The 288,358-nt window shown below is 44.5% G+C and overlaps 2 protein-coding genes and 3 non-coding genes across 8 annotated transcripts; 3 read left to right on the forward strand and 2 right to left on the reverse strand.

Moving 5' to 3' along the window:
* Positions 1 to 1,410: 1,410 nt before the first annotated feature.
* Positions 1,411 to 164,431, reverse strand: MATN2 (matrilin 2). Of its 2 annotated transcripts, none has more exons than XM_043879246.1 (19): positions 164,292 to 164,431; positions 148,457 to 148,627; positions 111,628 to 112,197; positions 99,711 to 99,833; positions 77,059 to 77,181; positions 59,019 to 59,141; positions 41,550 to 41,672; positions 34,794 to 34,916; positions 31,621 to 31,743; positions 31,274 to 31,396; positions 18,136 to 18,258; positions 16,813 to 16,935; positions 14,310 to 14,432; positions 9,147 to 9,560; positions 6,188 to 6,340; positions 4,635 to 4,706; positions 4,163 to 4,240; positions 3,687 to 3,785; positions 1,411 to 1,981 (listed from the first exon to the last, which is right to left on the reverse strand). In XM_043879246.1, exons 2-19 carry the CDS (start codon positions 148,599 to 148,601, stop codon positions 1,926 to 1,928), a joined length of 2,817 nt encoding a protein of 938 aa, XP_043735181.1. In that variant the 5' UTR covers positions 148,602 to 148,627; positions 164,292 to 164,431; the 3' UTR covers positions 1,411 to 1,925. The 2 variants fall into 2 exon arrangements, with proteins under 2 accessions (XP_043735181.1, XP_043735180.1); XM_043879245.1 differs by having other exon boundaries at positions 4,163 to 4,297.
* Positions 134,424 to 134,530, forward strand: LOC122679747. Its single transcript, XR_006336532.1, has one exon. It is a non-coding gene; the product is annotated as a U6 spliceosomal RNA (small nuclear RNA).
* Positions 164,432 to 174,890: 10,459 nt separating the features above from the next.
* LOC122679750 lies at positions 174,891 to 174,997 on the forward strand. Its single transcript, XR_006336535.1, has one exon. It is a non-coding gene; the product is annotated as a U6 spliceosomal RNA (small nuclear RNA).
* A 5,125-nt stretch (positions 174,998 to 180,122) lies between these two features.
* Positions 180,123 to 242,961, reverse strand: LAPTM4B (lysosomal protein transmembrane 4 beta). Of its 3 annotated transcripts, none has more exons than XM_043879328.1 (7): positions 242,644 to 242,961; positions 219,486 to 219,597; positions 209,913 to 209,986; positions 209,443 to 209,565; positions 206,066 to 206,164; positions 201,425 to 201,520; positions 180,123 to 181,350 (listed from the first exon to the last, which is right to left on the reverse strand). In XM_043879328.1, the coding sequence occupies exons 1-7, from the start codon at positions 242,740 to 242,742 to the stop codon at positions 181,273 to 181,275; spliced, it is 681 nt and encodes a 226-aa protein (XP_043735263.1). In that variant the 5' UTR covers positions 242,743 to 242,961; the 3' UTR covers positions 180,123 to 181,272. The 3 variants fall into 3 exon arrangements, with proteins under 3 accessions (XP_043735263.1, XP_043735261.1, XP_043735262.1); XM_043879326.1 differs by lacking the exon at positions 180,123 to 181,350 and adding an exon at positions 193,391 to 193,429 and having other exon boundaries at positions 242,644 to 242,876; XM_043879327.1 differs by lacking the exon at positions 180,123 to 181,350 and having other exon boundaries at positions 201,299 to 201,520.
* On the forward strand, positions 206,269 to 206,375 carry LOC122679745. Its single transcript, XR_006336530.1, has one exon. It is a non-coding gene; the product is annotated as a U6 spliceosomal RNA (small nuclear RNA).
* Positions 242,962 to 288,358: the final 45,397 nt, after the last annotated feature.

Below are 288,358 nucleotides of genomic sequence, written 5' to 3' on the forward strand. Positions count from 1 at the left end.
GGTGTCCCCTGCACTGGCAGGCAGATTCTTACTGTACCGCTAGGGAAGGCCAGAAACTATTTTAAATTTTAGACAGTTCTCAAGTTAAATATCTTGGGTTACTATGTGAACTTGACAGATTATTTGGAGGTTTTGTCTGCCACGAAGGCACCTTCCTTCCCAAGTTGCAGAAAGTTGAAAACAGTACAAATGAAATGTCCTAAACAGCTAAAGCGTATGTGGGGGTGGGCAGGGGGAGCGGCCAAGTGTGTTTGTGTGCACGCCGTCTAGAGCCACTAGAGGGAGCCAGGACTCAACGCAAAGTAGACTGGAGACAGCCAGAAGTACCGGCTAAACTAGGATTAGATCTCAAAAGGTAGTGCCAACCCAGATCCACACTTTGGATGAAAACCCGTTTTCAGGATCACATGAAAGACTCAAATATAAATGTAAACTGAAGGTTTAATACTTTGAATCACAACTTTTATACTTTTATTCTTGGAAAGAAAATTAGATGGTTTCCAGATAAGATTGAAGCCTAGGAGATGGTCTTCCTACACTGCCCTTTGGGAGGATTTTTGTTTTTTAATTTATTTATCATTATGGTTGTTTTTTGGCTGTGCTGGGTCTTCGTTGCTGGGGATGGGCTTTCTGTAGTTTCAGTGCTCGGGCTTCTCTGCAGTGGCTTCTCTTGTTGCGGGGCACAGGCTCTTGGCGCTTGGGCTTAAGTAGTTGCTGCCTGTGGGCCCCGTAGTTGGTGGCTCTGTGGCTCTGGAGCACAGGCTCAGTAGTTGTGGCACATTTTGCATAGTTGTTCCAAGGAATGTGGGGTCTTCCCGGACCAGGGGTTGAACCCATGTCCCCTGCATTGGCAGTCAGATTCTTCACCACTGGAGCACCAGGGAAGTCCTCCCATTGGCTTTGAAAATTTATCTTTGTTTTCAAGTTTTACCATGTACATGTAGATTGAGTACTTTCTTTTAAATGTTGCATAGTATTTCTGAGGTATGGATCATACCACAATTTATCTGTTCCCGCTCTGGTGGTGATTAGGTTATTTGTAATTTGTTACTTTTGCAAACTCTAGTAACATTCTCATACAGGCCTCCTCCTATGTATGTGCTAAAATCATCTAGTTAGATACCTGTAAGTGCAGTTGCTAGAGTACAGGGTAGGGCTGCATTTTCAGTTTCACTAGGTGGGGACTGATTATTCTCCAGGGACGGCCCATCTGTGTTCTCACTAGCAGTGTGTGAGAGGCCCATGTTTCCTCAGCCTTATCAACACTGTAGTCAGACACTAACTTTTGCCAAGTTGATTGCTTTAACCTGCGTTTTCCTGATTATAAGTGAGATTCAACATTTTTTTTCATATGTATCTCAGCCATTTCTCATGTATACAATATCTTGCATTTAAGAATTTTACACAGAATACTGTTCTCTGAAGTGAATTTTAATATTGTATAAAAAATCTAACTTCTTGTACATATGTTCTATGATTTTATGCATACATCCATATACATATATCAAGGTAAAGTCTGATAAAAAAAAAAATAGCTTTCCCATGGCCAGTGTTCTATGGAAGTTAAGTCTGTAAGACTGCAGATTTTATTATGTTGTCAAATGATATTATAACACTAAGGCAGAACAAGACCAAAGCAAATTGTGTCCACAGTATGTTACAGAGTATCTTGCATAGCTTATTTCTTCTCACTTGATAAAACTCATTTTAGGATTCTGATAGGTTGTTTTTTCTTTTCTCAATGAATTTATACAAGTTAGTGTGTACTTTCTGCCTTTTCTATAGCAAACCAGCTTTCTCAACTCTTGTTGTTTTACTTTACAACCTTACAGAATTAATGATAGCCTGAGCTTTGGGGGCTCTGAACTGTTTTCACTGTAATCCTTGATACAATGATGTACAAATACATAGAGCATTTTGAATCTTCATCTGTATCGCAGGCGATTTTCCAGGGCTTCCATTCTCTGTGTCATTTCTTCTAGTAAATCTCAAATTAAGGAAGAGGAATCTGAATGGCCTATTTACATTCAAATACAACTTGATTTATCTACAAAAGAATTTGTGTCCTGCAAAGTACAGGGCTTTTGTTTTTTCCATTTCTGTAATTCTGACTTAAAAGTTTATAGTAACCCATTAGTACATACTATTAAGACTATAGATCTGTGTTGGGTTAAATACTTTTTTTTCTTTAACATTAAATCCAGATAATTCAAATTTTTCTTTTTAAAAATTTTAGTTCTGCTCACTCCCCTGTTGCTTATAAATTAATTTACCATAGCACGCCTCTGGGAGCTGAACTGATGATGCTGGGAATGAGGAGAGGAGGAAAAAAAAAAAAAGGATTAGGTCTTGGAAAGTAAGATACGACATCAGAAGAGAAGAAGATGGGGAGTTTTCACCCATGAGGCCAGATGAGACCATAGGGTAGCAGCCTTGAGGACGTCTGACGCATGTAACTTCCTTACTACCTTGTGAAATAAACCCTGAGGCGGGCTGGGAAAAGGCAGGCCAGAGGCTCATTAGGGCGTCCCTGGTGGCACCGCGGTAAAGAATCCACCTGCCCGTGCAGGAGACAGGAGTTCAATCCCTGAGTCGGGAAGATGCCCTGGAGAAGGAGATGGCAACCCACTCCAGTATTCTTGCCTGGGAAATCCCGTGGACAGAGGAGCCTAGCAGGCTACAGTCCATGGGGTCGCAAGGAGTTGGACACAACTTAGCAACTAAACAATAAGAGCAGCATTAGAATAAACATTTGTCTTCCTCCTTGAAGCTTCTTAGTGCCCTCCACCTGCCCCCTGCATGGCAGAATGAGAGCCTGGATTCATCATCTAGATTAACCACGGTCAGATTATTTTGCTTTCCTTTATGAAGCATATTTCCAGTTTTCAGGAAGAAAATGGCTATATGCTGTTCTTTATAAACCACTGGCACAGAAATAGTTCAGAATTAAACCATTTCCCTTTAGTCTAGTTGATATGTGTTCAGCTAGATATCAGGCAGTTTTAGTAAGCTTACTACAGTTTTAAGTTCAGACTAGTTGGCAGAGTGTTCAGTGCATAAAAGCACTGAATCTCATTTCTCCATCATCCCAAAGCATTCCTTTTATTTGTAATACTATTTTAATGAATCACTGGATCCTGCTGTTCCCTCTGTAGAATGTCTCATCTTAGAGTGCTGATATAAAATCTCTCTGCTGCCAAATGAAAAAATCCCAACTCCAGTCCTCTAGAAACTATATACTGACCAAATGTGGCTGCAGGGTGGCTTGGGGCCAAAGGAGAGCTTTGGAATTTAGGTAGAATTTGAAACCTCTTCATTCTACAGCATTCTTTGCCTACAAGTACTGTATCTCTGATGCACTTCAGATTTATCTTTCATTTCCTCCCAGCAGAGAGGGAATTAAGTAAACATGTTTTTTCTTTACTCTGCATACTGACTGGCTAACTGGCCTTACTGCTCAACCTCCTAGAACCAACCACAGATAGCTTGACCCGTGCCAGCAGTTTGGCTTGCCCTTGGCTTTCAAGCACCTGTCAGACTGCTTAAGAAATAGCCTTTCCTGGAGTTCACTATTCTTGACTTTATAGAAGTGACTTCATTTGATATATACCCATATATAGAAATGTTTGAGGTTTTGATAGTGTTCTTTGCATTTCATACAGAGGCATAACATTAGAAAAGGATATAGCGCTGCGTTAATTTTCTTACTTCTTCATTTGCAAGGTTCTGGAACATTATAAGGTTTTCACATTTGCATTGATCCTGTTTTTCTTCCAAAGGACTTCCTAAGAGACCAGATGGAAAGTGTTCACCTCCATAACCCACCAGACTTCCCAGACACATGGTGATAGGACTGAATCAGCACATGGAGGAAACCACAATGAAAGCAATGTTCAACTTTCTCCATGCAGCTAGACCCAGTAGATATCAGGAAAGAGCTGTATATGCGTCCACTGCTGAAGTGGCCTTTATTGTGAACTGAGGGAAGGCTACTGCAGTTTCTTCTAGTTTATTTTTTTAGTTCTCTTTTCTTTAGTTCTTCTATTCCCCACCCCACCTACCGCCTACTTGCTCCTTTCCTGTCCTCCCTTAAGCTGAGTTTGTTGGCAAGTTGAAAGGCTGATGGCCAGCTACCTTATAGTAATATTTTACTTGGAATTACCTGAGGATTTTGTCGAATGGAAAACTTTCTGTGTAGACCGTGCAAGATTGTCTTCTTCAAACAGATATCTGTGTTGCACTGCAAAATTAGAACAGGAAAGTAGGTCTCGGATATTTATGGTGACTGGCTCAGATTCTGTAGAGAGAAAGAAAACTGAAGTCAAACCTGTTTAACATGGTTGTGGTTATAAAAAACAGCCATCAGCTGTCAGGGTAGGGTACTTATTATTCCTAGAATGAGGTACATAGCTTTACTTTAGGACATACTATGGCAGCAAGACCATCAGCAGAGAGGCTCTTAGCAACTATGGCTAAAAAAAGGGTAGAGTAAAATGTTTCCTATGTGATGGAGGGGGGAAAGCCATAGTTAATGTAATTCAAATGTTTCTTACTTACACTTCATTTGTCTGAGGGGAAACCATGGTGGAAGCAGCCACCAAAGATTCTAAAAATATTGCTTTTAAAAAATATACCTGTTGGCTGGTGGACCCTCTTTGGCAGTTCCCCTGCTGGAGAGTCCTGTCTTCCATCAGAGTCTTCCAGAGCTGAGAGGTAAAAGATGACCAGAAGAGTGACAGTTGTCTACATGGGTGCATGTGTTCTTAGGAAAGTGGTCCCAGACCAACTGTTTACCTGCCTGCCACCACCCAGGATTTTCAAGTTTGATTCAGTAACACCACCAATTCAGAAAAGCAGGTGGTTACCCCCAATAACCCAAGACCTTCCAGAGGTGTTCTCTCTAGTAAGAGAAGCGTGGACCCCTTAAATGCATCTTCTTACTTAAAAATGTCCCCCTAAATGTTATGTCTAGAAAGTAGAGTGGGAAAAAAGTTTGTCCAGTTATTAAGTTGCATTGGCAGCAGCTCCACTTAAATGAAAGAGCTCAGAGGCTAAACATCAAGTTGCATTAGAAATCCGAGAGGGCTTCCTTCCCTTCCTGGCCCCCTTCATCCCAGTGCTCTTTCCTGGGGAGGAATAAGACACATCACTTTGACCGGGATTTTACTGGCCACGGAACCTGGGACAGGAATAAAAGGAAAAATGGGCAGAACTGTTTTTCCGGTCCCCCTGCATTATACATGGAGTCAGACAAACCTGGGAGAACTGCTCTATGTAAGCACACCGGCACAACGGTGAACCGGAGAAAAGCACCAGGGGCTCCTATACACAAGAACATCTAAGTTCCAAAGGGCAGTCTGATGTTCTGTGAACTGAAGCAGTCCATGCAGGAGGCGTTTTTAAAATTTTTATCAGTGGGCTTGGAAGGACTACCATCCCTTCCCACTCTAATTACAGGTGTATCCTGAAATTGTGCATCAGCTTTCCTGATTTATATAATGTTTGGTTGTAGTTACATGATCATCTCCATAGGGTTTTTGTGAGGATTAAGTATGCCATGTGTTAAAACACTGACTACACCGCTCAGCACAGAGCAAATGCTCAAGCAATTTATTAGTGTTATTATTAGCTATTAATAATAGCTAATAAGTATAGTATCTTGAGAGTCCCTTGGACAGCAAGATCAAACCAGTCAACCCTAAAGGAAATAATCCTGAATATTCATTGGAAGGACTGATGCTGAGGCTGAAGTTCCAATACTTTGGCCACCTGCTGCAAAGAGCCGACTCATTGGAAAAGACCCTGATCCTGGGAAAGATGAAGGTGGGAGGAGAAGGGGACGACAGAGGATGAGATGGTTGGATGGCATCACCAACTCAATGGACATGAGTTTGAGCAAGCTCCGGGAGATAGTGAAGGACAAGGAAGCCTGGCGTGCTGCAGTCCATGGGGTCTCAGAGAGGCGGGCACGACTGAGTGACTAATACTTTAATTTTCAATGTGAGCTATTATTGTCTTCTCTCTCCCCTATTCTGCTTTTTGTGCTTACTGTTCCCAGACAGCACTGGCCCTGCCCACGAGGGAGGCACTTTTCTGAGCACTTTGAAGGAATGGATTGAGAATTTCCCACCCAAGGGTTCACGCTGCTGTGTCTGCTAAGGTCTCCCCTAGGCGTCACTTGCAGTACCTTCACATATGCCCTTCTGCAGTTTAGCACTTATCTCGCCCATTGTGCTGAAGTCTTCCGCATAGAAGAGATGCTTTTCTGTGGGCTCAGAGGCGATCTCTTGTAGTTCTTCCTCAATGGCTTTCCCTACCCCAACAGCATACATAGTTATACCTAAGGTGCAAAGCAAATGAAGAACAGGGTAGTTACACAGGCACAGAAAACAAATGTAGGGTTACCAAAGGGGAAGGGGTAACACAGGAGCTTGGGTATATAACGGATATACACTACTATATATATATATACTATATATAATATATATATATATATATATATATATACTATATATAAAACAGACGATGAGGTCCTACTGTATAGCACAGGGAACTACGGTCAATATCTTGTATAATGGAGAAGAGTCTGAAGATACTGCACATAGTAGGACCTTATTGTCTGTTTTATATATACACACATATATAAAATATGTCTGTATGATCTGAATCACTTTGCTATACACTTGAAACTAATACACGTTGTAAGCCAACTTAAAAAAAACAAAACACAGTAGTGAGAGTTGTATTCCCAGCATCTGGAAGCTGTGTGTTCTGCACTCGGAGCCAGCTAGATATTAATAATCGGTGTGATGTGGGGCATCCACGTCAGCTCCCTTTCTTTTCCACCAGTTTTATTTTGGCCTTGTGAGCAAAAGACAGTGATCCAGGAGAGGAAGGTGAGGCACTGAGAGGCTGGGGAACTACACCACCAACCTGCTCAGCTCTGGACAAGCTCATTAGCGCATCTTCAACTTTCCCTGAATTAGTCCTGTGGATAAAGTGAAAAAGAACACTATCTCATGGCTTACTAAATAAGAATCTCTTCTGGGAGAATTCTAAGAAATGGGTCAGTTTATGACCTTGTAACCTAGTTTCTGTTTGTCAAAGATAGTAACTTATGTGATAGCAACCTTAAGTGACCTGCAGCCAAATGAAACTATTCTGCCCACCCCTCTTGGGAGGATAAAGCCTTGTAAGAAGATGCTAAGCTGAAAAGGAGAATCTGCAGACCACTGGAAATTCCCGATGTAAAAAAAAAAACAAAACACAAGTAACAACTTTAGATTTCAACAGGCATATGAGATTGTTCCAAAAGTTTTTATAAACAAAATTAATCATTAGATTCCCTTCTCCAGTATTCTCTTCATTTGAAAATTAAACATTAATAAGAACTTAAGTTCTGCTTGATTTTCAACATTTCTCAGCAGATATCTTACTCTGGCTAAATCATTAAACTAGATTTTTTTTTTTTTAATAGACATAAAAATGGTTCTTTAAGTCAAAAGGCAAGAATTGTGCCTCATCCTAAAGTCTATGTAAGGTCAACAGCCAAGTTCAGCATATTTGTTTGAGAGCCAGGTGACTTTACACACAGTCTCCTAAAAAGGATAACTACTATTTTAAGATTGTGTTCATTATACATAGGAGTAATTAAATTAATCAGAGGAAGTCACTTCAGGTAAGTCTTGTTGATTCAAGAACATATCTGTTTCTCCCACCACCCCCTTTGGAGGATTTGTGGAAATTTGAGTGGGGGAGAGAGTAAGGTAGGTTGGCTTCCATGAGATAAATAAAAGGACTAACCACTGTCTTTGGAGACGAGGTGTTGCCCCAGTACATTCTAAGAATGCAGGCTAGAGGGGTTGGTGGGTTTGACATGAGCTCAGCTAAGCTAGTCCAGAAGCAGGGAAACCAGGTGTGAGCAGCCAGTTTTACAATCTGCCCAGCTGATTCAGGCAGGACACTTTTTGGGACTCCTGCGCTTTGGGGGCTTAGAAAAAATAAAGAGTGAAATAAGCAATATCAGTAAAATGGGCCCTTCACAAAGAGGGTGACTGAAGGTTGATGTGAACCAGCCTTTCTGTGAGGAGGAACGGAGCTCGCCAGCGGCACTTCAGCACTTTGATCCTTTGTTCATTCACTCAGCAAGGATTAATCACACAAGTGGTATATTCCAGGCCTGACTGAGGCACCGAGTCCATAACATTGGTGCATACACTTTCCCCCTCATAGGAACTGCTGAAGCAATGTGCTCTCGACAGGTTCTTAAAGAAAGCAGCATTGAAGCAAACTGCTTCACAACCCTCAGGTCTTCCCATCTTCCCAAGGAGTCCAGACACTGCCCCTCAAGCTGTCTACCAACCATCCTAGCTTTGGGATTTCTTTTGCCAAGAGCCATATTCCTCTGCCACATTTGACATCTGTAGTCAAACCTCAAAAGCAACATAGTCAAACATCTAAAGCAACCTCAAGTCCGCCCTGCATTATACGTGGAGTCAGACAAACCTCAAAGAGGCTAAGCTTTACTGAGCAACAGAGTTTAAGAGTCTATGATCTCGTCTGACATTTTTATTTTCTCAAAAGCTCACTTTTGCCTCCTGCAAACACAAGACTATTCACTATCTTAAGGCTACTGCACTCCCAGTATGTTCACTGGTAGCGTTGCTTTAAAAAAAAAAAAAAGGTATATTACTCCAATAAAAATTTTAAAAATTAAAAAAAACTATTGGTAAGAGCTCCTCCTACTAGGAATCTATTTTTACCCAGTTCTTCAGGTGATTCTAAAACAACCAGACCAGTGTCTGGGAAGCATTGTTTATTTTTCTGGTTAAACAGCACATGTAGGATTGAGTCTCTGCTCTGGAGGTCACAGCCTGGCTGGTAAAGCATCACAGGAGACTACTGCTCAGGTGTGACCTGTGTGCACAAGACTTTGGCCTCCTCCCCGCGTCCTTTAACTCCTGTGGGTCCCTTTAAGGCCACTAGGTGGCAGTTTAGTAAAGGTGTGTAACTGGGGTGACAGGAAGCCACTCTGTCCCCTCAAGCAATCTCACTCCCATGCGCCCCCGGACCCCAATGTGAACACCACGAGAGTTTACGAAACCTGAACCCTGAGTGGTGTAAAACACGCCCCCATCCCATATTACCATTGGCCTGGGCTTTACTGGCCCACTCGGAGACGTCGTCCTGAGCCCGTCCATCCGTGAAGACGATGGCCACTCTGGGCACCCGTGTGGAGAGAGGCCGGGCCCCTTCTACCTGGGTAAAACTTCTCTCAAACATATGTTTCAGGGCCAGCCCGGTCATAGAGCCCTTGCCCATGTATTTCATGTGGGCCACGGCTTTTTTCATGTCTTTGGCCGAGCTGAAGTTTCTCAGGGTGAACTCTGTGCGGACCAGCGTGGAATACTGGAGCAGCCCTACTCGAGCAGCTTTGGGAGAAATCGCCAAGGAATCTATAATTCCAGTGACAAACTGCTTCACAATCTCAAAATTATCTTCTCCAAGGCTCTTGGACCCATCGATCACAAAAACCAAGTCAACTGGGCCTTCAGTGCATCCTACAGGAATAAAAGGAAAGTTGTAATGGTTAAATGATTTAAAAAAAATCATTATGCACAAGAGGAGAAGAAAATTACTCTTCCACTGGAGGCATAGCTATTTTGGAGAGCTACCTTTATTCTTTAGATAGTAACACAGGATAGGCAGAAAGTGTCGGAAGAGTCACAACCAACCATAATGTTCACAGTTGCCTGTATGTGTGGCTTGTCAAATTGTTAAAAATAGTATTTTCCACAAGCAAAAACACATGGCAGATATACAAATTGGAAACCAGACCCACAATGTACCCCGGATCACCAGCAGTCGGGCCTCAGAGGGACTGTGTGTAGAGTACCCTGCAGAGTCTGATAGCACCCCCAAAAGATTCCAAAAAGCTTACTCCAGGAGGGTGACATCACCCCAGGGCTGGCATCCGACACACAACGGACTTGGAGATTCTTCCAGTTCAGCTCAGTCACCTCGATCTCCTAGGGAGATGTCCTCGTAACCCAGCTTGTGTTCGTTACTCTCTGTGTAGCCCTCACACTACTAATCTGGTCAACAAGAGTTGTTTATTGAGCTCCTGCTTGTGTGAGGCAGTCAGCGAGGCGGGGCTGCGAGTGGCCGAGACACAGCCCCTCCCCACGCTGTTCACAGCCCCGTGTGTTCCGCGCAGCGCTCCACCCTGGGCAGCGGCCGGCTAACGGAGGGTCAGCTCCCGCCTCCAGGCCACCAGCTCCTGCTCAGCAGGGGCCATTTCTCATCAGTTTCTCTACTTCCGATACCTGGCACACAATAGTTGTTCAATAAATGCTTGTTGACAAAATACACGAAGGGGGTGGTGTCCATTTGGTAGTACAACCGCTAAGTACCCTCTTTACCATTTTTTTTTATTTCTGGGCCCCGTTGCACAGCCTATGGGATCCTACCTAGCTGACCAGTGACCGAACCCAGGCCCTTGGCAGTGACAGCAGGAGTCCCAACCACTGGACCGCCAGGGCCCCATCATTGACCGTTTGAAGTTTAAAATGAATTACCACTGTGAATTCCTTACCTACATGGACGTTTTCCAGGCACCTCAGATGGCTGACAGTAAAAGCTTTATGCAAATATGTTAGGAAGCTAGGTATAGAGAGATTTTTTGTTATTTAGGGCTGCATAAGAAAAATTTACAGATCCCAAATGGATGATCTCATTTCAAACAGTCTACAGTATGCAATATAACATTCTCTTTTACATTTCAAGGCAGCTGTCTAATACTTGAAAGTGAAGCACAGCAATAGTAGGAAGTAAAGACACACACATGCAAAACTATTTCTGTTCTTGGCTCGACTAACACGCTAAAATAATTGAGTATATATGTTGTAAGAGTTGGGTTCCTTTCTTTCCCCACTTAAGCACTTGTCCTCATTACTCAACCTATTGACCTCTTGTTAGAGAAAGAGGAAATGGCCAATTCAGAACTTCATTTACATTCATAGCCTGAATCTCAGGCAGTGTGCACCTGGCTCTCTAGCAGATTTCAGAAATAGTGGAATAATTTTTCAGCGGTGAATCTATTTTCTCTTTTCCCTCATATATTATTTTCTTAGAGAATAAAACGAACACCTGCAGCCTCCCTGCAGGGAGCGGAGCAGACGACTCCAGCAGGAGACAAGAATCCTAGATGGAGTGGAACAGCACCAGGGCGGGAGGTGCCGTGTTTTCACTTTAATGACAGCCCGGCTTGCTGGCTACCTATTTACAGGAAGGTCACTCAGCTTTCCTTGGATGTTTTCTTTTGGTGGTTAAGTCAGTGAGACTGGAACAGAGCTGTGATTTGCTTTCTGAACTTAATTTTCAGACTTTCAGAAATTCGGGTTTGGACAAGACCTTTAAAGGTCACTGGTCCAGCCCCCCTGTTGCTCATATCTTTACTGCATCTCTATAGCCATTCATTCAGCCAGGGCCTGAACACCTCTTCTGATAAGGAACTCACCGCCTTACCACCAAAGCCCCATCTTTTCACAGCTCTGCGGTGAGGATGACAGTAGCTATCATTTGTCAGGCACTGAGGAGGTGCCAGCATTGAGCTAAACACCTGTAAACACACAGTGTCATGTATTTCTTATGACGATTCTGCAAGGTGTTATCCTAATATTATAGAAAGAAACTGAGACCCCAGAGAACTTAAATAATTTCTCCAAGGTCACGCAAATGTAGGAATAGTGGGTTCAAATCCACGAAAATCTGTAAGATCAAAGCTCATGATCTTAACTAATTAATCACACAGTTTCTCTGAGACAAGGTGTCTTTGTCCTTGTACCAAGTTGTGGCTTTTCTCCAATGTCCTTTCTTTCCCCAGGGCTTGGGGGATGTCCTATAAATAATGGATGAGGTGACTGTCACTTTGGTATTTGAAAGGTACCTCGAGTCTTTTTTTTCTACATAGATCCCCAGTTTTTTCCTTTATTTTTCACTTGACATCATACTGAACTTCCTCACCATGATGCTTTCTAGATTTTGTCTCTATCCTTTAACTTTTATTAAAAAAAAAAAAATTACATGCACATGGAACAAAGTTCAAACACTACAAAGGTTATCTATATCTATATCTCTCTATCTATGTCTACCTCTATAGCGATGTCTATCTTGAGAGAGTATGTTAGAGGGAGCCTTTTGCAAAATACATCAATGGTAGCACTATAAAAACCACTCGACACCATGCTTTTTTCACTTAAAATATCTTGAGGATATATTTAGAGCTGCTTTATTCCTTTTTTATATATTTATTTATTTATTCTCGGCTGTGCTGGGCCTTTGTTGAGGCTAGCTGGAGCTATTCTTTGTGTCGGTGCTCTGGGCTTCTCACTTCAGTGGCTTCTCTTATTGCTGAGCACAGGCTCTAGGAGCATGGGCCTCAGTAGTTGCAGCAAGTGGGCTCAGCAGTTGTGATGCACAGGCTTGGTTGCCCTGCAGCATGTAGAAGCCTGCTGGACCAGGGATTGAACCTGTGGACCCTGCATTGGCAGGTGGATTCTTACCCATTGGACCACCAGGGAAGTTTTGCTTCATTCCTTTTACCAGCTGTATAGTATTCTAATGTATAGCTGCACCATAATTTACTTAATCAGTATCTTACAAATAGGCACTTATTTCCCATTTTTGCTCTACAAATAACACTGCACAAAATATTCCTTCATATGTGGTTCTGTGAACACATGCACTTCTCTGCGGCATAAACTCCTAGAACTGGAACTGCCTTCCTTTATTTATTTTCTTGTGAGTTTGTTTTTATTTTTATTGGGCTCTAGGGGATGGTTGGGAAATAACTCTGCAAGTTATGGCCCACTAGGGAAATAACTCTGCAAGTTACACCCCACTAGGGAAATGTCCATTCTGTGTTTCCTGGGATAGCTTTCAGAGCTTTTTCTTTCACTTGGAGTCACTGCTCTTGCTGGCAGCAGCATCTTCAGGTTCACTACGGAGTGGCTTCCCCTTAGAAAATAATTTTTCCTCTTTTTTCCTGGGGACCCTCTTGTTACCTGACTCTTTTGGGTCACTAACTGGTTCCTCTTTGAGGGAAGATTTCTTCCACTTGGAAAGACTTCCACTGCTGGCTGTCTCTTCAAGATCACTACTAACCAGCTGCTTCTTGGAAAAAGGTTTCTTTTTCTCGGGTTTGGAGAAGGAGACAGATGGGTCTTCCATTCCATCCTCCTGAGGAGCTTTCTGGGGCTTTGGCTTTTCTTTGGGTCTTTCACTTGTCCCCTCACACTCCTCACACTGCTTTTTTCTGATGATGCCATGGCAATGGCAGCCAGTCTTTTCCGTCTTCAAGTGTTTCTTTTCCTGTTTCTCCAGCTTTCTAGGAATCTCATCAGCTGCTTCCTCTGCCTGAACCACTGTCTCCTCCATGACATCCAGATTCTTTTGTGGAATCTCTCCAGTCTCATAGAAGGACAGCCACTCCCCAACTTGTTCTCAAAGCTCCTCCCCAAATACCCTGGGGGCGGGGGTTACCTAAGAGAAGCAATCAGTTCCTGAGGCAATCCCGCATTTGTTTGCCAGGTATTGGGAGCTGCGGCCTTTGTTCTTGGCAGCTGCTCGGCCAATGAGGCTAGAGTGGAAATGAGGCCATACTTTGGGGTGTTACCCTCTGTCTTCAGAGCTCTGGAAACGTGGCCCCTTTGCTGGGCCAGGGAATCACTCAGACACCAGGACGGAGCAGGAACTGCCTTTAAAATATTTGCCAAACTGCCCTCCTAGAAGTTGTACCAATTCAGACACCTAGTGATAAATTTACAATTGCCTATTACAACATACCTTTGCCAACGTAAGGAATCATCAAACTTACTGAACTCTGATAACTAAAAGGTAAAAAATGTACTGTAGCTTTAATCTCTCATTATACATATTCCTTTTTTTTTTTTATGTTTCAGGTCATGTTTAGAAAGTTCTCTACTCTGAGATTATAAAATAACTCAAGGCTTTTTCTGCCACTTTAGAGATATTATTTTTTAAGTTTAAAAGCACAAATTTTACCTCCCTCATTCCTGATATTCAGCTACGATCACTAGCCTCTTAGCTGACAGTGAACTTACTGTCAACTGAAACCAAAAGTGTTTTCACAGATGCAGTTAAGCTCTCTTCCCCATTCTTTGTCTATGCATACACATTTATATCTATGGTAGAAGCAGAGGTGAGGGATTTACTTCCTGCAAATACTTCAAAAAAACAATTGCTCCCAAACCAAATTAAAGCAAAAAAACCCAGTTCAGATCACTTACTTTTGCACCGTCTTCCATCCTCAGCTAGAATAAATCCCTTTGAGCATTTGCAGATGTACGAGTTGCCACGGTTAACACAAATGTGTTCACAGCCATGGTGGGTCGATTTGCAGACATCCTTCCCTGAGGGGAATATAGGAAGTGAAGCAACCCCATCAGTGTAGAAATGAGCGGGATTGAACAGTCATGTCAGGACAGATCATGGAAATAAACCATTAAAAACTCCATTCAAACCTCCTCTATAACATCCCCCCTTTCAGTCTAATACTCAGGAGAGGGCATGGTAAAGGAAATCTCGTCTAAGAAATCTCTCGTTTCCATGAAACTGAATGGTAAGCTGAGTGATCAGGTGTCCTGGATTTCTTAATAATTTTTAGAATTGTTCAATGTACTTTGAGGTTTGATTTTCCCACCCTACTGATTTTTCCCCATAGACATCCCAGTTTCAATTGTCTAATGTAGAGTTCTCATGTGTGAGGCACTTCAGACTCTTCAGAGTAGTGACAGCTCTTTAATCCTCACAGCATCCTGTGGAGAGAGGAAGGCAGGGATAGTTACCCCAATGGATACATGAAGAAACAAGGTTTGACAGTGTGGCCCAAGGTCACACAGCCCCTCAACACGGCTGAGTCAGGAAGTGTCCTGAGTGGTCCTCCTCCACGGTATGAAAGCCTTCTGTTCTCTGGTTCCTTTATGTCATTAGCTCCCTAAGACGAGAAGCTACCTACAAAACTGGAATCAGTGACTACAGATCCCTCTAGAAGGAGGAATGGGAGGATTTGATTTAGCAGTCAAATTTCAGAGGAAGAAGTTGAGCCTTGTGTACAATTGTACAACCTCAACCTACTGTTGTACAAGTTGTATAACCTCACCCTATTGAGCAAAAAAGCGTGTTGAGTGTAGAAATGATACACACGTGTGTTCCATGCTTACAAAAACGGAAGCATGAATGAACGGCTCAGGCAGACATAATGGGCGGAACTGTAGCCGTGGTCCCCGCAGGACACCTCAGCATGAAGGCAAAACACAGCCTTGCGAAGGGCGCCCCGCAGAGTCAGGCCATGGACCCACGGGCATCCCAGGAATCGGTCTTGCAAATAGAACTTCCTGCTACAGGCAGAAAAGCCCCTCCTCCTGGAGGCATAATGAGGAGTGAGTTCTCCTTTGCCCCTCTGTGTTGACCTGTGGAAGCCGCAAGTTATCTCAGGAATCTGTGATGAAATTCCCCCAAATCAACCTCCACAACAGATGAGTTTTTTTCTTTTTTAAACTAAAGAAGGGCCATCCTGCCCACTGGAGCAGAATATCACAAAAACAAGTAGACCATGTCAAGACCCCCCCAAAGTAGGGGTTAACACCTCAGAATCTCACGGTGGGTGGAAATATCCTGACCCCATGCTCGTCTATGGCCCACTTCACTGAGCTCACGTGTCCCGCTCTCTCCCTCTCAGGGCTGTGATGGTTCATTTTATGCGTCACCTTGGCTAGGTTATGGCTCCTGGTTGTTGCATAAAACACTGGTCTAAATGTTGCTATGAAGGTACTTCTTTAGATGAGCTAATATTTAAATCACGAGCCTTTGAGTAAATCAGATTATCCTCCATAATATGGGTGGGCCCTATTTTGAAGACCTTTAGAGAAAAACAGACTGAATTCCCCCAAAGAAGAGGGAATTCTGCTTCCAAACTGCCTTCAGATTAGAGCTGCAATATCAGCTCTTCCCTGGGTCACCAACCTGCCCCGAAGATTCTTTATCTATTGATCTATCATCTATCCACACACACACATGTATGTACACACACACAAACATACATTTTATTGGTCCGGCAGATTCCTTATCTATTGATGTATCATCTATCCACACACACACATGTATGTACACACACACAAACATACATTTTATTGGTCCGGCAGATTCCTTATCTATTGATGTATCATCTATCCACACACACACATGTATGTACACACACACAAACATACATTTCATTGGTTCTCTGGAGAACCCTGAGCAATATACCTTCTAAGAAAACTCTCATAATCTGTTCTGAGTGACCCACAGAAGTAAATGTTAATGGATAAACCAGACCCCCCCCCCAAAAAAAAAAAAAAAAACCCTTCATCCCTTCTCTCACTTTCTGCCCTTATTTACAAGGTTTTCCAAGAAGCAAAAGCATTACAACTATGCTTTGACCCTCACTGCGATTGCTGACCCAGATTCTAATCCCTTCCAATGACTAGCCAGGCACTCTGCGAGGCTCTGGGCATCCACACAACTCCTGTGGAAAGGGGCTACAACTGGGAGAAAGTGAAAGCAGCGAAGAGCCTGACAGCTCAGGACCCTGGCTGAGAAATTCCTGAAGCGCTGCGGGTCCAGTGGACTGATCACGAGCACAACAGTTTCAGAGCATCCAAGGCAGGAACTTACAATAGTGACGCTGACTATAACGGAAAACTTCCAACGTCAAATGAAGCTCTCTAACTGTCCTGAGTCAAAGTGACTTACTTCTGCAACGTCTCCCGTCCTCGGCCAGCCGGAATCCCTCCATGCACTTGCAGACATACGACTCTCCAGTGCTCACACAAGCATGCTCACAGCCGTGGTCCACTGCTTGGCAGACATCTTTCCCTGAGGACAGCAAAGTTAAAAATGTCACCAATGTCAGTTTTCCCTGGGCTTCACCTGGGAGGATCCATCCTTCTCAGCCCCTGGACTCCATGGCCATCTGAGCTCGGCGGCTTTGCTTCAGGTTCACCCTCCGAGCTTCCTCACTGTCACAGCCACCGCCCTCCACCAGCACCTACATCAGTGTCTCGTAAAAACGCAATCCATCACGGGCCTTCCGCGGGCGCTGGCATGATTACTTAGGAGATTAAACCTCAATCTGGATTAGTGACGCTGAAATCTCGTTTTAGGCATTTCCCTGACAACGTGACTTTGGAGAATCACTTAACCTCTTGCAAGCTTACCTTTCCTTTATGAAAAATGAGAGTAATACTTTCAGGTACCCATCTTTTCTTCAAATGCATCAATAGGAGTTTCTCTTTGTAAAGTACTTTGAGAAGCTTGAGAAAATGACTGACAAGGGTGGGAATCATTTGCTCGGCGTTACCCACTCCCCTTTGACTTGACGGAGATGTGTCTTGGCCCTATGGAAAAGACCTTGCTTTCTGAGATGTGGGAATGGCCTCATCAAAAGGTGGTCTCTAAGAGGGATTTGTGCCACCAGAAACAGTAGCAACAATATTGTTAAAGATAAAGAAGCAGAGGCTCAGAGAAGTTAAGCAGCTTGCCTAGCTAACTAATGGCAGCGCTAAAAGCTGAGAGAATCGGATTTCAGCCTGGACATCCTTCCAGGAGAGCACATCGCCAGCCTCTTGTTTCCCGTCACAGGGCACGTCACCTTCAGTTGTGGCTCTGGCTTTGACTTGTGTCACTTGTCCATTTGTTTGTTTTCTTTTTAATAAGCTTTCTTTTTTTTTTTTGGACAGTTCTAGATCTACGGAAAATTGAGAATATAGTACACAGATTCCCTGTAAACCGCATACCCAGATTCCACTAGTATTAACATCTGATGTTAGTGTGATACGCTTGTTATGATGAATGGACCGATACTGATACAGTAATATCAAACAAAGCCCATAATTAATTTACATTTTCTTAGTTTTCAACCTGATGTCGGTTTTTTCCTGATCTAGGATCCCACATTACATTTACTGGTCTTGTGGCAACAGTTTTTGAGAGTAACTGATTTACACAGAGATCAGGCCGGTGGATTCAGGCAGAGATCAGACATAATAATGGGAACCCACTCCAATAAGAACTTACTTCTGCAGGTCTTCCCATCTTCACGGAGTATATACCCTTCAAAGCATCGGCACACGAAAGAGTCTCCACTGCTTACACATGAATGTTCACAACCGTGCTTGCCCAAAGCACAAGCGTCCAGTTCTGAGAATCCAAGTGGAAACAGAAAAACAGAAGAAGGAAATGATTCATACATTAGTGACTTCTTTAATCTTTTAAGATATTTCAGACACCTTAAATGAAAGCAGTACTTTATCCTACAGGGCACATTTCAAAATAGAAAGCATGTCTATGAGCAAAATGTCTTAATATATAAAAATATAAAATATTTAAAATATAAAAATAAAATAAAATATAAAATAAAATAATACTATCATCTCTGTAGGAAAAATGAACAAAAGACACGGAAAGACAAGTTACAAAAGGAGAGATAGAAATGGCCTATAAATATTAGAAAATAAGTTCCACATCATTGATTATCATGTAATCATAATGTCAGATTATCAGATAACCATGATTATCTGCATATCCGCTTATGTATTCACGTATGTGTCTTACTTCGGTCATCCGTCCATCCATCCATTCATTCATTCATTTGTTCACTGATCCGTGGAATAATTCATTAGTCCCTTCTCTCTGAGTCAGGCACTCTTCCAGTCTCTGGGGACGTAACAATGAGTAAAACCAAGTTTCTGCTTTTGTGAGGCTTACATGTGGTGGCAAGGGCGGAAGGAAAGAGGGGCAAGACAGACAGACAAATGGATATGTCAGGAGAAAGTGTACAGAGAAAAGCAGGATGGGGGGGATGGGGAGGGCCTGCTGATCTGGGGCGTGCGGAGGGCTTATCATTTTCCTCGCCATGTCAGAGAAGGCGACAGTGAGCGGAGCCCTGGAGAAAGAGATGAGGGGATGTGGTGTTTGGAAAGAATGACACCCGAGGAAGTACAGCATCCGCAAACAGTGGCAGGAGCGGGTGCGGCAGGTTTCAGGAAAGGCAAGGAGATCAGGGGACCGGGCAGGCGATGAGCCAGGACAGACCTCGTGGGAGTCACACGCAGTGGTTGCATCTAAGTCAGAAGGGGTCACCGGAGGGTTCTGAGCAGTGGAGTCATGCGAACTGACTTTTTTCTTAAAGGACCACTGCACAGAACAGGCCATGGGTAAGGCTGGAGCAGGGAGAGTGGGAAGAGAGTCACTGCACTGACCCTGGTGCCCCAGACAGGCGGGCGAGAGGGTCAGACTGTGGCTGGACTTTGAAGGCAGAGCCTGCAAGCTTTGCTGATGGGTTAATATAAAGAGTCCATCTTCACATGGATATGACTGAAGAGTCATAGGTGACCCTGAGGTCACAGGACTGAGCAACTGAAGAATGGCCCCACCATCCATGGGGCTGGGGCGGCTTCTGTGACAGCAGGCTGTAAAAACCAGGCTGATGTGTTAAAGCCTGATACTGAGGACAGACGGAAAGGGACTTTTTCTAAGAACCAAACATAATTCTGAGAGTCAATGCCATCATTTCAGATGGAGCAGAATTTCTACAGTGGCTGTGAAGTGAGGTTTTAAAATGAATGCTCCAAAGCGCATAATTACTTATAGAGCCAGGCACAGACCATACGCTTTTTTCTAAGGCATTTTTGCAGTATTTTTCTTGGAGGGGAGTCTTGAGAACGACCCTATGGGTTAATTAAAGCAGCTGTTGTTATTCTCATTTACCAGCCAGGGAAACTATGCTTTGGGAAGATTAATGGCTTGCCAACATCAGTTGCTAATATGTGACAGCATCAGATTAAAAATGTAATCTTCGGATAATAAATCCCATGTTTTCCCCCGCTACACTGCGTTGCTATACTCTAAAGTAAGCTTCCAAACATGAAGGGAATTTTGTCTTCGTTTGGGCAGAAGGGCCGCCAAAATCTTGAACAGTGGGAAAGCGTTGTATCAACTAAAATTATAACTGCAGACGAGAGTCAAAGCAGAGCTGGCCCTTGCTCTTTGCTCAGAACATGACTTACTTCTCTGGGCACAATCTAGACTCATTATTGATGCAGAACATTTCTCGATGGCTTGGGGTAATCCCTCACGTAGTGTTGAGTGGAAATACAATTGAGTGATCCATAATACAGACAGCCGCCTGGCTGTGGAGGTGAGCGGTTTTTTTTTTTCCTCACCATGAATTTATATTAAGAATACTCCATTTTCCAATGTAATACAATACCTATAACTCTTTCAGGCCAGCCTTGTCAAGCCATAATGCAGACAGGCCCTCCTGAGCATGCCCCTTCTTTCTGGAGCATCCCCCATGCCCTGTCTTGTCCCTGTAGCTTCATCTCAGGCTGCAGTTTTGAAGAGTGATTGAGTCTTTCCACAGGGATCCTGAAAGGTCATTGGCCCCCCAGGCTCTTGCCGGACAAGTCTGTACTTGGCAGAGGGGCTCTGCTTTCCTCTATGGGGAGCCCGCTGAGCCTGAAAGCACTGTTCTCAGGGGGCATCCTCACTGCTGGCTGCAGACGATCGTGGGAGCTCCCAGCCCAGCCTCTGAGCTCTCCTGGGCTTTTGTACTAATAGCTGTTTGGAAATTTTGTTGTGTGCATGCTTTAAAAGCATGTAGAGAATTTGGGTTTTTAACCTTTTCCCTTACCCACTTGGGGCATCTGATCAAGAGAATAGAGGGATGGTTCTCAATCTCAGGGGAACATCAGTCACCTGCAGAGATTATTTGAAAGGCAAAACGGGCCCATGATTCAAAATTCAAACATACTAAGGGGAGACATCCCCTTTGGAGGGGCCATCTGGCAGTATCTACCTAAAGTACAAAATGTACCTTTGACCTGGCAGCTTTACTTCTGGGATCCTCTCCTGCAGATACCCTGGCACCATATGGAGAGATATACTTTCAAGTCATTCACAGCAGCATCGCTTGTAATAATGAAAAGTGGGAGACAACCCAGATGTCCACGACTACTCAGGAGACAAGCTGAATAAATATTCTGCACAGTGAGATGCTGTTCTTAGGCGCTCAGTCGTGTTCAACTCTTTGTGACCCCGTGGACTGCAGCCCGCCAGGCTCCTCTGTCCATGGGGATTCTCCAGCCAAGAATACTGGAGTGGGTTGCCATGCCCTCCTCCAGGGGATCTTCCCAACCCAGGAACTGAACCAGGGTCTCCTGCATTGCAGGCAGATTCTTTACCAGCTGAGCTACCAGGGAAACCCCAATGAGACACTCAGTTCAGTTCAGTTCAGTTCAGTTCAGTTCAGTCGCTCAGTCCTGTCCGACTCTTTGCAACCCCATGAATCGCAGCACGCCCGGCCTCCCTGTCCATCACCAGCTCCCAGACTTTACTCAAACTCATGCCCATCGAGTCAGTGATGCCATCCAGCCATCTCATCCTCTGTTGTCCCCTTCTCCCCCTGCCCCCAATCCCTCCCAGCATCAGGGTCTTTTCCAATGAGTCAACTCTTCACATGAGGTGGCCAAAGTATTGGAGTTTCAGCTTCAGCATCAGTCCTTCCAATGAACACCTAGGACTGATCTCCTTTAGGATGGACTGGTTGGATCTCCTTGCAGTCCAAGGGACTCTCAAGAGTCTTCTCCAACACCACAGTTCAGAAGCATCAATTTTTCGGCACTCAGCTTTCTTCACAGTCCAACTCTCACATCCATACATGACCACTGGAAAAACCATAGCCTTGACCATACGGACCTTTGTTGGCAAAGTAATGTCTCTGCTTTTCAACAGGCTGTCTAGGTTGGTCATAACTTTCCTTCCAAGGAGTGAGCGTCTTTTAATTTCATGGCTGCAGTCGCAGCTGTAAATAAGATAAGTAAGTTGTCTATGTAATGGTTTGAAGAAATCTCCAATAAATATCATTAAGTGAAGGAAAAAAGGCATAGAATGTGGTACATAGTGCGCCATTTGTGTGTGCCTAAGGAAAGGGGAAAAACATAAACAGATATTTGTATTGGCTTTTATTCACATAAAGAAAAGTGAAAGTGAAAATCGCTCAGTCGTGTCCAATCCTTTGTGACCCCATGGACTGTATAGTCCATGGAATTCTCCAGGCCAGAATACTGGAGTGGGTAGCCGTTCCCTTCTCCAGGGGATCTTCCCAACCCAGGGGTCGAACCCAGGGTTCCCGCATCGCAGGCAGATTTTTACCAGCTGAGCGACCAGGGAAGCCCCTAAAGAAACACAAATGGAATGGAAATAAAATGGAATGTTAGCTATCCATTGCTGTGAAACAAGCTGTGCCAACACTTAGCAGCTTAAGGCAACATGTGTGATGTCACACAGTTTCTGAGGGTCTGAAAGCCAGCAGTGGCTCAGTGGGGAGGTTCTGGTTCAGAGTCTCTCGTGAGGCTGCAGTCGAGCTGGTCCCCTGGGGGCTGCATTGATCCCAAGGCTCCACTGGAGCTGGCGGATCTGCTTCTGAGCTCACTGGTGTGTGCATTGGCCTCAGTTCCTCCCTGGCGGTTGGCCAAAGGCTTCAGTTCCTCAGCGTGTGGGCCTCTCCACAGGGCTGCTCCCAACACGGCTTCCCTTAGAGAGACGCCGACATGACTTCAAGAAGCCAGAGCGAGCTCCCAGAAAGCAGCCACAGCGTTTCTGATAACTTCACTGGAGAAGGGACACACCACTGTTATTTCCTATGCTGTCGGTCACGCAGCGGACGGTGAAGGAGGGAGTGAATACACGTGTGTGAATCCAGGAGGGGCCGCCCTGGATGGAGGCTGCCCACCACCAGTTACCGATGGGAACTGCAGGGAGGCAGGGGGATGGAAGGGGGGGCAAGAGTAGGAGCCAAACTCCTCAATGCGTGTCTTTTCGTATTGTTTTGATTTTTAAACTATGTATACCTTTTACCCATTCTAAAAATAAAGTCAAATTTAAACAGACAAAAAAAATCTTAGAAAAGTACTCTTCTCTCACCTTTGACACCCTATGTGATTATTTTTTAAAGGCAGCACCGTGATTCATTTAACCAGTTTCTTACTGTAAGGGCACTGAGGTGGTTCCTAGGCTTTGCTATTACCAATGTTACTGCAGGGGACATTTGTCTGCCTGTAGTTCTGCATACAATGGGAAAGCATGCCCCAAACATCTAGAAGTAGGATTGCCTCACTAAAGGGTAGGAACATTTACCCCCGGATAAATATTTTTCAAATTGTCCTACAAGGAGGTTGCATCAATCAATGTAAGATAATCTCTATTTCGGGAGGTCCGGGGTGCTGCCTGGACTTTCGGATGTTTTAAAAGCCCCACGGATGACACCAACAAACTGCCAGAGGTGAGATGCCAGTGTGGGACAGACCTTCTCAAGTGTCCAGAGAGGTGATGCTGCTCCTCCACCATCATGAACCACCTGCCATTGTCTTCCTCCTGGGCTGTTATTCCATCTACTAACTAGGTCTCCACAAACCTACTTCACCCCATCCAGTCCTCTTCTAAAGCATGCGTACAGACATCCCTCCCTCCGTCTGCCTGACACCCTTTAGTGCTTCCTGAGAGTCTGGCTAGGACACAGAATTGTTGGTGAGGTTCACAGGACCTGCCCGCTGCCTCATCTCAGCCACACTCCCCCCAGCTCTGAGTACTTTCTTTCAGCACCTCAGGACCAAGCCAGAAAGTAAAAGTGGCTCAGTCGTGTCTGACTCTTTGCAACCTCCATAGACTACACAGTCCATGGAATTCTCCAGAATACTGGAGTGGGTAGCCATTCCCTTCTCCAGTGGTTCTTCCCAACCTAGGGATCGAACCCAGGTCTCCCGCATTGCAGGTGGATTCTTTACCAGCTGAGACACTAGGGAAGCCCAAGAATACTGGAGTGGGTAGCCTATCCCTTCTCCAGTGGATCTTCCTGACCCAGGAATCCAACTGGGGTCTCCTGCATTGCAGAGGGATTCTTTAGTAGCTGAGCCGCCAGGGAAGCCCACCAAGCCAGAAGCCCTTCCCCTACAGGGCTCTGCCCAGCCGATCGTCTGCTGCCTCCACCTCCTCTAGATGTCTTCTGGGACCTCCCTGCACAGAGCCTCACAGCCCCAGGCACCTGCCCCCTCTGGTAACGTCACAGTTAGTAGTAGTAGTATTAGTCACTCAGTCGTGTCCGACTCTTTGCGACCCTGTGGACCGTAGCCCGCCAGGCTCCTCTATCCATGGGATTCTCCAGACAAGCATACTTGAGTGGGTTGCCATTCCCTTCTCCAGGGGATCTTCCTGACCCAGGGAATCAAACCCAGGTCTCCTGCACTGCAGGCAGATTCTTTACCACCTGAGCTATAGGAAAGCCCAGCATCACAGCTATCACCAAACAGTTACTGGTTGCTCTGGACCTATGCCCGCCTCCTCACTGGACGACGCTCACACGGGCTCTGACCTCCAAGGGGACCACGGGCTGCACCTGCCCTCCTCTCCTGCATCTCCCAGCTCCTAACTTAATGCCTGGCCCCCACAGCAGGTCCTCAGCAAACGCCTGCTGAGTAAAAGGAAACATTTCCTCAGCTTTCTACTCTGCAAACCAAGGGTCACCAGAGTTTTAAATGAGAACCCACGCCGTGTGGATGGTGGCGGTCAGCTGGGTTCCCCCTTCTCTCCTTCCTTCCAGCCTTGCAGAGTGCAATTCGCATTTGTTCAGCAAAACGTCCAGTTTTTGCACACTAGGGACATTCCTGTCACTCATAATTAAAGAACCACACATGGTAAATTCGAGAAGGCCAAAGTTGTGCTGTAGCTAACTCCCCGACCACAGGCTTTCAGCTGCCTTTCAGTCACCAAGTCAGGAAACCAGCTTGGAGTCAGCGTATCCCTGGAGCTAAGGGTACTCTCTGCTAGGAAAGCATGTCAGCGGTTACCTAACAGGCAAAGAGAGCCACCATCCCTGACTCACGAATACGGAGGGCCTTCAGCCTGGGGAGAATGGTGGGCACTCCGACAAGAGTTCGTTCATTCAGTGAGTGTTTATGGAGCACTCTGCCAGCCTCTGCCCTCGTTCTCGGGCTGGAAGGGACCTTGGGGATGAACTGGTCCAACACCTTCTTTTAAAGTCACAGAAACTGAAGGACACAGAGTGGGTATGACTTGCCCAAGGCCCCTGACCCTGCTGAGATGATTAGTCTCAGCAGTGCTGGGGGCAGAGGTGTGATTAGATCACAGGTCTGTCTCCTCCGTGGTCCCTGGTCCAGGGGTCATCCTTGCCCAGCAGGCTCAGCAGAGGCTGCTAAGATAGGCTGATAAATTCTCAGAAGGCAAACTAAAACAGTTTTCTCAAGGGAAGCTGAACCTCCACATAGCATAATGTAACTCTAAATGCTGCAGTGGTCTGTCTCAGTGGCTCCTCCAGGCTCACATCTCTCCAGTCTCCCTCTCAATTCAGCACTTGGTACTTACTACTCAGTATTCGGTACTTAGTACTCAGTACCCTCAGCTTCTTTCAGTTCACTCTCTGGACCCTGGCTGGCATGTTCTATTTCCTGTGCCTGGGAAGACCACCCCCTCTGTTTTAGTCCTTTGGGACTGCTCTAACAAAACACTTCAGACTGAATAGCTTATAACAACAGAAATGTATTGCTCACAGTTCTGGAGGCTGGAAGTCTGAGGTCAGGGTGCCAGCATGGTTGGGCAAGAGCCCTCTTCCAGGCCACAGACTTCTTGTATCCTTACATGGCGGAAGGGACTGGAGAGCTCTGTGGGCAGGGATCTCATTCATATGGGCTCCATCCTCACGACCTAATCACCTCCCAACAGCCTCGCCTCCTAACACCATCACCTTCCACAGTTAGACTTGCAACATATGAATTTGGGGGGACACAAATATTCAGTCCATAACACCCCCCATCTCTGCATAGCTCCCTCCATCAGTCTCCAAAAGTCAGATCAAACACCTCTTTCTCAGGAGACTTCCTCTGAACCAGGTGAGGGTCCCCCTGCCAGATGCCCCGTGACACCTCTCCTTCCCACATCATGACTCTCATCACACAGAATGGAAGATCCATCCTTCATATCTTTCTTCCCTGAGAAATTTTAAACTCTGTCAGGGCGGAAACTGAACCTGCATCAACCCCACGGAGGCCCAGGGTCAGCATAATACGACCAGCACAACACAGGCCCACAGGAGGTACTTGTGGAGACTGAGCATCAGTGAGCCAGAAGTACCTAGATGCGAATCCAGGGACGAGAGTGAGGACAGACTGGGAACCATCACTTGTGTGACGTGGATGCAAGGAGTTAGGAGAGAGCTCAGGATGCATGAATAAAACATTTAGAGAAGGATCCTCTTTTTTAAAAAAGAAAAAAACATGTAAGAAGGCAGGTCTATATATTAATTAAAGCCTTATCATGAAGATCACGATGAGCAGACGCTTCAGGGCGTAGCACAGGTTTTAGGGCCTGAGTCCCACAGCCCCACACACGGATACAGTCTGTTCCTCACATCTGGATTCCACATCTGGTGACTCACGCCCAGGCTGTGGTACAGCAATCATGGGGTAATGTGTTCCGAGGACTCGCACCTCTGTGGCGATGACAGACAGCAATCCTGTGTCTGGGGCTCCACGTAGGAGGTTATTAAAACCAACCCCAGCCCCAGAGGGAGAAAGCCACAGTGGCCGCCTGCCAAGAGGGTGACCAAGGCTGAGAGACAGAATTACACCATTTGCTGGCATTTTTAAAAATAATAAATCTAGCAGTAGCCATTCGTTTGCTAACTCTGTGTAGGGTTTTTTTTTTTTTTTTTTTTTTTCTCAGACAAACCAGAAGCAGCTCAACTGAGACGTATTTTTAGAGGTCACTCCAGGTAAGAGATTCTGAAGTCAGGGGACCCCAGTTTTAACTCTGACTCTGTCGTTGATCCCCAGGGTCAGCTTGGGGGGGCATCAGTTTTCTCCCCATGCCACAAAAGAAAGAAAAGATCTCTAAGTTTCCTTCTGTTCCTTTCAACCCCTAATGTGAATACATGAGGGTAAAGAGTAAAGTGGTCTTTTCTCTCCAGTCTCTGTGATGGACTGAATTGTGTCCTTAAATTCCTTAAATACCCTCAATGTGCTGGTATTTGGAGGTGGAACCTTTGGGAGGTCATTAGGGTTAGATGAGGTTATGACAGTGGGACTCCCATGATGGGATTAGTGCCCTTCTAAAAAGAGACTACAAGAGAGTTTATTCTGTGTGTGTGTGTGTGATGGGAGGACACAGCAGGAAGGCAGACATCTGCAAGCCTAGAGGAGGGTTCTCAGCAGAGCCTGACCATACTGGCACCTTGATCTTGGATTTCCAGCCTCCAGAACTGCAAGATAATTACTTTTCTGCTGTTTAAGTCACAAAGCATACAGTATTTTTTGATGGCTGCTTAAATATAGTAACACACTGCTCTTGTCTTGCTCAGGGTTGCTTCAGTCCTTCAAAGTCAGTCTGGGAGGCAGCAAGTAGGAAAAAGCCTTTGCACACCCACCTCTGGTGGCCAGTGTAGGAGTATCCCAAGCTGAAATTCCCAGTGCTCAATGCTTGTCACTCAGATCTGCCTTAGCACCACCCACTTGCTACAAGAAGGTAGTGCCTGAGCTCTTGAGTCTGACTCCTCCTAGGAAGTCTCCGCAAGGAGGGTAGGCCAGGCCTGCCAGGAGTGGATCTCCAGGCAGCAAAGCAGGATGCTGCCTCAGCCCTCTCCTAGTGTGGGGCCGTCTAACAGTGGGAAGTAAGATTTCAACAAGAGTAACTTCGAGTTTATGGCAATTTACAAGTTCCCCAAGCACTTCAGTGAACATCTCTCCCTGTGCCACATAGTGACCCTGAGAGAGAGGCAGAAAGATCATTCCCAGTTTACAGATGAATAGTTAGATGCAGGCAAGAGACCTAAGAAGTGTGGGTTCGGTCCCTGGGTCAGGAAGATCCCCTGGAGGAGGGCATGGCAATCCACTGCAGTATTCTCGCTTGGAAAATCCCATGGACAGAGGAGCCTGGCGGGCTATGGTCCAGAGGGTCACAGAGTCAGACACGACTTTAGCAACTTAGAATGCATGCAGTCAGATCCAGAGAGGTCAGTTCCCTCCCAAGATTTAAACCCAATCTTTGGGCTCTTAGTTCAGGGTTCTTTCTACTCTGCCATGCTGATTCTAGGTCTGTGCACAGACAGCCACAGGGAGAGGTCCTGACGGGGTCTCACTGCAGCGGGTGGAGCGGAGCTGCTCCCAGCAGGCCAGGAGGGCAGGAAGTTCCCCATGGAGGTGATGCTGGCCCTGGGTTGGTTTCTGCCAAAGGAGGTGGGATATGGAGGTTGTCCTAAGTGGAGACAGGCTGGGCTGAAGGTTCAGGCCCTGCTCAGAGAAGATGGGAGCTGACTCCTTTGAAGAACTGGAGGGAACAGGGAAGAAGACCTGGGTGGGGCTCAGGAGGTGGAGGAAGGTGTTCTCTGCCACCTGCCAAGTCAAGGTCCCCTGAAGGTTCTGGAACAGAAGATGGACTCTGTGCCAGGTGCCACAGGATGAAAACACAGGTGGTCTGTGCCCGTTCACTCAACATTCGTTGAACTTTATGGAGCATTTCCTGTGGGCAAGGCCTGGAACTCAGTCTCTGAGTAAGACCGGGTCTCTAACCTCCAGAAGCTCGCAGGCCTGTGGGCTGTGTGCTCCAGGCACATCTAGACTAGAGAGTCTTTCCTGATGCTGAGATGCGCTTGCACTAGGTTTATTTCAGAGATTTCCGGGTGGTAGAGACGGGAGGAGTCCTCTCAGCTGCGGCTTGCAGAAGAGACCCCCTGATTTCCCTCCCCACCTCACCCCCTCAAGGGTTGTGGAACAACCCTCCAAGGGGTGATTGCAGCTTGGGGGTCAGGGGACCGAGAAGAAGGGAGGATGGGCGTCACTCCAGAGGCCAGAGAGCCCAAGGTGCCTGCAGGGGTGTGAGAATAACAGTGTCCATTCCTTCCAGGGACCTGGGAAACTGCACCTGTTCTCCATGCTTCAGAGAACCTTCCAGAAAGTGAGCGGAGTATTCTTCAGGCCACCTGCTATCAAGGCGGTAAGTGGAGGCTGCCTTTATGAAGGGCCAAGGACACCCTTATCTGCTGAGCAGGCCTGGCTGAACCCCAGAAGGCTCCCCACCCACAGCCCAGCATGATTTATGAAAAAGACACAGTCATGGTGTCAGGCTCTTAGTGATCTGGGACAGAGCTAGGAAAGACACATTCCCAACCCCAGTTTACTATGGCCACACTGAAAACACAGCCCATTATTACAGAACAGGGCAGCTAGACTGAATCGACCCAGGGCAGACAGAGGCTTCAAATAGGGGACAAGCTCAACAGATATGTGTCAGATGGTGGGTAAAATGCATCTCTTACAAATACCACCATTGCCTGTGTATGTGCTCAGTCATGTCCGACTCTGCAACCCCATGGACTACAGCCCTCCAGGCTCCACTGTCCATGGGATTTCCCAGGCAAGAGGGTCAGAGTGGGTTACCAGTTCCTTCACCAGCTGAGCTATCAGGGGGCCCTGACTTCCCTGGTGACTCAGACGTAAAGTGTCTGCCTATAGTGCGGGAGACCCGGGTTTGATCCCTGGGTTGGGAAGATCCCCTGGAGAAGGAAATGGCAACCCACTCCAGTACTCCTGCCTAGAAAATCCCATGGACGGAGGAGCCTGGTAAGCTACAGTCCATGGGGTTGCCAAGAGTCGGGACACAACTGAGTGACTTCACTTTCTTTCACCATTTCCTACTCCAACCATTGCCTGAGGATAGGATATTTCTAATTCATCTGATCATCTCATGTAGACACACCATATATAATAAACAAATACATATCAAAATTCACTTCTAATGGCACTGTTGCACGTTTACTCAAATGGATGATATCACTGTATCATTAGTTACAAGCCCTATAAATGAGAAAATGGACATTTGAAAGTGTCAGTGGCCATAACAGATGTGGCTGGAAGGAGGGAGCAGGACACGAGATTGTAAGGAGGAGGGGTAGCATCTGTTTGGAAGGGTCCTGAAAATTTCTTAGACGTCCTGTGATTATCTTATAGTCAGTTCTTGGTTATCACAGTAATGCAGAGGGTCAAAGAAATGCATGGATAATCTAAGATGATGAGAATTAAAATAAACCAGTTAAAAAGCAGGCTTCTGGCTTTGGCATGCAGTCAAATGTACATGCAATTCGACACACCCACTCTCTTTCTGCACCCTGATGTCCAGCCCCTCCCTGTGCTGGCCGTGCTGGCCAGGACAGCTGGGCAGGCAGCCACAAGCAAGCCATAAAACTCAAGACTCCATCCCAAATGGGGGAAACCTTTTCTCACAGGCGGCGGAGTTAGAGAGGCACACCCAGCCATGCAAGCAGGGCACCTGCCCAAGTGAACAGGTGACATAGAAAGGTGGACACGTTAGGTTGTGACCACAGTTGTATCAGTGGTCAGGGAACCTGGCCCTATAACTGGAAAGACTAGCAGGACTCGCAAGGTACATGGCAATCCTGTTCCTCCACTTCTGACCCCTTCTCTCAAAATGGCTATTTTTAAGTCTTTATCTTGGTCCACTCCGACACAGGACTGCAGGGCAGAAAACACAGCATCCTTGAGTGAAGACGAGGACATCTGGAAGCTTTTTTAAAAAAAAGTAATGGAGACAGGAATTGGGACCAGCTGCCAGGAAATATGTACCCAGGAAACATCACTGCCAACCTCGCCCCTGCCATCTGCTGTCAGATTATCCGGACTGGGGGAGGGGATGGGGTTCTCAGGAGCCTCCCCTTCTCGCAGAACTGACTTTGCAGTCAGAAGAATCCGTAGTCTGAACCCACAGCGTAACAGCTGGTCACCTTAGGCTTTTCACTTAGTCTGAAGGTGAGGATTCCGCTGAGGTTGCGGCCCAGAGAAAACACGTGCTCGGCGCGGAGCGCAGCCGGAAGTCCACAGACAGGAAGGCATCTACTTCACTATAACTCCTAATGGCTCCGAAATGACGGCGGGCCAGACAGGAAGAGGCAAAAGCCGTCCGTCCTGGGACAGGGAAGCAGCAGCCACCGGGGCTGATATCGCTGGGAGGGGCCTTCGCACACTTTCACCCACGAACCCCGGGGGCGCAGGCCCGCCCGTGGTCACTGTCCTCGGCGCCCCCCGCCCACGACCGCCCGTGCCGGGTCCCCCTCGTCCGACGTCGCCACACTCACGGGCACAGGTCTTGCCGTCAGCGCGGAGCACGTGTCCCTCGGGACACTCGCAGACGAAGGATCTGTCCGTGTTGACGCAGGAGTACTCGCAACCGTGGTGGCTCAGCAAGCAGTAATCCACTCCTGCAAAACCCCACAGCCAGGGAATCAGATCACGGTCCCGCGCACCTCCCTAACCCTCCTCCTCCTGCCCCGGGAAGGCGCGCGGTCCCCAGGGGACAGCCCCGCCATCTCCCCCGGAGCAACGAGCAGAGGGCAGGGCGGGGCCCGCCGTCCCCTCCGGCCGTCACGTTCTCCACGCCGGCGGCAAAGCTCTTCCCTGTAAGAGAAGCACGAAGGGCACTCACGCGAGCAGGTCTTGAGGTCGTCGTTGATGAGGAAGCCTTCCGAGCACTGGCACACGAACGAGTCCTCCGTGTTGAGACACAGCTGCTCACAGCCGTGGTCCTGCTCGGCGCAGTGATCCACCCCTGCAGCGACCACACAGGAAAACCCCCTGAAGTAAGCCAGGAGGGCATCAGAGAACAAAACCACCTCCCCTGGGGAGCCGCTGCCTGGCAGTTTCACTCCGCTGATGCCCAAAACAGTGCCGTGGGAGGTTTCCTTCCGCCCTGTGCGGTTTCCTTCCGCCCTGTGCCACTGGCCTGGCTTGTTTTATTTCCTATTTCTTTGAGGAGTAAGGTGCATATGACTCCGGCCAAGGCGGTAATGACATTAGTCCTCTGCACCTGCGCCAGGTCTGGGCACGCATCACCTGCAATCCCCAGGGCACCGCTGAGAGAAGGTGCCCTCCCCATGGCACAGAGAGGAGAACCAGGCTCGGGAAGGTGGAGCCGCGGACCCCACCCGCTCCCTGCAGGTGACAGAGCAGTGTCTCAGGATGTGGGGGGCTCCACACCACACTCTTTGGGCTCAAATCCCACCTCACCCCACCAGCTTCCCAGCTGTGAGATGCTTGCTGGGTGGTCATTTGGCCTCTCTGCCACCATCTCATGACTTGAGAAATGGGGTTGAGGCTCGCTTTTTTCCAAGAACGTGGTGAGAGGAGTTGATTCACCTAAAGCCCTCAGAACAGTAGCTGGCATACATAATCACTTCCTGAATGCCCATCATTACTAAGTATATGGCTGGGGAAGAAATAATTGTATAGTTCCTTTGTATCTGAAAGAGAAAACGCGCTGTTATCCCCCATAACCGGGACATCCAGATTCTGAAAACAAACCAACGCCAAGGCCTTGCGTGTGTGGCCAGCCCTGGCACCCGAGCCCGGCCCAGCTGGCCCAGCTAGGATAACACACACACAGCTGCGGTGAACTCGTTCCCACAGGACAGCCCTGCAGGCTGCCTCCCAGATTTCCTTGATGGAGAAAACGCACACCCGGAGAGTGGAGAGACACTGGACGCCTTGTGCAGGGCCGTGGGGTGGGCCTCTGTGACTCCCACAGGGCCTGGGACTGTGCCTTCTGGAACATTCCACCCATGGCTGTGCCTACTGCAAACACTCGCAAGATCTCAAGAGCCAGAGGCTTGTGTTCACATCTCAGGTCACCATTTACCCGTCACGTGACCCTGGGAAACATAACTTAATCCCCTTGCACTTGTTTCCCTGTCTTTAAATGGGGGTAAGAATGTTGATGCCTCACTGGGATCTGGTGCAGATAAAGTGAGTGAGTACTTGGGAAGTGATCCCGGCCGTGCCTGCACAGAGCAAGCCCCTCATAAGGGCTTCCTGTCGTGATGGTCTGTGGGCTCCCTGAGCCCCCATGGGGAATAGGATTACCAGGCTCTCTCTGGGGACTCCTAGGAAGAAATGGCTTGGTTTATACTTTCTTGAAGCTGACTAGATGGTCCTCCTTTCTAGATTCCAGAAAGAGAAGACGGCCCAATCTCTTCTGCCCCGAGACGTGCAGGGAGGCAGAGGCAGGTCACGGCCCCTGGGGCTCTACGTGGGCTCCTCCAGGTCCCACCTAGCCTGCCCTGGGATGCCTGCGGAGCTGTCAGCTGGCCGGCCCCACGCTCCTGGAAGAGAAGGCAGACAGACTGTACACAGATCCATCTTCACCAGGGCGTCTCCTCGTCGAGCGGAAGGACCCTTGCTCACCACTGGCTTCTCACAAGGACTCAGAGACTTCCAGAGGCAAGTGCAGCGCAGTGCCAACTCTCTGGTTCAATAATGCTTTGACTTCCGAGACTGATACTTCGAAAGCTCGATGGAGGACTCTGTTCCTTCTGAAGACCGAAAGGGGCACGAGGTTTCCCGAGGGCTGCTCTGCACCGAATACTTCATCTGTGAAACTTTCCCTCCAGGCAGGGGAAGGTCCACATACTGAACAGCTGTACTGTTCTCACTCACAATCTATCTCTGTCCCCAAAGCTGGAGCAGATGTGCAGCTCGCTGGGTGGAAAGCCACACAAAGGGCCCCTTCTGTGCCAGCCATGTCACCGAGCCCCTCTCCGGCAACCTCAGGGGTCAGGGCGTCCCCCCGCTGTGTCACGCGCCCCACCCCCGCTGGCTTGGACCAGTGGAGACTGTGCCTCGTTAAAAAGACATGGAACCATCCAGCTGGCACATCCTGCAAGTTTCCACGTTGACATCACCGGACCGAGTTGTGTTGCGCCTCTTACACAAGAAAATGAAGACAATGCTTCATAAAAAGTCCCATGTTTCTCAGCTCCACCCTCAGATCAGGTCTGCAGTGGCCCAAGGGCCTTCTGAGGTCTGTCTCTTTTCTGGTTCCTGTCCCAGGCTCTGTGACAGCAAAGAGCTCTTATTTTTAATTGTATGTTTTCCTATGTCAAGCACTGTGCTGAGAGGCTGAAATAGTCCTCAGGATTTCCCTTAACAACTCCAGGAAATCAACACTGTTATCATCTTCACTTTTTTAAACGGATGGGAAGGTCAAAGCTTGCAGAACTTTAATACCTTACCTGGGGTCCCTTGTCTAGTATGAGGCAGAGTTTGGATGAAATCAGGCTGGTCTAACTTAATCAAGGCTCTCAAGAGCAAAGAATAATATTAGCTAATATGTGTGTGTGTCTTAGTTGCTCAGTCATGTCCAACTCTTTGCGACCCCGTGGACTGTAGCCTGCCAGACTCCTCTGTCCATGGAATTCTCCAGGCAAGAATACTGGAGTGGGTAGTCATTCCTTTCTCCAGGGAATCTTCCTGACCCAGGGATTGAAACTAGGTCTCCTGCACTGCAGGCATAGTCTTCACCATCTGAGCCACCAGGGAAGCCTAGCTAATATTTACTGGACTTTTATTATGTGTCTAGCAGCGCTTTTCTAAGTGTTTTCTATGTGCTGATTCTTTCACTCTTCACAATCCAGTCTCTGAAGGAGGCAGCATGAGTAGCCCCATTTTACAGATGATGAAACTGAGGCCAGGAAAGTTAAGGCTGCTGGACCGTCAGGCTCATAGGAAACCCAGGAGCTTCAGAAGTGACTGACTGCTAGTGAGCCCCCGGGGCCTGTGTGTGAACCTGGCCCTCCCATGAGCCCCTGACCCGGGTACACTCACGGCTGCAGGTCTTGCCGTTGGGGTCCAGGCTGTAGCCCCGGCGGCAGCGGCAGTAGTAGCCCTCCTCCGTGTTGATGCATTCGTGCTCACAGCCCGGCTTGTTCAGCGCACAGTAGTTGATCCCTGAGGGGAGAAAGGGCCAGCACTCCTTCAGGCTTGGGGCTTCTCCCAGGGCTGAGGCTGGGCCCCCCCCACCTCAGTAAACATTCAGTAAGGAAGGTGCTCCAAGGGACACAGACAGCCGCTCCTGTTCTCCACAAGCTTGTTTGGGAGAACCTGGCACCTGGGGGGTATAGCCCTCTGCGTTCTCCAGCCTAGGTCTCTTCCTCAATAGATGGCCAAAACACTGGTGAAATGGGTTGAGCACCACAGTTCCCAGCCCATCTCCTCCCAAGAATGATGGAAACACTGGGAAAATTCAGTCTCTTCTTCCAGTTAACCTGATTACTAGGGCTCAAAGCATGTCACTGCCAGCGGTGACATCTGAAAATGACATGGGATGGTGCGAGGCAGAATAAACAACAAGATACCCAGCGATTTAGGAGAGGCAGGAAAAGGCAGTTACATTAAGAAGGCTCCAAAGTCCACCGGGTTCTGGGTGACAGTGTGACACCATCCGTAATCAAGAAACTGGAGAAGACGCATCTCTGATGCTGGCCCAGGTTGTCACAGCTCTGTCCTAGTCACCCCCATCCAAGCTGCATTTCTGCCGGCAGACATTGGCAGCATCACCAACAGCAGTCAATTCGCAGTTTCATTTTCTGGTAGGAAATGGTAAAGCCACATGCTGGGTCACCCCCACCCCCACCCCCACAGACAGAGACGGTAATGGAAGAGACGAAGAACTATAAAGGGAAATAAAATGAGCTTTGCGGAGGGCCTCTGTGAGACTGGTCACCACCAACCTCAGGGCTGACCTGGAGCCATTTAGCTGCATTGTTCTTTTTCCCGGGAATGTGGCAGACACTGTTGGTTGCCTTGCCAACAAGCATTACCCTGTCTTCCTGAAACCAGAACCCTGACCCCCCAAGGCATGAGTCATGAGTGGTGTAAGCCAGCCTGGCAAGTATCTTCTCCTTTGCCAGGAATTGGTCTAGAGGTGGGAAGATGCCTAGTTCTCGCCAACGAGACAGAAGAATTTATTGGGGCCCCTAGGAAAGACGTCTCTTCCTGAGAAGACAAAGATGTATGAAAAGAAATGAAATGGAACCCATACTCAAAGGACCTCAGACCATCCCGTAAAGGGTCCATGATGTGCCCTCCCACAGGACTGATGGACAGAACTTTCCATGCCCACAGAGAAGAAGTGGCTGCAGTCTGAGCCCATGGAGAGAACTCCCAGGCCCTGCAGGGGACTGGCCTAAGAGAAGAGCTGCCTCCACGAGCCGCGGGCCCTGAGCACGCTGTCTGTACTTCATCCCTTCTGCCCGAGGAGAGGCAGACTATTGTTAGCTGTGTGCAGTTTCTCAATTCATCAACAGCCTCACCTTGTGAAACAGAAGTGAGTGTCAGAAAACAAGGAACGAGATTCAGTGAAGAAAAATAGACCTAGCAATAAAACATCGACCACAGGCAAAGAGACCAGGAGCCAAGTAAAGAGACACAGAACACAAAGGGCCCCACAGACTGGGCCACGAGGTGTAGGACCTGCAGGAATCTCTCTTTTACATCATCAGAGAAAAGTACAATTATCTTCAGTAAGTGCTGTTCTAAAAAGCCAGCCTTCAGCCACTATGGAAAACAGTATGGAGGTTCCTCAAAAAAATTAAATATAGAATTACATGCGATCCAGCAACTCCCCTTCTGGGTTTAAACCCAAAAGAACAGAAAGCAGGGCCTTGAACATATCGATGTTCACAGCATCTTTATTCATAATGACTCAAAGGTGGAAGCAACCCAGGTGTATACTGAATGGATCAGCAAAATGTGGCAAATACAGAATGTGGAATATTATTCAGCCTCAAAAAGGAAGGAAATTCTGACATGGAATGAGCCTTATGGTAAGTGAAAACAAGCCAGTCTCAGAAGGACAAATCTTGTAAGATTCCACTTATATGAGGTACCTAGAGTAGGCAGTCATAGAGATGGAAAATAGAATGGTGGTTGCCAGGACTGGGGGAGAAAGGAATGGGGAGTTACTGTTTAATCAGTGCAGAGTTTCAGTTTGGGGAGATAAAGTTCTGGAGCTGGATGGTGAGAATGGTTGCTAACAACAAAAATGTACTTAAAGCCACTGAAGTGAAGTGAAGTGAAGTGAAAGTTGCTCAGTTGTGTCCGACTCTTTGCAACCCCATGGACTATACAGTCCATGGCATTCTCCAGGCCAGAATACTGGAGTGGGTAGCTGTTCCCTTCTCCAGGGGATCTTCCCAACCCAGGGTTCCAACCCAGGTCTCGTGCATTGCAGGCAGATTCTTTACCAGCTGAGCCACAAGGGAAGCCCAAGAATACTGGAGTGGGTAGCCTATCCCTTCTCCAGAGGATCTTGCCGACCCAGGAATCGAACTGGGGTCTCCTGCATTGCAGACAGATCCTTTACCAACTGAGCTATCAGGGAAGCCCAAACTGTGCACTTAAAAATGGTTACAGTGAAAAAAAAAAATGGTTACAGTGGTAAATTTTGTTCTGTAGGCAGTCACTTCAGTTGTGTCCAACTCTTTGTGACCCTGTGGATTGTAGCCAGCCCAGCTGCTCTGTCCATGGGATTCTCCAGGCAAGATACTGGAGTTGAGTTGCCACGCCCTCCTCCAGGGGATCTTCCCGACTTAGGGATCGAACCCACATCTCTTGCATTGCAGCCAGATTCTTTATCACTGAGTCGCCCAGGAAGCCCCTTGTTCTGTATGTTTTACCGCAACTTTTAAAGGGCCAACACTATCTTTAAGAAAGATTTAACATACCCTAATTAAATTAAAAAACACGAAGATTCTTGGGGCTTCCCTGGTAAATCAGTGGTAAAGAGTCCGTCCCCCTGCCAAGGCAGGGGACATGGATTCGATTCTTGGTCCGCAAGGATCCCACGTGCCGTGGAGCAACTAAGCCCGTGGACCACAGCTACTGAGCCTGCGCTCTGGAGCCTGGGAGCCTTAACTGCTGAGCCCACCATGAGCCACAACCACCAAAGCCCGTAAGCTCTAGAGCCCACGCTCCGCAACAAGAGAAGCCACCGCAATGGGAAGCTCAAGCACCACAACTAGAGGAAGCCCCGGCTGGCCACAACCAGAGAAAGGCACCCCCCTGCCCCCGAGCAAAAAAAGACACAGCACAGTCAAAAATTAATAAATAAATAATTTAAAAACATGACGATTCTTAAAAAGGTCAGCACTCAGCTATCTGGCAAACAGCAACTCCAAAATGCCTCTTCTACGATGGTTCCTTGCCGCAGAGGTTGACCTGTAGAGCTCTGTCTGCTTCACAAGCTTGAATCACAGTTTTTCACATGTATGTAAGTTACTTATTCCTTCACTCAGTATTCACTGGGTACCCACTATGCAACACCCCCCACCTCTGGTCCAGTCTGCTCATTAACTGTGATGAGCTACACGTGGGCCGGGCTTGGGTGTGGGTTTATCTGGCAAAGCCCAGAGTGTCCAGTAACCCTGCGAGATGAGACGGCTGGGCTGTCAGAAGGCCAACTAAACGGCGTGTGTGAGTGCCAGCTCAAAAAGGAGCTGGAGGCCTCACTGAGAAGGTAAGACATAAAAACACGAAAGATCAGAGGTAGGTCACTGCAGGCCGTCATGCCAACGGAGTGGCACAGAGAGTCAGTTTTAGAAAGATGGGACAGGCTACTAAATGTTCAAGCAGAAAGTCATGTTCCTTCACTTTAGGAAATGGAGGTTCGGAGAAGCAAAGCAGTCTTTCCAAGGTCACAGGGCCAGGGTGGGTGATACTGCCAAGACTGGCCCCCCTTACTCAGTTCAACCTGTGCACCCCGTACCCTGCTGTTTAGAGTGTGATGCCTCCAGTGGGGGAAGCACCAGCCTCAGTGCCAGCATGAGCAATCCTGGAGCCCCACCCACCTCTGACTCCACCCTGAGGTCCCCGCCTAGACAGTCAGTCCTGGGCTCTATGTTCTGCATCTCTGCCTCAGTAATTTATGCTTTAAGTCGATGACAGCACTTTCCAGAAAAAGAAATTATGCCTGGATGAGGAGAAAGAACAAATCCAGGCCAAGAGTGTTTTCTTCAGTAGGATTGTGCCTTGAATTCTGACCCCACCCCCACCCCCAACCCGGTTTAATTGGATGCTATCAAATTCCTTTGAAAGATAGATTTATTAGATTTGCAAACAGCCCACATCCATCAACCGCCCATTAAACGTAAATGGCTGTACTCTGAGCTCGAGATCTTTAACGCTCGGAAGATCCTCAGGCTCCTAACAACCAAGCCCAGATTTTAAACCCCATTTCTCTGCTTCCTGATCCCACGAGATGCTCCAGAGAGGCACTGAGCGCTCGCTTTCCGTTAGCAGCTGTCTGCCATAATCGCCGGCATGCACACATCAGGGCAGGGGTGGCTCTCAGAGGGATCTCGGCAGCGGAGGGCTGGGTTTGCAGCAAAGACAATGGAAAAAGTAACGATGAGGCAGGATGTTGGGAGAAGGGCTGATGAGGACATTGGGTTTTAAGAAACAAATTCCATTTTTCTTGGATGAAAAACTAGGGCACCTGGCTGAAGAGGAAATGGAGCTATCCCTGAATATATATGCATGAGTGTTAAGGACTCTGGGCTGGAGACAGGCCTGTCTCCAGGCTAATTTGTGGTGGTCACACTGTTTCCAAATGGTTACTTCCTCTCCATTTATCCTTCTGTTCTTGGCCTCTCTCCTCCCTTGATAACGATGCAATGCAAGCACTGCCTTGGACCCTTCTCTTATTCCAAGTGCCTCTCCAGGCAGGATGTGGAGGGCGGGGCAGAGGGCAAGGGAATCTCAGATGACTGTAAGTGATGCAGAGCTTCAAGCCAGTTCCCCTCCACCAATGGCCACGTGCCCAGCTCACTTCCTCCTCCCTCCACTAGCAACACACAGTGAAGCCTGCGACTCCAGTGACTGAGTTGCAGCAGATCTAATTTTCCCCCATGGAAGAGGTCTAGGTCCACAACTAAGTCCCACTGGTGAGTGATTTTTCCCCGGAGGTAGCCAGCCACTGACACGCTCGCCCCGAGAAAAAGGTATACATAGCTCAGAGAGGAGCGGCCGGGCTGACCTCTCCCACGGACCGCATGCATGTGTGGTCTGATGGAAAATAGTCTATCTAATTGTTTTCACATTCTGAACCTCTCAGTTAAAATTCCCATCTGATGCTTGAACATCGCCAGAGTTTGCATCCAGGCAAGGTGGTGGGAATTCTCCTTTGTAAGAGAGGCTCAGTTTCAAAATATGGGCTCTGCTACCTTTAACCACCCTGCAAGGTCTCACACATAGTAGAGTGAGCACGTGAGTCAACATGTGCTGTGGGCAGGCTGCGGCTTGTGGATTCACTTCAGTAGCCCACGGTGCTTTTCAAAAAACGATGTGTGGTCAGCCTTTTGAAAATCCAGTCCTGTGGTGCAGAATACTGCTGCACCCACACTAGGAAGAAGTGGATGAGGGATATGTCCCTCAGTGGGAGTTCCAGAGAGTTCTGTGAGTCAACAGTCAGGAGAATGGAGACAGTTCAGTGTGCATATGTGTGGGCTAACTTTGGGAATGCTTTTTGAAAAAAATCACAACTTGTGTGCCTTACAAAGGCCACCTTTCTAACAAGGTTAATTCAGATGATAGTTGCCATTTCTCCAGGATGATAAATTTCAGAGATTCATATACTCTTTCATTCATTCACTAAATATTGTGTCACACCAGCACGTGCTGAATACTTAAGGTGTTGAGGATTCACGAGAGAGAAAAAGAGAAGAATGCTGTCCTTGTAGACCTTCCATTCCAGGGGGTCTCTCAGGGACAGGTCACTTAAAGATATCCCATTGGAGGTTCATGCTCTAAACACCCCGTCAAGCCCTCTGAGGTGCCAGAGGACACCATCTGAGCCACTCAGCACATCCTTAATATCACCCTGCTGACACTAGGCACCTCTCCAATGCTGTGAGGATGCCCCAGAGTCTCCTATTTTTTTCTTCCTTTATACCAAGGAAAGATGCAATGTCCCCCTTCTTAGCGGCCCTCAAGGGTCTCATCTTGAGACTTCCCTGGTGGTCCAGTGGCTAAGACTCTGAGCTCCCAATGCAGGGAGCCCGGGTTCCATCCCGGCTAAGGGTACTAGATGCCACATGCCACAGCTAAAGATCCCGCATGCTACAACAAAGATAAAAAATCCGGCGTGCTGCAGCTAAGACCTGGCACATTCAAATAAATAAAAGTAAACATTAAATTTAAAAAGTGTCTCATCAGGTAGGATTGGAAGAAACCAGCTCCTTTTCCCTCCAACTCTGGATCCAGCCTTTTCTTTCTCAAAGTCCCAAATACATGTTGTGAGGGTAAGGAGGTGGGGGCATGCGTCCTCATTTCAGATAGGCGAGAGCTTCAGCTGGCGCCTTGACTTCACTAAAGGAAACCAGTGGGCAAACCCAGTCTATGCACTGGCTAAAAATCACCCCCATCACAGGATCAGGTGAGACAAAAGGTAAAATAAGGGGCAGAATGATGTCAGCGAGCACAAATGCTGAGAACAAGTACACCTGCTGGAGATTTGCCAGAAAACGGAAAACCAACGGAGCCATCTGTGGAACAAGCCCCTCTTCCACATGCAGTGCAACTTACTTCTGCAGGTTTTCTGATCTGGATTCAGGGTAAAGCCTTTCAGGCAGCGGCAAGCATAGGAATCATCTGTGTTAACACACTCGTGCTGGCATCCATGGTTAGGTGAGGCACAGTAGTCTATCTCTGCAAAGAAAGAAAAATCATAATGATGAACCAAACTGGAAATCTAGCATAGGAAAACCAAAGGACTCACAGTCTTAACTTTCCCTAAACAGATACATTCCTGTGACTTCAAACACTCAAAACACTCAGGCCATCGAGGGATCTCTCAGTGAAGCTATTTCTGTGTTTAGGGATATGGCCTCCCAGAAAGAGGACTTTCTTGACATATTACAAGATGTTTATGCCTTGTGAAGAGGCTTTCCTTGTCCTGGTTCATGTCAGAGCCACCAAAACGTAAGCATTGTTTGTTGTCTTGAAGGCTGGGAAGAGGGAGCCTGGCTGAATGTTTTACAGAAGGCATGCAACTAAAGCAATGACTTCAAACCACTTAGCTGATTGAAACACTTAGCCAAGCAGTATACGAAATCAAATCCTGGAAAAAACAAGGCCTGAAAGTGAAAGGCACCCTTTGAGGCAAAACACCTCCCTGTTATTATTGGTCTCATCTGCTGCTGCTGCTGCTGCTAAGTCACTTCAGTCGCGTCCGACTCTGTGCGACCCCATAGACGGCAGCCCACCAGGCTCCCCAGTCCCTGGGATTCTCCAGGCAAGAACACTGGAGTGGGTTGCCATTTCCTTCTCCAATGCATGAAAGTGAAACGTGAAAGTGAAGTTGCTCAGTCGTGTCCAACACTTGGCGACCTCATGGACTGCAGCCTACCAGGCTCCTCTGTCCATGGGATTTTCTAGGCAAGAGTACTGGAGTGGGGTGCCATTGCCTTCTCCGAGCCTCATCTGCCCTTAAATCATATCAAGATTTCACATCTCTAGGTATACAGTGTTGTTGTTTAGTCACTAAGTCGTGTCCGACTCTTTGGTGACCTCATGGACTATAGTCCACCAGGTCCTCTGTCCATGGGATTATCCAGGCAAGAATACTGTAGTGGGTTGCCATATCCTCCTCCAGGGGATCTTTCTGACCTAGGGATCAAACCCAGGCAGGCAGATTCTTTACCACTGAGCCACCAGTGAAGCCCAGGTAAGCATTAATTTAAACCAAAATAGAAAAAAAAAGGCCACATGGAATTTTTAATAATGAGATATTACTGTGTAAGTATTTTGTAGATATGGAATGGGACTCTTCTACTGATGGGTCTGAAACTTGAATGCATTGTCTAAAATTGCTTGAAATAAGTGGCCACTGATGGGGTCTTAAGAGAAGTCTTTTTGTTTCGATGACGGTTTTCATTGTTTCAAGGAACATATGAACTACATATATCATTTTCATAATGAAGCATTTGGTATAAATGAGTTTTCCCAGCCTATACCAAAGGAAACAAAATGAGTAAGAGAAAAGTGCATAGTATTCTCAAAAGGAAAAATATTGAGAAGATGCCAATTCTTCCCAATTTAAAGTCATGGAAAAATTTAAATATAAAAAAAAAGAACAGAATAGTATAATAAATCCACTTGCATATCATTTGGCTTCAAGAGAATTAATCTACAGCAAACCTTGTTTCCTGTATACTCCCATATCCCATGCTAAGATGCCATATAACTTGAAACTAAACCCCAGATGTTATATCATTTTGTCCATAAATATTTCATAATGTATCCTTAAAAGACTGGAACTCTTTAAACATAACTGCAATACCACAATCACCTATAAAGTATTTTTTTAAAAACATTCTTATTTGGAAATGATTTTAAATTTACAGAAGTTACAAACATAAAAATACAAGCAGACAGGTAAAAGAAGCACCTATAGACTCTCTATCCAGACTCATCTATTGTTCATATTTACCCCAATTGCTTTATCATTTGTTCATTCATCTCTCTGAATTATTTCAGAGTAAGCTATACATTTGTTGTTTAGTTGCTCAGTCGTGCCCAACTCTTTGCGACCCTGTGGACTGTAGCCCGCCAGGCTCCTAAACACAGCTTGTACCTCCTAAGAGTAGGTATCAGTTCAGTTCAGTCACTCAGTTGTGTCCGACTCTTTGCGACCCCATAAACCATAGTACACTAGGCCTCCCTGTCCATCACCAACTCCTGGAGTCCACCCAAACCCACGTCCATTGAGTCGCTCACTCAAACTCATGCTCATCGAGTCGGTGATGACATCTAACCATCTCACCCTCTGTCATCCCCTTCTTCTCCTGCCCTCAATCTTTCCCAGCACCAGGGTCTTTTCAAATGAGTCAGCTCTTTGCATCAGGTGGCCAAAGTATTGGAGTTTCAGCTTCAACATCAGTCCTACCAGTGAACACCCAGGACTGATCTCCTTTAGAATGGACTGGTTGGATCTCCTTGCAGTCCAAGGGACTCTCAAGAGTCTTCTCCAACACCACAGTTCAAAAGCATCAATTCTTCGGTGCTCAGCTTTCTTTATAGTCCAACTCTCACGTCCATACATGACCACTGGAAAAACCACAGCCTTGACTAAATGGACCTTTGTTGACAAAGTAATGTCTCTGCTTTTCAATATGCTATCTAGGTTGATCATAATTTTCTTTCCAAGGAGTAAGTGTCTTTTAATTTCATGGCTGCAATCACCATCTGCAGTGATTTTGGAGCCCAGAAAAATAAGGTCAGCCACTGTTTCCACTGTTTCCCCATCTATTTGCCAGTGATAAAACGACAGTGTAGCCATAACTGCATAAATTTACATTTATACAAGACTTTATACAAGACTTTTATTTAATCTACCATCCATATTTTAGTCTTCTCAGTTGATCTAATAATATTCTTTATAGTATTTTTTACCCTCTAGTATAGAATACAGTAAAGGGTCAGGGATTATATTTAATTTCATGTATGCTTAGCCTCCTTTAATCTGGAAACCATGTTGTCTATTGTGGCCATTTAAATTAAAATGGAATGAAAGCAACCTAAACGCCCATTGACAGGTGAATGGCTAAAGAAGGGATGGTGTGTATATGTATATAAATAATGGAATATTATTCAGTCATAAAAATGAATGAAATAATGCCATTGGCAGCAACATGGATGAACCTAGAGATTACTGAAGTAATTAATTAATTAATTAAGTGCTGTAAGTATAGCACTTAAGTGAAGTAAGTCGGAAAGAGAAAGACAAATACCACAGGATATCACTTATACGTGGAATCTAAAACACAACACAAATGAACATATCTATGAAACAGAAAATACTCGCAGACGTAGAGAACAGGCTTGTGGTTGCCAAGGGAGAGGGGTGGTGGGGAGGGAAGGATTGGGAGTTTTGGATTAGTAAATGCAAACTAGTATGTATAGGATGGATAAAAAACAAGTGCAGAGCACAGGGGACTATATTCAATATCCTGTGATAAACCATAATGGAAAAGACTATGAAGGGCATATATACATATAGCTGAATCACTTGCTGTATAGCAGAAATTAAACATAATATTGTAAATCAACTATACTTCAATAAACTTTTTTAAAAAAGTAAAAACATTTGCTTTTACATTTGTGTTTATCTTCCCTTATACTGAAAATATAGGTACAAAGTGACATTAACATTATATATACTTATCGTGTCATATATTTATATGTGTATCTGTATAATTTCAAAGTAAGAATAACAATTCTATTAATACTAGGACTCCTGGCAACAGTTAAAGCTCTTTTGTTTTTTGGACATCTGCCACTTGGAGTGTAATGTCAATGAATTCCATGCCCATCACTTAAAATAATTCTCTTGGTGATTATGCCAACAACCTGATTTACAGTTAGGCTCATTTGCTTCAATTTGTGTTCTGTAGGCAATTCTCCAACACCAATTTAGAGCCCTGTAATTTAATTCAGTTCTAACACTACCTATAGTTAACATCCAGTCTCACAAGGTAAAGTGTAAGGTCCCCAACAAGACTGCCCTGACCTCAGACACCAGTTTTCAGGGGGGTGCCCAGCCGACCTTCACTTCTGCACAGCCACCTACAATCCTGGGGTTTCCCACAACTAGTTCCTCTCAATAGAACTCAGGAAAGTGCTATACTTACAGTTACCATAATCAAGATGGTTTTAACTCTTCCTTTCCAATCTAGATTTCATTTCTTCCTTTCTTTTTTACTTCCTTATTACAATGGTTAGAACATTAGTCGCTCAGTCGAGTCCAACTCTTTCGACCCCATCCATGGAATTCTCCAGGCCAGAATACTGGCAAGGGTAGCCTTTCCCTTCTCCAGGGGATCTTCCCAACCCAGGGACCCAACCCAGGTCTCCTGCATTGCAGGCGGATTCTTTACCAGCTGAGCCACAAGGGAAGCCCCTCAGAACCTTACAGGCTGTGCTAAATAGAAGTGGTGAGAGTGGGTGTCCTGTTTTACTCATCTAATAAGGAAAGCATTCAGTCTTTCATCAGTCAGCACGATGTTAGCGGATAATTTTTTCACTGATGCACTTTATCAGACTGAGGCAGTTCTCTTCAATCCTAGTCTGCTGAGAGTTTTTTTTTTTTTTTTTTTAATCATAAATGAGTGTCAGGTCTTGTCCAGTGCTCTTTCTGTATGTACTGAATTGGATCATACGGTTCCTGCTTTTTGTATGTTAATGTTTTAAATTTCATTAATCAAACTATGAATGTTAAATCATCCTTGAATTCCTGGGATAAATCTCAGGAAGTATTATCCTTTTCATATATTGTGGAAATTTTTTAAAATTTATTTTAATTGGAGGCTAATTACTTTACAATATTATGGTGCGGGGGTGGGGGGAAAAAAAACAAACAAACAAAAAAAATATTATGGTGGTTTTTGCCATACATTGACATGAATCAGCCATGGATGTACATGTGTTCCCCATCCTGACCCTCCCTCCCACCTCCCTCCCCATCCCATCCCTCAGGGTTATCCCAGTGCACCAGCCCTGAGCACCCTGCCTCATGCATCGAACCTGGACTGATAATCTATTTCACATATGATAATATACATGTTTCAATGCTATTCTCTGAAATCATCCCACCCTCACCTTCTCCCACAGAGTTCAAAAGTCTGTTTTTTACATCTGTGTCTCTTTTGCTGTCTTGCATATAGGGTCATTGTTACCATCATTTCTAAATTCCATATATTTGCGTTAATATACTGTATTGGTGTTTTTCTTTCTGACTTACTTTGCTCTGTATAATAGGCTCTAGTTTCATCCATCTCATTAGAACTGATTCAAATGTATTCTTTTTAATAGCTGAGTAATATTCCATTGACTATGTGTACCACAGCTTTCTTATCCATTTGTCTGCTGATGGACATCTAGGTTGCTTCCATGTCCTGGCTATTGTAAATAGTGCTGCGATGAACATTGGGGTACATATGTCTTTTTCAGTTCTGGTTTACTCGGTGTGTATACCCAGCAGTGGGATTGCTGGGTCGTACGGGAGTTCTATTTCCAGTTTTTAAAGGAATCTCCACACAGTTCTCCATAGTGGCTATACTAGTTTGCATTCCCACCAACAGTGTAAGAGGGTTCCTTTTTCTCCACACCCTCTTCAGCATTTATTTTTTGTAGACTTTTTGATAGCAGCCATTCTGACCGGCGTGAGATGGTACCTCATTGTGGTTTTGATTTGCATTTCTCTGATAATGAGTGATGTTGAGCATCTTTTCATGTGTTTGTTAGCCATCTGTATGTCTTCTTTGGAGAAATGTCTGTTTAGTTCTTAGGCCCATTTTTTGATTGGGTCGCTTATTTTTCTGGAATTGAGCTGCAGGAGTTGCTTGTATATTTTTGAGATTAATTCTTTGTCAGTTGCTTCATTTGCTATTATTTTCTCCCATTCTGAAGGCTGTCTTTTCACCTTGTTTATAGTTTCCTTCGTTGTGCAAAAGCTTTTAAGTTTAATTAGGTCCCATTTGTTTATTTTTGCTTTTATTTATATTGCAGAATTTGATTGCTAAAAATAAAGATCTTTTGCATGTATTTCATGAAGGATATTTGTGTCATTTTCTTTTCTTATAATGTCCCTTTCTGTGTTTGGTATCATGCAGGCCTTATAGAATAAGTTGAAGGATGCTCCTTTCTCTCCCATTTTCTGGAAGAATTTGTATAAAACTGACATTAGTTTTTCCTCAAATGGTATAAATTGGTAGAACTTACCAGTTAAGTCAGCTAGCCCTGGAATTTTCTTTGTGGGAAGGTTTGTAAGTACAAATTCAATTTCTTTTACTAGAGAGAGGCTTATTCAGATGATCTATTTCTTCTTGAGTTCATTTTAGAAGTTTGTGAATCCAACAACATGTAAAAAAGATTATACTCCACGACCAAGTTGGATTCATCTCAGAGTCACAAGGATGGCTCAGCACACACAAATCAATCAATATGATACACCACTTCAGCAAAAGAAAAGTAAAAAATCAGATGATCATCTCAACAGATGCAGAAAAAGCATTTGATGAAATTCAACATTCATTCACGATTAAAAACTCTTACCAAAGTGATTATAGAGGCTATTTATGACAAACCCACAGCTGACATAATACTCAACGGTGAAAAGCTGAAAGCCTTCCCACTAATATCTGGAACTAGACAAGGATGCCCATTCTCACCACTTCTGTTGAACATAGTACTGGAAGTCCTAGCCACAGCAACCATAATAGAAAAAGAAATAAAAAGTATCCAAATTGAAAGGGAAGAGGCAAAATTGTCATTATATGCAGATAACATAATACTATATATTTAAAAACCAAAAAAATCCACACAAAAACTAACAGAACTGATAAACAAATTCAGCAAGGTAGTAGGATACAAGATTAACATACAGAAACTGGTTTTATTTCTTTACAGTAACAATGAAATGTCAGAAAGGGAAAGGAAAAAGGCAATTCCTTTTAAAAAAGGAATTACATCCAAAAAAGGTAAAATACTTAAACTAAACCTGACCAAGGAGGTGGAAGATTTATATGCTGAGAACTATAAAACATTGTTAAAGGAAACTGAAGATGATTTAAATAAATTAAAAAATATCCCATTTCTACTGGATTAGAAGAATTAATATTGTTAAGATAGCCATACTACTAAAAGCAATTTACAGATTTAATATGATCCCCACCAAATTACTCATGATATTTTTCACAGAACTAGAACAAATAAACCTAAAATTGATATGAAAGCATAAAGATTCCTAAGCAATCCTGAGGAAAAAGAATAAAGCAGAAGACATAAGACTTCAGAAAATAACTATGAAGCTACCGTAATCAGCATGGGGAACTCTCCTGGTGGTCAAGTGGTTAAGACTCTGCATTCCCAATGCAAGGGGACTGGGTTCAATCTCTGGTCAGGGAACTAGATCCCATATGCTACAACTAAAGATCACATGCTGCAACTAAAGATCCTGTATGCTACAACTAAAGATCCCATACACTGCAACAAAGACTGAAGATCCCATGTGCTGCAACTAAGACCCAGAATAGCCAAATAAATAAATTAATTAAAATAAAATATTAAAAAAAATCAGCATGGTATTAGCACAAAAACAGACATATGGGTCAATGGAACAGAATAGATAGCTCAGAAATAAACACGTATACCTATGGACAAAAGAGGTAAGAATTATACAATGGGGAAAAAACAGTCTCTTCAGCAAGTAGTGTTGGGAAAGTTGGACAGCCACACGTAAATCAATAAAGTTAGAACATATCTTTACATGATACACAATAATAAACTCAAAAATAGTTTAAAGACTTAAATACAAGACAAGACACCATAAAATTTCTAGAAGACAACATAGGCAAAACATTCTCTGACATAAATCATATCAATGTCAATCTCCCAAGGCAACAGAAATGAAAGCAAATATGAACAAATGGGACCTAATCAAACTTATAAACTTTTGTACAGCAAAGGAATCATAAACAAAATTAAAAGACAACCTATGGACTGGGAGAAAAAAATATTTGCAAATGGTGCGACCAACAAGGGCTTAATTTCCAAAATATACAAACAGCTCACACAACTCAATAACAAAAAACAAACAACCCAATCAAAAAATTGGCAGAAGACCTAAATAGACATCAGGGGCTTCCTGGGTGGTGCTAGTGGTAAAGAACTTGCCTGCCAATGTAGGAGGTGTAAGAGATGCAGCTTTGATCCCTAGGTTGGAAAGATTCTCTGGAGGAGGGCACGGCAACCACTCCAGTATTCTTGACTGGAGAATCTCATGGACAACAGTCAGACACTACTGAAGTGACTTAGCATGGATACATGCAAATAGACATTTCTCCAAAGAAGACATACAGATGACCAACATCATTAATTATTAGACAAATGGAAATCAAAACTACAATGCGGTACCAGCTCACACTGGCCTGAATGGCCACTGTTAAAAAGTCTACAAATAGCAGATGCTGGAGAGGGTGTGGAGAAAAGGGAATCCTCTTACACTGTTGGTGAGAATGTAAATTGATGGGCCACTATGGAGAACGATATGAGGTTTCCTCAAAAAACTGAAAATAAAGTTGCCGTAGGATCCAGCAATCCCACTCCTGGACACATATCCAAATGAAACTATATTTCAAAGAGATACATGCACTCCTAAATTCATAGCAGCACTGTTTACAATAACCAAGACATGGAAACAATCTACATGTCCATTGACAGATGAATGAATTAAGATACGGTATATATACACACAATGGAATATTACTTGGCCATAAAAAAGAATGAAATAATGCCATTTGCAGTTACACAGATGGATCCACAGATTATCATACTAAGTGAAGCCAGAAAGAGAAAGACAAAAACCATGTATCACTTTATATGTGGAATTTTAAGTATGACACAGGGAACTTATCTATGAAACAAAAAGACTCACAGACATAGAGAACAGACCTGTGGTTGCCAAGGGAGAAGGAGTGTAGGGAGGATTACATCGGAAGTTTGGGATTAGCAGATATAAGCTATTGTCTATAGAAAGGATAAACAACAGGTCCTATTGTATAGCACAGGGAACTATATTCAGTATCCTATAATAAATCATAATGGAAAAGAAAAAAATGAGTAGTTTGGGTCTTTCAAGGAATTTGTCTGAAGTTACTGGCATAAATTTTTTCATTAATTTCTCTTATTATCCTTTCAATGTTTATAGGATGCATAGTGATGTCCACTCTCTCATTCCTGATGCTGGAAATTTGTGTCTTCTCTCTTTTCTCCCCCTGATCAGTCTGGCAACTGATTCATCAATTTTACTAAATCTCAAAAAACCACTTTCTGATTTTACTAGTTTTCCCTGTTGGTTACCCATCATCTATTTCTTTAATTTCAGCTCAGATATTTATTTCCTTTCTTTTGCACATCAATTAATTATGTGAAAAAGTGTCAACCTCACTATTCATTAATTCATTCACTTATTTATTTAATAAATATTCTCTGAACGTCTACCATAGGTCAGGCACTGGAATCAGCAGGGGGCAAAAAGGCACAGTCCTTTTCCTCATGGAGCTAAATAGGAGTCACTTATAATTTCTTAGAATAGAACAGATTGTTCATTAATCAAATGACACCAACAAATAAGTTGGACATACATAATTTTATGAAAAAATAATAACTAAAGACATAATAAATAAAGCAATGAGAAAAAATTTTCTCCTAGTAAGTCGGCAAAAAAATTTTCAGTTCAGTTCAGTCATTCCGTCGTGTCCAACTCTTTGCAACTCCATGGACTGCAGCACACCAGGCTTCCCTGTCCATCACCAACTCCCGAAGCTCGCTCAAACTCATGCCCATCGAGTCGGTGATGCCATCCAACCATCTCATCCTCTGTCATCCCCTTCTCCTCCTGCCTTCAATCTTTCCCAGCATCAGTGTCTTTTCTAATGAGTCAGTTCTTCACATCAGGTGGCCAAAGTATTGGAGTTTCAGCTTCAGCATCAGTCCTTCCAATAAATATTCAGGACTGATTTCCTTTAGGATTGACTGGTTTGATCTCTTTGCAGTCCAAGGTACTCTCAAGAGTCTTCTCCAACACCATAGTTCAAAAGCATCAATTCTTTGGCACTCAGCTTTCTTTATGGTCCAACTCTCACATCCATACATGACTACTGGAAAAACCATAGCTTTGATTAGATGGACCTTTGTCAGCAAAGTAATGTCTCTGCTTTATAATATGCTATCTAGGTTTGTCATAGCTTTTCTTCTTCTTTTTTTTTTTTTTTCACAGCTTTTCTTCTAAGGAGCAAGTGTCTTTTAATTTCATGGCTGCAGTCACCATCTGCAGTGATTTTGGAGCCCAAAAAAATAAAGTCTGTCACTGTTTCCATTGTTTCCCCATCTATTTGTCATGAAGTGATGGGACCAGATACCATGATCTTCATTTTTTGAATGTTGACTCTTTTACAGGCAATTTTATGGCATAGCATAGAAATTGGTACAAAGGTTTTAGAAAATGATTTTGTAATATACATCAAAAGCCTTAAAAGTGTTAATAGCCTTTGACTCAATACATTTCCTTTCATGCTTTGTTCCTAAGAAAATGATCAGAAATGCAAAGATTTATAGTCAAGAACATTTATCACAATACAATTTGAATAGTTTAAAAAGTGCTGAGTAAACTGTGATATATACATATGATATACAGACATTAAAATGTTTTTATAAAGTTTAAATGACACAGGAAAATGCTCATGATTTTACGTCATAATGTGCTTAGCCGCTCAGTCATGTCTGACTCTTTGCAACCCCATGGACTGCAGCCCGCCAGGTCCTTCTGTCCATGGGGATTCTCCAGGCAAGAATACTCGAGCGGGTTGCCATACTCTCCTCCAGGTTATCTTCCCAACCCAGGGGCCGAACCCAGGTCTCCTGCATTGTGGGCAGATTCTTTATCATCTGAGCACCAGGGAAGCCCTTTGTGTTACACTGTATGATCTCAACTCTATACAGATATATACATATGCATTAAAAAGAAAGACCAAGAGAAGTGTAGCAAATCAGTATTAAACAATGGTTACTGGTGGGTGACAAGATTATAGTCATTTCATTCCATGCACTTTCGTTTCTATACTATTCAGTTTTCTACAATGAGTCTATATTACTTTTGCAACTAGAAAAAGGTTAAAAATAAATATATACATATATAATCGTGAATTAGTTACTATGGATAATGGCAGAAGTAAAATAGAAAAAAGAACAGTGTGGGAGGTGCTCAGTGTTTGGAGAAGAAAATTGTCAGAGAACGTCTGGGAACAATATGTATTGCTCCTGATGTCTCTACCGGACATTCAGGATACAGGCAAGCAAAGCCAGTTTGCTTGGGAAGTGACTATGAGCTTCCAGGTAAAGCAGGAATTTGGGGAGATGGGAAGCAAATGGCTAACTGTGAAGAGGGCAAGCTATCTGCTCCATGGACCACACCACCTACCTCACCATCTCTCACTCTATTCTAGTCACATGGAACTTCCTTGCTGTTCCTGAACACTGCCAGACATCCGTTTCTGCCTCAGGACCTTTGCACCAGTGCTGTGTTCCCTCTGCTTCAAAAGTCTCCCCCTTCTCTCACCGCCTTCAAGTCTTTGACCAGATGGGACTTTCTTGTTGAGATCTGTAATCCTCTGTCACTCAGCTCCAATAGAATGTGTGCTCCATAAGGACAGGAGGTCCTTGGTCTGTTTTATTCACCACTGTATACCCAGTGTCTACAAAAGTATCTGGGATTTAGTAGGTGACCAATAGATATTTGTTGAATAAACAAATGGTTATTGATATTACTCTTAATGGAGTGTTTTCTGAAAGTTCAGATGTGTAAACATTGCCTGCTAAGAACTAACAAGGAGTCACTAAGAGTGAAAGAGCTCATGGACCCTCCTTGATGCTTCTTCCTGCCAGGCTGTTTAAACACATCCCCCCAGGAGGATCTCAGTTGAGACATTCAGCCAGTTACAAACTCAACCAATGATTCTTTCATCCAGCACACATTTCTCCATCTGGTCTACAGGGCACAGGGATCTCTTTAGGAAACCGATAAACTGTCTATTAGAGTCTAGATAGTGGCTCCCACATTTTCTAAGCCTGGCTAGTCTACTAAATGAAATAAAATTATTCTTCTATGACTCATTCTTAGTGACCAAGAAAATGTGAGACGCTTAATTTGATCTGTTGGTCTCAAAGTGCAAGAAAGTGGTGATCAGCTCTGTGTGAGGACTCACTTTCTAAGAGTCAGAGCTATACAAAGTGGAACACACTGCAGGGGGTGTAGTGAGTGTCCTGTCACTAGGGCTATTCAAGTGGAGGCTGGATGATGACATGGTGAGGATATTGTGGGATGGGTGGTTGGGCTAGAAGTAGGTTGAACCTGAAGGCCTCTTCCAATTGGGTCTTTTTTAAAAAAAAATCATTTATTTTCTTTTCCATTATAGTTTAACACAGGATATTAAATAGAGTTCCCTGTGCTATACACAAGAACTTTGCTGTTTATCCATTCTATATATAATAGTTTGCATCTGCTAGTCACAGGCTCACAACACACCCCTCCCCAACCCTCCCTCCCCCTTGGCAACCATGTCTATTCTCTATATCTGTGAGTCTGTTTCTGTAGATAAGGTCCTTTGTGTCATATTTCAGATTCCACATATAACTGCTATCATATGGTAAATATCTTTCCATTTCTGGCTTACTTCACTTAGTATAATCTCTAGGTCCATCCATCTTGCTGTAAGTGGTATTATTTCATGCTTTCTTATGGCTGAGAAATATTCCATCATATATATGCACCACGCCTTCTTTATCCATTCATCTGTTGGTGGACAGTTAGATTGTTTCCACATCTGGGCCATTGTGAATAGTACTACTGTGAACATAGGGGTGCAAGTATCTTTTTAAATTGTAGTTGTGTTTGGATATATGCCCAGGAGTGGGATTGCTAGATCATACGGCAACTCTATTTTTACCAACCAAGAGTCTTTGATTCGTGCACACAGGTCTCACGTTGTGGACTGTAGGAAGTGGCACATTGCGGACGGTAGGAAGATACTGGGGCTCAGCAGGTTAATGAAAAGCTGTCCAGGAAACTCAAAGACTGATCTCTTCTATTTCATCTAGTGTATGATGTGCCTGTGTGCTCAGTCGCATCCGATTCTTTGTGATCCCATGGACTGTACTCTGCCAGACTCCCAGGAAGATCCCACATGGCATGGAGCAACTGAGGCCGTGGGCCACACTATTGAGGCTGTGCCCTTAGAGCCTGGGAGCCACGACTACCGAAGCCTGCAAGCCTAGAGTCGCTGCTCCGCAATGAGAGAAGCCGCCACAACGAGAAAACCTCCTACCGCAAGTGGAGAGGAACTCCCGCTCTGCGCAACTAGAGAAAAGTCCACGCAGCAACGAAGACCCAGCACAGGGTCTTCTACATAAATATTTATGTATTTTAAACACATAAATTTTTTTTAAAAAGTGATTGTCAGGGGTAGGGGTGGGGAAAGTGGAGGAGGGGCAAATTACTCTTTAACAGACACAGAGTTTCAGTTTAGGGAGATGAAAAGTTCTGGAGCCGATGGTGGTGATGGTTGTACAACAACATGAATGCATTTGATGCCATTGAACTGCACACTTAAAAATGGTTACAACAGTAAATCTCATATTATGTATATTTTACCATAATAAAAAAAAAGTCTCGCCAATATTTTGCAAATTGATGGCACCTGCATATTTACAGCCTTCTCCTGTCTAGAAAATAGTCAGATAGATTTGTATGGGATGCTTTAGGGTAAGGAACTGATATAAAAGGAGGTGCTTTTTTGAATGCTACTTACATATTTTAATTATATGATTTGTTCAGGAACATAAAGCTCTATTATGTACATTCTGGCTTCATCATAAATTAATCATGCTTGGTATATTATTAGATTGACTAGTCTACCTTTTTTAGACAATAATTGCACACTTACTAATTGGATTAGCTTTCAAATATATTTCTGATTAAAAAAAGAGACTCAAAATTAAAGAACTAAGTTTTTTTTTATTTCGTTTTTTGCAAGTTAATGAGGAATGGAAAGAGATTGTTTTAAATCTCTCAACATCACAGCAGCGGCCAGGCTCTGGCTTGGCTGAACGCCAACGCCATACCTCATTAATTACTAACAGGACCCCCGCCTTGATATCTGAGCTCCTGCCTCCATCCTGCGTGTCTGTCCTCTTAACCGTTCCCGTTTCTCAGCTTGTGTCCCTGTTTTTGTCACACATCTAGGACATTCCCAAGTGTCTCGGTTCTTACAACTGTATGCCTGTCACCCACGCTCACAGCCCCCGGACCCCCGGATTCCTCCGGGGGTCTCTGCACTCGTGCCAATCCCCTCCCCAGGTAGGGCTCCCTGCCCTGCCCCAAGCACTGCAAGAAGGGGACCCTCCTAGGGGACACGTCTCCCAGAGGCTGACTGCCTAGCTACTCTTCTCGGCCCACACACGTGGGTGGTCCACCTCTGGGTCTTGACTCCAACAAGACCGAGAGACAGCTGAGCTGCCGGCCTCCGCGCCTAGCTGGTGAGACCTCCCAGCCAGACAGTCCCTGGCACCCCTTCCCTCCACCCCTGACTTTCAGCTGGACGCCTCTCCCAGGCCCCCTGCACTGCGCTGTCCACTCCTAGGGCCTCCTGGTTTCTGCTCCCCTGGGGCCTGTCATTCTCCACATCCTGGGAGATTCTGGGCTACGGGACATGCTGATGATGAGGCTCTGGGACCAGCGCCTGGGGTGAGGTCAGATGTGCCTGGCCCAGGAAGGCGTTCTGTAAGGGCAGGAAGGAGACTGGATGGCATCCATGCCTTCCTCCGGGCCTCATCCCCGGGTGGCAGCAGCATCCCCACCTCTTCTATTCCAACTGGCCTCCTCCTTCCCTTAACTCCTGCCAAGAGTCTTGTCTGCTTCACCCCGGGAGCTTTCAGTCATGTAACACCTTGCCGGTGAATGAGCTGCTCCGCCTGGCTTGTGTTCCCAACCAACCTCCAGTGGAAGTCTTGAATTTTGAATTTTTTATGCCCTATTAAACTCAGCCCAGGCATGTGGTATAAGCTCAGTTCAGTTCAGTCGCTCAGTCGTGTCCGACTCTTTGCCACCCCATGGACTGCAGCACACCAGGCCTCCCTGTCCATCACCAACTCCCAGAGCTGGCTCAAACTCATGTCCATCGAGTCGGTGATGCTATCCAACCATCTCATCCTCTGTCATCCCCTTCTCCTTCTGCCTTCAATCTTTCCCAGCATCAGGGTCTTTTTCAATGAGTCGATTCTTTGCATCAGGTGGCCAAAGTATTGGAGTTTCAGCTTCAGCATCAGTCCTTCCAATGAATATTCAGGTACATGCTCAGTAAGTCCTGATTTAAAGTCTTTGAAGCCAGTGCCATCCCTTAAAAGAATTGCTTGGCACCAGGCCACGAGCTAAATGGTTTAGATGAATTCTCTCATTTAGTCTTCAAGACAACACTATGAAATTGGCGGTAATATCTCCCCTATAACAGTTGAGGCAACTGAGGCATCAAGGACTTGCCCAAGATCACCCAGCAAAAACAGATGATCTGGGGTTGGAAGTCCCCTTGGTGCCAACGGCCTCCACTTTGATGGACAGAACTGACTCATCAGCCCAGCAACCACAACTCCCTGAATGCTACCTTGGCCCAGGCGGCTGGCTCATAGCACAGACCATTCAGAAAGGAAGGGAGACTAGGGACAGTCCAGTCCATTCATACAGTTACTGATTCTTTCGGTAAGCAACTGTAGGCCAGTCAGGTGCCAGGCGTGGCACCGAGTCTTGTCTGGCTGACATTTTTGCACATCTTACCTCCTCCCAGCCACCTCCACCTCACTCTTCTTCACCTGGTGAAGGATGGCTCTGCCTTCAAGACTCAGCCAAGATATCTTCTCTAGGAAGGACCTGGGCTTCTTCATTGCTACTGGCATGTGGTTTGGGCTCCAGAAATTCATGCTTTGACTTCCTTTGTCCCTTGTAGTTCCATCCTCCACCCCTGATGCCAGCTCTGATGTTTGTTTGAGATGTAGCGATTGAAGAACCACCAGTCTTCCCAGGTGGCTCAGTGGTAAAGAATCCACCTGCCAACGCAGGAGACATGGGAGACGTCTCGCAGGCTCGGGAAGAGCCCTTGGAGAAGGAAATGGCAACCCACTCCAGTATTCTTGCCTGGAAAATCCCGTGAACAGAGGAGCCTGGCAGGCTACAGTCCACGGGGTTGCAAAAGAGTCGGACACAACTGAGCGACTGGGTACGTGACAAGCACCGGGACTGAAGAGCAAGGTGATGTTCCAGGAGTTTGGGGGATGCCTTTCAAAACTAGGCAGGCACATCCCTGCTTTACATAATAGATGCGTTTAGAAAGGTTGCGGGTACATGACCTTTTTATGAATTGAAATTCTGTTTTCCAATTGATGTATGCTTCAGAGGTGACATTCTAAATTGCTGTTCAACTTCACTTTTTTAAAATGCTGGGTCCTAGTACTTTAAAAACAAGCTTCTCTCAAGTGAACTTTTCTAGAGCATGATAATTATTCATATACGATCCCTTGAGTGTTCTGACATAGCTTCCCATTCAAAAGAATGCTATTGGAATCTTTTGGCAAAATGAGCACCAACCCTCAGTTTATAAATTGGTCAGATTTGGGGAGGTCAAATTAATTGTGATGTGGATGTATATGTTTGCATGCTAAGTCACTTCAGTTGTCTCTGACGCTGTGATCCCATGGATTGTAGCCCACCAGGCTCCTCTGTCCATGGGGATTCTCCAGGCAAGAATAGTGGAGTGGGTTGCCAAGCCCTTCTCCAGGGGATATTCCCGACCCAGGGATTGAGCCTGTGTCTCCTGCATTGCAGGCAGATTCTCTACCACTGAGCCATGGGGAAGCCGTGTGGATGTGTATAGTTAGAATCAAATAGAACTAAGTAGCTTAAACAAAGACTGAGAGTTTCACTGCAAAATGCCCTCCACCTACCCCTCCCCCACCCAGGGGCAACCACAGTCAACTCCTTCTGGCTCGGAGATTTTCCTTTACTTGTGCGAAGTCAGAGCTGAAGCCCACAAGCCACAAAACCTCAGTGAAAGAATTTCTTAAGGCCTGTTAATACTGGTGGGCGCAGCCAGGCTGAGCCAGCATGAAGTAAGCCGATCTGATCACCAGCATCCTCTGCAAACGCCGGAGGAGCGCTCCCACACGTGGCCTCTGATAACAGATACATACCATTGTCAGATGCTGGGAAGGGTGACATTGAGCTTGAGTGGGCTGTGGTCTTAAGACAAGTTAAGAAAGGCTTGACAGAGGAGGAACAGGGGCAGAAGGTGTGAGGTCCCCCAACTCCAGCACATAATCCTATGCTACTCTTTGCTTAGAAGATTTCCACAGCTGGGGTGCCTATAGCAATCAAAAAATGTGCGTGTAACTTACTTGCGCATGTTTTCTTATCTGGGTTAAGAGCAAATCCTTTAGGGCACCGGCAAAGGTAGGAGCCGTCGGCATTTACACACTCATGTTCACATCCGTGGTTTTCTGAGGCACAATAGTCCACAGCTGTAAAGATGAAAACACAGAGGTTAAGTAGAAACATAAACAGAGGTAAAGGGTGTAGTAGATTGGAAGCATACCTACAACAAATATAAGCAAGGATTAATACCATTGCCCCCAAAAGAGGATGGATGAATAAATATGAAACTAAAACTTCCCTCTTGAGAAAAAAATCAGGAGTCAGGATCAGACAATTCATACCAGAAGGTACTAAAGAACATAAGAACAATTGAAAGCATGGAGTCCTAACCACTGGACTGCCAGGGAATTTCCTAACAAATGTATTTAAAAGTTAAAGAAATGCAAATCAAAACACTCACAAGGCAAAATTAGTAAACTGCAAAAGTAAAGACAAGATAAAATCCAGTGGTGGCAAGGCAGCAGGGAAACAGAGTCAGACTTATTTATAGTGGGTGGCATTATAAATCCATAAAAACTCTTCCGGAAGGACATTTGACAATATTCACTCTGGAACTGTGACCCCAAAACATAACTGAAAAAAAGAGCAAATTAACTATATGGAATAAGCTATTTATAGCAATATCATTCACAAGTGACCAAAAAATTCTGGAAAATAAAAGATGAACACTTAAAAAGGAAAAGTACTTTAGTAGTTTATGAGAAAATACACCGGCCTTTTTTCTCATTAATCCTACAAATATTCACTGAGCACCTACTCTGGGCCCCGCCCTATTTTAGGTACTAAAGATGGAACAAATAACAGAACACATGAAAACTCCAGTCCTTGAGAAGCTTACATTTGGATGCTGGTGGTAGATAAAAAAGAAAGTAAGTAAGTAAAAAACACAGTCTCTGAGAAGGTAGAGAGTGTTTTGGAGAAGAGCAAAAAATTTAAAAGACGGCTTACTCCTTGGAAGGAAAGTTATGACCAACCTAGACAGCATATTAAAAAGCAGAGACATTACTTTGCCAACAAAGGTTCATCTAGTCAAGGCTATGGTTTTTCCAGTGGTCATGTATGGATGTGAGAGTTGGACTATAAAGAAAGCTGAGCGCCGAAGAACTGTGGTTTGGAGAAGACTCTTGAGAGTCCCTTGGACTGCAAGGAGACCCAACCAGTCCATCATAAAGGAAATCAGTCCTGAATATTCATTGGAAGGACTGATGGTGAAGCTGAAACTCCAATACTTTGGCCACCTGATGCAAAGAGCTGACTCATTTGAAAAGACCCTGATGCCAGGAAAGATTGAAGGCAGGAGGAGAAGGGGACGACAGAGGATGAGATGGTTGGATGGCATCACTGACTCGATGGACATGAGTTTGAGTAAACTCCGGGAGTTGGTGATGGACAGGAGGTCTGGCACGCTGCAGTCCATGGGGTCACAAAGAGTCGGACACAACTGAGCGACTGAACTGAACTAAACTGAAAATGGTGAAAAGGAAAAGAGACTGTCGGGGGTGAGAAAAAGGGTGTGATCTAACAGCAGTGGTGAGGAAAGGCTTACCAGGAAGGCGGGAGTTGGCAGAGCTAGGAGGATAACTGGGAGGGAGCGCTAACTGGGAGGGAGCACCCCGGGCAAAGGGAACGTCAGCAGGTGCAAAGGCCCAGAGACGGGAATATGCCTGTGAGCTGGAGGATCAGTGAGGAGGCCAGAGTCACTGGAGCAGAGAGGGGTGGGAGACAGAAAGACTGCAGGTCAGGAGGGACCGTAGGGCCATTGCCAGGACTTCAGCTTTTACTCTGAGTGAGTAGGGAGTAAATCCCCCAGGCGGAGGGTTATGAACAAAGGAATCGAGAAGAGACCATAGCATCAGATATGACTAGAACACCAGCTAGGAGATTTCCCTGGTGGTCCGGTGGTTAAGAATTCACCTTCTAGTGCAGCGGATGCAGGTTCCTCTCTAGGGGGAGGAACATGTGTGTGCGTGCTAAGTCACTTCAGTCGTGTCTGACTCTTTGTGACCCTATGGACTGCAGTCTGCCAGGCTCCTCTGTCCATGGGGATTCTCCAGGCAAGAATACTGGAGTGGGTTGCCGTGCCCTCCCCCAGGGGAATCTTCCCGACTCAAGGGTTGAACCCACATCTCTTAAGCCTTCTGCATTGGTAGGCAGGTTCTTTACCACTAGCACCACCTGGGAAGTCCCGGATCCCAACGAAGGCCACCTAAGCCCGCAGACCGCAACAAAGACCCAGCACAGCCAGAAGGAAAAACAGAGAAAGAAAACCAGTTAGGAGGTTACTGTAATAATCCCAGGGAGGAAAGGGTGAGGGAGACTTAACCGGCACAGGGTGGGAAGGAGGTGGGAAGAGAGAAGGGCATGGCGTTCTGGGCGTTTCTTGGGGACTTGTGTGTCCCCACCCCCTGCACAAAGTTATGGTGAAGTCCTGAGCCCGGGTACCTGTGAATGTGATCTTATTTGGAAACTGGTGTGTCTGCAAATACAATCAAGTTAAGATGAGGTCATCTGTCTGGGGCCTAATCCAGGGTGAAGGAGTGAAAGTCGCTCAGTCGAGTCCAACTCTTTGCGACCCCGTGGGCTATACAGTCCATGGAATTCTCCAGACCAGAACACTGGAGTGGGTAGCCTTTTCCTTCTCCAAATTCAGTGTGACTGGTGTCCTCATAGGAAGAGCAGAATGCCATGTGAACACATACGAGAGCAAGCAGCGGTAGCTCAGGAGTGCCGAGGACCAACAGCCACCACCAGAAGCAAAGAAGGATTCTCCCTCACGGGTTTCAGAGGGTCATGGCCCTGCCAGCGCCTTGTCAGACTACTACCTCCCAGAGCGAGGAGACAATGCAGTTCTGCCGTTACCAGTCATCGGTTTGTGGTTCTCTGTTATGGCAACCCTGGGGGACAGTACACCAGGTTGAAAGTGGGGCCAGTCAGATTCCTTTCAGATTAGAGATGAAGGGAAAAAGAGAGGGATTCAGGCTGACTCAGGGATGCGGAAGGTGCAAGTGGGGTGGGTTTTGTAGGGAATACTCAGGAGTCCCATTTGGGGTAGTAGGTAGCATAACGTAACTGTAAATAAGAAAACAAAGTCTGGTGAACAAAGTAGATTTGAAAATTGCATATTTACAGTGATTATATCCACTTTCAATAGAGCTCTAGGCAAAATCTGAAAATTAAAAATAAAAATGCTTTGCTTCCTGTGTTAAGGTGGTAGGATTATGGATTTTTTTTTTCCTTAAAAATGTTTCCCTCTAAATAACGATTTAGGCTATCCGAATACCAAAAAATTTATAAATAATAACAAGGAAATCGAATCTGCAAATTAATGCACATGTACAGTTTTAAAAAGCAAAACCAGGCATTGAGAACATAATGACATACAAACACAGTAATCAAAAGGCACAAAGGGAAAAGCTAAAGATTTTTAAAGGCTAATAATGTGTGTTGTGTTTATTCTTTTGCTCCCAGGCTTCATTAAGTTTCTGTTAAGGTGTTTTTTCTAATATCCCTCCCTAAAGAGTTCTAATAAGGCCTGATACTTGTGGTTTTAACACACAAGCCATTTTGGTGGGAACAGTGCATTCAGTCTCAGGATCTGAATGTCATGGATGTCAGCCAGTTGCTGGAGTTGAGTCACAACATAAATACTGAGCTAGCACCAGATCTTTCTAAAAGTTAACGTATCAGCTTTCAAGAACTAATGTTATCATTAAATGAATAGCTGGGGACACTCAGGGCACAGAGGTCAAGGACACCAAGTCCTGGCACGTGCCCCAGGCTGCACGCCACAGGACGGGCCCTGCTGTAGCCCACACTAGCCGGTATCAGCAGGAGACACTCCCCACCTCCAGCCTCCTCACCCTGAGCCTGAACTGCTGTCTTGAAAATCTCCCAACCCTGGACACGGTTGTCTGCTGTCCGCTGGGCCCACTTCGGGTCACCCACTTGTTAGCGTGTAATTGCACTCATCTCCCATGCTAGTCAGGTCACGCTTAAAATCTTGCATGCTAGGCTTCAGCATTATGCGAACCAAGAACTTCCAGATGTCCAAGCTGGGTTTAGAAAAGGAAGACGAACCAGAGATCAAATTGCCAACATTCACTGGATTATAGAGAAAGCAAGGGAATTTCAGAAAAACATCTATCTTTGTTTCATCAACTATGCTAAAGCCTTTGACTGTGGGGGCCATGACAAACTGTGGAAAGCTCTTAGAGAGATGGGAAAACCAGAGCATCTTACCTGTCTCCTGAGAAACCTGTATGCGGTCAAGAACCCTGTATGGAACAACTGACTGGTTCAGGATTGAGAAAGGAGTATGACAGGGCTGTCTGCTGTCACCCTGTTTGTTTAACGTATACGCTGAGCACATCATGAGAAATGCCGAGCTGGATGAGTTACAAGCTAGAATCAAGACCAGCGGGAGAAACATCAACAACCTCATATATGCGATGATACCACTCTAATGGCAGAAAGGAAAGAGGAACTAAAATGCCTCTTAATGAGGGTGAAGGAGCAGAGTGAAAGAGGCGGCTTAAGACTAAATATTTAAAAAAACCAACTAAGATCATGGCATCCGGCCCCATTACAGCATGGCAGATAGAAGGGGAAAAGGTGGGAGTAGTGATAGATTTCCTCTTCTTGGGCTCCAAAGTCACTGCAGATGGTGAGTGCAGCCATGAAATCAGAAGATGATTGCTTCTTGGCAGGAAAGTGATGACAAAACTAGACAGTGTGTTGAAAAGTAGAGACATTACTCTGCCAACAAAGGTCAGTATAGTTAAGGCTATGGTCTTCCCAGTGGTCACATACGGTTGTGAGAGCTGGACCGTAAAGAAGGCAGAGCGCCAAAGAACTGATGTCTTCAAACTGTGATGCTGGAGGAGACTCCTGAAAGTCCCTTGGAGATCAAACCAGTCAATTTTAAGGAAGATCAACCCTGAATATTCACTGGAAGGACTGAGGCTGAAGTTGAAGCTCCAGTATTTTGGTCATCTGATGTGAACAGACGACTCATTGGAAAAGTCCCTAATGCTGGGAAAGATTGAGGACAGGAGGAGAAGAGGGCATCAGAGGATGAGATGGCTGGACGGCATCATCAATGCAAGGAATATGAACTTGGCAAACTCCAGGAGATGGTGAGGGACAGGGAGGCCTGGCGCGCTGCAGTCCATGGGGTTGCAAAGAGTTGGACACGACTGGGTGACTGAAAAGCAACAACTCCCCACGTCCAACCTCCTCACCCTGAGCCCCAGCTGCTGTCTTGAAAATCTCCCAACCCTGGATACAGCTGTCTGCTGTCAGCTAGCTGGGCCCACTTCAGGTTACCCATTTGTTAGTGCTGCTGCAGTGAAAAGGAAAAAAAAAGAGGAATGAGGTTTTTTTCTTTCCCTTTCCTGAGAACAAAGAAGATAAAGAGAGCAGCGAGCCTGCCTGAACATTCCTTGTTTGTTTTTTTTTTAAACTTTAACTGCTCCTAACTCTGCATGTCTGTAACTAAGTTTGCTTTTCTGCCCCCTAATTCTGCAGGAATTACACACTTCACACTTATTTTCCTTTGATTCTAAGCTAAATACATCCTGAATCTGGTGTTTACCCTTACAACACCCTTCCCTTGTAGTTATACATCAGAAAGAAGGCTGCAGAGCCATCGAACTGCCAGACTCAATCACTGGGTTACTGACACGGGGCCAGTCTTTGAAACAATACGAGAGGAAGAAATCAAGATCCTATCACCTTAGTTCCTCATCGCTGACTCCTGGCTGCAAGCCCTCATCTTATATAAGGCTCTAGACTCTTCATGGAGGAGGGGCACAGTTTTTGAGGCATCAGCCTACTGTGTCCCCCTCTCCACTAGCTTAAATCCACCTTCCTATTTCCTCCAAATTCTGTCTCTGTAATTTTTTATTTGGCTTCAGTGGGCAGAGAAAGCCAAGATTTTGCCAGCAACAGTGTCCCTTCCACAGAAAGAGCTGCTGATCTATCTGACTTCCATGTTCCAGGCGACTGACAGTACCACAGTGATGAGTGGGCCGGTCACTGTACCTAAAAGCCTAAAACTCAGACACTACCTCTCTCTGGAATTTCTGAGCCCAGCCGTCTTTGTCCCTCAGAGAGACACTTGGGTGTGCTGGTCCCATATCAGACTGGGGAGAGACCAGAGGCTTTGCTTGGGCCTGAAGTCTAAGCCACATACTCCAATCTCATCTTTTTTTCCCCCAGAATGTTCTAGAATAGGATATCCAATGTTGACTCGGGTGTTAATAAAGTTGCACAGGAGAAGCTCTTTTAATTGACTGCCATGTAACCAACTTCTGATCGATCATTGCTTTTCATTCCCTCTGAAAAATATGGGACCTGACGCCCAGAACATGCTAAATGCTCAAGGCTGTTGGAACAGCTGTGCTGCCAAATACCTGTGCACATCTCTCGTTGGCTGAGCTGCATGCTTATGTGGCAGCCTCGGAGGAACACATGTCCCAGAGCACCTGTGTACTTTCCCTATTGACTCGCTGCATGCTTATTCAGTTCTCGAAATGTGGTGGTGACCCAGCTGCAACAATCCTCCCTTGAGAACTTGTTGTTGTTCAGTCCCTAAGTCATGTCCTACTCCTTGCAACCCCATGGACTGCAACATGCCAGGCTTCCCTGTCCTTCACCATCTCCCAGAGCTTACTCAAACTCATATCTGTTGAGTTAGCAATGCCATCCAACCATCTCAGCCTCTGTCGTCCCCTTCTCCTCCTGCCCTCAGTCTTTCCCAGCATCAGGGTCTTTTCCAAAGAGTTGGCTCTTTGCATCAGGTGGCCAAAGTATTGGAGCTTCAGCTTCAGCATCAGTCCTTCCAAAGAATAATCAGGGTTGATTTCCTTTATGATTGACTGGTTGGATCTCCTTGCAGTCCAAGGGACTCTCAAGAGTCTTCAGCATCACAGTGCTAAAAGATCAATTCTTCGGCACTCAGCCTTCTTTATGGTCCAATTCTCACATCCGTATATATCTACCAGAAAAACCATAGCTTTGACTATATGGATTTTTGGTGGCAAAGTGATACCTCTGCTTTTTAATATGCTGTCTAGGTTTGTCATAGCTTTTCTTCCAAGGAGCAAGCATCTTTTAATTTCATGGATGCAGTCACCATCCACAGTGATTTTGGAGCCCAAGAAAATAAAATCTGTCACTGTTTCTACTTTTTGTCCATCCATCTGCCGTGAAGTGATGGGACTTCATGGCACATGGGATCAAGTGCCATGATCTTAGTTTTTTTGAATGAGTTTTAAGCCAGCTTTTCCACTCTCCTCTTTCACCTTCATCGAGACACTCTTTAGTTCCTCTTAACTTTCTGCCTTTCTAAAGTGGTATCATCTGCATATCTGAGGTTGTCGATATTTCTCCCAGCAATCTTGATTCCAGCTTGTGAGTCATCCAGCCTGGCATTTCGCATGATGTACTCTGCATTTAAGTTAAATAAGCAAGTGACAATATACAGCCTTGACATAGTCCTTTCCCAATTTGAACCAGTCTGTTTTTCCATGTCTAGTTCCAACTGTTGATTCTTGTCCTGCATATAGGTTTCTCAGGAGACAGCTAAGATGGTCTGGTATTGCCATCTCTTTAAGAATATTCCACAGTTTGCTGTGTTCCACGCAAAGACTTTAGCATAGTCAATGAAGTGGAAGAAATATTTGGAATTCCTTTGCTTTTTCTATGATCCAGCGGATGTTGGCAATTTGATCTCTGGTTCCTCTGCCTTTTCTAAATCCAACTTGTACATCTGGAAGTTCTCAGTTCATGTACTGCTGAAGCCTGGCTTGAAGGATTTTGAGCATAATCTTGCTAGCATATGAAATGAGTGCAATTGTATGATAATTTGAACATTCTTTGGCATTGCCTTTCTTTGGGATTGGAATGAAAACTGACTTTTTCGAGTTCCGTGGCCACTGCTGAGAACTTGTTAGGAATGCAAATTCTTAGGCCCCACTCCAGACATACTAAATCAGAAACTGTGTATGGGGCCCAGGAATATATGCTTTAGTAAGTTCTCTAGATGACAGTGATGCATGTGAAAATTTTAAAATCACTGTTAAAATGAATCAAAGTTATTTTTATTTCCAAACCTCTATGTACGATTTGTACACCTTTTTGTAATTAATTGAAATACTATAAAAATTAAGTATATAAGTAAGCACTAAAACAGATCGAATTTTTAAAAAATAAAAACCAGTTGGAAAGCTTTTGGCACTTAAATACAACCTGCTAACTAAAATTGCTCTAGAACTAGGCATAGATGAAACATGTAAAGGACTAGGGAAAACTTCATAAAAGTTTTACAGATTCTGCCCTTAGACTGCTTTACAGAAGTCTTCAAATTCTTGCTCCAATTTAAAGAATTCAAAGTTGAAAACCATAGACAACATATTATGGGTATGTTTATGCAAGAAAGATGTTTTGAAACCATATTTTTTAAATGAACTTAAAATCAGTAATTTTGGGAAGTGTAAGCAAAAGAAGTTTTTACTAAAAGCATATTTATGTGTTCTGAAGAAAATGTAAAACACTTCAGGTAGGTTTGGATATGCACTTTTCATGATTCTGCTTTTTGAATGACATTTCTAATCAACCAGCTGATCTCACAGGACAAGAAGCTTTCTCCTGGACTCTGATCTTCCTGCTGGTTTTGTTTTTCGTGTGCACAGCCCTCTAGGGGAACCGAAGGGGAGAGGAGAGACTGGCAAGGCAGGACTCAAGCATTCCTGGGTCCCAAGATACTGGCCCGCAAAACCTAAAAGGTGTCAAAATCCCACTTTGATATGAGGGCCACCTACTGTCAGACTTTATTTTTCTGGGCTCCAAAATCATTGCAGATGGTGATTGCAGCCATGAAATTAAAAAACGCTTACTCCTTGGAAGGAAAGTTATGACCAACCTAGACAGCATATTAAAAAGTAGAGACATTACTTTGTCAACAAAGGTCCGCCTAGTCAAGGCTATGGTTTTTCCAGTGGTCATGTATGGATGTGAGAGTTCGACTGTGAAGAAAGCTGAGCGCCAAAAAATTGATGCTTTTGAACTGTGGTGTTGGTGAAGACTCTTGAGAGTCCCTGGGACTGCAAGGAGATCCAACCAGTCCATCCTTAGGAGATCAGTCCTGGGTGTTCATTGGAAGAACTGATGTTGAAGCTGAAACTCCAATACTTTGGCCACCTCATGCGAAGAGTTGACTCATTGAAAAAGACTCTGATGCTGGGAGGGATTGGGGGCAGGGGGAGAAGGGGACAACAGAGGATGAGATGGATGGATGGCATCACCGACTTGATGGACATGAGTTTGGGTGAACTCTGGGAGTTGGTGACGGACAGCGAGGCATGGCATGCTGCGGTTCATGGGGTCGCAAAGAGTCGGACACGACTGAATGACTGAACTGAACTGTACTGGCTCTCTGCCAGGCCTCTGAGGACAGCAGATGAGGCCACTGTGAGACGTGGAGGAGCCCACGTGAACCTAAAAACTTCCTAAGGTTGAGAGAGTTCCAGTCCATTCAACTCTGTCATCCTTCACTGCATGTTTCAGGTTCTTTGCACAACTTCCTTAGTTGCAAAACTGTACTTATAAAAAGAGACGCCAAGTTTAGGGGGTGGATGTATGGAGGTGACTGGTGTGTGTAACTCAAGAGATCCTCTGTTGTTCCAAGTCCTCTCTGACTTCAACAAAATCCTTCCTTGGTCGTTTTGCCTGAAACAACCGGAAAGAGTAAGTCTCTGACTGTATGCAGCTCTTTGCCCCCCCTGGATCACACAGTGCTAAGATCTCGGGGTTGGAAGCCAGGCTTGCTGTGTTCAATCTCTGCTTCACATGTGAGCTGTTTCCAAGGATAAACCATACTTGGTGCCAGGTAATAAAGCCTAAGATTGACAGTCTCTGATTTATAATCTAGTTGAATTCCAAGGTCTCCTCAGCAGGGATTAGTCTGCAAAGAGGATGGCCTTACTAGAAACAGGATATTTTAAAGAGTAGCATTTGGGTTTGTTAGCTTGTTGATGACAGAGTAAGAAAAACCGAGTATGTCATTTAGAGAAATTGTAGAACCAATTTACTTGCTGAGTATATATAAGATACACGCACAGTCAGCTTCACAAACCTCTTTCCCAGGGCATGACTGGATTCCTATATGTAGGAGTTTAAAACTCAGAGAAAGTTTCCTATTGATTTTGATGACAACAGGGAAGTGTTCTGGGCTGAATGTCCCATCCTAAATTCATTTGTTGAAGTCCTAATCCCCAGTTGGTCAGTCAGTGACTGCATCTGGAGAAAGGACCTTTAAAGAGGTAATTAAGTTAAAATGCAGCCATTAAGGTGGGTGCTAATCCAATCTGACTGGTGTCCTCAGGAGAAATGGAAATTTAGACACACGCATAGAGGCACCAAGGATGCCTGGGCACTGAAATAAGACCACATACAGAAGCGGCAAGCCAAGGAGAGAGACCTCAAAAGAAATCAACCCTGCTGACACGAGGACTTTGCACTTCTAACCTCCAGAACTGGGAAAATAAACTACTATTGCCACTCATTCTGTGGTAGTTTGTTACGGCAGCCCTCGCAAACTAAGGCATAGAGAAATCTTTGCATTCATGGGAAATCAAGCTTTAAGCATGGGGAGTAAGTTGATGAAGTAAAAATTTGACTTTCAATATAAAGATTGATCCTCCCATCCCTTGTCACCAAAGTAAATATCAACCATCAGGGGGCGCTAGTGGTAAAGAACCTGCCTGCCAGTGCAGAAGATTAAAGAGACGCAGGTTCCATCCCTGGGTTGGGAAGATTCCCTCCTGGAGGAGGGCATGGTAACCCACTCCAGTATTCTTGCCTGGAGAATCCCATGGATAGAAAAGCCTGGTGAGCTACAGTCCATGGGGTTGCATAGAGTCAGACACGACTGAAGCGACTTAGCATTCCCTTCTCATTGAAGGTGACTGGCATAGAAGAATACAGAAGGAGAGTTTTGAAGGCAGCAGTAGCAGCATGCTAAATACCAGTGCTACATGCCACCATCATTTGGGGTATGGATCTCAATGTGATTTTTCAAACGTACAACAAGTTTGATGCATTATTACACTCAAGCATTCATGAAAAGATAAAAATTCATAAAAGATGCAGAAATTCAGATTCAACTAATGTGTATCAGTTACCCATGTATAGTACAGTTCCAAGTGCTTGCCATATACATAAAATTTTTAATTGGAGTACAGTTGACTTAAAACGTTGTGTTAGTTTTGAGTGTACAGCAAAGTGAATCAGTTATACACATATCCACTCTTTTTTTAGATTCTTTTCCTATATAGGTCTCTACAGAGTAGTGAGGCTTTCCATGTATTAACTCATCTCACCCTCACAACAACCCTCGGAAGTAGGTATTGTTCTCCTCAATTTACAGATGAAGTCTCTGAAACAGACAGGTGAAGAGACCTATAAAATATGCATGACCACAGCACCTACTTCAAAGGATGGTCTCAGTTATATATAAAATGTTTCACACAGGTCCTGGAATTTAGTAACATTCAGTGCAGTTCAGTTCAGTCACTCAGTCGTGTTCAACTCTTTGCGACCCCATGAATCACAGCACGCCAGGCCTCCCTGTCCATCACCAACTCCCGGAGTTTACTCAAACTCATGCCCATCAAGTCGGTGATGCCATCCAGCCATCTCATCCTCTGTCGTCCCCTTTTCCTCCTGCCCCCAAGAAGTATAAATTATATTTTTATCACATTGCCTGCCTAATAAAATAAGGTTTGAATTGGGAGTAAAGAGATACCTTAATACCACTCAGTTGTTCCACGACCATTTACTGAGCAATGACTGTGTGTCAAGCATCGTGCTAAACCCTGGATGTAATGACGAGCAAAGAGCATCATAAGATAGTAAGACATCTTTGAAGAAAGGCAGGAAGGAGAGGCCAAACTTTCAGTGGTGATTATCTCCATGGAGTGAAATTAAGAAGGAATGTCTTTCAGGTTTTGATTTCATATAAATCTGGGCTTTATATGTGAGCTTTCCTCATAGATCAGTTGGTAAAGAATCCGCCTGCAATGCAGGAGACCCCGGTTTGATTCCTGGGTCGGGAAGATCCCCTAGAGAAGGGATAGGCTACCCACTCCAGTATTCTTGGGCTTCCCTAGTAGCTCAGCTGGTAAGCAATCTGCCTGCAGTGCAGGAGACCTGGATTCAATTCCTGGGTTGGGAACATCCCCTGGAGAAGGGAAAGGCTACCCATTCCAGTATTCTAGCCTGGAGAATTCCATGGGGAGAATACAGTCCACGGGGTCAGCAGAGTTGAACACTACTGAGCAACTTTCACTTTCACACCTGTATGTACTTTGAATTTTTTTAATAAAAAAATTTGATTTTGTAATTTAGAAACTAATCAAGGGGAAAAGCTTTTTTTAGAAAAACGAATGCTTGAGATTGTGATTAGTCAATCTTAGTTAATGATTCAAGAAAAACATTTTGCACGTCTACTCTGTGAAAGATGAAAATCAAAGGAATTGGCTTCTGCACCCTCTTCACCCCAAGGGTTTACAATCTGCTTGGGCAGGTAAAATGAAAAACAGGACCCAAGTTACCCCAAAAGACAAGGCAGTAAGTAAACACCAGAAGAGCAAGTACAGCAAAAAATTTACCCTCAAAGACAGAGCTTAATTAAGGCAATTTGCTAGCCAAAATTACTCTAGAACCAGGCATAAATGAAAAATGTAAAGGACCAGGAAATTTTTCATAAAAATGTACAGACTCTGCCCTTAAACTGCTTTATAGAAGCCTAAGGGTCTTTGAAAAATGTACAGTTTTGGATGGAAATTAACACAGCTTTAGTGGAAGCTGCTGGGTTACAAATACCAAGATTCCACTAAAGCAAAATGAGGACTTTCTTTAGTGAGTAACCCACCCTTGATCACCTGAATGTTGAAACAATTTCAGTTCTATCCAGAGTTAAATGAGCAGTTAGAAAAAAATGGAACTCTAGCACTTGAAGTTAAGGTTCCACTAACTCAGAAAGTGTGGAAATGTTGGCGAAAAGGTCCTGAGCCTGGCTCAGAACTGACTTTTCATGCAGTCACAGTCATAATTCTGGGATGAGTCAAAGTACTCCCATGGGGTCCATTCACCAGTAGCGGGTCATGGTGAATTTCTACCAAACCTCCTCAAATGAGGTTAGATTTGCTGTCCCCACTTTCTCACCCTCTTGCCGCTCCCCCCTTGAAATCTGCCCTTTACCTCACCCCTCTTGATCATTAGCAACGGCCTCCTGGTCATTTTTGTGTCCCTAATGCCTAGCAGAGTGCCTGGCAGAGAGTCTGGAAATGTCAGCTGAGATGAATTATCAGTGACTCAACTCGGTGGCTTTTTCTCTAAGTTCTGTTCCATTTGGCCTCGCTGGGGCATGACACTAATATTGACCTGGCCTAGAAATTCTCTTTTGCATCCTAGTCCATGACTTCTGGTTCTCCCGCCCAACTCGCCCCAACTCCTCCATCCCCACCTTAGGCGGTTTCTTCGCAGATATCCTCCCTGTCCCCACGTCCCCTTCCTGCTCCCTGCACACGACTGAGCCCAAGGCTCAGGCTTCACTCTCTCCTAACTCCACACTTCATGGCATCCAGGAAACAATGATGGTGATCACATGTGTTGTAATAACAATAACCACAACAATTGCCCAAGTGTATCAGGAATTGTACTCATTATCTTATTTAATTCCACCAACTCTATGATGTAGGTATTATTACTCTGTGTTACAGATGAGAAAAACCAAGGCTTGGAAATAAAATGATAGATGACTAGCAAGTAGCAGAACTAGGATTTGAGCCCAGGTCTTACTGTGTTGAAGGTCCAGACACTTTCAAAACAAACACAGAAGTGAACGCTGGAAATGGAAATTCAGAAGGAAACGGCTGTGCTGCCTCCTGCCTGCTCCACTGGTCCCACCCTCTCCTCCTGGCGTCGGTGATGCCTCTGTTCCCTCTCCTCGTGTGCTTGCAGGTGTCCCACCTCAGCTTGAAACCCACCGTACCCTCATTATCTTCTCTAAGAAATCTGTTCCCAGGACTCCCCTGGTGGTCCAGGGGTTAAAAATCCGCCTTCGAAAGTCGGGGATTGAGTTTGATCCCTGGATGGAGAACTAAGATCCCATATGCCTCGGGGCAACTGCTGAGCCCGTATGCCACAACTAGAGTCCATGCAACAAAGAGCCCGCATGCAGCGTCTCAGACCTGACACAGCCCGAAATGAAAACATTAAAAAAAAATCTGTTTCCATCACTCTTTCATCACTCTCACCCTCACTCTCAGAATCATGGCAGCTCAAACCCGGGATTCGATTGTGACTTTTCCTCCTCTTCTTTATTCATCATACCTTCTTTCATTCCTGCACCTCCTTTCATTTCTCAAACCCTTCTTTCTGCATTTCTACAGTTGCTACTCAAATCTGGCCCTGGTCACCCGCCACCAGAGGACTATCATAGTCTCCTAATCGGTCTTTCCAGCCTTCTGTCTTCCTCCTGGAATCCATCCTGCCCTGCACCATGAGACTGAGTTTCCTAAAATGAGGCTTTGCCTTTATCAGTCCCAACCAGAAACTCTTTATCAGAGATAAAGTTCAGACTCTTCAGCCTGGTGTTCAAAGCCCTGAACATGCTGGTTCCACATGATGTCTTCAACTTCATCTCCTACTTCACACCTGCAGGAATTCTCCACTTTAGCAGAGCTAGTCTTTTCAGCTGTTTGAGTCAGGCTGGCCTTAACTAGGGTGACCTTATAATCTCTCATTCAGAATGGAATCCCCTTGAAAGTGAGAGAGAGTGCTACTGGGAACTGAGCCATCAGCCATAAACTGGGATCCCTCTGGATGAACTGGGATTGTGGTCCCCACAGTCATATCATTCTCTGCCCATCTGCATCCAGACCACCCAGAGCAGGGGCTAAAGGAATGCTTCCAGGGTCGCTAGCAGCCACTGCTTCTCCTCTGAATTTCCTGCTGCAATAATACCCGGCTTGCCATCTTTGACAAGTCCCTTCATACTGGTGTCTTCCGGTTATAGCCTTTAATCTGGTGTTCTCGCTGTGACAGTCTCTCTCTTATCTACTAGATCTCTGTCTGCTTCCCTCCCCCACCACACGCGCGCACACACACACACACACACACACACACGTGGTCTCAGTCCTCAAGCTTTGAGAGCATGGCCTCCTCTGTACTATCGCTGCCCTTCATGTCTCCCCTCGCCTTGGACATCTGTCCAATCACTACCCTTCCTTCCTCACCCAGATCCTCCCCACGCTGGCCATGAGGATTCCCTCCTCTCTGACCTTCTGGAGCCTCTGTTATTAACATCTCCATCATTTGCTCCGTACTCAGCACAGCCTCACGGAGCAGCAATCAACACTTTGGAATTGTCTTCAGTCTCCTAACCAAAGTAACTGGCGACAGAGGTCCACGGCCACTCAATCATCGCACACTCAGCTTCTAACGGGTCAAATATTTGGTTGACAAGGATGAGGATAACATCTGATGGATGAGGCCGGGGTCACGTATAGTCTCTCCCGTTCTCCCCTTCTTCGGCTTGACCCTGGCTCCGAGGAAGGCAGATATTCTTACGTGCTGACGGCGGCAGTGAGAGCAAAGTGCGTTCTAGCAGACACGGCCCAGGACAGCTCCCAGGCAACCCCAGCTTCACCTCTGATGCTTGTTGTTCTTCCGTAAATGTCAAACTCCAGAAGTCTCAGCAAAAGCCTTAGAGACTCAAAGGCTCTCTACTGCAGAGGACTCTCAGACAATTATTTGGCAACATCCAAAGAACTGAGCTTCTCACTGCCTTCCAGTTCTCAAGGGCCAAGGCAGGTCCCCTGCCCCAGCCCTGGCCCCTACTGCCCCTGGCCCTAGTCACGCACACAAGCTCTGGGCCTGCCCTGCTCCTTCCCTCACCCTAAGTTCCCAGACGCCAAAGCCCTGTTTCCTGAAGCTCGTCTACTGGCCGTACTTCCAATGGTGGAATTTCCTTCTGACCCAACAGCACCCAAAGTTTCTACCCATTTAACAGCTGGTAAGGGAAAAATCAGGCTTCCCCGATGGCTCAGTGGGTAAAGAAATCCACCTGCCATGCAGGAGACCTGGGTTCAATCCCTGGGTTGGGAAGATCCCCTGGAGGAGGAAATGGTAACCACCCCAGTATTCTTGCCTGGAGAATCGCATGGACAGAGGAGTGTGGTGGGCTACAGTCCATGGGGTTGCAAAGAGTCAGACACAACTAAGTGACTAAGCACACAGGGAAAAATATGTGAAACAAAATAGAGAGTATGACTCATTTTGTGAAGCATTAACAACATGTCTACAAGTAGATATTTCTGTGGGGAAAGGTCTAGCAGAAAATACGACAAGCTATTAATGGTGATTTTCTCGTCTAACTTCCTCAATGAAAATAGATACTTGCATAGTAAAAATTAATGTAGCAAAAAAAAAGAAAAAGAGCTGGTGTTTCCAGATTGACTTCTTGTTTTGCCAGTGTTAATGGATGTGGTACCCTGCTACCTATCATGGTCACCACGGACAGATAAGGGGAAAAAAACTCTGAGGCTTAGGAGAACAAATCCACTGTGGGTTCTGATGTGGGTGGTTTTCATTTCCATCAGTGTGTAAAAGCAAGCGAACAAACCCATTTTATTCTCATCACCTGCAAAGAACAGGCCACCACCTATACTTTTTTTCCCCACCTATACTTTTGTTTTGTTGCTTTTTCCTTCCACATCCCCAGCTATGAATCACAGAGTGCCAGAAAGTTCTATGTGCAAAAACAAACTATCATTTACTGTTTGTGGGAAGCAAGACAGAACAGGTCCTCTGAAAACAAGGAAATAGGGAACAAGAAATGGAGGACTTAGACTTAGAAAGGAAGGCTCCAGTTCTGATGTCAATCAAGCCCTTTTCCTTCCTTTCCTTACGGATTGTCTGCCTCGTACGTACCCTGCTCAGCTTGTTGAACACCTAGTATGCCAGGCACTGTTTGCTGGTGGAAAGATGAATGAGTCTGTGCGAGTTTAAAGGGCTTTACAGACAAGCTGGGAGGTGCCAGATGCATATTAGGGATTCACTGGTCTGCCCTCCAGGTGCAGAGGAAAACCATTACCTGTTACTGAAGAAATGAGCTGCCGCCCCCCTTCTCACTGGCCCCCGCAATGTGGAGTCACCTGAGTAGGAAGCCACTCAGCTGACTGTGCTGCCTCTGGTTCCCAGCATTGCCCTTGAGACTTCTTGGCGGGGGCCAGGGTTTGAGGCTGCTGTTTGTTTTCTGGTCTTCCCTATAGCTCAAATGGTAAAGAATCTGCCTGCAATGTAGGAGACCTGGGTTCAAGCCCTGGGTCAGTAAGATCCTCTGGAGAAGGGGCTTGGCAATTCACTCCAGTATTCTTGCCTGGAGAATCCCATGGACAGAGGAGCCTGGCGGGCTACAGTCCGTGGGGTCAGAGTCGGGCACGGCTGAGCGACTAAGACTGCTACTCCTATTACCCACAGCTGGCCTCTCACAGCTGGTGGTCCCTGGGGCCGTCACTGAACTGCAGATCCACGCTTAGAAGGAAGGCTGCCCACCTCTTTGAAGTGCCACTCAGCAACCTCTCCCATCACCAACTGACCTCGAGTATAACACCTGAGCTCTACTGAAGGCAGACGAGCCCAGACACCCGCTCCAAACTGAATGCAAATCTGCCCAGTCCTTGCCAAGGGAGGCAGTAATGGATCTATCTATTAACATAGATTATCATAAATATGCCTTTTGGTGAGGATCCAGAATGGGAAAATGCCAGCCTCAGCCACAAACGAAGTCTTTAAAATGCAAATGGTGGCTAACAACTAGGGCAGAGAACTTGGAGCACTTGGTTGAAACTCAAAGGCGAGCAGCCGGAGACGGGACTCCCCTCTCACTTCTCTCCTAGTGTTTCCGCATCAGGCCAAGCGGGACGGGACACTCACCCTCACACCGTTTCCCGTCCGCGGCCAGGGTGTAGCCACCGTAGCACTGGCAGACAAAGGAGCCCAGCAGGTTCACGCAGAGCTGCTCGCAGCCGTGGTCGTCCGCCGCACACAGATCCTGGACTGGGGCAAAGCGCATCATTAGAACTTGGCTCAGAAGGAGGTGACTCTTGGCACGGGGCCATCAATGAGCAACTCTGCAGCACTTGGCAAAATAACTCTTAACCGAAAGCCACGTAAGATCATGGTGGAAACTTTGGAAAACAGAAAAAAAATAGAAAAGAAAATTCAACTGTAATCTCCCCACCTGGAGTCCTACCATGCAGAGACCACCTCTGTTAATAGTTGGGTGAGTTATGTATGTAAGGGCTTCCCAGGTAGTGCGGTAGTAAAGAATCCGCCAGCCAAGGCAGCAGACGCAAGAGACGGGGGTTCGATCCGTGGCTTGGGAAAATCCCCTGGAGTAGGAAGTGGAGTAGGAACCACTCCAGTATTCTTGCCTGGAAAATCCCATGGATAGAGGAGCCTGGTGGGTTACAGTCCACGAGGTCACAAAGAGTCAGATGCGACTGAGCACACACAGGAACCTATGCGTATATAAAGGCATATTTTTCAAAGTTGGAATTTTTCTTCTCTATTAAATACATTAGAAAATTTTAAATTAACATCAACATGTATTTTTCTCATGTCAAGGAGAGTGACGGTTCTTGAGGACCGAAGTTATCATGAGCAGGCCTTTGTGCTTGTCCGCATCAAGTACCATTTGTATTCTCTGAGAACCTAAAGCTTTGTAATCAGTCTCACCAATGTACACACCTACGTACACAGTCTCACCAAGATCATCTGGCGCTGTCTTGGACATTTTGCAGAAGCTGGGAGAGAGCACAGTGAAAAGACCTGCCACTCCACCAAAAACACGGCAGGTCCGGAAGAGTTCCTTATTCTCAAGTCTGCATTGGTCTCTTTGGACATACTTTCCTTCATTCCATTTCTCTATCAGAAGGATGTTTGAAAATCCTCTTTGTGCTCTACTTATGCATCCCAGTAATAAAGGAGGAAAACGGGAAGCCAGAAGAATTTAGGTAGAAATAACAAAGATAGGGAGAAATTAATGTATGGTATGAAATGAAGTGAAGAGAAAGTCATGCAGTCACTTCTGACTCTTTGTGACCCCATGGATTGAAGCCCACCAGGCTCCTCTGTGGTGATTAACAATGTTATTCTAGTCAAATATTTGTTATGTGTCCACAAGGTGCTGAGCTCTGGCTCTTTATTCAAATGCAATGTAAGAATACATTCACAGTAGTGCATTTACTGCCAAAGAACTAAGACTATATCAGAGGATGAAAGGTTTAAAGGCATTTTTAATCCTTCATCGACTCAGCCTCTCCTTTGAAGAAACTGGCTGACGTGATGACAATATTTCTCAGCAAGAATAATGACTTGGTTTCATAACTAGCTCTTCCAGTGACTTTACCATTAAAGTTCGAGAAAATCAGAGAGCATTAAAGGGTTTGAATGTTTTTCCTCTTGTTAAAAGTTATCACTGTGACAGCTATGGTAAAAACTTAATTCACTAGAAAGTTTGATTAATCCCTGAATCCAATGACTACGCTTTAATGTAACCTCCTAGGTCTTTGAGTTTTATAGTTTATTACACTTTTAGATAAATATAAAATATCAAATTGATAAAAGATAAAAGCTGACATATTTATCACCTCTATGAAATGCATTAATTTAAAAAAAAATAAAAGCTACATCATAAGATTAAAAAATATTTAGGTCCACAAAGAAGGATTCTGGTTTTAAAATGCTAAAAGAATTATTTTCACTCCCAAATCAATGAAGTAGATGAAAAAATTATAGATGCAAATTCCTCTGTTTACCTATCTTACTTCTATCTTATATTTTTAATTGGGAAATCCAACTGATATTTCCCATGGATCCAAATATAGGGAAAATAACAATAATCAGGAGAAACTTCAGCACATGCAAAAATCATAGTGAATAATTGAAGAATGACAAAAGTTACAGTTAATTACAAGCCTAAGCCAGAGATACAAGAAAAATCAGAATCATCAGATACTTTTCACTTATTGAATCAACAAAGCACCTACTCTGCCCCAGGCACTGGGGGTGTAGTGTGAACCAAACAAAGGGGCTCCTGCCACCACGCAGCTTGTATTCTGAGGGTTAGGAAGGTGAAGTTCTAGGAAGAACATTTCTGATAAAACCCAGAAGTGGAACTTATCCAAAGAAAACAAAAACACTAATTCAAAAAGATATATGCACCCCTATGTTCATTGCAGCATTATTTACAATAGCCAAGATATGGCCGCAACCTAAGTGCCCATCAACAGATGAATGGATAAAGATGTGCTACACATAGTCAATGAAACGTTACTCAGCCATAGAAAAGAATGAAATTTTGCCATTTATAACAACATGGATGAACCCTGAGGGTATTACGCTAAGTGAAATAAATCAGACAGAGAAAGACAAATACTGTATGATCTCACTCATATGTGGACTCTAAAAAACAAATGAACTAACATAACAAAACAGAAACAGATTCATGGATATAGAGAACAAACTGGTGGTTGCCAGAAGGTGCAGGTTGGGGATATGCATCAGTGAAGGGGATTAAGAGGTACACATTTCCAGCTATAAAATAAATAAGCCACTGGGACGTAATGTACACATAGGGAATATAATAGGCAATATTGTAACAACTTAGTATGGTGACAAATCATAACTGGACTTACTGTGGTGATTGTTGCATAACATATACAGTGGAAATGTAAAATACTGAATCACTATATTGCATACCTGAAACTAAACTAATATATATATATATATATATATATATATATAGGCTTCCCTTGTGGCTCAGCAATAAAGAATCCACTTGCAATGCAGGAGACTGCCTGGATTGCAGGAGACACTGGTTTGATCCCTGGGTCAGGAAGATCCCTTGGAGAAGGAATTGGGAACCTATTCCAGTATTCTTGCCTGGGAAATCCCACGGACAGAGGATCCTGGTGGACTACAATCCATGGGGTCGCAAGAGTCAGACACAACTTAGTGACTAAACAACCACCACCAACATACGTATATGTGCGAGCGTTTCTGACTGAAAGAACAGTGAATGCAAAAGTCATTCATGTGGGAAAAACTAGCCCCGTTTGAGGATTGGGAAAGCCAGAGTAGCTATCAGATGCACCCTAAATAACTAAAATACAAAATAGAACATGCTAGAAATCCACAAGAGAGGTGCTGCCAATACAATGGGAGTTCAGAACGGGGATGGATTACGGCCAGCCCAAGCTGGATCAATCAGAAGAGGCTGGCAGGCAAGCAAGAGACACGAAGGAAAGGAAGAGGATCCACCGGGAGCTGAGGGGACAGTAACCGTGCAGAAGTGGAGGAATAAGCAGGACAGACAAGGGAGCTGACCCCCATTCTGGGAATTCCAAGGGAAGCAGCAGGAGCGCGTGTCGGAAGGAACAAATGACCTGGGACGGCAGAGGACCTGGGAGCAGCCTGCCTGGTGTCAACCGTGCTCATCAGGGGACCACTGAGGGGGACCAACCACTGGGGACCACTCAAGGTGAACGTCTCAGGAAGGGAGATGGGCCGTTTCCCCTGACTTGTGCTGTGGAAGAGTAAGTTTGGTGGCATCACAGTCTATTTTAGAACTGGGAAATCGAAAGGATTTAGTGTACGGATAAATGAAAGCCACTTCTTTGGGAACAAAGTGGTAGTTTTCTGAATTCCATGCCAAAGTCGCTTTGGTTTGCGTGTGTGCGGATGGGAAAGTCAACTTCTTGCCCTGAGAACCTTCCGCTGTCCGTCAGAGCTGTTGGCCACGCCCACCGGCTGTCAGCGCTTGTCCGTGCACTTATGACTTTTCCCTCCTGGCGTGTGTGTGCATGCGTGCTTAGTCACTCGGTCGTGTCCGGCTCTTTGTGACCCCATGGACTGCAGCCCGCCAGGTTCCTCTGTCTGTGGAATTTTCCAGGCAAGAATACTGGAGTGGGATGCTATTTCCTACTCCAGCGGATCTTCCTGACCCACGGTTGGAACCCACGGCTCCTGCATCGGCCGGTGGATTCTTCATCACTGAACCACCTGGGAAGCCCTTCCTGGCATGTATCACCATGTTAATTACATAGGCATTTACGTGCTGACGTATTTACTGTGTCTCCCTCGCCAGGCTCCCTAATCAGGAGGGGAGCGTCCCTGCAGAAACTCCTGATGGCGGGACAATGACAGCCCAGTACACTGGGACAGCCACCCTCCAAGTCCCAAGCCCATCTCTGAAGGTGGGGGTGGGGACTTCTCCACCCGGGTCCCCCTTCTCAGCTCCCACAGTTGCGATGCCTCTTCTCTGTGTCCGGTAGGAACCCTGCCTAACAGTGTTTACCAAGGAGAGGAGAGAGTGTCCTTTTTTTCTGTTATTTATAATTACCTGTTTTTGAATTTTCTAACAAGAGGTTATACCAAGAGCTTTTATAATAATGAAAAAAAAATCAGTGTTACAAGAGAACCCCTTTGAAAGAAGCATTTGAAAAGCAGTAAACCCTGCCAATGCAGAAGATGAAAGAGACCCAGGTTTGATCCCTGGGAGGGGAAGATCCCCTGGAGAAGGAAATGGCAACTCCAGTATTCTTGTCTGGCGAACCCCATGGACAGAGGAGCCTGATGGGCTATGGTTCATAGGGTTGCAAAGAGTCAGACACGACTGAAGCGACTTAGCACACAGACATAGTAGCCTGAACTACATCTATCCCTCTGCACCCAGTTCCCAATCCCAAGTGAAATAGGTTGAAAAATGTGGATTGTATAAAAGCAGTGAACCAAGATCTTGAAGCAATAACCATTTCTCCCCCAGGACATCCCCCCACAGGGTAGGTAGAGAGGTCATGAGGTGCTCCTTCCTTCCAGGAAGGGATAGCCGTGAAGCCCTGCTTCACGTGAAGGGTGAAGGGTCCGTGAAGCCCTGCAGGGTCCCGTCCATCAGAGCAGTAGTGCACCACCTCGGCGGTCCACCAGAACCATCTGGGGGCCTTTGGAAAATCCTGATGCCCAGCTCACCACCTTGAGTCAGATAGCAGGGGCCAGGGTGCAGGCAACAGTGTTCCTGAAGCTCCCAGGCAACCCCAGTGTGCAGCCAGGTTGAGAGTCATTGAAACTCCCAGGTAAAAAGTCCTCATATTCATCCAGGGAAAGACACAAGCGTCAGCCTTCATCAACTGTCTCCAGGCTCACATTCTTCTTTTAAACAAATCTTGATTTTTTTTTTTCCTTCTTTTGCTGTCCTTGGACCTCTCTCCAAGTGTCTGAAAGACCCTGGACGCTACGTGAGGGTGCAGAGTGTGGTAGGAACAGGAGGATCATGGCTTGCATTCCAGAAGAACATCCCACAAACAGCAGGCCTGCCAGTTGGCCTCGGGCCTTTCATACTGTTTTTAGAACGTTGGGGATTTATGGCCACTAGTGGATCTGTCCTGTCCCAAAGGAAACCATTGAGGGATTAACTTAATTAAACAAAGACAAAGGAATAAATACAGACTAGGTTCTGACAAAACAACTTTGTTGTTTTTCTGGCAGTGGGCACTTTCATTGGAAACAAATACAGATGTTTTTGGATGATTCTTTATTCTTTAGAAAAACAGCACTTCTTTTTCTCACAGCCTGGGAGGATTTCAGTGAAGGATGATAAAACTGTGGGGGGTGGGAAAAGCACTAAATTCAGAGTTCCCATTACCCTTTCAAGCCTTCTCTACCCCATGACTCCCACTCATGACTACTGACTTCAATCTGATGTCACCTCCTGCAGGAAGCCTTCTCCGGTTGGCGGGGCTTCAAGTTTCCTTCCTCTGGGCTCCTCGAGCTCTCTACACATGGCTCCGCTAGAACACTTAAGCATTTATCCCACAGTATTATCCCACAGTAGGCACTTTGAACTCACAAACCAAAACTTAGTCACAGTATTTATCCCACAGTATTAGAAGGACCTGATCACAAGTCTGACGGCCACACGGGAATGTGAGCTGGTATGACTCAGTTTGCTTCCCCAGTGTCCTAGTGCATGGAGATGGTGCCCCATAAGTGTTCATCTGCTGAACAAACAGTGACAGAGTCCCTTCCCCGCTGCCTCCCAACAGGGAGGTCCTAGAGTCCTACAATATCTCCTCTACTAGGTATGGGGTCCTGGGTCCTGGGAAGATGAGTGAGATGGGAACAAAACTCTTCTCCTTGTCCCCGGCAAGAGATATTCCTCTCCCAGCAGAGGACAATGACATCAGGGAGCCAGCCACAGCTGCAGACACTGGAATCCTCACAGCTAAGGAAACAGCTGTCTTGCTGTCTCCTGCATCCCTGATGCCTACCGCACTGCCTGGCACACGACAGGCGCTCATCAAGTGCTTGTGAATGGATGAATGGACCCAACACCTGAAACACGGGGTTGTCAGGCTTTCCTCCAACATCATTCTTACCCAGGCTGTAGGCTCTGAGGGGCACAGGGTAAGTCTTGGTGGTTCTCAGGGTACCTGTGATACCACATGCTTCACACAGCAGGTGCTTGGTGGATGTGTGTTGAACGGACTTGACAGTAGCCAGCCTGGAGTACTCAGGGGTGGAGGGCTCTTATCTGACCACTCCCTGTTAGAGGTCAAGTTCCCTGTCATAGTTTCCCTTACCACAGTTACAACATAACACTTAATTTGCAATTGATACTTTAACATCTACTTCCCCTGCCCTGTGAAGCCAGTGCTTGTTCTGTTCAGCCCTCCAGCTCAAATAACTTGCCTGGTGTTTGGCCTGTGGTCGATTTTTTAAAATATATTTGAATGACTAAATTCAATCATTCATCAAATTGTTCAAAATGCTGGGAAAACAACAGTGAATGAAACAATTGATCCCTCGATTTAAAAAAATCAATCGATCCCTCTTGCCATGGAGTTGATATTCGAGTGGAAAGCCGGCTCCTGCTGACTCACATTGACAGACCGTGCCTACCTCTTCCCAACTCTGCATTCAGCAAGGCCAAGTGGGTAGCGTGAAATCAGCCATGGTGGCAGTATTGACACCACAGGAATTGGTGAACATTACAAATTGGGTATTTTCCCCTTGGAGATCTGGTTGTTAAACATTTACTAGCATACCATGGACAGCGGCCAGATGTAACATAAACAGCTTAAACCATATATTACTTAGATCTTAGAAGTACTGTGGAACAAAAGCAGGACAGAGCAGTTGGAGTATGGAGTGAAAGGAGCTTCTGTTTTACATAGTGTGGTCAGAAGGCTATCTCACAGAAAAGATTACTATATACCATGACCTGAGGGAGGTAATATGAAAAAACAGGGGTCAGAAGGACTGAATCTTGGAGAAGGAGATAAGAGGCAGTTATGTTTCTTCTTCTTTTTTTAAGAAAATCTTTATTTATTTGACTGCACCAGGTCTTTAGTTGTGGCATGGGGGGATCTAGTTCCCTCAACCAGGATCAAACCTGGGCCCCCTGCATTGGGAGTGCAGAGTCTTAGCCACTGGACCACCAGGGAAGTCCCATGTTTCTTTACATAGGGTACAAGGGAGGCGATCAGATAGAATGAAAAGAATATTGCCTTTGGAGTCAGACCTGGCTTCAGCGAGGTAACCTGTGTGACTTCACATAAGTGATTTCTGTGAGACTGACTTTTCATAGAGGTTAAATAATTAAGTAGAGAAAACATCTTATTGCAGGGTTAAATGAGATAATATATATGATAAAGTGCCTAAGAGATAGTAGGTACTCAGCAAATACAAGCTTCCTTTTTTCTTGTACTTGGTCATGTCCAGCTCTTTATAGCTCCATGGACTGCAGACCCTGGGCTCCTCTGACCATGGGATTTCCCAGGCAAGATTACTGGAGTAGGTTGCCATTTCCTATGCTAGGGGAATCATCCCGATCCAGGGATCGAACCTGCATCTCTTGCATCTCCTGCACTAGTGGGTGGGTTATTTACCACTAGTGCCAAATGTCTTAGTAGTACAGGTCTAGCTAAGCATGGAGAAGAGATGACACCAACCAGATTTTGCCTATATCACAATTCTAATACAATATCACTTTATTGGGTGCCTGTGAAACCCCCCACATGTGGACACTAGATTCAGATCACTTTAAACAACATCAGTGTATCTGTGGCTAAGTTTTGGTTTGTGCGTTCTAGGCTGACTTGATCTGATACAGCAAAGTAGGCAGTTTTGAATTTTACAGCAAAAGATCTCAACAAATTCAAACAATGCCTTGCTAGAAGACATGTGTTAGTACATGGCTGACAGTCAGCAAAATCTGCTTGCTTCTCTTCCTGGAGAGTTTCAGGAGGGATGTAAACTGCATCTGCTCGGTCTCCCCGATGAAATAAATCAGGGAGGATTTGATAACTAAGAGTCCCAGGGCTGTGCTCACATCCATCCATGGTGTTTCCCCTGAGGCTCACAGGCATTCTAGATTTAAGGGCCTTCCTCCATGTGTGATCTTGAAAGCCTGGCACAGTGCCTCAGCCCGGAGAACTTGGAAAACTTTCATCTGGTTACCCTGGACAAGAAAGGAGCATGGGACAAAGACTGTGCCGGTTGCGGCTGACATCATCCTAGATGAAATCAAAGGGTTTTTACTGACTTTTCAGAATTTTAGACAAGCCACATGGCATGCTATTGACACCAGTGACAGTCTAATCTCTCCTTCAGAGTTAAAGCAAAATGAACACCTTTAAAGACACACTCCACTTTCATGGTAAAGAACCTGCCTGCAAATGCAGGAGATGTAAGAGACAAGGGTTCAATCTCTGGGTTGGGAAGATCCCCTGGAGGAGGGCATGGCAACCCCTGCAGTATTCTTGCCTGGAGAAGCCCATGGTCAGAAGAGCCTGGCAGGCTACAGTCTCTTGGGTCACACAGAGTCAGACACGAGTGAAGCGACTTAGCATGCACACATGCTTCTATTGAGCCTGAGATGGAGAAATCAGAAATTATTTATCACAGCGAGAGAGAACAGAAATGTATTATTAGAGTTGCTATTTCTCTCTGCTGGGAAAAAATGGGATCTCTGCCTGCTCCAACCCGAAAGCTCACTTGGAGCTGGGACTCTGCAAAAGCCTGAGAAAACTAAGCCTGCATTTTTAGGGACTATCCCCCTTCTTTCATTATGTCTGAAAGCCCTAATCGTATTTTGACAGCTGCAGTTTGAATTTAAAGACTTTCAGCAGTTAATGTGAGTCATCAGCCTTGTGCTTCCACGCTGGAAGAAACAAAAGCAAGCCAATGTCACCCACAAAAACAAACCTGTCCTTTCGGGCAAACTCCAGCTGTGCCTTGCTCGCATCCCTCCTCCCCCAAAGCTTCATGCTTTTTCAATCAGTTATCCTATTCACGAACTGAGATTTTAGTTTCCGTTTGAGAGGGGAAAAAAGAGGAGAAGCCCCAAAACAAAGCCTGAAAACATAAGTGTATCTGACCGAATGAGGTTGATCGAAGTCAGAAATAAGCGTGAACGAATAAGGCCCTAGTCTTGCTGAGCGCTTTACAATTTCTAAACGGCTGTCAATCACAGCATCCCGTTCTCATTATGAACTCCCTACGGAGCAGCCATCTCTCAGGGAGTGATCTAGCTTAAAACAGCTGGGTCAGTGGTTTTCAAACTCGAGTTTAAGATCAGAATTCCCAGGAGGGCTTGTTAAAACACATCCTCCTGGGCCACACCCCTGGAGTCCCTGATTCCGTAGGTCTGGGATAGGTACCGCGTGGGAATTTACATTCCCAACAAGCCCCCGCCCCGCCCCCACAAAGCCGCCGGCTCGTGTGCGCCTGCGCAGTCTGCTCCTTCTCGCACTTGTTCTGCGCTCTGTGGGCTGCCCCAAAGCTGAGACCCTGACCTCCTCTTTCCGCACTCCCTCTCTCCCTCCAAGATTCCATGCATTTTCAGGGCCAGTGACCACCCCAAGCGTATCCAGCCAGGCATTTTCCTTGAACTCTAACCCCCATCTCCAGCTGCACCCAACCACGTGTGTGGGCTCTTGCCCAGACTCGCTCTTGCTTTCCCCGGCAAAACCAGGTTTCCTCTCTGATAACTGAAGTTATCAAACACCCCTCACCCGCCATTCCCCATCTTAGGTCATAAACTCTTCCCCTGGGTGGGGATTATTGCTATGATCTAATTAATTCCACGGGCATACATAAGTGCTGAATTGATTGAACTGATTTGAATTGTAAACTGATTGCATCGTCCGCCTTCTGCTCCGCACGCGCAGGGCACCAGGGAAGCCAATATCTGAGTGTTCCTTGGATCTCCAACATATGAGAGACACACGTATTCCTCTCCCACACCCCACCAGAGTGCCTGGCCCCTAGAGGGGAATGAATAAGTACTGAATGAACAAATGAATGAGTGAGGGGATAGGTCGATGGTATTTCTGCACCCATTCTCTACCTAAATCTAATACTATATTATGTATTACTGCCAGGGTCAATGTCCTAAAACGTGGTTTTCCCCCTGACACCCTGTGTTCAGCCCCTCTATCCACCAAAGACCGCAGCTGGAAGTCAGCTTGAGAAATCAAATCACCCCATAATTTGTTCCAGCTTAAATTCCTTTTCTCATCCCCCACTAATGCCCCAAACATGCTCTTCCAAACAAGCAGTCTGTTCTAGTTAGCATCCTCCAAAGACCACAAGCCCTGCAGTTCTCTCCTCTTCTTCGACTTGCTGGAAAAACCCTTCCTCCCCAACCTCTGATTGTTCCATGACTCTCTGATCTCTTCTCTTGCAGTCTTCCGTCTCAGTACCACTTACCTTCCAAAACCACATTGCTCTGTGTGTATGTGTGTGTGTATATAAACTATACCATAAACTACACATATTTAATGTATACAATCTGATAAATTTCACATAGCAACATATCATCACCATAATCAAGATAACATACCCATCACCTCCAGATCCCCAGTTTCCTAGTTGCCGTGGATAACCCCTCCACCTGCCCCATCCCTCCCCCTGGCCCCAGGCAGCCACTCATCTGCTGATTTCTATCACACAGAGTAGTTACCATTTTCTAAAATTTCATATAAATGGAATCCTTTAATATGTACTGGTTTTCTGCTCTTGTTTCTTTCATTCAGCAGGGCTATTTTGACATTCATCCAGCCTGCTGCATGTGTCAATGGGCTGTGCTCATTCGCTCAGTTGTGTCTGACTCTTTGTGGCAACCCCATGGACTGTAGCCTGCCAAGCTCCTCTGTCCATGGAATTTTCCAGGCAAGAATACTGGAGTGCCATTTCCTTCTCCAACATGTGTCAGTAGTTCATTCTTTTCATTGCCCAGTAGTATTAACATTGTATGCATATCTCACAATTTGTTACCAGTTCACCTGTTGATGATTTGAGTTGTTTTGATTTGATTTGAGTTGTTTCCAGTTTTAGCTTATTACAAGTAAACATTTGTGCTCAAACCTTGGTTTGAACATAAACTTTAATTTCTTTTGAGTAAATACGTAAAAGTGGAATGGTTCGATATCATGGTTAAGTACATATTTAATTTTGTAAGAAACTTCTAATCTGTCTTCCCAAAGTGATTGAACCATTTTATCTTCCTACCAGGAAAAAATGATAATTCTGTTCCCAACTCTGCCATTACTTGACATGGTCAATATTTTAAAATGTATTCAATCTAGTGAAAGTAGAGTGGAGGTATCTTGTTATAGCTTTAATTTGTATTTTCTTAGTGAGTAATAAGGTTGAGCATCTCTTCTTTATAAATCTTCTTTGGTTTAGTGTCTATTCAAATCTTTTGCCCATTTTGACTGGGCTGTTTATTTTCTTATTATAGAGTTATAAGAATTCTTTATAAATTCTAAGGTCCTTTGTTGGATATATTTAATTTCAGTCTGTGATTTGCCTTTTCAGTTTAGTAGCACTGTATTTTGCAGAGCAAATATTTTAATTTTGATAATGTTCAATTTATTGAGTTTCTCTTTTGTGTTCTGTGCCCTATTTAAAAAATCCTTGCCAAACCCAGGGTCATCAATTTTTTCCCTACATTTTAATCTAGACATTTATATGTTTCTCCTTTATATTAACATTTGAAATCAGTTTTAAATAAATTTTTGTAAATGGTATGAGGTAAGGTCAAGGTCCATTTTTTTACCCATGGCAATCTAATTGTTGTAACACTATTAGTTGATGACATTATTCTTTTCCTGTGAATTGCCTTGGTATGTTTGCCAAAAATTATTTCACCATAAATGTGTGGGTCTATTTCTGGACTATATTCTGTGCCAGTGATGTCCACTGTTACATGACTACCACACTGCTTTGATTACAATTGCTTTATAGTCAGCCTTAAGATAATTTGACCCCTCCAACTTTATTTTTCTCGAAGTTTTACTTGATTCTCATTACTTGCAGATTCCATACTTGCCAATTTGCCTACTTTATAAAATGTACTTGGAACCTAGAATCAATACTTGAGCATTTTCATGGCCATGCATGGATCTGTGCAGAGTGGTGAAAAATTGAGCCACGGCACTTTCCTAGTGAGAGTCAAACAAACAGTGCTCTGCCTTCTTGTTCTGGCACTCACGCTATAGACAAATATCTTTTTTGTGTTCTATTTAAAGTCATAATTTTAGTATTTTTGTGCTGTCTATTGGTGACTTCAATGTTTAAAATGGCCCCTACGAGTAGTGTTGAAGTGCTATCTGGTGTTCCTAAGGCAAGAAGGCCATGATGTGCCTTAGGGAGGAAAGATGTTAGATGAGCTTCATTCAGGCGTGAGTAACAAACAGTGCTGTTGGCTGTAAGTTCAATATTAATAAATCAACAATATATACTCGATAAGGTGTCTTTAAACAGAAACACCCATAAAATAAGGTTCTGTATTGATTTGTGAAATATTGTGGTCAGAGGCTTGCAGGAAACTAACCCTATATTTCCTCTAGGAACCATAATCCAGTAATCACTAGTTCAATGTTATTGTGAGTAATAAGAATTTATTGTATTTGACTATTCAATTGGTTTTTTAAAATTTTCATCTATATTTTAGAATCAGGTCATCAGTTTCTACTCAAAAATATCTGCTAGGATTTTGATAGGGATTGCTTTGAATCTATAGATCATTTTAGAAAGGATTGACATCTAAGCAATAGTAAGTCTTCTATTTGATGATTTGCTGATCTTTCCATTTCTTTAGGTCTTCTTTAATTACTGCAGACATCATTTGTATTTGTCAATGTATAGATCATGTCATGTTTTTCTAATTAATCTCTAATTTCTGTATTTCTTATACCAGTGTAAAACTTTTTAAATGTCTATTTCAGGCTTTTGTTGCAGTATATAATAATGAGAGAATAGCATTGAAACATGTATGTTATCACATGTGAAACAGATTGTCAGTCCAGGTTCGATGCATGAGACAGGGTGCTCAGGGCTGGTGCACTGGGATGACCCTAAGGGATGGGATGGGGAGGGAGGTGGGAAGGGGGGTTCAGGATGGGGAACACATGTACACCCATGGCTGATTCATGTCAATGTGTGGCAAAACTCACTACAATATTGTAAAGTAATTAACCTCCAATTAAAACAAATAAATTAAAAAAATACAATCAAATAATTTTGTATATTGACTTTTTATCTTGCAACCTTGCTGAATTCATTCATTAATTTTAGAGATTTTTGAAGATTCTATCAGCTTTTCTACATATGCAGTCACATAGTCTGTAAAAACAGTTTTACTTTTTCCTTTCCAATCTGTATTAATTTCTAATTTCTTTTTATTTCATTATTATATCAGTTAAAACATCCAGTCCAACATTGAATGGAAGTATGGCAATGGACATACTTTCTTGTTCCTTATCTTAAAAGGAAAGCACTTAATCTTTTACTCTTGGGTATGACGTTAACTCTTGTTGTTCAGTCCCTCAGTCATGTCTGACTCTTTGTGACCGCATGGACTGTAGCACGCCAGGCTTCCCTATCCTTCACTGTCTCCTGGAGTTTGCTCAAACTCACGTCCATTGAGTCGACGATGCCATCCAACCATCTCATCCTCTGTTGCCCCGTTCTCCTCCTGCCCTCAATCTTTTCCAGCATCATGATATTTTCCAAGATATTAACTCTAGGTCTTTTCATATATGCTGTTTATCAGATTGAGGAATTTCCCTTTTCTTTCTAGTTTATTGAGAGTTTTTTTTAATCATGAATGAACACTGGGTATTGTCCAGTGATTTTTGGACATCTATTGAAATGATCTTATGATTTTACAATTTTTTAGGCTATTAATATGGTAAATTAAATTATATTAATTTTTATTGAAGTATAGTCAATATTGTGTAAGTATAGTCAATATGTACAAGTATACAATATAGTGATTCACAATTTTTAAAGTTATAAAATATTGGTTATATTCCCTGTGTTGTGCAATATATCCTTGCAGTTTATTTTATACACGATAGTTTGTATCCCTTAATCTCCTATCCCCATTTACCCCTCCCCTTTCCCTCACCCCATGGGTAACCACTAATGTGTTCTTTATACCTGTGAGTCTGTTCCTTTTCTTATTATATTCACTAGTTTGTTGCATCATCCAGTGGTATCATCCAGTATTTGTCTATCTCTGTCTGGCTTATTTCACTTAGCATAAAAGCCTCCAGGTCCATTCATGTTGTGGCAAATGGTAAGATTTAATCCTTTTTATGGCTGAGTAGTATTCCACTGTATATGTATACCCCATTTTCTTTATTCATTCATCTGCTGATGGACATTTAGGTTGCTTCCATATCTTGGCAACTGTAAATAATACTGCTATGAAAAACAGAATGCATATATCTTTTTGAATTAGTATTTTTGTTTCTTTCAAATATATACCCAGGAGTGGAATTGCTGGATCATATATAGTTCTGCTTTTAGTTTTTTGAGAACCCTCTATACTGTTTTCCACAGTGGCTACACTAACAGTGTGTGAGGATTCTTTTTCCCCCACATCCTCGCCAACGTTTGTTATTTGTGGGTTTTTTTTTTTCTTTTTCTTTCTTTTTTTTTTTTTCTTTTTCTTTTTTGATGATAGACATTCTGACAGATATGAGATGATATCTCAATGTGAATTTGACTTACATTTCCCTGATGATTAGCAATGCTGGGCATCTTTTCATGTGCCTGTTTGCCATCTGGGTGTCCTTTCTGGAAAAATATCTATTCAGGTCTTCTGCCCATTTTTTTTTCAGTTGGGTTGTTTGTTTGTTTTGATGTTGAGTTGCATGAGCTGTTTATATATTTTAGATAGTAACCCCTTATCAGTCATATCATTTGCAAATATTTACTCCCATTCTGAAGGTTGTCTTTTTGTTTTGTCTTTTCTTTATCTGTACAAAACTTATAAGTTGAATTAGATCCCATTTGTTTATTTTTGCTTTTATTTTCTTTAGGAGACAGATCCAAAATAAAAAAAAAAAAATTGCTATGCTTTATGTTCTGCCTATGTTTTCCTCTAGGAGTTTTGTGGTTCTGATCTAACATTTAGGTCTTTAATCCATTTTGCATTTATTTTTGTATGCTGTGTTATAGAATGTTTTAATTTCATTCTTTTACATGTAGATGTCCAGTTTTCCCAGCACCACTTAGAAGAGACCCTTTTTCTCCACTGTATATTCTCATCTCCTCTTTCATAGATTAACGGACCATAAGTACATGGGTTTATTTCTGGGCTATCTATTCTGTTCCATCAGTCTGTGTGGTGTATCTGTGTGTGTGTGTATGAGACAAAGAGAGACATTACATACTGTTCTAAATCCTATAGCTTTGTAACATAGTCTTAAACCAGGGAGTATAATTCCTCTAGTTCTTTTCTTCTTTTTCAAGATTGTTTGACTATTGATGGTCTTTTGTGTTTCTATACAAATTTTAAAATTATTTGTTTTAGTTCTATTTTAAAAATGCCATTGGTATTTTAATAGGAATTGCATTAAATCTGTAGATTGCCTTGAATAGTATGGTTATTTTAACATTAATTCTTCCAATACAAGAACATAGTATATCTTTCCAACTATGTGTGTCATCGTCAACTTTATTTTTTTGGCTGTGACACATGCACGTGGGATCCCACTTCCCTAACAAGAGACTGAACCTGCACCCTCTGCAGTGAGGTGCAAAGTCTTAACCACTAGACTGCTAAGGAACGTCCTACCTTCAATTTCTTTAATCAGTGTCTTACAGTTTCCAAGTACAGGTCTTTTACCTCCTTAACTAGGTTTATTCCTAGGTATTTTATTCTTTTTGATGCAATGGTAAATGGGCTTTTTCCTTAATTTCTCTTTCTGATATTTTGTTGTTAGTGTATAGAAATGCAACAGATTTCTGTATATTGATTTTGTATCCTGAAACTTTACCAAATTTGTTAATGAGTTCTAGCAGTTTTCTGGTGGCATGCTTACAAATGTTTATGTAGAGTATCAATCATATATTAATTGATTTTTTAAAAAAACTTTGTTTTTGGCTATACTGGGTCTTTGTTGCTGCACAGGCTTTTCTCTAATTGTGGTGAGCGGGACTACTCTCTAGTTGCAGTGCTTGCGCTTCTCGTTGCGGTGGCTTCTCTTGTTGCAGAACACGGGCGCTAGGGCACGCAGGCTTCAGTAGTTTCAGTATGTGGGCTCCATAGTTGCACCTCTTGGGCTCTAGGGCACAGGATCAATAGTTGTGGCACACAGGCTTAGTTGCTCTGTGGCACAGATCAGGGATGGAACCCATGTCTCCTGCACCGACAGGCAGATTTTTTACTACTTAGCAACCAGGGAAGCCTTATTTATTGATTTTTGAATGATAACCTTGAATGTTAACCAACATTTGTGATAAATCCTACTTGGTCTTGATTATATTATGTATACAGATTCTATTTGAGAAGTTTTTAAGAATTTTTGCATTCACATTCATGAGGAATGTTGGTTATTGCTTTATTTTCCCTTTTTAATAATGTGGCTGTTTCTCTGTCACATCAAAGGGATCATGTCCTTTGATTAAACTGTAATATAAAAGCTATTAAATTGCTTATATAACTTGGGAAAATAATCTCAGGAACATATCTGAACAATAAAACTGTAAAATGCATTTGACATGTTTCTTGAGAAAAGATGAGAAAGCTGGACAAGAAAGTTTACATTTTCTTGCCAAGTGAAGTTTTCTAAGTGTTGCATTTTCATTATTCTTCCAGACAGATTAAATATGTCAGAAGGGAGACAAAAAAAGGGAAAATTCCTTATTTTTTAAAACTAAACAAGATAAAGTTTTTTCTTGTTAGTGGGAAAAGAATTCAAGGGTAGGGGAATGGTGGAGGAAAAGAGATATATGAAGACTGACGCACTTCATGAGGATGCCAACTCCCCCTCACATTTTTAAATGGGGAAAGAGAAGAACATAAACTTCTATTGAGCCCATATGGGCTATGCTCTTGGTAATGCTTTTATGTATATCTTATGGTTTTGGATGGGAAAGACTTTTTGGAGGACCGAAGAATCTTACAGTGTTGCCTCCAGTACATTCCAAACAGCTCATATGGTATGGGCAAAATGTTAAATGTAAAATTATTTAATGTACTTGATCTGGTCTTTAAATAAAGGGGCACATTTTGAGACACTGACTAACTGGTGTCCAAAAGAGGGTTGTTTGGACAATGAAGAGACCCAAATCCAGGTCATCTAAAGATGTGTTCATGCCTCCCCTGAAAAAGAGAAAATTAAATGAGGGGGAGGTGGATTACACTCTTCAATAATCAAAGGGCTTCTCTTTTTAGCTGGAAAAGGAAATAAATTTTTTAGTATATGGCTTCAGTTGGCCATGTACTTCAGCATATGATCCTTCAGAAATAGGATCAAAGGTGGGAATTATAAAGAGTAGGATTTCAGCTCAACCACTGACCCAAGCTACCTTGGAGGTGGGATATGGGTGCTTTGTAATGATCTGTGTTCCAGATGGGTGATGATGGACGGATATGCACCATCACTCTGGGACGCCAGGGAGAAACAGAATTCCTGGGCTAAGGGGGAAAGGACGCTAATAGTCTGATAGACAAGGTCTGTTTCCACTTGAAGAACCTATGACTCAGCAATGTCCACCTCCTCTCTCCACACAGGCAGGGTATGACTAGAAAATGGCAGCTATAGCGTGTGTGTATGTGCGTGTTTGAAGGCCATCGCCTCTCACAATCATCCTGTACATGATAGAATCACAGGAGTTAGTAGTGAACTTGGGGGAATGACAATCATTTGAATGTCAGACCTGGTGAACTGGTTCTGAGTCTCCTCTGAGATCAGTGAGCACTTTGAACCTGCCTGTCCTCTTGGGCTTGGAGGAGCGTTTCTGGCTGCAGGACTGCCTGCCACCTCAAGGGTCATGGGACAAGCGATGCTGGCAAGCGTCAAATGGTGGGTAAAAGCCAGGACCATGCAGTCACACGTAACGGGATTTGGGTTCTGGCTTGGTCTCATTACTGGCCCTATGACCTCGAGTAAACTGTCTAACCTTTCTGGCACCTTAATTTTCCTTATCTGTAAAATGAAATGCTAAACCTACTTTAAGAGCTTGATGTCAGAATTAATGAGATAACAAATATAAAACACTCAGGAGAGCTCCTGGCACATGGTATAAACACTTAGTAAGTGATTATAGTTAGTCCTGACCTTGTGTGTAGCATACTAAGCTAAGCAGGGGCTGCGATCACTTTGGGCTGCAGTTATCTTGGTCATTTATTTGACTGCTATGCAAGAATGTATGTTCAAGAGAGAAGGAATATTGATGTTTTAGGCACTATTTCATTTCTAGAAGGTTTTTCTGGCTTTTTTCATGCTGCATAGCTTGCAGGATCTTAGTTCCCTGACCAGGGATCGAACCCATGCCCACTGAAGTGGAAGTGCAGAGTCTTCACCACTGGACTGCCAGGACCTCCCAAGGCCTGGCAAATCTTAAAGGCTCAAGGGCTGTGTCTTATTCCTCTCCAGGCCCGGAGAGTTCCTCTCCATGATGGCAGAGAGCAGCCCAGAAACAGGTCAGGGTCTGGCCCAGACTCCCCTAGGCACAACTTTGAACTGTCCACCAGACCAAACTCAGGGGCTGACAAGGATCAACTGATGGTTTGTCATCATCCTTCCCATCTTATGGGTGAGGGAGCTGAGTCAAGGAGTTTAAATCACCAGCTCAGGGTGACATACAGCTAGAATGTCAGGGTTGAAACTCGGGTCCGCGGACTCTGAAGGCCTTGATCTTTCCACAAGGCCCCTGGTGTACAATTTCAGGTGTGCAAACAAGAGCCGTTATTATGATCTTTTTCTGGGAGAGAGAGAAATGCTCTTTTTGACTGGGCGTATTAAGGTAAGTCTGGCGCTGACAATAAAGGTAGTTCCTCTGCTTCCAGGTGACCGGAGGGCGGGGTCAGCTGGGATGAGGGGCGGGGTCAGCTGGGACAGGAGGGCGGAGTCAGTTGGGACGGGGGCGGAGTCAGTTGGGACAGCTGAGCCCTGCTCCCCTCCTACCCTGCTCCCTTCCCTCCCAACCGCCTTGGCTGGCTGAAGCCAGGGAATCTCAAACCATGGCAGCAGCAACCTAGATAAGAAGTTCACAACAGTCGACGGCCATATCACCCTGAACGCGCCCGATCTCGTCTGATCTCGGAAGCTAAGCAGGGTCGGGCCTGGTTAGTACTTGGATGGGAGAAGTTCATAGCAAATGCAGATGCCAAGGTCTCACCCAGACCTGCTGACTGTCAATCTCGGGGGGCGGAAGGTGGGCGGGGGCAGGGGTCAGCTTCCTGGATGTCTCTTCCCCCGTTACTGAAGCTTGAGAATCACCGCCTGGGCTCAGGCCTGGGCTCAGGCCTCCCTGCCCTTCCACCCGAACAGTCTGTCAGAAGCCCAGACAGTTTCTGCATCATGCCCTGTGATGCACCCGCAGCCCCAGAACCGGAGAGAACCCAGGCCCTAGACCCGGGAGAGCTTGGGGCCTCAGAACTTGAAGTGGGACCAGGCAGGGGGGCTGGCAAACCTGGTGTGTGTGGAAGGCCTGCTCATGACATCAGGGGGAGAACTTTTTATGTTTCACTTGCTGATCTCAAGATTCCTCTGGACTGACTAAGCCAGAGCAGGGAAAACAGACACTGGCAGATGCCAGCATCCCAGTGGATCACGGGAGCAGAAGACAAAGAGAAGAATTTCTTGAGAATCCCTTGGACTGCAAGGAGATCCAACCAGTCCATCCTAAAGGAAATCAGTCCTGAATATTCATTGGAAGGACTGATGCTGAACCTGACCCTCCAATACTTCGGCCACCTGATGCCAAGAACCGACTCATTGGAAAAGACCCTGATGCTGGAAAAGATTGGAGGCAGGAGGAGACGGGGGACGACAGAGGATGAGGTGGTTGGATGGCATCACCGACTCAATGGACATGAGTTTGAGTAACTCCAGGAGTTGGTGACTGACAGGGAGGCCTGGCGTGCTGCAGTCCATGGGGTCGCAAAGAGTTGGACACGACTGAATGACTGAACTGAACTGAAAGAAGGGAAGCGCAGGACTGGAGTCAGCGAGGTGGAGGGAGGCTGAGTGCTCTGCAGAGAAACCCTGCCGGGGTGGGGGAGGCTCCCAGAGAAGATGGGGCATGTCTGGAATGTTTAGCTTGTTTGCTGAGCGGTGTGAGATGTCCCTGCCTGAGCTTCCCCAGTCCTCCAGTAAATTCTATTAAACCCATGAGCATATAGTACGAGTGATTTTCATTGTGGAAACCAAAGAAGGGTCAGGGGTTCAAGCGGGAGACCAGGATGATTCAGGCTCCACTCAACAAACAACCTGGGATCCTCGGTTCTGGGAGGGGCTGGAGAACACAGGGACCCCTCCCCCAGGGGGGCCTCACAGAGTCTGGGGGCTTTGAGCTTCTACAGACCACCAACCGGAGGAGTCCAGCAGATGTTCAGATGTTCCCTAATCTTGGGGGGCAGGGAGGCACTGAGCCAACCACTCTCAACCCGCTGAAAAGTGAGAAGACAAAAGGAAAATGTGGTTTGGCTCCGTAAACGCGATACTAATTACAGCCATTTGTGCAAACTGCTTTCCATTAGGGCTTAATTACTTGCCATGCAGTATAATCACAATTATGCATTACATGACCTACATGTCAGATTTGCTGAGTTTTATTTGCCTCCACGTGGGCTGGTCTTCCTCATGTCCTAAGGAAGTCTTGTTGTTTTCTAGGCTATTAGTGTCTTTATTTATAACTTGAAAAAAAAAAAGTATAGGCACAACACTCAACGTATGCGTAATTCTCTCCTCTAAGGGGTGGATTACCTCATGCGGCTCTAATGTCAGTATATTGTCCAGTACGGGGGCTTGGCCAAAAAAAGAGAATGTGAATTCTATTAACACTTTATATCTGTTTGCCCTTTTTTATTTAGGAGACCTATAAAGCGTCCCTCACCAGACCAATTAGATTCTTGTACTCTTCTAAAACAGAACTTAAATAATCATTCCCAGCCAATATTAATAGCTCAATCTAAATCCATGCTTCAAGGAAGATGAAAAAAATACAGAAACAACTCCTCAGGGTGAAACAGAGCAGGACCCCATGGTCTTTGCCCCCTCCCTCCACCGCCCCATGTCCTCTGCTTGCCTTTTATCTGTAGAAAACTTTGGTCAATGAATAAGTTTAATCAGAGAAATGAGAAATACAGAAACAAAGGAAAACAGTCAAAGGAGACCAAATAATAATAATATAGTCATTAAGTATAGTCAAGGACCTTTAGTTCCTTCTCAAGGACTACAGATAATATTTTGAGCCATATCCTGTGAGCTGTTTTATAAATACTAACACACCAGGGTGAAGAAGTTAACTGAATGATGATCAGACTGTACCCATGACATAAGCTGCCACAATTCCAAGAACTGGCCTCAAAGAAATGGGGACAAATGGACCCTGGAACTGAAGATTACCTGTACGTAAAACGACCACGATGATGCTACCACCCATGACCAATTTGAAGATGACTGTCAGAGCCGACTGTGCTGTTTCTGCATGTAGCCCTCTCCTTCTATCTATAAAAGCTCTTGCCCCACTGGTTGCCCCTGGTGGGGCTGGCCTTTGGACAGATGTTGCCAGCATGCCCCTCACCCTCAGTTGCCAGCATTTGAAATAAAGCAAACTTCCCTTTTCCACCAACCTGGACTGTTTATTGGCTTTTTGGGTGGTGAGCAGCCAGACCCCATACACCTTTAGGAAACAAGGGCACAGTTCATAACAACCATGGATGAAAAAGCCCTTCAGTGGTTCCCCCCTAAAGAACAGCTTAGAAGTCAAGGACAGCAGTTCAAGAATCCAAGGAAGCTATTTCTGAGAAGGAGCGATCTTCCAAACTCTCCCTGATGGCCTACTGTGTGCCCAGCTCTGGCCTTAGTGCTGTGAAGGCAGAGTGGGGGGCAGGGCAACACAAAATATGTGGTTTAGACAAGCTTGTTTCTGTTCTTTAGGGAAATGACTTGGCTGAGTGGGGGTCACAGGTGAATTAAATGGGCCTAGATAAAAGAAGAGAGAGTGAGAAAGCTGAGGAGGACAGAACAGACACATCGGCAAAGCAATCTTACTTCTGCAGGTCTTCTCATCCGAGTTGAGGATGTAGCCTTGCTTGCACCTGCAGACGTACGAGCCCGGAGTGTTGATGCAGAAGTGGGCGCAGTTATGTTCCAGGATGCTGCACATGTGGACCGCTGAAAGGGAAGACGTGGGACGTTAGAGCAACAACGATGCCTTCTCTAACTTCATCCTCCGGCAAACAGTCATCCAGAAGCCACACCGTGAAGGGGCAAGCACGACCCAAAGAGGAACAAGCTGCAGGCCCTGCCCTCAAGGCGGGGTTACAGCCTTTGGTTGGACAAGACAGTTCTACATAAATGCCATTGTCAATAAATTAAGAGATTGGGATTGCATATATACACCACCATGTGTAAAACAGATAGCTAGTGGGGACCTGCTATAAAGCACAGGAAGCTCAGCTCTGTGCTCTGTGATGACCTTGATGGGTAGGTTGGGAAGGGGTTCAGAGAGAGGGCCAAAAGGGAGGGGATATATGTAAACATATGGGGCTTCCCAGGCAGTACTGGTGGAAAAGCACCTGCCTGCCAATGCAGGAGAGGTAAGAGATGCAGGTTCGATCCCTGGGTTGGGAAAATCCCCTGAGGGCATGGCAACCCACTCAGTATTCTTTCCTGGAGAATCCCATGGACAGAGGAGCCTGGCAGCCTACAGTCTATAGGGTTGCAAAGAGTTGGACATGACTGAAGCGACTTAGCACGTGGCATGTGGCTGATTCACTTCTTTGTACAGCAGAAACTAGCAAAACACTGTAAAGCAATTATGCTCCAATAAAAAAAATATGTATAGACAGAGGGCCATGGAGGGTCAAAGGAAAATGAAGTTAGGCTGAGTCATAGGAAACTGTTGATCTCCAACTAAAAACAGGGGATTCCCAACTGGCTCAGAGGTAAAGAATCCGCCTGCCAATGCAGGAGACCCAGGTTTGATTCCTGGGTCGGGAAGATCCCCTAAAGAAGGAAATGGCAACCCACTCCAGTACTCTTGCCTGGGAAATCCCATGGACAGAGAAGCCTAGCAGGCTACAGTCTATGGAGTTGCAAAAGAGTCGGACACAACTTAGCAACTAAAGAATACAACAACAACTAAAAATAGGTCAAAAGTGACCTATAAAAACAGAAATTTCACAGTTCAATTAATAAAATCCAATTGGTGAGCAGAGGGTTTACTGATACCAGAAGGGGCTTTGGTTAGTGTGTGGATTTTTCATAGGCAGAATTGGACTTGGAGGAAAAGTTATTAGTTAAATAAGGATGTAATAAAGATTACCAGAGTCTCAGGCTCATCAATTCCAAGAATAATGTAATTTTTTAATAGGCAAAAGTGTTATAAAAATTTTGGAGTAAAAAAATGCATTCGTATGTTTCCATAATCTTTATGTCTCAATTTAAAAATATTTCCACATTTAGTTTCTGAAGTACCTCAGCTTTCAGATTCATCGATTCTTGCATAAGTCTGTCCAGAGCTCACAAAAATTCTTATTGTTTTTTACATCTTAAATTTATTACTTGGCTTCATATAATTCAACCTGAACATATTTAAAATTACAAGCATCAGTATAAACAGAGTACAAGCTATGCAAATGTTCTCATAAACAAAAAGGATGTCCATGTGTAGAAACTGATTTTTATAAAGCTAAAACAGAAGAGGCTTTCAAAAGCTAAGAACAGTCTCCTTAACCCTGTGTTGGAAAACTCAGCTTCTGATGAAATCGATGTCATATCCTAAGTATATGTCCCTTTACTCAAAGTAAGAAACATGGTGGGCAGTAAATGAAGGTAAAACTTTTTTATTTCATAACAATACAATTTAGGATGATTGTGATTGTTCTGAGTTTACAATTGTCTGTATTTTAATTCCTAAGATATAAATAACACTGTGAGTGCATGCTAGTCACTTTAGTCATGTCTGACTCTTTGTGACCCTATGGACTGTAGCCCGCCAGGCTCCTCTGTCCATGGGATTCTTCAGGCAAGAATACTGGAGTGGGGAGCCATGCCCTCCTCCAGGGGATCTCCCCGACCCAGAGACTGAATCAGTGTCATGTCTCCTGCATTGGCAGGTGGGTTCTTTACCACTAGTACCACCCGGGAAGCCCATAAATAACGTTAGGAAAGCTTCTAGATTAAAATCAGTCATTTTTACTTCAGTGTGAAAGAAATACCTGGGGATTTTTTTGTTTATTTTTTAATTTATTTTGGCTGTGCTGGGTCTTAGTTGTGGCACATGGGATCTCGCATGGCATGTGAACTCTTAGCTGTGCCTGTGGGATCTGGTTTCCTGACCAGGATGGAACCCAAGCCCCCTGCATTGGGAGTGCGAAGTCTTAACCACTGGACCACTACAAAAGTCCTGAAATATCTGTTTTTGTGACCATGAGCAATTTTCTTAACTTTTTAAATATTATATGGGAATAAAAATAGTATTAACATCATAAGGGCCTTGATGGTGTGATCACTCACCTAGAGCTAGACATCCTGGAATGTGAAGTCAAGTGAGCCTTAGAAAGTATTGCTACGAACAAAGCTAGTGGAGGTGATGGAATTCCAGTTGAGCTATTTCAAAACCTGAAAGATGATGCTGTGAAAGTGCTGCACTCAATATGCCAGCAAATTTGGAAAACTCAGCACTGGCCACAGGACTGGAAAAGGTCAGTTTTCATTCCAATCCCTAAGAAAGGCAATCCCAAAGAATGCTCAAACTACCACACAATTGCACTCATCTCACACGCTAGTAAAGTAATGCTCAAAATTCTCCAAGCCAGGCTTCAGCAATACGTGAACTTCAAGATGTCCAAGCTGGATTTAGAAAAGGAGAGGAACCAGAGATCGAATTGCCAACATCTGCTGGGTCATTGAAAAAGCAAGAGAGTTACAGAAAAATATCTATTTCTGATTTATTGACTATGCCAAAGCCTTTGACTGTGTGGATCACAATAAACTGTGGAAAATTCTGAAAGAGATGGGAATACCAGACCACCTGACCTGCCTCTTGAGAAACCTCTATGCAGGTCAGGAAGCAACAGTTAGAACTGGACATGGAACAACAGACTGGTTCCAAATAGGAAAAGGAGTACATCAAGGCTGTATATTGTCACCCTGCTTATTTAACTTATATGCAGAGTAGATCATGAGAAACGCTGGGCTGGAAGAAGCACAAGCTGGAATCAAGATTGCTGGGAGAAATATCAATAACCTCAGATATGCAGATGACACCACCCTTATGGCAGGAAGTGAAGAGGAACTAAAAAACCTCTTGATGAAAGTGAAAGAGGAGAGTGAAAAAGTTGGCTTAAAGCTCAACATTCAGAAAACTAAGATCATGGCATCTGGTCCCATCACTTCATGGCAAATAGATGGGGAAACAGTGGAAACAGTGTCAGACTTTATTTCTGGGGGCTCCAAAATCACTGCAGATGGTGATTGCAGTCATGAAATTAAAAGATGCTCACTCCTTGGAAGGAAAGTTATGACCAACCTAGATAGCATATTAAAAAGCAGAGACATTACTCTGCTAACAAAGGTCCATCTAGTCAAGGCTATGGTTTTTCCAGTGGTCATGTATGGATGTGAGAGTTGGACTGTGAAGAAAGCTGAGCGCCAAAATATTAATGCTTGTGAACTGTGGTGTTGGAGAAGACTCTTGAGAGTCCCTTGAACTGCAAGGAGATCCAACCAGTTCATCCTAAAGGAGATCAGTCCTGGGTGTTCATTGGAAGGACTGATACTTAAACAGAAACTCCAATACTTTGGTCACCTCATGCGAAGAGTTGACTCATTGGAAAAGACCCTGATGCTGGGAGGGACTGGGGGTAGGAGGAGAAGGGGACGACAGAGAATGAGATAGCTAGATGGCATCACCGACTCAATGGTCATGAGTTTGAGTAAACTCCGGGAGTTGGTGATGGACAGGGAGGCCTGGCGTGCTGCAGTTCATGGGGTCACAAAGAGTTGGACACGACTGAGTGACTGAACTGAAAACTGAAACAGAAGGGTTAAAGTAATTAAGATGATAAAGTGCTTAAAATACTGCCCAGGGGAATGTTTGATATACATTAACTGTAAGTAGTAAAGGAGAAGTGTGGTGGACTTTTATTTTACATGCTTGGGTTCATCCTATATATATTCGTCTTCAACTTGGCTTTTCATTCAACATTAATAACAGATTCTATCTCTACTGATATATACTCTCTTTCATGGAATCTAAGATCCATCCAGTTTCCGGAGATGTTCAAATGTGAGGACACAGACAGTTGATCCTAATTATTCATGGATTCCATATCTGCAAATTTGCCTACTTGCAAGAATTTATTTGTAACCCTAAAATCAGTATTCACAGGGTTTTCATCGTCATTCAAAGACATGTGCGGAGCAATGAAAAATTTAAGTTGCCTGATGCACTCATTCCCACCTGCAGCTGAGCAGGAGATACCCTGCACTCCTGTTTTCTGCTCTCAGGCTGTGAACAAGTGTCCTTTTCAAGGTCTATTAGGTGCCACACCTTTTGTGTTTTTGTCGGTGATTTTGCTGTTTGGGATGGCCCCAAGCGTAGTCCTGAAGTGCTGGTGTTTGCTGAAGTGAAGTATGTCTGATGTTCCTAAGTACGAGAAGGCTGTGAAGTACCTTTCAGAGAAAATGTGTGTTTAATAAATTTCATCCAGGCATGAGTGATAGTGCTGTTGGCTGTGAGTTCAATGTTAATGAATCCACAATATATAAATAAGTGAGAGTCACTCAGTCGTGTCCGACTCTTTTCGACCCCATGTACTATACAGTCCATGGAATTCTCCAGGCCAGAATACTGGAGTGGGTAGCCTTTCCCTTCTCCAGGGGATCTTCCCAACCCCAGGGATTAAACCCAGGTCTCCTGCATTGCAGTCAGATTCTTTACCAGCTGAGCCACAAGGGAAGTCCTTAAGATGTTTCTAAACAGAAACACACATAAAACAAGATAATATATTGATCAGTTGACAACAATGCTGGACCAGAGGCTCAGAGGAACCTAACCCTGTATTTCCTCTAGGAGCAGTGGTTCATACTTAGTAATTCAGTATTCACCAGGACTTTATAGAACATCATTACCAAGAATAATGAGAATCAACTCTACATCTTAGATTTGATCAAGTACATTGCTGCTAAGTCGCCTTCAGTCATGTCCGACTCTTTGTGACCCCATGGACTGTAGCCCTCCAGGCTCCCCCATTCCATGGCATTTCCCAGGCAAGAATATTGGAGTGGGACACCATTTCCTTCTCCAGGGGATCTTCCCAACCCAGGGATAGAACCTGCGTCTCCTGCATTGACAGGCAGGTTCTTTACCACTAGCGCCACCTGGGAAGCAGGTGGTCAAGTACATTAGGTCTGGTTTATTTCTTTTAATTGCTTTATCCATTGGTCATATGACTATGCCTCATTTTATTTAGCCACTTCCCCAACCAGTCCACATTTTCACTTTCCCAACACTGTGACGAGCATTCCCAAACACATCTCCTTGAGCACATGTGCAACTATTTCTCTAGGACTAGGTCCTGCTTTAAATAGATAGCACCTAATTGCCTTGTAAGGTAGCTCATACCAGCAATGCATGAGAGTAATGATTCCCACTTCCTCCAAACTTTAGCACTCAGGATTAGCAAACATTAAGTTTTGACAGGGAAAAATCATTATCCTGTTTTTAATTTGCATTTGCTTTGCACCACTGGAAAGCTCTCTTCTTTTCCAGGCTGCTGGCGTCAAATTACCCACGGACATAGAGGTGGTTCTTGTGCAACTCTCAGCATGTCATGATTCTCCTCCACAATGAAGAAAATCTGAAGTCTAGGCAACCAGCAACACAGTTGTTACCCACTGGTGCGAGGCCCAAGTGATGAGCCCGCTGCCAGACTTCTCACAGAGACCCTGACAGGATTTAGACAGGAGACGTGAGGCAGAGAAAATAACTGCTCAGCTGCAGACAGCATAGCGGACGACCTCTGGGAACAGATTAAAGCCGAGCTTCACCAGGACCTTGTGTGAATTCCTTAATTTCCCTGAGCTCCACTTTCTTCACTTGTCGAATAGGGAAATTAAAAGAACTACTGCATAAGGTTTGGAGTGACAGCTTGTTACTAAGGCTTGTTTTGGCTATGTACTATAAAAGAAATTGGAACCAGGAATTTGGTGTAATGGAAAGAGCACTGGATTAGAAGCCAGAAGACCTCTGCTCCAGTCTCCCTCTGCCTAGAACAAGTGAGGGACGTTCAGGTAAGCTGGGGAATTCTTTCTGACTTATTTCTTCACCTGTAGAATAAAGGCATGTCTGGTGTCTAGGGGCCTTCAGTACAGGCACTTCTATTTTCTAGAAGCTGTCCTTCCTTCTCATTCTAAATGTGTGATGACAGGGGGAGCTATGTGTTGGTGTGAGGCAGTCCCGCTCCTGGCCACTGTTGGGTGTACAGGGTTTGACGACTGGAGTCTTTTCTTGGCACTTAGGCACAAGAATTGAGGAAAGAGGGGCTTACAGCAAAGGCAAGCATATCTGAGGGCTGACAGGGTACATGCTGTCTGCCCAAGAAATCAGATAAATCCAAAGGGAAGCGGAGAGTGGAGATGGAAGCAAAGCTGGACTGTCATTCACTACACTTCTTATTTCCATGAGTAATATAACACAATCCCCTCTCTTCTAAAGCTAGCTCAAGTTGAACTTCTGTTACTTTCAACCAAAAGAATCGCAAACATTTTTACTATGGTTGTAAAAACATTTTCCATCTTTAAAATTTTATAGGTGAGGAATCAGTGATCCTACGAGCATCTGACCCTAGCACCTTCCTCTCCCGGGGGACAGGCCTTCGTGACGTGACTGAAAACAGGGGGATTGCCCTGCCTCCTAGAGTGGCCTGCAGGGGTCTCAGCCCTCGAAGGCCTTGTAGGTTGAAGCTGGGACAAGGCTTTATGTTCAGGAGAAAGAATCACTAATGAGCAGGCTAAGTCTTTGGCAGGACTGGATTTTGGATTTTTTTAACTAGGAAGTCTGAACACTCATAAATGCTTATTAATGGATGTGTGATTGACCAAAGGAAAAATTGAAGGAGGGGTGGGCTGACTGGGGGTCTTGAACTGTTACTGGCTATGGAAAGTCAAGGCCTGTGGAAGTCGATCTGGCCTCCCGCTGAGTGACAGGGCCTTGAAGGGCTGCAGAAGTGCGGGCTTTATCCAGGCGAGTTGACGGGAGATGTGTCTTAGGAACACTATTGAGTGAGTGAGTGCTCTTTGCGATCCCATGGACTGTAGTCCACCAGGCTCCTCTGTCCATGGAATTTTCCAGGTAAGACTACTGGAGTGAGTTGCCATTTTCTACTCTGAGGGAGCTTCCCGACCCAGGGATCAAAACTGCATCTCTGGCGTCTCCTGCACTGGCAGGCGGATTCTTTCCCACTGCACCACCAGAGAAGCCCAGGAACACAATTAGGGCCTTCCATTGTGCCTAGGTAAGGTGGGGCTCTTGGGGTAGGAACGACCCACCTCCAGGCTTTAAATACCAGGCTAAGCTGATAAAGCCGATATCAAGAGGTTAGTTAAAAGCGGCCCTGGGAATTCCCAGTGGTTAGGACTCTGTGCTTTCACTGCTGAGGGCCCAGCTGCAATCCCGGGTCAGGGAACTAGGATCTTGCAAGTGGCTTGGTGCGGCCAAAAGAAAGAAAGAAAGAAAACAGACAGCCCTACCCAGGTTACAAGTCGTCAGAAGACTCAGGATAGACATGCATTTTTCAGCCTTTAAATTCAGTGTCCTCTCTCACTGGGTGGCAAAAACGTTGGACCTCAGCACGGGTAGGTTTTGGTCACCTTGCAGACAGGGCCTCATTCACAGGGCACCGGGCCTCTAAGTTTCTCTTGGCAGCCTGAGAATGCAACCTCAGGAGGCCCCTGCAGCGCCCGCCCTCAGCTGTGGCTGCTATAGGGATTCACTGCCAGTGGGTACAAGGCTACCGCTGTGCCCGAGTTCATGTCCACACCAGTGAGCGCCAGAGCCAGGACTCCCAGTCAAGGTCAGACCTTCTAACTGTACAATAAAAGCGTCTGCTTTCATCATACATGGAGACACCTTGTCTTTCCCAATCCACAGATCCAGCCGCGCTTTTCACTTCCGCCCAAAGCACACCAGCCTTAGCCCATCTTCCCTCTGAAATCTCTTCGCTACCTCTATTTTGACCTCTATGTCCCTGCCTAGCCTCTCATTTAGCACTTCTCAAGTTGTGGGTTGTGTCTCCTTAGAAGTCATGAAATTAACAGAGACTCTGGACTCATTTTTTTGTTTGTTTATTTTTGTTTTTAAATGAAAGAGAAAAAAAACTATTAAAAATATCATTCTTTTCCTTGCAATCACCCTTCCTACACATTCTATCCAATAAACTGACATTCATCTTTCACATCTATGTAGCACATCGTGGTTAAGATGTAGGTTCTGAGCCAGAATGCCTGGGTTTATACCTCGGCTCTACCATTGAATGCTGTGTGACCTTGGCCAAGTTACTGAACTTCTCTGGGTCTCTGCTTATTCTTCTGTAAAGTGAGAATTACGGGAGCACCTACTTCACAGGTTTGTTGTGAGAATAAAAGCTACCATCATTATTATCTCCCCTTTAAAGTTCTCCTGGACTCCCTAGGCAGAACCAGGCATTCTGTGATCAGAGGTCCCCTGGTGCCAGGTGACTTCCCAAGGTCTCTTCAGTGTACACTTCACACAGCACACATCCTGTTTATCTGTGATAGGAGCATTTTCCCACCAGCCTGAAACCCTCGGGCCTGGCAGGTGGAAGGTAAGTGCTCTGGAACCAGAGAGACTCCAACTCTGCCACTTGAAACTGCTTATCCTTTCTAAGCCTCAGTTTCTACTTCTGTAAAACGGGGTAATAATAGTACCTGCTTCACAGGGCTGTTTTAAGTATTCAGTCAAATAATGTATGGAAAGTACCTAGCCCAGGACAAAATTAGCTGTTATTATACTATCAGAGGGCTTCCCTGGCGGCTCAGAGGTTAAAGCGTCTGCCTGCAATGCAGGGGACCCGGGTTCGATCCCTGAGTCGGGAAGATCCCCTGGAGAAGGAAATGGCAGCCCACTACACTATTCTTGCTTGGAGAATCCCATGGAGGGAGGAGCCTGGTATGCTACAGTCCACGGGGTTGCAAAGAGTCAGACTGAGTGACTTCACTTTCACTTTCATACTATCAGAGGGAGAAGGAAACGGCATCCCATTCCAGTATTAGGAAATGGCAACCCACTCCACTGTTCTTGCCTGGAGAATCCCAGGGACAGAGGGGCCTGGTAGGCTGCCGTCTATGGGGTCACACAGAGTTGGACATGACTGAAGCGACTTAGCGGCAGCAGCAGCAGCAGCATACTATCAGAGTGTGGTTCAATAAATGTTTAAGGAGCAAAGGAGATTTCTGAAACCCCAAAGAACTGCCGTCGGCAACACGGAAGACACTCATCGCTGTTGTCTGAGGATTGGAGGGCAGGTCAAAGCCGAGGCCATCTGCCCACCCTGCTGGTCCTCTGTGGGTTTGACTGTAATCACACACAACACGGTGCCCACTCAATAGGACTCTACAGTTTATAATGCCATCTGTTCACGCATCTACACTCCACAGGTAAAATCCCCATTTTACAGATGTGCTCCGCATCTGCACAGTTGGCGGGGTGGGGGGGGGGGTGCTCACCGAGACAGTGCCCCCCCGCCCACTCCTGCGAAGGCATCCCATCCAACTCCAGGGTGAATGTCGACCTCAGAGCTGGTTGACCTAGCATGGCTGGACTGCAGAGGCTGCTCGCAGAAAACAGTTTACCTTAAAGGAGAAATGTCTACTTCCCAATGCGAAGAAGGGTGAAAAGAGCAAGAGGCTTGGAAGCAGAACGCCCATCTCTTGGCTGCTTGTTCTTAGGGAATCCACTTAACAAGTTTACAGTCCTATAAAAGGGAGGGATAGTACCGTGCTGCCTCCCCAGATTTTTGTGAGGATCAAGTGTGAAAACACAAGAGAAAGAGCTTTATAAATGTTAGTTATTGTGATCTTTACTGCACAGTTGACAAAGAGGCTCTGGGGGCCCCTTAACCTTTCAAGACAGTTGACAGATCTGCTCAGCAGAGCCCTGCAATGCAGAGGTTCAGGAGCCGGCTTTCTGCAGGGTGGGAAGAGGGATTCAGTTTCTGGGCCCTGGCGAATGAAAAAATGGCATAATACTGATGTTCTCTTAGAGCTCTTACAGAAATGAGGTGGGTAGCCAAACTGTCTTTTAGTTTTGCTGCCTGGTCAAAAAGCAGAGAGAAGATTCTTCTACGAGCAAGTTCACAAACACACCCTCGTCATATTACCTTCCCCTTTGCTGCTCAATTCAGAGCGCTTAGAAAAGAACTCCTCCATTAACATTATTCCAAGACAAATGAATAAACCCGTCAAAATTGTTACAGGACCAATTTCTTTCTTTCTTTTTTTTTTTTTAATATTTCCAGGAAAGGGGGAGCATAAATTCTGCAGAAGTCATTTAAAGTCATAAACCTTAAAAATGTTTGCAGCGCATTCTACTGGGTGAAGTTTTCCAGGTGACTCAGGCCACGGCATGCCGTAGCGGCCCAGACCCTCTGCGGCGCCAGGGAAATGGCACTTCTGAATATTTTCCAAGTGACATTGCAGAGCAAAAGGTTCTTTTTCCTTCATGGCATTGATTTTTCAAGTAAACCTTTTGATTTTGGAGTAAAAAATCAATGGGCTCTCTGCTTTTTGAAGTCAGTTTTCAGTAGAGAACTTTAAAGACACATCAGAAGCACACTGTTCTTCCTTCCTGAGGCTTCGATGGAGTGGGGGGGGAGAGGTGATGGAGGGACTTTTTCACATTCTGAGACGTGGTCCAAAGGTTCCCGCTCCTGGGGAGTCAGAGCTGAGTCTGGTCCATAAGGTCAATCTCCACTCAGACTCCAGGGAAATACTAGTCATCTCAGAATAGACACTTGCTTTTGTTTTCCCATCAAAGAAGCAAGGCAGTGGGAGGGGACAGAGGCCACTGGGGGTGGGCAAGGCAGGACCGAACACTGTTTTACCAGGTCAGGAAGCTCGTCCCACTTCCGGGGACTAGTGTAGAGCCTGCCTTGGCACCCTGGGCCCCTGCCCTTCTGGAGGACAAGAAGAGGACAAGCTGACCTTCTGGCAGAGCTGAAACAGGAGCTCAGCTTAGAGGCTACTGGGAGGAGTCTGGCAAGGAAGGGAGAGTATGGTTGGAAAGCAAGATGGGGGAGAAGACCCCTAACGCAGAATAAGGCAGCTCAAGGTCTTGGGGAGGCATGACCTTGCAGAAGAAGTTGGGAGCACCTGCCATCCTATCAAGAGAGGAGGCACCAGGAGCACATCTTGTCCCCCGCCCCTGACTAGGCTTCTCTCTGGGTTGAGAAAACATCCACGGCTAGCACCACTGTAGGGCAAAAATGCCTGGTATTCCACGCCATCCAAGGAGAAGTTACATTTTTCCCATTTTCATGCTTACTGCAACTCATGAATTCCAACCTAGGTAATGCCAGGCCAATCCAAGGTGCTGGAGGAAAACATCCCCTCCCTACTCTGACTCATTATGCAGCTTGAGTGTAAATGTCCCTTCCCCAGGGAAATCTCCCTGGGCCCCTGGCCTAGGTCAGGTCCTGCCCTGAATTCTTCCCCCGTTACACTTACAACTGCAGGTACTTACTTATTTGTGTAACTGCATCCTTAATGAGCATCCTTGACCAGAGTGTGAGCCCCAAGAGAATACTGTGTCTTACCTCGACCTTTGCTAAAGACCCCTTGCCAGCACAGCACCTGGGACCAGGTAGCACAGAATGAACACGGGAAGGTGGATGACCTCATCCCAATGACGCCCCCAGCAGAGCCACAGAGGAACAGGACTTACTGCACAACTTCTTCTGGAACACTGAGGTCAGCGTCTCAATCTGGCTGAAGTTGGCCACCAGAAAGACATGGTCCTCATGGGGCTCGCTTCCGATGGCCTTCAGCGTGTTGAAGTCCACCTGGCCCACACCGATGGCAAAGATCAGGATGCCTGTGTCCCGGGCCTTTGCAGCCACCTCGGCCACCGAGTCCTGGGGCCTCCCATCGGTCACGATCATTATGACCCGAGGCACGTTCTCCCTCAGGGGCCGGGCCCCCTCTGCTTCCGAGAAGGCGATGTTCAGGGCGTACTGGATGGCCAGCCCTGTCATGGTGCCCGTGGACAGATGCCGCATCCTCTTGACGGCACGCTCCACCTCGGACTTCCTCTTGAAGGTCTTGAGGGAGAACTCATTCTTGACCGTGCTGCCATACTGGAGCAGGCCCACACGGGTGACGTCAGGGCCAATGTCCAAGAACTGCAAGATGTCCACGATGAACTCCTTGACCTTTGCATAGTCCTGGGTGTTGACACTGCGCGAGCTGTCGATGATAAAGACCACGTCCGCTCGCTTGTTCTCACATGTGCTTCCTGGGGAAAAAGGGGAGGGCAAACAAATCATAAGAGTATTAAGCATAAATATCCGACTATATATAAGTTATCAAGGAGACCAAACCAGTCCATCCTAAAGGAAATCAGTCCTGAATATTCATCGGAAGGACTGATCCTGCAGCTGAAACTCCCAATACTTTGGCCACCTGATGCGAAGAGCTAACTCATCAGAAAAGGCCCTGATGCTGGGAAAGATTGAAGGCAGGAGAAGAAGGGGACGACAGAGGATGAGATGGTTGGATGACATCACTGACTCGATGGACATGAGTTTGACCAAGCTCTGGGAAATGGGGAAGGACAAGGAAGCCTGGCGTGCTGCAGTCCAATTGACCTGCAAAGAGCTGGACACGACTGAGCAACTGAACAACGACAACAATAAATTATCAACAGATAGCCAACAAGGACCTCCTGTGTAGCACAGGGAACTATTTTCAATATTTTGTAATAACTTATCAGGAAAGAGAAACTGAAGAAGTTATATATATCTGCATAACTGAATTGCTGAGCTATATACCTGAAACTAACATGATATCACAAATCAAATATACTTCAATTAAAATAAATAAAATAAGATTGTTAAGGACCCAATGCAGGTTGGAAATCCTAGGGCCAGGGGTCACCTTTCAAATCTTCATCTTTTCTCTTCACTCAGGAAGGATGTAAGGATGTATATGTGCATGACTGGGTGGTCATGAATATTGGCAGCAAACAAGATACTATTTCTTTTTACAAAAGAAGTGAACTTCAGTTTCTAGAAAGTTATCAATGTAGTTTTTAGGTGGGCAAACATCTGAGCAGCATCAAAATTACTTTTTTATTTACTGCACAGCACATTAGCTTGGCTGGATACTGCGGGAAGTACAGAAGATGCTTAGGGTGGGGACCCATGTCAAGGAGTTTACAGTCTACCTGGGGAGACTTAACTAATGGAAAAAGTTAAGAATAACTAGTATGAAACAGTGTGGTGCTGATGCTAGGTGTTCAGAGAACAGGAATATTAGTGGGTTGGGGTCAAGGAGATGGGACACAAGCTGGCTTTACAGATGTATAGTGTCTAGACCGTGAGAAGGAACACGTAGAGACGAACCCATGAACAAAAGCCCGAGATGGCATGAATACAGCAGAAAACAGAATGAGTGCTGAAGGCACGGCTAAGAGTTATGGACAAGAATGAAGTTGGAGGGGTAGCTTGAAGCCAGTTACAAAAAAAGACTTTAAATTCAGATTGAAACTTGTACTGATACCACAGCCGATGGGTATAATATGATTGAAAGTGAAAGTGTGACGTCACTCAGTCGTGTCCAGCTCTTTGCGACCCCATGGACTGTAGCCTACCACGCTCCTCCATCCATGGGATTTTCCAGGCAAGAATACTGGAGTGGGTTGCCATTTCCTTCTCCAGAGGATCTTCCCGACCCAGGGATTGAACCCGGGTCTCCCGCGTTGTAGGCAGACACTTTACCGTCTGAGCTACCAGGGAAGTCATAATATGATTAGCATTATATTATGTAACTTATCTCTTCTGTAGGGAAGTTATGTAATAAAAGGTCAACTGACTGGGGCAGAAGTTTGTGGAGAGGATATGGACAAAGGAACACTCATACATGGTTGGTGGGAATGTAAATTGGTGCAGGCACTGTGGAAAATAATATGGAGGTTCCTCAAAAAACTAAGAATAGAACTACCATATGACCCAGCAATTCTACTCCCACATATTTATCTGAAAAAAAAAAACCAAAAACACTAATTCAAAAAGATATAGGCACTCCAGTGTTCATAGCAGCATTATTTCTAACTGCCAAGATAAGGAAGCAACCTAAGTGTCCATGAACAGATGAATGGATAAAGAAGACGTGCTATATATAATCAAAGAAATATTACTCAGTCATAAAAAAGAATGAAATTTTGCCATCTGTGACAACATGAATGAACCTCGAGGGTATTATGCTAAGTGAAATAAGTCAGACAGAGAAAGACAAACTGCTATCATTTATATGTGAAATCTAAAAAATAAAACTAGTGAATAAACAAAAAAGAAACAGTTCTCTATAGAGAACAAACTAGGGGTTACCAGTGGGGAGAGGGAAAGGGTAGGGTAATACACCAGTTAGGGATTAAGAGGTACAAACTACCATGTATAAAATAAGCTACAAGGATATATCATACAATGGAGGGAATATAGTCGATGCTTTATTTTATTTATTTCTGCCCCACAATGAAACTTTCAGAATCCTAGTTCCCCGACCAGGGATTAAACCTGTGCTCTCGGCCATGAAAGCGCAGAGTTCCAACTGCTGGACTGCCAGGGAATTCCCCAATACTTTATCGTGACTATAAATGGAGGCTAATCTTTAAAACCTGTGAATCACTATGTTGCACACCTGTAACTTATATAATATTGTACATCAACTATACCTCAGTTTTTAAAAAAAAAAAAAGAAAGAAAGAAAGAAAAAAGGTCAGTTGACTCGGGTAGGGGTGTGCAGTGTGGACAATCCAGACCACTGTTGCACTAATCTGGTTGAGAAGGAAATAATCTCAACCAGGGGTGGGGGGCTGGCAGGTGGGGGCAGCAGTGGAAATGAGATGGTACCTGGCCAAGAAAACATTTCAACAAAGGACACAGTTAAACTGGAAAAAAGGCAAGTGTCAGTCTCTCTGTTACCAGCACAATTGCCATCTTACTCCTCCAGTGCTGAAGCAAGAAGCCATTCTGGAAAGAGAATGAGATGAGAGGCCTCCTGCCCCAGAGGGTAGAGGTGGAGGCTGGGCGTTCCTCCTGGAATTTCTCCGATGTTCTAAGCGATGGCCTCCAGCCTCTCTCCCCTTCCTCCCTCCCTTTCCCAGACTTCCCGCTGGTAAATCCCAATTTGACAGGGATTAGAAGAGGGATCTCAAATGCCTGCCCTAAATCCCAATCAGCGCAGCTGCAAGAAAGAGGGAGAAAGCCAAAAATGAAGCAGTGAGCCCAGTCACTGAAATGACAAGCGGGAAAGGCCAGTGAGGTCACCCTGTCCAGGCCAGCCTGCCAGGCCCTGCCTCTCCCGAGTGCTTGCTCATACATACCTCGTGCATTGCAGCCTTACACGCCTAACAATTTTAGGGGCAGAAGCGCATACCCCCATCCCTCAGACCAGTATCATGGCAGAAAGCCAACCTTCTGTGGCACCCACATATAACAGTGGGGGCTGGGTGCATTTAAGGTGAGTTTCTCAAACCAGAGCCTCCAGAAACTGCCTTTGAGGACCCAGGGATAAGATTGATATCGATCCTGACATTTTAATATCTTGACTCCAGACAGTTTTCATCACTATGGTCTCCTGTGGTTTCCAGAACAAGCTCTGAAGAGCAAGGGAACCATATCTGTTGGATAGATGAGAGCATGAAGGTGTTGAGAAGTTTGAAAATCTCTTATAATTTAGGAACAGAAAAACTCTGTGGAGGACAACACCTCACTGAGGCTTTGAGGGTTAGCTGCGGGTAAAGAGCTGAGTCTTGGGCCCAGCAGGTGGGACACCCCCCCCCACCCGCCAATACGTGGGAGCTTCACAGGCAGGCTCTGCTCCACCCACACCGCCCCCTACCCCTCTCCTTCCTCAGCCCCCCTGTGCCAGGCTCCGGCTGGGGAGGGGCAGGGTGGCCGCGGACAGCTGTGTACCTGCCCGAGGAAGTGGGAGGGCCTGAAATCCAGCCCAGTCCTGAGCCCCAGGGGCTGCGTCCACTTGGGAGGCCCCTGGAGGGGGTGCTGTCCTCTAATTTCCATGCAAAGTGTCTGTGGTCTAGCATGTGGCGCTGGGTCAGGGCAACACATGGACAGACCTACCAGGACTGAGGCTGGACACCCACCCCCGGCTCCACCGACTTCAGTCTGAACTGACTGCAGGGAGAACGGGACCCAGCGGTCTCCACCTGCTCAGGAGGACTGGAACCAGCCTGGACCCGGCCATGCGGGAGGATATTAGTGAAAGGCTCCTTGGAAGGGAGGGTGGCATGGAGACGGCAGACTAGCTCCCTAAGAACGCTCTTCCTCTAGAAGCATGGGTCCCCCCGGGGCTGGGATTCTTCCTGTGGGTCTTGGTCCCCGTGTCAGCATCCCAGAAAGCATCACAATCAATTTAAAGGGGAGTCTGGAAGTTGCACAGGGAATGATGTGCTCCGCTGGATTCCTTCCCATCAAAACAAATGGGGAGTTTTCCACAATGTCTGGCATTTATAAAACCACCTCAGAGGTTCGAAACGGTGTTGGAGGGAAACTCCAGGGAGCTGTGACTGAGATTTGAAAACAACGAGTTCTGGCAGCCGGAGTGACCAACTTTCTCCAGGACATCTCCTCAGGTCCCTCGAGAGCTCAGAGACATAGCTTTTGCAGCCTGTCCTGGAAAGGGCCAGTTCAGTGGTCCTCAGACTCGAGGTGTCTCCTAATTCCCTGAAGGATTTGTTAAAAACTAAGGTTGGTGGGCCTCACTTCCAGAGTTTCTGATTCTGTAGGTCTAAGCTGACACCTAAAAATAAGGATTTCTAACAAGTTCCTGTGTGAAGTCGATGTGACTGGTCCAAGGACCACACTCTGCGAAACCACGAATGTAGGACCTAGAGAGTTTTCTGGAGAAAGGAAGTTCTGGTAAGTCTTGACCTCATATCTTACTGTGGATTACCCGATGTGGGAAACTGGTCATCTCTGCAGCCGTGCAGTGGGGATACAGTTTAAGTCTTGAGTCAATGTTTGTAGAATTAAGCAGAATTCCGGGTTATGGAGCAAGGCTTCAGGTGGAAGGGACTGAGTCAGAACCGGCAGTTCAAGGAGGTGAATTCAAATCAGAGTCCAAAAGTGCTAGAGAAGGTCTCAGTTCAGTCAGTCAGTTCAGTCACTCAGTCCTGTCCGACTCTTTGTGACCCCATGGACTACAGCACGCCAGGCTTCCCTGTCCATCACCAACTCCTGGAGCTTACTCAAATGCATGTCCATTGAGTCAGTGATGCCATCCAACCACCTCATCCACTGTCACCCCCTTCTCCTCAGGTCTAGGTCCAGCTGAGTCCAGGACTCAAATCTTTGCCACTTTAGGAGGGAACACAGCCACTTTCGAACTTTTGGTCCAGGAACTCACAGACTAATAAAGTCTTAGAGCTGGAAAGATCTAAACAGAGTCCAAGTTATTCACTTTACAGAAGGGAAAACTGAGGCTCAGAGAGGTGACTCCACCTCCACAAGGCCCCAGGGCTCACTAGGGTCAGACCTGGAACCATCCCAGAGCCTTCTCCCCACTTCATGGCAGGCGCCTGGGAAAAGTCTCGATAGCGCTGGCATTGTAATACGAGCTTTGTAAATACTCGAGGACATTCTGAAATATTTGCCTTCACAGTTTCTCCACCCGGGAACTGCTGAGAGATGTGTCCAGAAACATCTCCTCTGTGTGTGTTCCTCTCACATATCAGTTCTGATAAACAGCATCCCCTGTCTAATTAGCCCCAGAGAAGACACACCATCTTCCATCTCACCTTTCACTGTAGACTTTTCCGCAGCAGTTGGAAGAGGGCATCTGCGCACATCACAAAACACCATCCCCCGAACCAAAAAGTGATGGTCTGAGCCTTGTGAACAGTACTTCCAGTTCTGTCAGCTCGACTCCACAGCCTACTCAAACGAGTAGGGCAAACGAGTGTCTCTCCCCTCCCCCGGCAGAGAAGGTGAACTTGAGCCAGAACAATCTTAAGCTGAATTCCCACCCCAGCAGGATTACAATGTGCAGCCTTGGAACCATCTCCTTCCTCTCAGGATTGTAGATTTGTTGCAAATCGGTCTCCCTTGCTGCGGCTAAATTCAATTATAGCCATGTAATTCTACAGCAAATATGTGGTACCATCTGCCCAGAGAGGTCAGGGCATGTTTGGAGAAGGAAGGTATGTGAATCTCCGTGATGAGGGTAAAATAATTTCATCCAGACACGGAACGGGGCTCCGTGAAACAGCAACATTTCTCTCATGCTGGAGAAAGTGGCCATGAGCCAAGAGCTAAAACTGTTCTTGTTACTCGGACTAACCAGAGGGGTTTCTTTAATTCCCAAGAGTGACCAGAAACACTATGGAACATGATTCAAAGGTCACAAATGCTTAGTGAAACAAGCAAACACAGGCTTGCCCTGTGACCTCAGGGCAAGCCCAGCCAATGCCACTTACCATGCATGTGGTCTATAGCCTCCCCGTCACCTTTTCTGGCCCTCAGCCTCTTCTTCTATGAAATGAGGATAATAATACCTCACAGGGCTATCGTGAGACTCAAAAGAGAATATAATAACAATTTATAGCTACTGATTATTGGTTACCTAAAAGTACTTGACTTGTTCTGAGTACTTTTACACGGAGTGACTTATTTATTCTTCACACCCAACTTAACAGGTAGGTACTATTCCCATTTTACATATGAGAACAGCGAGTCTAGAAAGGTTAGATGCCTAGAATAGGGTCTCATACTTAGAAAGTAGAGGGGCCAGGATCTGAACCCAGCTCCATAGCCCATGCTCTTAACCACCAAGCAATGCTCAGAAAGGCTTCTGTCCTTTTAGACCTGCCCTTCCCAGCACACTCAAGATGCACCAGAACAGCACTGGCTCTCTGAGGTCAGTTCTTTCCTTCCCTGGAATCAGGGCCTGAAGCTATGGCCCGAACTTGCCTGCCTCCTGCCAAGTGCTTCTTCCCCTGCTAAACGCCTATTTGTAATTTTTTTTAATTTAATAAAATGATGAAAACAGATGCTTGCCTCCCTGAAGAGCAGCAGCTCAGTAAATGAGGCTGCTAGTTGTTCGTATTCTCCTGCGCTTGACAGTGCCTCCTGTGAGATCAGGAGAAGCAGGGCCCTGGGGGAGACAGAACGTCAAGGTCACTGGCCTTTGATGGGCTGTGGGGAACAGGAGAAACATGACCTGGACCACAGGCAAATGCCCAAGGCGGGGGGTGGAGAAGGGAGACAGAGTTCAGAAAATGTGATGCTTCCTAACAATTCCCAGCAAAGTTCCCACAAGTAAGTGGTGTATGGGCACTTGAAAAAAGAACTGTGGGGACTTCCCTGGTGATCCAGTGGTGGAGAGCCTTGCAATGCAGGGGACTCAGGTTCAATCCCTGGTCAGAGCTGGCTCCAAGATGCCATAGAGCAACTAAGCCCACATGCTACAGCTACTGAAGGCCAAGCCGTAAATAGACAGTGTGTACACCACAACGAAAAATGCTGCATGATGCAGTGAAGATCCCGAGAGCTGCAACTGAGATCTGACGCAGCCAAAATAAATACATATTTTTTTTTAAAAAAAGAACTTTAAAAAAGGAATGATACAAGGGGGAAAATGGAGTCATTTCTAGGACAGCGCAAGAGTGAATGGACAAGGGCACCGGAATAGGATTTCCAGGTGGCATTAAAGGCCAACTTGAGGGTAGTGAGCATGAAACTGAAGGGATACTGATAGCATGGCTGTGTGCTCTGCTCTGGCTACACTCAGCTACATGGGTATAGGAGGAAAGCAGGAGGAAGTTGATATAACCAGGGTTGTCATGCAGCCAAGAGTTGATGGATCAGGAAAGCAACGAAGGTAGGTGACAGAGCAACTCTAAGGTTTCCCATGAAATTAAGCTGCGGGAATATGAAGCAGAAGATAGGAAGGGGTGAAGGGCAGAGAAAAAGCAGCGGGGTCAATGGATTGAAAATCTAGATAAGGTCAAAGGACTGTTGAAGTTGGAATCCTAGAAGGGGCGAGCTGAGGGGAAAGAGGAGGTTTAAATTGAGATTATGAAGGAACTGCAGTTATTGTAATCACAGGGTCAGGAGTATGATAAGAGAGGTCACTGGCTGAGATATGGTGGAGGACAAGAATACTCCAGGAACGATCCCGCAAAGAAAGGAGCATTCATGTAGATATTGAAATCACCAAGAGTGATTTCAAGATATTGAAATCAACATTATAAGAGTAATGTTGGAGACAGTGGCAGTGAGCCAAGAGCTAAAGCTCTTCTTCTTATTAGGGCTTTAATTCCCAAGAGTAACCAGAAACACCATGAAACATGATTCAAAGGTCACAAAGGGACAGAGGAAAAACTAGCTCACCAAGAGTTTCAAAGGGAGAAAAGCAGTTTTATGATTAGAGAAAGTGGGGGTGGGGGCCTGAGGGGGAGGAAGAACTTGATGATTATGAACCAGAAGGAGACTGAGAAGGGGAAAAAAATTTACAATTTATGTTTTTATTCCTAGATGGGATAGATCAGGAGAATCAGAGGAAATTTATAGTTTGGATCTCAACAAGGCAATTAATTGACTCCAGTGAGAAAGAAGGGGCTTCCCTGGTGGCTCAGAGGTAAAGAATTCACCTGCCAATGCAGGAGAGGCAGGTTGAGTCCCTGGATCAGGAAGATTCCCCGGAGAAGGAAATGGCAACCCACTCTAGTATTCTTGCTGGGATGATCCCATGGACAGAGGAGCCTGGTGGGCTACAGTCTGCGGGGTCACACAGAGTCGGACACGACTGAGCACACACACATACACACACACACACAGTGGGGAAGAAATGCAGATTCCACACATCCAGACCAGTGAGGTAGAACACTTAAGTAGAGCCCATCTTTGAACAAATATTTAGTGAGGACCTATCGTGTGTCAGGCTCTGGGAACAGAATGAAGGGAAGACTCCCAACTGTGAACAGCAGGCATAGAGACAAATAATAATAGAAGTGAATAAAAGGGGCAGACGGAAAAGATAAACAGAGTGCTCAGAGTGAGGGGGAGAGTGTGACTGGCCATCTTTGGTGTGGTGGGCACCCAGGCTCTAAGGCAGGCTCAGCAAGGCCCCCTTTTCCGCCCTTGTCCCTGGCAGACATTACTAATCAATCCCTGTCCTCTCCCACTCAGCCTGGACTCGGCCTCAGGATACCGTGGACACTGCCCTGCAAATAATGGAATCATTTTGCCAACCTGGTTACAGAGTCTGGGGGCCTCTGCAACAATGGCTGAAGTGCTCAATTTTATTCACTTCTAAGAAGCTGAATAAAAGTAAGTTAGCTAACTGTACTTTTGAGACATTATTGATAATTAGTGCTAACCTACTACTTTTCAATGAGAAATAAAAAGGGTGGCTATGCAGACGGTGTGCACAGAAACTTCTAGATAAAGACACACTTGGGATGGAGGACTGCTGTAGGCATGGGGTCAGGGCAAAGGAAATAGAAATGTCCTAAGAAACGGTCTCCTCAGACTGTACAAGTGGTATGTATTCTCCATTGTAAGAATATAAAATAGCACATCGGAATTCAGGAAATTGCATCCCATAAGCATTTAGTCTGTGTATATTGAACTAGATGGGCTTAACAAAGACAGACAAACAGACTGAGAGAAAAGACTTCCTTGTAACACCCACCATTATACTCAATGAGCGCCTGCTCACGGACGCCTGAGGTGTGGCCCCTGTGGCTACCTCATGTGTTCTGTCCCCATGAGCCTGCAAACTGTGACCAGCCCTGAGGTTTACAGGTGATTTTATGGATATTTCAGAGGCAGTTTGGAGCACCTTTGATTTTTGCTCCCAGTGAGACTTAGCTTGCAACTGCCCTGTACTTAGGGCACTTGACTGGGGCACGGTAGTCCTTGGCCAAGGCTGAAAGGCTGAAATGGAAGGACTATATTTCAACTCTTCCCTTCCCTTATTCCCTTATTAGTCAGTCAGCAGCTGCTGAGTTACCTCACGCCAGCCGTTTTACAATGCAGTTGATGAGCCATGGCTTTCTCCAAATCAATCACGCTCCACTCACATCTCCCTAAAGAACCCCTAAGGAGTGATCTGAAAAGTTGATTACATTATATTAGGGAGACACCCTGGACTTCTTAATGGGATTGAAGACATATCGTAGACTCATTAGCAAATCATTCCCCACTTGGTAACATTTTCCACACCGTTTTCCAAATTCTGGGGGCATTTGTGGTTCTCTGTACACCACTACACACAATGTTGGAAGGAATCGGTAAAAAGCTGAATAACAGAGTCAGGGCCAGAAAGGATTTCTGAGGGTTGGAATAATGAGTCAAAACTAACAGGAGGAAATCTAAGTGGTATAAATGTCAAACCCTGAACATAAAGTTCAAAAAATCAACGGTATAAACCACAGAAAGGAGACAACCGGATTGACAGCCAGTCTCATGATAAAATCTCCAGCCAGGTAAGCAAACCCCAAGCCTCGCACATGGACCCCAAGAATCCCAGCCCCCTCCCCTTGCACTAATCCATTCTAGCCTCAGCACAACACCCCTCATCCCCTTCCCACCACCCAGTGCCTGGAGTGGGGGGCCGGGGGGCTTACAAAAACGAAACCAATTTGCCCAGCCAGCCATTTTCTCCACTCACTCCCATTAGATCCCTCTCCAGACCTTAAGGCCCCATCATCTCAGCAATGGCTTTCCTGACCTGGGAGATAAGAGAGACTCTCCCAACAAATGGACCTTACTCTTCCCCTCTTTATAGCAGAATTTTCCTCTGAATAAATATTTTGGTGAGTTTCATCAGTCACAGTAGCTCAGTTTGGCAGTTGTGAGTTCTCAGTATAAACCAGCCCAGGATGCTGCCTCCTCAAAGCAATTTCTCCAACAGCCACCCTCCTAAGGGTCACTGACAGCAAGATCATGGGAGAGTGAACTAATAAACTCTTGAGCCTCCTAGACCCGCCCACCTCGCCTTGCCCTATACCTTAACCCCCAGCAATATCTAATGGTCTGTACTGGGCTGGCCAAAAAAGTCTGTTCAGGCTTTGCCATAAGACAGTATAGAAAACTCAAACAAACTTTTTTGGCCAACTCAGTAGTTCCTTAGACACCATCCTCCTTCAAGTACCTCCTCAACTTAAGACTTGGCCCTGTGGTCACCTACGTCTTAAGCATTCTCCTCCCAGCATCTCATGTATGGAGACCCTGGCCACATGCAGCGTCTTCTATGAATCCCTGGTACCCAGCAGAGTGCAACGCACATAGATGCTCAGTTGGTCCTGGCTTCTTTTTGTCAATGTGCCTATGTGGAGGGAGGTATGAGAGAGCAAAAACAGAAGTTATAGACTCTCTTCCACGCAGTGGGCTGTGGCAGCCGGTCAGAGCAGGTACAATAAACACAGTCCACAGTGGGGACCTGTCCTGATCATATCAGAAGCACCTGGGGGTGCTTATTTAAAATGCTGAATCCTGGGCAGCACCCTAGACCCAGTGAATTAGAGTCTTTGAGGCTGAGGCCCAGGAATCTGCACTTAGACAATTGTTCCTGGTGATTCTTAGGTGCAGTGAATAAGACTCTACCCCAAGGGGCATATGAGCCTGAAAGACCATCAGAGAGACCAGGGAGCAAGAATCCAGAAGAGACCCCTTCCTATGCCCCAGCACCCTCCTCCCTCTCCAAGGCAGGAGCAACCTGGTAAATATAGAAACCTTACATCCTGTATTCTCTCGTAGGTTCCTTTTTTTCCCCTTAATTTATTTATTTAAATTGGAGGACAATTACTTTACAATATTGTGGAGATATTTGCCATACATCGACATGGATCAATCATGGGTGCACATGTGTTTCCCCCATCCTGAACCCCCCTCCTACCTCTCATGGGTTCTGATCCATTGTCAGATCAGGTCAGTTGTCTCCTGGCTTTTGATTAGACTCAGTAAAAGCAAAATAGGCACCATTATTACCTCTAACTTACAGTTGAGGGTGCTGAGTCTTAGAAAGGCTAAATGACAAGTCTGCTGGCATGAGGAGAATGAATGGTGGGGATAAGAGATTTCACACCCTAGCCAGTCTGATTCCAGTGCCTGTATTTTTAGCCACTGTTTCTCAGCAGGTGACCTAGCATGAAGTGTCTCTTCTGAACAGAAAAATGGCCCAGAGAAGAGCCTACTGAAGTTACCCTCCCAATCACCAGTTAACACATTGATAGTGAAAGTGTTTGACTCTGCAACCACATGGACTGTAACCTGCCAGGGTCCTCTGTCCATGGGATTCTTCAGGCAAGAATACTGGAGTGGGTAGCCATTCTCTTCTCCAGGGGATCTTCCTGACCCAGGGATTAAACCCAGGTCTCCTTTATTGCAGCCGGATTCTTTACCATTACTAAGATCATGGCATCGGATCCTATCACTCATGGCAAATAGATGGGGAAACAATGGAAACAGTGACAGACTTTATTTTCTTGGGCTCCAAAATCACTGCAGATGGTGGCTGCAGCCATGAAATTAAAAGACGCTTGCTCCTGGGAAGAAAAGCTATGACAAACCTAGACAACATATTAAAAAGCAGAGACATTACTTTGCTGACAAAGGTCTGTCTAGTCAAAGTTATGGTTTTTCCAGTAGCCATGTATGGATGTGAAAGTTGGACTATAAAGAAAACTGAACACTTAAGAACTGATGCTTTTGAACTGTGGTGTTGGAGAAGACTCTTGAGAATCCCTTGGACCACAAGGAGATCAAACCAGTCAATCCTAAAGGAAATCAATCCTGAATATTCATTGGAAGGACTGATGCTGCAGTTAAAGTTCCAATACTTTGGCCACCTGATTCGGAGAACTGACTCACTGGAAAAGACCCTGATATTGGGAAAGATTGAAGGCAGGAGGAGAAGGGGACAACAGAGGATGAGATGGTTGGATGGCATCACCGACTCAATGGACATGAGTTTGAGCAAGCTCCAAGAGTTGGTGATGGACAGGGAAGCCTGGTGTGCTGCAGTCAATGGGGTCGCAAAGAGTCGGACACAACTGAGCGACAGAACTGGACTAAATATATGGGAGGGCCGGTGACAAAGACTTGAATGAGACTCAGGAGCTAAAGCTCAACTCAAGACATACTCCCCTAAGTGCAAAGTCCTCTTCACATAAGAGACGGAGGTTAGACCCCTTGTCTGATGCAGGGTTGTCAAAAAAACACAGTATCTGTGAAGCACAATAAAGCAAAGCACAATAAAACAAGGTCTGTCTGTACAATGCTGGTGCTGTGCAGTTGTTGACACTTAGATGATGCGGTCCCTGGCCTTACAGGGACACAGCCCAGGGAGTCAGGGGCACACACATACAGATAACTGCAGAATGAGGCAGGGAAAATGAATTATTATTCGGTAAGCATAACATGTGCTTAGCCAGAACAGCTGAACCTTCAACCACAAAGAACAGTCAGTAGAGACTGTACTTATGAACACGGAGGCATGAATCCAGCAAAGACACAGAGCAAATACATTTCTACATCTTGGCCCATTACTGAGGATAAAAGGAACAGTGTACATCCTCGGAGGTGATTTCTGTGGTCTTCTGCCCACGCAGACCTGCTTTGAAAACCAGTTGATACCATTCACGTGTTTCTCTCAAGCACTGAGATATGGTCTGAATGTCAACTTTCATTCCATCACCTTCTTTCCAACACCTATAAACAGCAGCAAAGTTCACAGGCACATAGTGAAACTTATTGCCAGATTTGATCTGTGTACACTTTAACCCAAACCAAGAAGAGTCCCTGCAGGATGGATTCTGTCCCTGTAGAGATCCACACTGGGAAGTTTTTATGTAAAATATACTTGCCAATGTCATGATGCGTTTGTTTTTGTTTAAAAGAAGGTTCTGGTGGATGAGCCTGCATCTTTGGCTAGCAATGGTGCTCCATAAACCAGAAACATGGACCAGCAGTGCCCTGAGGGATCCTAGGCTGACACCAGCTCAAATTTCTATTCTCCCTGCAGACTGTCATAAATTCCTTTAGGAACACAGCTTTCTAAAGCCCTCGGGGAGTGTGCACCAACAAGCCAGTGAAATGGAAAAGAAAAAAAACGAAGAAAGAAAAAACATGCCACATCACACCAGTCTCCTCTTGTAACTGTTACATGAGCTGAAAGAAAAGAGACATCGTATGAAGTTCAACAACTGTGGTTTCCAGAACCCTGGACAATTTTCTTTGCAAGGGAGCCAGAAAGAAAGCTGCCCCAGTTTAGCCCTGGAGAAAAAACAATTTCCAATGAATTGAATTTCCTTGCAAGGTAAAGTAGTTTGCTCAAGTTGTGCTAAAAAAAAAAAACAAAAACAAAAAACACCACTCCTCACATCTCCTCTCAGAGTGTCTTACAAATACAGGCTTTCTTCTAATTTAGAAAAGAGGTATAAAGAAGTCTTGAAATAGACAACAGTTTTAAAATTCCTTGAGCTGACTGAATAGATACAGAATTGATTTGGTATTCTCTAGCAAAACCCTTCTCACCAGGTTTCCTCCTTTCTCAAACTGAGAAAGGACTCATCTCTTAAAACTGTTATTTACACACACACAGTGCCCATCTCCCAATACAAGACAGAGCAGAAAGTACAGGGAAACAGGTGATCTTGCCTCTCTTCAAAGTGAAAAAAGATCGTAGGCGGCTTTTAAAACTGGCATTCGGCCCATAGGAGCATTTTAACTTAATACATTGAGCTATGGCCTCATCGGCTTTCTGAGAGTCCAGATGGAAGTCGGGCGCAGAGCAAAGACACGTGAGTAACAAAACCGGGTCGGGCTGGGAGGGATGAGGGCCACAGGAAGGGGCCGCGCTGAATACAGGCTTGTAGTTCTTCCCTGGAAGGAGAGGGGTGCAGGCACACAGAGGCAGGGGTGTACCGGCCAAGGAAAAATTCCTTTCATCATTTCTGTTTACTTGAGTTATGCATACACTGTAGAACCCTCCTCTCTGTGCTAGGTGCTAGGGACACAGCACGAGAACGAATCTCAGCCTGGGAGATGTTTACGACCTTGTAGAGAAGACAGCTTCATAAGATTCACAAAAAGCATGTGCAGTTGGAGCCTGGAGGAGAGCATGATCCCAAGAGGGTGGGTGGGAAGATTCCTAAAGAAGCTGATGGGTACTATATTATATCTTACAATCTTATTCCATTATCAAAGGCTGAGCAGGTGCTGGTCAGGCAGAGTTAGGGCGGGCGTTTCAGGCCAAGGGTCGGCATGAGCAAAGGCCTGGGAGCCAGAACAAGTAGGGCACCGTGTGCAAGAGTAATGCAGGCGGGGTGCCCTCGGTGCATCTTAAAGATGGACAGCAGTGACTGGGAGGAGCACACGTGCCCGCTGCCGAGAAGTCTGGGCTCCATTAAGGAGACACAGAAGGCTTCCAAACGTGTCCGTCCTCTCTTAGGGCACATTCTAAGGGCTTCTGACTCAGCCCAGGCTTCAGTCTTTTCCATTCCTAGCTAACCCAAAGGCCCTCCTGCCAGAGTTCCCAGCCAGGTCTCAGGTGTAAATAGATGCCCCCTATGTATATACTATAGAGAAAGCACTAGGGAGAATTTAAAGACAACTCCTTTGTCTTTTTCTTTTTTAATTAATTAATTTTTTTTAATTGAAGGATACTTGCTTTACAGAATTTTGTTGTTTTCTGTCAAACCTCAACATGAGTCAGCCATAGGTATACACATACCCCCTCCCTTTTGAACCTCTCTCTCATCTCCCTCCCCATCCCACCCCTGTAGGTTGATACAGAGCCCCTGTTTGAGTTTCCTGAGCCATACAGCAAATTCCTGTTGGCTGTCTATTTTACATGTGGTAATGTAAGTTTCCATGTTACTCTTTCCATACATCTCACCCTCTCCTCCCCTCTCCCCATGTCCATATGTCTATTCTCTATATCTGTTTCTCCACTGTTGCCCTGTAAATAAACTTTTCAGTACCATTTTTCTAGATTCCGTATATACGTGTTAGAATACAATATTTATCTTCCTCTTTCGGACTTACTTCACTCTGTATAATAGTTCTAGGTTCATCCACCTCATTAGAACAAAGACATTCCTTTTTGTAGCTGAGTAATATTCTATTATGTATATGCACCACAACTTCTTTATCCATTCATCTGTCAATGGACATCCAAGTTGCTTCCATGTTCTAGCTATTGTAAATAGTGCAGAAATGAACAATGAGATACATGTGTCTTTTTCAATTTTGGTTTCCTTAGGGTATATGCCTAGGAGTGGGATTGCTGGATCCTGAGATTTTTAAGGAATCTCTATACCATCTTCCATAGTGGCTGTACCAATTTACATTCCCATCAACAGTGCAAGAGTGTTCCCTTTTCTTCACACCCTCTCCAGCATTTATTGTTTGTAGACTTTTTGATAATGGCCATTCTGACTGGTGTGAGGTGACGTCTCATTGTAGTTCTGATTTGCATTTCTCTAATAATGAGCGATGTTGAGCATCTTTTCATGAGTTTGTTAGCCATCTGTATGTTAAGGACGACTCCTTTGTCTTTAGGAGTTGAGTTTCTGCCCCTTTGTTACCTAATCCTGGATTGAGTCTGCTGAAGACCTTTCAGCTGGTGGAGCAGAACACTTAGGTCAGCAGTTGGGCCCTTCCAACTCATCCCTGTTGGGTGTCCAACTCTTCTTCCTCTATTTCTTTCCCTAGTTAATTCAATGTTTCAAGGAAATAACTATTGCTTGAGTGACAATTGGCACTCAGCATGAACTCCCACCTCTTTTTATGAGTCCTCTATACTGCAGAAGCTAAAATCACAGGGAACACATTTCCCTGACTCCCTTGCAGCTAGGGTTCTGGGTGAGAATTAGGTAACATCAACTAGATGGCACTCATAAAGGAGGAAGGAAGGTGGAGCCTGTTTCTGCTGGCAAGTAAGGCTGTAGGAACACAGACTCCGTGTTCTAGTGTCAGCCCAGCAGCTTCACAGATGCAGTTACCGCAGCAACAACATCCCAATTCCAGCAACGGTTCTTAGGTAATGACCCTGAACTTCCACTCTTCTAACCTTTCCAAAATTACACAGGCACCTAATTCTCTGTGTGAAATCCCTTTCTGCTTAATATACCAAGAGAGCTTTGCTTCCTGCACTGGCCCCGGCTGTCCCCTCAGCTCCTCAGTATATCTGCCTTCTTGATGCCTCCTTCATCCACAGTGGGTACCTGATAAAAACTCCAAAAATATTGGAACAAAAAAACACAACAGGACATGCTCAGTCCTCTTCTCGAAGCTCACCTGAAGGCCCAGTCCATTCAAGCTTTGCAGAAGTGGGGCTAACTCTCTTCCCTCCCCTGAAGCCTCTGTATGCCTACCCCACCTCTCTACAATGACTTCCTCAGGCACCTGAATTGTTCTCATCACTATTTCATTTGGAAACTTGTCTTCTCTCTCCACTCTGAGACGACGCTCCACTTCCTCCGTTCTTACTTAGCTTGGCTTAGGTTTCCACTCCCTAAGTACACGGAGGCAGTCGACACAAAAGGAAATCTACTGAGCCAGCGACTTGTTTCCTCATCACTCGGTGCTCCAGCGAATGCTGGGCTCCAGCTGCTGCAGTTGACTCCGTTAAGCTATCCGCCCAATGTTAGGGTTGCCATGGAAACCCAAAATAACATTTCAGGAATCCCTCACAGACTGGGTGACTTTGGTTTCTAGGCAGTTTCACAAATAGTTCTTTCTTGCAGCTGATAATTAAGATGAAGAGGAGTTAATAAGACAGCAAATTTAATGAACTGAAACGGTATTTCTTGGAGAATTAATCATCACAAAGCACTGAGGACATGCAAATTCTAAAGCTGAAAAGGGACTTGAAAGACTGGGTTCAATCTCCTTATTTTACAAACGGAGAAGACCATGTGGGGTAATGCTGGAGCAGCCTTCTGACTCCTTGTCGGCCCACACCACGCACATTTTCCATCCTGATCAAGGTCCTTCCTTGCTTTCTCTAACCTTCAGTTTCCTCTTCTGCAAGACAGAGACAGTGATTGTACCTATCTCAGAGGGGTATCATGAAGATTAAATAAGTGAGCATGTGTAAAGTGCTTACGATGGTGCCTGGCATGAAGTGAAAGTCAAATAATTATTTCTGTTATTATTATTATTTCTACCTGGTACTGTGTTGAGGGCTGCATGGAAGCAACCTGGCGAGGCAATGAAAGCATTTCTGTGGACTGGAAGCCCAGAGACCCATGTTCTGGTCTCCACTCTGCCACCTGCTAGATGACAGTGGCCACAAAACCTTCTTATTTTCTGGACGGAGGGTGGCTAATTACTTTGATCTCTAGGGTTGGACTAAGTAATTTCTCAGTTCCTTTCCAGCTCTTGCATGCTATGGTTTTAAGAATAATAAATTAAATAGAGATATACCTTGACTTTTACAAAAGTGACTAGATACATATATATAATGATAGCTAATATTAATTGGCAACCATTATATATCAATACAATGCTACATGTACTAACCCCTTACTTCACACAGCAACCTGTTATCCCCATTTAACAGGTGGGAAAACAGGCTCAGAGAGGTTAGAGTAATTTGCCTGAGGTCACACAGTTAGTAAGTAGTAGAACCTGGGTTTGAATCCAGGAATCTAGAATTCATACTCTTCATAATTGATCTACAGGGAACAACAAATGTACACACAGCTACAGAAGGGGGCAGCCCGCATGACATTATGTTACATTTACGTTTACGTTCCATTTATGTTCCCTCCTTGTAACTGTAGGTACTCTGTGGGCTGTACCCATAAATTCCCAGCAACTGCTACCATTTAAGAGGGTTTGGGGAAACTTGCCACAAATGAAGTATTTCTTAGTTCTTCATTACACTCCAGAGGTGATCGCCTCCACCAACATCCCTCGCCTGGATGATGGTGTTAGCTTCCTAAATGGCATTTGCCTTTGTCCCTATGCAGACTGTACTCAATCCAATAGCCAGAGCGATACTTTAAACAAAAGTGAAATCATGTCACTGCTTTAGTCCCCATCTCTCAGAGAAAACCCAAGTCCTAACAATGACCCACCAAGGCCCACATGTTACTTCCCTGAGCGACACTACACTGGCATTGCTGTTCTAAACGCTCCAGGTGAGTCTGGAATATCCTAGATTCAGAAGCGGTCTCCTTGCCACCTTCAAGAAAATGGCTTAACACAGTAGATTGGATCACACTAGCAGATGCTGTCTTAAACTTCATTTCTCTCCCAATCCCTTCCTGCTCCCTTGCTAAGAGTCCAAGGAACAAAGAACTGACCATGATTTCTGTGAGGAGTGATCCCATCCCCTGTCAGGAATGATTCCTTACAGACACGGTTATTCCAGCCTCCAGATGAGGTAGTTAGATAGGCAGGCAATCCAGTTTTGGCTAGTGGGGAGGAAAGGAAAGGGTACTGAAGATTTTGGTCTCTGATAAAAGGAGTACGTAAAGGGATGAAAAAATCTTCTTTCCTCCACCCCATTCTCTTCCTGCCTTGACCATGAGCATGGAAGGATGTGATGTTTGGAGCTGTAGCAGCCATCTTGTGACTATAGAGGCTGAGGCCTAAGAAAGGAAAGTCAATATCCCGGGATGAGGCAGCTTAAAGTTGAAAAGAACCCTGGTCTCAATGATAAAGCTGAGCCACTGCCACAAACCGGGAATCACTGACCTCCAGACTTTTTGTAAGATATTCAAATATCTTTTAATAAAAACACTGTTAGTATATGCCAATTGCACCCTAACTAATATCCAGACATTTCACTACTTTTTAAATTTTTTATTTATTTTTAAAATTAATTTATTTTTTAATTGAAGGATAATTGCTTTACAGAATTTTGTTGCTTTCTGTCAAACCTCAACATGAATCAGCCACAGGTATACGTATATCCCCTCCCTTTTGAACCTCCCTCCCCATCCCACCCGTCTAGGTTGATACAGAACCCTTGTTTGAGTTTCCTGAGCCATACAGAAAATTCCCATTGGCTATCTATTTTACATATGGTAATGTAAGTTTCCACTTTATTTATTTTTAATTGGAGGATAACTGCTTTACCATACTGTGTTGGTTTCTGCCATATATCAACATGACAGAGACTTCACTACTGACACCAGTCTTGCTGTGGGGTACTCAACAGAAATGTGTTCTATGTATGAATGAATGAATTTCATGGTATACCTTCGGATATTTTAAGAATAAAATTTTATTAAACTGTTTTGCTAATTAAGCATATTTTCTGAAATGCTCATGTAACCAGTTTTTTAGACATTCTTCTCTAAAATCAATATCTGATTTAAGATTGAAAAAGAAAAAAATTGCTATTTTATATTTAAATCAGTAGATGCTCAAATGAAGGTAACAGTACTAATAATATTAATAAATGTCATCTCTTGTTCATTTCTTCAGTACATATTTATTGTGAGGTTAATATACCAGATGCTTTAAAGCCAGAGATGAAAAGACCTAGCTCCTAGTTTTAAAGATCTCACAGTAGAGTGGGAGCTGTTAACACCACTTTGCAATGTACAAAATGTTTTTTAAAAATAAACTTTAAAATGTGACAATAGCAGCAATAAGCATGTATTGAAAGCTAACTCCATGCCAGGCTTTGTGCAAAGCCCTTTATCTGCAGGATCTCATGCCATCCTCACTCCCACTCTGAGGGAGGTGTGATTATCATCCCCGTTTCACAGACGAGACAGCTGGGGTTAGAATGGTTCCGCTTACTTACCCATGGTCACATGGTGGAAAGCTAGAATTCACACTTATTAAAAGTTGATGGTGGTTTAGTCTCTTCAGACACGTTCGACTCTTTATGACCCCATGAACTGTAGCCCACCAGCATCCTCTGTCCATAGGACTCTCCAGGCAAGAATACTGGAGTGGGTTGCCATTTCCTTCTCCAGGGGCTCTTCCCAACCCAGGGATCGAACCCAGTTGCCAACCCAGGGAGTGAACCCAGCTCTCCTGCATTGCAGGCAGATCCTTTACCAACTGAGCTTAGCTATGGTTATTTGTAAAACCACGCTGACAAGTGTGGTGGCAGGTGTGGAAAGGTTCAGGAGCCACGGCTGATTGGAAGGTCAGTAAGAAAATGGGGCCATGAGACTGAAGCCATCTTAGGCTGTCTCTGCAGAACTAGAGGCTCCTGGTCAGGAAACGACAGGTCAGGACACCATTCTGTATTGAAAGGAAACGCAGGCAGGATTGTTTTTCCCTCTTGAACTGTAACCCGGAAATGAAACTATCACTTGAGCCTCTCCAAGGGATGTCCCCTTGGGTGCCTCCGAGACACTCCAACTGAACATGGTGTTTGATTTCACACAAGGCACTCAATGTTTGTTGAACAAATAAAGATATAGCTGCCGTGGTTGCGTGTGGCAGTTTTATGTCGCAGTGGTTTGCAGACAGGGATTATGTCCGTCTCGTCTGCGTCTGGGGCTGGCCTCAGCTTCAGGGATTGGCTGGTTGATGGCTTTGTTCCAGCCCTGACTCAGTCTGACCACTGGCTGAGGCAAATGTCTACATGAGAACAGCCCATGTGTTAGGAGGGGAAAGTGCTCCCCTGAGCCCTAGACAACTTGGTGTGAAGCCCAAGGCTGCTGCTGGTCAATTACTTCACCTTGAACAAGGAACAGTATTTCTGGACTCCGGCTCCCTCACTTAACCCTTATTTGTACCCGGGACTTCCATGGCAGCCTAGTGAAGCCCATGATGCTTTCTCAGAACACAGCTGTTAAAAGTCCAAAATGAAATGCAACACTCGCTAGGATGGCTATTAGGGAAAAAGAAAAAAAAGGAGAATAACAAGTATTGGTGAGGATGTGAAAATATTTGGAACCTTGGTGCACTGCTGGGAATGCAAAATGGTGCAAAGTGTACCACTGGTACAGTCTGGCATTTCTTCAGAAAAGTTAAACACAGAATGACCATGTTTCCCAGCAAGTCCATCCTTGGTACATATCCCCCCCCACCAAAAGGAAAGCAGAGACTCAAATAGGTACCTGTATGCCAATGTTCATAGCAACATTATTCAAGGAGCCAAAAGGTGGAAACAGCACAAGTGTCCATCAACAGGTGAAAGCATAACCAAAATGCGGTATATACACATACTGGAAGGTTCCTCAGCCATAAAACAATGAAGTTCTGATGCATGCTACAACATGCATGAACCTTAAAAACATTACATTAAGTGAAAAGTCAGACAAAAGAACAAATATGACCACATTCTACTTACACAAGATATCTAGAATAGGCAACAAAGAGACAGAAAGTAGAAAAGAAACTCTTGAGGGATGGAGAGGGAGGGATGGGGGTTATTTCTTAATGGACAGAAAATTCCTGCTTGGGAATAATGAAAATGTTCAAAATGTTCTGGAAACAGACAGTGATGATGGTTGCAAAACAATGTAAATGTACTTAATGCCACTGAACTGTACACTTTAAAATGACTCAAATGGTGCTCGCTTCGGCAGCACATATACTAAAATTGGAATGGTACAGAGAAGATTAGCACGGCCCCTGTGCAAGGATGACACGCAAATTCGTGAAGCATTCCTTATTTTTAAAATATTGTTTAAATAAACTTCATTTTACTAAAAAAATAAAATGACTCAAATGGCTAATTTTATGTTATGTGTATATTAGCACAACAAATAAAAATTTTTTAAATGCCAAGGATGAAAAAGGAGGTCAATTATTTGAACTACAGTGACTCAAGATATGAAAAAGAAAAGAAACACCTGGGGATAGAGTAACAGATGGACTTTTAAAAATAACATTAAGTAACAAGGTAGAAAGGTGAGTTCCTAATGAGCTAAGTCTGAAGTAGTGAGGAGTGTAAGCACTACTTTAAATTATCTCTGACGACTGTGACGTGCCGTGAACAGATCCGTGATCTCTGTCGCTGAGACAGCACTGCTGCTGCTCCAGTGGTTTGTGGTTTACAATTATAATAGAAGGAAATGCTACATCGCAGTTAGAGGTCAGTGGAAAAGGATGTTATTTTTTTTCCCATCCAGATTATGGACCCGCTGAAGTCTATCCAAGAGATCTTTGGAGACCCATGGAGCCCAGGTGAGAAACTTTTTAACGAGATGATCTCTAAACTATCTTCTGATTAAAATGGTGTGATCTAGGAGTGATTTCTGGCTTTATCTGAATATCACAGATAAATTAACATCTCTGATTGGGTTGCTTTCTTATCTGTAGCTGGGGATTATTACAAAATCTATCTCTCAAGGGCTTTGTGAGGAAAAGGAAGTAAGGAAAGCATTTTGTGTGTGTGTGTGAGTCGCTCATTAGGAGCTCTGTAAAACTGTAAAGCTCTTGTGTAAATGCCACACAGTATCAGGGAAACCTGAGTACATGAAGACACCTTCCCTATCATCTGCACAACTGTCCCCCAGGGCTCAGCGATCCTTCAGAATTTTTGCTCAGAGCTCTGTGGACTATGGGGGAAAAAATGCTGGGCACTCTTTGTTAAAGAATAGCATGTCCTGGAACTTCCCTGGGGTCCATGGTTAAGAATCTGAATGCCCATGCAAGGGACATGGGCTCGATCCCTGGGTGAAGAACTGGGATTCCCATATGCCGCGAGACAGCTAGGCCCATTCAATGCAACTGGAGAAAGCCCCACATGCTGCAATGCAGAGCCCAAGAACCACAACAAAGACCCATTGCAGCCAAAAAAAAAAGAAAATCACAGAATAGAATGCACGCCCTGTGTTAAAATACAGTGTTGTGAACTACTGTATGCCAGCAGATTCAAAAATACAGACAAACCGGACCATTTTTAAGGAAAATACCAATTATCAAATAGACTCAAGAAGAAATAGAAAACCTGAACAGATTAATGACTCTTCAAGAAAATTGAGTGAGTTGTCAAATGCATCCTCTCTACAGAGGGCATCAAGCCCAGATGGTTTTATGATTAAGTTTTACTAGCTCTTGAGGGCATCTTCTCTCACTGATCCTATTTCCCCCAAAAGACCCATGCTGCCTGAAAACTGAGGAAATTGTACCAAACCCTAAAGCATGAGTGAGACAGCTATGACCATGCCTGACCCTGCAGTATCACTGGCATCTAAACAGTGCCTTGCCAGGATACTTGATGTATGTTCCTTGAATGAATGATAAATGATAAAAACAAGGCAAATTATTAAATGAAGATCATGTATTAGAACTAAATTATTGTGGTATAGGAAAAACAGCTGGTAAAATTGATGGTCTGCCTATTCCTCTTCGATTTGGCGACAAAGTCAGGTTTGATTAGAAGAGGGGAGGCAAATTCAAGTTGGATTGGAAGAGGGGAGTGAAGGAGCCGGCTACCTTCAGTGGTTGGGAGAACCAGCCAGGACGGCCTCAGGACACTGGCGAACGGGACCCCAAGGAGGAGGGGGCACCTCCCTGGCTGTCCCATTAACACGTCCCAAAGATGTAGGAATTCTTCATTTTGCACCAGGCTTAGTGCAGTGCTTGGAAGGTGGGGGCTCTCAGAACATATTTATTCAATGAATGGATGGAGTAGACTGGGAGAAGGCCCAGGGTCAGGGCTGGGGAATGAAGAGCTGGAGATGGAAAGCAGCCTCTCATAGGTTTGGCCAGATCTGAGCCCTTTGGACCGGATTCCTCTGCAGTTTACTTCATGGTCCAGCCTGACTTGAAAGGCCTCTGGAGCTCATCCTCCCAGGGTTTCTCATGGCCAAATGTTGCTCACTGCACATACTGCATCGTGCCTTTCCAAAGGCCCCTCCTGGCTCCCAGCCCAGGTGGTCAGATCCCTCCGGTTTCTCCCCCAGCCCTGCCCCCTGCATCAGCTCTTTGTGTGTCTGGCCGTCCTGCTTCCTCTTTGATGTTCTTACTCATTGGCTGGCTGCGGGCTTACGAAAACGTCTCCCTCCTCCTCCTCTCCCGGCCTCACCATCCTCCGAGGAGCCAAAATACACACACTACCCTCCTTTCATCCTTCCCTATAAATCAGCCTTCTCTGGATATACTGAAAGGAAGCTTTTCTGAGTTAGTGGTTTTAATTCCTGGCTTTTGAAAGATCTCACTTGGACCTGGTTTCACATCCTGGCCAGATGGCACTGGTTTCCCATCTGCAGCCCAAAGATGTTGGCTGCCCAACCCATCGGGCTTGTCCGACCTGCTTTCAAGACTCAGGAACGCACGATGGTAAACTAATAAGTACCACACCGCTGGAGTCTTTGAACATGTCAGGAACAGTTATATCACCCTGAAATGGGAAGGTGAGGCGAATCAGAAAGGGAAGAGAGGCCACTTAGGAACATGTCAGAGAAGACACACTGTCTTCCACAAACTGGGAAATTTGTAAGTCGAAGTCTAGTATCTCTGAATATGACTGTATCTGGAGATGAGGTCTTTCAATAGGTGACAAAGGTTATATGAGACCATTAGGGCCAACTCTAATCCAGTGTGACTAGTGTCCTTATAAGAAGAGGCAATGTGGACACAGACGGGGACAGAGGGAAGCCCACGTGAGTTCACAGGGAGCTGGCAGTCGTCTGCAAACCCAGAGGAGAGGCCTCACTTAACCAAGCAGGACTCCACAGAGACAGACCCTTCCCCCATTTTCCCCAGCTCCTCTCTGAAGTACCCAGAGAATAGGATCTCATGCATATTTCCTGAGTTTTTCAGATGCTAAAAACCACCAAATGGAAGAAATTAACTATCTGATCATCATGAGCAAGCAGCCCCCAGACCTCCTGGCACCTAAGGATTGATACTGTTAACCATGCTGCTACTTTACCATTAACCAATAAAAGAATTACGCATGAGCTGATCACAGACTCTGGGATGCCCTTCCTCACCTGGCCTTTAAAAGCACTTTGCTGAAACCCTTCAGGGAGTTCAAGTGTTTCTTGGGCATAAGCTACCTGGTCTCCTTGTTCGCTCTTGCAATAAATGAATTTGCATTCAGTAACATCACCAAGAATCCAATCCTTGATCTGGGACTTCTGCCTCCGGAGTCATGAGAAAATAAATTTCTGTCGTTCAAGTCTGTGCCACATTGTTATGGCAGCTCTAGAAATTAATATACAACTCAAGTCTCTCTAATATTTCCTCTCAAGAATACATGAAATGTTTATGGGTTGCTTATTCAGGCAATTTTGGAACTAGCTCTCCTTGTATTTTCAGTATCCAAGAGTCATTAAATATTTAGACATCAATTTTTTAAGTAAAGATGATCATTGATAATTCTTTATAATAATTTCAAAAGAATATAAAATATCAATATCTTTTCATATTTTCAGTAGGGACTTGGAAAAAGATACAGAATATATTTCATCAAATTTGGAAATGATTCGAACTTACTAAGGAGGAAAAGCGTATTCATTGAGAATGATGAACCTAAACAAAGAAAGTAAAATTTAATACAAAAAATTGTAAAGTATTCCACTTAAGTTAAAAAAAAAAGTCTGCTATGTGATACTAAGCACCTGTAATAAAGGCTTAGTGATTTTTGTTGACTGCAAGCTCTACACCAAATTAACCAAAAAAGCTAAGGCAATTTACCTGTAATCATTCTTTCATTCATTCACTTAACATTGTCAGAAAAGAAACCCAGGAATTTGACAAATTATACGTTGTCAGTCACTAAAAAAGTCCTAGTTTCTCCCTTGCTTAAAAAACATTATTTCAAAGGTTCCTAAGGCAGATTTTTCTTGGAAAGCAAATAGTTAGCTTTTTTTTTTAATAGAGGAGAAAGTCCTTATCTTTGGGTTCATTTCTTAATTCTGCAGGCACCTCCCTAGAATCCTGGAATGTGGCAGTTTACAGATGAGATGTTTATGTAACCCCCTACACATAAGGCCTTTGATATCCCTGAAGCCTGAGGAGGCAATTCATTCCCTGTGCTAATCTGGTGGTGACAAAGTTTCACATGGAAGAAAAATCTGTTTCCTTAAAAACTCAGGTAATTGGGTCTTCATTTCCTCTTTAAGGTCTTATGATCTTAATAACAAGTCTAAGCTCTGCCATAACACAGCCTTCAGAGCCCTTCATCTTCTTTTTTTTTTTTCAAACTAAACATCCTCAGGTCTTTCAACTTTTTCCCACATGCCTTGGCTTCAGGAACATTCCCCAGTCCAGTGGCTCCTCTCTGGAGACTTCTCCTCTTTGCTCACTGGTTCATTTGCTCCTTCTCTTGGTGTTCACTGAGTGTCTGTTGGGTACCTCACACATTATTAGCATCGCTGATACAATGCAGACAACAATGCTGGCAATCACTGTCCAGGCTGACAAGCTCGGGCAGAGAGCCTGCTGCAGGGGTGTGTTGTTGAGGCACTATTAACAAACCCCAACTGAGAAATTAGGGCCGCTTCCATGAACACTCGAAAGATGAGTCCAATTCGGTTGGCTGAAACACAGGAGGAGGGTTGCAGAAAAGAATCTGAGCCAAAGGAAATGTTACGTTGGCTTCTCCAACCCCACCTCTGCTGCTCAGTGGTGGCATGACCTAGAGCAAAACATTTAACGTCTCTAAGCCTCAGTTTCTTCATCTGTAAAATGGGGATAATAATATTAACACCACATAGAGGGAAGGGTGAACTGCCTAGCACATAGTAGATGCTCTCCCAAAAGGGGCAGCCATCATTAATGTTGTTATTATTATCATCTGGTAGGGAAACCTGGGACATGATTGTCTCTGGAAGGGTAAGGCTATATGCCTTGCCCCCAAGAGCAGCAGCCATCAAAGAGGAGAAAAGAAAAAGTGGCTATGTCACCTACTGAAAGGACACCCACACATACACAATGCAGGTGCCAAACACATGGGCAAGCTGAGGATCAAACATCCTGGAACTGAAGAAGGGAATGAGGGAGGGACGGGAATGGAGAAGAAGAGATAAAACAGAGTTACAGAAAAGGAAGGGGACAGAGTTTACTAGAGAAGAGAAGGTGAGAGACTCTGTAGAAGAAAGTCAGGTTATGTATTCGTTGACTAGGAAAGTTTTTAAGTCTGTGGCTTAAGTCAGATACTATTCTTTTTGGAGCTTCTCGGTATTAATCACAAGATAGGAATGAAGAATTCACTTCATATAGTTTATAATGACTGAATGATAAAAGAGATGTTGCTTTATACATAAAACAGGCTGACAGCGAGGAGAGGAGATGTGCTTTCTGCGTCCGGACTGAGCAGCGCCACGACAGTCCCTCCATCACGTCCATAATTGGGCCCTGGCTCTGTCCCAGAGGATGCACAGCGGGAGATTGACAAAGGGTGTGATCTCACTTCAAAGGGGTTATTCTTTTTTTAAGTCTTTGCTATACTTAAAAACAATTTGATCAGCTCTATGCATCAACCTTCATTTTTATAACCAGTTCTGATGATAAAGACACACGCCAGACACTGGCTTCTTTAGATGTGTGCTAATCACTGTGCTGTAAGAGGCTTGAGGCTCCCCACGTTTGCTAACTCCCCCTGGGTAGGAAAATGCGAGCAGCCTATTCAAAGCCGCAGAAAGAGTCGACCCAGCTGACAGTTCGCTTATACGCTGCAGCTGCAATTTTCTCAGCAAATGTTATTCATCCTGCACTGTCTCTCTGGTTCATGCTTAGCATCTCTTACTAAGATCCTTTCCTCCTGCCCATCCCCACCCCAACTCCTAGATTTCTCCTCTGCAAAGATTCTCAAACTGAAGTCTTCAGAAATGGCAACTTCTCAAGCCCCAACCCAGGCCTACTGAATCAAACACTCTGGTCCTGCGAACCAGCCAGCGGTCTGTGTGCAATGAGTCTTTCAGAGCTTCTGAGAGACAATTAGGCATGAGGACCAGTGTTCAGTTTCCCAGATCTTACTGCGCACCCTACCTGCTACCAACCCCCTGCCTGATTCTGCTGCCCCATCCCTTCTATCTTAAAACTTCTCCCTCTCATCCGGAGAGAAGGAAAGAAAGCCAAAGATCGCATCGGGGATGGCGGAGAGAGGAGGTTCACTACCGGGAGCCAGAGAAGGGACGAGAAGGCGGGAATAGGTGATGTCACCACGCCCCAGATGAGACATGAAAGATCCCTGACTCCAGTCACCTCCCTTTATAGGTGAATACACTGGAGAGGAAAAAGCAGCTTTCTCGGAGTCACGTGCTAAGAGACTGCAACCATGGACAGGAGGATGAAATCAGCCATCTGTATGCCTCATCCTCTCCGTGGTCCAACAACCGCAGAGCTTCCGCTGTGGGCGGGACCAAAGAGGGGGCTTGAGGTCAGTGACCCCGGTGTGACCTGCAGTAGCAGCAACACCTCCAAAGACTGATGGGCATCTCGTGGTCTGCTCAAAACTCCTGGTCAAGCAAGCTCGAGTATTTCTTTGCTCAAACACACAACTCCTCAGCCACGAGTCCTCTTGCGGAGTAGGGTGGGGCTGGGAAGGACAACTTTTCATTCTGGGTTTTCAGAAGTGTGTAGCTCAGCTGGTAAAGAATCCACCTGCCAATGCAGGAGACCCGGTTCGATTCCTGAGTCAGGAAGATCCGCTGGAGAAGGGAATGGCTACCCACTGTGGTATCTTGGGCTTCCCTGGTGGCTCAGACGGTGAAGAATCTGCCTGCAATGCAGGAGACCTGGGTTCCAGCCCTGGGTTGGGAAGATCCCCTGAAGAAGGGAACGGCTACCCACTCCACTTTTCTGGCCTGGAGAAGCCCATGGACAGAGAGCCTGGCGGGCTACAGTCTACGGGGTCACAAGGAGTCGGACACGACTGAGCGACTTTAACTTTCAGAAGCCTTAACAAATTTACCAAATCGCTTTACTTCTCTTCTCCTGGGCTTCCTCATCTGAAAATGAGATAAACCTATCACCACCTTGCAGTGTTTTGTCTTTTTTACATAGATCCAGTGGGCGGGCCTGTCCCTACTCACAGCAAGGTCTCACTAAGTGATCGTACCTCCAGAGGTGTCATGAGACATAAAAAACGGTGCCTTCCTTCAAGGGTTTACAATCTGATGCTAAAAACAGGGCAAGTACAAAAATAACCAGAATAGGAATCCTTGGTATGTGCCATTATTACCCCTCAGAATATAAAGCAAAGTGAGTTGACACCTTGGCAGAGGATCTGAGTGCTTGTGGCCCATCCCGGGATGGGAGGGTCCTGCCTGGCTGGCAGGGGGAGGAGGTGGCATTTAGTCTGCCCTTGCCTGACAATAGTGAAAGTGAAAGTGAAGTCACTCAGTTGTGTCCTATTCTTTGCGACCCCATGCCCTCTAGCCTACCAGGCTCCTCCATCCACGGGATTTTCCAGGCAAGAGTACTGGAATGGGTTGCCATTTCCTTCTCCAAGGGTGATAATAAGCCTTACCCAAAGAAAAGAGCTGACTCATTAGAAAAGGCACTGATGATGGGAAAGATTGAAGGCAGGAGGAGAAGGGGACGACAGAGGATGAGATGATTGGATGGCATCACCGACTCAACCGACATGAGTTTGAGCAAACTCCAGGAGATAGTGAAGGACAGGGAAGCCTGGTGTGCTGCAGTCCACGGGGTCACAAAGAGTCAGATACAACTGAGTGACTGAACAACAACAACAAAGTAAAAATACTCCACGTAGAAGAGGGTGAACAAAGCCCCAGAAAGTTCAAGGAAGGAGACAAAAGTTGTATCCGTGACAGAGTGGCTTCAGGGCATGTTAAGACTGGTGGCGTCAATGGGTCTTGTCCTTCCAGAAGCCAAAAGTTCAGATAGCTTCTGGCATCTACTTTTCTTCCCTCACTGAGGGTGCCAACAAATGTCAATTAAGGGGATTGTTTCAGGATGTGGAAATTCATTTACTGGCAGCCAATGCTTGAAAATGTTAATAATTATCAGCCCAGGCAAGAACCTCCATTGGCAACACAGGGTAGGGCATTCTTACACTTAATTCCCTAGGCCAGCCAGTTCCTTCGGTCACATTGCTAATTTAGGCTTCAGCTCCTTGTTTGAAACATTTCATTTTTTCTGATGTTCTGAGATCAGGTTTAATTAGAGACGTATGCAAAATTGGAAATAAATGCCTAGTAACGTACTACGCCTTCCCAGGAACAGAATCTGGAGCTGTATACTGTGAGTTCTTCGATTGTCTTCATTAGCTTATTTTTAAGTAGTGAATTAACTGTTTGGAAGAAATGTTATTAAATTTCATGACCTTTACCCCCTGAACACCTCTGGAATTTTTCCTAGCAGAGTTGAGGGGATGGGAAGTCAGCTCCCACCATCCCCGCTCCAACACACTCTGGGGCACCACCTCCCACTTCTTGAATCTACTGTCCTGTTGTCACAACGTGCTCATTTCAATCACAAGCATGAATTCTTTGCGGGCGCCATTGATCCGAAAGGGGAGTCTATTGCAGGGAAAGGAAAAGCTTTCAAGGTTAGTTAGTGGAAATAAAATGAGCGAGCTTGGTGAATTTAGAAAAGACAGCACATGTCAACAGGACCTCGTAAAAGACAAACAAAACAGGGGAGCCAGCAGGTGGACGCGCACGGACGGTTTGCATGTACTGTCATTCCAAGAGTGAGGGGCTTCACCAATACAGTGGGACTTGGGCAAGGAGGGCTAAGGTTTCCAAAAAGGCTGATATGCCCCCACTGGTGGCCCTGGTGACAGCTCCATCCCCATATGACTGTGACATAATAAGGAGAAAAGTGTGCAGATGCAGAGCAGGCGGCAATTAGGAGTGGGGAGCAACATGACTTCCAGTTAGCACCACCCTGAAGGGAACTTAGGAAGGAGTCTGGGAGGGGACAGGTGCCACTGAGGCAGGAGAGGTGCAGAGGGAAGAATCTAACAGCTTCCATGAGCTTAGGCTTTGCGTATAGCCCAGGAAACCCTGGGTTTCCCTGGTGGCTCAGACGGTAAAGGGTCTGCCTGCCATGTGGGAGACCCAGATTCGATTCCTGGGTTGGGAAGATCCCCTGGAGAATGGAATGGCAACCCACTCCAGTATTCTTGCCTGGAGAATCCCGTGGACGGAGGCGCCCGGTGGGCTACAGTCCATGGGGTCACAAAGAGGCGGACACTCACACACACAGCACACCCGGCTTAGGCTGCCCAGGTGGCACAGTGGGTGGAAAGGGAATCAGCAGTGACCACCACTGTTGCCAGTTTCACGTCTTCCAGGGCTCCCACCTCTGCAGCACGAAGCCCAGACTTTTTGTTGGCGTCCCCAAGGTCCTAAGTTACCTGGTTCCCACCTCCTCTGGGCTTGTCTCTAGCTCAGACCACTTGCTTTACAGACATGGCGGTCCTGATGGCCTCACCAGCCCCCACCTCCATGCTCCATCCTCACGGCTTTCCTGGCAGCTCATCTCCCAGCTTCATGTGGTCCCAACTTTCCCTGGGAATGCTCCCCTAAACCAGCCATTTTCAAAGTGGGGTTTGGGGACCCCCACCTGAGGGTCCATGAAATCAAAACTATTTTTGTAACAACACTAATGTTTGCCTTTTATACTCTCTCTTACGTGTGTATATAGTTCAAAATGTATCCTGAGGTGGTTTTAGAGTCCACACTACTATTAATCTTGAAGAAACTATTATTTGTCTAGTTCTGGTGTCGTGTCAAAGAATACCCATACTCATATAAATGGCTATTACAATTAAGTTCCTCCTTTTTCTGACTACATATCTGTGTGAGGCCATATTTTCTTCAAGTAACACAACCCAAAAAGTATTTCATAACAGACTGAATGGATGAGAAATGAGAATCCAGGTGTCTTTAATTAAGCTAGACATTAAGCAGAGTTGCAAAAATGTGAAATCCTCCATTCTTCTCATAATATTTTTATTTTGAAAATATTATTATACAAATATTTTAATTTGCATCATGCATCAGGTTTTGTGTTTACTGAAGTGAAGTGAAAGTCACTCAGTCATGTCCGACTCTTTGTGACCCCATGGACTATATATAGTCCATGGAATTCTCCAGGCCAGAATACTGGAATGGGTAGCCTTTCCCTTCTCCAGGGGACCTTCCTAACTCAGGGGTCAAACCCAGGTCTCCCACATTGCAGGTGGATTCTTTACCAGCTGAGCCACGAGGGAAGCCCTGTGTCTTTATTACTGTTATTTTAAAATTAATTAATATTTTTATAGTTTTCCTTTTCAATTTTGCCTTTAAATTTTATTTATTATTTTTGGCTGCACTGGGTCTTCACTGCAGTGTGTGGGCTTCTCACTGTGGTGGCTTCTCTTGTTGCAGAGTGTTGGCCCACTAGTTGTGGTTACCGGGCTCTAGAGTTCAGGCTCAGTAGTTACAGCACCTGTTGCTCCTCGACATGTGGAATCTTCCGAGACCAGGGATTGAACCTCTATCCCCTGCATTGGCAGGTGGATTCTTTTTTGTTGTTGTTGCAAAGAGTTGGACACAACTGAATACTCACCCATGCATCCATGCCAGTCTCTAAGTCATGTCTGATTCTTTTGCAAGACCTCATGGACTGGAGCCCACCAGGCTCCTCTGTCCATGGAATTTTCCAGGCAAGAATACTAGAGTGGTTTGCCATTTCCTTCTCCAGGGGATCTTTCTGACCCGGGGACTGAACCCAAGTCTCCTGCCTTGATGCACTGGCAGGCATATTCTTTACTGCTGAGCCGCCAGGGAAGCCCAACAGGTGGATTCTTAACCACTGAACCACCAACGAAGTCCCTCCATTTCAATTTCTGCTCCAGTAAACCTCAGTAGATTTAACCCACAAAAACAAAAGCTCTTTGGGATCCTCAGTAATTTGTGAGTGTACGAAGGTCCTGAGATCCAAAAGTTTGAGAACCACTTTCTTAAACTGAGCCAACAGCAGGCAGAGTAGAGCTATAACTTAGCTACGCCTCTACTTTTGCACACAGATTCCAGCAAGTTAATGACCTTTTCACACATGTCTTCCCCACTGCATGTGTACTTCTTGGTTGCACTTTAACCCCCTCATGTCTGGCACAGAGCAGAAATTCCAGATAAATGAATGAAGTAGAAGGCAAGCCCTCCTGGACACACATCACGGACTACCACTTGAGTGACATGCAAACATCTATAGGAAGGCAGAAAAATACCTGCATTATTTTTTTAATAGACTCAAGTTGTTACCCGGCCTCTCACTTGAATTTACACACAAATATAAATTTTTTTTTTAATCAGAAAATTCAAATGAAAATTTAGCCTATGAAATAATTCTGCTTCTACTCTGTTAAACATTCAGAGAAAGTCATACAAGCAAGTAATTGGTGGGATACACCATACAGTGGGTATCACCAATCCAGCCATCAAAAAAGCAGTGAGGGCAAGGACTACAAGGAGCACGACTTCTCCATCTTTGTTCGCTGTCAAAGGTAAACCGAAAGCAGGTGGCACTAGAGAATCCAGGCCAGAACGGTGGTGTTTACCTTCAGTTTCATGGTTCACACTCACTCCCCACGTTCCCAAGTCAAGCTGCCCTCCCACACATCAGGGAGTGGACATGCCATTCCTTGGGGGGCAGAGGTGTACCATATCCTACCCCCTCTTTGTCCCTGACACATTCTCCTGCAAAATCAGAAAAGCAGAGGGGGAGGATGATAGACTTGGGGTTGATGCCCTTAGCAAAACAGGATCTCTTACCTGCGAAGACCAGGTTTCTCTTTCAGAGCCAGAGCTCAAGTCAAAGGAGAGAGCAGTGAATGCTGACCACTAGGGGAGGCCCAGTGTCTGTGTGTGGGGGGAAGGTGAGAGTGTGTGAGTGTGTGTGTCTATGTGCATGTGTGTGTATCAGAAAGTATGTGTGGGGGGAAGAGAGAAAGGCAGGGAGTCGGGGCAGAGATAGCTAATACCAAGAGGCACATGTATGCTCTTCTGGCTAAGTATGGGGTGGCTCATTCCAAAAACAGCCCCATTAGAAACCCAACTGTATAATCACTGCTGTTGATCTAGGAATCAGGCATTTTTAGCTCTCTCTCTCTCCCTCTCACACACCCACACACCTCTGCCATCTCTCTTTATAGATAGATAGATGATAGACAGATATGTTTATCTTATGATGACATATGTTTATCATCTTGAAACATTTTTAAAAAGTCCATTAATCAGTATACTAAACATCGCCAAGTCCTTTCCACATATGCAGAAATCATATGTTCATGTCACTATGGAAACAGATTCTCAGGAGACTAAAGACATGAAGGGCCCAGCATCCTTGGGGTCATCACTTAAAGCACCGTAAAGATTCTGATCTCTCAGAACAGAGCTTCTGGTTCCTCTGGTCTCTTGTCATTTCAGATGCTGAGGCAACCAGACACGTGATAGTTCTCTCAGTCTCCTTCAGAGGGGGTCAGATTTTAGGGGCTGGCCAACAAGATACAAATATGAAACACAGTTCTGGAGGGACTTCTCTGGAGGTCCAGTGGTTAAGACTCCTTATTTCACTACATGGGCACGAATTAGATCTCTGGTTGGGGAACTAAGATCCTGCATCAGTTCAGTTCAGTCACTCAGTCATGTCCAACTCTTTGCCACCCCATGAGCTGCAGCACGCCAGGCCTCCCTGTCCATCACCAACTCCCGGAGCCTACCCAAACTCATGTCCATTGAGTCGGTGATGCCATCCAACCATCTCATCCTCTGTCCATGTAGCAAAAAAAAACAAAAAAACCCACAGTTTTGGAGAACAACTTCATGGAATGATGGTTGTGGGAAAGCTTTCATTCACTGTGTACCTATAATTCACATATATTCATTACCATGCCTTCTTCTCACAAAGATCAGCGTTAGAATTCCCATTTTATGGATGAGGAGACTGAACCTCAGAGAGGTTACGTGGCCTAAGTGTACCCACTTGGTCAGCATCAGGGCCAGGTCTATGAAGCCAGGTCTATGCCAAAAACACCGTCTTGCCACTGACCAGCCTTCCTGTGACCCCTGCATCCTCGGCCTTCCAGAGCCCATGTTCAGAACCAGGCCCATTCCTCTATATCCTACGTGTTTTCAGGATCTTTCCTTTCTCTTGGAGAAAGAAAAAGCTTCACCTGAAGGAAACACGTTCACTGGGAGAGAAACACAGACCTCTGACATCTTATATTTCTAATCTCCTGATTCCATCTCTCTTTCGTGCCAGCTTCCACCTTCCACAAACCTGCTCTTCTTCCCAAGGTGCCAGGTAGGGAAGCATCATCAACACAGATCCGCAGACAGACCCAAGAAAACATTCTCACAACACCCTTGTCCGGGTAAGTCCAACCAGGACCTTTTCAGATGAAAACCCACGCCCTTGCTTACTGGAAAAAAGTCAGGAGCTTCAGATTAAATGGAAAGTTTTGCAATAGAAGAGGTTTTCATTTCACTTGAAAACCAACGTACAACCACATCCTCAACTCAGGACGACTCCCCGCCAATGAGATGCCCTCTCCTTGCCAATGAGATGCCCTCTCCCCCAGCACACCCAAAGCGGGCACCCAGGGCAGGCCCCGCCTCCATTGGAGGCCCGCCCTGGACCACCTCGGCCTGTTTCTGGGGCGGAGCCCCCCACCCACCCGTCACTCACCCAGGAGGGCCGTCTGAGGGTGGGTCCGAGCGTGTCTCCCTCTGGAGATGGACCTGGGAGGAGGCCGCCGCTCCCTGGCCTCAGCAGGGAGGAGGAGGGTCGGTCCGAAGAGCAGCAGAAAGCAGCCCACCAGCATCTTTTCCATCTTCAAGAAGAGGAAGAGGGGCTAGGCTGTGACAAACAACAGGAGAAGAGGGCTGGGTGAGGTTTCCGGGTCTCCCTGAGCCCGAGGAGCAGTAGACCCACACACCCTCCCGCCCCCTGCCTTTCCCCAATCAGACGTGCCGCTGGTACTTAAAATGCCATTTGTGTGTGTGACCCTCAGACCCCACTGGTAGGCTCTTGAATGGCCTGAGCAGGGCGTGCATAGTTGGAATTTTTCGCCACTTTGGTCACGATAAGACTGAACAGAAAACTTGGGGGAAAAAAAAAATCTACCCTGAAGTTTCTTTTCAATCAAGTTTATTTTCAATTATTCGTAGTCACATTCTATATCCTGGATTTGAAGAAGGGAAAACGCCACCCGAGGAGTCCAAGTAACGATATTTTCTTAGTCTAATAACGGCGGATGGCAGGAATTAATCTGTATGTTTCCCAAGGAATTCACATACAGCTGCATAAGTTAACATGACTTAGCCTCCCAGCCTCCCTGCCTCCCACATGCGTCTATTAAGAGGGAGCGTGGTTCAGTGGTTAAAGGCTTGAACTCTGGCACCAGACTGCCGGGCTCTGGATTCTGGCTCTGACACTTGCTGTGTGTGACCTTGGGCAAGCTACTTAACCTCCCCATGCCATGTGGGAATATGGGATAATATTAGCTAATTGAGTGACTTCACCCATGTAACTGATGCATTCAGGGTAGTGTCTGGCGCACGTGGGGAGGTGGGGACAGCAAGCAAGCAAGCAAAAGTGTTAGGAGAGCAGAGAAGAACAGGATCCAGAGCAATGTTGAGCAAGAAGCTCTCAGATGCAGAAAGAATTTTAGCCCTGAGTTGAGTTTCAGATATCCACTGAGGCAAGACGGTTTCAATCGGAGTAGCACACTCTTGACCAGACTTGAACCGTTTTCTGTGCTGGTCCTGCAGAGTAACTGCTGTTAAAGGCTCTGGAGGAAAGATTCTGAGCAGGGAAGTGACGTGATCAGATCCAGGCTTTCCCAGGCTGGCCAGTCTCAATGCCTCACGTGGGATGGGAAAGGCACTTGCCATGTGGTGAATGATATGGACTCTTCTGCCTGGCAAACCCTCACAATGTCCTGGGACTAGGTTTAAATTGTTTTTCTTCCAGTTTCAGTCGTCACGATGAATGTCATAAGCAATTTATTAATTTACACAAATTAGTGGGGAGGAGGGAATATTTAAGGAAGAACAACATTTAAGGAAGATCATCTGCCTGTAAAGTTTCTTTACTAAGATCTCATCTTGTGCTTGGCCTTTTCACCCAGTTGATTTCATCTAATCCTCATACCTATCTTGCAGCAATCAGAATTACTGTTTCTGCTTTTTAGAGATGAGGAAACTGAGGCTCAGAGAACTTTAGTAACTTGACCAAGGCCACCGAGCCTCATAGCAAAGAAGGGATTCAAACCCAGGGTAAGCGGCTAATTTACCAATTCACCAATTAACAGAAAACTTGGCTAGCTGCAAGCCAAGTCCCCAGAAGCCAATTCATGAAAGGCCATAGCTGTTTCACCGTCAGAGGTGGGACCAGGACAGGACAAGGGCAGGGATCACTTCCCAAAACGTGGGAAAAAAAAAAAAACAAACAACTTTAATAATTCAATGAACTGTTTGTTCAGCAAACTGCTTTTGGGAATTGACCTGGAGATGAACCTGGGCCTGTCGACCTTCAAAGACCACAGTTTTTCACACTTGCTGTGTTGCACTAGCTCACTTTTCACTCTGCCTTAAGACTCCATTAAAAATAGCAGATGTTTATTCAGTGCTTACTATGTGCCAGGCATTGAGCCAAGTGCTTTAAATGTATTAAGCCATTTAATTCTTAAAGTAAGTAAAGAAGTTAAATAATTTACCTAAGGTAGTACTCTTGCCTGGAAAATCCCATGGATGGAGGAGCGTGGTAGGCTACAGTCCATGGGGTCGCAAAGAGTCGGACACGACTGAGCGACTTCACTTTTAGTTACTTTCACATGCAGGTAATAAAGGGGTGAAGCTCCAGAATATTGCTAGTTCATTATGGATAACTACTGCCCACCCCTTCTAAACAAAATAAAGCTCTTTACTAACTGGTCCCTTTTCATAGCCTAACCTGTGAGATTCCTTTTTAGAAAAGGAAGAAAACTTAAAAGATTTTCCCTCTTTCTCTGATCCTAAACCTACTGTTTATTTCAAGTTTCCTTGGTTTTATCAGTTCTAAGTGTATTACATCATTTATATGTAATTTATTATTTTAGTGATGATCTCCTCTTCCCATATGTGCAAAGTCCACGTTTGTTTCTTTCAAAATATATACAACATGCTCTCAAGGGTCCATGTCCATCCCGACACATCTGCAATTAAATCCAAACATTTAGAACATGTTGTGGTGATAATTATCATTTTCAAAGAACAAACACCATTTCCTGTGGCTTGGGTTTACTGTGGATTTCAAGAGGTGTTTGCATTTTCGAGTCACCACTGCTTACCAAAAGGCCCTGGAGATACTGAGGGATAGGGAGTTGAGAATAAACAGGACTGGACTTCCCTGGTGGTCCAGTGGTTAAGAATCTGCCTGCCAATTCAGGAGACACAGGTTCGATCCCTGACGTGGGAAGATTCCACTTACCGAAGGACAACTAAGCCTGAAAGTTGAGCAACTACTGAAGCCCAAGCACCCTAGAGCCTGCGCTCTGCAACAAAAGAAGCCACCACCCAGGGCAATGAGAAGTCCCTGCGCCAGAAACAAAGGGTGCAACTGGAGAAAGCGCGCCACAACTAGAGAAAGCCCGCGAGCAGCAACTAAGACCCAGTGCAGCCATAAATAAATAAATTTTTTTAAAAAAAGAATAAACACAACTAAACATTTCTAGTTGTCTAACCCCGAGCAAGTTACTTTACCTCTCTCTGCCACAGTTTCCTCATCTTTAAATTGGGGATAATAAGGAGACCTGGTTGTTGTATGAATTAAATAAGCTCAAATATATAAAGCACATAGAATGAGGTGGCAGGTGGGAGCGAGGTTCAAGAGGAAGGGGACATATGTATACCTATGGCAGACTCGTGTTGATACGTGGCAGAAACCAACACAATATTGCAAGGCAATTATCTTCCAATTAAAACTAAATAAGTTAAAAAAATCCAGCACATAGAATACTGCCTGGTATATAGGAAGTGTCCAAAAAATGACAGCTATTGTTATTATCTTTATGCAATCAAACCAATTAATATGAAGTACACATTGTTAATTGTGTCATATTGAGCCATTTAAAGTACCTTCTATTAACTTTGATGCTGACTTATGACTACTGTAATAAAACAATGACACACAAATCCCTAATTTAAAAATACAAGTTAGGATCTTAAAGTATTTAAAACTTTCTTTCTATAGAATGAAATAATGCCACTTACAGCAACACAGATGGACCTAGAAATTATCATACTAAGGTGAAGTCAGAAAGAGAAAGACAGATATCATATGATACCACTTATATGTGGAATTTAAGGTATGACATAGGGAACGTATCGACGAAACAAACAGACCCACAGAAGAGAGAACACACTTGTGGTTGCCAGTGGGGAGAGGAGTGGAGGAGTTTAGGATTAGCAGATGCGAACTACTGTATATAGACTGGGTAAACAACAAGGTCCTACTGTATAGCACAGGGAACTATAGTCAATATCCTGTGATAAACTATAATGGAAAAAATATAAAAAAGAACGTTTGTATATCTGAGTCACTTTGTGTAGAGCAGAAATTACCACAATGTTGTAAATCAACTATGCTTCAATAAAATAAATTTTTAAAATTCCTTTTTCAAAATGCAGTGGCACAGCAAGTCACAGTCTGGTAGAAAAGATTTCCAAGACATATATCCTTATATGTCTATATATCTATATATCATTTATATTCCAGACATAAATCCCTATAACAACACAAACAACCCACTTGAAAACGTGCAAAATATTTGAACACTCACATCACCAAAGAAGACGTTCAGGAAATAAATAAATATATGAGAAAATGTTCAACATTCTCAGTCATTAGAAAAATGCAAATTAATAATCACAATGACAGGGACTTCCTCAGTGGTCCAGTGGCTAAGACTCTGCACTCTCAATGCAGGGGGCCTGGGTTCGATCTCTGCTCAGGAAACTAGATCTCAAATTCCACAACTAAAGATCTTGAGTGCCACAATGAAGACCAAAGATCCCTCAAGCTAAAACTAACATTCCACACAGCCAAAATAAATAAATAAACATTTAAAAAAAAAATCATAATGACATTCCATGACAAATTCACCAGAATATCTAAAATTAAAAAGACTGATATAACCAAGCATTGACACAAATGTAAAAAACTGGAATTCTAATATGTTGCTGGTAAGAATGCAAAATGACACAGTCCTTTAGGGAAACAATACAGCAGTTGCTCATACAGTTCAACATACATTTCCTAAATGAAACAAGACAAGGTGACCAACTGGCCTGGTTTGCCTAGAATTGCCTGTGTTTTAGCACTGAAAGCCTTTCATCCCAGAAAACTCAGCCCTGGGCAAACCGGGCCATCCAGAAACCTACATATTTACCCAAAAGATATAAAAACACATCTACACAAAGACATACTCAGATGCTCATAGAAGCTTTCTTTGTGAAAGCTAAAAACTGGGAACACAAATGTCCATATACTAATGAACAGATAAATAAATTGTGGTACATCCATAAAATGGACTAATAGTTAGCAATTAATGGATGAATCTCAAACTAATTAGGCTAAGTGAAAGTAGCCAGACACAAAAAGAATACACACAGAACAATTCCATTTATGTGACATCCAATAAAGGGCAACACTCCATGACAGAAAGAAGATCAATGGTTCTGATTTGATCTCAGGGGATTGGATGGAAAAGGAAGGTCAGCTACATCTACTTCTGCTTCATTGACTACGCTAAAGGCTTTGACTGTGTGGATCACAACAAACTGTTGGAAATTCTTAAAGAGATGGGAATACCAGAACACCTTACCTGCCTCCTGAGAAATTTTGCAGGTCAAGAAGCAACAGTTAGAACCAGACATGGAAAAATGGACTGGTTCAAAATTGGGAAAGGAGCACATCAAGGCTGTATATTGTCACCCTGCTTATTTAACTTACACGCAGAGGACATACGAAGTGCAGGACTGGATGAAACACGAGCTGGAATCAAGAATGCCAGGAGAAAGATCAATAACCTCAGATATGCAGATGACACCACCGTTATGACGAAAGAGAAGAGGAACTTAATAGCTTCTTGATGAAGATGAAAGAGGAGAATGAAAAAGCTGGCTTAAAACAACATTCAAAAATGAAGATCATAGCATCTGGTCCCATCACTTCATGGCAAATAGATGGGGAAACAATGGAAACAGTGAGAGACTATTTTCTTGGGCTCCAAAATCACTGCAGATGGTGACTGAATCCATGAAATTAAAAGATGCTTGCTCCTTGGAAGAAAAGCTATGACAAACCTAGACAGCATATTAAAAAGCAGAGGCATTACTTTGCCAACAAGGTCCGTCTAGTCAAAGGTATGATTCTTCCAGTAGTCATGTATGAATGCGAGAGTTGGACCTTAAAGAAGGCTGGGTGCTGAAGAATTGATGCTTTTGAGCTGTGGTGTTGGAGAAGAGTCTTGAGAGTCCTTTGGACTGCAAGGAGATCCAACCAGTCCATCCTAAAGGAAATCAATCCTGAATATTCATTAGAACAACTGATGCTGAAGCTGAAGCTCCAATACTTTGGCCACTTGATGTGAAAAGCTGACTCGTTGGAAAAGACCCTGATTCTGGGAAAGACTGAAGGCAGGAGGAGAAGGGGACAACAGAAGATGAGATGGTTGGATGGCATCACTGATTCAATGGACATGAGTTTGAGCAAACTCCAGGAGTTGGTGATGGACAGGGAAGCCTGGCATGCTGCAATCCATGGGATCACAAAGAGTCGGACACAATTGAGCGACTGAACAACACAGAGGCAGGAGGGAAATTTGGGGGGTGACATAAGTATTCACCATGATTGTGATAGAGGTTACATGGCTCTATACATTTGTCAGAGTCCATCAAATTACACACTTAAAACTGAAGATTTTTTTTAAAAATATTTATTTTTGGCTTCATCAGGTGTTTGTTGCCCCATGGCATGTGGGGTCTTAGTTCCCTGACCAGGGATCGCACCTGTGTCCCCTGCATTGCAAGGCAGATTCTTAACCACTGGATCACCAGGGAAGATCCCAAAGGGGAGAATTTTATTGTTTAAGTTCAACTTCAAAAAAGCTGTTAAAAAAAAATCTAAAGAAATAGGGGAAAGGATACTGTATACAAGTCAACATAAAACCAGTATGGCAGTATTAATATCTGACAAGATAGACCTTTTTAAACAATTCAATGGCAGTGAAACAAGAAAAAATAAGTCAGTACATGTAGCCCACATTAATCATTGTTTCTCAGTGTGGCATTTATAACTGCTAGCATTTGAAGAACAGAAGCCAGAGCCAGTTCTCACCAGAAAATGGAATGACGTTTGAGAAACAGTTCCTTTCATAGATGGGCATATGAGAAGAATTGTTGTACTGAGAAATAGAGGTTAATTCAATCAAAACAGATTCCATGAAGCATTTGGGGGCATGGAAAGAATATTAAAAAAAAAAAAATACAACAGTTTTGACTTTTGTTCTAGCAATTTTTCTCCTCTCCAGGAGACAATGAGTCTTTTCATTTAGCTTTACCAAGAGGGTGGAGGAGAGAGAGAGAGGAGATTGTTCTGACCGTCTTAGCTATAACTTCTAAGCATCACTGTTCCAAGTCAATTGACAGGCGCCTAGAATCTCACGGGAGCCAACACTGCATGCCAGGGGCCTTGAGAGGAGAGGCCTGGCTCTGTCTCAACACGCCTTGTGACCTCAGTTAGGTGATTTAACGTTCTGGGCTTTAACAAGTCAGCTATAAAATGAGAGGCGTGACCTGGAAGCCATGTTCCCCAGCCTAAACCAGATCACAGACCAGGACAACGCTGCTCTCCCGAGGAAGGCTGGACCTGACACCCTCCCAGGCCGTAAACCCTGCCCCTGGATGAGAAAGGGGCTGAGGCTCTAGCATTTTCCAAGTGCCTACTACGGGCTCAGAAATGAGCAGAGCACTTTGTGTATTATTATCTCATATGGTCCCACAACCATTCTAGTTCCCAATTCTTTGGGTAGGACACCAAGAGCCACAGAGGGAAAGATGCTCCCCCAAGGGCCTCAGAGCTAGTTAAGTGACAAAGCCCAGATTCTACCCCCGCCATCTCTCAGGCAGCCAGCCTACTTGCTAAAAAAAAAAGAGATTTTGAGTCCCCTCCTCTGTGCAGAAAGTCCTTAGACATCAGATACAGTAGTTTTGTCTCTCACAGGCGGCTGCTCCGTTGACATACCTCGGGTCCACGCCAACCGCTACTGTGTCCACCGGGACTCTCTCACACCGGACGGCCCCTGCAGCCTTCCTGCTGGTCCCCCGCCTCAGACCGGAATCCCCAGCTCCCGCAGGGCCGGTGAGTGGAGCCCAGCTTCTGCTGGGACGGACTCAAGGTCGTGATGCTCAGGACGCACTCAGTATTAGATGTTGAGATGTTGACCTGATGTGGACTGTGATTTTCGCCCCGTGGTCTAAGCCTGCTTGCCAGTCAGGCCTTTCCAGGCCCAGACTCGAGTCCTTTCATGGAAGGGTAACTCCACGGTCAAGGGTAACAGGAGACTTGGCCTCAGCTCCCATGTCTTCCTCGAGTCACCATCACATCCACGGGTGGACGCTTTCTCGCGTCTGCCGGCTCCCCGCTCCAGACCTCCCAGCAGGTCCTGCCACTGCAGCAATACTCGAGGTTCTCGATTTCTCACCCAGACTCCTCCAGAAGCTTTGGAACTGCTCTTACCGCCTGGGGTCCTGCCCGTAGCCTGCTGGGCTTCCAGCTGCAGCCTCACAGCTTACCATCCACGCTCAAGGCCCACCGGCTGTCCTCCAACCACGGCAGCCCACACGCACCCCAGCCCTTTGACCGCTGCCAGAAGAACTCAGATTCCTGTCCTAGCTGGGTACCTTCATTCACGCTGGTCCCTCGGTCCGGTCTACCTCTACACAGTCATCAAAACTGCCTGGGAGGACCAGTGTTTAAGGCTCCATGCTTTCCCCTGCCAGGGCCCTTGGTTCGGTCCCTGGTAGGGGAACTAAGATCCCGCATGCTATGCGGCACAGCTTAAAAAAAAAAAACGAAACAAAACCACATTCATTCCTCAAGTTTCAACTCAGACATTCAGCCACTCTCTGGAATGTTCTCTGATTTTTCCAGGAAGGATTGACATTCCTACACCCTCCTAGCAATGGGTTGGCTGTCCGCTCTGGCCCTGGATTTCTTTTTCTTGCTTCCAAATCTGCCTCCCTGGCTAGGCTCTGAGCGGTTCCATGAAACCACAGCTTGTCATCTCTGTATCCCAGGTGCTGAATTTTGTAAATGAACTTTTAGAAAATAGGTAAATGCTGAATAAACACATTTATTGATCAGCGAAAGATCAATAAATGTTGAATCAAATTGGCCCTAGTTCTGCACCCAGCATCTTGACAAGCCAAGCAAGTCTTCATCAATGTACGCTGTTTGCCAGGATGGGGACGACCCCAAGGGCTCTGCCCTGTGATGGGAAGAGCCTCTCCCCCAGACTTCTTGGCCATGTTGAACACATAATTTTTAAACAGTATTGATGAAATATCAAATATCTAGTTATAATAATTGAAGTATCCATTTCATCATACATGCATATTCAAAACATTTTAAATTGCAAAATATGGATTAGTTTAGCAATAATGCTTTATTCATTAAAAATATTTCATAAAAAAAGTGTTTTTCATGAAACAGTGTTTTTTCTCACTTCATAAAACAGTTTTCAAATGCTTGCCTTTCCAACATCAATATTTCATCAACACTAAAGATGTTTTTTGAGTCTTCTGCCACGTTCGCTTCTGTTTAAGTTGTGTGAGATACAGTACTTTCTGAATCTATATATGATGCTGTCACTGGAAATTTTATCTCAGGCCACCAGTCCCCACTTATGTAACATGAAGACAGTTGGGTTCTTTAATGTCCTGGAAACATAAATTCACCATCTCTGCAACTTATTCATCGCGTTGCTCTTAAGGTATTGTATCCAGTGTCATCCAACACTTGTAATTGTGAAATTGTGTCCAGAAGAATAATGACTAAATTTGAATTGAATTTTCTTTTACTGTTTTGGTCAGTTGACTTCTATGTGTATCTAAAATTAGTACCTTGATTGAGGACATTTCAAGCCAACGTTCCATCCCAGATATGTTCAACATATTTGACAGAGCTCCCCCTACTTTGAGAATTTCTGCAAGGACTCAAATATAGAGCAAATTCCACTTTTCCGAGGAATCATTTTCTGGGGGAAAATATCCTCACCTCATATTTTGGTATATGGGGCATTCCTAGCATATCTTTTCTCCCTTCCAGACAAGCAAGCACCACAATCTACCATGTGATGTCTCTCATGCCTTCTCCCCTTTCCATCCATACCACGGTCACAGCCCTAGACCTGGCCCTTATTCACACTGGAGAGACTACAAAGGTCTTGGCAGACATTGCTAGTTGTCCTCCAATATTTCCCCTCCTTCTTTAGTAACAGAATTCTCCCTTATTCAGTGGACATGTGTAGGAATTAAGACCAAATGCTCTCCCCTTCTTCCCTATCAGGTGACTATATGTGAGTTGGGGGGGATAGAAGTCAACGCTGCGTGTACAACTTCAGAGAAGTGTCCTTAAAGCAGAGGAGCTGAGGGCCGATTGTGGAGTGCTAGAAATGTTCTGTGGATTACTCAGTGCTTACTCATTAATGAAATTATGATTACTCAATTAATGAAAAATAATCCAGCTACGTCCCTGATTAGTGCACCTTCTTATATGTGTGCTTCTGTAAAATGTTTACTTAAAAAACAGGTAATGCTAAGTTAGAATAGCAGTTACCTTTGGGGGAGATGATAATTGGGGGTGCAAGGGGGGCTTCTGGGGTGCCATTCTGAGAGGTAGTCACATGAGAGTGTTCATTTTGCAAAAGATCCATTAAACTGTTCCCTTACGGGGTTTTTTTTTGCATCATTTTCTATGTGCTTTTGATTATAAGTTTACTTGATAAATGAAGTATGTGTAGTACTAGTCCTGCCCCCCTTGCTCCCAGATCATTCCATGGACAAAGGGATTCAGGGAGAGATGTGAGCTGCAGCAGAGATTTTGGAGGAAGTTTAATGGGTGTTCTCTCTTGAATGGGCTATTGTGCACACTGGAAGGGGTGTTAATAAGAATAAGGCTAAAAAAAAAAAAAAAAGAATAAGGCTATACTGGTGGTCCTGACCTGGAACTCCTTCTTAAGCCCTGGGATGTGCAAAATAATGTCCCTCCAAAGATGTCCATGTCCTAATTCCCAGAATTTGTGGATATATTACATTACACAGCAAAGGGGAATTATGGTTGCTAATCAGCTGACTTTAAAAATGGGGAGCTGCTGTATATCAATTATATCTCAATTAAAAAAAATAGAAGGGAAAAAAAAACGGTGAGAGTACCCTGAATTATCCAGGTGAGCCCAATGTAGTTGTCAAGGTCCTCAAAAACGTAAGAGGGAAGCAGCATGAGCAGCACTCAGCCTGACATTGCTGGCTTTGAAGATGGCAAGAGGCAGTAAGCCCAGCAATGAGGAGGGATTCTAGAAGCTGGAAAAAGCAAGGAAATGGATCCTTCCCTAAAGCCTCCAGAAGAAACGATAACACCCAGTAAGAACTATTTCAGACTTGTGGCTTCCAGAAACAGAAGATAAGAAACTTTTTTAAATTGAAATATAGTTAGTTTACAATGTTGTGGTAGTTTCAAGTGCATAGCAAAGTGATTCAGTTATACATACATGTATGTTTACACACACACATACATATATATGTATATATACTCTCAGATTTTTTCCATTATATGTTATTATGAAATATTGAGTATTGATCTCTGTGCTATACAGTAGATCCTTGGTGTTCACCTAGTTTGTATTTAGTAGTGTGTGTGTTATGCCTAATTTACCTCTCCCCACTCACCCACTATCCCCTTTGGTAACCATAAGTTTATTTCCTGTTTTAAGTTTATCTATTTAAGATTTAAGTTTTAAGATTTAAGTTTATCTATTTTTGTTTTGTATCATTCGTATCATGTTTTGAGATTCCACATATAAGTGATATCATATGATATTTGTCCTCTGTCTGGCTTACTTCACTTAGTATGATAATCTCTAGGTCCATCCATGATGCTGAAATTGACATTATTTCATTCTTTTTTATAGCTGAGTGATTCAGCTAGATATACCACATCTTCTTTACCCATTCATCTGTCAGTGGACATATAGGTTGCATAAACTTGTTTTATGTCACTGAGCCGGTGGTAAGTTACTGCAGCATCAATGGAAAACTAATACAGACATTGTCTAGGGAATCTCAGAAAGGTGGTGATATTCTCAGAGGAGATCTCGGGGGATGGGGGCATTCTTTATGTTTCACTGAAATGGAGAAGAAGAGGAATTAGAAAAATCAGAAAACACTGGTGATGGAGAAAGGGAGACCATTCTGAGGGGCCAGTGTTAAGGTTTGTCACGGAAAGGGAGAAACTAAAAGCAGCAACTCGAGAATTGCGTGTGAAGAAACCCAGGGCTCGCAAAAGATTTGACCCTTACCTTGACCCCTGTGGTCTTGAGCATCTCACCTTTTAGACAAGTGAAAACAAACCCACCTAACTGGGAAGGTGCCGGGACAAGCCCTAAACAGAAATGAGATAAAATCCTTTGATCAACATCATTTTCTCTGATAGTAACTGTTTATTAGAATAATGCCCCCAAAGATGTCTATGACCTAATCATCCCAGAATCTGTGAATATGTTTTTGCCTTTTGTGGCAAAAGGGATTTTGTAGATGTGATTTAACTAAGGATATTGAGATGGAAAAAGTAGCCTGGATTATCCAAGTCGGCCCCAAGTAAGCACAAGGGTCTTTATAAGAGAGAGAAGTTCGAGGGAGAGGAGGGGGAGAGAAGAGGGAAGGAAGGGGAGAACTGGAAGCTGCTATGCTTCGAAGATGGAACCAAAGTCCAGGAGCCAAGAAACACAGGCAGCTTTCAGAAGCCAGAAAAGGCAAGAGAACAGATTTCCTCCGGAGCCTCCATAAGGAACACAGTCTCGCCGACACCTTGATGTTAGCCCAGTGAGACCCATTTCAGACTTCTGACCTGCAGAACTGAAGGACAATAAACCTGTGTTGCTCTAAGCACTAAGTTTGTAGTAACATGTTACAGCAGTGATAAAAAAAAACTAGTCCCGTGACCTAAAATAGCGGTGGGGTATTCCAGTGGGGAGTGAGCCACAGCCCCCAGGGGTAAAGTTTTCTCTGACAAGACTCTTAAACGAACTTTTGAAAAATGTTAGCCAGCTCAACTGCTCAACCACTGCTTTTACATGCAGATAGTTTAGTATAAATCTTATTTTCAACTAGTTCACTCTGAGCATTATTACATACGACATTGGCAGATTAATTCACAGTTAATTAACTCATTTAACCCTTATGACAACACTGTGACACAGATGGCATCATCCCATTTGATGGATGACATAACTGAGGCTCAGGTAACAATAATTATAGGTAATTAATACTGAGCACTGACTCTGAGCTAGGTGTTACACTAAGCATTTTTACGTGTGTTAACTAATTTAATTCTCCCAACAGTCCTATTCCCATTTACAGATGAGGAAACTGAGGCAGGGAGTCTCAGTAACTTTTCGCAATCCTTGCAAGTAATGAGTGGCAGGCCTGAGATCAGAACCTCGGTCCCTCAGGTGCCAAGATCAAGGTCATAACCCCCCAACTTCTCATCACTGTCTGCATCATTACCACCAACAACCAAGGCCTCTGGAATGGAGTGCAGACCTGCGCTTCTCTCTCTCTGAATCCCCTTCAGGGTCCTGGCGGGTAAAGCAGTGGTGGCTGTCTGCCAAGCCACATGGCAGGTTCAAAGATGACCTCACGGCTGGAGCTCCAAGTGGCAACTGGTCCTTTGGAAGGGCCTCTCTGGCCTGTTTGCTAGCAACAGCGAGGATAGCTCGTTGGCACTTCCATCCCCTCTTTTTCTGACCCTCCTGACTTATTCCCACATGTTACAAACAAAGGAGCCCTCCAGAGCTTCCCTAAAAACAGACAGTCCCAGGAAAGGACTCTCTCAAATGCACATGCTAAAAACCAGAGGCCACTAGTCCTGTCCCAGAGAAAGCATCAGAGACTCCGGTACACTTGGCTGCTCTCAAATAGCGACTCAGCCCTGAATCCCAGCGTACGCCCCTCACTGCCCGCCCAGTCTCACACCCAGCGCCCCTGCAGGCCAGCGTTGACCCTGGTGCTCCCTCACTGCCTGTCTCTGCCCCTCCTTCATTCCCACCCCTCCTCACCCCTTGCCTTCTCATAGGCCCCCCCTGGAGCTGATTCTAGGAAAAATGGGGGATTTCCTTCTAGAACCTTCAGTGATCCTCTTCTTCCTTCTCTATCTTTCAAGAAGCAATCTTCAGGGCTTCCCTGGTGGCTCAGTGGTAACGAATCTGCCTGCCAATGCAGGCGGCGCGGGCGCGGGTTTGATCCCTGATCTGGGAAGATCCCACATGCCGCGGAGCAACGAAGCCCATGGGCCACAACTACTGAGCCTGGGCCCCAGAGCCGGGGAGCTGCAGCTACTGAAGCCCGAATGCCTAGAGCCCGCGCTCCACAACAAGAGAAGCCAACAATGAGAAGTTCGTGCACCACAGCTAGAGAGTGGCCCCTGCTCTCCCCAACTAGAGAAAAGCCCTTGCAGCTACAAAGACCCAGAACAGCCAAAAATAAATAAATTTTTAAAACAACAAGAAGAAGCAATCTTCGATTCCCTCTTCTTTAAGTGTTCAGCCTCATTTCAACTACCTCTTGATGAACAGAGACACGTGGTGACGGTGGAGCTCAGGGCATGGCCGCCATCTGAGGGTGTCTCCGAGGTGGACTCTGCACCTCTGGTCACTGAGCTCCGGCCACAGTGCCTCCAGGGGCACTGGACTCTAGAGCCAGGGACCCTCGATTCGTAGAGAAGAGCGGCCTGCCTGAATTCTATTGGCAGCAACAAAAAAAAAGTTGGGGCAGATGGGAAAACAGAGGTGAAGAACCACAGATAACTATCTGCAGTCTCAACAGGGAATTCCAAGGAATCAAGCTTCTGCGTTTGAAAGGAAACTTTCCAGACCATAAACCCATCTTGGAACAGCAATATGATTTTCTGAGGCTGTCCTGTTAGAAGCAGGCAGGGAGAACTATGCGGGGGTGCTCCTGAGTGCAAAACTCCAGTTAAATACATGCGGATCATCTGCCGGCCTCAGGTATCCACTCAGAGCCTAGCTTCCTGAGTTGCAGAGGAGGTGACTGTGTCCCTAGAAAGAAATGCCTTGCTCTTCTGGAGAGTCAGGTCATGGAACTAGGCTTAAGATGCCTGGAAAGGTTGTAAGCACTCGAATTTAATCCTCACCGCCCTGTAGGGATCGATCATCCCATTAGACAGATGAAGAAAGTGAGGCATAGAGTAGTTGGGTAACTCCAAGGTTACCAACCTGTAAGCTTCCGCTCACAGTCAGGGTCTGAACCTCAGCAGGCCAACCCAGAGGCTCTGGTCTTGACCAGACCCCCACCCCCACCCCCTGCAGCCTCTTGCGGCCTCTTGGCTGTCCCGCTGCTGGAAGCCAATTAAATGGACTTGGTGCAGACACGGCCCAGCTCCCTGATTTATGACGATCTGGAACTCGGTCAGTTGGGTTTGCTCAGGGCCGGGAGTGTGTTCCGGAGGAGCGATCTTCCTGTGAGTCCAGTCCCGGAGACCTTAACGGGAGGGGTGGGGGGTTTCCCTCACTTTTTCTCTCCTCCTCCGTACTATCCTGGGGGTTTCTGGCAACGACCACAAAATGCCCTCACCTTTCTCTCGTTTCCCCACCACGTAAGGGAGCTGGAGCTTTAGCTCCATAGAGAACCAAGAACAAAATGCAGATGGCACGAGCATGAAAAGACCAAGCCCGCCGAGGCGGGGAGTCGGTATCGATCCTTTCGCCAGCGGAACGGGAATCACCGCGGATCCGCGCTCCACAAGTCTGCCTTTCCCGGGGGTCGGCGGAGCCCGGGGCCGGGCGTCCCCGCGGCGGGGCACAGCGCCCCCACGGGACCCCGCGGGGTGGCTGCCGCGCGGTGCGCCGGCGGCGCGGGGAGAGCGCGTGGAGCTCCCCCGGCCCCGGCGGCCCGACTGACCCCAGCCGGGGGTCCCGCAGCTCCGCCGTCCCTCTCTAGGTCTGCCCCGAGGGGTCGGGAACCACGGGCCTGGGGCGAGAGGTGGTGGTCTGGGGGCGCCGGGCGGCGGGGGCCGCGCGGAGCGGCGGAGGCCGGGGCGCCAGCCTGGGGGCAGCGCCCGCATGCGTGGGTGCCCAAGCCCTGCCTATCTGTCCGTCTGTCGGTCGGTAAGGGTCGGTCGGTCGGTCCGCGCCTCGGGGCCGCGGGGCCAGGCGGGGGCCCCGGGGAGAGCGCGCCTCGCTCACCTGCAGCCGCCGCCGCCAGCGCCTGGGAAGCGAGACAGGGGCGCAGCCGCCCGGGTCTTCCTCGCCGGCCTCGTCGCCGCTCCGAGAGCCACGGCTCTCCTCGGGGAGACCGCTCGTGGGAGCCGGGGAAGAAGCCCGAGGCACTGCCGCTGTCTCCTCCTTGGCCGCTTCCTCCAAGTCCCATCCCAGAGCGCTCCCCTCGCTCGCTGGCTGCCGGGGCGGCTCGGGGCCAGCGCGGGCGGGCGGGGGAGGCGGCGCCGCGGAGGGTGGGGAGCGGGCCGGCGGGAGGAGGGATGTCCTCTTTGGGGACGGGGCGGGCGAGGAGACGGAGCGGCGCGAGGACCGCCCCACCCCGAAGGCAGCCCCGGGAACCCGGCGCCCTGGCCGCGCGTCCTGCCTGCTGCTACCTTGCTCTGCGCGAGCCCAGGCGGGGAGCAGACTCCCGGGGTCGGGGGCCGCAGGCTCGAGAACAACCAGGAGCTCCGGGGACTTGGGGAGCGAGGGGGTGGGGTGCGATGGAGAGCATCTCCTGGAGGAAGGCAGGCGTGACTGGGTCCCGTGTCCTGAACCGAGGGGCATGATCGGTCGCTCGTCGATGATGAAGAAGAAAGTGGCCAGAATTGGGGTAATTAGTGACAAGTGCCAGGAGCTGTCTTGGCAGTGCCCAGAGCACCGCTGCCAGTTCATATTAGCAGAGCGTCCACTGGCCAGAGACCAGGCCCCAGGGTGGGGAGGGGAGTCAGGATGCCAGGAGGGAAGGGAAACAGGGTTCACACCCTGAAGGAGCAGAGAAGGTCTGGTCCAGGCCAGACTTTTGAAATTATAGGCAAAGATGTTTGCAGTTTGGTAAAGTGAGGGGAACATGACCTTAGAGGTCCCTGGGGGGATTTTGGAGGGATGCAGGAGACAGGGCTGGTCAGTGGCAGGGAAGGGGCCTGGCTCTGCCAGTCTGCCAGCTCTCTCTGCTTCTGGCCAGCTGGGGTGAGTGGGGGTCTGTACAACAGGCTAGTGTGTTAGTTGTTCAGTCGTGTCCGACTCTTTACGACCCCGTGGACTGTAGCCTGTCAGGCTCCTCTGTCCATGGAATTCTCCAGGCAAGCATACTGGAGTGGGTTGCTATTTTCCTTCTCCAGGGCATCTTCCCAGCCCAGGGATCGAACCTGGGTCTCCCAACTTGCGGGCAGAGTCTTCACTGTCTGAGCCACCATGGAAGCCAGCAGGCTAGGGCATCTTCTAATAATCACGCCAAAATCATAACCCCAAACCATTAACCCAGCCACTCAGCTCAGGCTTTAACAAGCCATGGGGCAGAGGCAGTGGAATTAACGAGTTTCAAAATGTCGGGTGCCAGAGTCTGATCATTTAAGTACGCTTAGCTGCCTGACACCGAACCATCACTCTTATTTGATGATTTGGTTTCTTATTTGATGATCTGGTTTCTGGAATATGAATAAAAAAACATGTACAAAAGCGATTCTTCAGGAAAACTCCAGATGGGTAATTAAAATTCTAGCCATAAGGCAAGGGGTCAACATACTCAAGCCATCAAGGCAGCTCAGTGGTGTCATGAAGCCAAGAAAGAATACTGGATTCCTGTTCCCTTACCCCGTACCTTAGGCACACTGGGCACTCTTGGCTGCCTGCACTGATCAGAAATAGTTTCTTTGTATGTCTTTGGGAGGAGGTAGGTGGAGGTCGGAAAGCAGAGGAAAGCCTTCAGGAAATGTTTGGTCTCTGAAGTCTTGGATCCCACAAATGAAAATTCTTCCTGAGTTTGAGCCAGTGAAAATCCCTTAGGAGCTGGGGAAGTTGAGTTACAGTTTATGGAAACTTACAGTTTAAATGCATTGCCTTATTCCAAGACACCAGTATGATCCAGTAATTTACCAGGGAAACAATAGCAATTCCGAAATCCTTCCAAATGTTAACGAATTATAATTTAGTAACAGACTTCTGTGATTCTGGTGTATGCCAACTAAGATGGATGTTTTGCCCCAGGGAGTTCTATCAGAATTCCCCAGAATGAGTCTCTGTACAAAGTATGCCTGGGGCCGAGTCAAATAGGTCAGTGAGCTGTTCTACCTTGTGAAATGATCTTCAGGTCTGCCAGAAAAAGAAAAAAAAAAAAAAAGGAGAAGCAAAAGTGAGTTCAGTATCCTGAAATATCATCAGAATAAAACAATGGTGTTCATTTCCCAGTTACCTTTGGGGGTGAATGCAATTTGACAATAATAAAGGCTGCTAGGCAAAGCCCAAACTTGCCTTTTCTACCAGAGGCTCTGCTACTGGCTTAGTGTAGAGAGCCTTATTCATAAAAAGTATGGGGCTGTGGTCCCAGTTCTTACCTGGGCACTCACACAAGCAGACAAGAACAGGGGTGTGTAGGATCTCGGGACTCTTGAATTAGTTAGAATCTGTAACTCTTGAAAGGACTTTACCCTTGATGGCTATACTGGGTTCAACTCACTTCTGTCTACAGCAGGGGGGTCTACTGTGGAGTAAGGATGTGGGTGAGAGGGCAGCTGTTTGACCCAGACCTCACACTCATGAAGAGCCTCAACTACAGACTTTGCCTGTTTCATTTGTTCCTTGCAAACAGTAGAACTTTTTGTTTTGTGTTGTGTTAGAATCCTTCCTAGAGGGCAGATTAAAATGAGACTATCAAACAGAAGAGGACCAGCACATGAGCAAAACAAAGACCAGACAGGTTGGCTCACAGAACTCGCAGCCTAAAATAAATCTTGTACTGATTTTTCTTTTCCTTGATAAGAGAAACATTGCTTTTGTTGACAAGATAGGGCCATACCAGGCAAGCTCTGCAGAACAAGAAGAGGAACCCAGAACTGCAATGTCACCTCACTCGCCCTGTGTTTCTCTAGGAGACTGTTGATGGGTGTGTGTGCTCAGTCGTGTCGAACTCTTTGCGACCCCATGGACTGGAGCATGCCAGGCTCCTCTGTCCATGCAATCTTCCAGGGAAGAATGCTGGAGTGCTTTGCCAATCCCTCCTCCAATGGACGACGTTTTGTCAGAACTCTCCACTATGACACATCCGTCTTGGGTGGTCCTGCATGGCATGGCTCATAGCTTCATTGAGTTATGCAAGCCCCTTTGCCATGACAAAGCTTTGATCCACGAAGGGGCTTGATGTGTGAGTCCCATGTAAACTGTTGGAGCTTGTCCCCATCCCGCTCAAGTAGAAGGCAGGACATTTCACCTGGGAAAGGAGCCTTCCCTCCTTTGGGCCACCTGCCAACTGGTCAGAGCAGGAGAGAAGGGAGAGAGCAGAGCACTGCAGGCGCAGTGGCTGGGTTTCCACTCCAGCCTTGGGTGAGGCACCCTCACCCCTGAGGCAGGGGGCAGGGGGGCGCTTCCTTCCAGATGCCCCTCAATGTGGACAGCAGGTTCCGTGTCAGAGGGTCCCCTTGAGGACAGGCTGGCTGATGGCACCATCACCCCAAGTGAAATGATTTCTAAATAAACATATCATCCCACCTTGGAAAGTGGACTTCAATGTGTTGCTGTGACCTTGAACTTGGACCGGGGGCTCCGGAGGGCAGGGACCAGGCCCTCTTTAGCTTGTTTACACATCCTCCCTAGGCCGTGCTGTGGAAGAGACTGGGCTGCTGCAGCTTTAACCTGGAGTTTAGAGTAGTTTCTTGTGAAATCGGGCTGATAAGGATGCTTATCAAAAATGAAATAGGAAGATGGACTGGGGAGCCTTAAAACTTGGGCGAGATAGAGTGGAAATCTGACTTGTGTTCTTGGATATTGACAAGGCTGAAACGTTGCCCGTTTCCCTGGAGACTAGTTTCCACTTTTGAAGTGGAGGATGGACCTGCTGTGCATGCACATCACTCAGTGACACAGATTGTTGCCTCTTTCCTCCTGAAGCCCAGGAATTGGCACAAAGCAGTCTGCTATTAGAAGCCAATAGCTTTGTGCCTGTGACACTCAGCTAACCGCCTTCTCACCTTTTGCCATTGCTGAGTCTCTGTCTGTGTTGGTTGCCTGGTGTTAAATCAGACTGCAGGAGACTTGGGCAATGAGTATGTGCAACTGTCCTATAAAATCCTCCAGCATGCTGGCAGAGCTCAATAAACTCAAGAATAACAAAAATATCCATAGTCAGAACTTTTCTACGTTCTGTCTTGCTGGAGAAAATAAATGGGACACAGTTATTAGCAGAGTCCAAATAGAAGGGGAAACACTACAGATGGTCCAGTGGAAAGAATAAGGAATAAGGCAATGAACTCCTGAGAGCCACAATAAATCATAAGATGGAGAAAAATAAGATGTAATGCAATAAAGCGAACAATTTTTTTGTTGGTAGAGCACACTCTGAAAAGAAGCAATGGAAATGTCTTGTCTCATTTAAAGCAAGAATTGACAAAGCAATTCCCAAGTACAGAAAGTGCCAGAACATTACTGGCTACATGAACACTATCTGTGAACAAAAAGATGTTGAAAAGAAGATGCAATAACCAAAGTGTGAAAGAACTGAAATTTTCTTTTAGTTAAAGCAAAAGTTCTAAGACAGCTCAGCATCCTGGCCGGGCCTAATGAGAGGACACGGACCAACACTGCTTCACCACTAACTCCAGACTAGCCAGGGAGCAGAGAATATGTCAGAAAAAGTTCTGAAAATCAGTCAGTGTACTACACCACGTCAACAGAATAAAAGACCAAAACCACATGATCTCAGTAGATGCAGATCTCCTTCAACATAGAATTCAACACTCCTTCATGATAGAAACACTCAACAAACTAGAAGTATAAGGAGACTTCTTCAATCTAGTAAAGCACATATGCAAAAAATCCACAGCTAACATACTGAAAGCTTTTCCTCTGGGATCAGGAAAAAGACAAGGACATGCTCTCTCACCACTTCTGTTCAGCACTGGACTAGATGTTCTAGCCAAGGCAAGAGAATGCAATAAAAGGTACCCAGCTTGGAAAGAAAAAAGTAAGACTATATTTGCAGAAGACATGATCTGTAGGTGGTGGTGGTGGTTTAGTCGCTCAGTTGTGTCCGACTCTTGTGACCCCATGAACTGTAGCCCACCAGGCTCCTCTGTCCATGGGATTCTCCAGGCAAGAATACTGGAGTGGGTTGCCATTTCCTCTCCAGGGGCTCTTCCCAACCCAGGAACTGAACCTGTGTCTCCTGCATTGGTGGGTGGATTCTTTACTACTGAGCCACCAGGGAAGCCCAATCTGGTAGGTAGAAATCCTAAAGAATCTACTAAAAAAGTATTAGATCTAAGGAAATAGTTCAGCAAGGTTGCAGGATACAAGATCAATAGACAAAAATCAATTATATTTCTATACAATCTGAAAATGAAATTAAAACAATTCCATGGAAAATAGCATCAAAAAGAATAAGTCACTTAGAAAAGGATTTAACAAAAGCAGTACAAAACCTATACTCTGAAAATTACAAAACAGTGTTGAAAGAAATGAAAGGATATTAAACAAATGGGAAGATATCCCATATTCATAGATTGAAAGGTTTGATATTGTTTAGATGGACTACTCCCTTAACTGATCTATGGATCAACACAATCCTTATCAAAATTCCAGCTGGCTTCTTTACAGAAATTAATGAGTTGATGCTAAAGTTCATATGGAAATTCAAGGGACCCAGAGTAGCCAAAATAATCTTGAAAAAGAACAAAGTAGGAGCATCCACAACTCCTAATTTCAAAACTTACTACAAAGCTGCAGTAATCAAAATAATGTAGTACTTGCATAAAATAGACATAAAATCAACTGAACTAGAATTGAGAGTTTAAAAATAAGCCTTCACATTCACAGTTCATTGATTTTCAGCAAAGGTGCCAAGACCATTTAATGGGGTAAAGAATTTCAATTGGTGCTGGAACAACTGGGTAGACACATGGATAAGAATTAACTTGGACCCTGACCTCATACCACATATAAAAATTAATTCAAAATGGATCAAAGATGTAAGAGCTAAAGTTATTAACCTCGTAGAAGAAAATACTGAAGTAAATCCTCATGACCTTGTATTAGGCAATGGTTTCTTGGGTATGACTTTGAAAGCACAAATGACAAAAGGAAAATAGTTAAATTGGTGTTGATCAGAATTAAAAATTTTTGTGCCTAATGGACAGTGTCAAAAAAAGACTGGGGGAAATTTTTTTTAAAAGAATGAGGGAAATTTTTTGTTAATCATAGACTGATAAGAGACTTGTGTATAGAATATACAAAGGACTCTAAATTAAATTCAATAAATTAATAGATGGACAAGGTTTCTGAATAAACATTTCTATAAAGAAGATATTCAGATAACCAATAAGCAAGTGAAAAGTTGCTTAACAATATTTGCCATCACAGAAATGCAAATCAAAACCACAAGAGACTATCAAAAAAAAAAAAAACCAATCAAAAAAATGGGTGAAAGACCTAAATAGACATTTCTCCAAAGATGACATACAGATGGCCAAAAAGCACATGAAAAGATGCTCAACATCATTAATTACTAGAGAAATACAAACCAAAACTACAATGAAGTGTCACCTCACACTAGTCAGAATGAAAGTGAAAGTCACTTAGTCGTGTCCGACTCTTTGAGACCCCATGGAATAGTCCATGGAATTCTCCAGGTCAGAATACTGGAGTAGGTAGCCATTCCCTTCTCCAGGGGATCTTCCCAACCCAGGGATCGAACCCAGGTCTCTAGCATTGCAGGTGGATTCTGTACCAGCTGAGCCACCAGGGAACCACTGGATTGCCAGAGAAGCCCCTAGACTTGTTTTCATCTGTCAGAATGGCCATCATCAAAAAATCCACAATCAAGAAATGCTGAGAGGGTGTGGAGAGAAAAGAACCCTCTTCCACTGTTGGTGGGAATGTAAATGGATACAGCCACTATGGAGAACAGTGTGGAGATTCCTTAAAAAACTAAAAATAGAACTACCATATAACCCAGCAATCCCACTACCTGGCATATACCCTGAAAAAAGCATAACCCCAAAACACACATGTACCCTAATGTTCATTGAAGTATTATTTACAATAGCCAGGACATGGAAGCAACCTAAATGTCTATCAACAGATGAATGAGTAAAAAAGATGTGGTACATATATACAATAGAATATTACTTAGCCATAAAAAGGAATGAAATTGGGTCATTTGTAGTGATGTAGATAGACCTAGAGTCTGTCATACAGAGTGAATTAAGTCAGAAAAACAAATATTGTATATTAATGCATACATATGAAATCTAGAAAAATGATGCAGATGAACCTATTTGCAGATGTGGACATAGAGAACAAACATATGGATGCAAAAGGGGGAGGAGGGGTAGGAGAGATAGGGAGATTAGGACTGACATATATACCCTACCATGCGTAAAACAGACAGCTAGTGGGAAGCCTCTATATAGCACAGGGAGCTCAACTCAGCGCTCTGGGATGACCTAGAGGGGTGGGAGGGACGCCGAGGGAGGGTATATGTATACACGTAGCTGATTCACCTCGTTGTACAGCAGAAATTAACACAACCCTGTAAAGCAATTATACTCTAATTAAAAGAAAGAAAGAAAGAAACAAAGGATATCTCTAATGATCCAGTGGTGAAGACTCTGCGCTTCCACTGCAGGGGGCACAGGTTCAATCCCTGGCTTGGGAACTTAGATCTCAAATGCCACGCAGTGCAGTCAAAAAACAAAAGCGAAAAATCAAACTACAAGACATCACTTCACACCCACTAGGATGACTGTAATAAAAAAAAAGATGAGCAAAAAGAAGTGTTGGCAAGGATGTGGACAAACTGGTACCCTAGTAACATTGCTGGTAAAAACAAAAAATGGAACAACCGCTGCGGGAAACAATTTGGCAGCTTCTCAAAAAACTTAAGCATATGGTTACTATAAGATCCAGCAATTCTACTCCCAGGTATGTAGAAGAGAGAAATAAAAGCATATGTCTATACAAAATCTTGTACACAAATGTTCATAGCAGCATTATTCATAATAGCCAAAAAGTGAGAACAACCTTCATGTGCAGCAACTGATGAATGGATAACTAAAATGGAATATTATTTGGCAATAAACAGGACTGAAATGCTGATATGTGCTACAACAATGGATACATCTAGAAAACAGCATAGCTAAGTGAGAGTTAGATCACCCAAAACTGCACGCTGTATGATTCCATGTCCAGACCAGGGAAATCCATCAAGACAGAAAGTAAATTAGTGGTTGCCTTGAGGTGAGTTTGGGGGAAGAAGGGGGAGTGACTCTTTGTACATGAGAAGTTTCTTTGAAGGGTAATGGGAATGCTCTAAAATTGATTGTAGTGACGGTTGCAATGACTGGATAATATTAAGAAACCATTAAGTTGTGCAATTCTATGGCATGTGAATTGCATCTTAATAAAGTTTGGGTTTATGGGAAGAGGGTAGGTTTTAATTCTGAGTCCTCACGTAAACACGCTTTCATCTCTTTTTGAAACAGACTGCTCCTCTTCCACATTTGCATGTCCCTCTCGGAATGCTCTCCTTCCTGGAAGCAAGTCTGTTGCACGTGGGCAGGAAGGGCTTCTTGCCCTGCTCCTCAACTCCTATTCCTGTGTTCTCACACACCGGTCCTGGAGTTTGCACTCCTCTGATTACTGCTTTCCACCGCAGGACTTGCCAGCTGGAGGGGACTTCTGGGTTAGTGTTTGTGGTCCCCGCCACAGGGAAATGCACAAGGCTTTCCTGATGGAATCTTGAGATTACTCTTGTAAAGGCTGAAAGACAAACACGCTCTATCACAGATAGGCTTTCGGGGGTTTTATTTAAATCTTAAATGCCCAGGAAGTAGAATGTATCAGCTGAACTTGAGTTGCAAGTTGGCTGTTCAGAATTTTCCCTTATGTCCCCAAGTCCTCAGAGTTCCAGAGGGTCTCAGACTTGGTTACTGGTTGTTTTAACAATACACTGATCTACTAGGAAAGGGAAAAGAGCAAGTTCAAGGGAGCCACACATCTAGTGATTTAATTTTTCATTCAGAGCCCTCCTGCATTAAACTCACACAAAAGAACTCATCACAAGCATTGAGCTAAGAATGCCATTTCCCTTTGAATGCGAACTGCAGCAGGGTGTCATCCATCCCCTCATCTCAGCTGTCCTTTAATCTTTCTTCAGAGATCAGTCCTTCTATTTCTGTATTGCTGGGTTTTGCCCACCACCTTTACCACTTCTAGAGGTTGAGACACCACCCCCACCCCAACCCACAGTAAACACACTGGTAGGGTCTGCGGAGAGACTTCCCTTTGTTCCCTCCTACCGTCTACAGGAATGAGGTCTTTTTATGCCCCCAGTGGTCTTTTCTGGAAAAAGTAGTCTCTGTTTAGCTTGAGTACCACAATTGTTAAGAATTTGTCACAATCACCGCGGGTGGGGGTTACAGATGGTTTTAATTCCTCTCCTATGCTTCTTCTCTTAGTCTAGTGGCTATATTTGAGCTTCTTCTATCTGCCAAAACAAATGCCAGGCGCTGGGGACAGAACACTAAGGAACATGGACACAGCCTCTGAGTTTCTAATCTACTTGGAGAGGACAGATGAGAAAGGCGAAAGGAACCAGAATGTAAGGTGTGCCTTGACTGGGATGCTATGGTATGTTATGCTATGAAAGTGAAAGTCCCTCAGTCATGTCCGACTCTTTGCGACCCCATGGACTACAGTCCATGGAATTCTCCAGGCCAGAATACTGGAGTGGGTAGCCTTTCCCTTCTCCAGGGAATCTTCCATATCCAGGGATAGAACCCAGGTCTCCCACATTGCAGGCGATTCTTTACCAGCTGAGTCACCAGGGAAACCCAAGAATACTGGAATGGGTAGCTTACCCTTCTCCAGTGGGTCTTCCCAACCCAGGAACTGAAGCAGGGTCTCCTGCATTGCACGTGGTTTCTTTACCAACTGAGCTATCAGGGAAGCCTATGTAATGCTATGGCAGAACAGAAAATGAATCCCTCCCAGACTAGAGGGTCACAGAAGGCTTCCAGAAGGCAGTGACATTCAAGATGAGGCCCAAAGGATAAATTATTGGTTTTATTTTCTATTTTTTCTTGCAATATATTTCTTATGCAATTTTGTTTATTTGCGCCTTGTGGGATCTTCCTTGAGCTGGGCCACTGAACTGGAAGTGCAGAATCCTAACCACTGGACCGCCAGGAAATTCCCTCATGTAATTTTATTTTTAAATGCGCAAGTTTACTGATGTCAGAGTCAGACCTGGATTCACTCCTAAGATGTTCAAGGGAGCTGGCTCTCAGGGACACAGATGATTTAGTGTATTAACCTCACAGAGTGGAAGAAAGCCTACAGCTTCATGGGAGAGGGCTGTATTCTGCCTCTGTTTGGTAAATGTGGAAACAGACCCTGTGGGATAGGCTTTCTAGGGCAGGCAGGGAAGGGAAGAGAGTTGGGTCTCAAGGCCCCAGTTATTCCTCCAAGATAATGTAAACACATTACATCACTAATCTACTCACTTATGCTTGGAACCTTATAGCACATAGCCTTCTTAAAAGATGAATCAGTCCAGGAACTTCCCTGGTGGTCCAGGGGTTAAGAATTCACCTGCCAGTGCTGGCTTTGGCAGCACATAGACTAAAATTGGAACGATACAGAGGAGATTAGCATGGCCCCTGCGCAAGGATGACACGCAAATTCGTGATGCGTTCCATATTAATAGATCGCCAACAGGAATGTGCTGTATGGCTCAGGAAACTCAAGCAGGGGCTCTGTATCAGCCTACAGGGGTGGGGAGGGGAGGGAGATGAGAGGGAGGTTCAAAAGGGAGGGGTATGTGTATAGCAATGACTGATTCAGGTTGAGGTTTGACAGAAAACAACAAAATTCTGTAAAGCAATTACCCTTCAATTAAAAAAAACAAAAATTGACCTGCCAATGGTCTAGATCCCTGGTCCAGAAAGACTCCACATACTAAACCAGAAAGACACAACTACTGAAGACTGCACCCCTAAAGCCCGTACTCTGCAACAAAGAGGGGCCACCACAATGTGAAGCCAAAGCACCACAACTAGAGAAAGCCTGTGCATAGCAACAAAGACCCAGCGCGGCCAAAAAAAAAAAAAAAAAAGATTAAAAAAAGATAAAAAAATGCATTTTAAAGTAGTGTCTAATTTTCTCAAAGGAAAATCGCTCACTTAAAACAATTAACCACTCCAAAAGGCCCACCTCAGTTGATCTTTCTTCCTAGCTGAATACTTTCCTTATAAGAATTAAAAGCTGATATTCGCAGAACATGCTTAAGCCTGATTAAATAGAAAAGTGACAGCTTTACTTGTGTAATACAAACCTCTAGTAAAAAAATCCACCCCAAGTTTACAAACTTCATATGGCTTTACATGACTTGCCTTCCTTCTTGCAATGCCTTCATTCCAGTTAGTAGAAATCAAACTTGTTAGTTAAGAACTGAGAGGTTAGGTACAGAATTCTGAGATTCTTGATGTCTCAAAGATATGAAACAGATGCTTAGATGGACTCAACTGGCAACAAAATCCTGGCTCTGCCGTGTACTGTAGAAACTTGGGACCAGTTATTTTAAGAGTCTGTTTCTTCATCTGTAAGATGGGGATTAAGAGTTATGTGTAAAGTGCTTAGCAGCAGCAGTGACTGGCACATAGAAATGTGCAGGGAATAGTAAACGTCATTCTGCCAGATAACAAGGTAGAAGCCACAGGTCTGGGGGCTGATTAGAAAAAAAGGGACAAAGAGGCCCCGTGATCTCAAGTTGGGGTGACAGGAATGATCGGGAGACCACTAGCAGACACAGGGGTCAACACAGATCTGGGGGAAGAGGAAACAATGCTTCATCTCAGGTACAGTGAGTATTTAATGTCATGAGGTCATCAAGAGAAGACTGGGAGTGTTGATAAAAGCACGGTTAGAGCTGCCATTATTATTTATTGCAGGGGACTATATGCAGGAATGCAGAAGACCCAGGTTTGACCCCTGGGTTGGGAAGATCCTCTAGAGCAGGAAATGGCAATTCACTCTTGCGTGGAGAATCCCAAGGACAAAGGAGCCTGGTGGGCTATAGTCCACCGGGTCGAAAAGAGTCGGACATGACTGAGAGACTAACACTAATATGCAGGAAAGAAAGATTTAATTTATGAGACCTAACATGACTGCAGCAACAAAAGATACTTGCTTCTTGGGAAAAAGCTATGACAAACCTAGACAGTGTTGTATTAAAAAACAGAGACGTCACTTTGCTGACGAAGGTCCGTACAGTCAAAGCTATGGTTTTTCCAGTGGTCATGTATGGATGTTAGAGTTGGATCATAAAGGCTGAGCACTGAAGAATTGTTTTTTAACAGTGGTGCTGGAGAAGACTCTTGAGAGTCACTTGGACAGCAAGGAAATCAAACCAGTCAATCTTAAAGGAAGTCAACCCTGAATATTCATTGGAAGGACTGGATGCTGAAGCCAAAGCTCCAATACTTTGGCCACATGACCTGAAGACCTGACTCATCGGAAAAACCTTGACGCTGGGGAAGATTAAAGGCAAAAGGAGAAGGGGACGACAGAGGACAAGATGGTTGGTTGGCATCCCTGACTCAATGGACAGGAGTTTGAGCAAACTCTGGGAGATAGTGAAGGACAGGGAAGCCTGGCATGCTGCAGTCCATGAGGTTGCAAAGAGTTGGACATGACTTAGCAACTAAACAAACGTTTAAAAGAACTAAAGAAATATCTTGTTTAAAGTAAAATAGTGAACTAAAGATACGTTTAGCTACAATGAATACTGGGGGAAATGTGACATCACACGAAGGCCCCCACGATGGATTGGAGGGTGTCCCCCCCACACACAAGACACACTGCCCTCTGTGCTGGTGAGTCACACAGAGAGCAGACCCAGTGTTCCCAGTCTTCCCAGAGCTGGGGGTTTCTCAGGTGGAGACCACAGACAGGAGCCTCATCAGCTCCTTAGAAGGTCTAGATTGGAGGCCCCAAACTTAGGGTCCCAGGAATCTGGCACCTGTTGTTGATATCTTTTTTCACAGCAGGACTCGATATGCCAGAGCACTGAACCATGACTAGCAGACAATCCGATGGTGCACTCACAGCCAGGCTCTTCTAAGAGAAATGAGGCCCCCAGTGCTGGCTAATTACGCCCAATCTACCCACTGTCACACAATTCCTCTCCAAACTTATTCTACTGCAACAATATACCTTGGACAACTTGACCAACACCTTGCTCAGCTGAAGAAGAGTCCATGATAATAAATTTTACTTAGTAAGCAAAACTTGTTTTGTCGTTTGTTAACTGCTTTAAAAATTTTTTTTTAATTGAAGGATAATTGCTTAACAGAATTTTGTTGTCTTCTGTCAAACCTCAACATGAATCAGCCTGCTAATGGTTTTTTTAAAAGCATGTGTTTTAAAAAGAAAGTAGGTTTTAGATGGGATAAAATAAATAAAACTTTAGTCCATCATGCTGTTTTGAGTCAAACTCTTCATTCTGAAGCAGCAGCTTCCTCTAATTAGGGTTGTATCGATGAGGGTAGAGAGCGAAGACTTTTGCTTTGATGTCACTTCTCCAGGGTTGGCCAGGCGACAGTTTCTCTTCCGTCTCTGTACACGACTCAGCAGCAGGCATGCATGGGCTTCTCGGCAGAAGGCTGCAGACCTGGCTGGCTTTCACACACCAGTCATTTGGCAGAAAACTTGGCCCGCAGGCAAAACACTTTAAGTGAATTTCATGGGTGTGGAGACATCTATGCAATGCCTCCTTTCTCCTTCCCTTTTAGAAATGCATGTGAGCTGCCCAAAACCCATTTTACACAGAAGTGGGTGCTACTTCTGGTATTGAAATGTCTCACTTTACACTGGCTGTCCTTTGGCATTACACCTCACCTGCCCTCTCCCCGCCAGAACACAGAATTTTGTGTATGGGACCAGCGGCAATATAAACAGTCACAATATTTAGGTTGTTTTCCAGATTGGCTGCAAAAGCTAACAATATCTTTTCAAGTGGAAATAGTGTTTTTATAAAAGATCCATTTGTATAGCAGGATTTTTTTCCTCCAATGATGACTATTTCACATATAATACATCCCCTCCACGGAGAAAACTTGAATGCTTCGTCTCTAAAAACGGTCTCTTGAGACTGAGTACTGTTGATTAATGAACTGAAGGTGAAAAGACAAATGCAATGAGGTGTGGTTCAGCTAAGCAGTCAAACTAAACCAATTTGGGGACCATTAGAGTTTAAAAAAATAGGGGGTAGAAAGAAGGGTGGGGAGAACCTGTCTGGCATTCTGCAGGGCAACAGGATAGGGTGGGGGGCAGGGACAAGGAATTTGGGGGAGATGCTGCTCATGTGTTTATGTAGGAAGAAGGTACAGAAAGGGGAGCAGTTAGTCAACATGCCCTTTCATGTGACGCGACATTCTGGAAACCCGACTGGCTCGTTCAATGGAAGCTGGATTTCTAGTGTGGGCAGACCCCATCTAAGCCCAAAGATGTGTTTTTCTCTTCTCTGTCCAGCAGACTCCAACCCCTCCCACAGGCTGCCCCCCACCACTCCCACAGGCTGCTTGTCAGTGGGCCCATTTGCACACCTGCTGGTGCTGGGCTGAACATCCATGACCTTAAAACGGGGTTTGGGGGTTTCAAGATGAAAAAACCCAAAGATCTCTCATCGGTTCTCGTCAGGTGACCAGAAAGTATATAAGCACAAGAGCAACTGAGGTAATGCCTGTTCTTGTTCTCTGTAGACAACAAAAAAGAACAGAGCTAGATATTAAAGTGGGGCTTCAAATACACTTAAAAGAGGTTATGTATCTGCATTAGCAATGAGACAGGGACACAGCGGACTGCTGAGTATGCTCTGGAGGGTCACTTTAATCCAAGCATCACAACCTCTCCACAGTGGAGACAGGAAGACAACTCCTTACTTTGCAGAGGTAAGGATGGGGGCAGCGTTGGGGGTCAGCTTGCGTTGTCACGTCAGGAAGGCCCAGCGGCATCAGCACCTGTGGGGTCTCTGAGTATCACATGACATCCTGTGGTCGGTGGCGCCGAGTGTCACGTGAACGAGATCCCCCCTGAGGACCCTGAGAAGGGAGTCTCAAAACCAGCACTTTTCTCCACTTGATCACATGCCATTTTTCATAGTGCAAAACATGCTTAAGCAAAGTGCCAGAAAATCACAGGGAGTAACATGCAGATGACTGTGACTTCCCACGTGCCTTCCAAGGGACCAGGGAAACGACCTGATAGGCCTTTTCCATCCGTAACAACCCTGCATGTGTTTAACTTGGTGGGAATCTTCTGGGTACAAGGCTTCAAGGAACAGAATTTCTAAGGTTGGGTGTATATGGAATACTAACATGATGCACCAGAAGAAATGACTGAGGCTGATTCTCAGGGATAAAAACCACCCAGGCTTCACCTCTTATTTTTTTCTTACATTTCCAAATTATCTGAAACACCTATCCGGAAACAAGCCAAAATCCCTCCTATTTTAACCTCCCTTGGAACACAGGAGAATCTGAACAGCTTGTTACAACTGCACTGCGGACAGAAAGCAATCAGATTTGAAGCAGCTGAGCTGGCAGAGCTTGGCAGAGGCAGGGTTAGGAATGCTGCAAGTTCATGTCTGTTCCTCTCCATTTCTCTTGGCCCAAGATGCTCTGATTTTATCAGCATGAAGATAAAAAAACACCTACGTGTGAGACAAGCCACAGAGCCTCCTCCTAGGGCCAAGTCATATGTGTCTAACACAGTCCCAAATGGGCAAGAAGTGTTTCCAGGCAGTCACCAGAGTCAAAGGCGGTCTTCTTAAATGTGGGAAAAATCTCACTTTAATTGCAAACGCCTTCATTTATTTACAAGCACATCCAATAATGAACAAAATGAAGAGCTGTGACTTTTGAACGTGTAGATATATAAAAATCTCTGGAAATTCAGGTAGTCAAGACAAGGGTATTTCACAAGGAAAGCAACCCCCCCTCCAGCCCCCGCCTCCCATTTTTCAGAAGACTTTTAAAAGATCACAAGGCATACTCAGAAGTTCACAGTAGCAGGTTGTACCTTGTAGGGAGAGAAGAAAACCTTCTTTCATATTGTCAGGTAAATATATATCAGTAACTCCACCTGACAAAGGCTGGTGGTGGGTGTGCCCCCCGAGGCAGGCGAGGGCAGAACACGGAGCAAGAGGGGTTTCTGAGCGGAGATGGGAAAAGGGGAGCAGAGAGAGACTTGACACCACGAAGGACCAAATCCATCAGTTCCCCCCACACGCCACACTGTGACCCCAGACACATGCGGACAAGAGCAGCCACCAGGGTGGCCACTGACTGTCCGCCTTGCCATGGATTATCAGAGGGTCTCAGTTTGGCCCACGATCAAAATCCTTGACCAGCAAACTCAAAAACTGTCACCGAATTTAAATCATAAAGTAAATGTCTAAGGAAATTCTTGTTTTATTTATGTATTTATATGGACTCCTTACACAAATAACATTCCTGTCCTCCTAAGGGTTTCTTCTATAAATTGGAATGGCCGAGGAAAAGCACTAACTTTGACTTGATTATACATGTTCAAAAGAGAAACAGGGAGTGAAGAGAAAAGCGTCGGAAAAGTCTTCGACTCTGGGGCTCAGCAGGTACAACAGATGCCGTGGACAAAAGATTCATCCAGGTTGTCGGGTAGTTCTGATGCCGAGGGAAGACTAGGGGAGCCCACCCCACCCTCCCACCCCCCCACCCCCCCACCCCCGCCAGAGAGAATTTCTACAGTTACTCTATCATGGTGCTCCAGCTAAAGCATAGGTTTTAAACTACAGAGTTTCAACTTAACATCTAAAATTTTAAACTGTAGCATTTCTGCGACAAATAAGCTCAGAGAGCTCATCTCAGAAGAAAAATTAAAGAACTATTGCTCTGATGAATGAAAAGTCTGGCTGTCGCTCTTGCTCGGCCGACTTCCAGGCTCAGGCAGACACGTACGGGGGCGGCGGCTCCTTTGTGGCGCCGTTCACAGTGGCGTCATCGTACGGGGGTAACAGCACCTGGGGAAAAGAGAAGATGCGGGTCAGAGGTTAAGGGTGCACACCTGCTCCCCTGGGCTTTATTTTAGCTCAAGTTTCTCCATGACGTGTACCCGTATCAACTGTTCAGCAAGTGGCTGGATTTTGGGGGGAGGAGAGATTTTTGAATCCATAAAGTAAAGGAGAGAGATTTCTGGCCTTCTCTTGAGTTTTCCAATCCTTGATCACTTGTACCTGGATGTCACAGTGCCTGAGGGGGCCAGAGGGCTGTGTTTCTAGGACAAGGAAGCAGGTGGGAGTGGCTCTGAAAGGAACAAAGGCTCTGGGGTGACATGTATATGTGTTCACACAAATAGGGCAGGCGCCTGACTGACCACAGGGCCGCGGGTGGTGAGACCTGGGCAGTGAAGCGGGAAACACAAGAGCTTTGGTATCAACCTGGACTCCAAGCAGAGACTCAGCCACATCCTATCAGTATCGCCACGGGTAAGCGAGCCAACCTCCGTTTCTATATCTGCACCACAGGGATCCCTGAGAATTAGAGGTCTAAAAGACACCTCACATGCTGTGATACACACCTGACCAGGCTGAAGGTATCTATAAATGGCTGGAGAGGAAGGCACAAAAATCCTAAGCTCAAGAACAACCTTTCTGTTCACATTTCAAGGACAAAAATAACTGCACATAACCGTTTATGAACTGTCAACATAAGAAGACAATGGCTGACTTTGACTCTGCAGAGTATTTACAAAACAGAGAACATCAACTCCATGTGGCTGGCCTCTATTTAGTCAGCTAACATTTATTGTACACTTACTATGTGATGGTTTCTGCCCTTAGGAATTCAGAGATGAGATGCCTTGAGACACCCTAACCAGCTCCAGGTCTTTGTGGAAAGAGAAAGAATATTCACAAATGAAGTGGAACCAAAAAAACCCCACATTTTGTTATTAATACTTTTTCTATTATGAAAGTGAAAGTCGCTCAGTAGTGTCTGACTCTTTGTGACCTAGAGTCCATGGAATTCTCCAGGCCAGAATACTGGAGTGGGTAGCCTTTCCTTTCTCCAGCGGATCTTCCCAACCCAAGGATCAAACCCAGGTCTTCCACACTGCAGGCGGATTCTTAACCAGCTGAGGGGGAAGCTGGTAAGGAAAGCTCTTCTATTCTATTATGGACATGACTTAAAGTGGTAAATGTCTATCAATTCCATGAATTGCCATGCCTTGTATCTATCCCCTTTGGCTCCTAGAGGACACTAAAATTCTCTTCTCAAGATTCTCTTTTTGTCTACACTACTCCCACTTCCCCCCCACCACACACACTCAACACACTTCACTATTTGGTTTTCTCCTTTCCTAGTGTTTCAACAAGTGCGGGGCCGCAGTCCTTGTCTTCCTTAACCCAGGGCCTGTCGGCCAGTAGGCACACGGACGTCGTCGGCGGAATACCTGGGTGCACCGTCCTGCAGGCTGGCCCTTGGAGTCTCTCGCGTATGGTTGGTGGGGGGCGGGGTGGAGCTGGGACACTGGTAGGGGGCCTCTGCAGGGTTAGGGTCCCCTCAGGAGACAGAAACCACCCCGTGGTGTGAACAGAGAAAAGTTTAACAAAGAATTACGGTATGAACAGGAGGTGTGGAGAACTCACTGAGGAGCTAAAAAGGAGAACGCTGACAGCTATGAGCGCTGACTGAGGGAGCTCACGGGAGGAGCAAACGTGGAAAGGGGTCTCCCCCAAAGGCTGGGGAATCACTGTTGGAGGCGGTGTGGCGGAACCCACTGGATGGTAGAGAGGCTTCCTGGGCAGAACCAGGCCAAGCGAGCGAACCACCTGACCCGGCGCTGGGAGCCGGCCGCAGAGGCGCTGTTCACGGGGACGGGGAGGTGCCGCTGGCCCTGGAAACTGCCCGAGACGACGTGCGTGCTGGAGGGCGGTCAGGGAGACGGGGTGTCCCTGCCGCTGCCCCGGGGGCCACGGACAGTAAGATCTGAACGCTGCGGGGCACACACAAACTGGGACGGAAAACGCCTTCCTCCTCTGGCGCCCCCTACCGGGGAGGCTGGAGAGCAAGGTGGCGGGCGAAGCGGTGCCGTCACCGGGCCAGCTCCCCCTGGACTAATGGGAGTGGGGAGGAGATGGACTTGAGAGCCGCACCGTGGGAAGCGGGTCACACAGCGGGACATGGGTAACACAGCAGGAAGCGGGTAACTGGCTCAGCACCCACAAGAATGTCAAACGGGTCTGAGAACCATTCCGGAAGTGGTGGCGAAGCCGCAGCTGTGAGTCCTTCCTCCCGCGCGTTGCCCAGTTAGACTCAGGGCCAGGGTTCGGCTGCTGCTGGAGGCGCTGGAAGGGAAGAGCGCTCAGGATGCACTCAGTACACGCGCCCGTCCGAGGCCAGGAAGCGTCCCCGTGTGCCCCCACAAAAGGACCCCGTGTGCCCTGCATCCAACAAGCCAACGCTGACTGAGGACACAGAGGGTGCTGGGTCATGCCCCCCCCGACACACACACGTGAACACACCTCGCTGTCTGTGGACGAACATTCGTTCTAGAGAACTGGAGGAACTGATCTTTGAAGTGGCCCCGGCCACAAGATTCTGCTTGCCCTTAACAGCATCATGAAAGGGTGCAAAATGAGGACCTTATTTAATTTATGGAAGTGGATTTGCACCTTTTCCATGTTAGGTGAAAAATGGAAATTTCGTACCTCTCCTCTGTAGCCCTATATGACCCACTTAAGATGACTATGAAGCCAAACGCCTGTGACTTTGTAACTTTACTAAGACCTGTGTTTTGTGTTTCAGCCCACCGCCTGGGGAGGGCAGCGATGGGCGCATCACGCTAATGAGCGAGACTGACGCCCGCGGGTGTGGACAAGATGTCCAAAAACAGACAGGGACAGCTTGAGGCAGGCTGGAGGGCAGGGAAGCTCCTCGGGAGGACGAGCAGGACCAGGCTGCGGGTGAAGAGGGCTGCCCGGCAGGCAGGGAGGCGGGGGCACAGGTGCAGGGAATGGGCTGGGAGCAGAGCGCTTCCTGGGAACCCAGCGGCTATGATGTAATGCTCAGGGTGGTGCAGAAGGGGCGGGAGAGACAGGCCAAGGTCAGAGCATGGAGGGGACCCGTGTCCCCCTCGAGGAGCATTCCCGGTCTCTGGCAGCAGCATGTCCACTAGGAAGCCTGCCAGTCTCAGCTGGAGCAGAGCGTATATTCTACTCTAAAGCGACAGCCCGGCTCTCTGCAACTGCATGTCTGACCTGAGGACTCGGCCTCCAGCATGTGTGTGAGCAATAGAAACATTCGATTTTGTAAGACTCGGTGTCAGCTTTACGCTGTACCATCTCACTGAGCAATCAGCTGCTTCCTATCTGTCACTTTCCTTGGAGGAATTACCATAAAACACAGTGTGGCTACTCAAAAAGAAGTGAAATCAGCCATCACAGCCAATTTATTTTTTTCCCCCCGCCAGGAGCCAAATGCAACACTCAAAGTTTCCAAAATGTTCACGGATGATTAAACACAAAACCGTCTTGAAGAAGAGAAAGTGCTGCAAATTTGTCTTCTGCTTGCCAAAAACTTATTTTCACATTAGGTTTGGCCGTATGTCACTGTTTCTTGCTATTTACTTTCAAACTCATTTACAAGTCTCATTCGTATCATTAACATCCTCATGGGCTTTCTCTCTCAAAAATTCTGTTGCCTTGGACCCTATATCCAAACTCAAGATGCCTGGTGAAGATACTGACACCCTCACACTTGTCTTCGCCTCCTCGTGCCCACGTACTAAATACAGACCAGAAAATACTCTTCACAGAGCACTTCATACTCCTGAATTACTTTCAATGCACAGTTATCCAAATGGAGTTGGTTTTAAATTCTGGAGGGATAGTGTCGTCTTTGTTTAAGCTATATGACGTTAGTTTTAATGATGATTTCAAGGACTACTTGGTGAAATAAGGATTGCCATACTGCTTCTCTTACAGTATGTTAAAACTTACTGAAAACACTGGCGATTGTCCTTTTCAAGTAAAATCAATGAAGCAGCTTGGGAATCTGAGGAAATAACTGCAGGATCGATTAAGACAGAAAATGCCAATTAAGATGCCCTACAACACAAAACTTAACAGAAACGTAATTATTTTGACATTATTAGAAGAATAATATTAAAACAGAATTATTTTGACATTGTTTGACATTTAGTTAAGCCCTGTTTTTTATTTTTAAAAATTTGATCATTCACACTGAATGACCAAAAAATAATCTCTGAAGATTAAAAATATACATCATGCCCTACCTTGCTGTCTAATAAACAGCAGCTACTCAATGAGTTCAAAAATTGGCAAAGGTGTCTGTCAAGGCTGTGTACTGCCACCCTGCTTGTTTAACTTATATGCAGAGTACATCAAGTGAAATGCCCAGGGGGATGAAGCACAAGTTAGAATCAAGACTGCCAAGAGAAATAACAATAAGCTCAGATATGCAGATGAAACCACCCTTAAGGCAGAAAGTGAAGAGGAACTAACAGCCTTTTGAAGAAGGTGAAAAGCCAGTTTAAAACTCAACAATCAAAAAGCTAACATGGCATTCACTTCATGGCTACTAGATGGGGAAACAATGTTAACAGTGACCGACATTATTTTCTTGGGCTCCAAAATCAATATGGAAAGTGACTGCAGCCATGAAATTAAAAGACGGTTGCTTCTTGGAAGGAAAGCTGTGACAAACCTAGACAGCATATTAAAAAGCAGAGACATCACTTTGCTGACAAAGGTCAGTATAATCAGAGCTATGGATTTCCCGATAGTCATGTATGGATGTGAGAGTTGAACCATAAAGACGGCTGACCACCAAAGAATTGATGCCTTTTAACTGTGGTGCTGGAGAAGACTCAAGAGTCCGACTGCAAGATCAAACCTGAAGGAAATCAACCCTGAATATTCACTGGAAGGACTGGTGCTGAAGCTGAGGCTCCAATACTCTGGCTACCTGATGTGAAGAGCTGACACATTTGGAAAAGACCCGACACATTTGGAAAAGACCCTGATCCTGGCAAAGATTGAAGGAACAGGAGGAGAAGGGGATGACAGAGAATGAGATGGTTGGATGGCATCACTGACTCAACTGGGACATGAATTTGAGCAAGCTCTGGGAAATAGGGAAGGACAGGGAAGCCGGGTGTGCTGCAGTCCATGAAGTTGCAAAGAGTTGGACACAACTGAGCAACTGAACAACAAATCAATAAACACAATATGCATTATATATATGCAGAAATGCATTATATATCTCAGCCATGCACCGCTTCACTTCAAGCAATATTCAATACAACCAAGCTCTAGTCTAAGCACAGACCCCAGGAGTTTGTCTTATTAGGATCTCAACTACAGAGTGAGTGAGTGATGGTGAAACTCCCTTTCACACAGATGGAAAATCCCTCTTGTCAATGACCCCAGCAGGGCATCTGCTCCGTAGGAAGATTAGCATCTATCTATATACAGTACCTTCTTTCATTGGGAGTGGTCATGCTAGGGGACATGCACTACCAGGAGAGTAGCTCATCATTCATTTTGATTCAACTCAACAAATATGGAGAGTATTATAAGGGGATCTTCATCCTCAGCTACGTCAACATACAGAACAGTTGGAGGGAGAAACAGATTAACAAAGGTTGCAAAATGAACACCCTGGAATAAAAGTGGTTCCAACCGGCCGTACGTCTGCAAGTCATTAAAATTTGGAAAACTCACTCACTCCATCAAACACTAAGAAATGATAAAATGCTTAAGAGTAAAGAATTATGTAGAGGGGAAACAGTAAATGTAGTTTCACTGTAATGTCAGAGTTAAGGTTCTGAAGGCTTATTCGGAACTCTATGGTTGATAGGATTACAGTGTAGGTAATGTTAAGAAGCCTTAGTTAAAAAAAAAAAAAGAACTGATCGATTATCTCACAGAGTCAGACATTTGGGAAATAGTACTATGTAGTGGATAGATCTGATAGATCACGGCAAGGTAAAAGGTTAAAAACTCGGCAGCTGAAAAAACAAAGCAATTTTTGCTTGGGAAAAAAAAACTGTACAAGAACAGGGATGTACATGACAGAGCTCTGCACTGAGCAATATTTTCTTAAAATCAAGGAAAACACTAACTGGAGATGTAACAACAAAAATCTTGATGTGACTGTATTAGGCAGATGAAGGCAGTGGAGAATACAGGGAGAATAAAACTTAAATCCTGTTCAATAAGTCAAAAGGAATCTCAAATTGATCCTTGAAAAATCAGTAATGTAGATGAAATATGGAGGTAAATACCAGAAGTTGCCAATGTTTACTTCTGGACTGGAAAAGTGGGGAATGGGCAGGAAAATGGCAGCAGACCATTGAGAAATAAACCTTGCACTACCTTGATTTTTAGCTATGCACATGTTATACTGTGTTAAAAATATTTTAAAAATAAAAGGATAAGCATAGCAGTCTTGAAGGAAAGAAGTCAATCAAGGAAAAAAGTCCTTGCAAACCTGAGGTTAGGGGGCAGGCTCAGGGCCACCGCATCCCTCTCGCTTCCTGGCCAGTGGGTAAGTTACACATTCGCTCTGAGTTTCTGCAGGGACCCAGAAAAGGACCCCAACTTGCCAGAGATGATCCGTCCAAGCCAGGAAGGGTGGTGGGCATGGAACACGTGCAGAGAAGACACTAACAAAGCAGCCAGGGAGCACAGTGCAGTTGGGGTTCCCTGCCCAGTGAAATGTGTTTCCACAGAGCACTGGTCAGGAGGGCCCCTGGCCTGTGTGAGATTCTCCTCCAGTCTTGTGAGACCCAAGCTCATCTAGGGTGCCCCGAACACCAACAGAAACTAGAGAACTAGGATGTCATGAGGGGCCCCCAGGAAACAGACATGAGCCCTGGGAAACAAAGGACTTCCTCATTTAATACACCCTCTTCACGCCACTCAGGCCCAGGCCACTAGCAGCCCACGTTCTGGCTCTGTCCTGTCTAATTTATTTTTATGACTCCCAGCATGGCAAGTTCAATACCAATCAGACTCCTTTTCCCTATGATTTCTCTCACATATGTTTCCCTTCTTGTCATTCCACAGAAAGCCCAAATAACCCCAGGTTCAGGTTAAAATCACTTCCAGAGATCTGAAATATTCTAGCCGCAATTACTCTTCTCCTCTGAATTATGCTATGCAACTGTGTGTGTACTCAGACGTTCAGTAATGTCTGACTCTTTGCGATCCCATGGAGCCCGCCAGGCTCCTCTGCCCATGAGATTCTCCTGGCAAAAAGACTGGAGTGGGTTGACATTTCCTGCTCCAGGGGATCTTCTTGACCCAGGGATCGAACACTCGTATCTTATGTCTCCTGCACTGATAAGTGGATTCTTTACCACTAGTGCCACCTAGGATCAGACAAATGAATTAGTTTTTAAAAGTAAAACATCAGTTAGGTATTTCCATGTTCTTTATAGATAATATGAAGTCATAAGAGTAACACTAGAAATGGCAGGAACTATAGTACAGCACTCTGAACTCAAAGACAAGACCACTCTTCTGAAACACTTACATAAGCAGCTTATCAACTAAATTATATCCTCTCTTGTAGTATTAACTGTCTTGTATGTTTACTGCTCTCCCCTCCAAAAAGTTTCTAAAAGGAGTCTTACATTTCCATGCCCTTTGTCAGCACAGGTTGTTAGACAGAGGTGTGTCCAGATATGAGTTCTTTCATTGCATTTCAGCTACATGGCTGTGATCAAATTCTAGAGGCAACTGGTGGTGGTGGTGGTGGTTGAGTGAAACTCAAACTCTGAAATTAGACCTGGGTTTAAATTCCAGCTCTGTGAGGTATAAACCCTGGGGTCCCGAGAAAGTTAGTAAAATCTACCTGAACTTTGGCTTCCATGCTTATAAAATGGAAACCACAACTGACACTCCTCAAAAGACGGTTGTAAGGACGTCAGGAAGGCAACACACCTCACACACAGGCTGAGCACTTGGGCGCTCAGTAAATGCAAGCATTCGCCAAAAACTGCAGGATAGTCAACACAGTGTTATTCTGTCTAACTAGGTTCAATCACACCCCTTCCTTAAGAAAGGGACACCAATAAACATTCTCCTCACAAGCTGCTTCACGTCACAATAGGAGCTCCTCTCCCCGCCTCAGCTCTGGGGGCTGCAGAAAGTGCGGCAGGGTAACACGTGAGCTGCTCTGAAGCAAGCCAATGGCTGGATAAAAGCCTCAGGGCAAGGTCACTGAACCACCCACCGATTCCACCTAACTCTGACTTGCTCTCTCTCTCTGAAGAATCCTGACAGCATCTCCATTCTTGACTATGAAGGATACGTCCTACTGCCCAGCAGAGGAACCATGAGTAACTCCTCTGGAAAAGGCCTTTGAGATCATGATTCCTTTGACCTCAAAAGCTGGGAGTGGACGTGGCATCACCTCCCCCACAGCTGATCTTCCAGCCCCCCACCCCTAGCCTTACCCCTCCCTCCTTTACCAAACTTAACAAAAGGAACTGAACGATGAGAAAGAAGACAAGATGGACGCCGTTTTCCCTACAGGCTCCCATGTCTGCAGAGGGGTGGGCACCTCTCATTTAGTCACGGTTCTAAAATCAGAAGTGCCTGCGGCTGGAACACCACGTCCATTCGTTCGCCCCTCACCCCAGGACGGCCGAGCAGCCACCAGAGGGCAGGTGCTGTGCCCGCTGCTGGGAGGCAGACGAGGACTGAAGGCTGGAGAACGCCCACCGAGGAGCTAGGGAGTGCATATGTGAACTGTCCCCCAAAGACTGAGAAACGCCGGCAAAGGTGTAGATGGTGTGCTTTAGCTGAAGACCTGGGTGCTTGAGATTACAATGGCTGAGCCTTGGAACAACAGGCAAGACCCCAGCCGGATTTGTCAGCAAGGCCGGGAAGTGGAACTGCCTTCTTGATAAACTCACAGTCCTCCCCACCAGGAGGGGATGGGAGCTTTGGTGATGCCACGAGTGAGAGGCGCCCATGGGCATACATAGGTGAGCTTGTACAAAACCAACTGCCCTTTGCTCTCACCAAAGTGTGGACAAATAAGGAAGACACCACTGTAAATGGAAACTTCCTTATCCTTCTGTTTCTTTGCCTCCTTTGGGGGGAAGGAGGCAAGGGGCATGGTGTTCATGAGAGCACCACAGCTCATGAGACTTACAGCTGTTGGTAACACATCAGTTAACAGCCCCTCATAGCTGATTCATACGTAAGATGAACTTGGCAGGATGAAGTTATGACTCCACTCCCTCCTCTGGCTTCAAGAAAATATTACAATTTAAGACTGTAGAGCGGAGATTGATGTTGTTGTAGAGATAATGTTAAAATCTGTTCTTATTTATTCAAAGGACAAAAAAAAAAAAGCAAACCACTAGCAAACTCAGATTTAAAATATAACCCCACTAGTTACAAATGACTGTTACATAGCAAAGTGGGAATGACATCACAGTTGGGAAACGCTACAGTAATAAACAACAGAAACCCTGAAGACTTAAATCTGGGGATGACAAAACCAGATTTACATTTCAGATCAATTTGACAGCAACAGAGAGAGAGAAAAAAAAAAAAAAAAAACTTAAGAGAAAGTAGACTTCAGGACTGGAGGCTAAAACCCTAACCCTAACAAATTTAAAGATGACTCTTGAGTTATAGAGGGCTCCCAGGAAGCTCAGCGGTAATGCGTCCACCTGCCAGTGCAGGAGACACAGGAAACACGGGTTTGATCCCGGGGTTGGGAAGATCCACTGGAGTAGCAAATGGTGTGTGTGGTCAAGTCATGTCTGACTCTTTGCAACCCCAAGGACTGTAGCCCGCCAGGCTCCTCTGTCCACGGGATTTCCCAGGCAAGAATACTGGAGTGTTGCCATTTCCCTTCTCCAGGGGATCTTCCCGACCCAGGAACCGAACCTTCGTCTCTTGTGTCTCCTGCGTTGGCAGGTAGCTTCTTTACCACTAGCACCACCTGGGAAGCCCAGGAAGTGAGAACCCACTCCGGTGTTCTTGCCTGGAAGAATTCCATGGACAGAGGAGCCTGGGGAGCTATAGTTCAAGGGGTTGCAAAGAGTTGGACGGACGGGGACACACACACACACACACACACACACACACACACACACACAGCTGGACACGACTGAGCACGCACCTTAGTTACAGGCTTGGGTGATTAAGTGGACACTGCTATCACTCACTAGAGAAAAGCAGCAGAATGGAAGAAACGGAGTGAGCCCTGCCACGTGACCTCTCTCTGGAGATGACCACTGGACAGCTGGGGACGTGGGCAAGGACCTGATGTCGGTCACATAATCTAAGCTACGTCCTTCAACTGAGATAAAGAGAGAGAGCAAGCCAAATGGTTTATTAAATATTGTTCACTCATCGACAAATGTTGGTCATACTGTGTACCAAGCACTGAAGTAAATTATTCGCTTTTGACTATAGTTTGTTAAATATAAGCTTGATTTAGACCTGTTGGCAAAATAATAAATATGTGAGAATTAAAACTTTCTTAGGATAGACATCCTTAAAAGAGAACCAAAAGATTAGGTGTCGCTCTTTGCCACCCCACTTGCAGGAGAGGAAACCTCTATCCAGGCCTTAAATTCCCCAGGATGGTTCAAATAGCTGTCCTGCAAAGACCTAGAAAACTGAGCTCAAACTGCCAAGGAGGCATGGGTCTGTGAACAATGTGGGCCAAATCTGGCCTGCCATCTGTTTTTTGCATGGCCTGAGAGCTCATTTTTTTTTTAAAAAAAAAAAAGAAAAACATTTCGTGATACGTTAAAATTGTAGAAAACTCAATTTTTTTGAGCCCATAAACACAGTTTTATTGGAACACAGCTACACGTGCTTGTCTACACCTACCTTCACACTACCACAGCAGGGCTGAATAGTCATGACAGGAGACCACACGGCCCGCAAAGCCAAAAACGTTTATTGTCTGGCTTTTACAGAAAAGTTTTTTTAATAGACAAAAAAATTTTTATAGAAAAAATTCTGACCTTAGAAAATGTGATAATGTGAGATGTGAAAGTACACAACCCCAAATCACTCGCATCATTTAGAGGCATTAGAATCTAACAAAGGTCCATTTAAGTTAATCCTGAGTAGTCAAAATACTTATTTATGTCTTCACCATTTATTACACCCCTAATAGTCTACAATGTACCTGGTTTAAAACAGGCAGCCATTTATGTGGCAGCTTGGATGGGGGGAGTTTAGGAGAGAATGGACACGTGTCTGTGTGTGGCTAAGACCCTTCACTGTTCACGTAACACTACCATGACATTATTGTTAATTGGCTATGCCCCAATACAAAATAAAAAGTTAAAAAAAAAAAAAAAAAGACAGGCACCATTTACATCACCACCACATTTGCCCTTTTATTCAAGCCAAAAACAAAAGGAGGGATAGGTGAATCGTGACTCTCCATGATTAACTAAAAGAGCCATTTGGGCATTTCAGACAGGATTATCACAAAACAAAGTCTGACTTTATCGAAGACATCTAAAATAGCTGTTTCCAAACTTTCTAAACACTCCCACCTGTAATACACACACACATACACACACGTATATTTAAGACATAAACATAACCATATATTTTTGATTCAAAGGTACACATTTTTATACATTTTAGCACCTGAATTTAGCCTGTGGCTTGTAACTCACAGCACTTTACAATAAGAGGCACCCAAAATAATGATGCAATACATAGCCAATGGCATCTTGTACTCAATGAATTCATCAGGAGTCAGGAAGAACATAAACAAATTTGGAGTCTAGTGAGGACCACCCATGCTGCCACCCCTGACTCCAGAAGGAGAAACTCCTGACTATACCAGGAGTTTCCTGGTGGGCCTAGGTTCAATTCCTAGTTGGGAAATTAAGATCCCACAAGCCATGCCAATTTTGTCAATTCACAAAAAACCATTATAAATTGATACTACAGGAGAAAATTACTATTTCCCTTAATTCTCAGCAGAGAAGCTACTCAAATTCTTTCAGATTATACTTATATAGAATTCATACCTCAAATCTTTTGAATTCGGTCAAAAGTCCTCCCTGGTGAGATACTTGGGCAGGAAAACACCAAAACGATATAGTAGCCCAAAGAGAAAGTTAAAATGCAATTAAGGATCTCATGTTCAAATAAATGCATCTCAAATAATGACATCTAAATATATATACATATACCTTGATCAAGATAAATATCTAAAGAACTGTATTTTTTATCTAAAATGAAAACACCTGACGGTTGAGGCGGGCGAGGGAACACTCTGTGAGCTGTCACCGCAGAAACCCGACCACAGGTTCCAGCCGCTCCCTGGCGCCCAGGCCTGAAGGTGCCATGCCACCTACTGCGCCCACCTCCGCAGGAGGGGACTCGACCCTGTCTTCCACGGGCTGCCCGCCAGGCTGGGCTCCGCTGCCTTGCTCAGCAGCTACCAGGCCCCCCTGGACTGGAAGCACTGCTTCAAACTTCAGATCCCCCTTTACCTGGTCTCCTTCACCACACACTTCTTCCATCCATCCCTGGAATCAACGGGAAGGGAGAAATGTCTTCCACTGTGCTTTCTACCACTCAAGAAATCAACTGCTTAATTCTACTGGAATCTAATCTGTTGTCTACAAACTTTGCTTTTTCATAGCTGGAGCACAAACTTCTATATTCTGCTTTCAAAAACCATCAAAAGCCTTTCTTCTGCTGTTTACACTGCTCATGATTTTTATGGACGTAAGGACATCTTATCAAATGAACATGCCTTTATTAAATCAAACCAGTTCCCAATTAGTAGACAATGAGATTAGATACTTTTGCTATTAAAAACCAATGCCAGGGGTTCCTGGTGGCTCAGTAGTAAAGAATCCACCTGCCAATGCGGGAGACGCAGGTTCGATCCTTGATCTGGGAAGATCCCACATGCCTCAATGCAAACGGCACAACTACCGAGCCACGTGCTGCAACCACGGCAGCCCTAGAGCCTGTGCTCTGTGACAAGAGAACCGCCACAGTGAGAAGCCCACGCACCGCAACGAGTGACCCCCGCTAGCCGCAACTAGAGAAAAGTCCTCACACCAATGAAGACCCCGCACAGCCAAAAAGGAGATTAAATAATTTATGAAAACAATGCTACAGGACATCTTAAACATATATATATATTTACTTTGACTTCCTTAACATACATTCCCAGAAAATTTCTCAGGATGTTAAAAGATAAAATTCAATGTCTTTGTCCCTAGAATAAAGTCAACATGAACCCTATTTTGGACATATGGGATAAAATATGCAATCAAGTTCTGAGTGTGTATTAAAGTAAAACACAAAGGAGAAGGTGATTTCATTCTTGGATCACTGCAAAGCTACTCTATACTTTTCTTCACTCGCTATTATAAGAAGGTTACAACTCAGCAACTGATTAACATTTTTTATCCAGGATCACAATGGAAACTGAATTATTTGAACTCTTCTTTCAGAAGCTTTAGGTGTCAAAATATCAATGTGTTGATTTGACTGCTCCAGATATTCTCTGGATGAAGTAACTGTAAAGTTATATGGGTCAGAGATAACTTTCAACAGATTAGGATTTTTTTTTAAATGCTGTATTTTACTGAAGGAAGGAAAGAAATATGAGCTGAAATAATGTCAAGCACTGTCTGATTGAAGCATGGAATACATTAAAGCAGGGAAAATGCTTTCCAGGGAAAATCTCAGTGGGAATTCAATCCATGATGTTTTTCTATAAGAACCAACAGAGAAATCTATCTGAAGCCACGTGCACATATGAAGCCGAGTGACAGAAGGCGGGGCTATTCAGCACAAGGGAACTACAAGAACCTCCTGTTCGCACGGGGAACTCAGCTCAGTATCACCTAATAACCTGAATGGGGGGAAAATCTGAAAAAGAATATATATATTCCTAGAATATATATAAGGAAAATATATGTATACACATATACATATACATGTATCTAAACAAACAAGGCAGCTGCCTTGGTGTTACCTAGTTTATTTTTAACTTTCCTTCCACCTCTTTCTTTAAGCCACCCTCCCTCCCATTCCTTCACCTGGGAGCAAAAATAAGCGAAACAAAAAAGTCCCCCTGCTCTGAAAGTTTGTGACTTTTCCTTGAGAAGAATCATCTAAATGACTCGCTTTCCTGCTTCTCTCCTCTCTGTCCGCCCACCCCCTACCCCGTTAGGGAAGAACACGGGCCGTGGCCGCAGCCGGCACCGGAGACGGTCCAGGAGGACCGCGGGGTGGAGAACGGACTGCAGCAGGGCTGAGGAGGGGGTGAGCACCGCCCCCCGCGCCCCAGGCTCTCACAGCCGTGTCCTCTCGGGAAGTTACCCACTTGGTGCCTCAGTTTCCTCTTTGGTACCCAGGGGTCAACTTCAAGGACTCTTATGAGACCAAGTTCATATACGTAAAGCACTCAGCCCAGAGCCTGGCAGACGGCAGCCGTGACCTAAGTGTCCGGGGAGAGACCCACACACAGTACAAGAGCGGGAGACAGGACAGAGGCAGAGAAGCGGGGTCCTCCCTGGGGTTCCCCAGCGCTCGGCTGGATGCCGCTTGTGCGAACACCCCTGAGGAGACGAGGGCTGGCCCGTTAACTCTCAGTCCCAGAGGCAGCCCCTACCCTTCAGGTGAGGCATTTGACCTTTCTAGTTAGTCACAGCAAGCGGCGCCCTGGGCATTCACGCTTGTTCCACGTTCCCTCATTATCGGCGATTGCTGCGGCCTCTGACGGCCCTGTCCAATCTCCCCTCCTCTTCACGCCCTTTGCTACCGCCCTGTGTCACAACTGCCTCATCTTCACCATCGCCCTGATCCTGACCATGGAAATGGTCTCCTGAATGTTCTCTCTGCTTCTCTGAGACGTTGCCAAGTCTATCTCAACCTCTCACAATTTTAAAATTAAAAATAAAAAGCTTAAATCACACTAACTACTTAATGACAAGGGAAAAGAAGATACCTAAAATGGAGATACTACAAATAAGATGTCTCTCTTATATTTAGTACTCAGCAGGTCACAAGCTTCAGAGCCAGTAATTCACAGGCTGAAGTTTCTAACCCATAGCAGTCCTGTTATTGAAGAACGTTCTTCCCCCCAACTCCCTCCAAGACCCTCTGGTTCACACAGGCAGATGACAGTGGTCAAGGGGCTCTTGTGTGAGGTTATGTTCAATGGACATGAATCTCAAATGCCCAGGACTGGAAGAGATCTTCAGAGCCGGCCTGGCTGTGTGTCTGTGCTCAGTCATGTCTGCCTCTTTGGGACCGCATGGACTATAGCCCACCAGGCTCCTCTGTCCATGGGATTTTCCCAGGCAAGAATGCTGGAGTGACTCAAGTTTTCACTGGTATTAGCCGATTAAAAGGTTTTAACAACTCAATTTGCATAAACTTTAATGTGAAAGAAATCTATTTCTATAATCCACAGGTTTAGTATTTTAATATGCTCTTCCTCTTAAGGCTTGATTTTGATGAAGGCAGGAGAGTGAATGTGGTATTATGTAGTATGTATCCAGAACGTGACTTCTACACCATTCTAAAGAGAAGGCTGCATCTCCTTAGGGTGCCTAATCCTGTATGGCAAGTGACTCAAAGAGATATTTTAAATATTCAAGTAAAACACTACAAAGCCCGTTAGGTCCTACCCTAACTAATATTCAAAAGTAGTCTGGACCTGACTACTTAATAAAATCAACAGCGAGGTATTTCTTTTGGCCTAAGAGTATCACGGAGTAGGAAACGGCAACCCGCTCTAGTATTCTTGCCTGGAAAATTCCATGGACAGAGAAGCCTGATGAGGTATATAGGCCATGGGGTCACAAAGAGTCAGACATGACCAAGCACATATACACTGGAAGAGCATCATGGGGGGGAAAAAAAAAAAAACCAAGACCCCAAGAGGCATCATGAACTAATAGTGCTTGTGACCTCTCTATCTTCAGGTGTTCCTCTCGAAGATTTTTGCTTTGGTTTAGTTAAGAAACTAGAGTGATTAACCCTGAGAATAATCTCCATATTATAATAAATAATAATCTCCATAATCTAATGACTCTATTCTCCCTGAGTAGTATCTGGAGAAGTAGGTATTTGGCGAATAATATGTGTACTGTTTTAGAGAAGGAAACAGAAGCATATTTATTTTCTACCAACCAGAGCCGCAGCTATCTTTCCACAGAGGTCATCGAGACTCTTCAGCCTGGGAGAAAAGCCATCTGGCTTAACACTTGATAGGAAATGAAAGACACAATGTGTTATTATGTCCATGTGGATTCCCAATAAAGACATGGGCAAAGGGGAAACATACATTATTACACACTATGAGGATCTTAATAAAGCTAGGAGACCAGGGGAAAGAGCAGAACTACATCATTCAAATCCCTATTTAGGGTCCAGAGGGAGGCTCCAGTATATTTGCTGCTGCTTCCTTAAATGCAAACTAGAATTCCTTTAGTACTAGTTAAAACAATCTTAAATATGTAGAGCCCTCTTTAAAAATCTATTCTCCAGTCCTAAAAATGCAGATTATGATCTTAACTGAAAGGAAGCAGGTTTCCTTACAGAAATAGCCAGATTTCAGGTCTGGGACAGGATATGGACAAGGCAAGCCTAGAACAATATCAAGAGACAGCAAGGAAGCAATCAGACCACCTGAATTATAGAAACGCATCAACCTGAAGAGGCTCTAATCGGGAAAGATGGCATAATTTGAGCATTAATAAGGATGGTAATGTACTAGCTATTTAGAAAACAATTTTGCTTTTCCATTTAGAAAGTCTGAAATATGGAATAGTAGGTAAATTTTACTATTTAGGCTTACTGGTAAAATTAATCAAAATAGGAACATCCCCAGCTCTAATATAAGAGGCCTATTTTCATTAGATCATTATTACTTAAAAAAAAAAAAATTACTAGAAAATGATGGAACAACCTGTTTGAAAACTGATAAAGAGAATAAAACCATATAAATTTATCACTGTCCCATGTACCACTGGGTAATTAAAGAGAAAGTCAGGGAAAGTTTTCTTCATAGGAATATTCCAGATGATTAATAAATGAAAACTAATAGAATGTCATCATATTTCAATTCCTAATGAATCAATATCAATGGCTACTGACATCTCAGATAGAATCAACTAAATGTTATCTGCCTCCTGATGAAAGAACAAATGTATCAAATATAGTCTTGCAAAAAAGGAAAAAAGGAATATGGAAATAAAAATACAGGAAGTCCTTAGATCCAACTACTAATTTACTGAAAATACAGAGAACTATATTAGAGGTACGCACTCTGTTAAGTCTAGTTTGTGGGTCAAAGTTGTTTCTTTAAAAAAAAAAGTATAAAGTCTTAAAATATATATTGACCCACAGATCCTGTTGCAAATAAACTGCCAGGAAAATTAACATGAAGCAACTGAAAATCTAAATACATATTGGACATTTTATGATATTAAGGAATTATTACTTTAGATATAATAAGGACTCTTTAGAATAATATTCACAATACCATTATTTAAAAAAATAAATCCTTAAAAACACTGCCAGAAAACTGAGACTTTAGATGGTGATCTATCCCTATCTTGCGTTATCCACGCAAGCTATGAGAAATGATAAATCTCCCTTTCCCAGGAATACCATTCATTTAAAAAAAGGGGGGGAGTTGGGGGGAGGTTCACTGGGAACGTTGAGAAAAGTAAAAACACATCATCAGTTTCCTTATCTTAAAAATGGCAAGTTGATAAAGAATGCCTAAGATAATGACTAATAACCACCATCGAGCAATTCCCTAGGACCTTCTGTCAACATACCAGGAAACAATCACAGCTGGCCCCAGTCCATGGTCCCAAATCCTAGCTACTATTAACTACTGCCAAACTGGAAATCTTTCTGAAGAAAGGCCTTCTATTAGAAGAGCTGGGATGTCTCAACAATTTTTTTTTAAGTACAACTATTTTAAAGAGCACGTAAGCCTAAATAAAACATACCTGTTAATTCATACCTAATTCTGAATCTCAAAGAACAGAAAATAAAAGCGTCCTCTACAAAACTGGTTGGATGCATTTTAGGGACTCATTCATGATTCTTAAATTCTCTAGGCACCCCAATTTTTACAAATTTCAGAATATCCTTTGATCTGAGGTATATCTATACAACACATATCTATCTATGTAGCCCTTCCGCTTTGCTTCTATGAAAAATATGCAAAACCTATATGTATGTATGTATGTATATATATACATAGGCTTCCCTGGTGGCTCAAAGGTTCAATCCCTGGGTCGGGAAGATCATTCACACACAAAACCCTTCAAAAAGCTATGAAAAACCACCAAAGGTATATCCAAACACACACGTGCAATATGGGCATTATCTTCTCTGAAATACTTTTCAAAAATGGAGGTATTATAAGTCCCATACATCCATAATATTTAGGATGAGGCTCTGATAATATCTTGCTTGTTTAGCAACTTTCCTGGTTCCTCAAATCCCCAAATTTCAAACTTTTTTACTAGTTCAACAGGAGAATAAATGTATTCTGAGATGTGTTTTTAAATGAAAACTAGAAAGATATTGATTGGTAACTAATACCCAAGAAACTGAGAGAGAAGGAAAACATTCTATAAGTAGCTGTGTTATGTGGCAGACTGGATGGGAAGCATGTTTGGGGAAAAATGGATGTGTGTATGTGCACCGCTGAGTCTCTTTGTTATCCACCTGAAACTATCACAAGTTACACTCCAATATAAAATAAAAAGTTAAAAAAACAGTTACAGTAACTGTGAAGTTGTTTTTTTAGAGACGTACTGACCCAAAAGGAATTCTCTAAAGGTCAAAGGTTTAGTAGGCAGAACATGTTTTCCTGTGATCAGTGCACACGACTTTGCAGGTGTCCCAAAGGGCACACTGGGCTAATGCATCTAATCACAGTGAAGCCTCTTCTTAAACCGCTGCTCATGCGTTTCTGACTCAAGTCGACACCTGCTAACTGAGGACGTAGGAAAACTATTCACATAAAATACTCTTTCTTGCAGAAATCCCACATACATCTCAGTGCTACCAGCTAGCACCTGTCTATTTAGTATAAAGTCTGAAGTTTGTTTTATCCCCATTTTATGCACGACGAAGTCAAGTCAGGAAAAGGCTAAATTGTATCAGTGAGGCCAGAGTAAGCAAGTGACCACAATTTAAAAGACAAAACCAAAAATAAAATCCCATTCTAGTTTAGAACCATCTCACCATTTCTATTTATCCTTTCATCTGTTCTGTCCATTCTGTCGCCTCCAATCCTATCCTCCTGGACCCATCCCAGGACCCATCCCAGCTGTTCACGTCACCCATCACCATCCTTCCCCTCAGCATTCCACACCTGTACCGAGCACTGCATCAGGCACAATGATGGGGACACAGGAGGGGAGTACCTAGAGAGCTTGTACTTTTAACACAAGATAGGCAAGATCATTTGCACCAAGGACAAATGATTTTTTGAAGACTTCCAGTGAAGATGTGTTGCCCAAAATCACACTTAATAGGTTTAAAATATTTAAGTATGAACAACAGATCATCTCAATTCTTTCACTACAGCTTACATATGCAGGACAAGTTTTAAAAACACAGTAAACCCCATCACCTGGCTAACTCAGTTGGTACAGCCTAAGACTTTAAAATGCAGTAAGCTCTGCTATTTGTTCTACCTGTACCATCACATTTTAAAGTTTATTTTCACATGTCAAAGGAGAAGGTATATAGTCATACAGAATTGATATCTAGAACTATCTACCATGGTTTAATAATGCAAGTTTAAGATACACAAATGTGGAGAGGCACATATTATCTATTTGTAATCATTTTTAAATGAATCAAAAGCTGAGACATCTAGATTTTAATATCCTGTAAGGAAAACAAAACACATTTCATTCAACTATGAATCCTTTGATGACTAAGCAGCTCATGAATATGTCTCAACAACAGTGAAAAAAGCAGCAAACACTAGAAACGCACAGAAGCCATCATACAGTGGACGTGTGGAGATCTCCATGTGAAGTGACATCACACCTACCGTAGTGTCGTTGCTGGTAACATAAACCAGGACATCAGAGGAGTTCCTGCCATTGATATATCGGTAGCAGTTCCAAACACAGCTAATCAGGTAACCCTGCAAAAAAGTAGTCATTATTAGGACCTTAATTTTCAAACTTCAGATAATTGAATATATCGCCACAGATAAAGCCATATTGCAAAGTGTTTATTTACATAAACTTTAAACACACATTAACTCTACTAAGCCAAAAAGCCTTTAAAATTACAAACTCTGGGTACAGTAACTTTCTGGCCGAAGGGGACACTGCAGCCTTATTCTATCACACCACGCAGAAGGTGATGGGGAGGAGTAGGCTGAAAGCAGGAGAAAATTTCCAGGAAAAAGGAGTGAAAGGAGCATCCTCTACAAATATTTATTGCCCCTCAGAGTTATAGAATCACCAATTCATTAGCCAAGTCTCACCACATTTTAACTCTGGATCATTGGGAGTTTTACTCTGCATCATTATATATAATTTTATTATACAAGTCAACTTTAAAAAAAAGAGGTTCACAGCATGTCAATCTGCTTCATGGTCAATAAAATCCACTAAAACATTTCCATTTTCATAATGAAATATCCAAAGAGGATAATTAAAATTCAGGTTCAGAATAAAGACATACTAGAAATAAAGCATGAGCTCATGGGAAATGTTTAAAATATGAACTCTTTACACTTTCATTCCCATCATGTGTAATTAGATTAAAATGAAATGATTTTAAAGGCCCTTTTTCTAGCTTTGAAATTCTTTGATTAAAAGACGTTTAAAGATATGGAGAAAATGGAGCCTTCCTACATTGCTGTTGTGAATGTAAAATGGTGCCATGTGGAAAACAGCCTGGAAGTTTCTCAAAAGTTTAACAGTTACCACATGACCTGTAGAGTCCACTCTGAGGTATATACCCCAGAGAAATAAAGACCTTATGTCCACACAAAAGCTTGTATTATCCATAATATCAAGAGCAAAACAATCCAAGTATGTGTCAAGACTGGACAAACAAAATATTCCATTGTATGATGTTTAAACAATGGAATATTATTCAGCAAGAGAGAAACTTCTGATACACGACACGCTACGGCATGGATGAACCTTGGAAAGGTCAAAGAAGCCAGTCACAAAGGATCATGTATTGTATGATTCCATTTACATGAAATGTCCAGACTAGGCAAACCCACAGAGACACAAAGCAGATTAGTGGTTACCAGGAGCAGGGGATGGGGGGTGAGGGAAAATATCAAGTGGTAGCAATGTTCTAAAATTACACTGTTTAACCACTGAGCTGTGTTTATACAACTCTGTGAATATATTGAAAACCACTGGATTGTACATTTAAATGGGAGAACTTTATGAGATATATATATATATATGACAATATATATATATGAGAACATGATATGTGAATTGTATCTCAATAAAGTTGCTTTACAAAGAAGAAGACATTTAAAGACAAATGGGGTATGTGTCAACACTTTTCAGCAGAGTAAAGTAAAGGTTCTGTTGTGTACTCAGAAAGCTGTCTGAAGCTGCATTTGTACTTGGGGGTTATTATTTCCTACAGTTAAACTTTCTGTGATAATGTAAAGATGAAAATGTTATTTATTGTGTAATGCTATTTTAGTAAAATGTCTTCTGAATGGCAATAATCTGAAACCAGAGAACAATGGGAAAGAGACGGAAAGGGTATTTTCCTTGAACGTTGTACACAGTATGTTCGATTTACACGGGATTTTCAGTTAACCCAACAATGTTCTTACTTCTCCATAAAACAAAAACAAACAAAAACCCTAGACTCAGTGAGAATTTTAATACAAATAAAAAAGGAATGCTTGAACATTTTCTGTTGTGTCCTGTGCAAGAAGATGTCCACTATTTCAGCATTGAACAGAAGGTTCTTTGTAAGGCAAGAACTCTTTCTGACATGAGGCCTCCAAAATGATGAACCTCCAACTGAAGGTTAAACCTGGGGAGGAAGTACCCGGTGTCCGGGGCCTCACACGTCCAGTCTGCACTCTTGAGAGCCCCTTGCAACACTTGGAACACACTCCCACAGGAGAAAAACTTGGCCTGATGTCTCTAAAACCCCAATAACTTACTTTAGTAAACTTACTTCCATTTGACACTTCTGTAATCTCGATTAAAGAATTAAATATTTGGGGCGCAGTGGATAAGAATCTGCCCGCCAATGCAGGGGACACAGGCTTGATCCCTGGTCTGGCAAGATTTCACATGTCGCAGATCAAGTGAGCCCGGGGACCACAACCACTGGGCCCATGATCTAGAGCCCACAGGCTGCAGCTACTGAGCCCGCCAGCTGTGACTGCTGAAGCCTGTGCTGAGAACCTGTGCTCGCAACAACAAGGGAAGCCACCGCAATGATAAGAACGTGCATGGCAGCGAAGAGGAGCCCCTGCTCACCATAACTAGAGAAAGCCTGGGCAAAGCAAGAAGACCCGGCACAGCCAAGAGTTAACAAAAAAATTAAAATGTTAAAAGAAAAAGAAATATTTGGTCTATTTTCCAAATGAACTTGCACTGACAGGATTAAGTACACCCGTCGTGTATTTGGAGAGCTAGGTGGTAAGCGTTGTTACTTGCCAACCAAGGACAAAGTTAAACTGACACAAGTCCTGTTTGGGCTCCCAGGACCACTAGCAATAAAACTTACTGAGGAGTTTAACAGTGAATTCAGGTTGTGAGAGGCAAACCGATGTGTGAAAGCACAAAACGTACATGTATTCACATTTGACACATTTTAACAATTACTGAGTCTCCACAAGGGAGAGAAAAATGAAGGTAGGATCTGTGTTCTCAAGGAAACGCAATCTGGTTAGTAGAGAACAGATAAATACATAGTTATTATGTATTATAATTATTACGTATAACACATTACTCACAGGTTGGAGACGGTGCTGTGAACATATCTGTACGAAGCCTTTGATTAGATCATTATGATTTGCAACTGATAACAGCAGGACACCTACAGCAGCACCCAAGACGTGGCCTGGCACACGGGGGCTTTACCGGACGGGTAAACGAGTGACGCGCCTTCCTACCGTTGGCTCATTTGACGTCACTGTCACCCTACAGAATGTTTTTGTAGCTACTACTGCTGTGAAGTGAAGGAAGAAACCGAGGCCCTGGTCACACAACTAGATACAGCAGTGACTGAAGCTAAGTCTAGGTCCTCTGACTCAAAATCTCAAGTAAGCATTTCCAATAAAAATGTAAATGGCTACACAATTAAAATGCATTTTTAAAGAGCAGTTTCTGGGCAATGGCACAGGGTAGCTTGGTCAGATTAACCTTCTTGCAGGTAAAAATGAGAAAATCTGGAATTAATAGACACAGAGTCTATAGGAAGGCATGGCTGAAGGGCTTCAATCGGGCAGAAGCTCAAGAGGAATCTAGCCTTCAGTGACAAAGCTCAAGGGGTGGGATCTGACAGTCCGAAGCCTGTGCCAGGGGTGGTCTGGGGCTGACTGAGCAGTCAGGAATTTGGGGTGTGGGGGCAGGAGCTGCAGGGGTGGTAAGCCTCAACATCCGTCTATAAAACTCACCCAATCCTCACCACTAAACCATATGTGCAATATCAAAAACTGCAGAGTGTGCTTTATGGAGAGAAAATGCAGACCTAAGTGACTTTCAATGAATCATTTTCTTTCTACTCCTCTTCAACAAACTGCTATGACTCTTCTCCCGAAACACAGCTTATGCAAGCTCATTGAGGCTTGATTTTTAAAGAAACGGGTAACTTTATGCCTAAATAAAGACAATGAAAGATACTCAGAATTAGAAGTTCAAAGTCTAACCTGAGAATTTTCTACTTAGGAGCGCACAAGTTCCAATGATTATGATGTTTTTATTACCAGATTTACAAAGACGAGAAAGTTAGAGGGCACTCAGTTGCTGAAGGTGAGGGAAATGTGGCTGAACGGAGTGTTAAGTCATTCAACTTTAGGGGAGGCCAATCTGACAACCTACAGAAAACCTTCAAATTATGCACATCCTTCTAATTTCAAGAAATATATCTTGAGGAAATAAATGTGTAAGTATACAAAAGACACATTTAATATATTCATTGCAGTACTATTTAGAAGTAAAAAAGTAGAAACTATCTCAATGTCCAAAAACAACTAATTTATAAAACTGCTAGGTTTACCCAATACATTGTTACAGAATAATGTTCAAAGTTTATTACGTTTTAAAAAACAAATGACCGAAAACCACAAAATCCTGTAAAGCAATTACCCTTCAGCTAAAAAAATTTTTTTAAAGTTAAATATGGAGAAAAATATTTTTTAAAAAATCAAATTACAAAGGGATGTGTACTGAGACACAGTAATGGATGCTACGGTACATAATACATACTGCATAAATGCACAACATTAATTTATTCACATCCAAACAGATTTTAGAATAACCTTGAGTTGGCCTGTGTTAAGGTTGGTTAGTGTTTATTTCTGTCATACAGATAAGAGAAGGAACAAAACTGTTAGGAATTCAGAAAGCAGTTCAGAAATCTAAAGCAAGATAATAAATAGACAGAAATCTGCTAACTTCTGTGGCATTCACAAATACATTCAATAATATTTAGACCATAAGTAAAATTTCATGCTTACCTTAAAAGCCAAGATAATGCTGATAAACAGAAGAATAATGAGGACCAAACAGGTAGGATTCACTGACATGATATCATCTTTGTAAGGAAAATCAGGAGGCTGCAAAAGAGAAGAGTCTTATTGGCAAATCTCATTAATTATCGAGCGTAGCAAGGAAGATCCAGCACAATAAAAAATAAATAACTTTTAAAAATAAAAAGTAAGTGCTCGCTTCGGCAGCACATATACTGGGATTGGAACGATACAGAGAAGATTAGCATGGCCCCTGCGCAAGGATGACACGCAAATTCGTGAAGCGTTCCATATTTTTAAAAAAAATAAAAAAAAAAAAATAAAAAAAAATAAAAAAAAAAAAAATAAAATAAAATAAAATAAAAAGTAAAATACTGCCTTCTTTATATAGAGCATTTTTGCTGATGCTACTTCTCAAAGAGCAGAATCTTGTATTAATAGGTATTTATAGCATTGGTGGGACCAACTGGTGGAACTGGTGGGGTCACTGGTGGAATGGCAACCCACTCCAGTATTCTTGCCTGGAAAATCCCAAGGATGGAGGAGCCTGGTAGGCTACAGTCCATGGGGTCGCAAAGAGTCAGACACAACTGAGCAACTTCACTTTCACAGCATTTAAAAAAAATCAAAACTATTATATACAGAATGGATAGACAAGGTCCTACTGTATAGCACAGGGAACTATATTCAATATCCTGTGATACTGTTAATAGGGAACTATTCTTTTGTGATACTGGATATAGGAAAATATTCTTTTCCTATAGTGGAAAAGAATATTTAAAAAAAGAACTCTGTATGTGTATAACTGAGTCACTGTGCTGAATAGCAGACTGGCACATTGTAAATCAAGTATACTTCAATAAAAAAATTTTTTTTAGTAACAAGAATGTATATCTATGTGTAACAATTACTTCGCTGTACACAGAAATTAACACTGTAAATTACCATTATAAATCAACTATACTTGAATTAAAAAAAAAAAAGAAGTCCTACCATCTGACCAAACTGATTAACTACCAGGGCAAAGGAAACCCTTTTAAGAGGATTGAAATCTGCTACTATATATACCTGGGAATGACAGGACATCACCATAAACCATGTGCTCAGCACAGATCAACGCTCTCATGGTAATCGGCTTAGACAATGTATGTCGAAGGCATCTCCGTGTGTGGTCACCCTTCCTCTCTCCCCATCACCCAATACTATGTGTTTGGATCCCACTTTAGCAGTAATACGAGACTTGACAAAGGAGAAAACCTGTGACTCATGTGGCTGACCCTCTCCAGGATGACCCTCACCCAATGGTTTTCAGAGTCCCCTTCCATTGTGGCAAAATACCTAAGAAATAAAATCTAAGTCGTTCCTTGTGATCAGCTCATCAAACAGGCCCTTGCCTCTTGGAACCTGAAAGGGCTGTCTGTAGTACTGATCTCAAAGGGTTAAGAAGAAAACAAATGGATGTTACTTACAAGACCAACATGAAATCTTACTGTTTCCAGAAACACTGGGTGGGGGGGCCGGGGGGCAAACAGGGATTAAAGTGGGCGAGACCCTTTCCACAAAGATCTTTTACACTCTTTATGCCAGAAAAGTGAACGTGGTTTCTATATCCAGTTAAGATCTATTAAAAACACACGCACAGCTTATTTATCTGTGTTTTACAAGGCTTCACATGAGCAGGCACTGGGACTTCTCTCCATCAGCCTTTTCAGACAAGTCTCCCCAGACTCACTATATCTCAACTTGTCAACAAGAGCCGCAGTATCAGGGCCAGTCTGACGTCCGCTTTCACTGCCGTCTGCCGCTCAGGCACTGTGATAACCTGAAGGCCTCGCTCCTTCCGCCCAGACGGATCTTCAAGTAGGACATTCAGAAGATACCTACTTGTATAATTTGGTTTATACTAACAAACAAGAAGTAGATAGCGATTTTTTAAACTGATACTAGCATCACTGCCAGCGTCACTAACATGATCATTTTACAAGTGGGCACAGAGTGACTGAACGATGCGCGTGTGACAGGAAGTCTATCTAGGTAGCATCACGAGTGCTCTAAATGTCTGCCTACACGTCAGCCTTCCTCCTCCTTATAAACCTCACAGCAGTCAGGACTATAGTCGTGACTCGCCTCTACTGCACAATACCCTTTACCAACCCCTCACATGACAGGCTACGTGGCGACCCTGTTTCCTCCACAATTCCCGGGTGACATTAGGAGCTCAGTGCCAGATTATCATTACAAAGTCAAGCCCAAGTCCTTAAAGACAGAGGTAGTTTTACAACCTGCTGGTCACGTATAAACTCCTCACGCAGAAACATTTAGCTATTATTACAAGAAATGATACGTTAAGTTAGCTCATGGGAAAACAACAAAATTTCCTTGACACTACACTCTATGAAAACATAGACCTGTTTTCTAAGAAGCAAAAAGAAGCTATCTCCTACAGCAATGATCACCTGATACTTCAAAGGGACAAAACTCTAGAGGCTTTTCATACGTGATCCGGGCAGGCCCCTGAAAGGTCAGGAACTCCTGTTGCCACACTTCCAGCCTGCCTCCATCCCCTCCACGTCTCTCTTTCCACTGACCTTCTTGACCTCTGTTACCACATCAAACCCCCCAGTCTGTGTCTTCATCCCAGGAAACAACCTGCTTCTTCTCCCATGCTCAGAAACTACTACTACAACCTCCAAAGACTGAACATTCTCTCCATTTAAAACATTCTTTGATTTTGAAGAAATTAAATTTTCATAAACATTCATAATTCAAACACAACGATTTAAAGGCGTGAAGTCATGGATGTATCCTAACCTCACACCCTCCAAGAGCTCCTTAATAGCAAGCCACCCATATTCACTCATAAGGTCACAAAGGATATTTAATAGAAAACCAAACCCCAAAAGAAGCTGGAGGAAGGGGGGGGGGGGTGGGGAGGGAGGCTGAGGGACAAAATAAAAAAGCTGGAGGAAGAAAGGGGTTCTACAGTCAAATAAGTGTGAGAACCAGTGTATATCAAGTTTCCCACTTTCCATACACAGCAGAGGCAAAAAGCTACCCTCTGCTGATAACTGAACAAATTGCATTTTACAAAGATTAGACAATTAGTAAGCAGCTTGTAAATTAGATAGGAACCTCCAACACCATCATCACCACTGATCTACCTCAGGGAGTTAAGTTTTCCCAAAAAGCATTCTAAGAAATTCAAAACCTTTATTCAAAGATCTCTAATCTCAGATGCAAGTTAAAAATTCACAAATTATTATGTGTATGTTTTTCTCTACTTCCTTTATATCCGTATCTTGACCAAAGATAGGGATGTCTCTTCAATGTCATGAAGAGACATCACAATTTTGAAGGTCACGTACCAGCTGTCGTATGTATTCCTGGATGGAGTTTGGATAAACAAGGATGGTGACCGCAACCAAGGTGTTCAGGGCAAAATCGAAGATCTGGTAGCAGAAGAATGGGATGATCCAGGCCGCGTGTTGCTGAACAGAAGAGAGAAGAGAGTGTTAATACGCTTGGCATTACAAAACACTATTTTAATTCAGAGAAATCTTAATATGAAGGGAAATGGAGAAGCAGAAATACATTAAAGCGGGTCATGATGGCGACTTGGTAAACCACACAAAAGCAATCCACCACAAGTCTCCAGTGAACGTTTCTGAGACCGTAACACTGGTTTTCCATGTAACATTAACAAGAGATTTAAAATTCCAAAGATTCCTACAGGAAACTGGGAACAATCATAACTTACTTCTTACAGACAGCAGCACAGATTACACGTGTAAGAGATGGAGGAAAAGGCCCAGGACCTTGTTTCCAAGCTGCTTACCTTGTACGCTCCGTACGTAGCCATGGCACAGATGAGGATCATGAGAACAGAAATCGCAATGGCAATGCACATGTCTGCCAAAAGTTTTTTAAGAAAGAAAATCAGTTGTAGCTCCACTGTTTAACATTTTTTAGTCATTCTTCAAAGGCATTTTGTTTATAAACCAATTATAGACAAGAACTTTATACTAAGTATATCACCAGCATTCCTTTGGAATTTGAGAAGATGGTAATGGAAGCAAAGTGCCTGAAAGATGTTCTCCTTAAATCATATTTATATGTCTATATAAAATACCTGTGTCGGTTGCTCAGTGGTGTTCGACTCTATTTATAGATATATTTAATAGATATATTAAATCTATTTAACATATTTAATAGATATCACATATATGTGTATTTAACAGATATTAACTATATCTATATCTATATTAAATATATATATAAACATATCTATATATTAAACAGTTTGGTCTTCTGGGCCACTGAATTATATATATAAAAACTGAGGTATTCTTTTAACAAATAGGTATCTAACTTGTACTTCATAATCTCACGTGTCTCGGACCCCTATTAAAACTTTCCACAGGCTTCCTATCTCACTTAAAAATCTCAATTTCTTATCAAGGCCGGTATGTCTGTGTTTAGTCTAGAAGCTGCCGACCTCTCATCTCCTCCCACGTTGTTCTGCTCACCCTAATCCAGCCGTTTCACTGAGTTCACTGAACACAGCAGAATCATCCCACTTCCGGGCCTCACACTTGCCCTGTAATGTCTGTCATATTTTCACCTGACCAGCTTTTGCCGTTTTAATCATTCAGGTCTTGGCTCAACACCTCCAGGAGACCCTGCCTGGTCATCCTGGCTAATGTGGCCTCCCAGTCGTGCCCACATGATTGCTGTATTTTCTTAATAGAACACATCACTATTGTCTTACTTATATTTGGTGCTTATGGACTGTCTGACTTCCTCTGCTAGAGGAACCTTCCTGAAAATGAGTTTCTATGTCTCGTTCACTACTGCGTGGAGAAGGTGACATGCCACACGTGGGCACTGAGCCCTTGGACTGCAGTCAGTCTAAAATGAGATGTGTTTTAAGACTGACATGTCCTCCAGATCTCAAGGCCTTAGTATAAAAAAATTAAACTATCTCATTGATCATTTTTATCCTGATGACAAGCTGCAGTAATATTAGGGATATTCCGAGTTAAATATATTATTAAAGGCAATCACCTATTTGAGTTACCTTTTTAAATGAGGCTACTAAGAAATTCAAAATGACTTATGTGCTTGCACTGTATTTCTGCTCCACAGTGCAACTCTATAAAGCCTATATCCCAGTAGGCACAAACTGAAGACTTCCTCAAGAGGTCGTGTCACCGTATTTTTTAAGAGATTCTGATAAGAAGTACAATGAGGCTGGATTTGTGAAGGTAGCATGTAGGGTTATCATCAGGCTAAGAGAATACAAAAAACCCTCGCAGTAAAGTTATCTGTATAGTGCTGTCAGTTTCCAAGGCATTTGCACAGCTATCTCACTGAGTCTTCCTAACTCTAAGGTAGATGTTACTGTGCCCAATGAAGAGATTATGAAACCAGGGCTCCGAGGTTACGTAACTTGCTGAGATGGCATCTGCATCAAAAGGTTAACTATGACTAATCCTGCTCTTATGATTTCAAATCTCTGACTCTACTATTCTGTATCTCCTTAAGCTTTAAATACTAACCAAATGAACCAATTTAGGCTGCCACTTCCTACAGGTATTTCTCCAAAGCAAAGCATTCTAGTTTTAGAACCACCTGCTCTGTACCCTCAGCTTCAGAGATGAGAGGTTATTTCAAGTGGGAGGTTTACAAACAGAAGTACAAGGTCAAAGTACTTTCCGTGAGAGAATGCAGATAAATCGGGACTTCCCTGGCAGTCCAGCGGACTCTGCACTCCCAACTCAGGGTGGGGGCAGGTTCATTCCCTCATTAGGAAACTAGATCCCACACGCACCAAGGCCCAGCCAAAAAAGTAAAAAAAAAAAAAAAAACCCCCAAAAAAACAGATACATAGGGTTTCTCTGGTGGCTCACATGGTATAAAGAATCTGCAATGTGGGAGACCCAGGTTCAATCCCTGGGTCGGGAAGATCCCCTGGAGAAGAGAATGGCAACCCATGCCAGGATTCTTGCCTGGAGAATTCCATGGACAGAGGAGCCTGGCGGGCTATAGTCCATGGGGTTGCAAAGAGTCGGACTCGACTGAGTGACCAACACAGACCCAGATTTAATGCAATAAATTTATAATAAAGCCGATGACTTTTATTATTAATAGAGTAAAAATTTGATTCTCAAAAAAAAATTTTTATAAGAGAATCAAAAGATGACGGGACTTCCCTGGTGGTCCAGTGGTTAAGAATCCGCCTACCAACGCAGGGGACACAGGTTCGATCCCTGGTTCCAGAAGATTCCACATGCCATGGAGCGACTAAGCCCCTGCGCCACAACTACTGAGGCCACGCGCCCTGGAGCCCATGCTCTGCAACAAGGGCGGCCACCGCGGTGACAAGCCCGCACACGGCAACAGGAGTAGCCTCGCTCTCTGCAACGGGAGAGAGCCTGCAGGCAGCCTCGGAGACCCAACACAGCCAGATAAATAAACTGATTAACTAAAAAAAGAGATGAATGCTCGTCAGTACTTAGGGAGTATGATTTCCTTTAGGATACACATGTATTTATAATTTACTTTATAACTTTAATGCTAAATGACCTCACCTTCCCCTGTTATGTGGGAAGAGGTACCAATAGGGCATTTCACGTAAGCCTCATAGTCTTCTTGCAGGGCAAGTAACCTGCCCAAGACTGCCCAGCTAGCAAGTGGTGGATGAGATACTCTAGCCAAGAAAAGCTACCTCCAGAAGCAATGCTCTTCCGCACTACCCAGCTGTGAAGGACATAGAGCAAATACAGTGGTGGAGGTCAGAGTCCTGGGATTCCACAGAGCCACCCTAAGAGGAGCTGGACATCCTTTATTACATGCAAAGCCTGTTAGAACCTGTGGCAATCTCTCAAAACTTGAACTCAGGCAGAAGTTCACTATTTTGTTAGTCTTCCTTCGATGGTTTTAAAATTCTGTACAAGTATCTTCTATAGTGAGAAAAATTAATTTTATAAAAGCCAACCCACTGTGGGACACTCTTTGACTCCCTCATAGATCTTAAAAGAGAGAGAGATAGATAAACAAGCAAACTCAAGGCTTTATTAAAAAAAATAATATCAATGACCTTTATATTAACATAATTTATATAAGGTTATAATAGGTTATAATACAATTTATATGTTACCTCTTATGTTAATATTAGACATATCAATGTTAATATAGAAAAATTAAAATCTTGAGTATTTTTATGTCCTATTCTGTCTAAAAAGAAAACCACTCCAGAACTAAATCTCACATAATCATTAAAAAATTCTTTTAATTTCCCTCTTTCTCAAAAATATAAAACTCAGGAGAAATTTAAAAGGCATAAATAAAATTATCCTATACCACCTAGGTGGTATCCTATCACCACTCACAATGAGATAACAGAAAAATGTTAATTTGAGATAAGGAAATTTTCAAAATTCTATTCATATAAGTAACTACACCAACCACACTGAACAGAATGAATAAATCACAAGCATATGAAACAGCTTAGGTAGGATCAAAGTGTAAGTCAAATAAAAACACAGAGCAGATAAGATAAAACGGGCTAATATATCTTGTATCTCCTAGCAATCTAGAGAAGTCAACTCCTCTGAAACAAGGGTGTAGCATTACCGTGGCAAATACAAGAGTTACTCTGAAGAATTAAAATTCACTCTTTTTGTAATTATGTCAACAGGCAAATGAGGAACTGGTTCTAATAGGGATTTTTACAACCAGTAAACTACGGGTCAGTGTCAGAAATATCCTTCACTCATTCTGTGCACGGTACACCAACCAGTCAGATCACACTGCCCGAAAGTTGTTTCCTACATTAAATTCTTGGCTTAATGATGCAGTTCTCATTTGAAAAGGTTCAGAAGAAAAGCTACACCACAGGCCACAAAAGGCATAGTTAGAAAACATTTCTGATACTTAGCCAATCACTGAAAACAGAAAAGGAGTTTCCAGAAATGCCTTTGTTAAAGTTAACCTAGTTCTTATTCTACTCTCCCTTTATGTTTCTTGGATTTGTTTTCTTTCCATAAAACTGGTAGCTAGGTAGATAACTACCTGATTTACACTTGTATTCTTACCTGCATTCTTATGGCTCACTTTTCTCTAATTTTTGGCCACATTTTTGGCTTCTGGAAACAACATTTGAGGTATATTTTCACAATTAAGCCTAGAAGAGAACTCTTTTCAGATGTATTCATAGCAATAATATGAGCTACTGAGAGCAAAATACAAAGCTCCCCCTCGCCCCCTGCACACACGCACACATACAAAAGCAAAGTCCTCATCCAGTTCTCTGCTCCCAGCAGGCAGACTCATATGGGCCATCATCAACGGGCCTGCATTACCCTTTGGCATCAGAGAGAATAAGAGGCTGCCCCCTGCTGTGAGGCGGCCTCGGGTTGGCCCTGAACCAAAGATAGCTCTGTGCTCCCTAGAAAGAGGTCAAGGCTCCTTCATATCTAGGGACAGTTAACATCTGGCCTTGATCAAGCAAATTACGTCACCACCCCTAGTGGTCTTCTTAGACCTACATCTCTGTAAAAAGATCTTGAAAATAAATATTCACTGAATTACCTTTTTAGAAAAATAAGATGGCTAACAAAGTGTAGAATACACAGCCTTTTGAGCCACATGATTTAAAGGATAAAAAGATAAAGGATGGAAGGGAAGGAGGGTAGATGGATAAAACTAAAGGGCCAGGATGGCTCCTATGGCTCCACTGCCTCTGCTGCGGCATTTGTGTGTCTATTTCCTCAAAACATGGGGATGTTGTGCACCAGTGGACTGAGTGCCCAGCTGGTTTGGGGGTGTGTTAATAGAGAGCAAGTAGGCAACCTGAGCCTTTTCCAATGTGGTGCCAAGAGCCACAGGAAAGGCCCCAGCTGACCTTTTTCTTCCTTCTATTTCTTAGCAAACACACACAGTATATAGAAAGTGGTATAATGAACCCTCAGCACCCATTTGGTTTGGATGGTTTTACCTATGATCACTTCACTTCGGTCCATTCTACCACTGAGAACAAGTGGATTGCTTCCAGTTTTGGGTTATTATGAACAAAAAGCCTATGGCCATCTTTATACATGGCTTATGAGGGACACAAGCATTCGTTTCCGCAGGCTGCATACCGAGGGATGAAACTGCTGGGTCATGGGGTGGGTGCACATCTAGCTTTAGTTTTCCCAAGTGGTAGATCACACTCCCAGCTGTGGCTTGAGAATTTCGGTGGCTCCACAGCCATCGGGATACTGTCAGTTTTGTCCAGGCTGCCACTCTGAAGGGGCGTCATGAGTCACTACTGGGCTTGTAATTTCCAGCTCTTTTATATCCAGTAATGTGAAGACTATTTTCATGTTTCTTAGTCATATGAATACCTTCCTTTGTGAAGTATCTGTTTTTCTCTTTCTTGATTTCACACAGAACAATTTAAAGACCACCCTTTCTTCAACAAACGTTATCTTAAAACAGATATCTATATATGGTAAACAAATTCTTATTATTCAAATGGTCATTTCCTTCCCAGAAACAAATTTCTTATTATTTTAATGGTCACATATTATCTGCCCAATGAATAAGTTTTGGACTTCCCTGTAGCTCAAATGGTAAAGAATCTGCCTGCGATGCAGGAGATCCATGTTTGATCCCTGGGTTGGGAAGATCCTCTGGAGAAGGGAATGGCCATCCACACCAGTATTCTTGCCTGGGAGACTCCCAGAGACAGAGAAGCCTGGAGGGCTTGTGGGGTCACAAAAAGTCGGACATGACTGAGCAATTAACACACACACTCAAGTTAAGTTTGGCTTGAAAGATAACTTTGCTGCAAAATGAATCAGAAATTGACTGGGATAATCTGCTACTTGGCATTATGTTTGGCTCTGAAACCTCCTGTTACAGTTTCTTGCCAGTCCACTAATATTTCACAAATAAAACCATGAAATCTGTTTATCTGAATTTTACCTGCTTCTGCTTCCTCCCTAATGTCCTTTTTCTGTTCCAGAATCTAATCCAGGGTCTGATACTGCACGTAGCTGGATCTCCTGTTTCTTTAAATCTATGACAGTTTTCTAGTCTTTCCTAGAAGAAAGTCTTTCCTAGAAAGACTTTTTTTAACCATATAAATGTTTATAAGTTGTAAATGTATTACAAGTTTTTGTATGTAAACCATGTAAAAATACAGATGTTCAAGAGCTAGCTGTTTTTAAAAAGAGAAATCTTGATTTTCTTTCCTTTATCCCAGTGGATTCTCCTATATCCTCCATTTCAACGTAAATCATGGGGATCTCACCATCTTGTGAGATACACTCCTGTTCTGTCCTGGATAAAATCTTGAGATGGCTACCGCCATTCCAAAAGGCAACAATGTTAAATTGCTATTCTGCATACCATAATTTTCAAGCACAATTCAGAGCAATTGACCGTACCCATTTCAAGGACTATTTAGTTCTATACTCGTGTATGTTAAATATAGAAAGGGTTGTCAGCCACGATGACCTTGGACCTACAAACATTTTTTTAAAATAACTTTACTTATCCCTCTACTTGTGGCTGTGCCGAGTCTCTGCTGCGGCTCGGGCTCTGCGCTAGCGGAGGTGGGCCAGCGGCTACTCTCCAGCGGCAGTGTGTGCTCTCACTGCCACGGCCTCTCTCGTTGCAGAGCAAGGCTCAGCAGCTCCGGCGCACAGGCTAAGTTGATCCACAGCATATGAGATCTTGCCAGTTCAGGGATCGAACCCACGTCTGCTGCATTGGCAGGTGGGTTCCTTATCACTGAGCCGCCAGGAAGTCCCCAACAAACTTCTTTTTAAAAAGAGATCAAAACATATGAAAAAGGAAATATAAGAGGAAAGCAGTTAAGAAAAAGAGTCACTCAAGTGAACGAACATTTATCCTTCTGTATCTTTTCAACCATGTGATGTAAAAGATCACTAGATTGTCCTAGAAGTAATTATAAACCATTTCTTTCAAAGATATGAAACTGCAAATGCACTGGAACTAGTATCCAGGTTATTACAAAGTAATTACTGTTATAAAGCTTTGAGTACCAGCAAGCCTTTGAAGTCAGCTAAATTAAGCCAATACTGTTAGGCAGTCACTACTCAGCTTAATCTTGGGCAATTAGAACAAGGCAGGCAGTGTTACTACTTGATTCAGATACAACCGTAGCAGTATCATTTAAAGTTTCTTCTTCTAACCTCAATTACTTAGAAAAGGAATCCTAGTGCTTGCTTCGGCAGCACATATACTAGAAAAGGAATCCTACTACTGGAAATAGTGAAAGATAAATTACTTCTAAATGTCAATCAAATATTACATTTATAGCTTGCATGGCCTTTTAACTCAAGGGAAGGAAGGCAGAGAGATATTAATTTAATATTAATGGAACTCATTATCCTTTCTGGGGGAATTCACCAGAGTAACAGGATCGTCCAGAATAGAGAGAATGAGCAATTGCTACAGCAGAAGTCACGTCTGTCTGACAGGTCCCGCCCCCAGGATGATTTAACGCCCTGACTCCTTGGTCTCTACTCTGAAGCTCGGAGGTGGGAGAGGATGGCTATAAAGTATCTCCTGGTTTCCCCTTTACTTCACTTCCAGCCCTTCTCAGGCTGCTCCCCCTGATTTCTAATATCAGGGCTCCTACATGACCCAATCCTGCACTTTTTTCTCTTTACTATCTCCCTAACATAAATGTCTTTTTGAAACTTACGTCCTCAAATTTACCCCTTCCCAGACATCTGGGTAATAGATTCACATACCCAACTACCCTTTTAATCTCTCCACTTTGCTATATCTAAGTAAAGAACAGCCTATAAACCAGTGAAATATATTGAGCGCTTATTATGGCCCAGATCCCATTTGAGGCATTTTTCATACACTAACTCAGCAACCAGAACAATCTGAGGAGGCAGATACTACAATCATCCCTATATTCAGAGGGGGAAACTAAGTCACACAAACGTCAGTAACTAGCCCAATGTTAGCCCATTTCACACACAGCAGGGTCAGGTTTCAAAGTATGGTCTGGCTTCAGAGCCACACTCCAAACAACTGTGCTAAGCCAATAAAATCAGTTGAGTTTTCTTGGCCTATGCTTTCATGAAATCAGTAGGTCTAATCCAAGGTAATGAACTGGTTTACTAGGCTTCTAAAAGTCATCTAGGAAGGAAATGAAGTTAGGCCAGTGCTTGAGATGGACAAACTTGCTCATTTTGGAATGCTTACAATAGATGTGTTAAATAAGTCAAAATAAATAAATAATGATTTATTTAATCAGTCAAGTTTCCTGCAAGGTGTGTTCCCATTTCCAAACTCTCCCACTCCTGAAAAGATGCAGGTCACATACTCAAGATGGAAAGTAGGAGTCATTTTTGATTCCTCCCTTTCTCTCACTGCCCATAGCAGTAAGTTGTCAATCCCATCTTCAAACCGACCTTCTTTCCCCATCCCCAGTGTAGCCTGGATTGCAGAGAAACACCCCCAAACCAGTGTCCGGGCCCCTGTACTCACACACCCAGCCCCCTAATGCACCTCTACTCAGCAACAAAAGGATCTTCTGAAAACACACATCAGTTCATAACCACGAAATACTAAAACGACTTTCTCACTGAGAATAAATTTCACAAGTCTCACCATGTCTGCTGAAGGCTCTTAGTCAGTCCATCTCTTAACTGCACCTTCAGCCATTCTCCACCTTACTCACTTTGTTCCAGACACATTTTTTTAATGCATTTAAAGTTCTGCAAGGCCAGGGAAAATAAACTTGCATGACCTTTTGTCCGGGACTATGCACAGCACTCTTCCTCTCAGTCAGCATGGACACAGCATGACTGTGGTTATAAAACATTCGGGCTTCCCTGATCTTGGGATGTGTGTGGGGAGGTGGGGGTGCGAGGGGGTACCTAGCCTCCTGTCTGCACACCCCACATCCACATCCCTGTGTGCATTTCTATTTATCTGGAAAAAGCAACAAAATAACCATCAGAAGCCTTTCTAGAATGGAGAAAGATCACTTTCTGAAGGAAAGGTAAATACTGAGATAAAGACACAATAAGATATGAAACTTCCTTCCTGACTCCCTCTCCCCCTCAAAGAGCCAGAAGGCCCAGGGTGTAAAAAGATTCACACAAAGCAAAATTTTAAAAAACAGGAAAGTTAACGTAAGAAGGGAAAAAAAGAAAGACAAGAGACCTGATTGAGACTCCTGCCCTTAGAGGCAGACAGAACACACCCAGCACATAAATATTTGTCGTCCTGATTTGTAACGACGGGAAGAGTGAAGCATCAGTTCAAATGGACCCATGAATCAATATTTATAATTTAACAGGAAGAACTGGCAGCCGGATTCCCTGCCCTTGAAGATACCAAAATATCTACAATTGTCTGATGTACTTACTGGCATCATCCATGAACTCAAAGTCACCCCCGAGTTCAGAACTTGAAAAGTGGTAATGATCTGGATCAGCCAGGGCGCTCAACAGAATCAGCAGTACCACGGCATTGAGGATCTGCAAGAAGAAAAGAAAAAAACCTTAACGAACCCCAGTATATGGCCCTTACAACAGAAAATTAGAGGGACCACGTGGAGTTGAACGTCAACAGCTGCTGGACTTTCAACACAAAGCCCCAACCTCAGAGGGAGCAGAAAAACATTCCCAAGGCAGAGACATGGCCAGTCCATTCATGCAGCCAAGGGCACGTGGCCTGGTGTGCAGGCGACAGCTGGTTTCAGCTCACTGTCCCCTTGGCCGGGAACCCTGGAGCACTGCAGAAACACACAGAAGCCCTGAAGCCAGTGGCTGGAAAAAACTCTCCAGCTAGTCACGCACTTTTTTCAAGCAACCTCAAGTTTGTTCAAGTGACCAAACATTGCCCACGGGTTCAGACAACAAGAGTTATGAGCCCATCCAGGGAAGGGTGGCAAAGAATGAATGCAAAGCTATTTCGTGGAAGATCCTTAACTCCCGCAGTGGCACAGGCCAGTCTATCCCAGGCCCCTATTTCTGTTTTCCAGAAACTGCTGAATACATTTCCCTCGGGTACTTCAAACCCAACCTGTCTTAAGCAGAAATCAGCTTCCTTAACATTGCTCACCTCTCATCCTCCTTTTCTATTCTCTATCTTTAAAAACAGAATCATGGACTTCCCTGGTGGTCCAAGGTTAAGAATCCACCTGCCAACGCAGGAGACAAGGGTTCGACCCTTAGTCCGGGAAGATCTCGTATGCCTCAGAGCAACCAAGACTCTGTGCCCTAGAGCCTACGATTCACAAATAAGACAGTAGCCCATGCTCGCCGCAACTAGAGAGCCCGCGTGCAGCAATGAAGATCCAGCACAGACAGAAAAAAAATAAAAATATATAATATTAAAATGCAGAACTGCCATTAGTAATTGGAAGTGGAAAACATTCAGGCACTATGCTAGGTGCTTTATGTGGAGTTTCTCTCCTTAGTCCTCCAGTAACCTAATTGAAGTAGGTGCTAAATTATCTGTTTTGTAAATGAGAAAACTGATGCTTAGGGGTTAAAAGAATGCTGCTGAAGATCAGGCAAATACACTGGGACTGAGATCCAAGAATTTCAATTTGAAAACCTAGCATCTTAAATTCTCTTCTTTTTACTCAAACCTTGATTATCTTTGGGCTTCCCATCCTCCTTATTCCTTACATCCCACCAACTGTGAGATTTTGCCCATTTCACTGCAGCATTTCTAGCCTTCTCTTCCCAACTGCCCCGCTGCATACACCGGACCAACACTGATGGGGCTGGACGTGGGGCAGGTTTTAGAGCTTAAGTTGAGGCTCCAGCAGGGATGGGTCATTTCTCCTTTTTTCTAAACTGAGAAACTTGTGATAGAGCTCTGTGTTTCACACTGGTCAAAACAGAGAAAAAGAGGAATAACCTTCATGCATAAAGAAAATTCTTCTACTAACAACAATAACTAAAGGCATTTCCTCCTGTAAAAATTGGGTTTCATAAGCAGCACTAAAAGTTGGTAAAGAATCTGACTGCCAACGCAGGAGATGCAAGAGATGAGGGTTCAATCCCTGGGTCGGGAAGATCCCCTGGAGAAAGAAATGGCAACCCACTCCGGTATTCTTGCCTGGAGAAATTTCACGGACAGAGGAGTCTGGCAGGCTACAGTCCATGGGGTTGCAAAGAGACAGACATGACTCAGCACACGCACAAACATACACTACACACACATTCACTATTAAAAATCATATTTGGAAATACCAAGATACAGAAGAGGTTTAAATGCAGAATTAGGTTATTCATTTTACAAAATACCCATTCTAGAATCCAATTTGAAATGGCAACCCCAAGTGGTTGTCTTAGGATTGTTGTAGAATTTGGAATAACCTTTTTTCTTCCTTTATTTTCCAAACTGTCTAACGTGGTCAGATTGCTTTTTCAAGGAGTTATAATAATGAGTGGTAATTTTCAGGAACATATATATAATACTCATTTAAACATATACCACAAGCATGTGGTTAAAATTTACGTACAAAAAGGTACAAGTCTCTCTCCTATTCCTACAGTCAGCCTCCCCACAGTGGCTATTAGAACTGCCAGTTTCTTGTTTCTCTCCAAAGAACCAAGAAATTTCACAGCAGATTTTAGAGAGAGTATGATTAGCGAAACTCTAGTTGAAGAAAGCCTTTCAGAACATATCTAAAGCTTAAAGGAAAGTATGATTTAGATTTAGTCCCACAACTGGCAGATGATTTAGCAAAGAGCTCTGCGAAATCATCAAGTTTTCTTGAAATTTTATCCTCTCTTCATTATTATCTTTGGATAAGATTACAGACTGAAATAAGATCAGAATGTGTTTCAAAAAGTAAAACATAAAAGGCAACGCACTTACTTCTGCTACCACACTGGGTCTGAAAAAACACACATAAATCTGGGATTCATGGGTGAAGCTTTAATGTAGGAAGGAGTGGAGTAAGGAGGGGAAAAAAATGGAAAGGTGAGGAGGCGGTGCAGTGAGTCTGGTCAGAAAATACAGGCCAGATTTAGGGATCATGTAGGTCTAGTTTCAGAGTCTGGGTTTTATTCTAAGTATAACAAGAAGCCAGTGGAGGGACTTCCCTGGTGGTCTAGACGTTAAGACTCCACACTTTTAATGAGGGGGCTTGGGTTTGATCCCTGTTCCGTAAACTAAGATCCCAGATCCCACATGCCTCATGCCTCGAGGAGCAGTCAGAAAAAAAACAAAAGCCAATGGAGAATAATCTGAGGTTCAAAGGAGTATACTAGGAAAAACACCTAGAAGAGTGGCTGGCACATAACAGTGACTTAAAATTAGTTGCCTTACATCTACAGACCTCAACAAGAACCACATAAAGGCTCTTGGCTGGCATCAGAAAATTATCTGGTTCCAATCTTCCAGACAGGGCTATGCAGCTGCATCCCTGTCCTTTCGGTTCCAGTGGGCCTGTCAACTCTTTTTTTTTTTTTGCCTGTCAACTCTTGATCAGCTTGTTATTATCCCCTTGACGTGGTTTACTGATCATAATACTTTCACTAATTGCCTCCAACAATTAGTAAAATTGAGCAGACGCTTTGCTAAGTGCTCACTCAGGAAGAACCTTCCAGGATTCAGGCGGGTAAATAAATCATGCACCCGAATAACACAAAGCAAAAAAGAGGAAGCACGACAAGACTTCAGAGAAAGAATAATGGAAAATCAGAGCAAGTTACTGCAGAAGCTTGCGGCTGAGACCGGGGTCACGGGGAGGTCCAGCGGACACGGGAGCATCAGGACAGGGGCTGGAAAAGCGAGAAGGTTCTGGGACCCAAGAGAACAATTTTGGAAATTCTCCGGCAGTCCCAGTGGTTAGGACTCGGTGCTTTCACTGCTAGGGCCTGGGTTCAATCCCTGGTTAGGGAACTAAGACCCTGCAAGCCATGTGGTGAGGCCAAAAAAAAGAAAAGAGAGAACAATTTAAAGTGTGAGTGAGGCCGCTGGAACAGAGGCTTGTGCTGAGACCAGCAAGCACCTGGATTTGGTTAGAACACAGTAGACAAAGGAAGCGCGAGGGGCTGAGACCAGAAAGGCAGGCAGGGGGTTGGCGGGTCCTCAAACCAAGCGAAGAATGTGGGGCTCTGTCCAAACATTCATGAGGCAACTTTAAAGGTTTCTGAGGCGGGATATGACGTGATCTGAGCTGCTGTGAGCAAGATGGAGCTGGGAGCGGATGCGGGGGCTAAACTGGTGGCCGGAAAGCAACCAGGAAGGCCCTCAACAGTCTGGCTGAGCAGTGGTGAGGGTCTGATCCACGTCACCCCGGTTCTCATGACAGCCCTGTCACGTCTGTCATCTTAGGCGTCGGTTTGGGAGGTTAAGTGACTTCTGTCCTAGGTCCTGTGTGTGGAAGAGCCAAGGCCTTTCCATGTGGAGGGGAAATTACTAGAGACATAGGAACTGACAAGCTGCAAAGATAAAAAAGAAGCAAAAAGAGAGACTCTGAAATTCCAAGCCTGGGTGACAAAATCTAGTCATTATCAGAAATAAGGACTATGAGAAAGTTGATTTTAGGTGGGAAAAGCACTTGCATATATGTGCATGGCTCAGTCGTGTCCAACTCTCGTGACCCCACGGACGGTAGCCCGCCAGGCTCCTCTGTCCACGGGATTCTCCAGGCAAGAATACTGGAGGGGGTTGCCATTTCCTCCTCCAGGGGATCTTCCCAGCCCTGGGATTGAGCCCACGTCTCCTGTATTGGCAGGTGGATTCTTTGCCACTGCGCCACCTGGGAAGCCCACAGTACTTGCAGGCTGTCCAACTTATCGTGGTAGCTCAGCCACGTGGCCTGGAAGCCTTTTTATTCAGTCTTTGGTCCTCAGGCCCCACCTCTGGGTGTATCTGCCTGACCCACTTCTTGACGGCCTGACTTGCAGTCCTGAGTGCTGCTGCCCTCTCCCTGGTCAGTCTCTGAATGAGTACCCGATGTCTGAGTTCTGGCTCCTGCTCAGGTGTGTTCTTGCTCCCGAGCGGGTCCCAGGTCCAGGAGACAGATAATACTAAGAAGTAATGGCAAGGTCATTACACATCACCAAAGACTCACCACTGCGCCCTTTTAATCCCCGGGTGAAACCTTCGTAATAGAAGGTCTGTGTGTTGCCACATGTTTACTGGGTTATTATATGAAACCTCAGGTGTTGGATGGGAATCTGAGACACCACATAGGATGTGAACGCAGGAGGCTCACAGGGTGACCCATGAGGACCTAGGTCTGTGTGAAGGGGAGACAGGGGTGTGTGTGCAGAACTAGCCACGGCAGATATTGGTGGTCAGATGGAAAAGGTCAAATACAAGTCAAAGCCCCCAAGAACATCGGAAAGAAGCACTTCCCAAAAAAGAGAACACAGAAATCACCCTGTCATCCATTCTGACCAAGAATGAAATGTCACCACCAAATGAGAACCAAGAAGACAGTAAGGACTTTAGGATTTGCCAGGAGCACATTATGTAATGACCGTAGCTAATCAAAATGTAAAAGAGAGGGATTATCTACGTTCCTGTTGGGTTCATGTTCACCAACCTTTGAGCTTTCTCTGTCTGTTTTGGGAGGTCATGTACAAACTGTTCCTGTTCTATTTACCAAGTGTTCCTGTGGTGTCACATATTTTTTCCCTTGTTCTTGACAATGATTACTTCCACATGCAAATAAATTCAACGTCTGTCCAATTACTTAAGTGGTGTCAGACCCTCGTATATTCTCTGGGAATCCAGAGTGCTCTTCACCCTTAAATCATACCAGATCCTAAATGAACAGTGAGACTTGTAGCTTGAATCTAAACAACTGAAGATGTAGAATGCAATTATCACTTTTTAAAAGCCTCAATAAAAGAGACTTAAGAACATTCAAACTCACTGAATGATCATTACACAACAATCAGAACTCTGCACAGAATATTGTGTCCAAAAATGATCACTGCAGACTTACAGTGATGAAAATTTTAAACAGAATTAGAATGACTAAATAAGATTACAACCAAATAAGAGACTGCTACATAAGCATTAAAAGTTGTATTAAAAAATATTAATGATTTTGATAACAAGAGTAAATGGTGGAAAATGAAAAAAAAAAAAATTAATGACAAGAAAATGTTCACACTATGTTAATCGATAACCATAGTGCAAAATTTATTCCAATTTATTATTTATGTTCACAGGCAAAAATCACAGACTAAAAACACACAATGTTATAAACTATGTGGTAGTTTTGCTGTTGCCTTTTACCTTTCATTATGATTGTACGTTTTTTTGTATCCTTCAGAGTATCTAACAAGAGCATAGTTGCTTTTATGATTGGGAAAAAATATTTCAAGCTTCAAAAATGTTCTTAATAGAAAACATATTTTAAAATATTAGTATTACACCTCATTCTCTAAAAAGAAACTACTACTGGTAAGAAGATGGCCAATAACAAGCAAATCCGGCCAGGCATTCAAGTTAAAACCTGAAAAGAGGGGATTCCCTGGCAGCCCAGGAGTTAGGATTCTGGGCTTTCACTGCTGGGAGCCTAAGTTCAATAGGTGGTGGGGGAACTAACATCCCACAAAGTCATGGAGCACAACAACAACAACAAAAAAACCCCACCTGGAAACAGGTATATCAGAGGAGAAAAAAGAGTTAAAAAAAAAAAGAACAATTAAGAGATCTGCCACTTTCAGTAATGGTGTCTGACTCTTGTGACCCCAAGGACACATGGGATTCTCCAGGCAAGAATACTGGAGCGGGCTGCCATTTCCTTCTCCAGGGGATCTTCCTGACCCAGGGATCGAAATGAAACTGGGTCTCCTGCACTGCTGGCAGATTCTTTACAAACTGAGCTATGAGGAAAGCAATGGTGAACTATGTCATCTCCTCACTGATGACAACTAGAAAATTTAAACAAAAACAACCATCTGTGAGAAGGTATTAGCTAGCAAGGCAGTGAGGAACTAACTTGATCTGAAGCCAAGATTCAGGAGAAGGCAGAAATACTCCTGAGGGCAATTTGTTGATTCCAGAAAAGAGAGAGGAGAGCAAAGACCCTGAGGGCACCTTGACAGCCTTGGTGGGCCAGAGAGTTAAGACCTGGAATAGAGGTGGTGCTGCAGGGGCTGGAAGGCAGAAACCCCCGGGCTTCAGATGGGGAAGGGGCTGCAGGAAGATGCACCTGAGAGACAAGTCTTCATTCATGGGGACAAGGCAGGGACAGCGCCCAGCTTTGACTCACTGGAATCTGAGACTGGATGGAGGGGACTGCCAGTTGCCTGTAAGAATCTATCAAAATCCTTAGAGGAGAAAAAATGCCATCCCACACTTCGAATAACTTCTTCAGTTTTTGAAATACAATGTTCAAAATATAAGAGACAGGAGAAGACAAGAATGCTAACAATAAGGATGAGCAGAAACAACAGACAACAGAAACAGACCATAGGTGCTGCGCTAGATACTGAAGTTAATGGGCTCCCCATGTGAAGTGTCTACACTTATAATATTCAAAGAGATCAAAAATTTTTTAAAAGTGAGAATTTTGTCAGGGAACTTGAATCACAATAAAGGGGAGATATGAGAGAGTTTTTTTTTAAAGAATAGAAACTCTAGAATGAAAAATACAGTAGCCAAATAAAGAACTTAGTGGATAGGTTTAACCCATTAAGAGGGTTACCAAAAAAAAAAAAAAAATGAGCTGAATAAAATAGAAGAACATATTCAGAGAGCTGGCTGTAATAAAAACAAAAGCATCTAGAAGACAATGGAGTTACATCTCCAAAATGTTAGGGAGGAAAGGACCACCTTACGAGCTTAAAAACAACAACAATCTTTCAAGGATGAAAACAAAACTAAGATACCGTCAGACAAAACCAAAGGAACCCAGCAGCAGCAGCTGAGCAGTAAAGAAAGTATTAAATGGTATTCTTTGGACAAAAGAAGAATGAAACCAGATGGAAGGCTGAAGACGGACCAAAAAATTAAGAGTAAAACTCATACTTATGTTGCCAATTGTGAATACTGATAACAAATAATAACAATAATGACTGAGTACAAAATATAAACAGTACATAACAACAGCATATAGATCAAGAGGGAATAATTGGAACTGAACTGACCGTAGGTCCTCGTATTGTCCAGGGAGAGAACTGTACCAATTAATGTGAGAATCTTTAAAAGTCAAGGACAAAAAAAAAAAGTCAAGGACTTTTGTTGTCACCTCTAGGGTAACCTTTTAAAGAAGTTACAGTTGGGTGGTAGATACACCAAATGTTTGCTCAGTTGATAACCAAGGTGTTTATATTCTGTGCACTTTTTCTATGTGTGCAATGTCCACAGTAAAATGGCTAAAATTTTAAAAATATAAATTATAATCTGATAGTACTGTTTTTGGACAGCTGCCTAATTTTTTTGCAGCAATATTTGGAAATATTTTTCTAAAAACTATCAATGGCAGATGTGCCTTTCACTTGAGTGCAATTTCGATAGGAAAACTGAAAGTTTTTAAGTTTGACTTAAAAAAAGTAATTGTGGGAAAAAAAAAGAGTAATTGTGGCTCATGGGCTTAGTTGCTCTGAGGCATGTAGAATCCTCCCAGACCAGGGATCGAACCCATGTCTCCTGCATTGGCAGGTGGATTCTTATCCACTGGACTACCAGAAAGTCCCAAGTTTGGACCTTTTAATTGAAATTTACTTAAATTTTAGAATTCTGATACAAATGTGCTTTTTATTCAACTAAGACCCTGTCTACATGGTCCTGTTCTGATAGTGAAATAAATTTCTGATACTTAACTATTTCAACTCAAACAACTGTGGTAAATACATGCTGGGGTAAATTTAATTCACCATAAAATCCTAGTAGTCCAGGAGATAAACAAACCTCAGCAACCAAATAAAATGTAGAATAAACTCATTTGTACCATTAACTCATCTACTGAACCGTTCAAAAATTAGCTATTAGGCAACAAATATATGCCAAGCCCTAGGCTAACATCAATACATATTAATCCCCCCTCAAGCTAGTCTGCTGTCTAGTGGGGAGGACAAATAAACTGGCTGTTCCATTTAGAGTAAAAAGGGATTCTGCTACACTTGTGGCTGGGGAGAAGAGGGAGGCAACTAAAAGCCTCAGTAGGAAGAGGACCTTCTAAACACCAGAAAGTAAGAGACTTGATCTCGAGAGACAACAATTACAGCACAAATAAATAATTTCAGGCAATCAGGCTAAGTGACTGAGAACTAAATGTTAAGAGAAAATTCAAGGAAACAAAAATGTAAAAATGAGCAGCCTTTGGTAGTCCTTTGAGTTGGATTGTAAGTAAAGCCGGTGTTTTCATACAGAAGCTATAAATCCTCTGGTTTATACAGTGTGTGCGCAGGAGAAAGTTTAAGCAGTCAAGTTGACATTGTATCTTTCCTTAGGGCCTCATTTCAATAGGTGAATTTTAAAATTGTATTAAACAGATTCTCCCTCCTCCCCACCACCGCCCCCCAGATTCAATGTGGTCCTTCTGATTCACTTTGCAGCCTAGTGCCATCCTTTCCATATACCTTCCTCATGGGTGATGAGTTAAATCAAGAAACCACCACCACTACACGTTCTACCTATCACGGAAGCAGTTTTGCCTGCCTTAAGTGGTGTGATCATTGCTACAACCACTCCGCACAGGAGGACTCAGGATTCATGGGAAACCTGCAGGGAGTTGTGACCTTTTCAGCTGAGACTCAGTCAAGGGTCCTTTGATTGCAAATGCCATACATGCTCTTTCCAGTAACCCAGGATCCACCCAAGAAGCCACCACACCCGGTTCACAAGCCCTGGCGACTCTGTTAACCAATCCACTGGCAGCAGGCTCGGAATTCTTTTCAAGGGAGTGTTTCAGACTGCCGCTCTCCTGTGAGCTGAGGCTGGCAAGCAGAGGGAGACAGACTTGCAACTCCCATTTCGCCGAATGGACTTGGTCGGATTCTGTCACCACTATATTCTCTCAGAATGATAAGAAAGATGTCTGGACAGTGGACAGAAGGCAAAGGCTAGCCCTCATGCAGAAGCCAGAAAGAAGGCTGTCCAAAGAGCTAATTGGAGACCTGGGAGGCAGGTGCGGACAGGAAGAAGTGTGTTTCCCTTTGTGCCCTAAAGAACTTTCTGCAATAAATGCTGGAGAGGGTGTGGAGAACCCTCTTACACTGTTGGTGGGAATGCAAACTAGTACAGCCGCTATGGAAAACAGTGTGGAGATTGCTTAAAAAACTGGAAATAGAACTGCCATATGACCCAGCAATCCCACTTCTGGGCATACACACTGAGGAAACCAGATCTGAAAGAGACACGTGCACCCCAATGTTCATCGCAGCACTGTTTATAATAGCCAGGACATGGAAGCAACCTAGATGCCCATCAGCAGATGAATGGATAAGGAAGCTGTGGTACATATACACCATGGAATATTACTCAGCCGTTAAAAAGAATTCATTTGAACCAGTCCTAATGAGATGGATGAAACTGGAGCCCCTTATACAGAGTGAAGTAAGCCGGAAAGATAAAGAACATTACAGCATACTAATACATATATATGGAATTTAGAAAGATGGTAACGACAACCCTATATGCAAAACAGAAAAAGACACACAGAAATACAGAACAGACTTTTGAACTCTGTGGGAGAAGATGAGGGTGGGATATTTCAAAAGAACAGCATGTATACTATCTATGGTGAAACAGATCACCAGCCCAGGTGGGATGCATGAGACAAGTGCTCGGGCCTGGTGCACTGGGAAGACCCAGAGGAATCGGGTGGAGAGGGAGGTGGGAGGGGGGATCGGGATGGGGAATACGTGTAACTCTATGGCTGACTCATATCAATGTATGACAAAACCCACTGAAATGTTGTGAAGTAATTAGCCTCCAACTAATAAAAAAAAAAAAGAACTTTCTGGATCTCTGAATATAAAGAGATAAGCCAAGCCAGAGCCTACTTTATAATGTGCATAAAGAAGGATCAAGCACCAGAAGGTTTAGAAGGCCAGCATCTGGAAAAGAGGAGAAAATATAAAGTGCAAAAATGGCTAATTTAATTTTTTTTTTTTAGGGCAGCAAACCTGGTTCTCTTTGTGTTCTGAGATGCTCAATATATTAGATCTGTCAGTCCCTATTTGCAACCATCCTATTCCAACAACTTGGATTATCATTAAAAAGAAAAAAAGAAACATACTTTGAAAGACTATTTAAAGTGATTATTATTCCCTGCTTAGCTTCAATACATAAAATAATACTTTATTCCCACAGCTATTTACCAAAGACAACGCTGAAACTCATAAAACAGAACGTCTTCACTAGTGAAAGGGAAGAGGCAATAACAGTTAACCACTGGAATAAAAATTTTGCATTCCATTCAAGAACAGTGTTGCTATTTGTACTTTAGAGTTAAACTTTTTCTTACAAAATAGCAATACATTTAAATCACCTAAAAAGAAATCCAAAACTTAAAAAAAAAAAAAAGAAATCCAAAACTTGAAATTAAAGACCAAAAAATACACTTCTAGTTTGTTCACATAGTTTGAAATTTAGAATAAAAAGCTGCTAATGTATAACTTGATAGCTAAGTTCTTAAAAAATTAATTGTCAAATTAAAATAAAATCCAGTGATACAGTCTAACTACTCATAGACAAAGAAATGCTTTGTAATCATAATGCTGAACTGTTAAATAATGCTTTTCTCCTTTCCGTACATAACATGCATATGCATACCATAAATATTCATTACTATGAATCTAGGTAATGAAACATTCTTGAAGGTGATATTAATACCTAACACTGTTACTTTTAGTTAAAAGAAAACAGTGTTAGATTACTTCAAAACAGCTTCTCAAGATCACCATTCTAAGCTATTTCTCAAAGTAAACTAACGAAAAGATTATCCAGTAAATTATTAACTGTCACTAATATAAATAAGTATCTTTTAAGATTCTATTCCTGTTTACATACTTATTTTAGAGCAAACAGATTATCTAAGAAACTTCCTTTTAGTTTCTAAAGAGCTGTGAAGGAGAAAAAAAAATAAGGCAAAGAAATATTCACAGGTAAATAACAAAAGAATCAAAGAAAGCACCTACTGAAATCTTACTAAAACTTTTTAAGAAATTTTTACTGGAATATAGCCGATCTATAATGTTATGTTACTTTCTGCTATACAGGCAGCAAAGTGAGTGTTATACATGTGTGTGTATCTACCCATTCTTTCAAAATTGTTTTCCCATACAGGTCATTACAGAGTACCGAGTAGAGTTCCCTATGCTCTACAGTAGGTCCTTATTATCTTATTTTATAAATAGTAGTATGTATATGTCAATCCCAATCTCCCACTTATCTCTGCCCACCCCCAATCTTTTGAACATTTTCATAGAGGCGCTATGATCTTTCTGCTATTAAAACTTGTTTGAGGGAGTGGGGAGTAAAAAAAATAAAATAAAACTTGTTTGAAGGAATAAAAACAGTCAAGTTTTGACTACAGATGCATGATTCCAAGAAAAGAAAATTAGCATCAGAAATGTATGAGTCCACAAACCACTGCCATCAAAAATGTGGTCTGTATCACTGAGTCACTTTGCTATACAGCAGAAATGAATACAATGTTATAAATCAACTATACTACAGTAAAAAAAAAAAAAAAAAGAGAGAGAGAGGAAAAAAAAGTGTTGTCAGCAAAATGAAGTTTCAGCATCATCCCACATGTGTTACTAATGTATAACCACAGGACCAACCCCAGACCTAGAGAATCAGAAGTAAAGGTCAAGCAAGGGACTTCCCTGGTGGTCCAGTGATTAAGAATCTGCCTACCAACGCAGGGAACACAGGTTCAACCCCTAGTCAGGGAACTAAGATTCCCCCTGTGTGGTGGGACCACTAAGCCCAAGCGTGCTGCAACTATAGAGCCCGCACAACTAGAGAAAAGTCCTCACTCTGCAACAAACCCTGCGAGCAGCAATGAAGATCCCACACACCACAACTGAGACCCTACATAGCGAAATAAGTAATTTTGTATAAAGGAAGAAAAAAAAAAGTAAATGTCAACAAGACTGACAGCTGACCTCTTAGCAGCAGAGCATAACTCCACAGAGACAGTGGTGGAGAGCTCCAACGTGCTAAGAGACAGCAACCGTCAACCAAGGATTGCTTCCCCGATGGCTCAGAGGGTAAAGAATCAAGTCTGCAAAGCAGGAGACCCAGGAGACTGCGTTTTGACCCCTGGGTCGAGAAGATTCCCCTGGAGCAGGAAAGGGCGACCCCACTCCAGTATTCTTGCCTGAAAAATCCCATGGACAGAGGAGCCTGGCGGGCTACAGTCCCAAGGGTCACAAAGAGTCGGACACAACTGAACGACTAAGCACAGACACGAGGACTGAGATCTCTTTCAAATTTGAGCCAAATAAAGATATTTTCAAAGAATAAGTTTGCCATCAACATGTCCTCACTGGGACCTCCCTGGCAGTCCAGTGGCTAAGACTCCGTACTCCCAATGCAGGGGGCCTGGGTTCAATCCCTTGCTCAGGGAACTAGGTCCCACATGCCTCAACTGAGGACTCACAAGCCACAACTAAGACTCGGCACAGCAAAATAAATAAATAAAACAGATCCTCACTAAAGAAAATGTTTAAATATGTACATCAGACAGAAGGATAGTGATCCTGAACAGCTGGTCAAGAAAATGATGGGTCATGTACTTTCCACATTTGGGGTTTAGAATGTCCATTTTTTGAATAAAAATTATAGTAACTGCAAAAAGAGAAAATGATAGATGTGTAAATATGTGGCTAACTCTAAGCAAAGACTGATTGTACAGGTCAGTGTCTTGGTGAAGCTTTAAAAAGAAAAGACACTAAAATACAAGAAATGATTAAAGGATGTATACTGTTCAAAAGAAAGGCAAAGATATTAAGTCTAGACTTTTGGTAAGTACATATATTAAACTTCTTGAATGAACCACTACAGCCATAGAAATAAAAAAACAGCAGATAGGCAAAAACTGCTTAACACAATAATGTTCCAATGTTTGTGATTACTAATTAATACACATTCATTATCGGCAATTTCCTCTTGCTAGACCCTAGATTCCATGTTGGCAAGGACGGGGCCTATTTTGAATCATATTGTATTGCCAGCAGCTCACACAGTTCCTAACACATGGAATGAAGGGAAGAAAATCACCAAATACACATCAACACTCCTTCTAGGCTTATATTTTCTACAATTATTTTGAGATGAGAAAAAGGAAATGGCAACCCACTCCAGTACTCTTGCCTGGAAAATTCCAGGAACGGAAGAGACTGGAGGGCTACAGTTCATGGGGTCACAAAGAGTCAGACTCGGCTGGGCGACTTCACTTTCACTTTCTTTGAGGTGGGAAACCCTTATCCTTAAGCACAGTTATGGTTTCCTGACCCACTAGCTAGCTGCATCAGATGACTACAGGTGCTTTCATATTGAAAATGCTATCATGTGCCCTCATTTTATCTTTAAACAAATTTTTAACAAGCAATTGAAAACTCCACTGATGCAGCAGACCTTAGGAAAGATATATTTGCATTTGCATACTACTTGGTTTTATCGGTAGTTGCAACCATTTTATGATTTGCTTAAATTGCTCTGTGATACTTTTTAACGATTATTTGCAATTATTTATTGTTAGAATTATTAACTGGACTGTAGCCCACCTGACTCCTCTGTCCATGGAATTCTCCAGGCAAGAATACTAGAGCAGATTGCCATTTCCATCTTCAAGGGAACTTCCCAATCTACTAATCGAACCCAGGTCTCCAACACTGCAGGCAGATTCTTGACCATCTGAGCCACCAGGAAAGCCCAGGAAGTACTGGTTTGTATACTGGAATTAAAGCCTCCAATAATTAGTACCAGCTGCCCAACAGGCAACAGGATTGCAGCAATAAGGCTATTGTTTGGTGTCATGTCAGATTGGTAGATGCCCCTGGAATCTATTTTCCTCTTCCTTCACAGTAACAGGGGTACTGGATATGTAAATTCCCAGCTGAAGGTACCATCTCCCTGCCTACCATGCAGCTAAGTCCTTTGTCTCGTTTTGGGCTACTGGGATATGAGTGTTTCACAGAATCCACATCTTGGTGCCAAACTCATGCTAACCACTTTGTTACGTTCATTCAGTCGCTCAGTCATGTCCAACTCTGCGACCCATGAACCGCAGCACGCCAGGCCTCCCTGTCCATCACCAACTCCCGGAGTCCACCCAAACCCATGTCCATGGAGTCAGTGATGCCATCCAACCATCTCATCCTCTGTCGTCCCCTTCTCCTCCTGCCTTGACTCTTTCCCAGCAGCAGGCTCTTTTCAAAAGAGTTGGTTCTTTGCATCGGGTGGCCAAAGTATGGAGTTTCAGCTTCAGCATCGGTCCTTCCAATAAATATTCAGGACTTTTTAACGTTACGTTAAATGTATCTATAGTGGGACCCAGAGAAAGTGATATTAACAAACACTTTATTTCTTGGTCGGCTTGCCTCTAAAATGTTCAGGATGAACATCCATCATGGGACACAGGTTCGATCCCTGGTCCGGGGAAGAACCCACGGGCTGACGGACATCTACGGCTCTGAGCCACAGCTCCTGAGCCAGCGCACTGCGACTACTGAAGCCGGCGCACCCTGGAACCTGGGCTCCACGACTACAGAAGCCACTGCAGCGAGAAGCCACGGACCACAGCTAGAGAAAGCCCACGGGCAGCAGCAGAGACCCAGTCCAGCCATAAATAATAAATAGCAGTAATTTTTTGAAGCTTTTTTAAAAAGGTAGTAAACACCACTGATATCTTCACCAGACAATATTTCATAAAACTTCCCTCGATCCTTTTTATTTGTGGGTGGGGAGGCCTGTATTTTTTTTTAAGGGACTCATTAGACATCTCTCGAAAACCCAGTATCCATTTCTGTCCCAAATCTGTTCGATGCCAGTATTCAGATGAAGAGAGGCAGGATGGCAAGACAGTCTTGTATCATTAACTAGCCAATGAGAGTTCCCATTCATATAATTCGCATCATCAGCAAATGAGAAACTTCTGGTGGGAAGACCTGACGTAGCAGCATCTCCCATCTGGAAGGCTGTCCGCACCCTGCCTTGTCACCTGGCCATCTAAAACAGCTAGCCCTTTCCATCCTCCTTAAAAACTGCTTTCACCCCCTCACCCCTGTTCATAATTCTTCAGTGCCTCTCACTATCTACAGAATAAAATCCATAAATCTTACTTTAGAATTTCAGTCTTTTACAATCTAATATAGTCAGGAAAACACTAGGTAATAAGAATTACCGACATATTACAAGTTAGTCCCTATTTTGCCCTGAACTTATGGACCAAGTTACAGAATCTGACAGCTGGAAAGAAACTATTCATCTAAAAGGAGCATATCATCACCTTTCAAGCCTGACCCCAGGGTTGCTTTGAGGTCTAAACAGGAACAAATGTGAAAGTCCACTGAAAACCAAGTATCAATCACTCTACAAATGCAAGATGTCAGCTTTACTGTCCAGTATTACTATCCAGACAGAAATCAATAGTTATTGCACCAGGACTTCTAAGGATACAAAAAGAACCCACCAGGCTTGGGTACACAAGCAAGCTGTGACTTTCAAAGTGAACTAGTTGGTTATTTGACAGGCCAGGTCATAAAGCCAATGAGACCAGCTACTCTGAGCTCTTTCATCCTTTATAATCTGATACATGGCCAACTCCCCAAAGAATAGTGTCTGGCACAAAGAGGCATTCAGTATGTATTTGCTGAAGACTAACCTAAAATACACTTAGAGAATGGTAAAACGGATGGTATGCACAAACAGGGACCCATCCGAGGTGTCAATGACAGATTCTTCCAACTGTCAGCACCACTTTTCAAAACATACTAAGAACACAGAAGTACAGAACAGACTTTTGAACTCTGTGGGAGAAGATGAGGGTGGGATGTTGCGAAAGAACAGCATGTATATTATCTATGGTGAAACAGATCACCAGCCCAGGTGGGATGCATGAGACAAGTGCTTGGGCCTGGTGCACTGGGAAGACCCAGAGGAATCGGATGGAGAGGGAGGTGGGAGGGGGGATCAGGATGGGGAATACATGTAAATCTATTGCTGGTTCGTGTCAATGTATGACAAAACCCACCGAAAAAATAAATTAATTAGTTAATTAAAAAATAAAAATAAAAAAAATAAAACATACTAAGAAAATCATCTGATAAAATGCAAGAAATTACAATGGAAAAAGTATGCTTGAGGGTGTTAGGCGCAACGCAAGTCCTGATGGCAAAATATAAACCGTAAGAAATGCAGGTTTTACAGTAAAAAGAATGAAATAATGCCATTTGCAGCAACACGGATGGCCCCAGAGATTGTCACACTGGGTGAAGCTAAGACAGAAAAGGAGAAATATCATAACATTCCTTTTATGTGGAATCTAGAAAGAAAGGTTTTGTAACTTACTTACCAAACAGAAAGAAACTTAGAGAAGGAACTTATGGTTGCTGGGGGGAAGGACTGGGGGAAGGAAGAGTTAGGGAGTTTGGGACGGGCACGCACACACGGCTATATTTAAAATGGATAGCCAACAAGGATTTACTGTAGGGCACAGGGAAATCTGCTCAATGTTATGTGTCAGCTTGAATGGCAGGGGAGCTTGGGGGAGAATGGATACATGTATCTGTATGGCTGAGTCCCTTGGCTGTCCACCTGAACTGTCCCATTTTTTGCTTATCAGCTATACCCCGCTACAAAATAAAAAGTATTAAAAAAATGTGGCCTTTAGCATAAGGAATACAGCAGGGATTTATTTTTGTTTATTATTGCTCTCCAAACATTCTTTCTTCCTCCTCCCAGTAACAGCCTCTGGATGTCTCAACTCTCTGTCCTCACACTGATATTTTAAATTAATCCCACCGCCCCCCCCACATCCCTCCTAACCAATAGCTCAAGGGAAGCATATCCCAGACCTAAATTCATCAGTATATTCTAGTCACATAACCGTGGCCTGTTTGATTCAGGACTGTACAGATAAATTTATCAAATCTGTATGAATCTCAGGACTCACAGCTTAATTACTAGCTGGCATATATAGCAACCATTTGTATCCTAAAAGAAGGTAACCTGAGGCCTGGGAAAGAGGAGGGAAAGGGATTCGGTGAAATCCACCGCATTGTTGAACTGTGTAAGCTGACTTCAGCAGATGAGAAACACACGTGTCAAGAAACACACATCTCCCAGAGACAGTGAGCCCACATTTTTTAGGAGTAGGATGACAAGCTCGTATTTGTGTTTGAGAAAAATACCTCTGGAAATTGCATATGCAATAGACTGAAAAAAAAAAAATGGATTACTGATGGCAAGGCTAGAAGCAGAGAGACCAGTTATGATTCGACTATAACAGTTAAGTGAGAGCTAATGAGAGCCTAAACGAGAGAAGTGGTAGCAAGAATTAGAACAGGACAGAATAAGGCACTCAGGAGGTTGGAAAAAAAAATCAATATAACATGGAGATGGAATAAAGGAAGAGATCCAGATGGCAAGGGGGGACAGAGGCAGCTACCTGAGGAATCTGAGACAGGAGTCGAAGGAGACTAGTGTGGGCAAATCTGAGTGTGGGCAAATTTAGGGAAGTTAACGGATTCAGGCTTAGAATATTAGGTTTTGTTGAAGAGAGGAAATCCTAGAAGCCCACAGAGCAAGCATTCTGCGTGGAGTACTCCTTTCAAATCGTGATCCCTCCGGAAACCAAGACAAATCAGTCCTCATTCGGTGAGGATAGATAATGCACCTTACTGGTTTTTCTAAAAAACGTTTGTAGCTATTAACGGTTATGGGAGAAATCAACTATTTTCTTAGGTTTAATGATTAAACTGCCTTTCTAAGTAAACATAAGCCTCCACCTCACATCGCAGTACACAAAACACAAAAGCTCTACACAAAACTCAGAACTAAACCAGATGTAAACATAAAAGCTGAGGCCATAAAGCTTCCAAAGAAAATGTAAGAGAGTATCTTTACAATTTCAGGGTAGGCAAAGAAAGTACTAACAGAAAGTACTAACCATAAAAGAAAAAAGGTGAATGGAACTTAACTGAAATTAAAAACTCCAGTTCATCAAAATAGACTATTAAGAAAATCAGTGGGCAAGCCACGCTGAAAGAAAATATTCACAAAGAATTTATTTAATAAAGGACTGGTATCCAAAATATAGAGTTCTCACAAATCTGTAGAATTAAAAAAAAAAAAGATAAAACTCAGTTTTTAAAAAAATGTGCAATCAACACAAAGGAGGATACATAGCTAGCCAAGAAGCAAAGATAAACTGTTTCAGGTCATCAATCACACAGGGGAATTCAAACTCAAGTCACCAATAGCTACCACTACGCACCCAGTGAACTTTATACCCTGTTGACTGGGGTGTAAAAATGGCAGTTTGGAAAATGCCTGTCAGTGTCTTATCAAGTTAAAACACACAATGACCAGAAACCCCACTGCGAGGTATTTATTCAAGAGAAATAAAAACAGATGTCCACAGTCTTTTTTTTAAAGACTGTTCAGAGCAGATTTATCCGTAAGAGCCCCAAAATGTCCATCATCTGGCAAATGGATAAACAGATTGTGGTATATTCTTACAACAAGGCAATATTCAGCAATAATAAGGCACAAATATTGACGCACTCCAAGACCATGAATGAATGTAAAATTCATTATGCTAAATTAAAGAAACCCAACACAAAAAAACACCTACAGTATAATTCCATTTATATGAATAGGCAAAACACCTATGAGGTGGGGTGTCTATGGAGGGGATAGACACGAGGGAAGCGGCATGAGGGAACTTTCTGGGAATGTTCTCTAAGGGTGTGGGTTACAAAGGTGCAAACATTGGTCATGTCAATGAACTGTACACTTAATACCTGTGATTTTCACCATATGTAAAGTATGCCTCAATTTTTAAAGGGAAAAAAATAAAAGAAAGTAAATGAAAAGCCATCACTAATACAAATATCAAATACCTGAAATCAATATGCTTTCTTTTTTAAAACTAGATTGAAGGAAACCTTTATCATTTCAAGGCAAAAACAACTTTTAAAAGGTAAAACTGTGGAAACAGCACAAACCAATACATCACTCAGACCACAAGCTGCAAATCACTTAACCTCTTCGCTTTGGTTTTTCCTCTATAAAATGGGAATTAAAAAAAAAAATCAACCAGGAATATGTAAAAAACTAAGCTTATGCAAAGCATTGTAGAGAAAAATGTTGCCTGTCATTCCAGTTCTACCAGGAACAAGCCGTTAGCCACTGCAGTCACCCAGGACTCTAGGACTGAGGGGAATTCAGGCTAGAGACAGACAGGAAGTGGTCTGTGCCTTGGACACCTGCCCCAAGATAATGCAGATCTATAACTGAGAAATTTCGGCTTTCCCAGATTCTTGCATCTTCCCATACTTACAAAATGATACATAAAATCATTAACCTGATTTGCCTGTTCTATGATTAACACTCATCTTAGGACTTCGACTACAGATTTTCTCACAGCAAAAAATTCATATATCCTGGCTCCTCCCTCACATCTTCACAACAGTTTCTCAGAGCCGTCTGAGAAGTTGTTCCCCTGGGCTATTTTATATAGAGTAAGACACTGAATAAACTCAACTCATAGTCCTTACGTAGTTCACGCTGGTTTCTTTAATCAAGGACTCTAGGGAATTCCCTGGAGACCCACTGATGAGGACTCCACGATTTCACTGTGGAGAGCGGAGTTTGACCCCTTGTCAGGGAAGTGCCGGTGTATGGCCAAAAAAAGGATTGCTATCAATAGTATAGTGGGCTTCCCGGGGGGCTCAGTGGTAAAAGAATCCGCAGGCAATGCGGGAGACCCAGGTTCCATCCCCGGGTCGGAAAGAACCCCTGGAGAGGGGGAAATGGCAATCCACTCCAGTAATCCTGCCTGGAGAATTCCGTGGACAAAGGAGCCTGGCAGGCTATGGTCCATGGGGTCGCAAAGAGCTGGGCAAGACTGAAGCGGCTGAGCACAAATAGTATAGTACCTAGCACACAGGAGCCTAGTAAATGGTCACAGTAGAAAACAGCTAGAAAATGCATAAAAAAGGTTCACTTTACCTTTCCTTTCCAGCTGACTCTTTTTTGAATATCTATGTATACTCCTACCCTTTTTTCTCCTGAAAACTCTACCTTTTTTTGATAGTGACCTCATTCCATCCAGATGACTGGTGGTAAGAGAAAGAGATGTCTTGTTCTTTAGCTCCTTCATCTTAAAAATGTACGTGTAAATCAGTTTTGGATAACCAAATTATATGTAAAAGGATGAGGGAAACTCACTAGTTTAAGAAAAATTTAAATTGTTTTGAGGAAAGCAATTATAAAGATGACCAGTAGCAGATTTCCCATACATTGTGTGTGCGCTAAGTCGTTTCAGTCGTATCCAACAATCGGCGACCCTGGTGGACTGTAGCCCACCAAGCTCCTCGGCCAGGGTATTTCCCAGGCAAGAATTACTGGAGTGATTTGCCCTTTCTGCCGCCAGGGGATCTTTCCCATCCAGGGACCGAACCTGTTTCTCTCGTCTCCTGCATTGGAAGGCGGGTCCTTTACCACTAGTGCCACCTGGGAAGCCCCAAAGTGGCTTGCTTATTCACATCTGCTGAAAAGCTTTCTAATTATTTTTCAGAAAGCCATCTTTCCAAATGCTAAAACCTGCATACCAATAACTCCTTTCCCCAAAGAGCACGCTCAAGCCGTGGACAAAGCCTGCAGAGTCCTCTCCTTTTATCACACCAATGTGTCCTACTGGATTACCGCCAACAACAGGGCTCAAGTAGATTTATCTTTCCTGTAGATCACGTAGTCCATTTGCCTAATGCAGTGCCCTAGATTTTGCAAATTACATTCATAGATGTACTTGCAAGCCTGCAGATTTCAACATCTTCAAGGAGGACACAAGACATGTGGATAAAATTGTCTTGATCATCAATAAAAGCACTATTTCAAGACCACCCACTATTCTTTCCTGTAAATTTAAATTTCCGTTGTTTTTTTTTTTCTCTTTCAGTAAAACCAGGGTAGAGCCAATACCCAGATGTTCTCTCTGCATTCAAGCCGCACAGTAAGAACCCACATATACTAAAGATCTGTCTGAAAGCTTTTAAGGCCAAAGATTTCTATTGTGTGGCCTGTGATAGGCACTGACTAAAGGAAACTTGCAACTATAAATAGCACAGAGAACACCATATGGGGGGACAGGGGTGTTTTGCTTACAATGGCACCACAGACGAGTTCACAATTCAACTTACGTCCGTGTTATACCCAAACACTGAATTATGAACCCACCAAAACACTGATGACTAAGATCAGAATGTACCACCACTAGAAAGTTCTATATGCCATCTTTCTACCACGTCTAAGGTGTTTCTTCTTGGTGCAGAGGCATTCAGCGCCAAGAAGCTCGGGCTTAACTTTCCATCATGATGGAACAGAAACCACGATGCAGCGGAGCCCGACTCGGGTGCTGGTGCAGTCTTGGCGGGGGGGGGGGGGGGCACCAATCAACCTGGAGCTGGTACAGGGCACCACTCCATCAGGTTGCCTCACTAGCGCCTGATAATCACTGCTCCCCAGACAAATAAAAAGCTCCAACCTAGAAACAAACTAACAGACCAGATGGGTCTTCGGGGTCGGCTAAGAAGGTAGGGATCACCTGCAAATCGGGGGTTTGTGGAGGAGGTAAGTGGGTGCAAAATGGCTGTCCAGGGCCGAATGAAACGCAGTGAAGCACAAGGTAAGCCCCTCCTAGGGTAAGGGCTTTACAACAGACGTGTGCGTAGGGCACCCCCACCCCCAGCCATTCCCACTCGGGATGCGAAAGCGCGCGGGAGACGGGGCAGCAAAACCGCGGGCACCTGCGGGCAGGGAGAGCGGGCACGCGGGGGGGTGGGTGCGCAGCAAGAGGTGTCGGCTCACCGCCTCGACGGCTCTTGCGACCCGTCGAAAGCACAAAGCCCAGTGAACGCGGAGAAGAAAGGAAAGGCGGACACGTGCTCCGCAGGCAAGGATCGGGGTGCCGGGAGGGAGTTCGCAGACCACCAAAGCGCACTTTCGCCGGAAACCGCGCAGCTCCGGAGCCCTAGCCGGCTCCCGGCGGAGGGTTTCGGGCGCCCCCTTGTTCAGCGCGACCCCAGCCCGCGCGAACCGTCCCCCGAAACCCTCCCCACCCCGAACACCGGGCCCTGACCGCAGCCCCCGCCACAGGTTGGCTGAGCCGGGGGTGGGGGGGGGGGGCGGGAGGGGGTTGCATCGTCGAGCCGCCGGCCCAGAGAATTAAGTTTCTAATAATATAACTTTAGGCGGATTAACGCCGGCTTCGCCCAACCCCGAGGGCCGCAGCCGGTACCCACGAGGGGGTGTGAAAAGTGAGGCGGGCTCCCGGGGCGCCCGCGCTCCTCCCGGGCAGGTGCGCGCCCCCCACCCCGGGGAGGGGGTTCGCCCAGGCGGGTCGCGCTCACCAGGTACCAGACGCCGAGAAGGATGGTGCCGGTGCGGACATGGCAGCACAGGCAGCAGCTGTTGGAGTAGAACCGCGTCCAAGGGGCCACCATCTTCATCGCTCGGGCCGCGGGCGCAGTGGCGCAACTCTGCGCCCAAGTTCGCAGGAGCTTCGGCCGTCGGTCCTGCTCCCCGCGCGGCTGTCTCCGGCCCCCCTCCCCGGCTACCCTCGCTCCCTCTTCCCGGCCCGCGTCCGCCGCCCACCGGCCCCGGGCCCGGCGCCTCTCCCCGCGAAGAGCTCGCAGCTGGAACCTCGGCCGGACCCTGCGCTCCGAGGGCTGCGGGGAAAGGGGGCGGGACCGGGGAGAGGGGCAGGGGCGGGGCTGGGCGGCCGCGGACCACGTGACGGGCGCCGGGGGCCCTGTGACGTCACCGCGGGCTCCGGCCGGCGGCAGGCGCCGCCCGCCCCGGGGGACGGAAATCAATCAACCCTCTCCCCGGGTCGTCCCCGAGTCGGCCCCGGTGGAGTTCCGGGCCTTCCCCTCTTTCGATTGGTCATCCGTGTAACTCCACCACCAGTTCGAGATTCTTTTACAGTCTAGTTGGTGGTGGGTTTTTTTTTTTTTCTCCTTCCACTTGTATCTTGCAGATATTCTGTAGGTTCGGTGCCATCCCGGTTGTTATCTTGCAGACTGGCTGGAGGAGGGAAACGGTAGGGGTGATTCCGGCCAACTGCAGTCCTTTGAACCGCTGCTGAAGCCTCCCAGAGCAGTCTGTCTCTGCTTCCCAGCTCAATCACTGTGCTACTAATCTTTTCCCAGAAAATAGGATGTGTACCTTCTGTGCTTCAGGTAGCGTTTTTAAATCGTGACTGCAGCTCTAAAGAAACAGTCATCAAACCAAGTACTGCCGCAAGGTGTGAGAAGGTAAGGTAAGGAGTCCTGGGAAAAAAAAGAGAACCAGGCATGGCTTTCTTGGCATAAGAGAAGCCTTTTTTGGCCTAAGCCATTTTGTGATCTAAGACTGACCCCAGTGCTTGTCCTTGAACAGGCCTCAGCAAGAAAGGTCTTAAGGGAACGTAAGAAAAAACTGTTAAGGGGCAAGAGAAGTAACAATAGCAAAGATAACAAATCAGGTGTGAAGACTCCCAGGTGTGTTTCAGTGGTAACCATTAACCTGGCGCACTTTCTTGAACTGTTTTGCAGAATTTAAACCCCTTCCAGTGTGCAACCATCCTCTAAGGCAGGAGTCCCCAACGCCCCCACCCCTCGTTAGAAACGGGACCACACAGCAGGAGGTGAGCAGTTGCCTTCCTTGAAACTGGTCCTTGGTGCCAAAAATGTTGGGGACCACTACTCTAAGGGACGATGTTGTCGACCTTTTTAGGCCCTCATGACTTCAGTCAACTCAAGTTTGGACTCTGTGGTCACCCAAGCCCCTTCATGAATATGCCTGTAGCCTTAGCTTAAGACTTCCCCAGCTTTGCTCTTAGACACTGCTTTGGGGAAGATCCCCAGTGTTCTCCTTACTTGCTGCAAGTAATAAATCCTTTCTTCTCACTGTTCTTGTTTTGGCTCCACACCCACCAAGAGGTGAACCCAGTTTTTTGGGTCGCATCTGTGAGACCCAACACAGAGAGTTAAGAGATACTTTTAGGACTCCATTTTGCGGTTATTTCTTCCCATCTAGTGTTTGGTCTGGAAGTGATCTCGGAGAGAGAGTGATCCTGAAGAGAGATCTTAGTTTCCTCTCCAGGAACTGAATCTGGGCAGCCTGAATGAAAACCAGGAAACCTAGCCACCAGACCACCAGGGACTAGAGGCTAGAAGCAAAGTGGCCCTCACTCCTTTCCAAGTTTGAAAGCAAGAAAGTTTCCAGGAGGCCAAAACTAAAAACAGTTACAAAGTTTATTATTACAGACGCAGCACAACTTATGGGAGAACACATAGTAGAAAAAGTTTATCTATTTAAGTCAGAGGCAGAGCAGAGATACACACCAGGGAGAAAGGGTATGGCATCCTTTCTAAGGAGGAGGAAAGCAACAAGTCCAAAGCAAGAGAGAAATACATACTCAAAGAGTTTGAGTGTGGCCATCCTGAATGACAAGGACCACGCTACGTCAGACTAGGCAGAGACACACACCTGGAGAGGAATGTGGACGTCCTGAGTGAGGAGGGGCCAATAAAGAGGTGATTTAAATCACATATAGGACAGTGCTTCTGGGTCTTTGTTTTGTTGCTGTTTAGTCATTAAATCGTGTCCAACTCTTTGGTGACCCCAATGACTGTACCCTGCCCGGCTCCTCTGTCCATGGGAATTCCCGGGCAAGAATAGTAGAGTGGGTTGCCATTTCCTTCTCCTGAGATCTTCCCAACCCAGGGATCAAATCGGCGCCTCTTCTGTTTCCTGCATTGGCAGGTGGATTCTTGACCACTGAACCACCTGGGAAGTCTGGGTCATTGTTTACCTTTGGTCAATTATCTTGTTTCTTTTTTCACATCTGACTGCTCCTTGGACCATTCCCAAGAGGCATGCACATGCTAAGATGGATCCGACCGTAGAGGCCTGTGGGTACATGCCCACACTTACTATGAGGTTGGACTCTTTCCCATTTTGACCCTCAAGATTTCCTGCCCTTGTGCAGACAGGGAAGTCTTCCTTGACCTCAGGATTGGGCACCTTATCTCTTTACTTTAGAAGAGCTCAGATTTTGCCTCTAGCTTTGTTCTCAGAGAAGGAAATGGCAACCCACTGCAGTATTCTTATCTGGAAAATCATAAGGATGGAAGAACCTGGCAGGCTATGGGGTCCACGGGGTTGCAAAGAGTCAGACCTGACTAAGCAACTAACACTTGTTCATGGAGTGTCTGGGTGAGAAAAAAACTTGAATTTTACTCCACTTGACAAACACCAGGTGTCCAACCCATCTATCTCTTACCTCAGAAGAATCCTTGTTCTACGTTAGCCGCTAATCGCTGTGTAAGCCAATCATCTCAGACAAGTTAAGATTATTATAGAGCACGTGTCAATGTTTCATTTTGGATTTGGAAAAAGAGAAAGACTGGTTGGATCTATATTTCTTGAAGAAAGATTATATAGAAAGGAGGAGGAATATGAGATAAGGCTGCTTAAGTGCAAGAATAGTTTTACGAGGCTGTAAAGTTGTCACATTCTTATTGTGTAGTGTAAACCTGGATCTCAAGGAACTCTAGAGTCACCCCCAGAGATGTCAACCACGAGCCCTAATAAGAAATAATAATGAACACCAAAGCCGAGGAGGACCCTGCGAGGCCCCCTGGATACAAAAGCCTCTCCACCGCTCCTGTTTCTTGTTTGTAGAAAAGAGTTTTAGTCTCCTAAGCCTTCCCTGAGCTTCAAAGAGCAGGCAGGAGTGCTTGCCGACTAGAGAAGTGAGGGAATGCAGAAACAAAGGAAAAGCAGCTCAGCAAGAAAAGTCATAATAGTCCAGTGTTCAGGCAGAATCCCACTTCCTCCTCTAGGAACACAGCAATCTGACACATACCTTTGAGTTGTTATGCAGACACTAAGACACACCGCCCTGCCTCTGGTGAACAATGACGAAGAGCCCAGATGATTAACACTCTTGAAACATCACCCTCGGGGGTACTCTTTTGCCCCCTTCTGATGCCTATGTCGGAAGCTTTCTCTATCTCCTTTATACTTTAATAAAACTTTTTTACACAAGCTCTGAGCGATCCAGCCTCGTCTCTGGCCCCGGATTGAATTCATCTCCTCCGGAGGCCAAGAATCCCGCGTCTTATCGTTCAGCAACAACCTTTCATCTTGGGGGCTCTTCCGGGATACTTCTGGACAAGATGGGCCTGACAATCTATGTGAGCCTACTTCTGCTGACTCCAGAAATCCTGAGTCTGCCGTTTGATCCTCAAGACAATGCCTTCCTGTCCTGGGCTCACTCCTATGCTGCATTCCACAATCGGTCTAACTGCTGGGTCTGCGGAGCACTCCCCTCTTCATCAGTGAAAGGCGTCCCATGGTGGACATCTCCACTTCAAGGAAAGGACTTTCTCCAAGTCTGCAAATACCTTCAACAATCGCGTGTGATGCCTCTTCTTAAACTGATGACATCTAACAACCTTAAGATGGACTGATGTAACTATGGACATAATGTGACTTTTCATTTTGATTTTAACTTGGTTTAATGACTATTTTGCCTTACATCTGTAACTGTATAATGGGGTTTTCTAACCGTCTAAAAGCTTTTAGTTTACAAATAGTTGTCCGAGCTCCTATGAGTGCCACAGCCTCCTCCAACTATTACTTGGAGCCCCTGGATCAGACATCCTCACTATGAGGATTAGGAGAATATGTTGCCTCACCAATTTAGGGACAACGCCCCTTGTCAGCTCGGAAGCAGTTATGGAATGAGAACGACGCCCCTTTTCCCTAGGCAACATAATTCTCCTAAAAGAAAAGGGGGAAATGAGAGTCATTTCCTAGGCAGGTTGATAAGAAGTCTAGGGGTCCCCAAGAAGAGAGAGGTCTGGGATATTCAAGGAGGAAGAAAGGACAAACTTTTTTACTTTTTTTCCTCTACATTCCTTAGGATTATATAACAATAATGTATCCTGGCTGAGGACAGTTTTTGGATTAAACCCTCTGGCTAATTCTGTTATCTTAAAACATAAATTATGGGAGTAGGTCTGGTCTTTACAAGGATGTATCCTGCCTGAGGACAATCTTTGGATTAAACCTTCTAGCCAACTCTGTTATCTTAAAATGTAAATTATGGGAGTAGGTCTGGTGAGGTGTTTACAACCTCCAGACATTCTTTGGATTCATTGGAGAGTATATAACTCCATTGTTAACACTAGCAAAGGGGTACTCTTTTGCCCCCTTCTGATGCCTATGTCAGAAATCTCCTTTACACTTTAATAAAACTTTATTACACACACACACAAAAAAGAAACATCACCCTCTAACCTCACCACCAACCAATCAGAAGAAGGTCACACCCACTGCGGTTCTTACCCCAAATGTCACCTTTAAAAATGCTTCCATGAGACCAACATGTACACGCTGGTGTATATAAAATAGATAACCAACAAGGACCTACTGTATAACAGAAAGAAGTCTGCTCAATGATATAGGGCAGACTGAACAGGAGGGGTGTTTGGGGGAGAATGGAGATGTATATATATATATATAGGGCTGGGTCCATCTGATATGCACCTGAAACTATCACAACATTGTTAATTGGCTATATTCCAATAAAAAATAAAAAGTTTTAAAAAAAAGTTAAAAATAAAATATATATTGTTATAGTAGTAATCTTGGCAAGGCAGCAATGAGTGGTGGCTTGAAGTGAGATCTTAATCACCTAACAAGAAGTTGAACCTGGGTAGCTTGAATGGAAACCAGGAATCTTAGCCATCAGATCGGGGGGGGGGGGGGGGGGGGGGGGGGGGGGTTGGGTTGATAGAGGCTAGAAGCTATTTTTCCCTGGATATTTGCCCCCAAGTGAAAATTGAATTTCTCACAGAGGCAAAAACTGTAAATGCAGGTTGTTTGTTGCCCAGTCGCTCGATTGTGTCTCACTCTTTGTGACCCCACGGACTACATGCAGCACGCCAGGCTTCCCGTCCTTCACTATCTCCCAGAGCTCGCTCAAACTCATGTCCATCGAGCCAGTGATACCATCCAGCCATGTCATCCTCTGTCCTCCCCTTCTCCTCCTGCCCTCAATCTTTCCCAGGATCAGGGTCTTTTCCAATGAGTTGGTTCTTCACATCAGGAGGCCACAGTATTGAAGCTTCAACATCAGTCCTTCCAATGAATATTCAGGACTGATCTCCTTTAGGATTGACTTGTTTGATCTCCTTGCAGTCCAAGGGACTCTCTAGAGGCTTCTCCAGCACCACAATGCAAGAGCATCAATTCTTCTGTACTCAGCCTTCTTTATGGTCCAACTCTCACATCTGTACATGACCACTGGAAAAACCATAGTTTTGACTATATGAACCTTTGTCAGCAAAGTGATGTCTCTGCTTTTTAATATGCTGTTTAGCTTTGTCATAGCTTTCCTTCCAAGGAGCAAGTGTCTTTGAATTTCATGGCTGCAGTCACTGTCCGCAGTGATACTGGAGTCCAAGAAAATAAAATCTGTCACTGTTTCTACTTTTTTCCCTTCTATTTACCATGAAATGATGGAATGGAATGCCATGATCTTCATTTTTTGAATGCTGAGTTTAAAGCTTGCTTTTTCATGCTTGTCTTTCACTTTCATCAAGAGGCTCTTTAGTTCTTCTTTGCTTTCTGCCATTAGTGTGGTATCATCTGTATATGCGAGGTTGTTGATAATTCCCCAATCTTGATTCTAGCTTGTGATTCATCCAGCCAGGCATTTTACATGATGTACTCTGCATATAAGTTAAATAAGCAGGATGACAATATACAGCCTTGAGGCACTCCTTTCCCAATTTGGAGCCAGTCCATTGTTCTGTGTCCAGTTCCAACTATTGCTTCCTGACCTCCATACAGGTTTCTCAGCAGTCAGGTAAGGTGTCTGGTATTCCCATCTCTTTAAGAATTTTCCAGTTTGTTGTGATCCACACAAAGGCTTTAGCATAATCAATGAAACAGAAGTAGATGTTTTGGGGGAATTCCCTTGCTTTTTCTTTCGTTTTTAAAGCTTTTTTTTTTGGCTCAGCTGGGTCTTAGTTTTGGCATATGGGATCTTAGTTGTGTCATGTGGGATCTAGTTCCCTTACCAGGGATTGAACCCAGGCCCCCTCCACTGGGAGCAAAGAGTCTTAGCCACTTGACCACCAGGGAAGTCCCTCTCCTGCTTTTTCAATGATCTAATAAATGTTGGCAATGATGTTATTGGACCAAATTTTGGGTCAGCTCACTTGCTGCACAGTAAAGCCAATATACTGATAGTGGGTTGTGGTGAGGGTACTTTAACAGGATTTATTGCAGGCAGTAAGGAAAGAGTATAAGCAGCTCATGTTCAAAAGGCCTCAACTCCCCTGTGGCTTTCAGGGAAGGGTTATTTATTTATTTATTTTTAGTTATGTTGATTTAAAAAATACAACCTAGAAGTTGAGAGTTATATTTCACTCAATGGGAATTTTTAGGACTTCAAGCCTGGAAAACACCATCTCAAGTAACCTTGAGTGACTTGCTGCTAGGAGGCAAAGAGGACGAGCCAGGCTACATAGTAATTTTGCAACAAAAGGCAGTCTGAACATCAAAAATTTTTTGTAAACTAAAATTAGATATCCCAAGTTAAGGTACATTTCTATATATATGGGAAGATGGGAGAGTCTGAGCTCACTGAAATTATTCTTTTGATATGTACCTCAGATATCTGGGGCCAATTTCTTGTATTTTTTCACATCCTGAGTTCCTCTGGACTCACTGTAGGGAGTAGCTGTAGTCTGATGGCTACTAGATGGCAGGCATTCATCCTGAGTTCCCTCAGGGCTCACCAGCTCACTTTGGAGGGCTGCAATAGCTGATGACTGTGACATCCTTGTTTATTGATACGGCAGTAATTGATGCTTTCGAATTGTGGTACTGGACAAGACTCTTAAGAGTCCCTTGGAGAGCAAGGAGATTAACCCAGTCAATCATAATGGAAATCAACCCTGAATATTCATTGGAAGGACTGATGCTGAAGCTGAAGCTCCAATGCTTTGGCCACCTGATGCGACCAGCGGACTCATTGGAAAAGACCCTGATGCTGGGAAAGATTGAGGGCAGGAGGAGAAGGGGGCAACAGAGGATGAGTTGTTTGGATGCCATCACCAACTCCAAGAACATGAGTTTGAGCATACTCTGGGAGATTGTGAAGGACAGGGGAGCAAGTGTCCATGGGGTCACCAAGAGTCAGACAGGACAAGGCTACTGAACAACAAGAAGGTAATTGTGGGATTTAATCAGAGGTACCAAACAAGAGATTTCAGTTGGGGCTTTGTTTTTCACTTCAAATTCCTGTTTTCTTTCACATTAGAGATACTTTTCTCTCTGCAATCTTCCATTAATATTTAATGATGCTCAAAGCCACTTTTAACCAGCGCTAGGACAAGCATTAGTGCTCTGAGAAGAAACAGAAATAAAGAATAAGAATGGGGAGTGCTGCATTCCAAATTGACTCCCAGCACATTCCCATAGTTATCTCCTGCTTTGCCCTCCCCACCAGAATTTCATGTTCATTAAGCAAGCGACTCATTGATTCAAAGGAATTTTGTACTTCTGAGAGCTTAATCTTCAAATATTCAAATTTACAGACCCTAGCCAAATTGCTTTTGATAAGAAGAGAGAGAGTAGAGGACTCTTAGCTGGAGAAATGAGCCAGGGAGAGAGAAACCATACATCTGCAAATGAAGTTTATTAAATAAAACTTGATGTCAAGGAATTCCTTGGTGGTCCAGTGATTAGGACTCTGCACTTTCACCATCAAGTTCAAATTTTCCATCTCTTGTAGGGGGCCTAAAATCCTGCAAGCCGAGCTGCACCATCAAAAATTAAAAACAACAACAGTAGAACACTTAAGCTTTTCCGGTAAGCAGCCTGAAGTGACCTCTAAAAATTGATCCTGAAACCCCACAAAATCATGCAAATCTTCACGTCCACTTTAAGAACACTTGTGAACCACCCCCCACCCCCCCACCCCTGCTATTAAGGGTATGCATATCTGAAAAGCCACCAATAATCTGAAGGATGTCACTTTAAAGAAGCAATGTGTCCATTCTGTTGGTATGGTGGAGCTGGTAGATGTGCACAGGCCAAAGAGTGGTGCTGGACGCAGGGTTGGTGGCCCAAAAAGAGTGCTGAGATTTCTCCTGCCCTTGCTCAAAAATGCAGAGGGTAATGTTGAACTTAAGGATGAGATGTAGATTCTCTGGTCATTGAGCACTTCCAGGTGAACAAAGCCCCGAAGATGTGGCATAGGACCTACAGAGCTCATGGTCAGATCAACCCATCCATGAGCTCTCCCTACCCCATTGAGGTGATCCGTACTGAGGAAGATCACCTTGTTCCTAAACCAGAAGAGGAGGTTGCACAGAAGAAAAAGGTATCCCAGAAGAAACCGAAGAATCAAAAATTTATGGAATGCAGCAAAAAATAAATGCAAATAAAATTAAAACAAAGAAACAAATGCTTTATGTCAGTGCCTTTGGAATTGTATTTATTTGGATGCAAGAGAATATGGAATTGGCCACAAAAAGAGGAACAGTGGTTTCCCAAGGTAATTGGTCACAGCTCGGTCACTTGTTTTTCAAACAGTAGCAGATGTAACTGGAACACTGATTGCAGTCATACAGGGCTATTTAGACAAGTCACCTTGATTTCATCCCTAGTGTAACCAAAAGTGCTCTGCTCAAAAGCCAATAAAGAGGCAAGGTGAGTAGAAACGAAAGCTTGCTTTATTTCGGATGCCTGCAATGGGGGTGGCAGCGTGGACGTGAGGGGGGATTGGTTACGCAGAGATCTGCCCAGAGTTATCTTGTTGTTTTAAGTACCGTTAGTCTTCAGTCCCAGGGTCGGTTTGTTCCCGTTTCGTTGAGGCCAGTTCTCGGAATTGTGACAGCTTATGTCATGGCTACAGCCTGGTCATCACGTAGTTAACTTCGTCCGCCTGGTGGGGGTTTCAGTCTCTATAAGACAGCTCCCCGGATATGGCTCAGAGTATTATCTGTAGCCCTTGAGGAGGAACCAAAAGGTCCTTGACTTTGCTTAGCGACTAAACTATTATTGTTTTGTCTAGTTTGACTGTTTTCCTTTTTTTCTGCATTTTCTCACTTCTCTGATTAAACTTATTTTTTGACTAAAGTTTTTCCACAGACAAATGGTAGGCTGAGGACATGGGAGTAGAGGGTGGGGAGCCACAGGACCCTGCTCTGTTTTACCAGAAGCCTCAGCTTCCGGAGACATGCTTGCTTCTTTTCTGCGAGGGCGAAGGACAGCAGCCTCCACGGCCTTGGTCAGGTTGACCTGCCATTCACCCGTCATCCCTCCTCTCCATCCCTCACTGTCCCCGTGGTGCCTTCACTGTGTTTGCTCAGTCGTGTCCAGCTCTGCGGTCCCACAGACTGTAGCCTGCCAGACTCCTCTGTCCGTGGAATTCTCCAGGCCAGCATACTGGAGTGGGTTGCCTTTTCTTCCTCCAGGGAATCTTCCCCACCCAGGGATCGAACCCAGGTCTCCTGCCTCTCCTGCATTGGCAGGCAGATTCTTTACCAGTGAGCCACCTGCCTTCATTTCCAGATTTTAAGCCCTTCTTACCTCTTGGACATCAGAACTTGCAACCTCTTCGTCACCAGGTCCTTTCCCTTGTCATCTCCAGTTTTTCTCTCCCTAGATCCTTCCCTGCCCCACTTCTTCCAAGTTCAGGTATTTTCCAATGAGAAGGGGGAGTTTTTTCTCTCTGTCAGATAATGCCACTCTCTTTCTTTTGTCAAATTTCTTCTTTTCTAGGACAAACTACATCTCAATCTATCTATTTGAGATCCAAATTACCTAGCGTTACTCTGAGTGGTGACTGCGTAAGACATAAAGGTTACAAACAGAACATTCTGCTCCTGCTCCCAAAGTTTATTGTTTAGCCTGGTGCACAAGTCACTGTGATGCTATTCAGAATGTGTGCCAAGTATCCTTACAGGCGCAAACAAAATGCATTGGGAAAGCAGAGGGACAGTCAGGCCTTGTAAAGGGTGAATAGAATGCAGACCAGAAAAGGTGAAGCAAGAGACATTTAAAAAAAAAATTAATTTTGTTGAAGCATAGTTGATTTACAGTATTGGGTTAGTTTCTGCTGTACAGAAAAGTGAGTCAGTTACACACACACACACACACACATATATATATATATATATATTTATATTTTTCATATTGTTATTACTGTTTTGACTGTGTGGTGTAGCCTGTGGGATCTTAGTTCTCCAACCAGAGATTGAACCCAGACCCACGGCAGTGGACTCTCTGAGTCCTAATCCTTGGACCTCCAGGGATTCCCTCTTTTTCTTATTCTTTTCCATTATGATTCATCACAGGATACTGAATGTAATTCCCTGTGCTATGCGTCAGGACCTTGTTTATCCATCCTCTGTAATAGTTTGCAAGAGACACTTGATCTGGGAGTTGTATAGAGCCAGACAGTCCTCTGGGGGAGGGAAGGTCTCACTTGTGCTACCTCCATGACCTCAGCAAGCAGCTGTCCCAGGAGCGACCTCAGGAGCCCTCTCAAAGCTGAGAAATTCAAGGCTTCCCTGGTGGCTCAGTGGTAAAGAATCCACCTGCCAATACAGGAGACACGGGTCTGATCCCTGGTGTGGGAAAATCCCACATCTTATAGCAATTAAGCCCATGGGCCACAACTACTGAGCCTGTCCTCCAAAGCCTGGGAGTTGCAACCAGTGAGCCCACGTGCCGCAACTACTGAAGCCCGAGAGCCCTAGAGCCCATGCTCTGCAACAAGAGAAGCCACTGCGATGAGAAGCCCGCACAGCGCAACGGGAGAGTAGCCGCTGCTTGCCGCAACTAAGACCCAGAGGAGACAAAAATAAACAAATAAAATTTAAGAATAAAAAAGCTGAGAAATTCCAAGAGCTACCACCTAACTCCTGGAAATGTAAAAGGGGGCTCAGCGCCTTCCCTAGATGCGTTGGAAAGGGGGTCCATATGCCTATGCCAGAGGGCACTCTGGAATGTCTTCTTCAATCTTGAAAGTACTTCTTTCCTAGGTCTAACACCATTCACCCATTCACTCATTTGATGAGCGAGAACTTATTAAGTATCTCCTTGGAACTGAGCCGGGCCACCATCTCAGAACAAGAAATGGTCTCTATAAGGAGCTCATCATTTAATGAGGGAGACAGTGAAGTAAATAGAAAACAAAACAGCAAGATAAGTGCTTAGATATCTTTAGCACAGGGTGCTATGAGAACCTCAGATCTCAGCTTGGAAAGGTCAGGGAGGACTTCCCAGAGCTGGTGTCAGCTAAATTCCAAATTGTAGGATAAGTTGGGGTTGACCAAGGAGAGAGACAGAGGACAACTTGGGCAGGATGGGGGCAGGATGGGAGCAGGATACCCAAGGGTCTAGGGGCTGGTGAGCCCCAAGGTTAGAAATAGGAAGTAGTACAAAAGCTGGGACTTAACATTTGGAAGGAAAAGGGGCAGATGAGAGAGTGACGGGGCTAAGGAAGTTCTATGGGTGTCAGTGTAGCTAGGGGACGTAACAGAAGATGAAAAGCTTCTCATGCCATGCTCCTCAGATTATTTTTCCTGAGGGAGCTTCTGAACCACTGAGGTTTTTGTAAATATTAAACCTGTTTTACTTGGAAAATTGATGCCTGAGCCTAAGGGACATACAAATGAGATAAGCAGGAACTACTACCTTGACTTGTGGGTCAGGTGCAGACTGAAACTGTGAGGCCTCTGGTTTAAAGGTTGTTAGGAATTTGAAGATGACAACAGTGGAACATTAACCCAAGCATGGCCCTTTGAAGTGGTGGGACCCTGTAGTACTGCCCAGGTTGCAGGCCCGTGAAGCTGGCCCTAGGGACAGGCCCCATATTTCTCTCAGAAATTAAACACAAACTAAACAACAGTTAAAAAAAAAAAAAGTGAAAGCTGCCTCTTGTTTCTGTCAAATAACAAAGAATTGCTTCATGGAGGCTGTGATCAATGCCAATTTTATAGGAGTGTGTGGAAGCAAATAAGTAGGATGCCAGATGATTCATTAAAGAATCTGGATCTTGTCCCAGTCGGGGGTCAGGACTGTGAAGGTCAGAGCGTGGAGCTGGCTCCAGCCCTGAACTGCAGCCAAGGCGGAAGTCAAAAAGCGTGACTGATACGCTCTGAGATCCATGTAATGAATCATGTATTTATTAAAGCACACATTCGGGGTTTGCTCAGGTTCTGGACTGGGGGTTGTAAGAGAGACAGCCTAAGACCCAACCTCCGCCTCCAAGAACCTCATAGAGTAAAGAAAGAGACAAGAGGGGCAGAGGGAGTCATCAGTGGTAGATACTGCGGCTAACAACACAACAACACAACAACAACTTTGATGAGTAGTGGTGTTAGCATGGCATACTCTTCAGTTCATCAACGTTTAAAGATTTGGAATGCCACCAAATATAGCTGTACCCATCAGAGTTCAGTCAGGAAAAGGGAAGCCAAACTAGACATTCTACACAAAGGGAATGTACTGCAGGGAACTGGTTCCTATCATAACATACTTCGCCAGTGCCATCTTGACCCACTTTTGAAGACATGGCTGCAAACGCTCAGTTCCACTTTGCAGGCAGTTTGTTAAGCCCCCACCCAAACTGCTTGCCTTATCAGGTTCTAACATGCCTGTGTTACAATATGCACTTACCCAAGGCCAGAGGCCCCAGATACCCAACACCCAGCGTGGTGCTTTTTCCCTTGGGTGGGCAGTTATTCAAAATACCCAGTCCCCAGGAAGCCCTCAAAACCTTGCGAACCCTGCCCCGCTTGCCATACAGAAGCTACTGTCCAACCTGCCGTCACCCTGTCCCCGGCTGGTCCTGTCTAGATGTCTTCTCTACTGTGGAGCCTTCAGTCACAGAGTTCTGCCTTCCTTCTGTCTGCGTGTCACTGTGTTATGTCCCACCAGTGAAAGAAAACTTAAATCTTACACCATGGTTGCACCCGGATGAGAAGGCAGACACGGGACACTGAGGCAACCCAGAAGTTGGCAAAAATAGGAAGGGCACTCCCATCTCCACCCGGCTAGACCAGTGACCGTGGTGGGAAGGGCGGAGCTGCACGGGTGGCGCAGATCTCTGTAGACAGGCTGCTGCTGGTGGAAACGCCTCCTGAAGCAGAGAGCGAGCAGGACTGCCTTGGCCTCTCCCCTCCTCCCCTCCTCCAGGCTCCTGCCAGAGCTTTCCATTGGCTGAACTCCCAGAAACCAGCTGACAAGGAGTCTGGGAGACATACTTTCCTGCTTACCAAAACAGCAGGTGTTTGGTCTGTGTTCACTGCAGCATTATTCACAAAAAATGGGGAAGCAACCCAAGTGTCCAGATGAATGGATAAACACAATATGAGATACATAGATACATAAGGGAATATTATTCAGCCTTAAAAAGTCAGGAAACCATGTCACACGCTACAGTACAGGCGGACCTTGAAAACCTTACACCGAGCAAAACAGGCCAATCGCAAAAAGACAGATCCTGTCTGCTTCCACTGACTCGAGGAATCCAACGTGGTCAAATTCATAGAAACGTAACATAGAGCAGTGGTTGAGGGGAGAAGGATAAGGAGGGGATGTTTTTCATGGGTACAAGTTCATGCTTTGCAAGATGAAAAAGTTCTGTTTCATAATAATGTGACTATACTTAACACTGCTAAACTCTACATTTAAAAATGGTTATGGCAGGACTTGCCTGGTGGTCCAGAGATTAAGAATCCATCTGCCAATGCGGGGAACACGGGTTCGATCCCTGGTCTGAGAAGACCCCACATGCTGTGGGCAGTTAAGCCTGTGAACCACAACTACTGAAGTCCACGAGCCCTAGGGCCCGAGCTCCACGAGAGAAGCCACTGCAAGGAGGAGCCCACGCACCGCAGATAAGAGTAGCCCCTGCTCGTCACAGCTAGAGTAAGCCCACACGCATCAACAAAGACCTAGTGCAGCCAAAAATAAATAAGTAAATAAAAATTTAAAAAATGGCGAAGATAGGGACTTCCCCGTGGTCCAGAGGTTAAGAATCCACCTTCCAATGCAGGGAACACGGGTTCAATCCCTGGTTGGGGAACTAAGAGCCCACATGTGGCAGAGCAACTAAGCCCACTGGCCCCAGAGTCTGCATGCTGCAATCAAGACTGGACGCAGCCAAATAAATAAACAGAATTTTTTTTTAAAAAAGGTTAAGATAGTAGATGTTGTTGTGTGATTTTTCCCATAATAGACTTTTTTTTTTTTTTTTTTTAAGGAATGATACTCTGATACCTGCTACAGCAAGGAGGTACCTGGAAAAATGTTAGGCTAAGTGAAATAAACCAGTCTTAAGAGGACAAATACGGTGTGATTCCACTTCGATGAGGTATCAAGAGTAGGCACATTCTTAGAGATGGAGAGTAAAATAGAGGTTACCAGAGGTTAGAAGGAGGGGGAGAGCTTGTGTTTCACGGGTACAGAATGTCTTTTTGGAATGACAAAAAATTCTGCAAACAGTCATAACAGTTCTACAACAACACTGTGAATGTATTTAATCCCACTGAACTGTACCAGAAAAAGGGTTAAAAGGCTAAATCTTATGTTTATGTATATTTTACTACACACACAAAAGAGCAGCAGAGGGGAACCGAACGAATTGAGAGCAATGAGACATCTAACCCTGAATTGTTATCAAGTAATTTATCTTCTTTCATGATCTAGAGAAGCAGGATCTGGCAATGCCTTAGGTTCTGAAGTAGGAAGATCAGTTAATCTCGCATTATTCAGTTTATAGAATTCTGTAATAAAAGGGCATGAGTTCAAGACATAATTTGCCAACGATTGTGTCTTTGGAAGAATCACTTAATCTTTCTGATTTTTACAAAATGTGAATGATAATCCTATCTTTATGGTTGTTGAGAGGTTATTACAGAGTAAAGCATGTCCCATGCCTGGCACTCAGTAAGCATAGTAAATGGTAGATTTAGACAGCATTAACATTATGTAGCAGCTGCTAGTATTTTACATGTATTAGGAAAGTTCACAACAAACTATGAGTTAAGTATTAAAACCCCCATTTTTTCAGATGAGACAATGGAGGGTCCAAAGCTTTAAGCCGCTTGTCCTGTGTCTTACTGCCAGATGTTCAGTGCCAGGATCTGGACCCAGGGTGGTCTCACTGCAGAACTTGAGTACGTTCAGCTCTCCATGCTGCCCCTGAGATCCCATCCTCAGGGATTCACAACCTGAGGAAACACAGCACATGTGTAAAGCACTAAATAAAACCACCAGCCAACACAGGCAGTTGTTCCTGAAAATACACATATGAAACTAGCATGTTCAAAAGCTGATGTGGTAGTTTCTCTTACCAGAGAGTTAAGAATCTTTCTAATTACAACGTGAGCTTTGATGATATTGTCCTAGCTCTTTATAAGTTTCTTAATTAGTTTCCTTCACAAATGAGAAGAGCCAACTAGCCCACGTTGACCAGGGACCCTCTGGTCCCTGATTGAGAGATCCACAGCTCTGGCATACCCAAGGATTCCTCTCCAGTGTTTAAAGTTATGAGACCTGTGTTCCTTATGACTCATATCAGCACTTTAATTTTCCATTTTCCATCCATGGTTATAAATTAATAAGGGCTAAAATGTAATGAAATATTTAAATGCTTGTACAAAGAGTTCCTTAAGAGGGCAACACTGCTAAAACTGGCAGCATCAGCAGGTGAGATCACAGGAAGTGTGCCAACTGAGAGATGAAAGTTCAAATTCAGTAGAAGAAATGTTTGCTAAGGGATGGTGGATTGTGTTACTGACCTGTACACCCAACAGTCTGGTTCCCTTGCCATGGTGCCCCTCCCACCAGGAAACTTAGATACCCCTGCCCTCTAAACTCAGGAGTCCCCATGTGACTTGCTTTGGCCAATAAACTATGGTTAGAAGTCAGGTTGGTGGGAGTTTTCAGACTTAGATGATGGTTACCAGGTTATTCCCCCTTAACCTGGAAACAGGGGCTTCCCTGGTTGGCTCAGTGGTAAAGAATCTGCCTGCCAAGTCAGGGTCCCCCTGACTTGATCCCCCTGGAAGAAGAAATGGCAACCCACTTCAGTATTCTTGCCTAAGAAATCCCACGGACAGAGGACACTGGTGGGCTACAGTCTACAGGGTCGTAAAATGAGTTGGACACAACTGAGCAACCAAACAATAACCAGGAAACAGGCAACGTGACAGGTTAAGACTGCTCCACCAGCAGTCCCAGGGTGAAGATGACATGGATTACAGCCACAGGCAATCCACAGTAGACATGCAGTGTGGGCAAGAACTGACTTGTGGGGCTGTTTGTGAGCACAGTGACCTCGCCGGTTGTGATAATACAGGTTATCAGCGTGCCATGGATGAAAATGTGGGTGTTGCACAAGTGAATTAAGAGCCCAGAATGGCACCTTCCAGCAAAGTCACCAGGCAATTGGCTGAAAGTTAACAGGAGACTGAGGCAAACTGAAAGGCTTCCTAGAAGAATTGGAACCGAATAAGAGCTGCAAAGGAAAAGAAGAATCTAGATCTCTCTTGGTCCTACCTTAATTGACTGGCTATCGATTTTCAAATACCAATAATCGAAAGGCCAACAAAAGAAAAAAGGATACGAGAAGTCAAGTTTCTATACTTAAGAAAACGATTAGAGGAAAGTGAGAGCTATTCACAAGCATATAATGAACAATTTTTGTATCTCAGGCTTCATCACATTCTAAGATTTTGCTGTCTGTGCCTCCTGTTTTTCCTAAAGAAATATGATATTATGGATATAGATTCAAGCTTCCTGTACACCCCTCCCTCCCTGATCCTATTTCCCTCCTTTAAAAAACCTCCAACTCAGTAAATTAGTTATTTTAAAAAGCTAGAGACCATCAAAATGAAAATCCCACTTTGAAGAAAATATCCTTTTTTGATGGCAAAATTGAGAAGCATACTTTAAAAAAATAAAACACAACTTATTATATCTGATAATATCAGATAATCATTAAAAATGCCCTCATCAGAGAGGGAACGGAGGGGGAAATAAGTTATCCAGTTATCCTGGCTTTTAAGGATTTAACAGGATCATGACATTTCAGAGTGAAAGAATTTGGGACTGACTTGGCCCAGTGTCTTCATGTTTTGCTTGAGAAACTGAGAGGTGAAGCAACTTGCCCAGAGTCACACAGATATCTGTGTCCATGCCAGAACTTTGTCTCCACATAACATTACCTTCCAAGAATAGTAAGGAAGAGAGACTGGGAGGACTGGCTGTCAGTGCAGAATATACAGAGCAGCTTTAGGAGGGCCCTGGTGGTTTAGGCAGTAAAAAATCTGCCTGCAATGTGGGAGACCCAGGTTGGATCCCTGGGTCAGGATGATCTCCTGGAGAAGGGAATGGCAACCCACTCCAGTATTCTTGCCTAGGAAACCTCATGGACAGAGGGGCCTTGCTGACTATAGTACTTAGGATCACAAGGAGTTGGACTCGACTGAGAGGCTAACACTTTGACTTTGACGAGCAATCCTGAGGTGTCAGAGGCAGTGGAGTGAAAAACGGAGTGGGCAGTCATGTGGAAAGAGCTGGTCTTGGGAGCTTCCCTGATGGTCCAGTGGCTAAGACTCCAAGTTCCCAGTGCAGGGGGGCCCAGGTTTGAACCCTGGTCAGGGAACTAAATCTTACATGCCGCAACTAAGAGTTCACATATGTCAACTAAAAAAAGGTCCCACATGCTGCAATTAAGACCCAGCACAACCAAATAAATATGTAAAAGCTGAAGAAAAACTGGTCTTCCAGAGGAGCCTGAAGACTGTGGTAAGTCAGGAGAGGTGCAATGACTGTGCCCAGGCCCATGGTCAGTGGTAATTGCACGAAGACAGTGTTACCTGCTGGGGTCACTTGACAACCAGGAGCTTCACTGGAAGGCTGAGTGGTCTTAGTGAAACAGAACAGGACTGGGTGGTCCTTGTGTGGTCCCCCACCTCCACCTTGTCCTCTGCTGCCTTTTGCCTGTGGAAAACTTTAGTCAAAGAATAAGTTTAACCAGAGAAGTGAGAAATGATGAAACAAAGAAAAACAGTCAAAGGAGACTAAATAATAATAATGTAGTCATTAAGCATAGTCAAGGACCTTTAGTTCTTTCTCAAGGGCTCTAGATAATATTCTGAGCCATATCCTGTGAGCTGTGTTATAGATACTAAAACACCAGGTGGAGAAGTTAACTACACGATGACCGGACTGTACGCAAGATATGAGCTGCTGCAATTCCGAGAATGGACCTCAAAGAAATAGAAACAAATGACCCTGGAACTGAAGATTAACTGTACCTAAAACAACCAAGATGATGCTGGTCAGACCACTGATGGCCAATCTGAAGATAATATCAGAGATCACTGTGCTATTTCTGCATGTAATCCCTCCCCACAACTCTGTCTATAAAAACTCTTGCCCCCTGCTTATTGGGGAAGGGTGGGCGGGGCGGGCAGAGGCGGGGGTAGGTGGCCTTTGACTAGATACCTGCCACCCTACAGCTCAAGTTCCCTGCATGTGAAATAAAGCAAACCTTCCTTTCTACCCATCTGGCCTGTTTATTGGCTTCTGAGGGGCGAGCAGCCAGCTTCCCCACCCTACCCCCCTTCCCGCGACACACACACACACACACACACACACACACACGCTCTTTCGGAAACATTAGAACTTGGAAAGACTTGCAGTGAAAATGAGTTTCTAGGGTCTCAGGATTCTGGGGGCCCAGGAAGGTTGTTGGATAGGCAGCTCATTGCTTTGCTTCTCCTCCCTGTCTCTCTGACCAAATCATTCCTGGGCATTGGTGGTGGTGATGTGGGTTTCTTTCTTTTTTCTACTTATCATCTATTTATCTTGCTAGGAATTTTATCACACGCCATTTTGCCTTTATGGATGTCTTTTATTTTTGTTTTTATACACTAAGGAGATAATCAGGTCTTCATTTTTACATTGATTTGTTTCTATTTTGCTGTGACTTGTATAATACTTAGAAACAAAGAATGCATTTACATTTCATTTTCTTGAAATGAGGGATTTAGATTAAGCACATACCAGGGAAATTTTCACAAGGATATTTTCATTTAGTGAGTCAGCCATTTTAGATTACATCAAGCAACTCCTCCTTACCTATGCCAAGTCCTTTGCTATGCAGAGGGTTTAACACATTCTCGAGATGTGCTTGAGAAAAGGCTGAGGGCGCTTTGTTTATGGAAATGTTTGGCAGCCTGTCTTATTTTCCCCATGGGGAAAAAAATTACACCTTAAAAATGAACTGCATTAATATCTGTGAGTCCATACAGATGTAAATAAATGACTGAATAAGTAAATAAATGAGGGAGAAGAGATAAGTCCCCTGGTACAGAAAATTTCAAATAATTTATGTGCCTGCTTCACTCACAAGGAGATTGACATTGAACATACATGTGGGCTGCACAAAGTGACTGCCTTCCAAAGAGCATAGTATAGAAAGTGACCTGGAGAAACCTGACCAACACTATCCCAGCCAGATGATCAAGGTCAAGGTCAAGGTCAACAGTGATAAGTCTTCTCTGTACCTACCTTTGGTCTGTATCTACCCTTGATATGATATTTTGAGAAGGAACACTTTACCTCTATGGTCTTTATCCCCTTAACCCATAACCCTGGTCTGATAATGAGAAAATCGTCAACAAATCCCAATTGAGAGACTTTCTACAAAATACGTCACCAGTACTCCTCAAAATTGTCAAGGTCATCAAAAACAAGGAAAAGGAGAAACTGTCACAACTAAGAGAAGCCTAAGGAGATTACATTAAATACAACGCAGTTCTTGGATGAGATCTTGGAAGAGGAAAACTAAGGAAACATCTGAATAAAATGTGTACTTTTGTTAATGATAATGTACCAGTGTTGGTTCATTAATTGTGACAAATATACCAGATTAATGTAAGATGTTAGTAACAGGGGAAACAGTGTGGAGTATCCAGAAACCCTCTGTATTATAGTCATAGTTTTTCTGTACATCTAAATTGTTCTAAGAAGCAAAGTTCATTTTAAAAAACAGCAACCAAAGAGGGAATTCCCTGGCAATCCAGTGGTCAGGACTCTCACAGACAAGAGCATGGGTTTGATCCTTGGTTGGGGAACTAAGATCCTGCAAGCTTCGAAGTGTGACTAAAAATTAGAAAAAAAAACAACAACAAGTGAACCATGCTGTAATTAGGAGATAGGAAATTATTTTAAAACAATATTAGACAGATTTGTTACTGCTTAGATAATCATTAAAGCAAAACTTTCTGAAGGACTCTTACTTTGATATCACCTATTCCAATTAGTTTAACATCATCTTCTTTACAGAGAGAAAAGGATGTTTTGTGAGTTAATGAAAATATGATAAATACACATTTTAATGAATTAAATGAGTTCATGGTACTCCTCAAAATGTCTTTTGTTTATCTGCTGCAAATGCCCCCTTTGAATCCCTGTCAATTTATATACTTTTTTAAATTGACCAAAGGATTTAAAGAAAAGAAATATGCCATTTTTTACTTCAAATATCTTTCTCATTTAACTCAGCTTTTTTCTGTCTTTTCATTAAGTCTTTATTATTCTAATAAAAATGCTCACTGTGAGACAGTTTTTATTTTACAGTTCACTTAACTTTACATTTTTCTTGGAATTGTTTTTGGTAACATTTCCCTTGCCACTTCCCTCCTTTTGAAAAAAAAAGAAAGAAAAAGTAACATCAATACATTCTTCCTTGTGATCTCTGAAGATTTGATACTTCATGTACAAGATTGGAGGTTATCCCTAAATATTTCAGAAATTGAGAATTTCAGCAAATATTTGTTTTACAGTGTTTGAGAAGAAAAACACCTCCACTTTCAAATACCTAGTTAGCAGTCCACGTTGTTATTTGGATGAGTAGTTAAGAACATTTCCTGTTTCTTGTATTTTTTTTTATTTTTTTATTTTATTTATTTATTTTTTTAGTTGGAGGCTAATTACTTCACAACATTTCAGTGGGTTTTGTCATACATTGATATGAATCAGCCATGGATTTACACGTATTCCCCATCCCGATCCTGTTTCTTTTAGGTTTGGGGACAGAGGTGAGAAGAACAGGAGGAGAGTTCCCTAATGTTCTGCACAGACATCAGATGAACTCAGGAAACATGGGAGAAACCCTCAACTCTAGCATCAAAAATTCCAATATGACGCTTAGGTTGGGCTGAGATTGGGCCCCTAGGACTTTCTCCTCATGTGAATGGTGTGGGGGCCCTTTGGAGGACTTGCAGTCCATTTCCACAGCATTTATTGGCAACCGCTTGGCACCATATCCCTGGGACCTAAGTGGATTAAGACACAGGCGCTCCCCGTTCCTTGAGCGTGGGAACCAGTCAGGGGACGTCAGGGAAAGTCGTACCCAACTCTGAAAGTCGCCAGGCCCTGACTCACATTGGTAGCCCTCGTCCAGGCTCCTGCCTTTGCTTCTACTGGGACCTCCCACCTCAAGTCCCCGCCCATCGACCTGAGGGAAGGAGGAGCCTCTCAGTGTTGACCGCCGGCCTGTCCGCTTCAGGCTTCTCACATCCCTCCATTCCCACATTCCTCCTCTTGCTCCAGTGACGCCCACAGGTCACCAAGCGGCTCAGATAAGCCTCACTTGCGGCAGCCCCAGGGCGGGGCTGCCAGCGCTTCCAAACCCCATTTGTCCAGAGGGAACAAAGCAGGACTGGACTCTCTCCGGAGTCAGGGGGCTCTTCCCTCCTAACTGGGCTGCCTTGTGGCCCTCGTCCCCAGCAGGAGAGTTTCCTTGACTAGAGGATCGCAGGGATCTGAGAAGAATAGCTCCCTCTTCCTCTGGAAGAAAACCACTAAAATTCCACTAAAACCCCCGAGATCTCCAGAAGCAAGGCATCCGTATGTAGATGTGTCTTCTCTCAGGTGGGACTGAGGCGCCCCCCAAGATGGCCGGTCGGGTCTCTGCGGGTGGCCGGTCTGCTCATCGGCGCACGTGGGAGGGGAAGGGACGTGACACCTAGAGGGTGGTGCTGGGCCGGGAAGCTGTGGAAGGACAGGGGCTCAGGGACGCGCTTCAGACATCAACCAGAAGGAAAAAGCGTCCAGGAGGATGACTGGAGACTGCGGGAAGGTGGAAGGTCTGAGGGTCTGTGGGCAGCTGGGGGTGGGGAGACGCGGGTGAGAGATCGCTCACGGAGAAGCAGCTTTGAAGATGGTCGCAGAGGTGTGGGGCGGAAGGGCCCTAAGGGGCCCAAGGGACTGAGAGGCAGGGACTTGGCCGAGTGGTCCCCAGGGGTGGGAGTTCACCTACTGTGATGGCAAACGGGCTAGAGGGAGACACTGTGAGCCGGGGCCAGAGACCTGGAGCTTGGTAGAGGCAGGATGCCCTGTACCTGGGTGGGCGTGCTCTGCCCACCTGGGGCTGAAATCCAGCCCGCTGTCCACTGGAAGAGCCAGGCGCCCTGGCGTGGGGCTGTGTTCAGCCTGACCGAGGGCACCCCAGCGCAGCCCTGGGTACATGACTGTGGTGAGGCTGGGTCAAGGGCTTAGTGGATGGCATGGACCTCAAGGAATAGGGGCTTTTTACAAGAAGGCAGAGGGGAAATAGTGTGGAGTGGCGTAAGGAGGGAGGAGAAGGAGGCCACTGGTTTTCTGGCCCTATGACACAAGATTCTTCTGGTTAATAATGATAATGATATGGAGAAGGAAATGGTAACCCACTCCAGTATTCTTGCCTGGAGAATCCCATGGATGGAGAAGCCTGGCGGGCTACAGTCCATGGAGTCACAAAGGGTCAGACACGACTGAGCGACTTCACTTTCACTTTGCTGGGAATATCTACAGTGCAAACAGGAAAAAAAAAAAAAAAATCAACCCTCTTAGCAACTTTCAAGTATGCAATACAGTGTTAACTATAGTCACCATGTTGTATATTACATCCCAGTGACTTTATAACTAGAAGATTGTACCTTTGACCCCCTTCACCCATTTCACCCTTACCCTCTCCCCCAACTCTGGCAACCACCTACCTGTTCCCTGTGAATTTTATTTTTTTCCTGTTGTTAAAAAAAAAAAATAATGATAATAATGGCCAGTACATCCAGAACTTACTGTATTCCAGGTACAGTGCTAGCTACTTTCTGTGAATATACCTCAGTTAATCCTCACAACAACCTGATGTGATTAGCTCAATTTCTCACTGAAGAAACCAAGGCAGAGACTGGGTTACTTGCTCCAGCTCAAAGTGAAAGTGAAGTCAGTCAGTCGTGTCCGACTCTTTCTGACCCTATGGACTGTAGCCCTGTAGCCCACCAGGGTCCTCTGTCCATGGGATTTTCCAGACAAGAATACTGGAGTGGGTTGCCATTTTCTTCTTCAGGGGATCTTCCCAACCCAGGGATCTAACTCATGTCTTCCACATTGCAGGCAGACTCTTTACCCTCTGAGCCAGGAGGGAATCCCAGGAATTAACCCCTAACTGTCTTTTTTTGATCATTTAAGAAGTCGATTTATTTAGAAGAAATAGACATTGCATAGACAGAACGCAGTCTCAGATGGTGTGAGCGGCCAAGGGAGAGACACGCTCCATAGACACAGTGTGGGCCGTGTCAGAGGTGAGAGTCTAGCCTCCACTGTCTTGACCCCAGACTTCACTCCCCTACCCATGAAACTAACACATAAGGATTGCTTTCCTCCCAAAATCACTCACTAAGCTAGTTTTATATCCTCCAGATTGACAAATGTTCATCCTAGCTTAAATCTACTCTAGTTTGACAATGAAAATAGGAGTCCCAAGCTAGACTTTATTTCTTTCGAGACAGAGAAGACCTCAGTTGAGTGTGTTTTTCTCACCTTCCAGCTTTGCTCGCTCGGGCCTTTGCTTCCTCCCTGCCTCCTCACACAAGCCCTTTGCAGAGCTCAGACTGCAACCTACTCTACCTTCTGTATCTTGCCTTCATTACAGGATTAGCACCCAACTCTACAGGACTTCCCAGGTGGCACAGTATTAAAGAAACTGCCTGCCAATGTGGGAAACACAAGAGACGCAGGTTCCATCTTTGGATAGGGGAGAAATGGCAACCCACTCCAGTATTGTTGTCTGGAAATTTCCATGGATGCAGAAGCTTGGCGGGCTACTGTCCATGGGGTTGCAAAGAATCAGACATGACAGAGCACACACACACACACAGACACACACACACAGCCTGTAGTTTTGTCTAATTGGTTTTCCTGATGTAGAAGTTTCTCATTGAGGACTTCCCTGGTGGTCTAGTGGTTAAGAATCTGACCGCTAATGCAGGGGACACAGGTTTCAGTTCTGGTCTGGGAAAACTCCACATAGAAGATTCTACTTAAAAAAAAAAGAAGATTCCACTTAGTTGTCTCAGGGCAACTAAGCCTGTGCGCCACAACTCCTGAGCCCTTCCCCTAAAGCTGGTACTCCACAATAAGAGAAGCCCCTGCAATGAGAAGCCTGTGCACCAGAACTAGACAGTAGCTAGAAAAAGCCTGAGTGTAGCAGCAAAGACTGAGAGCGGCCCAAAATAAGTAAATTAAAAATAAATTTAAAAAAGAGAACTTTGTCACTGGGCTCTTTCCTCTAATTGTTTAAACACATGAGCAGTATACATACAGACAGGTAGATGGGAAGCAGAGCGGGCTGGGTAGGGCGTGTAGGAGAGAGCTGGGGAAGAGAGTAGAAGCTGAAATTCCAGCTGTTGGACTTGGTTCTGAAACCTCAGACCAGACACATTTAACAGTTATTGAGTGTGTACCATGTGCTCTCCTGGATGAGATGGAGTGGAATTCACCAAACCCAGTCCTTGCCCTCTGCACACGTGTGTAGACAGTATTTTCCAGGTTTCCTCATAGTAAAATTGTGGTTAAGTAAGGTTTTATGCCTGAGTTTGGGCCATGGAATGTGGGTGGAAGTGATGTATAGTTTTTCCTAGGCCCTGCCCATAAACACCCCCCATACAAGCCTCCACTTTTTCTCTTCTGTGACCACCCCTCCCCTCACAATTTTAAGTTAGAAATGCCTGCCAGTGGATCATAGTAGATTTTAGATAAATACTTGGTGATTCATGCATTTCGCTTTGTGATTTCAAATGCTAACACTTGGAAGAGCTCTGTTGGTTAGGTGTTGCTGAGACAATTAACAGGGAATTATCAGGGGCTTCCCAGGTAGCTCAGTGCTAAAGAATTCACTTGCCAATGATGGACACATGGGTTCGATCCCTAGTTCGGGACGATCCCACCTTACAGAGGAGAAACTAACCCCCAACGTTACAACTATTGAGCCAGTGCTCTAGGGCCTGGGAACTCCAACTACTGAGCCCACACATCCTGGAGCCCGTGCTCCACAAGAGAAACCACTGTCATGAGAAGGCTGAGCAACTAGAGAGGAGCCCTTGCTCCCTGCAACTAGAATAAAACCCATGAAGCAATGAAGACCCAGCACAGTCAAAATAAATAAATATTAAATAAATAACATTCCATTTCTATCAATACAGTTCCAAAACAGTTTATCATGAAGTCTTACTCTTTTTTTTTTTTTTACTCTATCTTATTTCAAACATTTCTTCTGCGCTACGAGTAATAGACTTGGTTACGTGACAGCAGAGCATTGTTCTCCCCATAAAACATTTTGCGACACAGCAAAACCTTCTTGATTCTGTGACCTCATGCCATTTTTCCCCTTATGCTATAATTCTCAGGTCGATTATTGCAGTTACTTTTCTTTTGGATTTCAGAGAATGCATAAAGCTTGTGATATAAATAGTAATTAAACACTGTTATCTTGATATGACTTTCCTCAAGAAGTCCAGACATGTCAAGGGGAGGGTTACAGAAAAAAAAAAGCGGGGGGGGAGGGTTACAAAGTGAAATGAGAGCTGGAGAGACGACAGCTGAAGTCATACAGAATTCCTAAGTGTTTGGAAGCCTGGGTATCCACATTGATCTTATTTATAACATGTTCCCTTATTGTGGTGTGAGACCAAAGGTCAGAATTCCTCTGTGCATCATTCAGCTCTCAATGTCCTGGCTGTGAACAGGTTGAATGAGGATAACCATCAAATGAGGAAAACTGTAACAAGAAGGCAAGAGTAAGAGACTCAGAATAAGATTGCTTGCATCTAGAGCAAAATGTTATTCTTTGAGAAAAGGAATTGCTTCACACCTTGACCATTGTGATTTGCTCGCCTCTTGGACCTTGGTGGCCTTGTAGAAGCCATACCCAGTCTTCTGCTCACAAAGGGTTCTCTAGTGCGTGTGTGTTTTTCTAAATTGAAGTATAGATGATTTACAATGTTGTATTAAGTTCAGGTGTACAACAAAGTGATTTAGTTATTTTCCATTATAGGTTATTGCAAGATGTCGAATATGGTCACCTGTGTTTTACAGTAGAACTTTTTTGTTTATCCATTTTATATATAGTGAAGCGAAATGAAGTCGCTCAGTCGTGTCCGACTCTTTGCGGCCCCATGGACTGTAGCCCACCAGGCTCCTCTGTCCATGGGATTCTCCAGGCAGAATACTGGAGTGGATTGCCATTTCCTTCTCCAGGGGATCTTCCTGACCCAGAGATCGAACCCAGGTCTCCCGCATTGTAGACAGATGCTTTAACCTCTGAGCCACCAGGGAAGCCCCTTATATATAGTAGTGTGTATCTATTATTCCTAAGCTAATTTATCCCCCACCTCCCCTTTAGTAACCATAAGTTTGTTTTCTATGTGAGTCTGTTTGGTAAACAAATTCGTTTCATTTTTAGATTCCACACGTAAATGATATCATATGGTATTTGTCTTTCTCTGTCTGACTTACTTCACTTAGTATGATAATCTCTAAATCCATCCAGGCTGTTGCACATGGCATTATTTTTTGCTTTTTGATGGCTGAGTGAGGTGTGATTTCTGAGTGCAGGAGTTCTGTCTCACCAAGAGCAGACAGGTGGCGTTCATCTCATTCTGCAGTAACCTGAAGCCTTCCCTTCATGCTCATCCCTACCACCATAGTTCTCTCCTGGGGTCATGCAGCAGCCTTGGTGTGACCAGCTATCCCTGTTGACCCCATGTACGGGCGGAGAGGGAGGTTTCTGGAATGCCGAACTCCCAATGTTAAAACTGGAAAATTTCATGGGACTTCCCCAGTGGTCCATGGCTTAAGAATCCACCTCCCAATGCAGAGGATGCAGGTTTGATCCCTGGTGGGGAACTAAGATCCCACATGCCACGGACCTACTGAGCACCACAACTAGAGAGAACCCCACAAACTGCAGTGAAGAGTCCGTGTGCTCACAACTACGATGTGATGCAGTGAAAAATAAAATAATTAAAAAACAAAAAAAATTGGGAAAGTTCTGGGCAAGCAGGGATAATTTGGTTCCCCTGAGCAGCCTCCTATCTGGTTTCCTTGCATTCCGCTAGTTTCCCCCTTGACCTGCTTTCCATAAAACAACTAGAAAGATCAGCAAATCTGGCCCTGTCACTTCCATGCTGGAAACCCTTGATGACCTCCTAGAATCATTAAAGCGAAGCCCCTTAACCAGGCATCCAAGGTCCTAATGGTTCTGCCCCTGCTGTCTCCCTGGCTTCCTCGCTCATTGTTACCCTCACCCCCGCCCCACTCTCCTGGCTCCAGTGAGCTGCATTGTGGGCTCAGCCACACACTGGCTTCCGTACTCCCCGCACAAGGCCCACCTCTCCTCCCCAGGCCTTCACTCACACTGGACCCCTAACTGAACCCTCTTCCCCACCTTTTTGATTTGTCTGCCAATGTCTTGCTTTTGATGTTACCTCCTCAGTCCGGTCTTCTTTGATTTACCCTATGTGAGTTCAGTGACTTTATCCTTAGGAGGATTTTTGGCTACTCATTACAGAGGCCTGTCTACTGTGACTTAACAGGTGTCAACTAAAAATTATAGTCACAGCCTGGAAAAAACTAAGATCATGGCATCCAGTCCCATCACTTCACGGCAAACAGATAGGGAAACAATGGAAACAGTGAGAGACTTTATTTTGGGGGGCTCCGAAATCACTGCAGATGGTGGCTGTAGCCATGAAATTAAAAGACGCTTGTTCCTTGGAAGAAAAGCCATGACCAATCTAGGCAATAGCATATTAAAAAGCAGAGACATAAAAAAAAAAAGCAGAGATATTACTTTGCCAACAAAAGTCTGTCTAGTCAAAGCTATGGTTTTTCCAGCAGTCACGCACGGATGGGAGAGTTGGACTATAAAGAAAGCTGAGTGCTCAAAAATTGAAGTTTTTTAACTGTGGTGTTGGAGAAGACTCTTGAGAGTCCCTTGGATTCCGAGGAGATCAAACCAGTCAATCTTAAAAGGAAACCAGACCTGAATGTTCATTGGGAGGACTGATGCAGAAGCTGAAACTCCAATACTTTGCCGACCTGGTGCGAAGAACTGACTCATTGGAAAAGACCCTGATGTTGGGAAAGACTGAAGTCAGGAGGAGAAGGGAATGACAGAGGATGAGATGGTTGAATGGCATCACCAAGACAATGGACAGGAGTTTGAATAAGCTCTGGGAGTAGGCGAAGGACAGGGAAGCCTGGCGTGCTGCAATCTATGGGGCTGCAAAGAGGTGGACATGACTGAACTGAACTGTTCAGAGTTCAGAGTGACTGAACTGAACTGAACTGAACTGAAAGTAGAGAGTTATTTTATTTAGCGGGAATATTTAGGACTCTGAGCCTGGGAGACAGCATCTCAATAGCTCTAAGAAACTGCTCCAAGGAGGCAGGGGTAGGGGGTGCGGGGGGTGGAATTCAGGCTATACACAAGTTTGCAACAAAGGGAACAGGCAGTCTAAACAGGAAAGATCAGGTATCGAGTTAAATAATTTAGCATTCTAGGTCTGGGAAGAGGCAAGCCTCTGGGCTCACTAAATTCTTTCCTTTCATATGCACCTAAGCTATCTGGGGCCAATCCTGTTTCATTGTTCGACTTGCTTCTTGCATTCCTCCAGCTCCTCTGCGGGCCACTGTTGGGTGCGGCAGCATCTGCTGGGTGGCAACCCTCATTCACATCAGAAATCACTGACGGCTGTGACTTCTTGTTTAACATGGCAGGAGATACTTTTCATTTCACCGTCCCTCCCCTTGGTAATAAATTCGACCATATTTGGGAGACAGTTCATGACCACTTTTTTTTTTTGGTCCCATGGCTCTGAGAGACTCATCCCAGATCAGGTGATGGTCTTTATTGATAAATTGCTCCAGGTCTTAATTTCTGGATTAGGCCCATTGATAAATAATAAAAGATTCTCTGGATCCTCTATCTTCTAACCTAATAGGATCCAGGAGATATTTCCCTTGTTTCCTCTTCCTGTACTTAAAACCATGCTATTACAATTATTCTACATTATAAATGTGATCTATTTCCTTAAGATGTTTACTTATCATTAATTTGGCTGGAGGCCTGGTTATACATTATGTAATACAAAAGACAACATTCTTATAAAATAAACAGATTGTAAGTAATACAGCTAATAACGTGATTAAAGTTACAAATAGGGATTTAATCCATGAGCTTTCAGAACCAAACCATTTTCCTAAAACATTACCCATTAGAGGATTCATCTGGTACATAAACACAATATTCACAATATTCAAAATATTGAATTATAACACAGGTACCCCCTTGAGATGCTCTAAGGATATACACATAACATGGGCCATACAATATTGTAAGATGGCTTTTCTCATCATCAAGACCTCAGAATTTAGTAGACTAATATCCTGGTTGCTGAAGAAGTCCTTGGGCCTAGAAAAGAAAACAATGCATCTACCTGGGACTTATCACCCCTGCCCAGGGGACTTATCATCCCCTGCCCAAAACCACCCACCTGTTCAACTACAAATGCCACCTCAACTAAAGATTACCCAAAACATCCCGCCTGACTAACGTTTCCCTTATCGCTTCCACAAACCTCCCTTTAAATATGAAGCCTCCTGGATCCCTCTTGCCCTCAGCCTGGTCGTTAGGCCGACCGTCACCCCTTCTTGCCTGAATAAAGGTAACCTACCTCCCTTGAGGTCATCTCTCCTACTTTTCTGCCTCAGCCTGAAGTATACCTTACATTCTTGGTGCCGAAACCCAGGAGAAGGCGAGGCACTGGTCTCTCTCTCTCCCTCTCATTGTTTTCCCTTTTCCCGGAATCTGGGAATGGAGCACCCACCGAACTCACTTTTTGCCAGGGCTCATAAGTTCCCTTCGGGGATGCCTAGTGCGTTTATGAGCAGTGCAAGCCTTGTCCTAAGACTTTATTGTCGCTTTATGTGCCCCCAGGCCTCTGGCTCTATTCCCTTTCTCTCTCTCTCTCTCTTTGACGACCTCCGGAACAGAGTACTTGCCATTCGACAGCTCTACATGCAACACTCCACTCAAGCCAGCCCCTAGATTAAAGTAAGATATGAACCGTGTTCTAGAGGCGCTCTAGAACCCAGTCCTCTCCGGGTCTCTGGGCCCCCCGACCTAAGGCCACTCTGTAAGCGATGGTGGGGGATGCTCCACCTTGACACAGAGCTCTCTTCTCATAACTCCTATTGTGACTACAAGTGACTTGAACTCCCAACAGGAGCCTCTGCTTGCCTTTCAATTATGGGATCTGGCCAATCTGTCCCAAAAGATTCCCCTCTGGCCTGTGTTCTCAAAAATCTCAAACCGCTCTTACTCACTGAAGTCAAAGCTAACTGCTTAAAACAACTCTGTATACAGATCTGGCCTCAATACCAACTGGACAATCAAGACCACTGGCCTGAATTCAGCACATTTCACACTACGATTCTTCAAAGTCTCACCGACTTCCTTAAATGGAATGGCAAGCGGTCGGAGGTCCCATATGCCTAAGCCTTTTGGGCCCTTCGGAGCAGGCCCTCCCTATGCCAGGCCTGCTCCACCCACGAGGTGCTTCTAAGCACCTTGCCTCTCAAGCCAAGGGACTCTTCTTCTTCAACTAACCTCTGATCATGACCTTCTGCACCCTTGGAGTTCGACCCCAAGGACGAGCCCCCTCCCTACCTGCCACCCTGCCAAGCCTCTCCTTCCCCCCTCATCCAACTCACCTACAGGCTCCGAAACCTCTCCTGACTCCCCCTCTCCCCCTACCCCGCTACCCCATCTCCCCAACTCCCCATCCCCTCCTTCTCTCCCCCTGCCACATGGTCATGTCCCCAACACAGGTTTCCCCTGAGAGAGGTGGCAGGACCAGAGGGCCCCACCCGAGTCCACGTGCCATTTTCATTGTCAGACATGAGCCAGAGAGAAGAAAAGTTAGGATCACTTTCTGAAAATCCTACCATATACAGAAAAGAATTCCTGAGACTCTCCCAGGCCTATAACCTCACGTGGAGTGACGTATATTATATCCTAAATGCCACTCTCACCCCAGATGAAAAGACCATATCTGGAAAGCAGCGAAAGCCCATGCCGATCCCTTACATAACCAAGACTGGGATAGCCCAGTTGCAGATGAGGCGGTGCCTCAGTTAGATCCCCACTGGACATCCCAACCTGGTGACCCAGGTATCAGGAGACTCATTCATGTGATTATCTGCCTTCTAGAAGGAATGCAGAAAAATACTCATATCCATGTCAATTATGATAAAGTCAGAGAAATCACCCAAGAGGTGGAAGAAAGTCCAGCCTTATTCTTGGCATGCCTCACAGAGTTAGTCCAGAAGTATACCAACCTAGATATCACCATCCTTGCTGGGTTACTCCACCTCCATGTTCAATTCATCAGCCAGTCCACCTCTGACGAAAGCTTCGACAAATAGAGAAGGGCCCTGAGACCGCCCCCCCCCCCCAAAGAGACCTAGAAATAACCTTCAAGGTGTTCAATAATTGAGAGGAGGAAGCTAAGAGAGAAAAAGATCATGAAAGAAAAGCTAAATATGCCTTTTTGGTGACAGCAATTAAGGGAAGAGATCAGCCTGGCCCAAGTCATGCCAGACTGGGGCTTAAGAAGCCCCTTTGATCCTGCTTCCAATGCAACCAATCAGGACACTGGGCAAAGGCATGCCTGAACCCACGGGCCCCCACAAAAGCGTGCCCAACCTGTGGTCAGTGGGGACACTGGAAGATGGACTGTCCGTAGGGACGCCCTGGCACCCGTGGGGAGGTCCCCACCTCCCAGACCTGGAGAGTGGAATGTCCACAGGGATGCCCTGGTGCCCCTGGGGAGATCCCCACTTCTCCCCAGAACCCCAGCCCAACCCTATGAGAGTTGTTCCAATGACAGGCCCTGGGTTCCAGGCCCCCGGCCCATATCCCGGACATGAGTTCGGAACTTAGGGTATACGGGGTAGTGGCTGGGGAAAAGACCTCCTTTATAGTAGACATGTATGGATGTGAGAGTTGGGCTATAAAGAAAGCTGAGCGCAGAAGAATTGATGCTTTTGAACTGTGGTGTTGGAGAAGACTCTTGAGAGTCCCTTGGACTGCAAGGAGATCCAACCAGTCCATCCTAAAGGAGATCAGTCCTGGGTGTTCATTGGAGGGACTGATGTTGAAGCTGAAACTCCAGTACTTTGGACACCTGATGCGGAGAGCTGACTCATTTGAAAAGACCCTGATGCTGGGAAAGATTGAGTGCAGGAGGAGAAGGGGACGACAGAGGATGAGATGGTTGGATGGCATCACCGACACAATGGACATGAATTTGAGTAAACTCCGGGAGTTGGTGATGGACAGGGAGGCCTGGTGTGCTGCGGTTCATGGGGTCGCAAACAGTTGGACACGACTGAGCAACTGAACTGAACTGAACTGAACTGATAGTAGACACTGGAGCCGCTTTCTCTCTCTTAACTTCCTACTCTGGCCCAACTCAAGACTCAGAACTCACAATCAAGGGGGTCTCTGGAGTTCCCTTAAGGACAAAAATCAGCCCTCCATTACTCACTCAATTTGGAAAATTGACCCTCATACCCTCATTCCTCATAATGCCTCAGTACCCGATGACACTCCTAGGGAGAGATTTGTTATCCAATTTGGGGGTCTTTATTACCATACCCCTCCTCCATACAGTCTCTATATTCTGCATGCAGATGGCACCTGGACAGTCCCTATCCCTCACCCCTGACCTTCCCTTGGATCTACCCGCCTTAGACTCCCAAGTCTGGGACACTGATCACCCATCCATAGCCAAGCATCATCTCCCAGTCCACATTACCCTAAAAGACCCCTGGACTATAATCATCCAACAACAGTACTCTTTCACCCCGGAGGCCCACAAGGGACTTAAGCCTATCATAGACCATCTCCTTCAAGCCTCCATCTTAATTCCTACCCATTCACCACACAACACCCGTATTCTGGCAGTAAGGAAGGGACCAAACTCTTGGAGCCTGGTCCAGGATCTGCAAAAAATCAACAAGACCGTCACGCTGACATTCCCAGTAGTCCCTAACCCTTACACCCTGTTGTCTACCATACCCCCGACTGCAACCCACTTCATGGTATTAGATCTCAAAGATGCCTTTTTCACCATCCCCCTCCAGCCCCTCTCCCAATCCCTTTTCACCTTCACCTGGCAAGACCCCGAGACTCATGTTTCCCAACAACTAGCATGGACAGTTCTCCCCCAGGGATTCAGAGACAGCCCCCACTTTTTTGGACAGGCTTTACAAAAGGACCTTGGAGAAGGCAATGGCACCCCACTCCAGTACTCTTGCCTGGAAAATCCCATGGGTGGAGGAGCCTGGTAGGCTGCAGTCCATGGGGTCGCGAAGAGTCGGACATGACTGAGCGACTTCACTTTCACTTTTCACTTTTATGCATTGGAGAAGGAAATGGCAACCCACTCCAGTGTTCTTGCCTGGAGAATCCCAGGGATGGAGTCGCACAGTCGGACACGACTGAAGTGACTTAACAGTACAAAAGGACCCACAGACACTCGACCTAGCCCCTAGTCATCTCCTCCAACATGTAGATGACCTCCTCCTTTGTAGCCCAACCCGAAAACTCTGCCTCCAACATACTGACAAACTCCTTGGGGCCCTGGGACCCTGGGGTTATCGAGTGTCCCAATCTGAGGCCCAAGTAGTACAGATAAACATCACCTACCTGGGGCTCTCCATATCCCACCAACAAAGAATTATTCCCCCAGATAGAATCCAGGCCTTAATTAACTTCCAAAAACAAAAAGGGAAGTCCTGTCTATCCTTGGCCTCCTAATCTTTTTCCATATCTGGATCCCTAACTTCTCCCTCATTGCAAAGTCACTCTATGAGGCAACTAAAGGATGTCTGGATGAGCCCCTCTTTAACCCCTCCTCGCTGGCCAATCCTATTCGCCAGCTCACCCAGAGCCTCCCCCGAGTGCCAACTCTCCACCTGCCAGATCACACCAGACCATTCTTTCTCTTTGCACATTCCAACCAAGGACAGGCCCTGGGACTTCTATGTCAGCGGGCTGGAGACACCTGGGCTCCCATAGCCTATCTATCAAAACAGCTGGATGTGGTGACCAAGGGGTGGCCTCCCTGCATTCAGGCCATGGCTATCGAAGCCCTTGTACCCGAAAGAAATAAACTCTCTAGGCATGCCCCTTTAACAGTCTGTTCTCCACACACCTTCTGAAACTTATTATCACATCAGTCATTCCTCTCCCTTCTCCCTTCCAGGGTACAGGTCCTACATGCCTTTCTCCTCAACCCTTAGCTCTCATTCTCCCCCTGCTCTTCTCTTAACCCCACCAGTTTATTACCCACGTCCTCTACAACAGACCCCCTCCTACATAGCTGCAGCCTAACAGTAGGTCTTATCCAAAACCCCTTCCAACGTTTAACAGATCAGCCCATCCTAGACCCAGACACCCCACACTGGTTCATTGATGGCAGTTCTCAAAAATCCCCACCCTTCGTGGCAGGATATGCCATCATCCAGGGGGACCTTTGTCACAGCCATGGGGCCCAGACAATTGAAGCTTCACCTCTGCCACCTCACACCACTTCCCAACAGGAAGAACTGATAGTGTTGTAGCCACGCCTTCCGGGAAACAAACTCACTCAGAAGGACAGTGCAGATAGTGGAGTGCAGTTTATTACACTGGCAGGCCCAAGGCAGAGTCTCCTCTTAGCCAAGGACCCTGACCAGTTTTTGTGAAAACCTTATATACTCTAAGTGTATGTGCTTAAACCCACCTCCCCAAATTCTCTGAAACTAGTCTGACCAAAGGAAAGATACAATCAAAGTTCACCCGTGATTCATCTGCCTTAAGCCTAGGTAGTTAACAGCGGACAATTATCAATAGGCCTGTGGTCATACCGCAATAAGCATAATAGAATTTATGATTCTCTTCGGTTATACAGATAATTAGGGTATTCTTTTAGGTGGCAGAGAGTCTAGGTATGAGCACTGGGGCTCTTCCATCCTGGGGGTCTGGTTTTCCAGTCGGCACGTTGTTTCCATAGATACTGGGCATAGAGCTGAAAGTCCACAGTCCGGCCCAAGATGGAGTCCTGCTTTCAATGGAGCCTGTTCTGTTTCCTCCTTGAAGGTTATTGATATTTCTCCCGTTAATCTTGATTCCAGTTTGTGCTTCATCCAGCCGAGCGTTTCTCATCATCTACTCTGCATATAACTCTACTCTGCATTGTAGGCAGACACTTAACCATCTGAGCCACCAGGGAAGTCTGGTGAGTTCATTTAAGAGGTAAGTAAACTTAAATCTTTCCCTTCTGCCTGCAATGCGGGAGACCCTGTTTCGATCCCTGGGTCGGGAAGATCCCCTGGAGAAGGAAATGGCAACCCACTCCAGTATTCTTGCCTGGAGAATCCTATGGACAGAGGAGCCTGGTAGGTTTTAGTCCATGGGGTCGCAGAGTTGGACACGGCTGAGCGACTGAATTGAACTGAACTGAACTGAATTGATCAACTTAATATTGAATATTTCCCAGTTCATGAGACCCTGAAAGTCATCTTGGCCAGTTTTCTTTAAATGTAATCGCTTTTTATTAAAATTATATAGAGCTCTTTGTAACTCCAGTGCTAAAAATACCTTTTAGAAGTAGAGATATCTCATATATATAATGTGTACACAGACATAAACAAGCTAGAGATCTCATGTCTTTATTAAAAGCTTAGATATGAACTAGGTATTACAATATTAATATAAACTTACTAGCTGACAAACAGTTGGAATACCTCAAAGTTGCTTGCTCAGATGATTAAGGCTTACTATCTATAAAGTTTGCCCGTGGGAACCTTTTAAGCAGTTGCTTTAAAACAGCCACTGTTTTTTTTTTCTTGGTTTTTCAGGTCTAGCCTTCTTAATTGGGCTTAGTCTAGGTCCTAGTGGTCTGTATTCACATTCTGCTTTATACATTTGCAAGACAAAGGCAGTTTAGTTTTTCTCTTTTTTTTTTCAGTTGAGTTCTTCAAAGAATGGTTTTATCACCTAAAGTAACTAAAACCAGTGGCAAGATTTTTATCAAACTGAAATGCATTTACAAAGTTCTGTTTTCTAACTTTAGAGTTTTAATTTGTCACATATTCAAAGGTTTGTACGAGGCATTTAGCACGTACAAATTTTCTGAGTTTATAAATTAAGCCAAGGCAAAAATCATAATTTTTTGTATTTATTAGCTCTTACATGTTAAGTTTCCAGTTTACTTATTTTGTATGAATCAGATGACTGTTGGTTTCCTGGATACATTTAGTTAATATTTCCATAGTGGTAATCTATATGCCTTGTTTATCCCAGTGAAAGTGAAAGTTGCTTAGTTGTGTCTGACTCTTTGTTACCCCATGGACTGAATTCTCCAGGCCAGAATACTGGAATGGATAGCTTTTCCCTTCTCCAGGGGATCTTTCCAAACCAGGGATCGAACCCAGGTCTCCCGCATTGCTGGGGGATTCTTTACCAGCTAAGCCACCAGGGGTGTTTATCCCAAAATGTAAGTAAATAAGAACTGTCACCTTAATCTAGATTCCAGCAAATTTTGTATCGTTAGCTTTCATAATGATCCAATCAACAAGCTTTGGTCTTAGGGGAGAGTTTAGAAGGCCTTTGCTTTTTGTTCCATGTCTATTTTACCTACTTTTATATAAAAGGCTCTGGGATCCCGAGGTGGGTAGAGACGAGGAAGTCAGGCCCTTAGCCCGACTGGCCCCAGATAACTTGTCAGCAACAAATTGGCACTTACCCAGAGCATCGACAGCGACAGCAACAAAGGCATCTGCCCTGTACCTCTGGAGACCCTGCGTTGCTGACCTTCAACAAGCCCTGAGGGGGTTCAGGCTGGAGTGAGGCAATCTGTGCTCCAGGGAATCTGGTGGGAAATAATAGACCTTTTTTCTTTTTTTCCAATTTTTTGTTGGTATTCTTAATTGCTCTTTTTAGCATCTGTAAGGCCCATTGAGAAGGCTTCAATGAAGCTTCCTAAACCAGTTTTTCTCATTCAAATAAGCTCTTAGGTTAATTTGACTTTTGCTTTATGCTATGCTAAAGTTACTTCAGTCATGTCCAACTCTCCACGACCCCCCGGACTGCAGCCCACCAGGCTCCTATGTCCATGGGATTCTCCAGGCAAGAAAACTGGAGTGGGTTGCCATTTCCTTCTCCTTTGCTTTATAGGTACCAACAAAACAATTGTTCACAATGAATAGCTATTATTTTAATCAGGTAAACCTTTTTTTTTCTTTTTAAAAAAGGAGTTACCACAATGAATTAAAAAAAATTTTTGGATGGTTATTTAGAATGGAACAAGTAAAATAGACATGTATGTGATTAAAACAAGATTTAATATTACTATACTACCTAAAGTGGGCTTCCCTCATAGCTCAGTCAGTAAAGAATCTGCATACCCATTGAAGAGTCTCTTCTATATTTAGGGTGAGATTTATTTTCTCTTTATTTATTTATTTTAGTTAGGTACTTGCAAGTATGAGCTCCGTTCCTTATGTCTTTCTACAACGGAGCCACCTTGCTGTCTTGTGACTGAGCCCCAGGTCAGTTCAGTTCAGTTCAGTTCAGTTCAGTCGCTCAGTCGTGTCCAAGTCTTTGCGACCCCATGGACTGCAGCATGCCAGGTCTCCCTGCCCATCACCAACTCCTGGAGTTTACTCAAACTCCTGTCCATTGAGTTGGTGATGCCATTCAACCATCTCATCCTCTGTCATCCCCTTCTCCTGCCTTCAATCTTTCCCAGAATCAGGGTCTTTTCCAATGAGTTTTCAGGACTGATTTCCTTTAGGACTGACTGGTTGGATCTCCGTGCAGTCCAAGGGACTCTCAACAGTCTTCTCCAACACCACAGTTCAAAAACATCAATTCTTCTGCCCTCAGCCTTTTTTATGGTCCAACTTTCCCATCCATACATGACTACTGAAAAAAACATAACTTGACCAGATGAGCCTTTGTTGGCAAAGTAATATCTCTGCTTTTTAATACACTGTCTAGGTTTGTCATAGCTTTTCTTCCAAGGAGCAAGCGTCTTTTAATTTCATGGCTGCAGCCACCATCTACAATGATTTTGGAGCCCAAGAAAATAAAGTCTGTCACTGTTTCCATTGTTTCCCCATCTATTTGCAATAAAGTGATGGGACCGGATGCCATGACCTTAGTTTTTTTCTCTCAGCCAAGATGGATGCCAGCGAGGAGGAGTCTGGGAGGTTGGTAGGACATATGGACTGCCATTGTTGTGGAATCCAGAGTCACAGAACACATCTGAGAGGACACTCAAGACAGTGGAGTACAGTTTATTACACCAGCGGGTCCAAGGGGAATCAGTTCCCAACAAGGACCCTGATGTTTCTGAGAGGCTGAGTTTTATACCCCCACTACATGACTGGTTACATGTTAGCAACCTCTTTTGTGTATATGATTGAGTTTTACAACAAATAGGTTCTAGGAGAACAAACAATTAAGGTTAAAAGGTGGGGAATAATGATTATACATCAAGGGGGTATGTCTCCATGGTTAATCTAACAGGGGCAGCCTGACCTCAACCACAATCTCCGTTTGTCATCTGTAGGGAGGGGAGTCTCCAGGAGACCTGGTTTCCCCTAGCAACGGTTTCCTCACTCTTGGGCAGGGTTCCGGCCCAGTTCACATCCTGTCTTTAAGATGGATGACAGGCTTCAAGATGGAGTCTCTCCTACTTTCCTCACACTAGCCCCAACACCATCTCCTTTTAACCTCCCCCAATTTTTCCACGTGGTGGTGGCTCGTTAATTTTTTTTTTTTAGTTCTACCAGTTTATTGCTACCAACCCGTCTCCCTCCACCCTCGTGCACACATGCCCAGCCACGTAACCCCGTGGACTGCAGCCCGCCAGGCTCCTCCGTCCATGGTCTTTTCCAGGCAAGAGTACTGGAGTGGGTTGCCATTTCCTTCTCCAGGTGGTGGCTTGTTAGTTCCATGTTCCTTACCAGGACCTCCTGTCGTAAAATAATTCATGCAAATAGTTACTATGGTCCCTGGCCACGGTGGGTAGATTCCGTCAGTGTTTCTCCTAACAAAACCACAGAGTAAGTCAAATCCCTTCAGGTAGGCTTCCTTGGCCTACATAACACTGCAGGGCACAAAGTAGTTTGCTCCCCACAACCATCTCCAGAGGAGGCGAGGAGGGTGCGGCACTGTCCCCAATAAATCAGGTTCCCTCGTGGTGAGGTGTGCTCTCCTGGCCCTGTACAGTCCTCTTTTGCTGGCTTTTATCCACTTGTCCCTCTGTTACCTGCTTACTTGCATGTTGCCTCTTTAAGAGCAAGTTGTAAAGTGAGGGATTGATTTGAGAGAGCTCCTTGTTGACTGAAGTATCCCTACGCCTAACACAGTGCCTAGAACACTGAGGTGCTTAGCACTGCAAAAGGCAAGTGGAGCGGTTGACTATTGAGTTAGAAACAGAGGCAACTCCTGTCTGCATCATCAGCTTCGGCACACCTTCTGTATAAAATGGGCAACTCTTTTGCCATGGATCCATTTATTTATCTAGTCATTGAAAAAAAATTCGAGCACCTAAATCAGGCTAATTACTAGTTCTAGATGCCAGAGATACAGCAGTGAGCTAAACAGACATGGCTGTTTATTCAGTACTATGTTTAGAATAAATTCCTGGCAGCAGATCTAAGCGTTGCTGGGCTCACCTTCCTCTTTCCTTCAGACTTTAATTCTATGCTTTTTACAGTAAGTATTCAATAAATCTCAACCGAGCTGCTGATTGAAACAAGAAGGACAAAGTGGGATATTTTAAATGTCCTCATTATCATCCCAATTTCCTCTTTAAAATGTTACTCGGTCATTCTTCCCTTTTAAGTTTTATAGCCCTAAAGAAATGAGCAATTGGATGGATAATAAGGGCTGGATTATAAATTCTAATTCTCTTTCCTGGAATGTATCTTTGTAACACCCTGTACTGTTTTCCTTTGGACTTTGGATATTGTAGAAATTTATACAGAATAGGATTTTAGAGTGGAGCCCCACAACATCCCACAGTATTTTCTCTCCTGGTTCCAGGGCCTCAAGTCTAAGGTCTCGTGTGCATGAAACCCCCAGCCACCATCACCTCTCTGTACAGATTCTTCAAAGACATTTTTCCTAAGCCTGATGTCTGAGAAAATAAATTTACCTCCCACTAGTTATTGAAATAAAAATAACATTTTTCTATTAAAAAAAATCTGTTTATTTTTAATTGGAGGATAATTGCTTTAGAATATTGTGTTGGTTTCTGTCATACATCAACATGAATCAGCCATAGATACACATATGTCCCCTCCCTCCTGAACCTCCCTATGACCCAACGATCCCACTACTGGGCATATGCCTGGAGAAAACCATAATTGAAAAAGACACATGTATCCCAATGTTCATTGCAGCATTATTTACAATAGCTAGGACACAAAAGCAACCTACATGTCCTAGACGAATGGATAAAGAAGTCGTGGTACATACATACAATGGAATAGTACTCAGCCATAAAAAAGAATATTTTTAAAATTTTTAATCATATATATATTAAAAATGTTTTTTTTTTTCTGCTCACTTGCCTTTATTATGGTGTTAGGTAGTTAGAATAGGGAAAAAGAGTCCAAAATGGCGGTGGCTAAAAGACCTGGAAGGGAAAGCCCGCGAAAATAGAACAAAGGAAGGTCCGAGGACTGGAGTGAGAACCTCAGGTAAAACAAACAACGCTCCTGCCTAAGCCAATTTACATAAGACAGGTCCAGGGACAGAGAAACATATAAAAAGAGGAGCCAAAGCCCTCTTCTCTCCTTTTGCTCCCTCTCCCCCACGCGATGGGGCGATCTTCTCTTCGAGTCTCTGGATCGACGTGCCCTCACGCCTCAAAGATGGATTTTCCTGCTATTAACTAAATAAATAGAGCTGTAACACTGAGCTGTAACACTGATTTATTTAAGAGCTATAACACGGTCCGTTCGAGACCTGAGAGCTATAACACGGTCTGTCCTCCGAGAGCTGTGACCCGCCAAGGGGCTTTAATGTCGGTCACTCCAAATTTTTGTTGTGATGAGACAAAGAACCCACGAGGAACATACGCTTGCGTGACAATGGTAATGGTAACAAAAGTGAATTAAAGCATGTGTCTTAACTTGGGAGTCTATTAGCCAATGTATTACTAGTCTAGTGGTGTCAGTGCAAATGGGGTACAAACATGAAACTGAGTCTCTAAAATAAGATGCCACCATTTAAAAAATATATATTATTTATCTGTTTTTGGCTGTGCTGGGTCTTTGCTGCTATGTGGGCTTTCTAGTTGCAGTGTGTGGGGCTTACTCTCTAGCTGCAGTGGGCGGGCTTCTCACTGTGGTGGCATCTCTTGTTGTGGAGCACACTCCGGAGTGTGAGGGCTCAGTAGCTGTGGCACACGGGCTTCGTTGCTCCTCTGCATGTGGAATCTTCCTCGACCAGGGATCAAACCCATGTCCCCTGCATTAGCAGACAGATTCTTAACCACTGGGCCACCAGGGAAGTAGGATACCATCCTTTTTATTAACGAGTGTCAGAGCAGTAGGGTCTAAACACAAAATGATTTCTTTTGTTCCATTCACGCCTTCCTTCATCCATTTTCTGTTGAATCTTTCCTTCCTGTCCCGTAGAAACATTTCTAGAAGATTTCATCACTTTCCAGTCACGTCTAGTAACAATAGTCCAGTCCTGTTTATAGCTCCTGTTAAACTTTACCGTTTGTTCCCCCCACTTCCTCTCCCTACCTCCAGGTACTCACCAGGTTTATGGCTTAGGGATGTGGAGGTCGATGGAACTGCTCTGCGCTGTCGTCTTTTTTTCGCCAGCTGCAGTGGAGGAAGGAGCTTGTGCTCTATCTCGGGGGTTCCCTCCTCTTCTCTATTCCAGTTTCTCCAATGTGTTAGTGTAGCTAGATGGGAGAGACAGGTTCTGAGTTTTTTTCCTGATTGCTTATCCTCTCCTAGGGGTCGTGATGGTTAATTTTAAGTGTCACCTAGGTCATGATGCCAGTTATTTGGTCAAACACAAGTCTAGCTGTTGCTGTGAAGGCAACTTTTAGATGTGAATAACATTGAAATCACTGCACTTTGGGACTTCGCTGGTGGTCCAGTGATTAAGACTTCGTGCTTCCGATACAGGGGGCTAAAGTTTGAGCCCTGGGAACTAAAGTCCCACATGCTACCCAGCTGCCCTCCAAAATCAGTCCAGTATGAGTAAAGCAAATTACCTTCCATAATGTGGATGGGCTTCACGCAATTATTTGAAGGTCCTAAGAGCTAAGACTGAGGTCTCCACTAGAAGAACTCTGCTTGTAGACTGCTTGTATTCTGTCTTCGACTGTCAAGACTGCAACATTGACTTCTGCAGGATTGTCAGCCTGCCCTGCCAATTTCAGACTTGCCACTTTCCACAATTGCATGAGCCAATTCTTTAAAATAAATCTCTTCACTCCAGTACTCTTGCCTGGAAAATCCCATGGGCGGAGGAGCCTGGTAGGCTGGAGTCCACGGGGTCGCTAAGAGTCGGACATGACTGAGTGACTTCACTTTCACTTTTCACTTTCATGCATTGGAGAAGGAAATGGCAACCCACTCCAGTGTTCTTGCCTGGAGAATCCCAGGGACGGGGGAGCATGGTGGGCTGCCATCTATGGGATCGCACAGAGTCAGACACGACTGAAGCGTAGTAGCAGCAGCAGCAGCAATGTGCTTGAATACCGAGAGAAGGTTACACAGCTGGGAGAAGGGTTTGGTTACAGGTTAGCAATAAAATATACAAAATAAAAAAAATAAAATAAAATAAATCTCTTTCTCAGAAATGAGGTGTGGAGCCATGAAGAGATATGGAGGAACTTCTGTATATTATTAATCGAAAGAAGACATTTGGAAAAGGCTACCTACATATGATTTTAACTCTATGATGTCTGGAAAAGGCAAAACTACGGGGACAGTAAAAAAAGATCAGTAGTTGCCAGAGTTTGCAGCTGAGGGATGACTAGGCAGAGCACAGAGGATTTTTTGGGCAGTGAGAATACTCTGTATAATGCCATAATGGTTTGCCATGTCTCCAAACCCATATAATGTGTAATATCAGAGTGAACCCCAAGGGAAACTGTGGACTTTGGGTAATAAAGAGGCATCCCTTGTCCTCCCCCCAGCAAATGTGTTGCTCTGATGGGAGATGTTGATAATGGAGGAGTCTGTGCATGTGGAGTGGGGAAAGTGAAAGTTGCTCAGTTGTGTCTGATTCTTTGCAACCCCATAGACTATACAGTCCATGGGATTCCTCGGGCCAGAATACTGGAATGGGTAGCCATTCCCTTCTCCAGGGGATCTTCCCAACCCAGGGATCGAACCCAGGTCCCCCGAACTGCAGGCAAATTCTTTATCAGCTGAGCCACCAGAGAAGCCCGCGGAGCGGGGAGGCAGGGAGTGTATGGGAAATCTCTGTATTTTCTGTTCAATTTTGCTGTAAACCTAAAACATCTCTAAAAATGAAGTCTTAAAAAAATATATATATATATATATAAAGAAGTCTTAATTTTTTATAAAAATTATAAATACATATATATATAGACACATATATGCACATACATATATGATGCTCCCTAAGGCTGTCAACTGATGGGATGAAGCCCACCCACACTATTACACACACACACAGACACACACAGACACACACACACACACACTTTGCTGGTTCCGTTTCTCTGGAGCGCTCCGATGAGCAGTCTTCTCTGCCGTGACTGACTGGTCTGTGCCAACGACATCCATGTGCAGCACAGGGAGTCGAATCTTCAGAATTTCTCTGGGAACCCCTCTTCATTTGGTCAGAGTGGTGGTGAGGGCCCTGTCCCGTCCACCTCACAGAGGCGGCAGGGAAAGCAGGCTCTGGAACAGCAGCGTTCTGCCTTGTGACCCTTCCTAACTCCCCTCCATAGTCTTCTTGGGGGGGCGTGGTGACTGACACCATGAAAGGGTGGGGACCAGGATGGGGCCATGGTGACGGCAGTCCTTTTTGAACACATGGTGCTTAATGCCCCTTGGTCCTCAGCTGTAGGCCTCAGTAGTCTCTTCTTCAGTAAAAGTCAACTCAACATCAATCACAGTAAGTTTCCAAGATGTGACAAGCATTCCTTAAAAAAAAAAAAAAAAAAAGAATTTCAAGTTCAAACATATTTGTGAGCTACTCAGTGAAACAGAATTACACACTTTAAAAAAATTAATTTGTTTGACTTCACTGGGTTGCAGTCTGAACTCTTAATTGCGGCATGTAGGACCTAGTTTCCCAACCACGGATCAAGCCCAGATCCCCCTGTATTGGGAACATAGAGTCTTAGCCACTGGTCCACCAGGGAAGTCCCAAACACTTGTTTAAATGTAGGGTTTTTCTGAAACTTGAATATGCTGATATGAAAGACAGACTCCTAAGTGAGGAGACAGTATACAGGAATTCCTCAACTTTGACTCTGAGACAAATTTTGAAACTCAACTAGTAACTCCCAGACAGTGTTCACACAACAGTGGCTTGGGAAATACTGATTTAGCAAGATGATTGAGATGCTG

This window comes from Cervus elaphus, chromosome 21 (genome assembly GCF_910594005.1).
Source record: "Cervus elaphus chromosome 21, mCerEla1.1, whole genome shotgun sequence".
Taxonomy (NCBI): Eukaryota; Metazoa; Chordata; class Mammalia; order Artiodactyla; family Cervidae; genus Cervus; species Cervus elaphus.

Coding starts and splice junctions, on each gene's coding strand:
- MATN2 (XM_043879245.1), bottom strand. CDS start 148,601: ATGGAAAAGATGCTGGTGGGCTGCTTTCTGCTGCTCTTCGGACCGACC. Junction 41,673..59,018: donor AGATAAGAAAACATGCGCAA/GTAAGTTACACG, acceptor CTTTCTTTGCAG/AGATAGACTACTGTGCCTCA. Junction 34,917..41,549: donor AGATCAGAAAACCTGCAGAA/GTAAGTTGCACT, acceptor TTCTCCCCTCAG/GGATCAACTACTGTGCGCTG.
- LAPTM4B (XM_043879327.1), bottom strand. CDS start 242,742: ATGAAGATGGTGGCCCCTTGGACGCGGTTCTACTCCAACAGCTGCTGC. Junction 219,598..242,643: donor TTCTCGGCGTCTGGTACCTG/GTGAGCGCGACC, acceptor TTCTTCTTGCAG/ATCCTCAATGCCGTGGTACT. Junction 209,566..209,912: donor CTACGTACGGAGCGTACAAG/GTAAGCAGCTTG, acceptor TCTTCTGTTCAG/CAACACGCGGCCTGGATCAT.